General features: G+C 38.9%; 4 protein-coding genes across 41 annotated transcripts in view; 3 read left to right on the forward strand and 1 right to left on the reverse strand.

The window, feature by feature from the left end:
* rhobtb1 (Rho related BTB domain containing 1) overlaps nt 1–5,415 on the reverse strand; it is a 15,374-nt gene extending 9,959 nt beyond the window's left edge. The window contains exons 1-2 of one of the 2 annotated variants that reach the window (XM_056245913.1): nt 5,203–5,415; nt 4,864–4,967 (exon numbers count right to left, since the gene is read on the reverse strand). In XM_056245913.1, the coding sequence (XP_056101888.1) occupies nt 4,864–4,967; nt 5,203–5,382 (284 nt within the window). In that variant the 5' untranslated portion in view covers nt 5,383–5,415. Of the gene's footprint in view, nt 1–272; nt 320–4,863; nt 4,968–5,202 lie in introns of those variants that run through there. The other variant, XM_056245914.1, reaches the window with a different exon arrangement.
* A 16,524-nt stretch (nt 5,416–21,939) lies between these two features.
* On the forward strand, nt 21,940–209,799 carry ank3b (ankyrin 3b). 37 transcript variants are annotated; one of them, XM_056245887.1, is made up of 51 exons: nt 21,940–22,044; nt 129,351–129,452; nt 130,033–130,131; nt 130,560–130,658; nt 133,183–133,281; nt 136,127–136,312; nt 136,723–136,746; nt 138,598–138,696; nt 141,806–141,904; nt 142,472–142,570; nt 143,574–143,771; nt 145,234–145,332; nt 146,628–146,726; nt 147,233–147,331; nt 149,925–150,122; nt 154,251–154,349; nt 155,205–155,303; nt 163,488–163,685; nt 163,982–164,080; nt 165,757–165,855; nt 165,981–166,079; nt 166,392–166,487; nt 167,354–167,426; nt 167,529–167,588; nt 172,252–172,375; nt 176,944–177,046; nt 177,538–177,582; nt 178,036–178,142; nt 179,935–179,967; nt 181,137–181,361; nt 182,825–182,923; nt 184,743–184,897; nt 185,227–185,438; nt 186,029–186,236; nt 187,145–187,241; nt 187,374–187,602; nt 187,799–187,924; nt 189,047–189,169; nt 189,598–189,624; nt 190,197–190,278; nt 191,394–197,249; nt 199,236–199,310; nt 199,627–199,758; nt 199,971–200,114; nt 202,275–202,953; nt 203,056–203,278; nt 204,244–204,330; nt 206,007–206,090; nt 206,216–206,353; nt 207,645–207,727; nt 208,549–209,799. In XM_056245887.1, the coding sequence occupies exons 1-50, from the start codon at nt 22,006–22,008 to the stop codon at nt 207,708–207,710; spliced, it is 12,039 nt and encodes a 4,012-aa protein (XP_056101862.1). In that variant the 5' UTR covers nt 21,940–22,005; the 3' UTR covers nt 207,711–207,727; nt 208,549–209,799. The 37 variants fall into 37 exon arrangements, with proteins under 37 accessions (XP_056101862.1, XP_056101858.1, XP_056101868.1 ...); XM_056245883.1 differs by lacking the exon at nt 21,940–22,044 and adding an exon at nt 59,057–59,496; XM_056245893.1 differs by lacking the exon at nt 21,940–22,044 and adding an exon at nt 81,358–81,378.
* Nucleotides 209,800–212,570: 2,771 nt separating this feature from the next.
* ccdc6b (coiled-coil domain containing 6b) lies at nt 212,571–240,232 on the forward strand. Its single transcript, XM_056245917.1, has 9 exons — nt 212,571–212,834; nt 218,388–218,537; nt 221,677–221,805; nt 221,888–221,991; nt 222,244–222,404; nt 230,288–230,444; nt 234,630–234,730; nt 237,400–237,521; nt 239,599–240,232. Exons 1-9 carry the CDS (start codon nt 212,601–212,603, stop codon nt 239,746–239,748), a joined length of 1,308 nt encoding a protein of 435 aa, XP_056101892.1. The 5' UTR covers nt 212,571–212,600; the 3' UTR covers nt 239,749–240,232.
* A 3,637-nt stretch (nt 240,233–243,869) lies between these two features.
* slc16a9b (solute carrier family 16 member 9b) lies at nt 243,870–253,443 on the forward strand. Its single transcript, XM_056245915.1, has 6 exons — nt 243,870–244,272; nt 245,188–245,407; nt 245,932–246,075; nt 247,192–247,287; nt 250,242–251,078; nt 252,462–253,443. Exons 2-6 carry the CDS (start codon nt 245,203–245,205, stop codon nt 252,644–252,646), a joined length of 1,467 nt encoding a protein of 488 aa, XP_056101890.1. The 5' UTR covers nt 243,870–244,272; nt 245,188–245,202; the 3' UTR covers nt 252,647–253,443.
* Nucleotides 253,444–276,392: the final 22,949 nt, after the last annotated feature.

Genomic DNA, 276,392 nt, shown 5'->3' on the forward strand with positions numbered 1-276,392 from the left:
AAACAAAAGCACAAAGAGGATGACATGCAGACATTCTGGCGCACTGCTGGCATACCTTCCTGAAGCAAAATTAGTACAAAGTCTATCCTGGGGAGGGGAGCAACACCCGTCACCACACAAGTAGGTGAATAATGTACAATCACCCGTTTGCCATCGTCCACAAAGGGAATCGTGCATTTCTTGCTGACTAGGCAAGCAAAGGTCTCAGCTACCACACCACATACTTGGCAATGCAGAGAATTATGGAGATGCTAGCAGGCTTGACGACTTACAGTGTCTCTCTTATGTTTCACAGGCTTGCATAAAGATCATAGGAGCCCTACAAACAAAAAGAGGCACAGAACAATGCTACATAATAATTTGCCTTTGTAGTCAATGACAGTGCAGGGAAATCTGTCTGAAGGAGAACAACATTACTTCCACAATCTTTAATGACAACTCCAAAGATAAAGTAACCCAGAGTCTGATATCAAGCAGCTTTTAAGACGTGAGGTTGAAGATATCTGAACACTTTGATATGGCACAGCATGGTCCCAATAATTGCTAGGCTAAAGACTATCCTGCCTTCAGTAATTGTTTGCTGACATCTCGGGTCGAAATGGGGCTCTTGGCAGATCACCCTAGTGCTCTCGAGACAAGCCTGTTTTGATGTTAAGCCAAAATCAATGCACTTCTGGTAAAACATGTAGCACTTATTTGGACTTCATAATGTCTTGGAGGGCCAGCACGGATGCAGTTTGCTCTTTCAGTAACTCAACAATAACTCCCTCAACCTGAATAAATGAGAGTAAATCAGCCTATAAGCAGCGATTATCCTTATTAACCATACATCAATCCAGGGAGTAAAATCCTCAAAAATATCATTAATTAGCAATAAAACGTAAAATTGCTACATCCATGCAAAAGGGTCTTTGTCTCCTTTAGGTGAACTCATGTAGACTGATTGCGGTAAAGGTTGTATTTTTCCACTGTCAACAATGTCAGCTAATCACCCAGATTTATGACTTCTCTTTCACTGAGTTGTTTCTTCTCGTTTATCACAAAACGCACCAGTCACTCAGCAAGACATATGTAAGTATATACTGTGTGACAGTGAAAATGTTTAAGTAATTGATATGTTGCAATTGTGTTCTTCTAAGATGAGGAAGAACTTGATATTCAGGAGCATTTGTAAGGCCACTTCAAGTGGAGTTGTTGTATAATTTATATGAATATTTGACTGCAGGGTGAAAAATGTGTCTCTTTCAGTCAGATTTTGAGATTAGAACTATCCATTCTATAATAATTCTTTTTGTTTTTAACATAAAATGATAGTTCACTCATTTACTCACTCTCATATTGTTCTGAGGAACGTAAAAGAGGATATTTTGAGAAATGCATCAGTTTTTTGTTTGTTTGATTGTCTATACAATGTTTGGTTGCCAACATTATTCAAATATCTTCTTTTGTGCTCCACAGAAGAAAGAAAGCCATACAGATTTGCAATGTCATGAGGTTTAGTAAATTATGGCAGAATTTTTTAGTTGACCCATCCCTTGAAATGTTACATAACGTGAGATTTATCTTTTTTCATGAATAAATCATATCTTTTGGTCTGCGTCCATAAAATTCCAAAATGAGATGATGCAGCATTCATGTTTTTTTTCTCTCCATTATATAATATTATTGATACTGTGATATAAGCATTTATTCATGCTGCCCTCCCCTACTATTATCCTGTGCTCATAAAGCAGGACACACATTTCTCACGCTTCTATTTGGTAGTTACAGACAGGACATGGGGATTCTGAGAGGCGTAGGACTTTAGAATCTGTTTCCTAAATTATGGGGCTGCTGCTAAAGACAACAGAGTAGGGTACACCACTAACAAATTGGTGAACATCTAGAGGTCATTCTTTAAGTCAGAGCCAAGCTTTATGACTCCAGACCTCAGTGTCTTGGTGTTATTTTAGGATGCAATAAAGCAAGGAAGACTAAAAATATAATTCCAATGAACATGACTGGGAGCAAGTCAGGGAGCAAGGCATGCTCTCCAGCCACAGGTCAGGTGTGTTTGATTGAAGTAGTCTAGTGTATCTGGATTGAGATGGGTTTAGCGCTAAATCATGTCATACTCTTTCTCTTGTAGGGTAAATATACAGACAACCTTTCTTTGGATTTCTAAAGTCTCTCTTTAGACTGTCAGAGGGTTGATGAACACCATCTGTTAAACAACTCCAAAAGGACATAAGAACTGAACACTCCAGGAATATAATTTCTCTGAAACGGATTATTGGACTGCGTCTCATTCCCCTCTCTAGCTGGTTTGAATCAGTATATCATGAACATGAATTTGGGTGCTACTGCTAACAATCCATTAAGCACTGGGACACTGATGACTAAATTACATTTGACATGACAAGGTCACTCAATAAAATGTAAATGGTATTTATCAAAAACATCGCTGTATAACAAGGCATGGTATTATTTTCCAGCAATATAAAGTAAATATAGTGATCAGATGATGCCCTTTTTTAATGGTGCATTCTGGGATTTCATAGTCACCGAACTTTAGAGGAAATAACTTAGATTCCCTCACTTACAGTACTATTGAACTAGGCAGTGGATTAACACACACCCGGTAGTCTAATATTGTTAGTTAAGATGTTTCTGCCATCTCTTAATAAAAAATTAATTTCTTAAAAAAAAATCTTGCTGAATAATAAGTGAGGTTTACCATGAATATAACACCAACACTAATACCTTTCAGTAAAAACTGGCCAGATATCAGTAATATTACCTAAATGTGTTTGTTTTGTTAACAGTTAAAAAAACAAAAAAATTACCCTGAATGAAATAGCAATAATAAGAAAATGAATGATGCATGCTAAATACATCTGTGAACATAACATAATTGATGCTAATTATGTTACCACCACTATACCAAAATGAGAACATTCTATGTTTATTCAGTTCTGAAAATGGCATAAAAACAAAGCATGAGAAGCAGTGAGCATGTGACGAATGCAAAGAAACACCTCATTAAACAAGTGCTTGACACAGAATGGCCATGAGTTAACATAACAGTGCTCAGCTGTCATGTTCGGCACACATTCAGTTGCAAATAGCTCAGTGTCTGATGTCAGAGCGAATGATGAAAGCATCTGATGGCAAGATGCTTCCTGTCTTTCTGTTCAGTAAAGTGGTGGCACTTGTGAACTGAAGAAGCAATTAAAATTTTTCTCCGGTAATTTGTTGAGATATTAACTAGAGAGCACTGTGACATTTTCTCATGCATACCCTCATATTTATGTTATTTAATTTAATCTGAGTCACACTGATTGCCGTAATAAATAAATAAATAAATACAACGCACCCTAATGAAATTAATTTAATTTAACAAGGAATTATTAAAAATATAGTTCACCCAAAAATGAAACTTTTGTCATCATTCACATATTCTTTCATGTTCGTTCACACAGTATTTGACTATATTTCTTCTGAGGAACACAAAAGAAGATGTTCAGCACTATGTTCACGCTGCTCTTTTCTATACAATTAAAATGAATGGTGACCAGCAAAAAAAAAAAACACCTAAAAAAGTATCACAAAAATCCATAAAAAGTTGTGTGCTGTAAGTCTTCTGAAGTAATACAATAGCTAGGGTGTCTGAACTGAAATCTAAACTTTTATTCTCAAATCTCAAGCTCTCAAATCTAATTAGGAAATGCACATATTCAAATATTCAAAAGGGATAGTTCACCCAAAAATTTAAATTCTGTCATCAATTACTCACCCTCATGATGTTCCAAACCCGTAAGACTTTTGTTCATCTTCCGAACACAAATGAATTTTAAAACTAATCTATATCAATTGAGCAGATTAGTCAAAAAAAATTCTGAAGACACTCTATCGCTTTATATGATGAACAGATTGAATTTAGGCTTGTATTCAAATATAAACATTAATCAACTCGCACATCAGTTGTTGTAAATGGAAGCTCATGCATTCTTGCTTGACGTGCGAGAACCAATCAGGTTCATTCTCGTGTTACGCAGGAGTTTGAGCTTCCGCAAGAACCAATGAGGTTTGTTCTCATGTGTCAAGCAGGTTCGGTTGAGCTTCTATTTATGTTCACAGATCAATGTTTATATGTGATTAAAAGACTAAATTAAATCTGTTCATCATATAAAGCGATCAAGTCTCTTCAGAAAATTTGGACTAAACCGCTAAATTCATATGGATTAGTTGGACTTTTTAAAATGGTAGTTGCGTAGCTGTCAATGAAAGGACAAAAATATCTCAGATTTAATTAAAAGTATCTTAATGTTCCGAAGATGAACGAAAGTCTTACGGGTTTGGAACAACATGAGGGTGAGTAAACTATGACAGAATTTTCATTTTTGGGTGAACAATACCTATTAAATTCGGCAACCTACGTGTTCCACAGAAATATTATTAAATGTTATTTCATAAATATGATATAATAGTAAACGCTTTATAAATCCATATAACTATAGCAACAGATGACTATTATTCGTTACACAGAACTGGTAATGGCACGGGTTGATCTTTGGTTTGCCAATAAGCGGAAGGGCCGTTTCGTGCCGTTCGTTTTTTTTTTTTTTTTTCTGCTTTCAGTATCTGAAAAAACTAATAAATGTACACGGACCTACACAGACCAAGAAGCATTACCTTTGAATATACTTAAATATTTTAAAATAGAATATTTGAATGTTGATTATTCTGAGAGATTCATGGTGCATTTTGTTCATTTTAGCTTAGCTTAGCTTTAGCTTAGCTTTTCATTTTTGGGTGAACAATTCTTTTAAGCTAGCCTCACTATTACACAGGAAGTGCAAATCAAACAGAATGTATTTGTACCTCCCGTAGGCGAAGCGTCGGTCTTTGTGATGGTCTCCAAAGGTATCCCATAGCCGGAGGGACACACTTACGTCATCCACAACATCTCTGGAACGCTCTAAGACCTACAAGGAGTCATAGCGTTAATTCGGCTTTTAAAGTAGCACCCCTGCCCCGGAGCAAAGAAGACCACAGGCGTATTTGATCTTTTTCTGTAATCTGTTTCCCTTCTGCCAGCTGAAATTTAAATGAATCCTGACAGAAGCAAATCTGGGGATCATGCGCTCATTATCTCCAGCCATGGGCCTGACGTAATGCAATGATGAATGGCAAGGTAAATTTAATTGAGACAAGATTTACCTCTTGACAGACTCTGTACTGGTCGATGGCCCAGACGGTGGGTACATGGGTGGCCAGCAGCTGGTATTGGGTCAGGGTAGTGTTGCAGGCCCGGGCACAAATAAGGCGAGTCTTCCCCACGGCATTGTCTCCTACAACAACACACTTGATGGTCTCTACGTTGGGTCTTTCGTAGTCCATACTTAACTTTAGCACCCTATGACAAGAGGAATTATTGTACAACAATTCATAACGACGCACATTCATACTGGTATTTCATTTCAGAAAGCAGAAGCCGCAGAGAGCGTTGACCTTGCTGTGGGTCAATGAAACCTCAATATAATACAGGACTTCTTGTTTTCGCATTCCTAAAATAGTTGCCCTACATTATATACACTTGTTCCTGCTGAGTGGGACAAAACACAACCCATATGACTTTCTTGACAGATGCAGTGTGCATGACTGCAAATATAAAGATGATTTTAATGAATTTTTTTTTTTTTTTTTAAATGTAAAGTCGAAATATTTCCTAACAATATAAGATTGTGTTGAATGACAGCTCTGGTAATTATAGGCTGTTAACTCTTTGGCAGTTGCATCTATAATCATTAAATAATAGCATTAACAGTAAAGATAATCCATGTGGTATTATTATTATTAAATATTGAAAAAGCATACAATTATCCCATGTCTTAACTCCAAGGGGAAAAAACATATAATACAATATTAAATTACTGATGTGGCCTTTAATCACTCCAATTAGTGCTGAAATGATGCGGCATCACCTCTAATTTTCACCTTCACACCTTCAATGCATCTTCCACTGAATCCTTTGTCAAAGGTGAAGTGTAAAAAAGCATTCTCTAAAAAATCATAACTGAGACTTAATATACCTCAAAAATGTCTCAACAGTGATGTCAATCAGCATAGATCAGCTATCTGTAAACTTGTGAATTAAAAATTGGATTAAGGCATGTGTATTCATTCAGCATGATGACAAAACTTCCATGCATGCACCTCTGTGCTCTCTATAACCACAGTCTTATCCACTCATCTTTTATGGTGAAATCTCTTATACGAAGACAGAGTCGTTGGGATTTTTTTCAGGGGCTGTTGCAATTTAACTTTGAACAAATACTGAGGTAGAATCAGTTCTGAGCAAAAAAATAAATAAAAGATCCAACCCACTAAAATTGCTGTCTTAAATGTTTTATTAAAACCAAAGTGGTACTGCATTTTCCCAACCACTTACAATTACAGATGAAGAAAGCCAAGTTGAATCGAGTAGAGATGGATAGTAAGAAACAAAGTCATGATTTTTATTTAAAGCACATAAATCTGGAGTGACTATTGCATTCAAATTTGAACTTGCAGAACAGTACAAAAGCATACTAACCCTAACTGCAGAATCAAGAGATATTGCAGTGTGTATGTCATATAAATTCAAATGTAACACTTTATTTTAAGGTTACGTATTTACACTTTACTACATGTAGCCTACTTGCTAATGACAGTAAATTATGCATAATTACAAGTAACTAACCCTAAACCAAACCCTAACTCTATAGTAAGTACTCAGTAGCCTACTTATTTTAGTAAGTACAATGTAACTACATCACCTTAAAATAAAGTGTAACCGAATGTAAACATACAACATAAGCGCACACAGTGAAACGTGGAAGCATGCAGGTGCCCATATAAGGTGTTATTCATATTTCATATGACCCTGAAATTATTACCCCAAGATCACATTTTATTATTATTAATGTGAATAAAATAAGTTAATTTAGATGCTACCACACAAAGCACATTTTTTCATTTATTTATTTTTCGTTTAACCCTAGATGAAACATTTTCACTGCTGAAAATGCAAACCGTAATGTAGTATGAACTTGCATGTTGTGCATTTTTACCATAGCTGTATGGTGAATACTGACATTACTCCACGTTGTCTGTCCACAAAATGTAATTTGGGGAAATAATTCCATAACCAACAAAAATTATATTATAATCTACTTATAGCCTAGCTAGGCTATATAAAAACATTACATTGTTGTATCTATTTAAGAAGTTGATCAACTGTCCTACAAGGTGCATGATGAATTACACGAGGACACCACCCTGCAAACAAAAGCCATCACACGGTGGACACAAGCATACGTACCGTGTCTTTGTGATGTGAGTGTTTATTGTTAGTCAGAAGTCAAGAATTCTGAATACAGTGACTGCAGCTTGCTGATGTTATGAAAGAACAATCGCTCGTCGCTAGCTGGGGAAATGCTGCAAAACCATCTCCAAACTGCCACTACGTCCCCGTCTGTGCGCACAAAAAGTTAATTCCTGTATACTTGCAAGCGCATAGACTGGTAAATACGCGGGGATATTGTGTCCTTCCCGGTCGCGAGGCTCTTTGAGAGAATCATCATCTGTCGCGAGTCAGATGCGGCTTCCATTGTGACGTCAGAGAGCCGGTGCTATTAATAGCGCGCGCGTACGATTTCATTCAGGAAAACAAGACGCCTCATATGTGCTGCTGTGAGCCAAACAAGAGCATCAGCCAGCGTCTCGGAAGCTAATTTTTCACTGAAACACAAAGCAAAACGTGTTCATTTAATATAAGAATCATCTTAAAGGTGTTCAAATTGAATTGCTTATTGCTACTTAGACTTGACATATGACTGCATAAGTGCCAGTCACTGTCAAGGCTGGTAGCCATGTAAGTCTAACTCTGTATAACAAAGGCATTATGCTGTAAATCTCCACTGGATATAACATTTATTCTGAATTTATTTTACAAGCACTGTCAAGAGACACACATACACTTCTTTACACTCTGATAAGATGATAAATGACAGAGAAAGGTCTGTCATCTACATCATTTTAATCCAAATAAGTAGATTACCATGGTCGTGGAAATTCGAATACAACCTACTTAATCTGACTTCTTCACCACGGACAATTTAAACAACTTCCAGTTGTTAAAAATAATAACTAGTATCTCGAGGCAATTCCCTGAATCACAAAACAATACTTCCCTGAAGTAAGGTGACGGCGTCCCGTGAAGAAGCTACTATCACTGCCTCAATCACACTTGAGCTGTTTCTTTTGTTGTCTTTTGAGCGTATAATCTTTAGGACTTCTATACCTCAATCACACATAGATGTTCTGTTGTTGTCTTTCTCAGCTGTGCAGGATATACCTGACACGACTCCCAAGTTGCCCTTTGCAGAAATGAAGTTTTATTCACGGCCGGGAGATCACTGGCCACAACAACCAAGTGAGTCTCCTGAATAGAAAGATACATGTACATTTAAATCATACAGTTGAGTAAAAATCAATGTCACTCAAGTCTGCTTCACTGTGATTTGTTCTGGTGATTGGTTTGTAATGATCTGAGCTAATCATATGACTGTTAGTTCTACTGTGTTAAGCACTTTTTGGGTAAGTATATATGGTCTTTGACTTGAGTCTGCATGTCTCTGTACATTTAATGTTGAAAATACCTATTGCATAAAATATTTCTATCACACCATCGACTCATTTCAGTTTCATAACACCATATACCCAGTGTATGTCAAAATAGTCTGGACCTGTGAATCTAGTAAAAGAACAGACCGCCCTAATTCTAGCAATTTCCTCTGTCTTTTTACTTGCTCGGAGAAACACAACTCAAATTATGAATGAAACCAGGGCGGCGGAGCCAGACCCACATCAAGAGATACTGCAGGGCCTGTCGCATGCCTATAAGCCCAGAGGATGTTTTTGAATCATGCATGAAGTGTGTGATGTAGATTTATTTATAACTGCTTGGATCCTGATCCCTTGGTTTACTGGAGGCAGTGACTGAATGAAGGCAAAGTTGAGTGGGACACATCCTGTAAACAGGATTATTCAGCTTCAGTATCGGGATGTCTTAGGCAGCCTGCTTGTCAAGGTGATATCATATGGTGCATAACATATAAGTAAAAATTTCCAGTGTTAAAATATGTTATCCTTCAAATTAATTCAAATAATTCATGTATAAATATACCTTCTATGACCCAGTTGTCATTTTGTGCATAAATAATGAGCGTCCGTGACCACAGATTCTAAAAGTGCACAAAAAAGAAAACATTATTTCCATAACCAATGAAGCATCACAAATTGAGCACCGTGCATTTCCTCAATAATCCGCCGTCTCATTATGATTGCAAATACCAAAATTATGATAATATATTTTGTGCTTCATAGGGCAAAAAAATATTTTACATTTGGATTTGCTACGTGATAAAGCGGGGCCTTTTTCCATATCCTGATCCTGTTGTTAATCAAGAATACCAATACCTTTTAATCTACTAAAGCCATTGATGTGCAGAGACTTGGCAGGTGAGTGTGCTAATCAGCCTTTAGCCATGGCACAGTTAGATGTCTGGGTTTATAGCTTCAGGAAGAAGGATCATTTTGGAAAATAATTCCTCCATGTCTAACATATACTCGTGTTAGGTCTGAGAGGCGTTCAAAATGCCATCACTAAATGCTTCTGTTTTGCATTGTTTTCTAATGTAATGCATTGTTTTTATTATATTTATATAATAAGCAATTTGAGTGTACATTGAAATTGAACTGGAAAATGTAGGCTACATGAATATAACATGTTTTTAGTATTTGGGATGTCCAACTTTTGCTTCAATGACAGAATGGACTCCTCCACAAGTTTGTGTAAAACCATTGCACAAATGTTACAAATTGATGTATATTAGTATTCTTATTAATAATATATATTTTCTTGTAATATAGTGGTTACTGAGTTTATTTCAGTAAGTTATTGTAGTTTTTTTGGAAGAAAAAATGCAGACAAACTTTTTGGGAGACCAGTTAAAATGTGGATTTTATGCATACAATATATTTATCTTAGTTTTTTATGTATTTTTATTCATATTCTCATTTACACGCATTTATAGACATTCTCACTTTTTATATTTACTTAATTTGACATTTTATTTCATTTTACTTTATTTTTTCTGATTTTTATTTTATTTTTATTTTTTCTGATTTTTATTATATTTTATTATTTTATTTTACATATCTTAGTTTAGCTGCTGTCATACTGAATTTCCATGTTGGGAAGAAAAAAATGTCATTATCTTATATTCATATAAGTGGTTTGTAATTAATGCCCTCAGACTGCCGACGATCTCATTATTATTCATTATCTTTGGTTAAAAATGCACAGATTGCTTGCGGCTGCCCCCCTAATATCTAATGTTTCATAAATTTGAGCATTTCATCAGAACATCAAAACAGATCATAGAGGCAGATCCTGGCTGAAACTGAATTCAACCAAAGACAGAAATATCTAACAGAGACACTCTTTTATCCATACTGTCTGCAACCAGGCTCTTAACTGCAATGATCAATCTCAAACAGATGGCAAAAGCCAAGCCATGTTTGATTGTGCCCCTGCAAAATCTGTCCAGAGACATGTTACATAAGGCTGATGTGCAAGTAGCCGCATTTACAAACCTCCGATTTATCCTGTATTCACACTCCATGCAATCCCATCTGGATACTGGACGCATAATTCCTTGACCAAGGCCGTGGCCAACGGCAGCCATGTGTGTGTCCAAAGACAGGCGTTTACTGGCAGCCTCAGGTAAGACAAACACATCACAAAGTTTATTCATGAATAACATTTACCGTAATTTCATTTGTATGTGATTAAAGTTCAATTAGGGCATAATGCATCTCCACATTATGTCTAAATGTATTTATACAAGCGCATAATGAGATTTGCTTGACATTTGCAATACAAGATGTTTTGGAGATTTTAGACAATTTGCTAATTTTTTTTAGACTGATTTATCTCGTTCATGAAAATCTTGTCAAAAACTTTAGGAAATTGTGTGGATATACATGTTTCTGTTCTGTCTACTCTGTAATATTCACTGTTTTACATTTGGGACCCCTGGGGTCACACGAAGGTAGTGCAGGTCATAAATGGATTGAGATATAATAAAGATATAGTGTAGATATTTTAATATTATTATTTCATCACACACTTTATATTATAATTATTTATATAGTAAATGTACATTTAATTACACAATATAGGTAGTGTTGGGGTTTCATGCCTATATATGCACAGCCTGGTGGCCAATCTTCACTGATTTTACATTTCATCAGAGTCAAAAAGAGTGTCATGGATGAATTAACAAAGCATTAGCACAGCTGTACATAACATTTTGCAATCCACAAACTGGGTTCAAATTGTTGGTGAGCGCCTCGCTGGCTCATCTTGGACAGCAAGCCTTTGTGGTGTATTGAGAGTATCCAGAGTAATGTCAGCACACCACCACATCCAACAGGACAGAGTAACTGTCAATGCAAGAGGAAGCTGTCTGAAAGGGATGTCCAGGTAACCCGGATTGTATCCAAAAAACATAAAACCACAGCTGCCCAACTCACTGCAGAATTAAAAGAGCACCTCGACTCTCCTGTTTCCACCAAAACTGTTTGTTGGGAGCTCCACAGAGTCAATATTCATGGTTGGGCTGCTATAGCCAAACGCCAAACCTTTGGTAACTCACGCCAATGCAACTATAAACATATTGTTCTCTGATGAGTCCACCTTCACTGTCTTTCCCACATTCGTGGGAGTTACAGTGTGGAGAGGCTTAACACCCGGACCGTTGCGTGCCCAAAGTGAAGCACAGGGGTGGATCAGTGATGGTTTGGGTTGCAATATCATGGCATTCCCTTCTGTGCTTGATGGGTGAATCACTACTGAACCATTCTGGAGGAGCATGTGACCCAATGGTTCAAACATTGTACCCTGAAGGGGGTGCCGTGTATCATCACGATAATGCACCAACACACACAGCAAGACTTGTGACAGAATAGTTTGATGAACATGAAAGTGAAGTTGAACATCTCCCATGGCCTGCACAGTCACCAGATCGAAATATTTTTGAGCCACTTTGGGGTATTTTGGAGGAGCAAGTCAGAAAACGTTTACGTCCACCAGCGTCACATAGTGACCTGGCCACTGTTCTGGAAGATGAATGACTCAAAATCCATTCTGGCCACTGTGAAGGACTTGTGTTTGACATTCCCAATGAATTGATGCTGTATTGGCTGCAAAAGGAGGCCCTACACCATACTAATATAAATTATTGTGGTCTAAAACCTGCGTTTCAGGTTTATTGTCCAAGCCCTGTATGTGTGCTCAGCTCAGGGTATACACTCCTTTCATCTGAATAGTTTGAGACTGCACAACTTAAAACCATCATTAAACAAATGAACAAATGTAAATCTTTCTCTCTCTCTCTCTCTCTCTCTCTCTCTCTCTCTCTCTCTCTCTCTCTCTCTCTCTCTCTCTCTCTCTCTCTCTCTCTCTCTCTCTCTCTCTCTCTCTCTCTCTCTCTCTCTCTCTGAGGGTTACTCTCTCTCTCTCTCTCTCTCTCTCTCTCTCTCTCTCTCTCTCTCTCTCTCTCTCTCTCTCTCTCTCTCTCTCTCTCTCTCTCTCTCTCTCTCTCTCAGGGTTATAGATCAGTGGTCGTAAGGGCTTTTGAATGTTACAATAGCGGTCTCCTGGAAAAAAGGTTGGGACCCAGACAGCATCATAGTAGTCTCGCGTAGCCAGACCTTCAGACTGACGGCTGAAGGTCTGGAATTCATAGCAGCTTTCTTTGGCCAAGGCCCGCCCATAAGGCCGTTTGACCGACATGTAAAACAACCAATTACAGTTCGTTTCGTTCAGCGTCACGTTTCGGTGCGTGGAAATGCCCCCACAACAACAGACCTGCGTGCAACAAGTCAGTCAGCATAGAAAATCAAAGAAGGAGAAGAAAACTTCAAGAGTCTATGCCGTGAACCGCGCATACTTTTGAGAATTCTACGTTTAGCTGATCTTGATAAATGCTCATTGTCACTCATGTAAACACAACAGTTTTTCTTCCGCAATCACACGTCTGCGCTTTGTTTCCCGGCGGACCGAAAATAAACGCGACACTCGCGCCCCCCGGAAATCCGATAAAATTCAACCAATCAGATGACGACTTCGACATTCCTGAAGTGTTTCCAGTTAAGTGTACCATATGCATCAGACGTTTAGCCAACGTTCCGTGGGCGTGACGTCTGAGGCTGAGACTAGCATCATAGCGTCGGCTCAGATCTGGTACATATGGATTCAACGCGTAGGCCTACCGGATCTGGGTCCCAACCTTTTTTTTCCCAGGAGACCGCTATTGTAACATTCAAAACCCCTTAAGACGCTCACTAGCAGACACATTTCATTTACGCACAAGGATTACAAAATCAGATGTCAAGTTTTAAATAAATGCAACCACAGCAGAAACATTAAAATAATAACATTAACAATGACGGCCAGATTTTAAATGAGCAAGTGTGTTGGTTAGGTGACTTACAATAACGTTAGGCTATCTACTAACATGTAGGTTAGGCTACTATGTTCAAATAAAGTAGGCTATTGACAAAACGTTTTATAAATGACGAACCTCACGGTTTAGCCTTTACACCATTTTTAACAAACAGAGTATGAGTCAAAATGGTAAATGATTATAGGTAATTTATCAGCTTCATGAATAAGATGCCTTATTATCCAAACGGTTTATATTTTTTAGAAACAAAAACCATAGGCCTACCGGCTGAATGAAAATGTAAATCGACCCTCTGTTCTGACAGTAACATATAGATGGCGCTTATGGAACAGCAGAAAAAGAGCTGTTTCCCCGGTAACGGCTGTACACAAAGCAGCACTAAACTTATAAACACGGAGCAGGTAAGATGAAAAGAAAATGCCATCGACATTTTTCTCAAGGCAGTCAGTTCCCTTCATAGATACATTCATATTCATCCATACTTTAATTAATTCCCCTCAGCACTCGCATGTAAAACCTCTCACTTATTTTCGCCACGTTTTCACACAAGAAAACATAGGCATGATTTTTTTTTAATCCTGGTAACGTTAACGTAATCAAATGCGGTTTTAATGATGATAAAAAATATTAAACTGGAATACTACCTTCGTAATTGTATTGTGGTTTATCGTCAAACCGGTAACGTAGGCCTACCGCTTCCTCCCTAACGTTACTTGTAACCCTCAAACTGTTCAAGTCATGTCGGAAAGGTCGTATTTACGAGTTGAACGCAAATGAAGGCCGCCACAATGTCGTTGATACGAGTGAGAAGCTCGGGATTTTCTTTACTAGATTTTTCAACTCACTGAGTAAAGTCTGTGAAAAACATGGCGAAAATACCACAAAGGTATCAGTGATATTGTCAGGCTTCCCTTTCAAGGGAACTCAACGCTGCGTATAGCGCTGCGGGAACGCCCCTGCGTGATTGCGTCATGAAGCACTCGTGAAATCAGTCCAATGGCGTGACGAGACGTCCTAGGCGGGTGACGTCATTGACCAGGAACCTATAAAGCACCCCTGGACCGAACAAACACTAGCTTCTGTGTCTTCACAAGCGCTCTATGTGAAATCGTATCTGTCTATTTGATGTGTGTTTGTCTTTCTATATATTATGGAAAAGCAGCAATTTAAGCAGTGTGTTACTCCCTGTCCTCGTTTCATCACGGGTGGGGATACACACGAGCTTTGTGTGATGTGTTTGGGATTGGAACATGCCCAGTCAGCTCTCGAGGGAGTTGGCTGTGAGCATTGTGAGAAACTGACAATGAAAACTCTCCGGTCCCGCCGAGCACTCTTCGAGGAGGGTGCTTCGGCTCGCGTTCCCCAGGGCTCGGGTCCCGCTGCTGCTGAGGCACGGCGAAGACGCTCGTCCTGGGGTTCGCAAATGGATTTAACGGCGGGGTTAGAGACGGGTGATCCCCTATCTCTTCCCTTAACCGTTGAATCCGACGCTTCAGTTCACGAGTCAGAAGCACGCGCTGCGGTTTCTTCTGCTCGCGCTGAAGCGCAAGTGCAGCAGCACTCCAGTTCCGAGGAACTGGATGTTGTGAGCTTGGGAGATGAGGATTTTGCATCACACACAGTCACACACACACAAGAGGAGCTTTTGGAGGTTGTCACTCGTGCTGTTGCTAGATTAAATATTGACTGGCCAGCCAGTGAACAGGAGTCATGTCGATCAAAGAGTAAATTAGATGAACGATTTTTGCCATCTAGATCGCAACCTCCAAAGCGGGGCTTACCGTTCTTTCCTGATCTCCATACTGAGGTATCGAGGTCATGGATTAGACCGGCATCATTCAGAGTTTTTAACCCAGCGACATCTGAATATTCGAATATAGTAGGGTTAAAGAAACATGGTTATGCGGCGATGCCTCAGGTGGAAGAGACGCTTGCGAGCTATCTCTCCCCCGAGTCTGCATCGTCGCTGAAAGCCCCGCAGCTGCCCACTAAACCAGTAAGAACAACATCGGTTTTAGTGGGTAGGGCATATTCGGCAGCAGGTCAGGCGGCTGCCAGTTTACATACTATGGCGGTCCTACAGGCATATCAGGCTGACTTGTTAAAAGACATAGATGATGAATGTGAGGAAGTGGGGAGAGATACAATAGCGGAGGTCAGGAAGGCAGCTGATCTATCTCTTCGGGCCACCAGGGAAGCGGCAAAATCTATCGGCCGCTCTATGGCAGCTCTGGTGGCCACGGAGAGGCATCTCTGGCTAAATCTCTCTGACATTAAAGAGAGGGATAAAAGATTTTTGTTAGATGCTCCTGTCTCCTCTACTGGTCTTTTTGGCGATTCAGTAAATTCGGTCGTTGAAAGATTTCAAGAAGCGAAAAAGCAGGCAGCTGCATTTCAAAAGTTTCTTCCCCGTAAGGTCTATGTCTCTGGGGCTGCTGGGCGGGAGCAGCCCCAGCCGAGTATGTCCTCCTCTCATAGAGCCCAGCAAAAGGTGAGCGTGGCTGTCCGTGCCCCCCCACAGAGAGACTGGGGGTCGGGACAGCGCGCTCAGCCAAGGTCTTCCCGAGGTAGAGCAGATCTGAGGACTGTGATTATCTCCAGGAAGGCCTCGGCGAAGAAGTCCTGACGCCAAAGGCGCCAGGATTCTGATGGTAGCCCCCTCCGAGGGGAATCGGTGTGTCGAGGCACCCGCTTCCTCTCGGTGCCATCAGGGGGCCGTGCTGCCAACCCTGCCACCTCTGGTGTTTCAGGACGCAGCGGTCCCCAGCGAGTTCTTATCTCCATGTCCGCCCGGAAACGTAGCGGCGTGGGGAAGCTCGCACCCTCCGAGGAGAGTTCGAAGTGGGTCAGTTCGGTTGCTTCCTGCCGGTGCGCCGTCTCAGGTCACCGAGCTGGCCGCTCAAATAACACCAGAGACCAGCCTCGAGAGGCTGGTTCCCTTAGTAGAGTATCTGGCAGCGTGGAAACTTCTGCCAAATGTCTCAGATTGGGTCCTGCATACAGTAAAAAAAGGGTACAGAATTCAGTTCGGGTCATGCCCGCCCAGGTTCAACGGGGTAGTACACACGGTAGTAAACTCCGAGCAGGCTTTGGTGATGGAAGGAGAAGTACGGACACTTCTGCAAAAAGAAGCTATAGAAAGGGTTCCTCCCCACAGCAGAGAGTCAGGGTTTTACAGCCCATACTTCATAGTTCCAAAGAAGGGTGGGGGGCTGCGGCCCATCTTAGATCTGCGTCGACTAAATCGAGCAGTCAAGAAGTTAAAATTCAAAATGCTCACGTTGAAACAGATTGTGTGTCAGATCAGGTCCGAGGACTGGTGTGTCACAATAGACCTAAAAGATGCATATTTTCACATCTCCATCCTTCCGCAACACAGGAAGTTCCTCAGGTTCGCTTTCGGGGGCGAAGCGTACCAGTATCGGGTTCTTCCGTTTGGCCTAGCACTGTCACCCCGCACGTTCACAAAGTGCGTGGATGCAGCTCTGGCTCCTTTGAGACTCCAGGGCATCCGCGTGCTGAACTATATAGACGACTGGCTCATTCTGGCACAGTCAGAACATCAGGCGGTCCAGCATCGAGATGCTGTGCTAGCTCATATGAAAAAGTTGGGGTTAAGGCTAAATGTAAAGAAAAGCGTGTTAGTTCCACAACAGAACACCACTTTTCTGGGCGTAATATGGGACACAAAGACCATGAGAGCATGTTTGGCGCCCGCCAGGATAAAATCGATCCTGGAAGCCGTGCGCAGGATAAGACTAGGCCAGTCACTCACTGTAGTACAGTTTCAAAGAATTTTGGGTTTGATGGCAGCAGCGTCCAACGTGATTCCTTTTGGCCTGCTGTACATGAGACCCTTACAGTGGTGGCTCAGGACCAGGGGGTTCTCCCCGAGGGGAAATCCTTTTCGCATGATCAAGGTCACGCGGCGATGCCTACGTGCCTTAGTTATGTGGAAAGATCCTTGGTTCTTGTCCCAGGGTCCGGTGCTGGGAGCTCCCTGTCGTCGCTTAACGCTAACGACGGATGCTTCCCTCATCGGTTGGGGGGCGACCATGAGTGGTCACTCAGCTCGGGGTCTGTGGAGCGACCATCATCTTTCCTGGCACATAAACCAGTTGGAGATGATGGCCGTGTTTCTGGCACTCAGACACTTTCTCCCAGACCTCAGGGGCCACCATGTGTTGGTTCGCACGGACAACACAGCGGTGGTCTCCTACATAAATCGTCAGGGGGGTTTGCGATCTCGCCGACTTTGGAAATTGGCACATCGAGTTCTGGTTTGGGCCCAGGGGAAGTTGCTATCAGTTCGAGCACTGTATATTCCGGGTTACATGAACAAGACGGCAGACTTTCTGTCGAGGCAGGGAGTGGTGCCGGGAGAATGGAGACTCCACCCCGAGGTGGTGGAGCTCCTTTGGAGTCGATTCGGGCAAGCTCAGGTGGATCTGTTTGCGTCTCGAGAGACAACGCACTGTCCCCTATATTATTCCCTAACGCATCCAGCCCCTTTGGGGTTGGATGCCATGGTACAGACGTGGCCGAGGTTACGTCTGTATGCCTTTCCCCCCCTGGCATTACTACCAGGAGTTCTGGAGAGAGTACGCCGGGACGGGGTTCGGCTCTTATTGATAGCCCCGTCCTGGCCGGGCCGAGTGTGGCTCTCAGACATTGTGTCTCTCCTCGAAGGTCCTCCATGGGAAATTCCGGTCAGGAGGGACCTTCTCTCCCAGGCGGCAGGGTCGGTGTTACACCCGCGTCCGGAGCTATGGAAACTGTGGGCCTGGCCTCTGAGGGGGATCAGCTCATAGACTCAGGTCTTTCTACTGAGGTAGTGGAGACCATGTTACACTCTAGAGCTCCTTCCACGAGGAGGCTCTATGCCCTAAAATGGAGAGTTTTTGTTGCCTGGTGTACAGGCCAGTCTGTGAATCCAGTTGACTGCCCAGTTGGTTCAGTACTAGATTTTCTCCAAGAAAAGTTTTCTTCGGGGTTGTCTCCCTCCACCTTGAAAGTATACGTGTCAGCTATATCCGTCTATCACGTTCCTATAGAGGGTGCGTCAGTGGGAAGACACCCGTGGGTAACTCGCTTCCTCCGTGGTACTTTGAGGTTAAGGCCTGCGGCACGCTCGAGGGTGCCGACTTGGGATTTGGCCATTGTATTGGAAGGTCTAGCCCTGGCCCCCTTTGAGCCCATTGAAGAGGTTCCAGAGAAGTTTCTCACATTAAAAACTTTGTTTCTTCTTTCTATCTCTTCTCTTAAAAGAATCGGGGATTTACAAGCATTGTCAGTTGCTCCCTCGTGTCTTGAGTTTGCGCCTGGTATGGTGAAAGCGTTCCTGTTTCCGAAGGAAGGTTATGTGCCGAAGGTCCCCACTAATGTGGCGGGTCCAATAATGTTGCAGGCCTTTTCTCCGCCTCCGTTCCAAGACCAGGACCAGGAGAAATTGAACTTACTTTGCCCAGTTAGGGCTTTAGATGCATATGTCCACAGAGCTGCCCTGTGGCGCAAATCTGATCAACTGTTTGTGTGTTTTGGGTCCCCGAGTAAAGGGAAGCCTGCATCCAAGCAGACTTTGAGTAAGTGGATAGTTGAGGCTATATCACTTGCATATGAGTCGGCCGGTCATCCATCACCACTAAAGATCCGAGCCCACTCAACTAGGAGTATGGCTGCTTCTATGGCCCTATTGTCAGGGGTTTCACTTCAGGAGGTATGTGATGCGGCAGGGTGGTCCTCTCCGCACACCTTTGTCAAATTTTATAACCTGGATGTGGCTTCTACTCCGGGTTCTCGGGTGTTTCTAGTATAATGTGCACGACGATTTCACATATACAGGCACTTGAGGATTATGGCGACGTGGGTATTCAGTTCCCGCAGCGCTATACGCAGCGTTGAGTTCCCTTGAAAGGGAACGTCTCAGGTTACGTATGTAACCATGGTTCCCTGAGAGGGAACGAGACGCTGCGTCGCTTTGCCATACTCCCAGCATGCCTGTGACCAACTTGTTCGACCTATCAGAAGCTAGTGTTTGTTCGGTCCAGGGGTGCTTTATAGGTTCCTGGTCAATGACGTCACCCGCCTAGGACGTCTCGTCACGCCATTGGACTGATTTCACGAGTGCTTCATGACGCAATCACGCAGGGGCGTTCCCGCAGCGCTATACGCAGCGTCTCGTTCCCTCTCAGGGAACCATGGTTACATACGTAACCTGAGACGTTTTCTATATACAACGCAGTAAGCTAATTGCCTGCACAAAATATTAGTAGGCTATTGTAATATAACAATTTAATATGGACAATTCATCGTTGTTCTTCATTTTCTAGAACCATATAGAGTTAGAACCTTGCTGTATTTTTGTGTAGTTAATTGAGAGAAGATAAGCCTAAACTGCCGACGAAAATGAATGTCTTGAACGCAAACACGACTTCCCACTTTGTAAATACGAACTTCCCAGGAGGACTTGAACGGACCACCACGAGTGAGTTAAGCCATGCAGGGGTTTTCAATCTTATAGGTGCCATGGACCTTCTGTCATCTTGGTGCGAGGGCCGCCATATTATCAGCTACATTTTTATGAAGACTAAATTGATACTTAATTTGATACGGAAAAATCTTTCATATAAATATGCCTAAAATTGTATTTAGAAAATATTTAATTTTTTTCACTACAGATTACTGTGCTGTAGCCTACTGTAGATGTAGCCTAGCCTAGCTATTATTTATTTATTTATTTTAATAGATTTTAATCAATTTATTTAATTTAATCAATGTTTCCTTTGATTCATTTTATTTATTAAGTTTAATCTTATTTATATTTATTTAGGCCTATTTAACATTTTTTCACTGTTTTTCTTTAGCCTTTTCCACGGACCCCCTAGCACCCCCTTGTGGCCCCCTGGGGGTCCCCGGAGTCCGGACCCCAGGTTGAAAACCCCTGAGTTAGGTGACCCCTCGTAAATCTTAGTGACCCCCGGGTTTGGAAACACTAGTCTCAATAAATGATTTGAGGTATGTAATATTAATGTTTATTGTATAGCCTATTAATACATTTTTCATTATTTTTTAGTGAAAATATGATACAGTGTTGTTAAAATGTTTGAGAGTCAGGGTGATTGTTATTGCTGTGATTGGTTGGTTTACTCTGCAGACATGAAGACTGCCCCACTGTAATTCAACACCTTATAAGACTGAGCTGCCATTAATGTCTTGCATTGCTGGAACATGTTCCTGGTATTTTAAAGACAATTCGCCTAAAGAACAAACATCATTCCAATAGTGACTCAGCAGTCTCAGTATTTACTCTGCACTGACCAAACAATGTTTCCTTTTTACTTTTATTTACTGAAAGCTTAAGTTATATTACCATGTTGACAGTTGTCTTACAACACTCACTATTTAAACAGAAACTCACAATACGGATGTAACTAAAGGCAAGGCCGGGGCTAATTGTCATAGATTTTACTACACTGATTATTTCTTGTTGTGTGTTTTATTTTTATTTTTTATAGCAATTAAGCATTAATACCATTATTGTCAAAGGAAGAAAAAAAAAAAGTTTATTGCACTCTCATTTAGTAGGCTATATTTTTAGATTTCAACTTACCCCATCTGGTGACAACATGTCCCTTTATTCAGATGTTGTCACTGTATGGGGTAAGTTAAAATCATTCATGAAAAAGCAGCAAAACCAAAACATTTTAGCCTAAAGAATGTGTAATATTATATATATATAAATCGACCCAAACCTCATAAATGCATCTCTTGTGACAACAAGCCCCGGTCTCCCGGACAATGATACAGCATAGTCAATGCAATGACAAACCCTTATAGAAAGATAAAACAATGGCGCCATCTAGTGTTCTTTAAAAAACAACATTAACTCAAATCCCATCACTTCCATCGAAAAAGCTTTATTATTGCCAGTTAAAGCTTTTGCAAGTTAACTGTTGCCTTGCAAAAAAGTAATTCTACAGATTTATTTTTGAGATGATATTGGATTATTGCCCTGTCCAATGCGGCAACACAAAAGCATAAACATTATGGAAGACACATTTGGAAACATATGGCTTAGTCAATACAAAGCTGGTGTTCAATTGTAATGTTTTTATATTTTTCCCTAAAGTGTTTGTATCACTTATAGTTACATTATTTAGGCTATGCTCTTCAATATCACCCTAGCCATCAATTCAGAGCTTTGGTGCACTGTAAAGTAAAGTAAAGGAACACACTGTTTAACACACTGTCATAAATTATATTGCATATTATATTGCCATAAATGTTTCTCGAAAGCATTCGTTATATGTAACATGAAACTTTTTGAGAGTTATTGCATGCTGGCATTCATATTTTTCTGGAACAGAGCCAATGGACAGAGCAGGAAGTTGCTGCAGATTGGGGCAGATATTTCAATGTGTACAGTTTCTCAGGGATCTACTTCAACATGGCCACCGTCGGCACAGGTGAAAGCGATCCTGCACAGGTGAGAGGACATCACTTCTGACCTCTTCTCTCCACTCTCTCACTTTCTGTCACTAAAAGAGAGATTTTAATACAGATGTGAGGACTTCTGCTACTTTAGACTGCGTGACAGCTGTGAAAGTCACGCTCTAGAGTGTTATCTACAGTGTTCGTTTTTGATATTTTTGTTTGGTTAAAGTCTTTATAAATACATTTCTAAGCATGCAGTTTTGGCTGAGCTGAATAAATGTGAAGTGTATCTTTAAAAAGGTGAGCGCGTTTGTCTATTTCGCGGGAATTCTCTGACGAGCAGAGCTTCTCTTGACCGTTTCGCTTTTGAACACGTTTGATCTGAATTGATGTTTTTGTCATGCTTGCTTTATATGACAGTTACGAATGTTTTTACCACATCAACACATATTGACCAACATGTGTGTGAGCTTATAATCATATAATAATCATTATTTCTATTTTTACATTTTCTGTAGAACCGAATGCTCCTTTCATTCGAAACTCACTAACAGCGAGTCCAGTATTGGCTAAGAAGTGGTTTCCAGTTGTTTTCCTAGGTTGTTACTAAGGTGTATTAAGTGGTTGGTAGAGGGTTGCTGGGCAGTTGCTAAGGTATTCAGAGTGTTGCATTTTGGTTGCTTGCTAAGGTGTTTTACTACCTATTGCATTTTTGTCAAAAAGCCCTCAAATCTCTATTATGTTCTTATCATTAATTATAATGTTATTACTAACAATAAGGTTAACTACTACTAATAAATGAGCCAAAACTTTCACTTTCATCAATAATTTCATTAATGCATCAATTCATCTTGATTAATAAGTCATAAGCAAACTAATTATGCACATTCAAATATGAAGAGTTTCATGAAATTTCCATTTGAATATAATTATGTAATGCTTAACTATCATTAGCCTACTTATACAAATATCTGTTCATTGTATTAATGAAAGTTATTAACCCTCTGATGGTCTTCAAAAAAAAGTCACACTCGTGGTCTTCGGGGTCTATTGGACCCCAGACAACAACATTTAATTTTGTAACCGAACAATATATATTTTTTTAACAAATATAATTTTACTCTGTTTATTAATGTTTTTACTCAACATTTGTGCAGTTTTTGGAGAATTTGTGATTTTTTTAAAATTTCTATAAATAAATAAATAAATATTTAATTAAATAGGATTTTTACAAAAAAACAGCATTTTATGTTAAATAAACTTTACAAAAGACCCAGATTTCTAACTTTCATTCCTGGGGATACCATGTATAATTTTACAAGGTTTAATGTAAGATTTTTGCCAATTTTTTGGAAAATACAGGTTAAAATTTGTAATAAATCACTTTAACCACTAGATGGCTATAGAGCTCCATTATATGCTATTTGCTATTTGAATTACTGAAAGATATAGTTTCTAAAGTTGGATTCATATCTAAATATTATAAAATCACAATTATAACAAAAATAATCTAATTTTTGTCAAAATTTAGCATTTTTTGTTCTGAAAAAACACTATGCATGGTAAACCGCATGACTTCTGCAGACAGGGTTGGAGCAGGTTTGGCACTTCACTGTTGTTGTTGTTGTTGTGTGTGTGTGTGTACATTTTATTTTTATTTTTATGTGTACAGTGTCACCAATTTATTTTTGTGGTGGTTCTTCATTTTGTATGATTTTATTTGACAAATTATAAGACTTTTTATAGCCTTACAAATGTATTCCTGTGTGTGTGTGTTTGTGTGTCTGTGTGCGTGTGTGTGTGTGTGTGTGTATGTGTGTGTGCGCACATTTTCAATGCGTCTAAGTGTTACCAATTTATTTTTCTGGTGGTTCTGCATTTTAGATTATTTTATTTTACAAATGATAAGAGAACAGTTTTTATAGTCTGTATGTATTCCTGTATAAATGTATTCATCTTTATGTGTGTGATTGTGTGTGTGTGTGCGCCTGTGGTGAGCATGATAATTTTGGATTCTGGATGTTTTTTGCATTGTTGGAAGTGTGCCACTTTATTTCTGTCATTTCTGTCTATGTGTTCTACGTTGTTTCTGATTTTGATGATGTTATTTTGTCTATTTTGATTGCGGGGTCCAATAGACCCCGAAGACCACGAGTGTGACTATTTTTGTCACGCCAACATAAAAACAGATATCATTAAATTTTTTTTTTTTTTTGTAGATCTAGAAAGTGTTGAGAGCCGTAGACAGTTTCAAACCATTTGGACAAAGAGAACATTTTTTTTAATTTGAGCGAAAGTCATTTGGGGTCCAATAGACCCCGAAGACCATCAGAGGGTTAATAAAAGGTAACCAAGTGAAAAGTCTCGTAATTGGCATGAGAATAATGGACACTGCATTCAGTTATTAAAGGATTTGCTCACCAAGGCTGAATTTATTTGATTAAAAATACAATAAAAACAGTAATATTCTGAAATATTATTACAATGTGAAATAAATGTTTTCTATTTGAATACATTTTAAAATGTAATTTATTCCTGTGATGGCGAAGCTGAATTTGCAGCATCATTACTCCAGTCTTCAGTCACATGATCCTTCAGAAATCATTCTAATATGCTGATTTGCTGCTCAATAAACATTTCTTATTATGTAAATGTTAAAAACACCTGTGCTGCTTTTTTTCATGATTCTTTGAAATAGAAATCTTTTGTAACATTATACATGCTTAATGTCGCTATCAGTTTAATGCTGCCTTGTTGAATAAAAGCATTCATTTATTTAAAAATAGTTTTAATCAATAGTGTCGAGATGGGGTGAAGAAATGCATAACTGAAGCTTTTATTTGTGTTTGTTTGCTAGATCACTTAACTTGATAGTGTTTAAAGTGGATGCTTGCGCATACAACTTGTCTGATATGTGGGAAAGACATGTTCTGTAGCGGCAGTACAAAGTTAATGGTTTATTATTACAGTGTTGACAAATTATGAGGTGGAACAAGGAAATGCAGGTTATTCAGATGTCCGGAGCGGATTGGGTAGAGAAATCCTGCCCCTGAAACTAGAGAGAGGCTGAACGACATACATTTACTGTTTCCATCCCATTTATGGAGATTGTCAGTGTGTAAACTTAAACGACAGAGTGTGTCTGTTCCTCGGTCAGGAGTCTGTCTGTCATTCCTGACAAATGCCTGTTTGCCTCTATGGGGCTTCTGGGCTTTATATGATTCATTTGTGTGCATTTGCATTTGGCACTTGTCCACTTTTCGTTGCTGCCACAACAACAGTGATACATTTATTATGCTATCTGAATGCAGCACATTCAAGTTGTCTATTCTCCAGGCTTCTTCTGGAGACAAACAAATGAGCCAGTGATGCGTTGATGATGCAAACGTTACAAGTGCTGGCTCGTGACTCACTGGCGCTGTTGGTTTGTTTGACTGACTCAGCTGGCGATGATACAGAGATTGTGAATGAAACCCTCTTTTAGCGGCGACCCCGAGCGATGGGGCATAAAAGGAAAGGCCACCCCTGACCCCTACATGTCATGATCTGTCTTAGGTCCGGATGGCTTCAGCTGCCCAGCTGACCGACCTTTGCATCATGAAGTTCAGCCCAGAAAACAGCGCGCATGCAGAAGTGTTCTCTTGCGTCTTGCACTTAAAAAATGCTAGCAAGAAGAATCTATTTTCTATTCCTAACCCTACTAGCCTGTATAAAATTTTTTCATTCATGCTATTGCATGTGAATAAATATGTTAGTGTAAACTGTAGGGCTGTGTAAAATATATTTGTCATTTTTTAATATTGACGATTATAGTCTGGAAACAGCGAGACATCGTCGATATACGATAATATCGTCATATCGCCCAGCCCTAGTGCCTGGCTAAATGCGCTCTTCGTTGTGCTTCTGATGGTGTTTTTACCAGCTGAGAACTTGTGAAGGGCTTATAAAATGTGCAAAGGAGTCAAAACAGCGGCAGGAATCCCTCTGTTGCACACAATTGAGGATCTGTTTCTGATGCCTGTACCGCCACTATGAAGAAAAAAAAACAAAAAACAGGTATGCTTGAGCATTTTGTCCTTATTAGAGTCGCATCTTGTGACATCACGTTCTGTTTTCAGTTTGTGTTACATTCATATTTCAGTTGAACTGCACCAGAGTTAGTTTGAAAGTTGTTTGGTGCGCACCAGGGTTCAGATGGCAGCGTTCACACTTATTCAAATGAACCGCACTAACAGAGCAACCGCACCAGGTCGCACAAGTGTGAACACACCCTTTCCCCTGGTTCCACAGACAAGGCTTAAGCCTTTAGTCCCAGACTAAGCCCCTTTAGTCCCAGACTAAACTGCAAGTTGCAGTTGCACTGACATTTCTTAAAATATGTTTTTTTCTAAGGCACACTTATAAAAGCAACTTAAATGACCTAATTGAACTAAGACCTAATCCTGGCTTAATCTATGCCCTGTTTTTGAAGCCTTATTATACATGCAGTGTGCTAGAAGCTATATAGTTTTTTTCTTTGTTGCAAAATTAGTCTGCCAAGAGTATCAAACAAACAGGCTCTTGGCACAAGATACTGAGAGTGCATTTGAGATGGTATATTAAATCACAAAACATGGCAATGTTTTGAAAGCCATTTGTTTGACAAAAATGACTGTTTGCATGTTGTAAATGGAGACAGAATAGATGATTTTCATAGCATTGGAAAGTGAGCATCTGTGGCATGTGAGCAGCCTCAGGCTGAAACTAAATGTGCGTATGTCCACAAGTCTAAACGTACACAATTAGAAGAGTCCAGAATGCTCAGAGAATTCTTCCTGAGCATTGTTTCACAGCAGAGGTTCACCTTTGGACCCTAGTAATATATTGTGTCTGCTAACATCTTGGTAACTTGGGTCACTGTTATAGTATCCATAAAAGTTTATGGAGCCGAGTTAAGGGCTTTTTAATGCAGCCAGAAAGAACTTTAGTGGAATATACTGAAACAGACATGGACAGAAAGACAAAACTTACTTTATTTTGATGTAAATTAGGCTCATAATAGATTTTGACTTAAAGTGATGAACAGAACTTTATTAAAGAGATGTTTTTGTAAATCTTCTATTGATAACGGGAGCTGTAATTCATCAAACGATGATAAAATGAAGGAGAAGAGTGTTGCTTGCTATACAATTACTGTCAGCACAGGATGCCTTTGCTCCGTTTCCTGATTTGTTTAGTTTCTGTGGAGAATGTGGCAGATGCAGACACAACTCTCATTAATTGTCTCCTGAGTGTTTTTCATAAAATTCACTGCATTAAGGCTAAGCCAACTTTTAAATAGCATATAACTCGGTAGCCTATTTCATATGTTTAATGTAATAAAACCCATTCATTAATTTATTCAAGAATACATTAATCGGGAGATACTGTACTCTTTCAGAAGATGTGTCGTAACGCCCCCTAGCGTATAACAGTGAAAACACGAAAAGCCGTAAAAACTCGTCAGTCATCGCCTTTTCTCACAAACAACGAGATAACTCATCAATGGCGGGGAAAGAGTTAAGAGCATATGCACGGATCCAATATATTGTTACACCACATGCGTTTTCTCTCAACTATTTACGTTCCAAAACTGACTATATTTACCTGAATACTCTGCAAGACGGACATTTTGACATCATTTTGTATGTATTTGACCGTTTAAACACAACGAGGCACTTAAAGATGCTCAAACAGCAACATTAAAGAAAGTTGAAAATGTAAAAAAAGCATAATAGGTCCTCTTTAAAGGAACACTCCGACTTTTTGGGACTTTAGCCTATTCGCCTTATCCCCCAGAGTTAGATAAGTCCATACATACCTTTTTCATCTCCGTGCGTGCTATAAGTCTGTTTGACGCACCCACCGCTAGCCTAGCTTAGCACAAAGACTGGATGTAAATGGTTGCAGCTAGCATACTAATCCAAATAAGTGACAAAATAACGGAAACATTTTCCTATTTACATGTTGTGATTTGTATAGTCACAGAGTGTACAAAAAACAAAGTCACATGAGACAGACATATTTTAACCGTATAAATACTGGGAACTATATTCTCTGAAGGCGAAGCACTGCTACTTGGGCGGAGTGATAACCGCAGCACCTGAGACGAGCCGTGGTGAGGAGCAGAGAGCGCGTCTCAGGTGCTGCGGTTATCACTCCGCCCAAGTAGCAGTGCTTCGCCTTCAGAGAATATAGTTCCCAGTATTTATACGGTTAAAATATGTCTGTGTCTCATGTGACTTTGTTTTTTGTACACTCTGTGACTATACAAATCACAACATGTAAATAAGAAAATGTTTGCGTTATTTTGTCACTTATTTGGATTAGTATGCTAGCTGCAACCATTTACATCCAGTCTTTGTGCTAAGATTAAGATGTGTACACTCACATATTCAAGGTGTGCAGAAAATGTGTTTTTACTTTTTACTTGACGGTTACACCACACGAGTCATAAAGTTGAAAAATGTTCAAAAAAAAGTTGAAAAATTTCATATCAAAGTTTTTCAAAGCAACTGTAATCTTGTTGAAGCTGTACAGTTCACAGCACTGGTCACAGAGATCTTCATGTGGTATTTTCAGCAAGAGAAGTAATCACTCAGTAATTGCTTTCAGCAATTAGAAGTATTTTTGTGTTTGTTTATAAGAAGCATTATGCCGTGTACATGGAATGTTGTCCCGATGATGTGTTAGTGCAGTAACGATAAGCCACACAAGCTGCCTGCGACTCATCCTAATTTAAATATTCAGGGAAAATAACAGTTTCATGAAAGGATATGTGGATTCCAAAGTCTCTTATGAATCCGCTGCTGTATTTTCTCAGTCAGTGTGTCCTGCAGTTGGTCCAGTTTAGTGGTCCATTTAGTATGTTACAAACAAATTACCTAACAACTAAGAAACGTCCCTCGGGGGAATGTATGATATAAGGGAGTAAACTATGTCTGGAGGACCACAGTGCCGTGACACTTTTAGACTTTTGCTATGCAACCATTTGAGGGGCTAAAAAAATGTCTTTTGTGCACATCAATGAGGAAATGGACCAAGAGCAGAGGCTATAAATTTTAGAAGAGAAAGAGCCGCCATTCTGAATGATGTTTAGATCTGCACTTCTTTAGGCGCTGATGTGCCACATTCGGTTTCTTTCTGAGTTGTGGTTGTTATTTATGTGAGCGAAGAACTGTGAGTTAAGCTGTATGTCTCTTATACTGTTTCCTGTTTAGTTGTCTTTGTTTTTTTCTTCCTGCTCTCACGGTCCTGTTAGTTTCTACAGCCAGTGTGAAACAAACAGCTGTGATTGTGTATTTTGAAAATACTCAAGAAATACATGAAGATGGAAAAGGTATATCAATCATTTGGAAAATAGTCTTCACATACTGTGGCGGATGTGTTCTAGTGTTTTTGCTCCGAGTCCAGTCGGGCCACTCAAATTTCAATTCCGTTTGATGCCACAGAAATGACTCACTTCACCTTTAAGGTATGCGTCGCAAACATAATGATTAAACTTGTGAAAAATTCAGTGAGTTTGAAGTGACTTACGGAAATTTACCAGCCATAAATATTTTTCTAATTTTTTTTATTTTTAATATTGTGGGAATATGTCTGTTAAGCACAAGAAGACGCGAATCAGAGCTCATTTCAGTATTTGCATGCAGTATGAGACTCTGGCCGCGCGCTTCGGAGTTCCCACACAGTTCCCAGTCCCTGTCCCAAGTGAATATGTAAATTATCAAGGCTTAAACTTTCGTGACGATGCAGCATTGCCCCGTCAATGTCCCGAGCGTCGTTCACGTTTGTTTACATTAATGTTCTCTTAACATTTCATTATTACTCGCCAAAGCTGATTTTTACTCGCATTTGGCGCTTGGCGAGTGTTAATTTTAGGCCCTGTATGGAAGTCTCTCACACAAATAGTCTTTGTTCTTTAGTTTTGTGTTTTCTGCTCACATTTTTTTTATCCCTATGGTGCTTTAGTTGCCATGGAGAAATCAGGCTGTTGTGTTGCTTACCCTAGGGACTGTCTTCCATAGTGTGCCCCAGGCATTCAAGCAAGAGCATTTAAATGTTGTGGAGGCCTACTGATGTTTGAGCTCATAGCATCTGCAAACATAACAGATAGACTTTACTGATTATACGTGCCATTTATTGTGCAATTTGTTTTTTTACACTCATAGTGGCTAAATGTGTCAAATTTACACCATATTCTTTAGGACTGCTATTTGGTTTAATTAACCATTAATAGACTCAAGGTTATGCTAAATATAGGATAGTAAGTAGAGTATAGACATAGAGTATAGATAAAGGTTGTTGTCGGGCAGATCATTGACCATTGATCATCATAGAGTCATGTCACGTCAGGTGTAATGCACACGGTGGCTATACTGTAGTTATTTTGGAACAATTGAATTTTCACGCATTTTTTAAGCTGATGTTGTTTTCTAGGCCAGAGGCTCCTAACCTCACCTTTGTCTGCTGAACCACTGACACCTAAATTATTGACTTGAAGAACCCCCTGAGACTTTAAAGGTCCCGTTCTTCGTGTTTTTCTGAAGCTTTGATTGTGTTTACAGTGTGCAATATAACATGTGTTCAAGTTTCACGTGTAAAAAAACACTATTTTTCACACAATTTACTTATCTGTATACCGCTGTTTTCACTGTCCAAAAAACATCCCGATGACTTCCTTGTTCTATGAAGTCCCTCCTTCTGATTGTGCCAGCGGCTCCTGTGTTGTGATTCGACAGCAGCTTATCGCATGTTGTCCGGAAAGGTCACGCCTCTTACCATAAATTGGAGATGCATGCGCAGCTGAAGCATAGACAGTATAAGAAGTGGACAGAGCCATCTCTTTGGAACTCAGTTGAGACAGTTGAAGCCCATTTTTAGCGATTTTTGAGCACTTCCGTTCCTGACGCGCAGACTCAAACCGACTCAAACTAAGCTTGATGACGTGAGCAACCTGTCTGACAGAGTTTTAATCTTCTAGTAGATGTGCGTGAAAATTGCCAACGTTAATCTTGCAGAGACGGGGAACTTGAGCAAAGAGTTCTTTGGCGTGAGTGAGCAGGAGTAAGTATTCCGTTGCTTTTATGGACTCATTATCTATGGGCTTCTCCCTTGACGGGAGGTCCCCCCGATTGCCTGCGAGCTTCTCCTCCAGTCTGTACGGTAATTTCTGTACAGCGCGACAGAGAGTCGAGTGGTTATGACGCAATCGTTAGCCTATTTTTACAAAATCTGTTTCTACGGGGCCATAATGTAACATAGAAGGTAATGGAGCCCTTTATACATTGTCGTGTTTCTTTAGAAATAAATAATGGACAAATGGAGTCTTTAAACGCCTCAGATGTAAAGTTATTCGCTGTCAAAGTGACGCCAAAATGAATGGGAGTCAATGGAAATGCTAACGCAAGTGAAGTTCTGCTACAACATGGCGGCACCCGGCCGGCTTCAACTTCCGGTCGATGGATTACCCCCTTGAGCTGAAGTGCTTCTTCTCCGTGGGAGCGCAACAAGACCACGCCCCCCTTTTTTTGTGTATTCCCGTGGGCGGAGATTAGTCAAAAAACTGTTCTAGTTACGTCATTAAAAAGGAAGTAGAGGGATGTAGTCCAAACCGGCCGTTCGCTGTATGCTTTGAAAGGGGACTTCTGTTAAATAAAATATCTCGCTAGGCATTGAACTTTGAGCTTTATAATTTTACAGTAATAAAATAATAATATTGATCCAGAATGCTGCAGCCAGAGTAGTCTTCAATGACCCGAAGAGAGCACACGTCACTCCTCTCCTCACACAATTGCACTGGTTGCCAGTTGCCGCTCGCATTAAATTCAAGGCACTGACGTTTGCCTACAGAACAACCACTGGCACTGCTCCCTCTTACCTAAACTCATTACTTCAGACTTATGTGCCATCCAGAAACCTGCGCTCTGCTAGCGAATGTCGTCTTGTGGTACCATCTCAAAGAGGCACAAAATCTCTTTCTCGGACCTTTACCATGGCTGTTCCCTGTTGGTGGAATGATCTGCCTAACTCAACCAGAGCTTCTGAGTCAGTAGCCACTTTCAAGAAACTGCTGAAGACATATCTTTTTCGGCAGCACTTGATTCAGTAGAATTAACACTCTCTTCTCTTCTATTCTATAAAAAAAAAAAAAACTGCACTAAAATTAAACTGAGAGGGGTTATAGCACTTACGTTTTGTTGTCCTACTGTTAGTTTAACTGCTTCTATTGTTCTCATTTGTAAGTCGCTTTGGATAAAAGCGTCTGCTAAATGAATAAATGTAAATGTAAATGTACAGGTATTATTTATGCTCTAACAGCAACATTACACACTAACTAAAGTTTGAAAAATGGAATCGTGAAGAACGGGACCTTTAAAGTCAGTGTGAAATCAGAATATTGTCTTCATATTTGTCTTCAACCACTTCCCTTTAACCACCTGGCTCTATTCTGTCATATAGGCCCACTTTTTTTCTTAAATAGTAAATATTTATACATTTTGTATATTTATACAATATATATTATATTATTTATAATCTATCCCACAAAGATGGCAATATCCGAAAACCGAAATCCTTGTCCTTGTGGGGAAAGTTTTTTACATTTACATTTACATTTACATTTATCTGACGCTTTTATCCAAAGCGACTTACAATTGCTATATATGTCAGAGGTCGCACGCCTCTGGAGCAACTAGGGGTGAAGTGTCTTGCTCAGGGACACATTGGTGTCTCACAGTGGATTCGAACCCGGGTCTCTCACACCAAAGGCATGTGTCTAATCCACTGCGCCATCACCACCCCATGGTGGTGTCCCACATTTTTAGTCCCCATGAGGAAATATAAATCATACTATATCATGTTTATGAAAATGTGAAAATGCAGAAAGTTTTCTGTGAGGGTTGTGTTTAGGGTTAAGGTTAGGGGGATACTCAATGTCTCTCTCTCTCTCTCTCTCTCTCTCTCTCTCTCTCTCTCTCTCTCTCTCTCTCTCTCTCTCTCTCTCTCTCTCTCTCTCTCTCTCTCTCTCTCTCTCTCTGTGTGTATAATCCAATAGAAAGCTTTAATTATTAATTAAATATAAAATAAATGAAAAATAAATAATGTAAAAAATTATAATTTATGAAAATTATATATTCTTTAAATTTGCCATTTGCATTTTTGTTACACAAATCTGTTGTTGCATAATGAACATGCTGTCATTCGATATGCAGTAAACTGACGCTGTAACAAATGTCTGATAAGGTTATTATAAGTTGCATAATTTTTTTCAAACAAAAGCCTTAGGGAAATTAGAAGAATTCTTGACATTTCTTGACTTGCCATTCCCTTGTGAATTTGTACCTGTTTCTAATTTGTCTTTCAACATGCATAAAGAAAGTGCTTTCGTGACATCTGATACCTGATATAATCTCACTTTAGGATGGCTTAAACATTTGGCTAATTACCAACTGATTGCCACACATAGCAAACACACAAGTTTATTTGGGGTTATTCTCATTGATGTTTTCTATGTAACCGACATAAGTAAGAACACCTCTTATGGAATGTGTTTCTGTCATAACTCGCTCTATAGGTAATAATAATGGTTGCATCATTGCTCAAGGCAGCCACAGATTGGGACAACACACTCAAAGTGCTGTTGAAGTCTCCTGTGAGTTTCTCACACTTGTTTTGGATGAGAAACTAAGAGGAGCAAAGTATAATTGGTAGCTTTAGATAAATGGTACAAATAGTTGTGATTTTTGCAGATTATTCAATATTCACAAGATACACAGTAGGATAATACACCTACGTTTACGTAACATTGATGCTACGTAACATAGACGAGAACCGACAAAGACTAACTGAACAGAAGGAGACTAAATACAGATACTAATGAACAATGACGAGGTGAACACAGGTGACACAGATGATGAAGACGAAGAACGGGTAATTGAGGGAGTGAGTTCAGGTGTGGAGACACGAGGGATTCTGGGAAGTGTAGTGAAGACGAAGACAGGATGGTGGAGACGATGACTGTGACAGTTGGCTCATTGAGTACTGAGGTTTAGTGCTGCTACAGTAACTCCAGAACTCATTTTAAAGCGGATGTGTGTATGTGGCCTTATTGTGTCCAGGATCAACAGTTTTTCAGGTGCATGCTTCCCATTACTGTTGTGAATGGGTTTGTGTGCTGGAATCCTGTTTGTCCTGAAAGCAAACTCTTTTATCTCACCCTTTTGTTTGGTATTTATATATATATATATATATATATAAAAGGAGGGACTTGACCTGGAAGTATCACTCAACTGTGTAAGTCTTTAACACGCTCACAATCACACACACTGTTAAACGTTTCTTCGCTCCCAAGACATGCAGGGCAATACGATCAGGTATCCAAGGCTGTGATCTAATCTTCTTTGAGCTGAAGAGAGTCCCGTCACACGGCTCAGTCTTTAGCACTTATTTACACCAATAAGCGTTCCTGTCTCAGGAACAATCCGGCTGGGCCAGGAGGTCTGGGATGAGAGCAGATCTGACAGCCAGTGTGTCTGTGACATGATGGGTTCAGTTGTGCCTGGAGTCTCATAAAGAACAGGATCAGGGCTCGTGCTTGTGGAGTGGAAGACAGTTTGGCACGTCCGCATAGATCATCGTTGAAGCATGCATGTTTTCACATTCTGATTTTGGTGACTTATGTAATTCATAGGGTGAAAGCAACACACAGCAGTAGTAGCATCATCAGTATTATAAAATGTACTACTACTACTACTACTACTACTACTAATTGTTTACAATAGCAAGAATGCATTTTTTAAAGTCATTGTTATGTTAATGAAACATTCTCAGTAAGCGATTTATGAGAAACACTGTTGAAAATTTAAATCAACGCCTAAACAAACAATTTTGTGGATATTTTCTAGATGTCTGTTCTGTGTGTGTGCGATGCAATTTTTTTGTGTGTTTTTTTGTACATAGTCCTGGCTTTGTAAATAGGAGAAAAACAAAGTGGATCGGATCAATCCACCAAGCACCACAACACTCTTGTTGCCAATCAGCATATCCGTTATGATGGGGGAGAAGAGAGAGTGAGCAAGCAGGACATTTGTAGAAAGTCTAATTGGTTGCTTTGTTGCTTTGTTTCTACTGGTACATTAGGAACATTGTTTTTTTGTTTTTTGCTGTTTCGCAGAGCTGTTATTGTTATTATTGTCTGATGCGCCAGTCGTTGCATGTGTTGCATGTTATTTTGTTACTTTGGTGCAGGAGCAGTGAAGCAAAAAATTTGGGTGACAATTTCAAATATCAACAGCATTTCTCAGAAATCGCTTACTGTACCTTTAATACTAGATATATTGTTTTCTATTTAGCTATCAATGTATTGAAACAGTATTTTAACTGTTATTGTTATAATATTATAATCTATTTATGTTTGTCACCTAAATATATTATAACATGAACTGAATTGATAGTTATTCCAAAAAATGTTTTTCATTGTTTTGTGCTGAAATACCGCTATTGTGTTGCTACTATCAAATTTGCCTCACAAGGTTTGTTCTCTTTAGAAGGCCCTGTGTACCTGCCAAGAACATAGAGAGGTTATTCTGTTGATTGACATATTCATGGCAATAGAGAGCTGATGACATCGTTTTGTAATTGAATTTCCCACGTAAGTCGTGCACTGTGCAGTGCAGTTAGCCAGTACTAATAAGCCAAATGTCAGCTTTGATAAGTGCGTTATATAAATACATCAGCAACACGAGCACTTACGCAACCCCTCAGATAAACAGATCAAAAACACTTTCATTCAGTTGAGTACCGTTTGTTTTCATAAGTCTACAAATTATGCTTCTATTGTGTGGGGGTTTTGGATCTAAATGTAATATTTGCGTTATCATTCTTCCAGAAAGTCTGAATCCCTAGTGTTGACTTTGATCACTGGGAATGCTGGGAAGGGCAGGTTCATGCAGGCAGAATGAGGAGGAGTTTTACTGGCAGATGTGTGTTAATGACACAGCAGCGTCCTGCCGTCCACATCGAGCTCATTCCTGCTTTCACTGGAATTCATAACAAATATATCAAGTACAAATACAACCAGTGTGTTGATGCATTTTTACTTTTTTGATTATTAGCATGTTGGTATGTCCATGCATCAAGAAACGTCTAACGTCACACCTTATTATTACCAAATTATTTAAAAGATTTGTAAAGGTTGGATAAATAGCGTATTGTTATAGCCTAAAAACTGTGATTTCCACCAGTAAGTGAAATGCATTTTTTAAATATTTAATTATTATATTTTAACTTTTAAATTATTTAACTGATTACGTTTTTGGCCTAGATCAGATTTTAATGTTCATAATATACATTTTTTGGATACATGATGTATAATTAATATTCAGTAAAAGTTTGCATGTCATTATTTTAATTTTAGGGTAAACTAAATCGCTTTAAAGTCGCCTAATGACGGTAAATGATTATGCTTTGTTTCCGCTAGACAGTTATGTGTGACAGTCGCATGGTTAGCCTAGAAAGAAACTTGCCAAAAATGGCCAGACGCTTTGAAGTGTCGAAAAGTGTGTGCAATATAACTTTCCAATTGTCGTGTCTAATCTGCTTTCCCATAAATCTTCATGCTTCAGTGTGAGACGGCCAGGCCTCCGAGGTGTGGCCATAATAAGCAGATTAGATTTGATAGTGAAAGCCAAAGGCATGAAGCGTCTGTGGTTGATGTGACCTCAGAGGACAGAGGTGCGTCATGGAGTTGAGCCTACATGTACAGTCATATGAGTTCATGGCTAGAAGGCACATTACTAACCAGACACTCCTCCAGTGAGGTCAGGTGATTGTTTGCTTTGCTTTTAATAATCTGTTTGATCCTTCTCCAAATTAAAAAAGCCCTGTGGAGTATGTGTGGCCTTACTATATCTCAGACAGGATTACTGTATCGTGTGTGTGAGAGTGTGGTTCTGTTAAACTCTACGTTATGTAATCCATGTCCTTGTGGGGAAATTTTTTTTTGATCCCTGTGAGGTAAATGGCTTATAAATCATACTAAGTGATGTTTTCTGTGATGATATGTTTGGGGGTAGGATTATGGTTAGGGAATATTAAATATAGTTTTTACAGTATAGAAATTATTATGTCTATGGAAAATCCCCATAAAACATAAAAACCCAATGTGTGTGTTTTTTATGGATAACAGATGCCCCCACCCTTCATAGGCAGTGTACACAGTGACATCACTCACCACAGTGACATCATCAACAACATCTTTATGTTTAATTACTTGCTGTCACCGCTGATGTCAGAGCTTACTGTACATCATGAGGTCACATGTTAAGTAATGCCTGAACCGAGGACCTCAGTATCACAACATCATTGTTGAAACTCAAACATGGTGTCACATTTCTTCTTTCAGAATAGTCTATTGTACTGTGAAAGAGTGCTGGTCGACAATAAAGCCATTATTTTCTTCCACAATTATTTACACTACCGGTCAAAAGCTGTCCAATGCTGTATTCATTTGATCAAAGATACCGTAAAAACGTTTTTATTGTGAAATATTATTACAGTTTAAAACACCAGTTTTCTATTTTAATATATTTTAAAATAAAATGTATTCCTGTGATGATGAAACTGAATTTTCAGCTTCATTACTCCAGTCTTCAGAGTCACATGGTCCTCCAGAAATCATTCTAATGATGATTTGCTGCTCAAGAAACATTTATAATTAATGTTGAAAACAGTTTTTGCTGCTTAGTATTTTTGTGGGGAGAAAATCATATGATGGCTGTTGTTCTGCTTTACAGCTCAACGTAGAATTTTTTTTTTTTTTTTTTTTTGCAGATGATTGGAAGTCCAGCTTTACAGTTAAATAAGCATGACCTGTTTATTTACTCTTAGCGTGACTAGCACAATTTACAATACTGTTTTTGTCTGATTTTTTTCCTGATTTGAAATGTGTTGAATGTAAAACATATCACTGGCAAACTGTTTTCAATCTTCCCCCATTTTAAGTTGTTAGCAGCTGCGCTTGCATGACTTGAAAAGGGACTTTGTCCGAACAACACAAGCATGAGAACTCAATCTTCACTTCTTTCAACGCACAACAACAAGAATCAATGCAATGCAAGATATTCATCAGACATTTCTCTACAGATGCACACACACACACACACACACACACACACACACACACACACACACACACACACACACACACACACACACACACACACAGAAATGTATCTACTGTGACTGACAGCAAAATCAACAACAAAGGTGAAAATGAAATGCTTGGAAAACCAGAACTAGCAAAATTATAGTCACCATGAAATCAAAATGGGCAATTCTTTTTTATGGAATATTGCAGTATTTATTTTAAATCCATGCATTCTTGTAATCTTTAACCAAAAAAACTTCCCCTCCCTCTTGCAGCGACATCTCTTCTGTTCTCTGATGACAATCTGTCGCTCACATCATATCGACCAATAGCAAACCACAACCATCCAACCAATTCCAAATTGACTAAATCAAGTCCCACCCTACATTTTTTCTTGTACGAGAAGCCGTTTCACTCTGATATGTCACAATACGGAAGAAAAGACTATAACAACCTCTGCTTTATGGTGACTTTATATTTAATGTCAACAATGGCAAAAAAAATAAATATAAAAAATATAATATATTCAAGTTATTATTCAAACTAACTTATTTAATATCAAAAGTGCAATATTTCTTTATGCAGATTTTATTAAACCACAGTATCTTTCACGGTACTGTAATGTATAAATTTGACTAGTCATGGGATATAAGCCTAAAAATAGTGCAGTGCTGTCAAATTGATGAATGCATGTAAATGGGGTAATGTGAAGATGGGTAATTTGTATGACTTATGATTCTCCTCAGCGCCAGCCAGTGGAATCAAATTCTCCCCCCATTTAGTCTGATATGATTATATATGATGCGTCATGTCATTTTCTGATATCCTGCTTAGATTTGAGCAGCTTCAGATACATTCTGCAGTCCAGTTGTTGTTTAATGTTGTATAATTTCTTGCTTAATACAAATGCCAGGTATTAATAATACAACAGAAGTCATTTTTGAAGCATGTGAACTGACGCTCCTGCCAAAATCCCTGTGGCTGTTTAACACACTGTTGATTCTTTTTGTATTACACACCTTGCTTGCACAAACACTATGGCTCTGTTTCAAACCCTAACTGTCAGCAAGGCAGCTAACCTTCTAGGTAGGGTTATATTACAAACATTTCACAATTCTCCATATCAGTTTCTACCGCTGCGTAAACAAATGTTATTGTTCCTTTAATTAAAAAGTTAAATATTGATATGATTAGGAAAAACTAAGTGGGATGTAGACTTCAAGTATTTCTCAATTAAGTATGAAACAATATATAAATTAATAAATATAAAAATAAATAAATTGGAATGTACCCAACTTAAAAAAAGTGTTCTAAAACGTCTTGCTAACATTCTCGTTAAGTAAGAAAAATATTATTTCTGAATGTTCTTTGAACGTTTATCTTGGTTATACAAACAGTAAGGAAACATTCCATTTGATAATTTTGCAAACATTATGCCAACGTTACTTTTGAATGTTCTCAAAACATTCATTCTTAACATTTAATAAAATGTTAGCCGAACATCCAAAAGTAAAACGTTTCAGAAAAAAAAAAACATGAACAATGTATAACTAATGTTAATACATTGTAATAACAATGAACAATGTATAAATAATGTTTTAACAACATTATTAAAGACCAGATAACTTTGAACTAATGTTCTGTTAACATTACTGGAATAATGCTTTGTTCATAATTTTGAGAGAACCTTGCCAGAACATTAGCCAAAGTTCTGAGAATGTTCCCTGTTAGCTGGGTAGTCTTCACATATTTGTTAATTGACTAATGCCATTTCATTTGCTTTGTCTGACATTTTGGACTAACTTTTTCACTTCATTTTTTTCAATGCATTGCAGAACTTTGGACAAAAGAAGGTACCTTAGGCTACATAATCTATCTTTTGAAAAATCCTTTGAAACTATGACACCTTTAAATACTGTCTAGGTCAGCAACTTACTAGTTTTCATAACAGATTTGTAGAAAAATATACCGAGGCAAATGTCAAAGATTTACTATTAGTGAGACAGTTTGGTCAGTTTCATTTTAATTTAGTCTGTCAATATGGTCAATTCTCAGTTTGAATCAACTTGTCTTCCAACCTGCAAGTCTTGGCTAGTTTTAATGCGTGCCCATGCCACTTTTATTCAGTTATTTCATTTTACTTTCATATTTGTATTGTTCTGGAATGTGACGAAACTTTCAATACACACAATAACATAATCCACTAATGCTGCCACCTGTGGACTAAACTGCATACTACAGGTAATATTTCTACCTACAGTATGTTTACACTAATGATTGCTGTTAAGCCTAAGCTCAGATATTTGTAGTGAGAAGGTGTGGAGTGTGTAATTAAACAGATCAAAGATTTCTGATAGCTGTGATAGAAAAAGCCCCTGTGTTCCCAGAGGACTGTGGGAGATAGTGAACTGCCAAAGACAGATAGTGGAAACATGTTTAGTCATGCAGATGAACTTGTATTTTTGCTTATCAGTAGCTTTTCTATCAAAGTATAAGGGCATGTTGTCATGCAATTACTCTGCCAAAACAAATTACGCAATTAACGGCTTTGCTTGTCACTTGATGAATCCATCCAAGACTTGTTGCCTATTGCTATGTTTTTTGATCTCAGCTAAAATAATCTACTACCCAAAACCCTGACGTTCACCTCTGGATAATGCAGCATTTTTTCCAGTTTGTGGCTGCTGTGTGACATTCCACATAGAAATATGTGGAATTTGTTTGACATGTGAGCAGTTTCCCAGTGCACCTCTTGTCTTAGAGACGCTTATGCCGAGTTTACACTGAACGATTTTAGGCCTGATTTTCAAATGCCTGAAATCATAGGCAAATCTGTGCTTTGAGTGAATGACAAAGTGTGAATTATTAAAGAAACGATCTGAGAGAATCGCCAATGCTCATGAGATTATTTGGCATGCTGACAAGCCAGTAGTTGTCGCCGATTCTTTCTTTTGTAAAGTCATGCAGTGTGAAACCTGTCGCCGATCCATCGTGCAGTGTGAACACAGAAGCAACTGAATGTTACCCCAGATAGTCGTGGAGTGTGAAAGAACAGTGACCCGACTACTTTGAAAATCGTGCAGTGTGAACTCGGCATTAGATGCTGGGTAAACCGTTGAGCTCACAGCCTGCTCATGATGTTGCTCTAGTTCAAGGTTTTCCAACATGATAAGAGGTGTGTGCTCAACAATCAACACCGATCACTCGGTCCACAAACTGGAGGAGAGTGTACTTAGGAAAGACAAATCACACATGAAATCCCTTTTAAATCTTAATTTATGCATGATTTTTCGAGGTGTTTCTCCTCTAGAGTTTCAACAGAGATCTCAACAATGTCTCAAACGCTTTGATTTACCAATTTTTGAGTTCTCAGTATGAACTCAAACATTTCTCATCAAGTTCTTCAAAGACCTACTCCACATCCATGTTAAAGTCGTCACGAAATAAAAATTCACGCTATTTACTTTGTTAGCGCACATTAGTCTTGTGGTGAACAATTAATCAGTGTAAGTTAATGCACAGAAAAACATTCGTTTGTCGTGGCAATTTTAATCAAAATCGGAACATTTGCTTCCACTCTGGAATGGCGTTCCTACTCTGATGTCGTCAGTTTGACGACTTGCGTTGAATACCTTTAACCACTCCCCTCCACCCATCAGTCTGCTATGAACGAGGGATGGAGAGGAGGTACCCTCCCTCTTAAGTAAAACCCACCCTCTTTTCAATATTCCGTTTCACTTTGAAATACGTCACAACACTGAAGTAAAGTCGGTTGCAACTTTCAGTTCACTGGGACCTTAAAGCTCTTAATCATTCTTTTTGGCTTAAAGTCGTCATGAAATCAAAATTGACCCTATTTACTTTGTTAGCGCATATTACAAGTCTTGTGGTGAACAATTAATCCGTGCAAGTTATTAGTACACAGAAAAAAATTGTTTCTCGTGGTAATCTTTAATCAAAATCTGAAAAGTTACTTCCGGTCTGGAATGGCGTTCCTACTCTGATGAAGTCAGTTTGATGACTTGGGTTGAAAACGCTTAGGCCGTGTGTTCACCAAAGCGTTTTTTCACGCGCCTGGCGTATGTTTTTAATTGTTTTCAATGGGAGCGCCGCGTTTTTTAAACGCCATGAGCGTAACGAGGCGCTGAGCAGTTTTTTCACGCTGAAGCGCCCGGCGTTTTTTACTGGTCGCTTAGAGTTGAAAAATGTTCAACTTTGGGTAAAATGCAGCGCTCATCACTGTCACTTTTTACCCAGCCGTCCAATCACAGTGGAGGAGGGGCGGGGCTAATACCACACTGACCAACTTTCACAACATTCTTTCTGTACAACGACATCAACCAGCAGAGCAAACCCGAACAAAATGGATGGAAAATAATTTTTTATTATTATCTGCGAAATTATCTGCGAAATCAGTTACAAGTAAACTGTGCTGCGAATATTCTGTATCATAGCAACGAAACGTCTCAACGGAAAAAACGCTGCGCTGCCAAAACGCTCTCAAGCACCCACAGCAAAACGCTTTGGTGGACACACGGCCTTAACCACTCCCCTCCAACCATCAGTCTGCTATGAGCGAGGGATGGAGAGGAGGTGCGCTAAAGTAAAGCCCTGGCCTCTATTCAATATTCGTTTCACTTAGAAAATACGTCACAACACTGGAGAAAAGTCGTTTGCAACTTCCGGTTCACAGGGACTTTAAATTAAAATTGTAGATTGAAAAATGTAAATATATATATAAGCAATATCACACGAGTAGCCGTGCGATATGGCTCTATATGGCCGTAGGCACGAATAAAAAGACACGTTTGTGTGTGGAGCAAGTGGTGTTTTTTTGTTGTCTCACTAATTGTACCATTGGGTTCTGCAGTCCTATTGGTTTTGCATTTGACCATTGTTATAGGAGAAGCACACAGCAGGACCGCGCCTCAAAACTTCTGACATTGGCAGAATTTTGTCGGAGGTAAAATTTGTTGGCAATGGTCATTAATCGGCTGTTGACAAACATGTCAAACTAGCGATTTTGGCCTAGGATCAGAGGAATCTTTTAGGAGGATTCTCAAAATTTGTCTCAGACGGCCAAATCGTGGGCAAAATCGTATAGTGTGAACCCGGCTTAAATCACATCAGTGTGTAGTTTATGATTAAAATATGATTAAAATGGAAATGTGTTTTAATCTGAGTGGTCCGATCTGATTATTATTACCAAACCAATTGTATCATTCTGTGTAATGACTGAAACGTCATACACAAAGTGCAGTGAGAGGCATTGTGGTGTTGTGGAAATTGTAATAGTCATTGATCCCTAACAGATATCATAAGAGAGAGAACCTATTCAATGTGTAAAATATAGATGATTCAAAGAATGTCACATGTGTGTCTCTCACTTGTAGTGAGACAAGATTCTGTTTATGTACCTGGGGAAGCAGAAGGGGGAGACACTCCAGGGAGCAGACGAACAGGGACCTCTGACCTAGATGTCGGAAGGCCATTTGGTGCAGGGGAGCTTAGTCTATGGAAAACTACTGGGAGGAAGGCTCTGGGGGAAAGAAGGCCTTGAAACTTAGATAAAAGCTGGTTCAGTCTGTCTGGGGGTGTGTCACTCTTCTGCACAGGGTAACAACTGTGTATTAGACTGCTCCTATTCTTGCAAGAATAAATACTTCTATTTTATATAATTTGACTCTGAGTGTCTCTTACGCAGTGATGTATGTTTGAGATGAGTTTTTGCCACAACAGTTTTGGTGTCAGAAGTGGGATTCCTTGGACGTGCCTCCTGGACCTGAGATCGGACGGTGTTTGGCCACCTGGACTAAGTAAGTTCCAGCTCTACCTCGTAAACTTGAGAGAGAGGGGCCGACCGATATCAGGGCCGGGAGAATCGACCACTGGAATCTAAAGAACCCGCAGGTGGCAACAGAAGCATCTCTGGTAAAAGACAGTTCAATTTATTTTCTTTTGGGTAAGTTAATTAAATTCAGTTTAATTGGGGAAAGAGTGAAATTGAACCATATTGGCTGAGGGCTGTTTCTGTGGTACGTAATCTGAGATTAATTGAGATCTATATATAGATCAAGAGGTTTCAAACAGATACGAGAGAAAATATCTGAGATTAATTGAGGTCTGTGACAGAACAAGAAATTTCAAGCAGATAAATAATCTGGGATTAAGTGAGAACTGTAACAGACCAAGAGATTTCAAACAGATAGGTAACCTGAAAATCAGTTGTTCCACCACGGAGCAAATTGTTTTTAGGTGCTGAGGCTAATTAGGGGGAACCAGAAAAGATTTTTTGGTAAACCATAATTAGGAGGGCACTAATAGTGCAACCCGACCGATTTGGGTTAAAAGAAAAATCGGGTCTGGGAGGGACGCCTTTCAGACCAAGAGAACGCGCGTTGAAGAGAAATCCACAGAGAACAGAAAACAGCCAGTATGGGGATGTCTCAAAAGCAAGCTTGCGAAATTTGATACACCGGTTTTCTGTAGAACTAGGAAAGTATGGGGGAAAATGTATGTTTTAGATATTGAAAAAACTGAGAAAATACCATGATTTCCCCAGGGAGGGAACACTGAGCACAAATAGACTAAGAGTGTGCGAGAATCAGTGGAACAGGGCAGCGGGACAAAAGGTTGTTGTGGCTGCGTTCAACATGTGTGTAAAAATGTGAACAGATAATGGATGCATGACATGGGATGTCTATAGAACTTAAATTTATATGACAAGGATTGAAGTAGCAAGAAGCAATAAGCCTGTCTGTGTGAAATAGAGGGAACTGAACTGTAAGTGAGACTTGGTGGAAGAGGGAAGTGAAAAAAAAACAAAAGGTTGAGACACGTGTGTGTGGGGATTGTAAGCAAACAATCATGTACTGGTTAGATAATGAAGGAACTGGCATGTTTGAGAAAAGAAAGGAGAGGATAATGAAGGAACTGGCATGTAGGGAAAAGAAAGGAGGAAATATAGTAGAGAACTATATGTGATGAAAATAGACATGGTCTGATAGAATTTATGGAAGTTTAAATGATATGAAAAGTTTTAGAATAAAATAAGGCATTGTATGATTGACAGGGATTAACATGATATGAAGAATGTTTTAAGCAGAATGGGGAACAATTCTAGATTTTGATAAAATAATGATGATATATCTGCTTTATTTTATTAATGTTAAGAAAATAAGGGTATTGAAGCAAGTAGCTATAATGGTTGTCTGTGTAATTTACGGACTGAGTAATATAATCTGTTTTGGAGAAACAGTAGAGATAAGACTGAGACAATAATGTGATGGAAGAAAAAAAGGCTTCAAACCAGTTGTAATGAAAATAATGATGTACAAATTGTTACACTTTATGAAGAGTAACTGAACAGTCCGGGAAAATAAATAAATAGATAAATAAATAGAGAGACAGAAGAGAGCAAATGCTGTAAACAGCTCTGCTCTGAAGATCTCACTTTGAAGAGATTTGCAGATGATGTTTTGTAAAAGATAAGCTGGGATAACAGCAACAGTACTTGTAATTAGTGTTGTTGATGATAATACCAAATTACTAAGGTAAAGACAGAAAACAAATTCGAATATTTTGAGCATTTTCTGTGCTGCTCATGAAATTATGTTCTGCCAATAATAATGATAAAGAGTATGATTTGGCTATTGTGATTTGAATCCGCCATTGGTGGATGGTCAAAGGAATACAGAGAACTGCTTATCAGTGGGTCTGTTTACATTCCTGAATGGGACACACTGCTTCAAGAGTGTGCAGTTAGTTGAAGCCCTTTGGAAGCTCACAGTGATCAAACTGCAAGGTGTCTGATGCTGTAGTTGAGGCTGACACACGAACCAACCAGATGACAGAGATTGTCTTGACTGTGGTCAACAGGACCATTTAACACGTGACACATTTCTGATAATAGTGTGGGTTTGAAAATAGATCAGTGTTTAAATGACGACAGTGACAATTTTTGGTCTGAGAAATAAGAGATAAAAAACAAGGTCAAAAGATTGATCTTAAAGTGAATCCTTTTGAAGAAAAGATCTATAATAGTAATTTTTATAAGTGAATTGAATACAGGGTGATGCAAAATGAATGACTGCAACAAATGTGAGTTGCAAAATATGTAAAGGTAATATAGAGAGACAGATCTCAAAGATGATTTATAATAACTGCAAAAGAGGCAGTAGCCTTGTAAAAGTTAGTTAGTGAATCCTGATTGGAGACTGATAAACTCCTAGAAGAGAAAACTTTGAGGTCAGATATTAAGTTATGGTAATTGAGAACTTGACAACTAAAATTGAGATTGAGAAATGTGAAACGTTATTGAGAACTAGAATAATTACCATTATGTAAGAACAAATAAGCAGAAGCAGTGTTATAGGATTAAGAGTTGCTAAATGTAAAATGTGTTGAAAGGCATTTGATTAAACAAAAAAGGCCTGCTAGTGTTGACCATGAAAAGAACAGAGCTGATGTTTTGCTTTCAAAAGATAAGTTTGTTATTGGCTGTAAGGAAACAGTTTGCTTATCTGAATCTGATGTGTGCTGTGCCTGAAACTGCCAGTGCAACAGACTCAATCTGAGTGGAAATTTGTAATGCCTAAATTTCCTGATGTGTGGGCAAAAGACAAATATAAAGAAAAGTTTATTTGAAACCGTATGTAATTTCTGGCAAAGATGCCTTAAGCTGGGATAGAGTTAAAAGATGATAGATAAATGTTTGATGTTAGAAGTATATGAGAGAGCAGTGTACCATCCAATAGAGTCTCAGAGTCTCTCTCATTCAATGAGTCAGCTAAAAGCTGGTATCTGTGATAATAAGTAAAGCACAGTGTGTCAGTTGAAGAATCATAGACACAGAGATGGTAAAAGAAACCATTTAGAGAGCAATTTGTTTCAAAAGTAAAACTGAATGACTTTAAAGAAGTATTTAAAATAATAATACAGATAGAGATGACATTTTGATTAGGTTTTTTTAAGGACCAGTAACTTCTTTGTCTCATTTAGTCTCCACCATTCAGGACCGATGGCTCCGGCTACAGATGAAGTACACTGAATGTACGGTTGTGATCTAAATTCACTGAGTATAAATCTAAGCAGCTAGGTTTCTGCTTTTAAGATGCTTAATGGATTTAAGTGATTAAATACTGTTGTTATTAATCTGTCTCCCTGTGTGAACACTATTAGGCAATCGGAATGGCTCTGGTGACTCTTTAACGTGCCTTTCCTAAGCTCTAGAAAACAGCTGAGTTCTGTTGAAGCAAACAGCCTGTGATGGGAAAGAGCGGTCACCAGTGTGTACAGTGGCTACTCAATGACGGGTTTGATCTTCCTGGCCAGGGGACAGCCTAACGCAGGGGGTCACGAACATTGGGCACCTCCGGGATGGAGGTGTTATATGTGAGAAAGGTATGAGAGTTGAGCGCTGATTACTGGAGGCCACCGGGGTCAGCAGAGCATTGAGAGGTGAGATGCGCTGTGACGAGTCACGACGGTCTGACCCAGAAAATGTGAGTTCCTCTATTTACCACTCGCCAGAAGAAACCGCATTCATTGTATGGCTTGTTTTTTTTATTGTGACAAGCGTCTGCAAATATGCCAGGGGAAAACACCCTGATGGAGATTATAGATAAAGGGCGAACAGGAGTGGGCTTTCAAGAGCCAGCTGAGGCCATGAAGTGATTCCCACTAGTTGTTGTGGAGACAGTAATAAAAAATTTTTTATGTACTGGTTGCCTTATGGGCAAGGAAAATCATAGTTGATTTTGAACTAATATGTTATAACATAGTTTTAACTCTTGAAGGTCGTTAGACATGGTGGTGACTAAAGATGAAGACAGCTTTTGTAGATTTGAGAAAAGTCTGGATAACAAAGGTGAATGGTCAAAGGTTATTGTAATGAATACAAATTTTGTCTAAGTTACAGCCTTAGGAGGCTGGGGGGGGGAAATATTATTTGTTTATAGTGAGAGAGACTGCCTGAGTTGGAGGAAGGGATGGTAACTGTGTCTGTCTTTCTGTTATCGGCCTGCTAGAGCAAGCTGAAGCAAAATAATGATAATGAAACAAAACAACCCAGCTGACTTGTCTAAAAATCAAATGAATAATGAACAGATGTAAAATTAGGTAGAAGCTACAGGAAAAATGAAAAGGTTAAAATCTTATTTAAAATTTAAACCTTTAAGCAATAATATAAAGAAAAGTGAACATTGAGAATGAGCAGTTAACATATGTGTGTCTAGTATGAGTGTGTGTGGTGACAGCACTTTATGTCTTGTATGTATTAGTTTGGGGCACTAATATTCCACCTGAATGGTGTGAATATTGTGTCATTAACCTCTGGAATGAGTTTATCATTACAGATGGGTTAAGGCAAATGACAACGTTAAAGAAGCTGATAATTCTGATGAAAAGACAATACAGAACATGGGACAAGCTTTAAGTTGATTGGCCATCAAGCTCTGTCTGGTAGTAATAATTTTGTCATACATAATGTAGATTTGAAGATCAGTTTAAGTAAATTGGAATTGTGTAGTTGTAGATCACCATCTGGCATGGGCTGAGATAAATGAAAATGTTGTAGATTTGAGGGAAACAACAAAGTGACATATTGGCTAAGTCAACATGAAATTATCAAGAGAGCCTCTCATATTTATGATTATTGTGAACAAAGGGGGAGAAATGATTGACTGACATTGACCAAGTCTGTACAGCACGACTTGACCTGATAGGGAAAATTGATGACTTTGGAAATGTTTGTAGATGACTGACTTGAGAGACCAAACAACAGGCCTGAAAAGCAAGATTCGGTGTGAGACTGAGGGCCGTTGCCTTTCAAATACTTCGATAAGAAGATGAGATTGTGGCTTTAAGTGAAGAATGTAATATTTTTGTAATATTTTTGTTTCAGAGGCAGAGAAAGATGTCTGGAGGGAATTTGTCTGAAGGAATGTTTGGATTAGTGTTGATGGCAAACTTTATCAAAAACACTATGTTAAATGTTATGTTAAATTGATGCTCGAGTTGTGTCGTGCATCAAAAGGGGGATGGTATAACAATTGCCAAATATGGTTTATTAAGGGGTTCACATTTGCTGAATAAATGTTGGGAGAACACTAGGGGTATTTGGATAAAAGCCCTGAAAGAAGCCATTTTTCTGCCTAACAAAATTGATGTCTGTGAGTGTGCTGCACACACCAATAACAAAGATTGTTTCAACAGGAAACGCCAGGGCATCGAAGGACACGGGAGAACAGTAGACAAAAGAAACTACGTACTTTACTATCTGACAATAACCTCGAAATTTGTTTCTCTTTACAGAGAGCATGCAGGATTGGGAGACAGGATGAATTTATGGATTATGGATGAATTTGGCTAACTGTCCTGGCCTGGGTTATTATTGTGGAAGAAAGGTGCTACACCTGCGCAGCGCATAACTTAAAATTTTCCTTTTACAGAATGTCAGGATGGATTGCATCAAGCTGAACTGATTCTGTTTCCAAATGTATGAATATTGACTTGTTAACGTAAGCAAAGTGGATATGTGTTTTCAGGGGAAAAGTACTCCGAGTGCTATTAAGTGAGCAAGAAATTATCCGGAGATAATGTTTCAGGTTGTTGATTCCACAGGTCACACCAAAGGGGACGAGCGGCTAGACAAGCGGTCACTAACAAAATACTTAAGGTCTCCATTCACAGGTGACAGTTCACTCCAGTGGGGGTGCGGTCGTGATATAAGGGAAAACCTTATAAGGATCAGAAAATGGTTGGAGAGTGTGACACCTGGGTCCAAGCCTCTCACCTTAGACAACACCAACAGGCCACAACCATCCCATAGTCCATGGGGCGAACGAGATGATCAACACGCCTGGAGGAGGATGTGAACCAACTAATGGTTTAAGAATGTGGTTTTGTGATTATTTTGAGGATTTGATTTGATTAAATCAAAATAGGGCTTAGTATTGATATACAGTAGATCAAAAGATTTGATTGGTTACTTATTCATTAGGAAATATTTAAGGAAAATGTTTTTGGGAAGAGAAGATCTATTAATTAATGTAAATGGTAGGGATAATTGTTGAAGCTTATTAAGTAGAACCACAGCATGTTTGAATTAAAAGTTAAAGGTAAAAGAACACAGAACGTCCGTGGGGCGAACGAGATGATCAACACAACTGATGGTTTAAGTTTAACAGAAGAATCTGTTTTTGTGATGATTTTGTTTGATTGAATCAAACTAGGTATTGATTTGATTGTAAATGTAGAAAATATATTGATTGTGTCCGTAATGGAAATATTAGAGTTAATATTGAACAACTGCATTGGTTAGAAGAATGGATAAAATTATAAGACTTCTCTGGTTAGATTTTGTTAAATATGGCATTAAATAGAGCTTACTAAATTGAATTAGAAGTGAACAAAATATGGTTAGGAAAACCGAGGTGAAATATGGAGATGGGCGTAGATTAATGGAAAAGGCTTAATGATAGGGTTTAGGATTGTTATTCTAATAATTTTGTTATTCATGGGTGAATATGATTACAGTGACAGGTGAAACATGCTGTCTGTTCAATTGGTGAAAATGACAGTCTATCCCAAGGATGAACAAAATTATGTGACGATACAGTTAGTGGGAGCTACAGTGAGATATGTGTTAAATGTATGTTCTGTTTGTTTTTCTTCTATTTGTTTATTTTCTGAGAAAGATTAAGGGCAAAAGATTTAAAGAAGGTTACAAGCAGCGGTCATCCGTGTTACGAGATGGCGTACAAAGATAGGGTTTGAAACTGAGTGATTTTTTATTATACTTTTATCTGTTTGTTTCCTTACTATGTTATAACTACCTTTTTCCTTACTGGCGTGACTGAGGGTCTGTTTACAGGAGCGCAGGAACAGAGATTTCTCGTTCAGCCCGGCGTCGTGAAAATATTTACTTGCTAGCTAAAATATTACGGGGCTTTCCCCCACAAAAACAGCCTTATGCTTCTTCATTCTAAACTTTTCTTCACAGGTTCAAGGAGAGTGATCATTTATGCAAAAATCAGAGATGAAGAGTATAAGTGTGATGATATGACTTAAAATTTGTCTTATTGTTTATTGTTATGATTATGGGTAATCAGAATGATAAAAAGCGGGAATTTGTTGTGGAAATTGTAATAGTCATTGATCCCTAACAGATATCATAAGAGAGAGAACCTATTCAATGTGTAAAATATAGATGATTCAAAGAATGTCACATGTGTGTCTCTCACTTGTAGTGAGACAAGATTCTGTTTATGTACCTGGGGAAGCAGAAGGGGGAGACACTCCAGGGAGCAGACGAACAGGGACCTCTGACCTAGATGTCGGAAGGCCATTTGGTGCAGGGGAGCTTAGTCTATGGAAAACTACTGGGAGGAAGGCTCTGGGGGAAAGAAGGCCTTGAAACTTAGATAAAAGCTGGTTCAGTCTGTCTGGGGGTGTGTCACTCTTCTGCACAGGGTAACAACTGTGTATTAGACTGCTCCTATTCTTGCAAGAATAAATACTTCTATTTTATATAATTTGACTCTGAGTGTCTCTTACGCAGTGATGTATGTTTGAGATGAGTTTTTGCCACAACAGTGGTTATGTTATACCACGAGCCTTATGAGTTCATCTCAGTCACCGCTCTCTTCTCTCTCCACACTACTTTAATATTTCTCTTGGCATCATGTTGACTTGTTACTGTGATAACAGATGTAAATATACATTGCCAGCGATTGACTACACTGTCTGAAGAAATAAATCAGATTTCATTGCTTTGAATTATAGTAAAGTGACAGTACTAAAGACTTTGAATTAAGTTTGAACAAAGCCTTAATACTGTCCTATCAATTGTTTTTGTGCAATTGATTTGCCTCCGCTCGCCTGATAACTAACATTACAGTATTGATGTGTTTACTTTAGCTTTTGTAAGCTCTTGCTTTTGTAAGACTGTTCACCGCCCCTTAGGAAAATTATTCATGATTTTGTGATTGATTACTGTTTCTGTTACTATAGTTCTTCTGACAAATATGATTCAATGGTGGATAACATCGTATATATAAGAAAAAAAAAAGAAAAAAACATACCACCCTGAAACGTCCTGTGAAATCCGTGCTTGCAAAGTCCGTGCTTGAAATCCGCTCTGCATGATCGTTAGCATTGTCAGGGTCTGAATCGGGCTCGAAATGGTTTGAAATTGACGACATTGTTAAAATTGACATCTGAGGAGAGCTCGCGGTTATGAAGGGGCGCCACATTTCGCGAACTCACGCTAAGCGATGCCAACTGGGCCAGCTAACCAATCACAGCACATTTTATATTTCGGAACAATATCAATTGTTTTTGTGCTCAAGTGTTTTGCTGTGTTTGTTTGCACGGTCAGTCAAGTACTTTCACACTGTACGCAGAAAAATTGTAATAACTTGAAAAATCAGTTGGACAAATCTTTTTGCAAAAGAGCTGCTTCATTAATTTTTTCGAGAGCTGCTTTCAACGATTTGCTAGTTTTAATAAACTGTGTCACTGATCTGGCAGGTTATTTCACAAGAGGATTGCATCAGGACAAAAAAAATGCTGTTCACTTGAAAGCAGTTTCATATTATTTCAGTGCAACTAGGTTCAAAGAGATGTGAAATATAAACACAATTATACTACAACAAATTAAGTCCAAAACAGGTGAATTGACACTTCTTTGCTGGGAGATATATGCTATAATTTAAGTATATAAGCAGCCAGAATGAAAAGCTGATTCTTGTAGTTCGATTTACTTACTTGCAATACCTCTGAACACTTCGAGGTTCCCTGCATTTAGTTGGATGCATTCTGTTGTGCTCTGTCTAGCTTGAATGCAAGAACACGTCATGTGTGAGTGACTTGGAATGTTCTGGATTCAAGCTCTGTGCACATCTTTGACATTCTGTTGATTACCACAGAAAATAATTTTCATTTGTTTGTTTGTTTACACTAATGCACAGAATTTTCTACAATGCTGCTATTAACAGTTTGTACAAAATTAGCTATTTGACCTCTAAAGTATAAATACAACTTTTATCTATGGGCATTCAGATTAATTTAAATTAAAAATTACATGTTTGAATAACCTTATCTAGTCAAATTATATATTTTTAATTGAATGAAAGCAGTTTTAAGATTTGACCAGTTGAAACACTTTTTTTCGGTGACATAACAAAACATTTATACCATGTAGTCTCACTTATGGATATTGGGATGCACTGATATTACAATTCTTGCTGGTACCGACACTAATTCTGTTATAGCCGATAACCGATAATGGCCCATATTAAAATTCTATGGATTTTTTGCCTAAATAAACTAAAATTAGCCTTTTTATGTGCAATTGAATTTAGGGATCACAGCATTGCAATGTACAGTACAGTGTGAAAAATGTATATTAATTTTGAGAATTTCTGTTACATTTAACAGTGTATTAAATTACTATTATTTTTTCAAAATTAAGTGAGTGTTAGATGATTCCAAAGGTGATCTAAATGTAAAAATAAAAACGACTATGCACAATTAAATATCCAAAATACGGATCGATTAAAACATCTCTAATATTAATAATTGTGCCATGCTCTGTCCCAACAAATTGAAATTATTGTTTGTGGTAATTGTTAGCATGTAACATACTGTCAATAGTGTGTAACCTATATTAAACCTTGAACATTCCTTTTAGCATATAGCTTATCTCTAATTACTGTTTATTATGCTTGCAGCAATCATTTTATCATATGCACATAATGGAAACTCGTGTCTTGTAGGAACAGTGAAAGAAGAGGTTGGGTTCAGTAAGTCTCAGTTTTGTCACCTTTTGTTAGGTGTGAAGCTGTGCTTCTGTTGCCAGATTGAATTAAGGGTGAGAAACTGCACTAGTGGAGTCGTTTCGTTTGTTACTGAGACTTCTTAGGTTTGGTGAATGATTATTTGCCTTCTTTTCTGGTGTATAATTAATCGTTTAGGAAGTCATTTAAAGTCACAATGAAATCAAAATTGACAGTTATTCTTTATGGAATTTTGTAGTATTTATTTTAAATGATTTACCCATGCACACAATTTTTTTAAATTTACATGCCCTCGTAATCTTTAATCAGAATAACCACTCTTGCAGCGACATCTCTTCTCTGATGACGTGTTTACTGGCTCGAGGGCGGGACAACCTGTCACTCACATGAGATCCACCAATAGCAAACCACAACCATCCAATCTATTCCCCATGAACAAAATAAAGTCCTGCCCAACTTTTGTTCTTGTTCAAGAAGCCGTTTCACTCGGATATACAATAGGGAAGAAAAGACAACCGCAATTTCCGTTTCATGACAACTTTAAAGGGGTCCTTAATTATGATTTCACAAAGTTCAATGCAAAGGGAGATATTTCATTTTACAGAAATCACTTTTTAAGGACTACAACAAACGGCTGGTAGGGACTACAACAAGATTCTTCCCAAGTTTGTGACATCACAAACCCTAAAATTTACATAAACCCTGCCCCTGGGAACATGCAACAAATGGGTGAGGCCATTTTGGGCTGCTTTAGAGAAGAGGAAGAGTTGTTGTCGCTGTTTTTTACAACCCAGAAGAAGTTTGTCTTAAGAATGCCGAACTTAGAGAGGTAAAAATTTATTTTTAACACTGTTCCTGAACATTATAACCACAACGTTTGTCTGTGCGCTGCACATTTTACGGAGAACAGCTTCCAGAAGAGAGTACAATGCAGGCTATACTCACAAAAGCTTCTCCTGTAAAACGTAGCCATTCCCATTTTGTCTGGACAATCTGTTGTTTATGGAACACAACTTGTAAGTATGTCTTATTATTTGTAGTTGTGTTTTCTATTAACAGTTCCAATTATAAGCTTTATGTAGGCTAGTTGCTATAGCTAGATGTAAACGAAGGGCCGAGCTTTGCCTCCGCTCGCCTGATAACTAACATTACAGTATTGATGTGTTTACTTTAGCTTTTGTAAGCTCTTGCTATTGTAAGACTGTTCACCGCCCCTTAGGAAAATTATTCATGATTTTGTGATTGATTACTGTTTCTGTTACTATAGTTCTTCTGACAAATATGATTCAATGGTGGATAACATCGTATATATAAGAAAAAAAAAAGAAAAAAACATACCACCCTGAAACGTCCTGTGAAATCCGTGCTTGCAAAGTCCGTGCTTGAAATCCGCTCTGCATGATCGTTAGCATTGTCAGGGTCTGAATCGGGCTCGAAATGGTTTGAAATTGACGACATTGTTAAAATTGACATCTGAGGAGAGCTCGCGGTTATATAGGGGCGCCACATTTCGCGAACTCACGCTAAGCGATGCCAACTGGGCCAGCTAACCAATCACAGCACATTTTATATTTCGGAAGGAGGGGCTTCATCGAAAACGACTCTGTCAACCAGACTGGGGAGAGAGGAGCTGTAATAATGTAAAATATGTGAAAAATAATGAATTTTTTTAACAATCAAGCATGAAAACATATTCTAGTACACCCCAAAAACAAAACCAAGACTTCGTAAAGGGCATAATAGGACCCCTTTAAGGCCTGAAGTGTACAGCTTTCCTTTTCTTTATATGATGGAATATTGTACATACATATCAAGCAATAAATGACAGAAATAGGTTTTTTAATTCAATATATATTAAAAAATATCATAGTGCCAAATATAATGAAGACACATACATTTTGATTTTAACAGAAGGATCACTACATATCTGTGATCTCTATATAAAGGGCAGGATGATATTGTTTATGTCATAACATTCAATTTCCAGCAGAGGACAGACTAGAGAGGCTTTTCTTATATGTGTTTTCATTTTAAATCATAATGGACATAGAGCTACATAAACACTCAGCACTCTGAAATGGTTAATATTCATGGAGATGGGGACCACAAACCAGAAAGAGAAGACAGTTGCTGTAGCCATTACAAACTCACTCATAGAGAATGAATCTATTGTTATAGGTTCAGATCACATTTGTGGTGTTCTTGAATAGTAAATGGTGCTGCACTCAGAGGAGAGACAGCGATGAGTAGGTAATTGTTCAGCATTATTCAAATGGTGACTGTTTTTGTAATCGCACCAGCATTTTGACAGCCTAAGTGATGTCTAAGCAAAATGTTGTACTATTTAAACAACCCACAGTACTTTCTCTACATCTCCATCCTTTTAACTTCTTATCACATGCTGTGCAACTGGAAAATTGGATCACATGATGCTTAGCAGCTTCCATGCTGGTTCCTCTCTAGAGGTTGAGTAAGCTTTGCAGTTTATTGTTCTCTGGCCAGAGGCGTTGCACAGAGACTCTAAGCGTTCCCTTCCTTCATTCACTGCTGGTGTAATAGAGCACAACAGTATGGAGTCTGAATAAGTAAAAATCACAGTTTCTTTTTTACCTTGAGCTCAGAGGTTGTTAACCAATAATAGATGCTTCTAGAAGCCACAAGTCAATGTGATTTTCAACATCTTTTTAAATATTATCTATAATTACCAAATTTCCTTTGATGAACTACACTACCCATTGTCCTGGAGAGAGAATCAGAGAATTTGCTGGTAATTGTGGGAAAAACTTTGTGTGTGTGTGTAATATACTTTATTCTCTTAATTGATCATGATGACTCAATCAGTAATCAGTGGCTGTCAGTCAATATCAGTTATCAATAGTTTTACATTAGAGATGCACAATATATCGGTTATCGGCAGGGTTATTATTAACTAAAGCTAAAACAATAAAAACAACTTTTGTTACTCCAAATAAAATAAACTTAAAATAACATAAAATATTAAAAAAACTTCAGCTAGCAACATTTCTAGGTAAAACTGAAAGTAATAAAAACTATATAGTAGATAAAAAAGAAGACAAAAACACAACAAAATTATACCTTAACTTCTAAATCTAAAAATAAAACTAATTGAAAATATTAATAAAAACTCTAATAGTATCTCAATTATGCTACTGATAACACAAACACTGCTTATCGGCCAATATTAGTTGTTTAATTTGTTGTAATTGGCCGAATTCTTTACTATTTTTACATCTGGTTAGTCTTTAATTATACTGATCATTTATTAACACTGCATCTGTAGAATATAATTTATATCTCATGTTCAATATTTATTTTTCACATTTCAAATTAATGTGTTTTAAAGCATAGAATTGAAATCTGAGGATTTAATTTTATTACTTTTATTAATATTTTTTTATCAATATTTGATTGATAATATTTATTATTGTCACACTCTCACACCACATGGACTCTTGTTTTCAATCAGTACGTTCTTCCTTAGTTAGTTTGTTGTCATGGACACTCATAAGTTTCAGCTGTGCACCTATCAATTATCTCGTTATCCTCTCTCTATTTAAGCTCAGTTCTGTTTGTGTGTCTTTGTCTTGTCTCGTCTTTTCGTAGTTGTGTTTGGACGTACCTTGTTGGCTTTACCTGTTGGAATTAAAGCCTGTTACCTTCTATCATCTTCGTGCTGTGCGTGTTTGGTCTTTCCCACACAACCCGTGACAATTATTAAATTTTTTACACTAAAGGTGTAAATTATTTTTTTTATTTTTCTCAAAATATTTATTTTTCTTAATGTACATTATATACAGAAGCGTATTGCATTCACTTGAAGAAATAAATCTACTCTGTTTTTCTGAATTAATTATCTCAGAATTACGAGATAATTTTTCATGGAAAAAAGTTTTTCCTCTGTTTTTCTGAATTAACGAGTTAATTATCTCAGAATTACAAGATAATTTTTCATGGAAATTTTTTTGCTCTGTTTTTCTGAATTAATGACTTGATTATCTCAAAAACTCAGAAATTCAGAAAAACAGAGCAAAAACTTTTTTCCATGAAAAATTATCTCGTAATTCTGAGGTAATTAACTCGTTAATTCAGAAAAACAGAGCAAAAAAAAATTTCCATGAAAAATTATCTTGTAATTCTGAGATAATTAACTCGTTAATTCGGAAAAACAGAGCAAAAAAAATTTCCATGAAAAATGATCTTGTAATTCTGAGATAATTAACTCGTTAATTCAGAAAAACAGAGCAAAAACTTTTTTCCAATGAAAAATGATCTCGTAACTCTGAGATAATTAACTCGTTAATTCAGAAAAACAGAGCAAAAACTTTTTTTCCATGAAAAATTATCTCGTAATTCTGAGATAATTAACGAATTAATTCAGAAAAAGAGTAGATTTTTTTCTTCAAGTGAATGCAATACGCTTCCGTATATAATGTTGTGATGCCTAAATTTACTTGTAGCATACTGTACAATTAAAGATTAAAAATTTTAGATTTTCATTTTTTATTTATTTTATGTTGGTTTATCAACCAAAACGTCAAAATAATTATTGAAATTGAAATATTATTGCATACCTATCTTTTATAGTACTGTGATTTGGATTAAATCATGGCATACAACTCTTTATTGAGGATTTGTTTGAAATACTTACGGTATATCGGCAAAATGAAAGAGACTTGCGTTACCAAGGCCGGTGAACAGGTGTATGGTCATTGGTCACTGCTGCACTCTTTTGTTACTTCTTTGCCACATATAAAGGAGATCATCTACTACTGACCAGTAACCTGATCCCCTAGGTTTTGGCTGTCAACTCTTCTTATACTGGCATTTCACTAATGGCCAAACTCAGAGACAGCGGGTGTGCAATTTCTATCAGCAGGCGTTAATCAACCATTAATTAACCATTTCTTCCAGTCTGTGTGCAGTTCACCCCTCTTATTTGTACAGGGGGTTTCTCCATGGCAATTGCTTCATCTTTGCGCTCCTTCTCCACCGCCCTCTTTCTCCACTCCCCTCTCTCTCTCTCTCACTCTCTCTCTCTCCCTCCCTCTCGATGTTTGGCTGCTAGGGAAGAGCGAGAGTCTCCATCAGCACCATTCACTCTGTGAGAGGAGCACCAGTGAATCAGTATACCCAACTGTGTTGGTCAGGGAGAAGTGGGCAGCTGGGTCAGAAGAACCAGCCCACGGATCTCTCTACCCACTTCAATAAAAGCTCCAGTGGTTTCTCCTCCCCCGTCTCCCTCACAGTGACCTGTGGCGCGTGTAGGAACTGGCACCAACCAAAACACCCAAGCCGCTCAAGTGCTGTTTTGGACTGAGTTGTTTGAGTGCGTGTTGACTATCAAGAACAAGAGGGCACCAGGTATTAGAGCGGCTTGCTTCTCATGGACTCTTCTGTAGTTCTCTCAGTGCTCTCTCAATGTTGGATTAAATGAAAGGATCTTTTGTACAAGATGAGCGAAGACGCCAAGGAAAAAGGGACCGGCAAGCAAGCGCTACGCAAGAAGAAGAGCAAAAAGGTAACAAGAAAACTGCTTTAACAGCTAGTTCTTTTTTCAGGAAAATGCTCAAGGCTTGTTTAAATCCTCCTGTGTTAATGGTGGTTGTTGGCGTTTGAAAGCATTATGCTGAGGTCTGGAGGAAGCTTCTCTTTTGTTCTAGAGCGACTGAAGGGGTGTGTTCAGTGTGGCATGGTTTTGTTTTGAAGGTGTTTGACAGTGCACTTTTAGGGGGAAACCAACCTAGACGCTGACTCTGAAACAGGTTCTTCTCTTTGTTTGAAGTTTTCCACAGGTGTTAGTTTTGATTATTGGAAAAATATGAATAAAATGTCTTGCATATTTCAGATCAGATTATCTATATGTGACACTTAATATTTTTTTTACACTGTAAAAAAGTGAAACCTTTGTAATCGTTGATCGGCCATTTTTTTTTGTCATTATGTTGATTTTGTCATATTTTTGGTTTTATTATTTTAGATAAAACATTTTACAAAACAGTGTACATATTTAAAATCTATTTGCATTTGTACATTTTTCAATGGCTTTACTTTTATAACGACTAAGATATGAAGACTGTATATTTGATGCACGTTTCAATTCAATCCTGTTTCTTTGTATACATACTCTGGACAGATGTTTTCTATGTCTGTCTCGCTCTCTCTTGTTCTCTTTCTTTCCCTCCACCCACTCCGTCTATTCTGTGCACGAGCAGTATAATCTACTTAATTGCAGCCATTCAGATGCATTGGCAGAAGCTGTATATCTGAGTCAGCGCTGGGTGGTACTAGCTACGGGTCAGCTCTTTTGGCTTTACTAATGTTTGCTTCAAATGATTCTGAGAATTTGAGGAATTCCCTCTCATTCTGTGTAACAGGTGCAATTGTTTTATGTTGTGAAAGGCAGCGTTTAATAAATTCAAAGATAGTCACCGTTCTAATCAGAAATGAAATATGTGCGCGTGCGTTTGCCAAACGCTCAGACGGCTCCGTCTCTCTCTGTCCCAACCTGTTGCTATGCACACTGGGAATGTGTAGCAGCAACAAGGGAAAATGAGAGAAATTATGAAACCTATTGTGTATTTATTTTTTTATCTGAACATGTTTATTAGAGTTTTATACCATAATGCTTGTTGGTAGTGGGCAATATGAGTAAAAACGTTTAGAAATTTTGGTAACGCTATTCTAACATGTGTCGTTATATAGTAATAACAGTAAATCATGCATAAGTAGCAACTAAACCAAACCCTAACCCTATAGTAAGTACACTGTTAATTAATATTACAAAATAATTATTAGTGTAATTACACTGTAACAATACTACACTACAAATCAACTAATCTCCCTTTTACAATGAGTTCTTTCTCAGTTTGACTTATTTGGGACCCTTCCTGCTGTGTATTTCCATATTACTCCACGTTTTCTTAAACCTTATATGTAAGTTAACTTCTATAATGCAACCAAACCTGGCCATTGAAAGCTGCATATGTATATACAGTATATACACTATAAACTACATTAAAAACAATATAGCAAAAGTCTTCATTTTCTCGCCCTCATGTCATTTCAATTTTTTTGTGTATACAAAATAAAAGTCAACAGGGTCCATTTTTTTTTTAAAACTCCTTTGACTTTCATTGTATGAGAGTGGCATTAAATATTCCATTTTAATGTTCCCTGAAACTTGGGACTTCACCAAAATTATAACATAATATTTTTAATCAGCCTAGTCGATGTGGTTACCTAGAACCCTCAGCAAGAGCATATGGGGGTTGAATGGGCCCTTTAAAGGATTAATTGGTGTTCATGGCGACACAGAGGACATGAACCTTTGCAGGGGTTTGTCTTTGTGCGCTGGTTTGTATTGTTAGAGCTCAATAGAGCAGGAAATCAGACTGCGTGCAGGTTTGCCATAGCTCATTTTCTGGTTAGACCCGTCCCTGTCAATGACTATTATTCTTTACCACTGATTTGGAGAAACAAAAGATGGAAAAACAGTTAGAGACATTTTGTCATGACAAATACCTAGATAGAAAACAAATAAAGCAGCGTTGAATGGATATTTTTCTGGGTAATGAGTTGAACCTAATCAGGAGAAAATAAAAACATCTGATATTGTTGGCAACTTTAATTCATCGATGGCTGTTTGACAATGTAAATGTATTGGATATAGACTGATCAAAGCATGGTTGTGTGGACAAACTGTCCTAAAGATCAAATTTAATGTGCAATGTGAACAAAGCCTCTTTCACTATCTTTCTCTGGCTATCAGTAACTGTAATTCAAATGTAGCAATATAATTTTAATTTCAGACAGTCAACATGGCTGGCTGGTCGCCCCTCCCCTCATGTTAGTGGAGAGAAAATGGCCGTGCGGTACTGATCCAGATCATAATCAGAGGAACAGAGAAAGCCGGAGACAGGCTAAAAGAGTACTAGATGAGTTGCTAGCGCAGGCTTATCCACAAGAGATGCTTTCTTTGGTGGCTGTCGGATTGAGACTTTCAACACAAAGCTATTAACACATGTCATTTCCCTTTCACTGCTCCCAAGTCAAGGAGACCCCGACAGTAAACCATGGGGGGAGTTTTTGGGTCAGTGCCTGTGAATAAGCATGCGTCTTAGAGAGAGAGAGAGAGAGAGAGAGAGAGAGAGCTGTCTGGGCACTAGGGAACCTGAAACATTGTCAGGTGTGTGTAATGGGTGTCGCCATGGCAACCGAAGGCCTACTGAGGAACGGAGGAAGCTGCCGTTTAGATGACTGAGCCGGGAATTCCTGCTGATAGCACAAGGAACGTCTGTTTTTTAGGCTATATTTAGCATTTCCAAGGCAAATGTTTGTAGCAGCATCACTGCTGTTGCTTTGTTGTATTTATTGTCTAAACCACCCCTTTCAATCCAATCAAAATTTATTTCGGAATGAGCTCAATTGGCACAGTGGCTCAGTGGGTAGCACTGTTGCTTCACAGCAAGAAGGTCCCTGGTTCGAGTCCTGGCTGGAGTCCTTTCTGGGTGCTCCGGTTCCCCCACAATAAAAAAAAACACATGCAGTATAGGTAAATTGGAAAACGCTAAATTGTCCGTAGATGTGAATGCCTGTGTGTGTGTGAGTCAACAGCCATATAATGGGGAGTGTTGGGCAAAGACCTGGCAACCTAGCCCGAAAAAATCATTGCCAAGAAAATTCATGGTCAGTTTCTCGCTTATAGCAAGAGACGGTTATAGAATTACCAAGAGCCGGATATGACTGAAATGGTTAAGAGAGAGAGAGAGACAAAAATAGCTAGTGTTTCATACAAACAGTGTCTCAAACTAAGTTTACAAGAGACTCGACTCACAATTGATTTCAGAGATTAGCATTAGCATGTTGCAATACTCACAATACTCTAATAAGCATAAAAATACAAATCAGATAAATGTTTTAAAAAAGTACATTTTGAATTATATTTTGAAATATTTTGCTATTAAAATAATGAATATAATATATTTGAATATTATATTAATAGTTTATTTTCAATCCACTTTTTTTTTTTTTGCTTCATTCATCATCTTGGATTTGTTTTATTGAGTTCATTGCAATGTATTAGGGGATTGCCTTCTCTGCGAAGGATATGCTATACTACCTTAGAATTAGGCCAACAGAAGGAGTCATAGATGGTAGCATATTAGCCTCTGCATTAGAAGTGTGCTATTGATGCGTTAATATCCCACCCTCTTAGGGAGCTCTCTAGGTCTTGGAACAGAGCCAATATGTCTTTTTTTGGTGCCTGCATTTTTTGTTGACTATAGCCCTCTGTGGTGGAACATGCTTCCACTTCGCATAATTTGCTGAGATCATCACAACTTTCAAAATATGGCTGAAGGCACTTCTTCCTCAAGCACTTAACCAATGCATAACCATGAATCTAGTTTTCTTTCTTTCCTCTTCTATTCTGCAGTTTGATTTCTGCTCTGGCTGTGTAGTATTCGTATCGATTGTTCTGTCTGTCCATAAGGCATATCAACTTTTTCAAAACTTTTAAAAACAGCTTTTTCAAGCCAAGATTCAAATACATTTGTTTCTTGAAAGAACATTCCTTTTAATTATGTTTTCTTCAAATTACAATTCTGCATCCTGTTTGCAACTCAATTCAAATTCAGAAATTGTAAAGGCATTCTCCAATTCAATTCTGAATGAGGCACAACCCTTCAATGGTGCATGCAACATTCTGTGAAATGCCACTGGAATATGATAAGTCCTTGACCTCAACTCATGTTACGCGTTCACAGTTATGGCAGCAAAGTGCAAATCAACACTCTCCTCCAGAACAGCAGAACAAGCTGACAGAGGGGCTCATTCAGGATTTGAACCCAGGACCTCTCACACTCAGTCAACCAGAATCATACCTTTACCTAGACCAATGAGCCAACAGTACCTTATTTGATCAAAAATACAGTAAAACAGCTAAATTGTTCCTGTGATGGCAAATCAGATTTTTTTGCAGCTATTACGCCAGTCTTCAGTAGCCATGTTTCCATCCACTTGTCAATCGAATTATCTTAAGTTCGGTAAAAAAAACCCTCATGCGAATAAAGCTGCAAAGTGTGTTTCCATCAAACAGCTTTAAAGCGGATAAAAACCTGTGCGTAATGACGTCACATGCTGTTTTGCGATCAAATTGGTATATCGAATTGATTTGAGAGATGTTAAGGTGTTTCCATTCATTTTCTCACCGAATTGCACAACATTCAAGCTATTCAATATTCAATATTTTCAAGTTTTACTAGGCAAAATGGATCGCACCATAATAACGTTTCCATCCGCGTTTATCGCATAAGCCGTATATCGATCAAGATAAAATCCGATGAGACCGATCGTATTTCATTTGAGTCGATATTCATGAAATTCAATCGAATTTTACTGTTTCCATAAGGCATTTTTCATTCGATATCACTTAATGCGGATAAAAACGTGTGGATGGAAACATAGCTTGTGTCACATGACCCTTCAGAAATCATTCTAATATGCTGATTTGATTCCATAGAGGAATCAAACAGAAGAGGTTCTTCAATGTCAGTGTCACATTGATTTGATACACTGTTTTCAACATGCTGTTTCTAACTAAAGCCTGGGTCACTGTTTTGAAATAAGATTGTCATTGCTGTGAAATGATCTTTATGCCAAGAATGTGCTATAAGGCTACTGTAAACAAGACTGAGAAGAAACCCTTGCTGATAGAAGCTGGGGTTAAATGACTCATACTTCCTGTGAACCTCAGCATGACCCCATGCAAGGTTGACATTTACAGTGTAGTTGAAAGCTAATCTGGATATGCCACTCTAATTGGAGAACCATTCAGGAAGTGAGCCTTGGCAAGTCCCAGCCGACGATGTGGAAAGTACAGGAAGTGCTGGGCTTCCATAGATGCCATGCCACACATACTGTACAGTCAAAGAGTCTCACAACCCAAATTTGGTTGGAACAACAGGATTAATCAATAGTAACATATCGTAACCTATTTTCTTATTGAGCAATCTTAAGTGCATACTTAATAAAATTCAAGCTTGAGACATGATGGCAAATGCAGCTTTATCCCAGCAGTCTAAGGAAAATTAGACTCTATCTTTATGTTGTCGAATTGTACTCTGGAGCATCTCTTGCTTTTTACAGAGGATGAATCATATTTCAACACCTTGGAAATTGGTTTCTATTCTGTAATGCCAGATTCTCTGTAGCTACTGTTTTCTTATATCACCATTGACTGTGGAGCTTCACTTTTGAACACATTTAATGCTTTTCGTCCTATGTCAAGCTTGGCTAGTTAATATTAACATAGAATAAGCTGAAAAAGGGTACCAATTAGAATAAAAAATCAAAAGATATTTGCTTTGAAAATACGGTTGACTTTGCAACAGGACGCAATTCCTGTTAAACTATTGATGAAGCTTCTCTCATGTCTGACTTTGAGACTCAAAACAAGCAGAATGTAGTGGAAATAAATATGTATTCAATCATCATTGCAACCTTGGAGAGTTATTGCTTGAGAATTTATTAGTAATTATGTAATTGCAGGCACTAGTCAGCTCAGCAATTGTATCGGTTTTCAAATAAAAATGTCAGTGAGTTTACAAGAATGATCTGACCTAAAAATGACTGTATAAGGCTAAAACAAGAAAATAAAAACATTTAAATCCTAAATTCACAGCGTCCAGTTGGGTAAAACCCACCATTATAATGTCAATGACAGCTACGCTTCATAACTTCATACATTTTGGGGTTTTGTCATGTCCCCCACTACTAGCAATTATGTTGCATACCCTTACGAAAAAGAAGTTTATTCAAGTGTGGTATTAGTAAACTTCTAAACTAAAAATAAGCATATTTTCAGTCTACTGTTTATGTACTTGTCAGAAATATATTTTATGTATTTATCAGAAATATACCTAAAATTCAGATTTTTTTGTGCAGTCCTTTGGTAGTGTAGGCTACATAGGAATTTAATTCAAATCTACTTTACTCTTTCGCCGCCAATGACTGAATTTCCATTTTTTCACTGTTATATGGGAGGTGGAGCTATTACGCACCTTCTGAAATAGTACAGAATCTTCAGATCAAAACACAGGTGAAGAAGAAGCAGAATCAAGTGATAGAAGTTTGTAAAATGCAAATGTAAAATAACGAGATCATCAAACATTAAACAGCATATAAGTTCAAAACTGCCTAACGTTTCTGAATGAAATGTCGACCCAGGAAGGGTTAAAGACTGGGAAGCTTTGGGGTTTTGATGGACTCGATCTACTCCATATACGTTTGATCATTGTTCTAAATCTCATCCGGATGTAGTCTTTGACAAAAATGTGTTTTTCTCAGCTTTTTGTTTAAAATGTTGCTTTTTTAATAAAATGTACCGACATTCAAGTGTTGATAAAAAAAAGGATGCATGAAGCTGGAATAAAATGTTTTTAAAATGGAAAGAGTTAAAATACAATTAAAGGTATATTTCAAGTGTAAAAAAATCAATACCTAAATAGGAACACAGTATTATACTTAAAGTGCAAAAATAATATATAAATTGTAAACTATAAGTAAGATGTTATGTTCACCTAAAGAAAACGTACAAGTATATGTGCAGTATATTCAATTCACATAAAACAATCTTTGCATTTCTTGTAAATGAAACTTCTTAGATGACTTAAGAAACATGAGGATTGATTTTGGAGTTGAGACCTTTTTCATGCAAAGCCTGCGCTAAGGTCTTTAGACAGGATATTGCACTGGAAATTGAACAAACAGTCATTTCTATGTCATTCCACCTGATATAGACAAAATAATTCTTGATATTAATCAAAGGCATATGACATTAATACGATGCAGAAGTGAATCATCTAATGCATTCTCAGACATCACTCCAGAGCTGATCAATACCTGTCATTCAGGGCGTTCTTGTGACAATGGAGGGTTCAGCTACAAAGCATAATATAGGCAACAGTGTGCCTTGCTGGGCGAAGTACGACCAGCCTCTCACTGTGGAGTAGATCATTGGCGTCTCTGTCTAGAGTCATGGCTTTCTTAGGAATTATGTTACAAGCAGAATGGCGGAAAAAGACAATGGGAAAAATAATGTTGTCCCTTGAAAACCTGGTGGTTGTTGGCCCTCGTTTCCAGCATTTCTCACTCTTTTGTTGGGGTAACTATAAAACAACCCCAGTAAACTGTGGCTTTCCAGATTTTGATCCTGTAATCCTAGTTGGAATGTCCAGCGGAAGGCACGACAGAACTTGGCCTCAAGCGTTCTGTTTCCCAGGCTCTCTGATATCTGTGGAACCTGATACTTTCATCACAGTTGAGAGACCAGCGAGAGTCTGGAGGAATACTCGATAGTTTTAATGCTCTCTGGGTTTCCCAGGCTTCAGGAAATGCTGTTTTAATAGCAAAGGTAACAGAAGACCTGTGGAAAACCACTCTGAGACCTTAAATAGTGGTAATCCAGCGAACCCAAACCATGTGCCTGTTTTATCATCTTGCAGTACAGCAAATTGTTTTATTATGCTCTCCTTCATTTTTTTTTCTTTATTTCTTTATATTCCAAATAATGCTTTGACCTAAATGGGAACTGATTACTTGAAATATTTTGAACATATTATTACATATTTTTTCTAATTGAGGGAATTAGTAAACCTAAAGTGATAATATAATCTCTTTAAGCCATAACTTGAAGTTGGAGAGTAGCAACATCTTTAAATACCTGGTGCAATTAAGTTATTGCATGAGTTATAGTCAGGGATTGCTCATTTTGTCAAACCATATTGAGTTCTGCTGAGGCCAACAGTGTTCCTAATGCTGAATTTGGCTAAGAATCACGAGAACAGAATGAAGCTGCAGTGCTTCTCTGGCCTGATCACTGAGTTAAATCAGCAGGTCCAAATTTCATAACAAATTTCTGCTTTAACAGCAGACTTCACTGCCAAAAGACGTTGTTCCACGGATGTTACTCGACTATTTAGAAAGTGCAGGACTTTCTAGAGTAGCACCTTTTTAGACAATTTTTACAGTATTAACACTTTTTTAACCAACAAGATTGAAAATAAATAGAAAGCTTTTAATAGTGCTTCAATGTTCTGGGACCTGCTGCATCTTTGGTTGGTTGATAGGTGGTTGATAGGGTGTTCTGGGTGGTTGTCAGACCTTTAGATGATTGCTCACTGTACCTGAAACATTTTTCGGTAATTTAGGGATGTTTACCTCAATAACTGTAAAGAAACTAAGTCATTTGTAGAAGTGTTATTGACATTATGCTAGAGCTGCCTTGGTCACTGTCTGCCATTGTCTGTGATGCTTGAATATTAATAAAAACAACCATTTTAGTAATAAAAAACATTTCTATGAATTTTCTACTAATCAAATGAAGACATAAAACATTAATTTCATTGATCTTTTATATGAAATTAAACTTTTTTTTGTCAAACGACATGCGGCACAACTGAGCTTTATACTGTTAAAATTACAACATAGAAAAAAAAGTGTGATTATTCCTCAGCAAATAATTTTTTGATAATAATTTATTATAATTAGTGTTAATATTATTATTAAATGAAGATATCTAAATGGAACACGTCTAAGTATTTGCTACTGTGTTCTGAATTGATAGGTTTGTAGGATGTTCTGGGTGGTTGCTATGCAGTTGCTAAATTTTCCTGAGTGGTTAAGGCATTACTAAGTAGTTACTGGCCCAAGTCAGTTCACACCCAACTCAATCACATTCTGCTCTATTTATGACTTGGGTCCCTCTTTCAATGGAAGTATGTGAGAGGCCAGAATTTTGTTTTTATCTGATCTCTGAAAGGTTGGCCCACACTAAAAGATTTTTTAAAAATCTCAGACCATAAACATGACGATATAAAAATCATAGATTTAACAGTTTTGTTCCTATAGTTTGTGGAGTGCCGTGATGTGACTGCAAGACAACACCTAACAGATTCCATTCACAAACAACCAGATTCTCGGCTGGGAACACAGGAAATCTTGCAAAATCTCTTACGGTCAAATCAAATGTAACTCTAGAATAAACAAAGATGGCAGACGACAGGCAAGAAGAAATGGCGAAAATAGTGTTTGAACTGCTTCCATCTTCCCTCAGCTCACTTTCTGATTTGGTATAGTTTTGTTCCACGTGAAAATCTCTGCGTGTGCGTTTGTCCTCGGGGTATCCCCCACACATCAGGATTCTGATAATATTAAATATTTACCATTTGAGATCGGTGCGGCCCCTACATTCTTCAGAGCAGATTCATACACTCTTAACAAATTTCACACCACAGGAAAATCTGATAAGAGAATCAGTAGAACCATCAAGATAATCGGGACTTTACCTAGGATTGTCGGAAGGGGAGAATTGGGCCCAAAATCTGCCCGATTATCTTCTAGTGTATCGGGTCCCTTTAGTCTTAACATGTCTCAACATGAGGTATCGTTCATGTCTGTAGCACAAACAAGACAAGTGTCAGAGGTTAAAGGTTCTCTAAGCGATGTCGGGTGACGTCACTTCTTGTTGACGTTTAAAGTATTGTCAAACAAAACGGAGGCTAGCTAGACCCTCCCTCCTCCTCATCCGCGCACTAACCCCCCAAACCCCGCCCCCAAGTCCTTCTTGTCGGTGATTGGCTGGAACTATTTGTCATGTTTCGTGGAGCGGGTTAGCCCAGTTTGTTTTTGTTGCTGTTTGTGGAGCCTGGGCTGTCTACAGAGATCGCGTTTCTTTACAGTGTGTTCAGGGGACAGGTAGCCAGCGGTTAGTGAGGAGATGTTTGCTGTATGTGACAAAAAATGTTTTGGCCTAAAAAACGCATGACATCGCTTAGAGCACCTTTAATACTTAGCATTAGGGGTTTGTTGGAATGGCTAACCCTAAATATGAACAATAATGATGATAGCGCAGCTTGCCTTAACAAACACCACTAACTATGGAGGACAGCCTGATTTTTACCCTGCTTGTTCCTGCTTGGTCTAGCATTTGGGTTTGTGCCGCTGTAAATGTCAGGGGCTGGATGGCTGGCCTTCTCTTCTCCTCTCTTCTGGAAAGATAAGAACATACAACCAAGTGCCATTTTGTAGAAACTCTCTTGAGAACGCTAACAGAGACTGGCACGGCTCTCTTTATCTGCGCATATGTGTGAGTGTGTGTCTGAATGTGAGGACCAGACATGTCTGTCAGACTGCACTGCTTTCACCACAGGTCTCACTGAGATGCTGCTATGTCTGCTCTCTCTGGCAGAAAATGAGGGGTTTTATTTAGCACAAAAATAAAGGCAGTAACTGTTTACTGTATATAGCAGTTAATGCCAATAGACCATTTTTTGCAAGTAGGCTCAAGAGCATTGTTAGGGTGCTGACTAGCAGAACATTATTGCAACTGTAAATCTGATTGTCGGCACTTCCTTCTGCCTTGATGTTTTACAATGTGTTTAATTGGAAATCGTACTCTACTGGTCTACCAAACTATTGGTATCACCAACATGTAACCTCAATTCACTGTCAGTGTGTGAAGCATGTTTATTTATCTTAGCATTAGCGTAGCTTGAAGTAGCCTATCTATTATAGAAAGAAGCACACACACATACTACACACACAATACTTACTCCCTCATATTACTTTCAGTCTTAATACACAACATCCTTCAAGACACTGAAGCTCCAGTGCACCTAACAAAATTAGAAGCCTCTCCATGCTAGTTAAGTGCTGTGTCTGTATCTGTGTGTAGCCTTTTAAATCAAGGTAATGCTAACTGACTAAGCATTAGTTCAGTGTGCTTGATGTGCAGAATGAGCCCTACACTGTGTCCACACTGAATTCTTCCAATATGGTTGACACAATACAAGTATTTAAATGCCAGTGAAATTTCTCAATACCACAGCAGTAACTATAAGTACAAATTTAGAAATTAAAAAACAAAACCAATTGGAATGTCATGTAAAATAAAAACTATTTGAATTGCTATTAAATATTATATAAAACTATTCTTATTGAAATTTTAATTATTGGCCTCGTCTTCAATTCATGAAATAATACAATAAAACTGATTCAGTATTGTCTGAGTTTGACTGAGAATCCTGTAATTAAAACGGATCTCGCTTTTGTTACTTTGTCAAAATTTCTGTGCAGGTTTGATAGTCAAGGACTAGCCACTAAACTGTGCGTTTTTACGTGAAAAAATGATTTGCGTTTCAAAGCTTGATTAATTTACCACACAAAAATACCGCACAATGTTCCATAGTGTTTACACAATCGATTGACAACGACGTAAAAAGTATTAAATTAACAATGGTGCGAACTTGTAAATTCCCAGGCTGTGACCACAAGGATGTGCCGGGATCAAAGTACAGATTCCATTGTTTTACTGTTTCGAATATAACTATGAGACAGCTTTGGCTGGTTGCCATCGGCTACTCTGTGGGAGCTAAAATATCCAGAATAAAGGATTTTCGTGTGTGTAGTGCTCACTTCAGCGAAGACGATTACATCCCCAACCAAGGAGGAAAAGGAAAATTAAAGAGTTTTGCTGTACCAGTACCACGGGTAAGCTCTATTTACTAACTTTATGATCCCATGTCTAAAACTGTAAACAAGCTGATGTTTAGACTCCATTATAAAACACGTGAAAAGATGTCTAATATAAAAACAGTATATTGGGATATTGGTACAATTTGCTGAGAAAACTATTTGATTGAACACACACACAATTGAGGTTTTGTGTTGCAATCAATAACATTGTCGTTGTGCTAAAATTGGTTTCATCATCTGATCCGTCTGACATTGTGCTAAAATTGGTTTCATCATCAGAAGTTTCGCAGTCAGACATGTTGTCAGCGAGTCGCGCTGTGCTGATCGGAACGTGCGCACTATTGACGTTGACAGCAGCGCGGATTGATAGAAATGGATAGAAAATAGTGCCGATTAAAACTGAGGTATGAATTTTGACCGGCGTTTTTTTTGTGTGGTAAATTAATCAAGCTTTGAAACGCAAATCATTTTTTCACGTAAAAACGCACAGTTTTGTGGCCCCGGAAAATAACCGGGAGTACTTTATTGAAAAACTTCCAGCGGCCAGAACTCTGACCAGGGAGGTGACAACAGAGTGGGTCAGTGTGTATGCACTATAGTACTGGTAAGGATTGCATACAACTTCATCTCTTAAATGGGCGAACTAACCCTTTAATATTAATGACATAGACAACAACAGGTCTGCTGAGCTGCATTTACACTAAAGGGCCGAATGCATGCATTTGACCCACTTGTTCACTTAAGACAACCCCACTGTGGTTACATTAATATCTCATTTTCACCAAGAAGTGCATCAGTAGCTATGTTTGCTGAGACACCTTTTGTATCAATCAGAATAAATTCATTCTGATTGATGAATCTGAACGTAGTTTACATGAATGCTAATTAAAGTGATCGGGTTGATGTTCGCGTTTAATAGTTCACAAGCTACCCACACCTCGATTTTTACCCCTTGAAACGCGGGGAACCCCCTCGGAACACGATTGGCCTAGTTTTGGCCGTGATTGGGCGGGTTTTTTATAGCAATTGGGCTGGAATTGTTACACAAACCTGCCAACTCTGAAGTGCATTAACACAAGGATGTGCACAGATACGCATGAGAGTGCTTGAAAGTAGCTGTCTACTACTGATACTATAGGAAACTGGTATCATTACTTTTTTAAATTGTGGTATCGACTTGTTAACAAACTATCCTAGTACAATCAATGAAGTTGTCATGCTCTGGCAGTGTTAACAGACTCATTGATTGTACAGAATTAATTTTAGTTTGCTGTGTGGCACATCTTTGCTCTCAGTCAAGCAAGGTGTCAGGCCATCAATTGTGTTCACTGATCTAACAACATTCTGTTTAGTCAATCCCTCAGTTGTTTGTTTTGTTTAAATGTAGGAACACTAGGGCTCAGGGCTATGTAGATATGGACAGAAAGAGATGTAGATATGGACAGAGCCAAAATGAAGGTGATGTAATAGTGAAGAGGAATGCTAGTGAGTCAGAATATGGAAAGTGATCTGAATTTTGTTGAGATTATTGTCACAGTAGAAATAGTATGGTTTTATTGCATTTATCTAGTCAAAAAAGAACAGTTCACCCAAAAATGACTGTTCTGTCATAAATAACTCACCTTCATGTTCCAAACCTGTATAAAAACCTATTACTTTCCTTACTATATGTAAAACTCAAAAGTAGATATTTAGAAATTTTAAATTGAAAAGATTCAGAACATTTTAGTAAATTTATATATATATATATATATTTTGTTCACAGCATTAAGATACAATCTTTAAGAGACAATTTTATGCACTATCACACTAAAACTTGAACAGCCATATAGAAAACTTAAAGCACATGTATCTATAAAAAGTTTTTGTTTGGTGCATTTATGTTTTGTGCCAGCTGAGACCGGTATCTCCCGTGGTGAGCGGGCCGAACCATCATGTCTCTGAGACTTGTTTGGTAAAATAGCCCTTCTGCCTGCTGGAGGTGCCCCGTCTGTCCCGGGCCCTGCACTCCTCCTGAGCGTCTCCGTCACACACCTGCAGGGGCTCACATTCCACGCCAAGCACACAGATCTGGTACTTAGTGGAGCAACTTTTTGGATGTTTCTGAAGGGTTGTGTTGAAATGAGTTTAATATTTAGAGGTTTGTTCAAAGCTGCAAGTGTAGTGTATCTGAAGTGGCGTTTGGGTATATTTACACAGACTGTTTGATGCAGCACAGAGGTGGCATGAATATGAATGAAAAATGAGATGATACTCTAAATATGAAACTATAACCAACCACCAGAGGTTGGCGGCAAGTCTATGTTGTAATGAGCGAGTCATTCAGCCATTCATTCAACCGATTCATTCATTTGGGCTGATTCATTCCGGAACAAAGAAAGTGACCGTCTTTATGAATGGTTCACTGAATCATTGGCTCACTCATTCAGTAATGAAACGCCACTGTGTGTTGCCTGGAGACAATGTTTGGAACCATTTTCATTGGCGAAATTGAGCAAAAACAGACAATATTGAGAATATTGTGTCTAAAATGTAACACAATATTACATTTATATATGACATAGTTAAGCAACATCAGAAGGAGCTGTTTTTCTCAAATATCTGCAAATGTGATATTGATTTTATACAGCAGTTCAATAAGCAAGAAATTAATATTGTGAATTACATTTTATATATATATTGTCAGTATTGTCTGTTTTTGTTATATTTTGCAAACGAAAATAGTTGCAAATAAAGCCGGTTTATTGTTAGTTCATGTTCAGGTCCATTAAATAATATTAACCACTACAACTTTTAATTTAAATAATGTATTAGTACATTTTGAAATTAGGATGAACTAAGGTTAATAAATGCTTTAGAAGTATTTTGTTAAATTTTTTTGTTACTTTGTTAAATAATGCTGTTAACTATGTTAACAAATGGAACCTCATAGTAAAGTGGTACTAAAAAAGGAAATGATGTGAACGTTCTGTTATACATTTCTGTTTGTGTTCTATAGAAGATGGAAAATATTATGGATTTGGATCACCCAATAAGTCACTGTAACTTTTTGTTTTTATTTTGATTATGTAAATTACTCAAAGGTTGGTTTGGACGCTGTAGCAGGGCCTCACGCTAGTAAATTCATCTAATAATCCACAGTTAACTTCCTCCAGGCTTTATAAGTCACAGTTACAGTTATATGTGGGTGTGAGCAGCTCCTTATCTGAGAGCAGTATTAATGTGGGCGATTACATGCAATGTCTAACAAATCCGTATCGTTGTCACTACAGCAATGTATGGACATGCACTTAAACTTCATTATGCTTTATTTAGGAAATTTGATCATCAGTTATAAGGATTCGTCTTGGGATTAGTCCCAGTGTCTGGAGAGCATGCTGAGAAGAGTCTGGAAGATGAGGCGTTAATGCTGTTTTTTCAACATCCCATTTCCCTGATCTAAGATAATGAAAGAGTCTGGATGGGGCCTATAAATTTTGGCTGCTAGAGCATCTCTGACTCGACAGCTATTTCCTCCACTGGCAGTGGTGCTCCCTGTCTGCCCATTCGCCCCCCACACACATACACACACACACACACACACACATCCGAGTGTTTTACAGTGAGGGGAGGGTGTGTGAGAGTAGAGACCCAGACATTAGCCCATTTCACACTGTAAATCCCAGTAAAATACCGTAAAATTACCAGAATGACTTTACCGGCAAATGCAAAAATATGCCGTTCAAACAAGCAATGTGAGACCATTCACACATCAGCAGCAAAATACCGGTAAATTCTGTTATGTCAGTCATCGGGAAATGTTCTTCCAATGCTGCAGCGTCTTCATTCGCCAGTGTGAGGAGAAACTCTTTCTGTCGTTTTCTATCTGTTCAATTTGACAAAAAAAAATTGACTTCTAAGGGACAGGTGTAAGGATATTACTTTTTCAAGTCAGATTTACTGGTATTTTAAAAAAAAGTCCTGTTCACACCAGTGGCGTATGCAGAAATTGTATTTTGGGCGGGCCAGTGAAAATGTGAGTGGGCCTATAGTTTTTCCTAGAAAAAAAACTGACTTAAATAATAATTAAACCTTAGAGAGTAGAAAAATTAATTGACAAACTGCAAAAACAGTTACACCTTTATTTCGCAATATTCGGCAAATCATCATGTTCAACCAACAGAGCTCAATAAAGGCTGGACAAACCAGTATAGACAATAACCTGTCTATTTTATTCAGGCTAGTCAGCAGTGCAAAGACAGTTCACCCGAAAATAAAGTAAGCTAAAATAATAATATCGCAGTTAGATCGGCGGGTAAACCCGCGTCAGGCTGACCGGGAGAGAGGGAGCAAGAAGCGGCCGCCACCAGCACCTGACTAGCCTTCTTGTGGGTTAATGAGTCTGAAGAACTGGGCTGGGTGGACTCGGTAGAGGAAGGCAGTAGCGTGTCTTCTTCCTCAACTCTTGCTTTTTTCAAATAGCACATTAAAGAAAGTTGTTTAGCCATTATTGTGGCGCCAGCGCCGCTGAATTTTCCTGTCGGAACCCCTAGCAACCATAGCAACCAATAACGTTCCGGAGGGAGGCTTTCTACAACTTGCTTCAACAGTTCCATTTTATTCGGAAAACAAATTAAACACACACACCAGTCAACAATAAATCAGGTATATATTAATATATTTTCTTAAATACACTTGAATAATAAAAATAAACTAAAAATGTATTTTTATCAAACTTGCCCGGGCGGGCCAGTGAGTAATGTGGGCAGGCCAGTGCCGCCCTGGCCCATTACTGGCTACGCCCCTGGTTCACACATGATCTCTTAACAGTAATTTACCAGTAATTTATCAGTAAAGACTGTATGTGTGAAAGGGGCTATTAATTATGTTTTTTTTAAGTAGACCCAGACATTGATTACGTATTTTAATGTATTAAAATTAGTGTTCACCACTAAGGCCAATTGTATGAATTGTAACATGTATAAAATAATGACAATCTAAATAAAGAATAAAATAAATAAAAAACATATAAATAGAAAATATAATTTAAAAAAATATATTTATTATGTGAAAATTATGTAATTTGTATTTCCGAAAATATTATCAAATTATACCACTGTGGCGTCCTTTCCACTTTGACCAACAATTTTGTCCATAATAAAGATGAACAAAAATAAATGTACTTAACCAAGTACGTGTGATGTGTGGAAGAAATGGAGAAACCAGAGTAAATATCACTTGTGCACAGATTATTTTTATTGATCACCAACCAAGCTGCAATTTTCTCAAATCATACATAAAATATTACATAATTGTGTCCACAGGACCAAAAACAGCTAGCCTATAGGTATAGAAACATCCAAACTTTCCTAACAAGCAAGCAAACAAAAGCTATTATTTAATTATTATTACATTTGTCTACAATGGGTCTCTGAGGGTTAACTAAAGAAGCATCAAAAACGCGATCTGTGTTTGTGTTGATGGGCATACCTAGAATAATTAGAGTGTGAGATTATGGTGTGAGAAATGGGTCAAATCCATGTTCACCTCCACTCCATACCCTCTCATCATCATCATTTCTCGCTCTCTCTCTCCTGGCTCTATAACTCAGTTATGAACATCTGCCTCTCTCCTCCCTGAAGCTGCCACATGTCGTGTTACCATGACAGCAGAGGTGTCATTGGCGTAATTTGTAGCAGTCTTGAGGCTGGATCCACAGGCTGTGATGTTCGTGTGAACATGTGCCGTGTTGTTTTGTAGAGGCTTTAGTACAGCCCAATGGAAGTTAGGCATCTGTACAAGAAACAATAAGCCACGTGATTTTACCAAGATTAAGGGTTGTTGATTAGACACAAAGCAACAACAGCAATATGGCAGTGTTTTATAATTCGTAAAATCACATTACACAACAGTTATTCCATCTGTATCACTCTGCTTGTTTAGTTACCCTTTCTGCAAGTTGCATCATTACACCAGTAGGTGGTGACAAATGACTCTTTATGAGTGAGTCATTGAATCATTAATCAGAGGCTGAATTCAAAATAGCATACTAGTTTTACCATTTATTTCATATATATAATTTTTTTAATGCTTTTCCAAATTCAGCACAAATTTAAGCAGAAACAAATCTTTATGAGTGAGGCACTGAATGATTCATTCATCTGATTTGTTCATAAACACGAAGTAATTTAGGAACAAAGCAAATTACTGCCGTGTCCGAAATCGCATACTATCTGAATAAGTAGGCCTACTTCTTTTGAATAAGTAATAACTTTGTGACCATTAAAAAAATATTTTCTATGAATGCGTGTAGTTTCAATGTAATCAGGACTCTGTCACTGTCATGTGACCTACAAGCTTCAGTTGCATCACTTCACTGCCATTCATAAATCCTCTCCTGTGGCCTCATGGGATGGAAAAGTGTTCATTGGATGTGCACTTCAGAATCTCACTGAAAGTAGTAGGCTATCTGGCCACTTTTTTACGTGCTGTTTTTCGCACATAGTAGGGAAGTAGGCATGTTCAGATGTAGCCACTGATTTGAGTGAGTCACTAAATCATTCACTCGACTGATTTGTTCAAACCCATTCAATCTGGAATGCCATTACTGTGTTGCTCAGAGACACCGCAGTTTAGACTCTGCCTTTGGCTTTGTTTGGGACTGCATTCCTTGGTGGAGCAAAATAGGCGAAATATTTTGTCTAAAATGTAAGTTACTCAATATTAACGTCTTGTTTATGGAACTGTTGTATTTGATGCCAATCCTAAATGTTTATGTTTTTGCCATCCAAAAAGTAATGGCACACCTCAAGCTTTACGATTCGACAAACACAAACATTGTGGGATGAGTTATGTCATAGTTTACTTAGGGTTACGAAAACGATATTACGCTAATATACACTAGGGGTGGTTAATCTGTCTGATTTCCCGATTCGATTCGATTACGATTATTGAAGTCCCGATTCGATTATAGTCGATTTTCGATTATTAACGATTCTCGATTAGCGATTATTGATTTTCCATTTCACAACAGTAAACGAAAAAACACTACAAAGTGATTGCAGTATTAAAAAAAAGTCAGCTGCTGAATTACTTAACTCTTTTATTGAGTAACAACAACTCAAAGCACTTTCTGTGTCGTGTAGTTATAACTTCAGAATTATTTGTATGTGGCTTATGAACACAGAAATGAAATGAACTTATTATGAACACTAGAAGACAGAAATGAATACATCACATTGTGTTGTGACTCATCAAGTTGAACGAAACAATAACAAATAAATGAAAGGCTTATTTCCTTTAGGAAGTAGATCAGAACCAACATACTGTAGAAATTGGACAATTTTATTCTAGAAAGACAAGGTGTTGTTCAGGTGGAGGAAGACTGCAGGTTGCAGTCGAAACATGTCAAGGTAAATAAAAAGTTTATAATGCAAAAAATTTTTTGCATTATATGCGGTTAGAACAGCTGTCAGCAGCGCGTCCTCATCCATATCAAGCGCCTCGTCCCCTGAGAGGCGGCGGCAGCGCGGGCGGGAGCCGGCGGCTGCGAGTCCGGGAGAGGGGGCGGAGAAAGAGAGATAGACGCTCGAGGGAGTCATTCCGGCGAGCATTTGCATCAGAAAACGACGGCAGTGCAGCCCGCAGGGTCAACATCGGAAGTGCGTCGCTGAGCTCACAAACCCCTGAGGGCAAGAGCTGCGTGTTCCTGGCCCAGTCAGAGAGCGCAGATCACATGGCGGTCTCCGTCGCTGTGCGGGGCTCTGCATGCGCCGCAGGAAGTGCAAGGCATCTTGAAAAAGACGCTCGCTGCTCTTTTAGGCCTCGTTTACACTGTCAGTGAAATGTGACCCAATTCCGATTTTTTACTCGTATGCGACACAGATCGGATGTGTTCTATGACAGTGTAAACAGGAAAAAAACGCATGCATTCGGATATTTCGAGATCGGTTTCAGGCCTCGTTCATATGTGGAAATAAATCAGATGTAAATCGGATATGTGCCAATGCGACTGTCATGTAAACAGGCAGATCGGATTTTCCGAGGCATTAGGCTGCGTCTCCGCGGTTTAATGACGAGAGAAACCCAGACGCGCATCTGCGGATGGACGGATGGCCCGATGAAACATTGTGTCGTCGTAGGAGAGGAATGTGGACACACGTTGACACAACATATCAAACGTTGGCTTGCTCATCCTAAAATTTCGGACCCACTGCTCCTCGTTAAAGCCCGCCACGATTTTTTCACGTGGCATTTACGCCAAAAATATAGCTTTATGGCGTTTAATACGCACGTTTACAGTGCGTATCATATGCAAGCAAAAACTATTTTTGGCGTAGGCTATAAATGGCATGAGAAATAAAATTTGTGCTATAGATAGGCTACTCACTTTTATGAGATCATGTTGTATGTTCCCACCTGTCCTGAGATCTCGCTGCGCTTCGTCCATCTGAGCAAGACGACCCCTTTAAACATGCGCGATGTTTCAGTTAAGTGTAAACACATGACTCGGATATGGGTCACAATTTAAAGAACGTGTAAACGGACGGTAAAAAAAATCGGATATAGGCAACAAATCAGAATTGGGCATCAAGACCTGCAGTGTAAACGAGGCCTTAGACAGTACGTTTTGCAAGAAAGGATCCGTCGCCGGATAGCGTAGCTCGCACGGATGGCTGAAGGTGGCGAAGACGGCCGGCTTCTTCAGGCGCTGTCTTGTCGCTTCCTCGACGGCGGCGGCGGCTTCTCTCTAGATCCAGCGATGCGGCAATAATAATAACGCAAACTTTTTTTTTTTAATAATAAAAAATCGATTTTTGAAAATTTAATAATCGATTCATAATCGTCCATAACATACTCGCGATTAATCAATAATCGATTTTTTTAACCACCCCTAATATACACAGAACAATAACGTTGTTAACAATAACGCGCACTGCAGTTGTGGTGTAAACTTCTCTATTCTCATTTAATTAGAATGATTATTAAAGCTTTATGGTTAGTTTGGTACTAAGAACGATAACAACAATGCTAACTATATTAGCATCCATACCAACAATATAAGTTATTCCAACAATATTCCAACAGTTTCTCTGTGTCATTCTTGTTATATCTGTGGTGAAAATTCCTAATTTCACTGGGAATGATTATAAAACCTTTATAGATTTAGTTCTCACTATAGTCCTTTGTATGAACAGCCCTTTAGGGGTTTGTATCCTTAATTATGAGTCGTAGTGATGCTACCCTCACCTAGCGAATAACGCCAATTACCGACAGCAGCATTACGTTATAAAACAATCTTGGATTTTTAGCCATAGATTTTGCATGGATGGCAGTGATTATAAAAGGTGCTATGCTTTTGTGTGTATGCAACGTTGCCTGTGGAGAGGTTCACGGTTTGAGTCTGTGTGTGTGTGTGTGTGTGTGTGCTGTTCTATTTGTAGCTGCTGTGTGCTCATGTCAGTTGCCTAGGAGATCCTTGGCGGAGTCCCAGCAGGGTAGTGGATCTGACCTCGCCCATGGAGCAGAGATACTGAGAGAGCCGGGCATATCCGTCTAGTGTACGTGTTCTTCCGCAACATCCGTCCCCCTCCTGGGAGTTCCTGTTCTGTGACACACACCCAGACACCTGCTCTCCTTGGAGACATGAGAGTGCAGCGCCCCCTGAGCTTGCGTTCACAGGCTAATGCCTACTTAGCTCCATGTTAAGTTGTTTATCTTCTTACAGTGTGTCCTGGTATGATAACTCCTCTATGTTTGTAAGTGAGCGGTGTCCTGACTATATATACACCCCTGTGTACTATACACCACCTACACACCTCGCTCACCCCAGATGTGTTACAATGCTTCATAGCAAACTCAGTCATGTAAGGGCTTGTGATGAGAGATGGTAAGTCATTTCAAATGGGCTAAATATTAGTAGAGATGTTTGCTGGCTGCGTTCGTGGTTGAGATGTAGGCTAGTTTATTTATGTTTCAGTGAGAAAACTTTTAGGCTAATATATGGGATATAGAGCGATTGTTAACTAATAGATGCTTGTAGTAGAGACTTGCTTGAATAAAATGGTCAGCTGATTTGGGATTTGAATGATTGTTGCCGATTTATGGCAAAATGCAAATATTTATAATGCATTTAATGAGATGCAAATAAGATGTGCATTAATTTGATGAATGAACACTACTTTCGCAGTATGTTTATGCAAAATTTAGTACAAAAAAGTAGTTGACAAGAGTCATCAGTAGATTTTAGAAAGGACATACTGTTAATCAATAATCGACTGATGCTGATCATCAGTTAAATATCACCATATGTTTTAGCCTGAGTGATATATCAGCCTATTATTACTTATATGCTAAGGATTGTGTATGTACAAGGTTGCAACAGTTGGCTTATCCACATTGACTTTCTGGAAAACTCAAAACTCACCTTTGAAGTACCATTCAGGTCCATTGCGAATACGCTGTAGGTAGGTTTGGCTCTGTGGCTCCGCCTTCTTTGACTTGGTCATCCGCATGCAAAACATGAACACATGCTTTATACACTGCTTTACAGTTGAAAATAAAGTGGTTATTCTAATTAAAAGAGACACTGACACTGTTTTGTCATGTTTAATACTGTAAAGCTGCTTAATTTTAAGCAATCTATTGTATACTATAAAGTGCTATATAAATAAAAGTGACGTGACTTGACTGGAGATCCAAATCGCAGAGCTTGTGCAAACATATCCACATCGCTGTGATCATATGCTTTCCTAACTGCTGTTTTCTCACTGCTGTCATATTTGCTGTGTTTATTTTGCTATTGAGAGGAAATCATACAGCACATATTTACATATTCACTAAACGCAGCTGTCAGCAGCGTCGGGATGTTTGCGAACAATATATGGTAAATGGTAAATGGTAAATGGACTGCATTTATATAGCGCTTTCACAGACCCAATGGCCACCAAAGCGCTTTACAATTTGCCTCACATTCACCCATTCACTCACTCATTCATACACCGACGGGCGACGGCAGCCATGCAAGGCGCCATCCAGCTCGTCGGCCTACCTCTGGTCACATATAACTTCTTTTTTACCCCTAAGCAAAGAACGAAAAAGAACTTCGCCATGAGTATATCAGGCTTTTTAAGGGTGGGCCACCCAGAACACACTAGAAACCGCTTAGCAATGCTCTAGCGACAACCCACTACATTCTGGCATCGAGGAAGTGAGTTTTGCACCGGCAAGCACCATTCATGTTTTCTTCAGAACATGTACAAATTTAATTATGTTTGCAATTATGTTTGGTGCAGCTATAGCGTGTGGAAATTGCTTACAGCAGCTCTAATGTATTCTTCTTAACTGCAGATACAGATCATCCAGTATAGTAGTTGAAAATGTTATGAATAAGCGAAAGAAGAATATTTTGCTGGATTTCCAAGAGAACGTTTCAGAAAGCTCTCAGACTGACCCAGCACATGCTTTATTACTTCAGTGCACATTATGCTCTCAAACTGTAAAGAACAGAACACAGTTATGACTCTCTTTCTTTTGCTGTAGATTAGTTATGGATCATAGATCTGTTAACCATTCACTGTAATGTTATGTTGAGAGTTTTCGGTCTTTAAGTCCCAGAGACTTAGCAAAATAGCCCCTTTTTCACTTTGAAATTCTTTTAAAACACGTTTGACAGTATTATGAAGCTTGTATCACAAAGACATTCACTTTTCAGTGATCCACCATAGTAACGTTGGGAATGAGGGAGCGAGTGAGGTAGTAAGCACTTATTTCTGTTATAGCTGCACAAAGGCCTTTCGACTGAAAGCAGAAATCATAAGAGCAGCTTTTGATATTGCTGTTGGGTTCGGTGAGGTGTGACAGGAGGGCATGTTGCTGGAGTCTCCAGAGTGGACATGAACACACAAGCACTTCTGCACTGCTGTTTCACTGACTATCACATATCTGACTGAGTGTGAGTTTTAGAGTTTCATTTTTAATATCGCATTCATTTCTCATTTTTGACTCCAATTTTTTTCTTAATTTTATTGAATTTCTTTCAGTTGTCTATTTTTATTTCTCAAAAGGAATTTAGGAGAAACATCTGAGAGAAAGTTGATCAATAAAATGAAATAAAGCTCATAATTGCTTCTGAGCTATGAAAGAGCCACTTTCAACATAAGTTACCTAAATCGCCTTAATTATAAATTATTCCTAAAGTTACTCCTTTATTATAATTGAATATATATATATATATATACAATTTTAATACAATAATATATATATAAATAATTTTCATTTTAAGGAATAATTTTAGGGATTTTAGAGAAACATCAAAGGTGATCAAAAAATGAATTAAAACTCATTAAGGTCCTGAGCTATGAAAGCATAGCAATTTCTCTATGAAAAAGAAATTATAATTTAATAAAGTGTTCCAAGACATTATATTATAATGGCATTTTAAAATGTGAAAAGACAAGAAGATTAGAGAACATCAGATTAAAATTAAAATTTTTACTTTATAATTTTCTTTTGCCTTTGATACGGTTTTAATCATTTAAGTTGCACTTTTGGAAATACTTGATGCAACACAATTACATTGTAAAATATGATCCTGGCAGATGATATTTTGGCACTATAGGACTTTGGCTTGTCTGTAATGGATGCATGGGAAAAGGCTGGAGAGAAAGAAGGGGTCACGTGTGAGTTAAAGGCTACCTGGGTGTTGACATGAACAGAGATGCGAGGCTATGATGGGGTGTTTGATACGTTATGTGAACGGACATGACAGCAGAGAGTGAGGGTGATGGCTAACTGCTAACACACACACACACACACACACACACACACACACACACACACACACACACACACACACACACACACACACACACACATGCTCCTCTGTCCATGTGACAGTCATGCTCCCTCAACAGTGTGGCTAAAGAGACTCAAGTGACACCAGTTATTCAGTAGCCTACCTTAGTACCATGGTACTACCATCTGATACCATCATTACACATATCCCTCAGGCTTCAGGAAGCTTATTCCCAACACAACACAGTCCTGAGGTCCAGTGCGCCGACATCAGCGGATTAGCTGAGTGTTTCATTCATTTGGCTTTTTAGCTAACCCCGCTGTATTGGGTGTTACTCAGCACCAATGTTGGATCACATTCCCTTTTAGCCAGCAATATAAATCTTAGCTTGATAGATATACTTTGTTACACTGCCTTTGTTAGTGATGGGACACATTTCAACTAGTGTTTTGGAAAGCTGCCACACTAGAACCTGACAGCAAAGCAGCTTTATGTGCTGCAGTTTAATGTCTATATATATACATACATAAAGTGCTGTGCTGATGTATGGAGGACCGTGATTATGTTATGTTTTATGGGTATCTTAACTTGTATTCTTGAGTTCCTGGGCAACCAACATAGCAACAGACTAAAAGCTACTCAGAAGCAAGCATTTACTGAACATGCCATTTACTGAAGAAGCTGTGTATAAATAGCTTTTCTTATTTTATGCAAAAACCTAATTTTGTTTGATTTAAAATTTAAATCCAATACATATTCTCTGAACTTTGAATATTTTTTATGTGAAAACAAGAAATACTGATTAAGAAGTGCATTTGCAGTAACCACAGAGCAACACCTAATACAGCAAATACACAACAAATATTATGATGTTGGTTTATGCATAAACCTCATTTTGCTTACTTTGTTTAAAACTAAAAAAAACTAGTCTAAATTATCTAGATATTCTCTGAATTTATTTCAGTTAATTTTGTTTTTAGTTATTTTTGTTAAATCAAGTTTGAGACATGTTGCCTTGTAGGGGTGTGACGATACCCTCATGTCACGATTCGATACATATCACGATACTGAACTCACGATACGATATTATTGAGATACTCCAAGACATATGGTAAAAGATTAACAAAAAATTGACTGTTGATTAAAATGTTACATTTGATATTACATTGGGTGCGGAAATGAATAGACTTGGAATTGGTGCTGGTAACCCAATGCACAGGACAATAGTGACACCAGAATAAAAATATTCATAATTCCGAAGCTGAAAATACAGAATTATTTTAGACGAATACGCTTGCACTCTTTCACTGACTAGAAATATTTAAAATAATGTAGGCCACTTTTAATTGGCATTATCAGGACCCACAAATATTCTCCCATTGCATTATTATACATTATATTCAACATTATATATAGCAGTGTAATGTAGCACTGACACTGAAACTCTGAAAACTTTAATTTTTTCTCACACAGAAATTTTATACACAATACATATTGTCACTATCCACGATACACATTGATGCATTTTTTCATCGATATATTGTGACACGATATATTAATACACCCCTATTGCCATGGCCTTATACAGTAGCTGAAATACAATCTCAGTGATAATGAATATGTCAAATAATATGTCATTTGCTCAGCTGCCAGTATTGATAACTGTTTAGTACCCTTCCGGCATAATTCAGTACTGACTCTCTTTCTTCTTGACAGTCAGGTCTGTCTGTGCGTGACTGATAGCGGTTTGGATCTTGTTTTACACGAAACAGGGTCACTGATGGAGACACATTGCCGCATTACAATACCTCGAAGGTCCAGTCGTGTTCCCTCAGCCTTTGTTTGTTTGTCATCGGCACCTCTGTTTGTGCTGATAAAGGAATATCGGAGATGACAAGCCCCGTCTGAAAAATGAAACATTTACAAACTTTGCAGACATGTGAAATGACAGGGCTTTTCTCCTTGAACACAGCTGAAGGAGACTGGAGTGGCCGGCAGTCAAATATCTGCCCAACAGAGTGCTATATGGGTTCCAGAAGTAAAAATACATTTGCTGCGTCCCAATTTGCCTACTTATACTATGCTCTAAAAGTGTACTGTATTTGTGAAGAAAAAGTACATACTTTTGAGTGTGTAGCAGAATAGTGGGACTACTACTACTTAGTCATACTTGCATCTTTAATGGACCGCTCGATCGGTCGCTGAGGTACATGCATTCTGTCACTTTTTAAACTGCCCGGACATTCAGCTCGTCACAATTAAAATCCTCCAATTCAATTCTGCTGTTCCAGTGCTTTCGGTAATGATCAGATCCACTAAAGATCGGGGAAACTTGGCCGATGGTCAAATTTCCTCTTACTCTTAAGTGGAATCTTAAGCTAACGCATGCAACCCAAAGGCTCTTTAATTTCATGCTACAAGACAGTTCAACTAAGCTTCCGTTTAAACAAAGGTCACCGGTTGTGAGAAAAGACATAGTTTAGACAGCTACTGTAGCTTAAGACGGTCACCGTCAGCTTTTGTTTGATTTCTTTTGATATCTTCTGGCAAAGTCAACATGAAATGAAAACCGACCCTACTGAGAATACTTAAAGAGGCCATTTTTTATGCCTTTTTACAAAGTCTTGATTTTGTTTTGGGGTCTACTAGAATAGGTTTTCATGCTTGAATGTTCAAAAAACACATTGTTTTCATATATTTTACATTGTACCTCTCTTCCCAGTCTGCCAGTAACTCTGTTTAGTTCCGGTCTCTATGAAGACCTTCCTTCTGAAAAGCGCAGTGTGCTCTGATTGGTCGGCTGGACCAGTGTGTTGTCATTGGTCTACACAGCTTTGGGAAACGCAAGCATACTATTAACGCAACGAATTATTTAAATGAGGAATATTGTGACGTTATGTGTAGGTTTCCGCAAGAAAACTCAAGACTACAATGGAGGCGTTTCACGGAGTTCAGAAACAGTGCGCATTGATATAGAGAATAAAGGCCCGTTTACACCAAGAGATAACAGTAAAGATATAGTTCTAAAAATCGTTCTCAATATTAAAGAAGCATAGTCCACACCACAGCCATAACAATAACGGCACAGAGAAATGATATATTTGGAATCACTTTCAGAACTATTTTATCCAGCTGATAAATTATAAAAATCAACATCATAGCCAATCAGAATCCATTCTGCTCTAATGAGCTCAAGGATTTAAAGTGACAGACAAGCACGCGCTTAGAATAAACAGAACTATATTGTCCGCTGGTTAGGATGCTAATATAGTTTCATTTATTAGTTATCTTCATAGTTATCATTCTGGGTGTGAACTTTGTGCTTTGCCACTTTGCAGACCTTTTTCATATTTAAACAGCAACATAGCACACTAGAAAATAAAAAAAGCATAGTCCTCTTTAATACACACTCTCCTTGGTCCTATGGTGCACATTTAATCATAAAAAAGTGTTTCTTCATCATGAAGAAATATAGGCTTCATAGGCTTCATCATGATGAAGCCTATAAAATGGCTTTTTCATGAGACATCACCAAGGCTTTCAACGAGCGTGTTTCAGGAGGCGAGTAGTCTTTTGCAATCACATTTATGTCTGCCTCTATTCCGCAAGAGAAGCCAACTTTTTACAAACCACTCCATTTTTGATGGATCCGTCCTACTTTTTGATATTTTCGTAAATGCGCCACATTATGAAAGTAAAATGGGTTGCAAATGCCTTTTCCTGTTGACTCTAAACTCGACAGGACTTCAAAGACTAACACATATCTAGAGCTTACATAGCGTTCATACACACATACACTCTCAAACCAATTGGGTTAATGGGCCGGAAGGTCTGTGCAGACTCTCTGCATGCTGCCATTGAGGTTTTTTTTTCTTTGCTGGCCATATCCTGGAGCTTTGCTTCCTATGCTTTTGTCCCAGATTGAAAACGAATGGATAACTCTATTATGGCAGTTAATTTTTCCTCATTACTCATAGTAACAGCTTTTGTAAGCTTAATGATTTTTTGTAATTCACGAAGTTTGGAGATTGCTCCTTTTTTTTCTCACACATTGCTGTGGGATGCACCATACTAAGCCTTCTAACAGACGTAAAGTCTATCGTCCTTTGTTTTGCATATTACACACATATAGATATAACCTCATGTAGATACTGTAAGTCTCTCTCTGGAGCTGCAGTAGTATTTAAAGGTCCCGTTCTTCATGTTTTTTTGAAGCTTTGATTGTGTTTACAGTGTGCAATATAACATGTGTTCATGTTTCACGTGTAAAAAAACACAGTATTTTTTCACACAATTTACTTATCTGTATACCGCTGTTTTCACTGTCCAAAAAAACGGCCCGATGACTTCCTTGTTCTAGTCCCTCCTTCAGAAATACGTAGCGAGTTCTGATTGTGCCAGCGGTTCCTGTGTTGTGATTCGACAGCAGCTTATCGCACGTTGCCCGGAAAGGCCAGCGCAACAAGACCACGCCCCCTTTTTTGTGTATTCCTGTGGGCGGAGATTAGTAAAAAAAACTGTTCTAGTTACATCATTAAAAAAGGAAGTAGAGGGATGTAGTCCAAACCGGCTGTTCGCTGTATGCTTTGAAAGGGGACTTCTGTTAAATAAAATATCTCGCTAGGCATTGAACTTTGAGCTTTATAATTTTACAGGTAGTATTTATGCTCTAACAGTAACATTACACACTAACTAAAGTTTGAAAAATGGAATCGCGAAGAACGGGACCTTTAAATGAGAAAACAACTTCCATTTCATGCTGACTTTAAATCTCTGAAACATGTCCTTTACCTTGGTTTGGTTAAAGGTTGCAAGTTCAAACCTTTCAACAGGTCATTAAGTACTGTACTGTACTGTACTGTAAAGGTCGATTGTCCCTGTATGTGGATGGGAATTGTAAAGATTGATTTAAATTCCAAATCGATATTTTGGTCCTTTTGAAGTAATCATTCCTAACTTAATACTAAAGAAAAAAATACTGTTTTTGGTAACATTAAAAGCCAGTATTTGGTGCAGGAGGGTATTTTAGTACAGTGTTCTTTCCACAACAACACAGGAATACACATGGTCAGCAACTGTTAACGTCATGAAAAATGATTAAGTGTCCTTTTTTATAATATAGGCGAATGTGTAAGAACTGGTTCTCGATTCCAAATCCTGTAAACTGCTTTCATTAAAGAGCCTGCTTACGCATTTTTTTTTTATTTTAGATATGGGATCTGCAGAATTTAATGCATTAGCCTGACTGTAGGATGTATGGGTGTAGTGAAACCTGGTGAACGTGCAATTTAACGTACAGTATGCTTTTTGCTGATGAAGTATGGCAGTGTAAAAGTGCTTAGCCTACTCGTTTGGAAAGCGGGCCTTGTGCTGATTGATGCTCCTCGTCCTCACTGAGGTGTCTGACTGTCGTCAAAGCAGCTCATTTGACTTATGTTGACTTAATCTGTTTAGATTTGAAACACCAGACATCTAATGGCTGTCAGAATCCTCCACAGGATCATTAATCAAGCCCTGATTTCTATTGTTCAATTGCTGTCTGTAAGAAAACAGACATTGATCCCGTCACTTGATACTGCTGGACTGGACAATGTATGTGTCTCCTTTTATCGATTTTTGTTTGTATCTATCTATTTTTCAGTTATTTTTTCAATGTATTATCAAGCACTTGCTTTTTGTATGAAAAGAAAATCGCTCCTATTGGCTTTCCCCCGGTCATTGCTTCCCCCTAGTGGTTAGACCGTGGTGGTGCAATGAGTAGAACGTGTCATAATTGTTATAACATAATTTAAAACAAATGTCTCTAGTTGAAATTCACAAATTCTAAACACTGCTGGAGGTGGATGACATTAATTTGCCAATTAAGTTGAAAAAATAAAATAAAAATAAAGATGACAAATGAAGAAGTCATCCTCATGTTGTTCCAACGCTGTTTTTGTGTCACAAAACTCCTTTAATGAGTCAATTTATTATTTTATATTTTATTAATAACTTCCCTTAAAGAATTATCAATCAATTAAACATGATGAAGCAGAGATGTTTCATGTGTATTGCTTATAGTATGCATTTAGTGAAAAACAAATAAAATGTAATAGATGCAGACATTTTTTGTAAAGAGAAAACAACATATGCACATATTCAATGGAATATACCGGTACATACAATATGTTGTACAGTACATTATTGTACAACATAATATCAACTGAAACATGTTCAATTGAGGGCAACATTTATTGCTGAATTTATTGCTAAATGCATCAACGCTGTTTTGTGTTATAATTGTTACATAAGCAGTTTCAGTTACATGTTTGGCACATTTGCTACCAAAACACCCTTTCTAAATGAAATGATGTGTGCACTTCTTTTGTTTTTATTATTCGTCATGTACTTCTCTTGTCGTCCAGTAGAGGGAGCCCGAGACACAGATGAGTTATTGCACGTATTTGTCTCTGCTCTGGATCGCTCTCACTTTTAAACACGGAAGATTATGGAATATATAGTGCGTAGTGCTAATACTGCTTTATGGGTTATTTTAGTAACAGCAGTGAGAATGGTCAGAAAAATACAGTATGATCAAACCACTTGATTACATCACTCACAGATGGGCGGAGTTAATCATGTTATGATGATGTCATTGCATTCATAGGGACCTGGCTTTAGTAACCGCAGCATGCATTGTCATACTATTAAAATAGATTTTTAGTAGGAATATTTGAAGATCTTGTTTGGTCCTGGGACGGGTTGATTTATTTCCAAAGAAGCTTTAATAGCAGCAGGCCACTATCTGATTTAATCAAAGATATCATACAAATATCATTGTCTGAGGGTTTTATAAAGATGATGTACTGAGGAGCGACACTGAATGCTGGTCTTGTCTTTCTGCAGACCTGCGCGGTGTTGTGCAGAAATACCCTGGACATTTCCTATTCAGAGTCTTGCTCAGTCTGACCTACTTTTAATGCAGCTTCAGTAGAATTTGCAGAGATATCAGCTGGCTGGATTGATGCTTCTGCAGTCTTTAGGTGTTCATCTGTAAATGTCTTACCGTAGCAATATTTACTTCAGATTGCTATGTGTATAATTTTTGTGTTTCTGGAGTGAATATGTAATTCACTTTTTTTAGTTGTTGTTTAAAATTTAAAGAAGGCATATCACGGTCCACTGGATCGTTCCAGATTTTTGTTCAGATGATGTCGGATGCACTGTAAATGCTAGTTGTCTTCACAAACGCAACACAGCTACAGTGTGTAGACTGTTTGTGTCATTGTATGAGTTGTGTGAGTGTTGACATCCGGATGATCAGTGTTCTTTCACAGTAGCAGGTGTTGGGTGGTAACTCGTGAACTGTGTAGTCATACAGTACATGTTCCAGCACTCTGGTCTTCTGGAGCTAATGGTCAATATTTCATCATGAATTATTGAATCTCTTCAGGTAGACTCTAAAAGACTTTCTACTGTATATCTAATAATTCAGCCGAGGCTTATTGGAAAAACGTGCCTCTAGCTACAGTTCTGCAAAACTCCAAGAACGTACCTATTTATACAATTCACTGTAGTTTCCACTAGTGGCAACACCAACAACTTTTATTCCTTTTCACACAAATTAGGATTACGGGGAAGATATTAACTCTTTCCCCGCCAGCGTTTCGCAAAAAAAGAAAAGAAAAGTTGCCAGCTGTTTTTAATAATTTTCACAAAAGTTTCATGGCCCCCAGAATATTTTGTTGTATCTGAATATGCAATATATCGAAAGAATGAACTGCATTTAAACAAACAAACAAAAACGTTTTATTCAAGCTTCATGCATTCCTTTTTTATCAACACTTGCAAATGGGTAAGTTTAATAAAAAAGCAACATTTTGAGCAAAAAGCTGAGAAAATCCTGTTTTTGTCAAAGACTATGCAGATCAGATTCAGAATGATGATCAAAACATAGATGGAGTAGATCGAGTCCATCAACATCCCCAAAGCTTCACAGTCCTTTAACTCATCTTGCGTTGACATTTCATTCAGTAACATTGGACAGTTTTGATTTATTATTTGCTGTTTAATGTTGACGATCACATTATATTTTACATATGCATCTGCTTTACATGATATCACTTGTTTCTGCCTCTTTTTCACCTGTGTTTTGAACAGGAGATTCTGTACTCTTTCAGAAGATGTGTCATAGCGCCCCCTATCGTATGAAAGTGAAAACACGGAAAGACAGAAATGTTCATTTATGATGGAAACGTTTTTTTTTTTTTTTTCACAGTTCTTTGCAAATGACCTCAGAACGTTTACTCTAGTGCTTGATTTGTAAGGTAATATGGATGGCTTTTTTAACATTAGTTAAAATTAAAATTAAATTTGCATTGTGGAGCGCTAAAAACACGAGTGGCGATAAAAGAGCTTAAAAGCATGTAGAAGCAAGCTAAAATGGCATGATTGCTTCAGCAAATGCGTTTTTATCTCGTATTGCGGTATCAGTATCGGTTAGAATTAGGTATGGTTTAGTGTAGGGGGTATGCTATTTTTTAAGCCTTTTAGCGCTAGACATTTCCGAACTGCCTACACACTACAACCAAATAAAATGTTGCCAGATTCATATTCATCTGTTTTGGATAAAACTTGGAGAAATCTTGCCCTGCACTACTCTCAAACCTCATTTGCATTTCCACAAATTTATTTTTTAATTAGACTTAAAGAGCTCCTGCGAGGGCAAGACTTTCATTTAATTGTGAAAATGGCATTGTATGTGAAAAAATCTAGAAAAGTTGACTTTTTGGGCTAAAATAAGCCAAGTGGACCAGACGTTAATAAAGACATAATAATAAAGACAGAATTAAGCAGTGAAATCTTTCCCTCACAGATATTCTTCTCTCTTATATATCATATTAAAAGGCTAACAAGGAGTCTTTCTGTTGAAACTTGTTAATGTGCTGAATATGTAATCAGGGATTGAATTATTTAAAACACATTTACATGCAAGCTACATTTAATCTCTCTAGTTTATCTGTTCACATACGACCTGCTCTAAATCCCTCTTTTTAAGAAACAGTTGGAGGAAATTGCGACGGAGATGACATTTGCCCAGCAACACATTGGAATTATGCTCTTAAATGCTCGTCTGGCTGAGATACACAGTTAATGTGCTTTCGCTTGGCGTTGGCTGCTATGTTTCCGCTCGCTTCCGCTGTTCTCCTCAGCCAGTGGCTGCACAGCTCTCTCTCATTCATCCAATCAGAAGAATGTCTCCCACCCCTTGACACTTCATTAATATTCAGTGACTGCAGTCCCCATCACGGGCTCAGGTGGTGCACAGAACAGAGCGGGAACATGTGAACAGTGTGAATACATAACACATGCTGCTCGCATTTATAAAATAGCACTATCAACAGCCGTAAGGCTTCAATCTCGATTCAGATTGTTTTCTTTGCCTTAAAATGAGGTGGAAAGCAACACTGAGTCTCGTTGTAGAATGTGTTTCCGTTTCATCTCTGTTGTGAGGGTAAATCTGTTCTCTGAGCTTTCAGGGTTGTATTTTGCTTTGAGTTTTGTCTTTTACCCAGTGAAAATATCTAAACATACATAAAACAAGATAGCCTAGATTTTCCTGAGAAGCAAATTAAGTCTTCTTTACAGACTATATATTATGAGTTTATTTTTCTTACCCAGTTGGCTTTTCTTCTTGTTTTAAGCATACATTTTAAAAGATGTATTGATGTTTTACACGCTGGTTGTGATGCAATAAATCGACAACTGCTAAAAATGTCGGCCACTGAAAAAAATAGGTTTGTAATGAGACTTTTTTGAGTAGTTTAAGCAAAATATTTGGTGTGTGTATGATAAATTAGCATTCAATGTATCAATATCAGCTAATTTTGCTGTATTATTGCAGTATTTAATTGTTATCTACCAGTGTAGTTAGACAAAATATGCTATAAAACTTTCATTCAGTTATAACGTGCAGTGTTGCTTAAGTTAGCCACGCCCACCATGAAATGTCATTGGTTCAAAATCCAGCTCCATAGCTGTATATTAAATATCAAATATGTTCTGACTGGTTGTGGCTATGTGACTATGTTTCATATAATTTCCACGTTCATTGTGGGACTGGAAACGTATCATATTGATTCAGATTAGTGCATTCAACTTAAAGGGAATGTTCACCAAAAAATGAAAATTCATTCATTTACTCCCCCTCATGTCCTTCCAAACCTGTGTGTTTCTTTTCGTCTTAAGACACAGAATTTAAGTCATTATTGAAAAGTTCATCATAAAAAAACTTGTAATATAGCAAACTAGTTATATGGACCACTTTAATGGTGTTTTGGCGTCCATTTTGCTGCTTGAATGCTTCACATGCATTGTAATTGTATGGAAAAGAGCAGCATGAACATTCTCCAAAACATCTCATTTTGTGTTCTAATGAAAATTTGGTGAAAAATTATCAAAAATGCTGGCGATGGCTGGCAAAAAAAACAAAAACCTAATTCAAGATATATTTGTGAAAAAAAAAGCCTTAATCGTACACAGTTTGCATCTCAAGTAAACTGATCTTGTTGTCAGGATATTTTTACTGGGGAATTATAATTTCAGACACAATCTCAAACTATTTTACAATTTAGCGAATTGTTGGCTAATTCACATGAACTCGTACGATCTCATCCTTACATTTTCGTACAATGTGCTCACGCTCCAGTTAGGGTTAGGGGAGGATGTTCATGCTTACTTTTTCTAAAAATCGTACATTTTCCTACATTTCACATCATACAAATTCATACTAAATCGCCACCTTGTAAAAAAAGTTACATTTTCCCATTAGACAAGGTTGTCTTTTCTGAATAAAGCAATTTGTTATGCTCTACAGGAAAGCTCAAGATGGCAATGACGGTTCAATACAGACGTCCCCCTATTTGCGTGTGTGTGTGTGTTTGTGTGTGTACGTATGCATGTGAGGGCGTGTTAATCCGCACACAGAAACCATCAGCATCAACCCCCCCATCCCTCCCCTCACTTAGACACTTCCAGCTGGTGGCGAAGGATACGCGCGCGTAAGATTCTCCATCCCAGCTGCCCTCCACCCATTCTCTTTCTCTCATCCCTCTCTCCGCTGCGCTCCGTCCCGGCTGACTGCACGGTGGGGATGGGTTCAGGTAGGGCCAGAAGGACCCAGGGAAAAAAGCGCCAAGAGGAAAGCACCGTCTCCTAGAAATGCTCATCTCCTCTCACACAAATGCAATTTCCCATCCTCAGCTCTTCGGTGGCTGCTCACAGGAACACATAGAGAGTGTCTGAGAGATCTTTTTTTTATTGTCTTTGTGCTTTGGAAGGATACCGTCCAGTCTTTATTGACTGGGAGACACTTCACTTAATCAAAGGATATCTTACTTGAGCTTTGCATCATGGCACACGCAGCATCCCAGCTGAAGAAAAAAGCAGATTTGGATCTTACAGCCCTAGAGGAAGAAAAAGAGAAGAAGAAAAAGAGCCGAAAAAGGATCCGGGAACCAAAGAAAAAGGTACCAATAGGTCAAGGCTCTGAGGGTTGTGCCTTTTTGGGCTTTTTGATTGAGGTTTTGATGCTGGCATGCAGGTTGGGCGGGCTGTCTGGAAGCATCTTAAAGGTCTGGGATCTCACTTTCAGTTTTTTTTTTTTTTTTTGTGGTCTCACAGTTCAAGAATTGGAAATGAAAACAAGAAATTAAGAAGGCTCATTGGTTTTTAAAGTGGATGCCTGTTAGACTGCAGGGATGCTGCTATGTCCTGTGTGGATAGGAAATGCTTATTTATAGGGCGAACATGTGCCTCACAAAGAAGGTGCACACCAAGAATGCAGAATACACACTTGGACATGCGCACAGCAGTTTTTGAGGGCTGATTTTTACCTTTTTTGACTCTATATTATTAACATTTCTCTTCCTCGGTTAGATGTATGTAATAAAGTATAGCCATAAAATTCACATAGTTGTTTATTTAACTTTAACAGGTTTGAAACGCCACCTCTCTGGCGTTCTAATCCATGTTTTTTTGTAATGCCACAAGATAAGAGGTTTTCGTAGAATAAAGTGGCGGTTGTCTTTTTTTTTTTTTTTTTAGACGCGTGTGGGTGAGTGTGTTTTTGTCTTTGATCCATGGTGGGATTTGTTCTCCACGCTGATGCGTGACTGGTGTCATTTTTATCGCAGGCTATGCATCCAGACCCCCGGGGGCTCACGAACCCTCTCCCACGGGCTTTATGAAAGATTACCCCCCCACACCCACCCACCCCCGTCCCAGCCAGCTTCAATCCCATTACAAACCTACATCAACCCATCCCATTAGTCACAGTTCAGCGTTCGGCATCTCTGCTATCTATCAGCATATGCATCTGCTTCTGTTTGGGCTGCTGTTTCCTTAGAACGAACCAAAGAATGAATCATGAAAACCAAAGAATGATCAGAAACGCCTGGATATCCTTTTTTGTTTATGAATTATGGAGACATTTCTGTTACATTCTTGCTTGATTTGAGAGTTTGAAAGCGTGCGACTGCAATTGAATTCATGCATTTACACGCGTGTCTTGGTCTCATAACAGACTATGTACATTGATATCATACAATCCCCCTTAAAGTGGCTCAAATAGCAGCAATATCATAACAAAGATGATTTATGGTTTTAATATCGAAAGATTATCAGCACTATAATACATGTATAGGTCAATTTGAGCTAAATCTGTATGAAACCTGCCAGACTAGAGCAAACGCATATAGTGTGTTAACAAGCCCCTCATGGGACGTCATGTCGTGATTGAAATCCTCCTTTCACCCTTTTCAAGGACTGAGAGCTTAACTCTCAATGACCTCTGTTATTGATGTGTGCGTGTGGCTGAAAATCTACATGCTAGAACTTTACGCAAGCCATTGACTTAGAAGAGCCGATTCAGTGTCATTCCAAACTGTTGCAGATGTTGGTAACCTGAATAACAATTATAGAAAAACATTCTCAGTATGTACCTGAAGATTTGTTCTAGTAGACTAGATGTGGTTTTCAAAGATGACAGAAGGGTTTAAAAGCCTGAGATTACAAATAATCTGTTTGTTTTTTTCCTTTAAGATTTAGGAAAACAAAGAAATATTTCATTTAATTTAATTGCTAAAAAGCCCAAATGCTTCACTAGCCCGACATGGAATCTGTCCTTGCAGAACATTTAAATAATTCAATTTAATTTAATCCGTTTCATTTAATTTTCTCAATTTTCGGGGAGGCTAGCAATAGCGAGCTAGCTTTGAAAACATAAGGTGCTCAGTGACTGACATCTGTCTAACTCTGCATGGCATGAATCGCTCTGATGACGTGTGATGTCTGCGTGTCAGGATGTGCTGAGGTATGAAAATACATACGTTGACAGTCAGGTTGGACATTGTATCGGACTGAATTCAATGATTGGACGAACAATTTATGTTCCTACGCCTTGCACAAACGATATATATCTAGACCACTTAACTTGACACAACACATCCCGTTGACCAGAAAAAAAGTACAGTCTAATAGGACAATCGTACTTGTAGAATGTAGAACATCTCAGCACTTTTACTGTATGTGCTATTGTACTCAGCTTTCATCACAGGTTTGTATAAGGCTGTTTTTCCGACTCCAATTTGGGATGAACCCTTTTGTGCTCGTATAATGGGAGCTGACGGTAAACGTTCGCTCAGGGTATCGATACCTGAGAATCTGAGAGAGGGCTCCCAGTATAGCTGTGGTCAAGGAGAGATTCTGCTGGGTTATTGATTGTGTTAAGATGTGTGAGGCTCGTAGAGGAGAACTGAGAGCCAAAGCATTAGTTCTGGCCTTGTTTATTAGCCTAGTGGGCGTTTATGGATCTGCATCTAGAGCTCACACATTGATCAGTGTAGCCGAAGTCTTGATTTCACTAAAGTCTAGATCAGTGGTTCTCAAACCAGTCCTGGGGACCCCTCACCACTGCACATTTTGCATGTTTCCCCGCCTTACCTAACACACCTGATTCAACGTATCAGCTCATTAGTACAGACTGCGAGACTTGGGTGTGTCTGATGAGGGAGACATACAAAAAGTGAAACGGAGGTGGGTCCCCAGGATGTGTTTGAGAACCACTGGTCTAGATCTTTACATTCTCTGAAGAAAATGTGATTGTTAAAAAAAAATACACTGCCATGATTTGAGTGGTTACCAGGGAGTTGTTCTGCATGCTATCAAGTCTATGATATTTTGGTCTATATACAGTGCCGTAATTTTTCAGGTTTTTGGAAGAAGCCGCTTATGCTCAACAAGGCTGCATTTGTTTGATTAAAAATACAGTAAAAACAGTAATATTGTGAAATATTATTTATTACAATTGAAAAACTGGCATTTTTTGCCTTTGTTATGACTGGACAGCTAGTTGGCAGGAAGCAATGTTGGAGAGAGAGGAGGGGGGATGGGATCAGGAAAGGTCCACGAGCCGGGATTCGAAGTCGGGATGCCCGAAGCGCAACTCTGCTATATGTCTGAGCGCTGCCCACGAGGCTATTGGCGCCAACAATAATGATTGTTTTCAATTCAAGTATATTTTAAAATGTTATTTATACCTGTGATGGTAAACCTGCATTTTCAGTATTTAGTGTCACATGATCCTTTTGTGGATTTTCTGCTCAAGAAACATTTCTTATTATTATCAACAGTTTTTGCTGCTTAGCTTAATAATTTTGTGGACCCCCATGAACTTCAGGTTTGTACCTGTCCTGGGATGCTGACATCACTGGAGATGGAGTGGAGTTTTTGTGCGTACGCTTTTGGCGGTGTATCAGGTGTCAAGCTCAATGCACAGTCGAGGCACGCAGGCGAACCAAAAAGGCAAAAAAATCCATACTCCAGTCTGCTGGCTCCTGGCTGTTGGCAGCGCTTTGCTTTCGTCCCCGGCCTGAGCAAATGAAAACAAACACTTAGGCATTTGGATGACTGCCCACTTGAGTGATGGTCATGTTTGATTTGATTCTTTTCTTTATTGTGCATTTGAAACCCACCTTAAAGAAACAACTTGTTTTCAGACACTTCTCCCTTCAGGCAAGTAGACAGATTGTATTGTATGTGAACAACATGAGTTTAGCTCATTATGTCCTGTGCGCTGGTTGGCAGGTGCAGAGTAAATTATGTAAATGTAATAATAATTCATACATATATTTTACAAACGCTGTCTTAGCCTTTCATTGAGCCGAACAGTGATTTATCATGTTCCGGGTTCAATACAAGTTGTGATATACTGTTGATTGCCATAGAAAATAATTTGAACTCCTCTCAGTTTATAAAAAATATTGAATGTTGTGTATGGGTGTTTTTTAAAATTTATTATTTCCTAGTGATTGAACAAATTTCATCCTTTTATTATATGGACAATTGCAAATATGATCTTCAGTATTAAAAATGCATTATATTTTTTTTATTATTGACAACGACAAAAATAATAATAATCAAAACAAGAGTAAAACATTTCCATCATAATAATCAATAATTTCAGTGATTTTGAAAAATATGTGTACTTGTTTTGTACCGTGCTCGCGGTGAAATGTGATATGTGACGTTTGAAGAGAACTAGGAAAAAGCTAAATATCACAAAATAGAATATTTTATTTTAGAATATTTTAATTTTCCAAAAATTTCCAACCAAGCTGTAATTTTGTACAATTATGTAAAAACAATTCAATATTATTTAATTAAATGTTAGCAATATATACAGTATGTATATATATACATATATATATATATATATTTAATGTCATTTCCACACTGAATGCTCAGTGTGCTCACAATTCACAATAGGAAATCTTCATTACTTTCAGAAAAAACAATATCTTGCCCTATAAACGTCCACTGCAGGTTCTTTACTGTAAACACAATTATTTTTTTTATTTTTTAACCTGAGGAGCAAATCAAAATTGTACTAATGTAACATGTAGGCCTACTTTGTTAAGCCTTATAATGGATTGCTTCAATTTACAGATTGAGTGAGGGCTCATTTGAATCAGTAAATTGTGCCACCAGCACAGAAACATTAACCCCTAGCTGTTAATTAATTTTAGTTGGAGTGTTTCACCCCACAGCCTCTCGTTCTCTTCCACCCCCCTGTCTTTACCTCTTTATCTTTTTAATGTGGGTGCTTTGAGTGCAATATCGCTTCCTGCCATGCATTACTAAATGCACATGTTTTAAAGGGGGATGGGGTTCAGACCCCAGATATACACACATGAACACATGCTGCCACCAGCAGCATCATCACCCCCACCTTTTTAGAGCACACAAGCCAAGCTGCTTCATTAATCCCCCGTCACTTATTAAGAACCAACCTCATTTTTCACAGTCTCCGCCCACTTTTTCTTGCATTGTTTGAGGAAAGAGCATCGGGCTCCCTCGGGGCCTCCGTCCCCCTCTCCTCTTTCCCCCTGGAGCTGATGGGATACAGTGTCACGGGATACTGATTATTTTTAATTTTTTCTCTTTCATCCCTTAATTCAATCTGTAATTGGTGTTGAAAAGGTCATTGAATAGTTTACTCTAAATTTTAAAGGAGATACTTTGAAGAGTGTTCAAGCTGCTCTTTTCCATACAAAAAAATGGTGTTTTTGTCCTCATATGCATGCTATAGAATGACAGTTAGATATTATGCCATCTAACACTCCCTGGTTCACTTGAGATCAGACTATTCTAGTCATAACCTGACAGAATAGTCCTTTTGTCATAATGTGCATCCTGATATTGTTTTATGTGCTTTGAACGTTAGTCCGTATGCAGAAAGACACATTCATCTTTTAGTCAGCCTTTTAAAACATTTTGACGGTTACATTAGATTGCAGCAGATTCAAGAAAACATGTTGTAATAAATCATTTAGCATATTCACAATGAAGAAGGTCCCAAGCCCTTTATAGTGACAAATTACAATCCTGACCTGTAACATGAAATGTGTTTTTACAAGCCAAACAAAAAACAGTTATAGTGAAACATCTACCATAATATAATTAATTCCAATTTATAAATTGCTTGCAAAGAAAGAGCTAAATAAATATATTGCTTTTTTTTTTACTTCAGCAATGTTGTAGTTACAGTATCCACCAGCAGGGGAGTATGCTAACCAGCCAAACCTTGACCCCTTGATTTAAACGAGAGAAATAGAGAAGGGCAAGGGGAGAGAGAAACTGTGTTTCAACGAGACAGAGAGCTGAAGGAAGTACTGTTAAGCCTGAAATGGAATTGGAGAGAGAGAGAGAGAGAGAGAGAGAGAGAGAGAGAGAGAGAGAGAGAGAGAGAGAGAGAGAGAGAGAGAGAGAGAGAGAGAGAGAGAGAGAGAGAGAGAGAGAGAGAGAGAGAGAGAGAGAGAGAGAGAGAGAGAAGGCTCTCCCAGGTTCACATTTAAATCACAGAGGACAGAAAGCTGATACAGCGTAAAATAGAACACAGGAAAATCAAAGAATCACAATTCATTTCCCAGTGCTGACACACACACACACACACACACACACACACACACACACACACACACACACACACACACACACACACACACACACACACACACGGACACGGACAACAGTGTTTAATGAGTCCTTGTCTAGGAAATGAAAGCAAAAATGCACATTTACTGGTTGATTTGAGATGTTGATCAGGTATTACTGAGATCAGAAAGCCATTAGACACATTGCCTTTATCCATTAGTGCAGATCAGTCTGCTTTTACTGAGAGAATGAAGGCATGTTTCTCCAGAGCTCCGGAGAGCCGCCCACTTTCTGCTGAGCTCTGCAAACATCAGGGAGAGAGATTGGCCTTATTTTCTCTTCTGTTCTGCTTGCTGTTCATCAGCTGACAGAGTGAGTTGGGAAACACTTTCTCCTGACTGTGGACTGCATGACCTCCTGAGCAAAGACTTCATCACTTCCCTGTGTCATACTATACACATCATTGACTGTTATGAGCAATATCTGTATCCTCACATTTATGCTTGACACATACTAATATTGTGAACGCGCTCCATACTACTGCATATTCAATATATTCTTAAAGCTTTATGTATGCCCAGACTGAAATGTAAGTCGTTACTCACTGAATAAATCTCATAAAAAATTAAATATGGACATTAATGACATCAAACATAATTCGGTTTTTTGTCTCATGATCAAATGTAACACTTTCAGATCTAACACTTTTTTTTCATATTCCAAAGCAGAATGTCTATTTTTTTCTGTTGTTGTGGTTCTTTGGAATGTATTTCTGGACGTTCACTGCATATGTTATGATTTGGATGCTGATCTCCAGCATAGGATGTTCTTGTCTCCACCAAGCTTCTTACTAGCTTAACCAGCAAGACTTCTGGCTAAGACTATACTGATCCACCAGTTACACCAGTATCAGACCAGTAGCTACAAAGCACTAATTGGTTTCCCATCTAACAGGTTCTCTTAAATTTATGATGAAACATTTTACTTTAACATTAATAGCATGTTTGTTCAAAGTCATCTGGTCTTTAGTCATCTGGTCTTTAAAAATGTTCTCAAAATATTAGCACAAAAACATCACTTATAAATTGTAAACGGGACATTTTTCCTGAAATGTTTTAGTTGGACGTTCATCTAACATTTTTAAAATGTTGCTTGTTTCAGAATGTTCAGAGAACATTCAAAAGTAATGATCCCATAATGTTTGCAAAATGATAAAAGGGAAGGTTCCCTTAAAGCTGCTGTAGGTAACTTTTGAAAAAATGTATTTGCTAAAACTGTCATTATGCCCTGACAGTAGAATATGAGACAGATAATCTGTGTAAAAATCAAGCTCCTCTGGCTCCTCCCAGTGGTCCTATTGCCATTTGCAAGAAATACACGCTCCCGGTCAGAAACAACCAATCAGAGCCAGGAGGAATGTCTTAGCAGTGTCAATCAGTGTCGAGCCGTCGTTCAAACTCAAGATTGCCGGCGTGCTGCAGCTGTGCTTATGACGGAGAAACAACCTAAACTGCCAATTCTCGAGTGACACCTGCTCATAAAACAAAGAGGTAAAAGGAAAAAGACTGATGACGATAAACAAGAGAAAAAGAAAGAATTACACAGAGCCCATTGACTCGGTGTCAAAACTCTAGCCGCATAACATGTAGATAAAATGTCACGCTCTCTGCTAAGCAACAATTGAAACCTGCTAATTCACTGGCTTGTCATGTTGCTGAAATAATGTACTAGCACACCTTATCTAGCATTATATATCGCTAGAATAATTACTTACATACTGTAACGTTAGTTACCGTTATATTAACGTTATCTTACTAGCTATTTATAACTTATAGAAAGAGTGCAACGTTATAAAGTTACATGTAGGCTATTGCAAAATACATAATGATTTGAGGACCAAGTTTGTAGTCAAAGTATGGGCAGGCCATAGTCAATGTAAAGAATATTATTGACGTTTAGTCGCTATTAGTGAATGTGCCATATAACTTTTTATCCGCCGTTATCGGTGGCCCTGTTTACTAGCCTGCGCGTTCACGACAGGCTCCGCTGTGGAGGACGAGCTGTGGAGGGAGGGCTGTAGCGCAGCAGAGAGCAAGGGGGTGGGACCTGTAAGTTGTGCTTGTTCAAATTTTCAGGCTAAGTCAACGTTTTCTCAAAACTCCTACTGCAGCTTTAATAATTTTTTCTTTTTTTAAACATCGGACGTTATCACAGTTGAAAATTAAAAGAGCACCTCTTCATCTTAAAATGTTTGTGTAATTGTTCTTCTCCGTGTGAGAATGCTGTCACGATAAAGCCTCAATTCCTGCTCTAGTATTATAACATTCGTATAGTGTTTGCCTGTGCCTTGACACTGTTAACAGAGAGTGCATTTGAATTTGCTGCAGTATAATACGAATGTAGTATATAATTTAACAGCTGGGAACGACAGCTACATTCGTATAGTGTTTGCGTTGTCTCGACAGTTACAAATAAAGCCACAATAAGCTCATGGAGCGAACCTGTCCAATCATCTGACGGATGACGCAGAGGAAACTCTGACCAATAAGGACAGTTGGAGTGGCACGTGACTTGCATACACACATTTTGGTACGCTTTGAAAGGTTGCCTTGTGAAAGCGAACCGAACCAAGAAGAAAATGCAACAATTGTAAAAAAAAAAAAAAAAAAAAAAAAAACTATATATATATATATATATATATATATATGAAAACGCCCTTACTTTTGAGGGACTAACCTTGTAAAATAAACATTTTTAAAATAATAATACTAAATCTTGGATCAGCATCCTTTCCTACTGTTTGAATCTACTCATTTCAGCAGGGGTTTCCTCCTCATGCTAAGACAGTGATGTCATCACTCCTGGTGTGGGGGAGCTCAGATTGACATAAGACCAAGAGCTGTTGGTCTAATTAATATCCGGTGCCAGTCAGTGTGTGTGTGTGTGTGTGTGTGTGTGTAACGGGTGAAAGTTCCACTCTCACTGAACAGAGAGTGCAGAAATATCTCTACCTGACTCTGGATGGCCTGAGAAGTGTCCAGATTCTCCTGTTAAAGCACTGCTTTGGGCATCACCGTGTTCTGATTAAAAGAAAGCCCTGTATTTTTCATACTGTTACTGTGCATCTGCTGTTTTTGTCCTTAACTACAAATCAATGCAAGATGGGCCTTTCTGCAGTGATTTTTAAATCTTTTATCTGCACTGAACATTCGTTTTTCTCTTTCATTGGAACAGAAATGTTGAAATGGATATAGCCTGATGAATTGCAGGCCGGACACGAGTGTGTGTGTGTGTGTGTGTGTGTGTGTGTGTGTGTGTGTGTGTGTGTGTGTGTGTGTGTGTGTGTGTGTGTGTGTGTGTGTGTGTGTGTGTGTGTGTGTGTGTGTGTCTGACCGGTGGCGTGTGAAAAATAGAGGTTGTGATTGGGTGCTGAAGGGGCAGCTGAACCGTGAGACGTCCATCTGTGAGAACACAGGCGATTTCTTCACCACACACACACAGCTTGGATTTTGACGCACAATTTATTACACTTTTCACTCAGATGTCCTGAGGGGTTATCAGACACAAGCTCTGTTACAGTATCTGAAATTTCAACATTTCAGTTGAATATTGGGCTTGGTTGTCTTTGTTTTATTCTATAGAATGTAGAAAATAAATCTAATAAGTTCAGAGCTTGGTTTTGGATCAATGAGACAAAAACTGTTGAATTGGTGAGTCTGCAGTTGTTAATTATATGCACTATTGAACCACAACAGTTTGAATATTTAGCATGAGTGCATTATATATTATGATTATATTAATGAAAATTGGAAGCTTCTGAAGCTTCATCATGGGTTCCCAAGAGAGTTTGGATTGGTTTCAGCAACATCATGCGTCTATCTATTGTTGAGGGGGGTGTCATTGGCAGTCCTGGCTCAGATAGAGCCCATGGTGAGATTAGGAAATTGTTTAATTTATCTATATATTGTTACTGAAAGTCTCTTATGCTCTAATAATCAGAACCAAGTCTGCTTATTTCTGAGGATCATGTGACACTGGAGACTGGAGTAATGATGCTGAAATTTCAGCTTTACTATCAAAGGAATACTTTATTTTAAATAACTTGGCATTTTAAAATATATTCAAATAGAAAACCGATATTGAAAACCGAGAAAAAGTATCACGGTTTCCACAAAAAATATATGATTTGAGCAACTAATCAGCATATTAGAATGATTTCTGAAGACTGGAGTAATGGCTGCTGAAAATTCAGCTTTGCCATCACAGAAATAAATTACAGTTTAAATTTGTGTTCAAATATAAAACTATTACATTTTAATAATTAAATTACATTTCACAATATTGCTGTTTTTACTGCATTTTCGATCAAATACCATTTAAATGCATAATTGGTGAGCATAATAGTCAGCTTTTATATATAAGAATCTGTATATTTATATATCTTATATATATGGTCGTGGTCTAATGGTTGGAGAGTTAGACTTATTCTGCCTTCATGTGCTATCAGAAAATGTCCTACTTCTCCCCTCTGAAGTTGTGATTATGAGCTCATCGCATTTAAATTTGGACTTGGCTCATGTCCAAATTTTTTAGCTAGGAAACCACAAACCAGTATTTGCGATAATTCTGATAGCACTTGAAGGCAGCATTATTGTCAATATCGGCAGAAAAATATAGGTGGGGGAGTGAATGAACCACCATCAATACCCACGACTAAGGTGCCCTTGAGCAAGGCACCTAACCCCCAATCGCTCCCCGGGAACCCCAGCGAATGGCTGCCCACTGCTCCGGGTGTGTGTGTCCACGGTATGTCTTCACTTCTCACTGCTCCTAATGTGTATGCACTAACTTGGATGGGTTAAATGCAGAGGACAAATGCTACCGTTGGAAATAATTATTGGCTTGCTTGTAGATAAGCTTAAACATTTACTAAGATCCTAGCACAGTAATGCAGGAAATCAGTTGCTCATATTTTAGCGTCAACCACAATTATGCCACAGTTGACCAATCAGAATCAAGCAATTGTATTGTTTGCATTTTTAAGCATTACCTTGCATAGACAACTGAAGACTGGCTAACATTGATAAAGTTGACCTAAGGTGTGTGAAAGGAGGCATCATGAATGTTCAGAGCCATATGCAGTTCATGCACTCATTGTGAATAATGTAATACTTCTATATTGTGCCAGGCGCTGATGGACAGAGTGTTCAGACCGCTGGCTAATGTGAGCTGACTGTTGTTCTTAGTCCGGGCCGGATCTGTTGGGACGCCTGCCGTCTCTTGAGCTGGAGTTAATGAGCTTTTGTGCCTCAAACGGCGTTGTTCGCTTATACTGTGCTGAAAGCAGTCAGGACAGGGATGTTTTAGTAAGGATAATCAGTCCTAATGGGCTTTAAATGAGCTAAGAGTGGCACTGTTCAACAGTAAGGTGACGATGATCTTGTGATCTGCTCATGGATCATGACACGCGTCACAGAGTCTCTGATGTCATGCCTACAGTTTGTTCTACGAGGTCTGATATTGCAGGACTGGGACGCAACTCTGAGTGCAAAGCTTTTTATCATTTCGCTGAAACACAAAATAGTGTTTTTAAGGGACTTTGGTTGAGGACATGAACACTTCTGAGTCTGAGGATGAATGGCTTTGCTGATAATTATCAGGTTTGTGACATCACATCTTTTGAAAACAGTGAAAGTGAGTGTTTTGTTTGAAGCATTTAGTAGCAAGTAAAATACTGTAGATTCAAAAGTTTGGGTTTTTTTATAAGAAAGCTGCTTTTATTTGATGAAAAATACAGTTAACAAATAATATTGTGGATTATTTACAAGTTGTCTAATTTAACATATTTCAAAATGTAATTTGAAGCATGGATTTTCTGAATTTTCAGCAGCCGTTATAGTCATTCTAATATTCTAAAATGCTGATGTGCTCAAGAAACATTATTATTATCAATGTTGAAAACAGTTGTGCTGCTAAAATTTTATAATATATATATTTTTTTTAATATGTTTTGACTTTGAATACAGGAGCAGATATCCTCCTCTCTCTCTCTCTCTCTCTCTCTCTCTCTCTCTCTCTCTCTCTCTCTCTCTCTCTCTCTCTCTCTCTCTCTCTCTCTCTTCTCTCTCTCTCTCTCTCTCTCTCTCTCTCTCTCTCTCTCTCTCTCTCTCTCTCTCTCTCTCCTCTCTCTCTCTCTCTCTCTCTCTCTCTTCTCTCTACAAAAAGTTGGTTTAACAACAAATATGTATACTGTTGTGAAGGGATAGGAAATTATTTGTAAGATGATTTCCAGGCCTTCAAAATTGATGGAAATGAATACAATCTTAAAAAGTCATGATGATACAAATTTACAGTTAGTATTGTATTGGCTAGTTATGCTCTTTGTGTAATAAGCGGGAGCAGAATCTAAGTGCAGGGTTTTTAATAAATTAACAAACAAAAACTGACAAAGCAAAAAGAGACACAACAAGATACACAAGGGGTAGCAAGCTTAACAAGGTAACAAGACACACCTGGGGAAGACAATCAAGGGGGAAAACTACAAACTGACTACAAAAAGGCACATGGGACGGAAAACAGGATGAATGACCAAAGTTAAGGAAGACAATATAGGAAGACAACAATATTACTTTTTGAATATTTAATACAATATTTTCTAATAATAAAACACAAACACAAACTAATTTCTAGAACTATTTTCTGTAGATATTTATATAGAATTTCCTGTATAGTTATGAACAGTTTTCTGTAGATAGTGAATCAAAAATTCTCTTCATCATTGTATTTAGTTGAGTAATGTTCAGACTCATTCTCGGACTCTTGGCAGTGTGGTAAACAGTGGTCTTCTGGGTGTGTGTGTGTGTTTGTACGGTTGTGCGGTTCTCTGGAGATCTGTCAGAGCTTTAGTCCAGATGTACACTGTGTGTGAGACCACATCAGAATCATGTGTTGGACAGATCTACAAGTTCACACAGGAGCACAGAGCAACAGACGCAGCTGGACTGCCCCACAGATGCTGTGTGTGTGTGTGTGTGTGTGTGTGTGTGTGTTTGTGTGTGTGTGTGTGTGTGTGTGTGTGTGTGTGTGTGTGTGTGTGTGTGTGTGTGTGTGTGTGTGTGTGTGTGTGTGTGTGTGTGTGTGTGTGTGTGTGTGTGTGTGTGTGTGTGTGTGTGTGTGTGTCTGTGTGTGTGTGTGTGTTCGTGTTTGTGTGTGTGTGTTCGTGTGTGTGTGTGTGTGTGTGTGTGTCTGTGTGTGAAAAAACATAAAATATACCAGTGTTATTTTGAATAAAAGTGAACTTGGTTCTGAGAAAAGATTCATTTGTTTGCAGATGGCAATTATTTTGAAAAAAGATGTATAAGACGTGATTAATATGTAATTTTCAGCAAACTCAAGGCACCTTTTTGGTAGTTTGGTGGGTGGACGCAAAGGGACTGTGATACATACGATGTCCCTTAAAGTCACCATGAAATTAAAATCGACTATTCTTATTTGCATTCCGCATTGCAGTATTTATTATAAATGATTTATCTGTGCACATCGTTATTTTTTCAATTCATATTCTCTCGTTATCTTGAAACAAAATAACTTCCCCTCCCTCTTGCAGCGACATCTCTTCTCTGATGACTTGTTTACTGGCGTGAGGGCGGGACAACCTGTCACTCACATGAGATCCACCAATAGCAAACCACAACCATCTAATCCATTCCCAATGGACAAAAACAAGTCCCACCCTACATTTTTTTATCTTCAAGAGGCCGTTTAAATTGAATATGTCACAATAGAGAAGAAAAGACTATCTCAACTTCTAATTCATGCCGACTTTAACAGCAACACAAGAGATATGTCAGTATTGATTGATTTGACCTGGAGAGGTCAACACCTTGCTGTCATCCTATCTAACATAGTCCTACACAGAAAATCTCTTGAGCCTGTAACACAGGAAGACAACATAAGGGGTGAATTCACTATATGGCACCATTGTTGTCCGCTCTATTTCAGCACAAAACTAGCCTAACTCAAAAACCAAATGCATAACATAAGCAGTGTTATTGTTCTGCATCATTTTCCAATGATCACCATGGCAGTTACTGATGAGATAATTTTACCACTTGGTGTCTTTCAGACATTGTCTCAGTGTATTTCTGTGAACCAGGTGTTGTATGCAAAACTGCAATCAGCACAGATTTTGTGGCCATGTTGTGTTTCAACTTTTAAGGCACTTTTAAGTCCTATAAGTCCTATTCGCATGGATAACAATTGGCTGTTTATTAGTATACTTATAAAGCACTTATTAATGCCTTATTCTGCATGACCATATTCTACATCTGTTAATCCTACCCAACCCAATACCTGAACTAAACAATGACCTTACTAATTATTAATAAGCAGTAATTAGGAGTTTATTGAGGCAAAAGTAGTAGTAAAGAGTTAGCTAGTGAGAATTGAACCCTAATCCAAATTGTGACCAAACTTTTTATTTTGCCCTAATTCGCCTTTGGCTAAGCCACACCCTAGAATGTAGATTGACCAATCACAGCGCAGCCAAGAATGAGCTCCCACAGAGGTCCGACACTTTTTCACAGCGCTCCATTGACTTTAACACAGGCGTCTCATTATTTTTGGTCTCGGCAGGCTATTACCGTCTTAGTTTTATCAAAAAATGGTTAAACCATACCTGTCAAGTATCCCGTTTTGGCCGGGAAAGTCCCGTATTTAACCCTTCTTTCCCGCCGTCCTCCCGTATTAGGATTTTCCCGTAAATCTCCCGTATTTTAACCTGCGTTATTGAAAAATAATAATACCCCGGGTGGAGTAAAAAAAACAAAAAACATTCCCAATCTGAGCTCTGTCACTAGCCTCGCGATAACTAACGTTACAGGTACTGTAGGTGGTAGTTGTCGCGATGTTAGTGTGTGAGGTCAGATGATGAGTGACAACGCGGGGGAAACCGGTGGGGAAACAAAAAACAAACAAAAACAGAGACGGATGATGGACGCTATGACAGAGCAAGGTAACGTTACTCCTGCCAAAAAACCAAAACCCTCATGTACTAAATACCGCGATCATTGGGATAGCGAATTTACTTTTCTGAAGAGGAGCAGGGTGGGGGACAGTCACGCGTTTTGTAAGTTTTGTAACTGCGACTTTAGCATCTCACACGGGGAAGGAATGATGTATGTCAGCACGAGAAAGGGTGTTTTAGCATGGTACGAAAGATTGTTACAGAGAATAGGATGACGTTGGACAACACAGAACTGTTTGCTCTACTCTCATGTAAAATTAACCACTCTGGCCCAGCCCACAAATACACTCCTTCCAAAACAGTTAAAGTCTGCAACAAATTTGTTTAATAACTCACTAAAAGAGTAAAGAAAAGTTATGTGAAATGAAAAGAAAAACTGCAAATGAAAAGAAAAACTGTAAAAGAAAAGCAATATGAAATGAAAATAATGTGTGGAATGAAAATAAAATGTAAATGTAAAGACAAGCAATGTTAAATGAACAGAAAATATGCAAATAAGCCTTTAAATAAATGCTCTTAATACCCTATAACGTTACCATACATAGGCCTATTAAGACAGGTGTTATAGACTAAATGAAAAACACACACACACACACACACACACACACATATATATGGGTGGGTGGGTGCGCGTTTTTTTCCCTTCCCCAAAACCGAAGTCAAATCCTGACAAGTGTCGTCTAGCACACGCTAATAAATACAACGTTATAACGTTACTCGCGTAGTCCGTTTGCTTTGTAATAACGATTATAGAAGTAAATAGAGACCTACCCAGCTTTGCATGAACAGTGTTGCTCCTTGATATTGTTAGTCCCAGCCTCCGACTCGATTAGTAGGATATGCGGTGGTTCATTTTTTGACTGTGACCGGTATGCTTTTGGCCTCTATTTGGATGCCTTGTTGTTCCTTGCGTTTCACATGTAGGCTATGTCGTGATAGCCTTCGAACGTATATTGCAGCCCCTTTTGCCTACTTCTATCAAGCACTTTATTTGCTGTTTTATAAAAGTTTGATAAAATTTCAGCAGGAAGAGCTGTCACAGCATAAGCCATGTTGATACCAGAGCCCAGATGAAGTTTGTTTGTCGGACGTAGCAACAGTAACTAAGAGGGGCGGGGCTTAGCCAAAGGCGAATTTACTTTCAGCACTCTTTAAAATATGTTTTTTTTTGTTTTTGTAATTATTTTATTGTTTCAACCTTATTCCAGGCTTATAAGAAAATAAAGAAGGAAATTCCCACCCACTCCCATAACAATTCATAACTATTTTACGCTTTAGCAAATTGGTTGCTAATTTGTATGAATTTGAACGATCTCATTTATAAGTCCTTACAGTCTGGACCTTCTTGCTTACTTTTTGACTACTCGTAAAATAGTTAAGTTTTCTCATGAGATCGGCTTGGAAAATTCATAATTTTTTTAAAAACATTCCAAATTCGTAAAAAAGTGGGAATTCATACAATCATGAACGATTGTAATAATTATTGTGTAAAAATGATCAATGATTTTGACCATTTTCATCACGCTGAACACATTTTCCCTTAAAGGACGCAGTTCTCCTGGCAAGTGTGTTTGTAGATTTATTGTCTATTGTAGACAGACAATAAATAACGTAGTAAAAGATTAGTAAAAAGAAATTAGTAAAATGCAGACTGTGCAAATGAATTTAGCTATCAGCGGGCAATTCGTTCTTCATTAATTCCCTCCAAGATCGATTTTGAGTTCCTGCTCACTTTCATTTGTGTCTCAAGGGTCGCTGTGAACAAGTTACTTGAGTGTTGGTGTTCGTAGTGGTGGATTCGAAGGGGACAGAGTGTACTCACTGACGGGGACTACTGATTGTCCAGAAGGATAAAGCCCTGTTTCTAAACATTGTCCACTGATTGTCTAAATGGAAGAAGTGTAAATGAAGAGGTCTTGGCAGGAAGTGCTTCTTTAAAGGGGCAGAGAGTAAGAAATGAATAGCAGATTAATGTTATGTTGATGCACACGTTCACCGCTCATGCATTTCCAGAGTTAAACAATGAATGTTAAAATATATAGATAAGTTAGCTGGTGTGTCAGATCACGTCTTCTTGTATTGTGTGTTTGTGTGAAGGTAAACTCTATTTCAGGGCTCGTGTCCCCTCTGCAGTGAGGTTGGGTTGCTATGGCAACACTGCATTACTGAGACGTATAGATCCTCAACTTGTGTCCCACTATAATCACATGTTTTTGAGGTCTGAGTTCAGTAAACAAACATGAGCATCTGTCTATGACATTTAGTGGATTATAATCAATTTGATGATTTGATACTGGTCTCTGGTTTGTGGGCTATTGACCAATAATAGCAAATCTCTCTTTATCACAAATGCCTTTTCGGATTATTTAAAGGGTTAGTTCACCCACAAATGAAAATTATGCCATTAATGACTCACCCTCATGTCGTCCCAAGCCCGTAAGACCTCCGTTCATCTTCGGAACACAGTTTAAGATATTTTAGATTTAGTCCGAGAGATTTCGGTCCCTCCTTTGGAAATGTATACATGGTATACTGTCCTTGTCCAGAAAGGAAATAAAGACATCATCAAAGTAGTCCATGTGATATCAGTGGGTTAGTTAGAATGTTTTGAAGCATCGAAAATACATTTTGGTCCAAAAATAACAAAAACTACGACTTTATTCAGCATTGGATTGTGTTCTGGTTCTGTTGTGGATCCGCGTTCAGTGACGCTGACGTAAGACGCTGCTGACGTGTATCTGGTGCGTCCGTGTATTCGGGTTCAAATAAATATGGCTGGGCAAAAAAATGCAAATCTTCCTCTGTGTCAACAGAACCGGAAGACAATACAATGCTGAATAAAGTCGTATTTTTTGTTATTTTTGGACCAAAATGTATTTTCGATGCTTCAACATATCTTGGTTGTCAAACTTGTGGAACATGTTCTTTGTTAATATTTGTTTAATGTGCTCGTTCTGCTGGGACACCTGTGTGAACTTGAGGGGAACAAACTAAATACATTCATAATATATGACCTTAAGACCACTTGGTTAAGAATGATTGAAAAATGTCTCAGAAAATTGAAGCTAGTTGTAAAAAAGCTATAGCATCATTTGTTTGCAGATGTAACTTTGTTTGATATCTAATGCATTGAAATTCACACATTTTGGGCCCTATTTTAACGATCTAAAACACAAGTGTCAAGCGCAAAGCGCAAGTAACTTTGTGGGCGGGTCTTGGGCGCTGTTGCTATTTTCCCGGCGGGATAAATGCCTCTTGCGCCAGGCGCAAATCTAAAAGGGGTTGGTCTGAAGTAGCTTCATTATTCATAGGTGTGGTTTGGGCGTAACGTGAAATAAACCAATCAGAGCATCATCTCACATTCCCTTTTATGGTGTGTTCACACCGAACGCGAATTTAATTATTTGCGCGAGTAGATTACATACAAAGTCAATGCAAAGACGCGAATAGACGCATCATTCGCGCCAGGCGTTGCGAATGACGCGAATTGGGCGACGCGTTTGCCGCGAATGTCTTCCGCGCAAGTTGAAAAATTTGAACTCGAGCGAATGTTCAAGCGTCTAACTAAACGCGATAGACGCGTATTTGACGCTCTATTCGCGTTCGGTGTGAACACACCATAAGAGCAGGCGCGCTTGTTCTAAAGCGGATTCCTATTATAACGGCGGTTCACAGCCGAGGAGAGCAACGTTCTCGTCAGGGCCGTAAAACACAGAGAAGTGACATTGGGGATGGAGAAACCCACCCAAATTAACTTCTGTTAAACAGGCGTATGATAATTTGGGTAAATGTGTAAGCTACATGTATGCTTTTATAATAAATTGTCTATCTATCTATCTATCTATCTATCTATCTATCTATCTATCTATCTATCTATCTATCTATCTATCTATCTATCTATCTATCTATCTATCGTAATAATGTATGATTTGCAAAAATGAAAACTGCTGCTTAGATGAGAGAATTAAAGTGTATGCGCGTTGTGCACACGCTACATTGATTATAGCCAAGCATGCGCCCTTAAAATAGCATAATGAACAACGCGCAACGCGCCACTGACTTTAGACTAGTTTTTTTCTGGTCAGTGGCGCAATTGTTTTATGGAACAGCAAAATAGCAAAAGGGATTGTTTGCGCCGAACCGCCCAGGGAGCGCAAGTTCATTTCCTAGTTTAGCGACGTGCTTCTGTGGAGGGAAAATCGCGCTTTGCGCGGGAGCAAAATAGGAATGATACATGCATCGGTGTACAAAGTCAATTGTGCTGGGTGCAAGATAGGGCCCTTTAAGCGTCCAAAAGGATGTCCACTGTATATCCTCTCTGTCACTAAAGTTGCATTTTCTAAACATACAGGTGCATTACTAGTGCAACCATTTAAGTTACATTGTCTTCAAATTTATGTATCTATACTGTATAATGTAATATCTTGTTCCTTCAGCTTTGATCATTTTCAATTTGAAATGGGAATAAATTAGGCTATTTCACAATCCACTGTGATATACTGTCAGTGGCATTGATTTAATTAATGAGATGGGCAACTGGAAGGGCACTGTTGTAGGAATGTGTGTGTGTGTGTGTGTGTGTGTGTGTGTGTGGCGACGGGGTCTGGGGTTGGCTGGTGCTGGTGGTGTAATGTTGCTGATGCGGGCAGAGACTGCTGCAACCTCCCAGAGAAACACGAGCAAGAGAGAGAGAGATAAAAGACAGGGGGCAAACTAGTCCAGTCTAGTCCAGAGACACCGAGGTGCTGATTGGCAGAGTCCCGGATCAGGGCAACACCGCAACCGCTCATAATACCTGGGGAAATGCCCCCAAATCCCCCTTAAGCTGGGCTGCTGTACTCCAGCATGGCTGACTGGCTCCTAACAGTAGCGGCGGGTTGAGTTGTGCTGAATCTGGCTGCCTGTGCCGGGGTATTTGTGCAGCGGAGGGGACGGGAGGGGGTGCGTAAAAAGAGCTGATAAGCAGGATGACAATAAGACTCGAGCAGGACAGATTCCAGTCGGGGAGGCCTGCCGCACGGAGGGGCCCGCTGCTATTTCGGTCCACCAGATCATGATTACACTCAGCCAGGAGAGAGACCACTAGTGCCTACAAATATGGTAAGTGCCGTCCCATCCGAGCAAGTATGTGAAGCTGGTTGGAGCAGAGGGTGACAGCTGGGAATGGGAGTAGGCTAACGGTGCTAATGTCCCGCATCCGTATTGATGATAAAGTGGATTTGTGTGGTGTGTGGGGTAGAGTAATGCTGCTGGATTGCGACCGGGACGTTCCGAATAGCTTTTCACATAGTACCGTAGTATCTCAAAGTTGACAAGGACATGTGTTTTCAGCTTTAATGCACCTCCGGAGTGACCGATTCCAAACTCTAGGTCATTAATTACCAGGATCGTTCAAGACTGCAAGGTGAAAATGACAATGGAGGACAAAAAAGATGTAGAAACAGTAAGTTCCACTTTGAAACAACATAAAAAGGTGAAAGCTGTTAGGTTTGACCTTGTTTGGGGTTAGTGAATAAGATGGTCAAAGGGGGGTTTAGCTGATCACTGATGGTGTGGTGTTATCGGAGCAAGGTTGGAGCGTAGTGGTGCATTGCTTGAAAGGGCTCCGGTTTCATCAGACAGTGTAACAGGAAGGCAGTGGGATCCAATTAGATATGCAAGCTTGTAATTTAGATTGATATAAATCTGAACTCTACTGTCGAGTTCACTCAGTGCAGGGGCTGATTTTGTGAATTGGATTGTGCATCAGGTTCTGGGAATTAAAGTGGCGTGGCATGTTGTGGACTGACTTTTGACACCTGCCATTGGCCGGTGACTTAAGAATATTTACCAGCCATCATTTTTTTTTTACCGGCCATGAAACTGTTTTTGCAAAAACACGTAGTTATGACACCAACATTTTTGATACCAGTGAAAATTCACAATTCTCTATTCCAGTTTCGATACCACAGCTAAAACGAATAGCCTAACTAATATCAATTTAAAACATTATTAAAGACTAGTAACAGTAGTTTTCAGGTAGAGACATTGAATAAACTAATCAAATGTAAAATACAGATAGTCTTCACTGTATAAATGAAACATAAATTAATCCTTTTTAAAGTTACAAAAGTTATTCAGTCAAGAGCAATGAATCATTTTTTTCTTCATCCTTTGATGTTTGATTAAAATTAATGACAGACAGCAGTAGAAATATTAGGTTGCTGTCACACCGAATGCAGGGATCCAATACACTGATACTGGTACACATCTTTCTCTACTGTTTACATTCACTTAAGCCATAACCGACTATGTTTACTTGTTTACCCGCCGAGACAGACATTTTTGACATTTTTTTTGTGAATTTGTCTGTTCAAGTGCAAGAAGATGTGAAAGAGAGCGCAATTAATTCAGTATTCGCACAACAAATTGTGTTCCCTTTTGCGTTTTGCACTTGAATATTTAAATTGCCATGGCTTAAACTCTTGTGAGGATGCAGCGCTGGTGAACTGTCCTAAAGCATCGTTCACGTTTGTTTATATTCATGTTCTCACGACAGTGCATTCTTAGAATTCATAAAAATGTTACTGGCGATTGACACTGTTTCAAATATTCGCCAATGCTGTTTTTTCCTCACATTTGTTGCTTGGCGAGTGTTCATTTTTGTTAGATACAATAGTTTAAATTAAAATATAATATTTATACAGAACTGCTTTACTACTTAATTATTAATATTTGAAAAACTTTTTTTCTGCTACATCAGTCATGTGGTGCAACCAACATGCAGAAAAAATTAGGAATTATATCATAAACCCCTTCATAACCTCATGACTGTGTGTCAAGGTCATTATGCCTCTTAAAATATAATTTGACCTTTTTATGACAAAGCAGGCCTAGTTCAGGTTGTAAAACGTCATGTGGTGCAACTCCCAAAAGATGCAATTATTTATCAAGGAATTATTCATGAAATTAATTAAAAAAAAATATTTGAAAACTTTTTGAAAGATGTGTACACTCAACATGTACTCAAGGTGTAAGGTCATTACATATAAACTGTTCTTAACCATATGAAATCAACATAAATACAAAAAGTACATTTCTAAACACTTGTAATATGTGTTTTAAAAAAGATTTTTCTTTATCATGGCAATATGTCATTGACCCTCCCTAAGTCAAATAATCTCAAAATTGGCAAATATCGTCAGATCTTTGTACTGTTCTGGCCAATACATCGATCTGTCACTATTCTGTGGCATAGTGCTTTTACAGTTGTCAGTTGTTTATTTGATTTGTTGTTCTGCAGTTGTCAGCGTGAACTAACTTTGTGGGCTGCTCTCCCACGGTTTGGCCTACAAGAGGAGTTCCTCAAAGCCTTTACAACATCTTATTGCAATGCATCTCGACAGCTGCATGAAGTGACCCACACACCTCACAAATTGCTCATACTAGTTGCCTACCAAGTCACTGGTTAAGCCGGCAAAATTGTTGTGTCTTCTCTAAACATTGTTCCTTATTGTGCCAGATTTAGAAGTGCACTTAATATTTATTTTTTTCCTCCAAATAATGTTATATTTGATGGAAATATAACCACTGGGATACATCAGGTATTCCTGAGGGAAAATTTGTCCTTTAACCTCCAAAAAGTGGGCTCAAAAATGGTTGCAGGCGTTTTTTCATGATCCGATCAATTCCCATTAGGAAAAGCATTCCTGCCCTACATTTTATCCTCTTATTGAATAAACTGTTTCACTCTGAATTTGATGTTTTTTAAGTCAACATTTTAAATATACTATAAGCCACAAAAATGGAAATGAGTTGTTTAAAAAGAAAAAAGAATGCTCATCAAGGCTGCATTTATTTGATGAAAAATAGTAAAAAATAAATATATATATATATATATATATATACTGTATATATATATACAGTATCTCACGAAAGTGAGTACACCCCTCACATTTCAGCAAACAGTTTAGTATTATCTTCTCAAGGGACAATACTATGGAATTTAAATATATTTTAGAGTAGTCAATGCGCTGCTTGTATAGCAGTATATATTTACTGTCCTCTGAAAATAACTCAACATACAGCCATTATTGTCAAAATAGCTGGCAACAAAAGTGAGTACACCCAAAGTAATAACAGCAGTACGTCATTTAACAAGGCAAAGCCACATGTCCTATTCATCATTCTCATGTTTTTGTCTGCTTGACAGGACCATACAAATTTGTGTATCTTGTATTAGAGCAGTTAAAATTTGTGCTTTGAGTTCAATTCTCTCATACTGACCACCAGTCGAGTCCTCGTGGTGTGCGTCAGGTGCAGAAGCTGGCTTCAAAAAACAGACGCATGAGTCCTGCCAGCATTGCTTTAGAGGTTGCAGAAGCAGAAGGTCCGCTTGTCAGTGCTCAGACCATACGCCACACACTGCAACAAGTCGGTTTGCATGGCCGTCGTCCCAGAAGGAAGCCTCTTCTGAAGCTGGCTCACAAGAAAGCCTGCAAGCAGTTTGCTGAAGACAACCTGTCCAAGAGCATGAATTACTGGAACCATGTCCTGTGGCCCGATGAGACTAAGATAAACTTGTTTGGCTCAGATAGTGTCCAGCATGTGTGGCGACTCCCTGGTGAGGAGTACCAAGAAAACTGTGTCTTGCCTACAGTCAAGCTTGGTGGTGGTAGCATCATGGTCTGGGGCTGCATGAGTGCTGCTGGTACTGGGGAGCTGCGCTTCATTGAGGGAAACATGGATTCCAACATGTACTGTGACATTCTGAAGCAGAACATGATGCCCTCCCTTCAGAAACTGGGCCGAACGGCATGATAACGACCCCAAACACACCGCCAAGATGACAACTGCCTTGCTGAGGAAGCTGAAGGTGAAGGCGATGGAGTGGCCAAGTATGTATCCAGACCTGAACCCTATTGAGCACCTGTGGGGCGTCCTCAAGCGGAAGAAGAAGAAGCACCATGTGTCTAACATCCAGCATCTCCGTGATGTCATTATGGAGGAGTGGAAGAGGGTCCCAGCAACACCCTGTGCAGCTCTGGTGAACTCCATGCCCAGGAGGATTAAGGCAGTGCTAGATGACAATGGTGCTCACACAAAATATTAAAACTTTGGGCACAGTTTTGACATGTTCACTAGGGTGTACTCACTTTTGTTGCCAGCTTTTTTGACAATAATGGCCGTATGTTGAGTTGTTTACAGAGGACAGTTAATATATACTGATATACAAGCAGCACACTGACTACTCTAAAATATATCCAAGTTTCATTTCTATAGTATTGTCGCTTGAGAAGATATACTAAAATGTTTGCTGATATGTGAGGGGTGTACTCACTTTTGTGAGATACTGTGTGTATATATATATATATATATATTTAAAATAGTAATAAATACAGTTAAAGAAGATGGTCTGATTATGTTTGCATCGAGGGATGTGAACACCTACACCTTTATTTTCATGCTCCATGCTTGATGAGTTTTGCAGGTGCTAACGCTTTATCATCATGAAGCGTGACACAGGACGCCGTTTCATTCTGCAGTCCTGCTCTATCTGCACTCTACACTGAAGTGCGTCAGAAATGAGGACAGATACATCACACACTCAGCTCTCTTCATGCATGTGCTGTTATCTGAGCATGCTGCGATTGTGTGTGCGTGTGTGCAGTGTCAATTGACAGCCTTTCTCTATGGCTTAAAACACTGCACTCACTCGCCTCCCTGCAGGCAAGTCGCATTATAAAGACAAACAACAGCGTGCGTGTGTGTAAAACAATCATTGTGCTCATCCGACTCTGTTGGCTGCAAATGGAACATTCCTGACTGGATAACTGCATAATCTCCAATAATTTTGCCACATGTTTGGCTTGTCATGGATAATGTAGGAGCTAGATACAGATCATGGCTTGTACTTGTCCTATATCCTGATATACATGAATCCAAGGACATCTAAACATGTTTCAAATAATATCATTTGACTCTTTGCATGTTCTCAAAGATCATCATCAGCATTTGCTACTTTTATATAATCTTCTCAATACATTTTGCATGAAGTTATTGCTTAACATGTGTGGACTCTCATTAATAATGAAAGACTTTTACATTTTCTTGAAGACAATGTGAGTTCTTGCTAGTTTATGATGCAGGGGATTCTGGGCAGTTGCATACTGGCCCAAATCAAAGAGCATTGAAATTTGTGGCCCTGAATCAATGACGTGACACTCTTTTTTTTTGTTTTTTTGTCTGTCTATAAATGTATTATGATGAATATGTTTTACATATTTGAATTAAACTTAATATTGATATTTTTTGTGTATAAAATAAAAATGTCATGGTGGTGACCCTGATATCATAATAAAATATTGTTTTATATTATTGATAATTATAATATTATTAGTAGTTATTATATAATAGATAATTTGTTATATTATTAACACTTATATTATTCATAATTCATTAAGGATCAGTATCGCACAGTCTATCATCTCAACATATACTTTTATTACAGATTTATTAAAACACACAGTTTTAAATTACACAGATTTTAAAAGTCGGTATGAAATGGAAATTCATCTATTTAGTGCCAATGAGGACCCTCTTGGAATGGTTACATTTATTTCTGAATGCATTTTTTTTTTTACCATTTCTTAATCAAAATGTCATTACTCAATCTTCCGGTGAAACGACAGACACTCAAAATAAATAGTGCTGCTTGACTTAGCAAACCTTACTAGTTAAAATACATGCACAGTAAATTGCATTCATAACTATGGCAAATTAGCATTAGAGATTCGATATCGGCCCTTCTTACTGACTGTGACTGGCTTCATTGTGTGTGTTAGCCTGTGTGTTTCTGTAAGGCTTGTGCTGGGCTTCTGCTAATGCTGGCTGATGATCAGCCCTTGTAAAACCCATTTCAATTTGGCGCTGGGCTGCGGGACGGGACATTTCCTCAATCTGATGATCTGAGCTGTCTGTCAACCACAGAGTCAGTGTAATGGAGGCAAGCTAATAAGAGCTGTGCGTGTAAACCTCACTCCCCTGGCGTCAAGAGGCGCACTAGCAACTGACGGTAGAGACTTCTTGTTATTGCGCCCGCCTCCCATGCCGCAGACGCCGACATCTCGCTCGTGTGGGTCGAGTAGGACTGGATGAAGTCTGAACACTTGCTTACAAGGTGCTCTTATGGTGCACAAGGAGGCATTATCAAACTAATGTAATGATACACTTTTAATTGCCAAATAAAAAAATATAGCTGCAAGCAGCAATTAATGAGGCCAAGCTCAAAAAAGGCATGATAAGTTGTGCAAGCATTATGGGAGCATTACAACAACTGCAAGTAAGTAATTAAAGACATTTTTAGATTAGGCAAAACGTGAGAAAATCATAAAGGAGAATTGAATTGCTTATGACTTTAGCAGTGTGAGGGGAAAAGGACACATACAAAGTTTGGTATCAATATGCCAAAGCTTTGAGGAGTTACAGCCTCAGAATCAGCTTGGCATCATGGCATGAATTTCGTTGATGTGTTGTTCGAAAACTGGTCTTTTTGGCCAAAAATGGTTTAATAACATAGTCTGAATATGATCTGAGAAAATTTGGTGAAAATGGTACCAATGGTCTAGAAGGAGATTAGAAGGGCAGTCATTTCAACCAAATATGGCATATTTGGTATGATTGTTCTCGGTATAACTCAAGGAATGTTTCAAGACCAGTTTCATTAAAATAAGCAAAATGATTTAACAGCTAATTTAGCATTTATTTATTTTTAAATAAGGTGGCTTTTGAAAAATTTTTCAAGTATCTTCAGGGCATGGTGCCGATTACACTACCAATATTTGTAACGATACGCTAATGCAATCATAAAATACAGCATTTTACGACAAAATTGAAAATGGCTGACACCCAAAATGGACGATTTGGGAAAATCAATTCGTTCAAAACAAAAAGAGCAATTTTTTCACATCTCCTGACCAGTAGGTGGCACTGTGCCAAAATGTTGCAAATAGCCTCAGGTCTTGCTTGTGATAACGTTCCAAGACCATGGCGGGCGGCAGTGGCTCAGTGGTTCATGTAGGTTGTCTGCGAACCGAAAGGTTGGTGATTCAATCCCCGGTTCCACCTGACCAAGTGTCGAGGTGTCCATGAGCAAGACACCTAACCCCGGCTGCTCCCGACGAGCTGGATGGCGCCTTGTATGGCTGACACCGCCGTCGGTGTGTGAATGGGTGAATGTAAAGCGCTTTGGTGGCCATTGGGTCTGTGAAAGCGCTATATAAATGCAGTCCATGGCTGAATCTGAAATCGCCTCCAAACCCTCAATCACTATTCCCTATGTTAGTCCACTAATACAGTTCACTTGAAGGAGTGAATGAAAACGAGTGATAGTGCACTCGATTATGTCCACTGTGGTTGCTGTCCTTATTTGAGGGTATAGGGGGTGATTTCGGATTCAACTCTCGTCTCAATACACCAAATCGTTGAGATATACATTTATGCGCGTTATTCGAAGACAGTTGGGTCTATCTGAAAGCTTTTAAAAACTGCCAGCAATCTGAAGATTTTGGTGAAAAAATGGACAAACCATCTAGGATGAGTTCGAATTATTATTATTTTTTTATATAAAGTTCAAAATGGTAGGAAAATTTTCATGACGGAAATTATGACCCTTACGGTTCAAAGGTTATTATTATACATGTAGGTGCCCACTTGAAGACCCTAGAGATGTCCCCTACTCGGCTCAATCCAGACGGTTGTTGTGCTGGTCCACTAGGGAGACCACGCTGTAGTTGCAGCCGTCGTGTGTGCTGACGCGCCAAGTACACTGCAGTCGTTAACGCCGGACAGAAGGGGAGTCACACCACCATATGGAAAGAAGCGCAAATGGGTGAAGCATTGTTTACTGTAAAGCTACGTCTTAGTGTTGCTTATCTTGGCGAAAGCCGAGTACAAATCAACATGAAGTTTTAACATCTACTCTCGTGTCATGGAAATCTTGCAACGTTATAAACAATAAAACAGGTGAGATTTTCTAGCATCAAGTTTTAACATCTACTCTCGTGTAATGGAAATCATAAGTGCAAATTCGGACAATTGGTGGAGCTAGAGAGAATGAGTTAAAGACACCAGATTTGCTGTGGTAAATGTCCAGACTATCCTGTATCTGTGTGACAAATTTCATAATTTTCCTGCAAGCGGTTCTATGGGCTGCCATAGGTTAAAGAGCAGAAGAAGCACAATAAAAAGGAGGAGGAATAATAAAAAGATGACACCTTCTGTGTTTGGCCCCTAATTATTGCAGTGTTCATGGTTTCATTTAATTTAGTCTTGCCAGCAAAATGATCTAAAATATATAATTATTCAATTTATCTTGTACAGTCCTACTTTCTAATGAAGAAAAATACTTCATGCAGGTTTTGTTGAGGCCTTTCCAGAACATGCTGTGTGGTTCCTAGTGATACAGAGAGAGAGAGAGAGAGAGAGAGAGAGAGAAGCAGACAGACAGAGAGAGATGTTCAAAGGAAACTCCCACACACTGCAGAGGTTGAGCCCACAATAGAGAGAGGATGACATTTCTACATGCTACAGTAGCTAGACAGAAGCCAGGGACTGATATTGCTAGAAAAAGTGAGAGACCTAAAGAAGTATGAAATTATTAATAATTAACCCAAATTAAATACTTACACCCTCATCTGTACTTTGTTTGGATGCATTTCATTAAATTCCTCCAAAAATTTACAGTCATTTATTTAAAGGTGAAGTGTGTAATTTCCAACCTGATCTCACGGGAAAAATGGAACTATGTTACAAGGTGGCAATTTCTCATGAATTCGCACGATGTAAATCAAACAAAAACGTACGATTATTAGAAAAAAAGGCCACCTCTAACCCCACCCCTAATCATACCCGTCACTAGGGATGTAACGATATTGACGATATCGCGCTATCGCGGTGGTAAACGTGTCTCGATATCGTCGTGGTTGGGTTACAATATTAAAAGGACAGGTGTCCGTCACAAAGCAAGAGGAATAAACACAGTCCCGCGGATCACAAACTTCCAAGATGCCGTCTGCAAGTGTGTTTATTGTCTGCAACAAATCGCAGAAATCAAGGGAGAAGAGAAATGTAGATGAACTGCTGCGCTTGTGACAGGGCGCATGTTTACCTGAACGAGCAGAGAGAGAGCGAGAGAGCGAGCCCCGGTCGCGCGCGCGCACTCTCTCTCTCTCTCTCTCTTCGGAGCCAAGCAAGCGAAAGGCTCAAAAGGTCTCAAAACTAAGCGCTGTATTGCTCTCTCTCCCTCGCAGGCTCGCACATATTAATCAAAATAAATCGACAAGATGTTTATTTTTTTCCTGACGTACATGAACGCTAAACAAGTGATATGTTGATGTGCATTTTAGCATTGCTAATATTCCTGTGTTTTCGTCTCGTTCGGGATCCGTTTGAAGCTGAATGCATCACCTGAAAAGCTGGCACGTAACGTTACGTGTCAGTGTCAAATAATGTACACATAATGAATGGCGACTGTAGAAAGTAAAAGCTGAATCCCGGACATTTTGGGTGATCTCGAAATGTGGGACTGATTGTGCAAATCAGCAATGTAACGTTAGGATAGCCTAGCGTAGCAAACTAGCGATTTTTAAAAACGTTAAAAACATTTCAATAAACAACATAGTTGCAAATATATATGTACATAACTGTGTAGAGCACAAAACAAGACTGTCATAATTTTTTAATCAATCATTTAAGCCAAAAATACTTACATTTATGGGACTCTCTGGATGATATGCCTGCCATTGTTGCCGGTTGCGCAGTGCATTCTGGGTACCCCTTGGTTTCAAGTAAGCTCGCGAAAATTCTTGGTTTTAAGGGGTGTCTTCCCCTTCCCCTTATATTATTTAGATTATCATCACAAACACTATCGTGAGCTATTTAACAATACCGTGAGCTTTTCCACAATATCGCAATAAATATCGTACCGTGAGGTCAATATCGAAATTGTATCGTACCGTGAGATTTTGATATCGTTACATCCCTACCCGTCACTGGGGAGTAAGCAGATTGTACAAAAACATACAAATAAGATTGTATGAATTAGCCACATTTGCCAAAACATAAAATAGTTACGAATTGCTTTGAGGTTGTGTTGGTAATTTCTGCACCAATAGCATCACCAAACGAAATTGTAAAAATCAAGATCGTTTTTCTTAAACAACTCCCCTTACCTGCTGCCATTGGTCAAACTAGCAGACAGTCCCGCCCCATCTCATGCCATTGGTTGAGCCAGTGCTGCTGTTGCTATGATGTTCAAACAAACAGCAACAGATTTGATAGAGCAACAGAGACACAAAATGCATCCCAAATCACATACTGCCTGAGTAGGTACTACATTTAATGAAGAACATACTTTGTGACCATTACAAAAGGATGAATGTGTAGTAGGAATGACTTCTAGGCAAATACTAAATCCCCCATGTTGTGACTGTTATGTGATATAGTCGGTCATCTGGGTACTTTTCACCTACTCATATGAACATGAAGGTTTTGAAAATTGATCCCCAGTTTTAGTTATGTAGATCCTAGACTAATGTTGTGGTATGTATCTGGTTGTGTGTGAAAGGATTCAGATGCAGATAGTGTGTTTTCATGTGTGTGTCGGGGTGTGTCAGGACTACAGCACTGCAGCAACGGCAAACACACCCTCTCTCTCTCTCTCTACCCCCCCCCCCCCCCCCCCCCTCTCTCTCTTTCTCTATGTGTGTGAATATCTGGACACTGAACTGTTAGCACAGACCACACCTTTTCCCTAGATCTACATTTATTACATGCTCATTCACATGAACTAGCGTTTTTATGACACCTGATCTTTTTATTTTACCTCATTCATCATATTCATAATAAAAATGTTTTAGTGTTTCATGCACTGAGACCTGTTAATATAGAAATGCACAGACAGATCAAACACACTAAAGTATGTAAAGCATGTATGAGGAGTATGTCTGGTATTGCACTAGGATAGACTAGGGTGTTGTGGTTAAATGCTATTTTCATTTGAGCTAACACATGTTGGAATCAGCATGTGGTTGAATGGTCACATGGATTGTTTTGTTGATTGTTTTTTTATGATATAGGCTACCATGCACATTAAACATATGAATTATGTTTTACTAGAATCTCACAAAAACTGTCAAGAAACCTCCAGGTCAAATATCACCCCAAAATCAAAGAAATAGATAAGAAACTGTATTTTCATACAGTCAAACAATCTATTTATTTATTTCCATTCATTGTTTTTTAAATTTTTAAAGAAAAATTTCCCCTAAAATTCTCATTATTGCACTGCAAAAAATATTACATATTATTTTTTTACTTTAAAAAAAAAAATATATATATATATATATATAGTGCAGTTGTTTAAGAACATATGACATATTTAGGTAATTTAGTATTTTGCTATACTGAATTTTAGCTCAATTGCCATGAAAATAATATCACAATGGTTCTAAAAACGCTCAAATAAATAAGCATATATATATATATATATATGTTATATGTATATGCTATATATACACTCACCTAAAGGATGAGTGCCTGTTCAATTTATCATTAATGCAATTATCTAATCAACCAATCACATGGCAGTTGCTTCAATGCATTTAGGGGTGTGGTCCTGGTCAAGACAATCTCCTGAACTCCAAACTGAATGTCAGAATGGGAAAGAAAGGTGATTTAAGCAATTTTGAGCGTGGCATGGTTGTTGGTGCCAGACGGGCTGGTCTGAGTATTTCACAATCTGCTCAGTTACTGGGATTTTCACGCACAACCATTTCTAGGGTTTACAAAGAATGGTGTGAAAAGGGAAAAACATCCAGTATGCGGCAGTCCTGTGGGCGAAAATGCCTTGTTGATGCTAGAGGTCAGAGGAGAATGGGCCGACTGATTCAAGCTGATAGAAGAGCAACTTTGACTGAAATAATCGTTACAACCGAGGTATGCAGCAAAGCATTTGTGAAGCCACAACACGCACAACCTTGAGGCGGATGGGCTACAACAGCAGAAGACCCCACCGGGTACCACTCATCTCCACTACAAATAGGAAAAAGAGGCTACAATTTGCAAGAGCTCACCAAAATTGGACAGTTGAAGACTGGAAAAATGTTGCCTGGTCTGATGAGTCTCGATTTCTGTTAAGACAGATGGTAGAGTCAGAATTTGGCGTAAACAGAATGAGAACATGGATCCATCATGCCTTGTTACCACTGTACAGGCTGGTGGTGGTGGTGTAATGGTGTGGGGGATGTTTTCTTGGCACACTTTAGGCCCCTTAGTGCCAATTGGGCATCGTTTAAATGCCACGGCCTACCTGAGCATTGTTCTGACCATGTCCATCCCTTTATGGCCACCATGTACCCATACTCTGATGGCTACTTCCAGCAGGATAATGCACCATGTCACAAAGCTCGAATCATTTCAAATTGGTTTCTTGAACATGACAATGAGTTCACTGTACTAAAATGGCCCCCACAGTCACCAGATCTCAACCCAATAGAGCATCTTTGGGATGTGGTGGAACGGGAGCTTCGTGCCCTGGATGTGCATCCCACAAATCTCCATCAACTGCAAGATGCTATCCTATCAATATGGGCCAACATTTCTAAAGAATGCTTTCAGCACCTTGTTGAATCAATGCCACGTAGAATTAAGGCAGTTCTGAAGGCGAAAGGGGGTCAAACACAGTGTTAGTATGGTGTTCCTAATAATCCTTTAGGTGAGTGTATATATATTCCTGAAATTAAGTCACATCGCATTGTTGAGTAAAACTAAAGCATTTCGTAACATTTTACTGGTTCACCAAATGCACCTGCAAAACCACATTTCCAAAATTAACAAAAATGTGTTGATGGGGATGGAAAAGACCAGCACACTCTTGTAATTCCAGTTTGCATATTCAGGTTTATGATGTCTCTTCCAGGATGAATACATCCATTACTTCTCCTCATGCTATATTCACTTCCTGTATGAATGCCTCTGGAATCCCGCTCTCAGGGCAACACTGCTTCAAGCTCTGTGACATTTCCTTTCTTTTCTTTCTCAGACCCTCTTTTACATAACTACAGCCAGTTTATCCACAGTTTATTTGTGTTTCTGTTATTACAAATGTCATATAGCTCATAATCAGACTCAGGAGAGACAGCGGGAATCTTGGCAATGACCTCCTGCACGATCAGCCATTTGTTTAGAGATCTGAGCTGCACTTCATTTCTGTTTCACAAAGCACTTGATATATGGGCAGAACAACAGTTAATTCTTTAGAGTTGGATTTACTGAAGAAGATATGAATGGAAATCTGGTTGCTAGGGCACTGCCATGTCCATCAATATCCACATCTCTTTCTTTTGCCTTTTTGGGTTTTGCTTCAAAGCAGTAAAGATGCTATAGATTGGATTTTGTTATCTGTTCTTTTTCGAGGACCTATTTCTCCCTCTTGAAATTTGGAAGTGTCAGCATATGGTGTTATTGGTTCCTCTTGATCAGTGAGGATTTGTGAAGAAGACGATCTGATTATTATTTCTCTCTCTTACAGACTGACAGTAATGCCAGTTACCTCAGAGCGGCCCGGGCTGGAAACATCGAGAAAGCCCTCGAATACATAAAGTCAGGCGTGGACATCAACATCTGCAACCAGGTCATACGTCTTCCTTTTTTGTAAAATTAACATTTGAATTTGATATTTGACATCATAAATATGATTGTAGGCACTGTACACTACAATTCAAAAGTTTGGGGTCAATAAGACATTTGTTTTAAAATAAATTAATACTTTTTTTCGGCAAGGATGCTTTAAATTGATCAAAATTGACAGTAAAGACATTTATAATGTTACAGAACAAATTATATCTCAAATAAATGGTTCTTCTTTGAACTTCTAGTCATCAAAGAAAAAAATGTATATGAAGGTTTCCACAAAAAAATATTAAGCATTACAACTATTAATAATAAGAAATGGTTCAAAACCCCACATATCATATTAATATGATTTCTGAAGGATCATGTGACACTGAAGACTGGGCTTTTCTTAATACAATTTTATTTTATTTTTAATGATCAAAACTAGGAGTGGAGCCCTCAAGACTTTCCAAAGTTGTGTTGCCCTTATTTAATGTCATAAACCTTTAAATGACATATTCTGTCTCTGATATACCTCATATTGATCCTAAATCCTGTACATAAACAGCATACAAATATATATGTTTCTCTGGATGCAGAATGGGTTGAACGCTCTTCATCTAGCATCTAAAGAAGGCCATGTGGAGGTTGTGGCTGAGCTTCTTAAACTTGGTGCCACTGTGGATGCATCAACAAAGGTAACACCCACATCACCAGATCGGATACTATGACACACAACTAAAAATGTCAGCACTAGTGTAGAAGGCTGTGCATATAAATTAAAGATGACAAGTGTGTTACTCAGCTGACTTCATGACTTCATAGACATTACTTTGCTGCATCAGCAAGTCTTCAAAGTCACTGTTTCCTGATGTTCATGTTGACTTTGAGCCTCTACCAAGGGCTGGATCTGCTCATTCATTATAGGATCTTCAAGAGGAATATTTCTGTAGAGGTTTTTTGAAACTCTCCCATCTTAAAAGTGTATTCTTCAAAGTGTTATTATGTACTGTAACAGGGACAGAAGTAGCGAAGAAGCATTCCAAAAGACAGCTGGTCTATGAAAAAACATTGGGTCACTGTTAACACTGAGTCAACCTACTCTGTTGTGTTCTTCTGATTCTAGAAAGGAAACACAGCTCTGCACATAGCATCACTCGCTGGACAGTTGGATGTTGTTAAGGAACTCGTGACTAATGGAGCAAATATCAACTCCCAGTCTCAGGTACAGTCAGCACTTTACATGTGATGAGTGGCCTATAAGTTTCAAACACTTGGCCAATCCATTGTAAGCTTGTGATTGTGTCACTATGCTGTAGTCTTGTGTAGCCAGACCTTCAGACTGACGGCAGAAGGTCTGGAGCTTTTATTGGCCAAGGGGTCTTCTGACTAACATTGAAAGCAACTAATCACAGTTTGTTTTGTTCAGCGGAATGTTTAGGGGTGTAAATGTAAATGTAGGTGTCTCTACAATAACAGACCAGTGTGAAGCCAATAAATTAATCATTCAGCAGCAGAAAATTTTACAGCAGCAATGTCACATGAGTCTCCAAAAATTTGGATTTCTTTCATGGGGGGTTTAAGACTATGCTGGTAACAAAATGTAGCACTAGTCACCTTCAAAAATTGGTGCTATTGAACCTAGTGTTTGCGAAGCTAGTTTGAAACAGTACAGTAGCTTGTCAAGTTAAAAGCTACTTGTAATTTACTGTAGCTACCGTAAAAAAAAAGTTAGCTACAAACTGTTAAATAGCTAATTTTCCAACAAAATCATTACAGAATATCTGAAAAATGTTAGCAGATTCTATCTGGGCCTGCTAATAACTATGCTACCATAACTTATGGTTATCTACATAATTAGCATCACCAAAAAATGAAACCTTTGAAAAGAAAACAAAAAGTAGCTAACTACATTGAAGCTAAAGGAGGGATATCTTTTAATTTGATAGCTTTTTCAGATTATATAATTTATAAGAAAAACAATGAGGAGTTTTGAATGATTGCACCAGTATAAGGGTGACAGCATTAAACCTGCAATAATAAAAAAAAAAGCTAGCTACACACAACTACACCATGCACACAACTGACTTTGACTAACTTCTTAAGCAAGATTGTCTACAAACTGTTGTTAAGCAATCCCAGTGCTTGATCTGAAGGAGAGAACCAATCATACAAGTCAATTATGCTAATAATGCAACATGCACTAGCAATGCGTTGTGTTATGAATTTTAAGTGAAGTTCAGATACTCAAGTTCCCAGTTTGTGCTCAAATAGCTGAAATAGAATTTAGAAGTGCTGCATTAAATATAACCTACTTATGTCTCCATTTTGAGGAGAAGCTGTTGGGATTTGAGAGCTGGTATGGGCGATAGTTTTATGCGCATTTTTGCCTTGTCACTGAAACTACCCTCAGGGAGTCCAAAATTAAACACATGCACACGTGTGCGAGAGAGAGTAGAGACAGACTTTGTTTTATCTCAAGAACTTATCACAAGTGCAGCCTGGTTCTGCTTTCTCACACTGCAGTGCTTAAAATAGGGACACTTTATGAATGAGGAGGCTGATTGTGAATTGCTAAAGGTTTACAAGAAGTTTTCTACAGGGGGTTGCTAGAACAGTATATTTTTGCAAGGGTATTCTTTATGCTGAAGGGTATTCTTTTTTTTCAGGTATGTTTATATGTGCACCCCACATTTATAAGAATTCATCTTCTTCTTGTTTTATGGCTGATCGAAGATTACATAGTACATTGCCGCCACCTATCACCCAAATGGACAATTGACACTCTACCTATAATCCCTCTTAATTCGTATACCCACCTAGAGGCTGAAGCTTCATCCGGTGACGTAGTTGTTAGCTTCTCCGTTTCCACACTCAGCCCCCATGAAGGAGATAAACACATTTATAAGCATTAGCAAGCTAGTTACCTTTTTTATTTGACTATGTTATGTTAATAGTGCTAATACCCAGGGCTACACTAAATACACGATTTTTAGAAGATTAAAAAAAAAACCCAGAAGATTCTGTCTGGGCCTGCTAATAAAAATGTTAGCTAATCTTAGCTAATTTATGGTTAGCTAGATGACCAACATTTGCCAAAAACCAAACGTTTGAAAATGTACATATTATTTATCTAGTATCATACATTGATTTAACATAGTATGTATAATAGTATTGTCTACTACTGAAGTTATTAAGCTAAGCTAAATATGCTAACATGTTTAACATAACTCTCATTTTATGGACCTTCATTACCTAGAATGCCTCAAATTTTGAGTTCAGTATTTATTTTTAGTTAAAAGTTAAAACCAAAGTGACTGACATTTTGTTGTGTTCATTGTTTTGACAATATTGAACTTATAATAAGTTAACAATTTAACAATTTGTCAAAGTGAATGGTAAAACCTTTGTGTTTGAATTTATTTATGGTGTGACTGCATTTCCTCTTCCTTTAATTCCAATTCAACTGCCTGCGGGTATGGCCAATTCAATTCACATTCCCACTCATGAATTGAAAAGAAGGCAGTTGTTAAAAGTTCACACAACACTGGTATCAAAATAATGACCAGACATATTGCATATTTGAGGTTTAATTTTATTTCAAATAAGATTCTAAACTTGTTAAAAAGATCATCATCAGTGCAGTACAATCCTGCAGATGAGGCGACTGTATGTGCTGTGGTCTTATCTTGGATTTGAATCATGGATAAGCGTAGACATTTCTAAGTATGCTCTTGTTCCTGCTACAGAATGGCTTCACACCACTTTACATGGCTGCCCAGGAGAACCACCTGGACGTCGTCAAATTCCTCCTGGATAACGGATCCAGTCAGAGTATTGCCACAGAGGTAAGAAAAACCTTCTGTTCCTATCGATTCATCACTTACCTCACTGCAATTCCCAGCACTGTATATGAAGCATCATACTTATAGGTCCATCTAGTGATGATGCATATAAAACCCGACTCAGAATACCCAGTGACCTTGCTGTCCTTTCCAAGGCAGCAGGCAGACACTAGTTGCGCAGTGAGGGTATTGAATGCCCGGCTTGAAGTGTGTGTGTGTGCGCCTGCATGACAGACCAGGGTGCCAGACGTCACTGTCCTTGAGAATGTACCAGGCCCTTGTGTCTCTCAGACAGTGATTATGCTTCAAAGAACACTTTCATGTTTGAAGAGCTGTTTGCATGTTAATGGTCCATGTTGGTGAGAATGAAGGTCTGTCTGAAATTCAGACTTGAACCACAAAAAGATGCATTACAGCATTTTGATGTCAAGCTGCTCTTTTAGAATTATTAACTATTTTTATGTTTCCTTTTACTAAGCATTTTGTCATTTTCTAAAAGTGTGCTTATACAATCATATATTCATATACTGTGTAATTTTTTCTCGCTATATGATTGATATTTTATATTCTTGTATGAATAATTTCTTTTTATTTAGGTGTTTGTTGATATAATTTACTACAGTTTAATTAATTTAGAAACAGCTCATCTAAAACCATAAACTCTGAAAATGCAATTTTTTAGTAAGGGTTTCCACACAAGAGAGATTCTGTCTGATCCCACCGATTCTGATAATGTGATACAACACAATGTATTGAATCATGTATGACGATGTGTATTGTATTGTGAGGTTTTTGTCAATACTCAGCCCTATTATTCACCAAGTCAGGAATAATTGATGAAGAACACACACAAGGAGTCTCGAGTCAGTCATTGCTCTTATACTGTACCATGACTACCGTGTAGAACAAAATTCTATTTTGTTTTATAGAATGCATTTCTATAAATTTTCAGTTTCAGTTGCAACATTTTTCAAGAATGGTTATACATGCGTTTGTTAATGGATCTAAAGACATGCTCAAGATTTTTATACTTAAAACACTCTTTTATGTGGAATTACTTCTTTACACCACCAAGTTTTAAAAATCTGCTGTTACTACTGTAGTTAAGAACATGATATGGAACAGTGATGCTGTTAACTAAGTCAAACTACCTCAGCTGTGCTGGTATAGTAAATAATCAACATCTATGTACTTCTGTCCAAGGGGTAGCAAACCCTTCTCCTGGAGTTTACCATCTTGCTGAGTTTAGCTCCAACCCTAATCAAGCACACATAATCAAGGTGTTCAGGATTAGTTAAAAATAAAAGGTAAGTGTGTTTGAGCAGGGTTGGAGCTGAAGTCTACAGGATGGTAGCCCTCCACGAGCTGAGTTATTGGCTACCCCTGCTGTATCCAGTTAGAACAGGGCTGGGCATTTCTGGACCTCAAGATCCACTTTACTGCAGAGTTTGATTCTAGTTAGTTTGATTCTAACTCAGGGATGGGCAACTCTGGCCCTCTAGAGCCCTATTCGGACTGGATTAGTTTTACAAGGGTTGATGGAGTAATGTAATTTTACCACAGGACGTTTGTAATATTAATGGGCAATTCGCACGGGAAAAGAAATAGTGGGAGGGGTAACTTGATTTACGTACCGCCGTCACCTCCCCCTTTGTCATGCGCGTATTACGTTGCGTCCTGATATAACTTGCGCAAACACATACTATATATATATATATACTGTATATATATAAACTTTATATAACAGTTAGGTCCAATCGAACGATTTCTTAATTAATTGAATTATGTTGGTAATAGGCACTTACCTAAAGCTAAAAGAAGTTTCGTGCTTTCGATCTTCTTTTTGATCTGAATGGTTTGTGGAAAACATGAGTTTCGCCACAGACTTGTTTCACCGTCTAGAACGCAACTGAATGCTTTTCAAGTGCCTCCATACTTGAAAAAATGCAGAACACTACTTTTAAACAGGAAATGATAGAACATTTACGTACATATTTACAGGGGGTCTGGGTCTATTCGCACGGGATTAGTATTACCCGAGGCAATTTTTCCAGACCTTTTTACAGAAGGTAAAAGTCGGCGTAATCTTATCTGACATTGTCCATAATGATTACTGAAATGGCACATTCGGACGGGACTAAAATCTCTGGGAAGTAATAATTAATTTACCCCATCTCTCCATGTTAAACTAATCCAGTCCGAATAGGGCTTAGGTTCCACTTTCTTGCAGAGCTTAGCTCCAACCCTAATCAAACATACCTGAACAAGCTAATCAAGGTCTACGGTCTTCATGATTACTAGAAAGCTACAGGTTGATGAGTTTGGGATCTGGGTTGGAGATAAGCTCTGAAGGAAAGTGGATCTAGAGGACAAGAGTTGCCCATCCCTTAGTTAGAATCAAGAAATCTCAAGCTTCTGTCATTTATCCTTGAGTACTTATAACATGTCCGTGAACAAATTAATGAAAGTGCATCTACTGTGGCTGCAGATATGCTATTTTTTGCTCAGACCACATATTTTATGGGATATTCATCTTGTAGAACAGGGGTGTCCAACCCTGCTCCTGGTGGACCACCTTCCAGCAGAGTTTAGCTGAAGTCTGCAGGAAAGTGACTTTCCAAGAGCAGGATTTGACACCCCTATTTTAGGACTTTTTTCTTGCCATCAGTGATATTGATGTTGCTACCCCTGTAAAAGAGCATGCTGAATCATTTCCGATGTTAAAACTTCCTCTGCAAGACAATTGATATTATGTTGTAAAGTTGTTGATAAAGAGAGTTGTACCTAGTGTACCTTTAAGATTTATATCTCTTTGGGCTACTCAAGTATTCTTGTTGTGTGTTTGTAGGATGGTTTTACTCCACTGGCCGTAGCTCTTCAGCAAGGTCATGATCAGGTGGTATCTCTGCTCCTGGAGAACGACACCAAGGGGAAGGTGCGACTACCCGCCCTGCACATCGCCGCCCGTAAAGACGACACCAAAGCAGCAGCGTTGCTTCTGCAGAATGACCACAATGCAGATGTTGAATCCAAGGTACCTCCATCAATATACAACCAAGTCTTTCCGTCAGTTTACATTTAGAACTTGGTGGTGCTTTCCATTCAAACACATAGGATGATTGTCATATTTTGGAATTAACGCAATGTAAAAAAATACACGTCTAAGCAGACTTTGTGGTGGCTAACGTAATCCAATGGTGCATGATGGGAGATGCTCATTGTAAATGAATTTACAATCGTCTTCAATTTAAAGAAAATCCCAAACAGTTAAACCGTAGACTTCTAGAGGATGCACCATCCAGTTAAGCCCTCGTGGTGTTGTGTGATGTGTGGTTTGTTGCTCTCCCTCACCATGTAGCCACCGTACAGCTTGGTGCTCCCATTGTGACTTTGTGAACACTAATCAGACCATTCTCTCTCCTCCCGCTCTGGTGGTCTCTCTAGATGATGGTGAATAGAACGACAGAGGTATACACTCACAAACGCTACACACCTCACAAAGCGCCCACATCACGCTGCTGCTGTTGCTGCCGCCCCATCCCCTCCTGCCCCTGCTCATTGCTTTTTTGTCTCAGTAAAATGGCACTTCTATTACTAACGGGCAACAGAAAACTAGCATGGAGAGGAAACGTTCTGGTTAACCGGTCGAGGTCTGCAGCTGAGAGAACTACTTGTATCATAAAAAAACGTCTCGGTTACGGATGTAACCCTCATTCCCTGAGTAGGGAACGGAGACGTTCCGTCGGATGACGACGAATGGGGGTTTCGCTTAGAAAGCCAATCGAAACCCCCATTCGTCGTCATCCGACGGAACTCGGAGTGACAACGAAAGGGAACTCATTTTCAATAAAAGGAGGGTTGTGTTTTTTGACAAACGGAATAGCTCTTTTAGAACACTCTTGACATTTGATATTTGTTGCACAGATAGTCCTGCCCAAGAAGTCAACCTTTCATTGGCCTGCTTGTTTCTGTATGTTAAATTAGGATAGTTTGCCCCAGCAACAACGAAAAATCAGCTACCTGCTTAAAAGACAAGCTTAGACCAGTATGAATGTCTATACTGGTCCAGCTGGTTTATGCCAGTTTAGTTCTGGTCTTACTGATAAACTAGAAAAGTCAAGTGGTTACTTATCTAGTAAAGCTGTTGGATCAAGGTAGCTTTGGTGGTTGATGTAGTGAAGAAACCTGCACAACAGTATCCAAAACACAACGTTTTCTGGTGACCAGCTCGGTCTGCAGTACCTTTTTATACTAGTGTTAAAACCAGTTTGCATTGGAATATGTCTGAATATGCGTTATGCTTCAATTTCTTTAAGTTATAAATCTAAGTGCCCTTTTAGATCAAAACCTAGATATCTAGTACTGTCCCACAGATGAAGGTAGGGTGAAGTCAGACTCCTCAGCTGCAGAGCACTCGTCCCGTCTCATGCATGACATTCCCCTCCTAACAGGTGCCAGCAGAAAGAGCTTCTCTTCTCTTCTCTTCTCTTCTCTTCTCTTCTCTTCTCTTCTCTTCTCTTCTCTTCTCTTCTCTTCTCTTCTCTTCACAGTCAGCATGGCTTCCAGATATGTTCCAGCTGTCCTTCAACTTAACAGCTTTGGATTGCACTGCATGACATGTAACTTATATACTGTATTAACCACTGACAAGACTGGGAATAATAGTCTGATGTTCATCTACAGCTCAAATGCACTGTCAAATGTACAGTGGCATACTGACTATTTTAAAAGATGTGTGCTATATACACTATAACTCAATAGAATGTACAGCAAATTCTTTAAACTTTAAACTTCAAAATAATTTAAACTGTATTCATGAGAATAGTTAGACAAGGAAGCACATTGTTTAATGCAGTGCACTGTATGCATGTTTGCACACTTGACGTCATGGGTCCACCTTCACAAAAGCTTTGTGTGTGTAAATGTAACTGTTGGCTGAAGGTTGCTGTCATAGAGGTATCATGCATCTGAGGAAAGCACATCCTTTAAAATGGAAAAAAACCCTTCCATCTATTGCAACTACAGCATAGTTTATAAACAGGGAGATTAAAGTAAACTTAATGTTCATCCCAAAGCAAAAGAATTGATCACCTGGATTGAGTTGGTGTGAGGGAACAAGTGAAGGATGTGTCTTCCCTCAGTGTTGTGCTAAGGTCATCTGTGTAGATCTGTCAGAGATTTACTGCACCACACCTGTCCTGGTGTCGTCTTTTCATATAGAGGATGAGGTCAGGTCAGGTAACGTGAGGTCAAGGCCTTTAGAATTCTGTATGTGACATTTTTGACCCCTGTACTTTATTCGTCTCTGTCCCTCTCCAGAGTGGCTTCACCCCTCTCCACATAGCAGCTCACTACGGTAACATCAATGTGGCGACCCTGCTCCTGAACCGCGGAGCTGCCGTAGACTTCAAGGCGAGGGTAAGGACACAAACTCCAGCTGTAGTTTTCTGTAAGAGTGGAGGGGATGGATATGAATGGTTCATGAACTGCACTAGGGTCAGAACAGGGTCATTCTCTCTTTTTTGTCCTTGACGAACATCATTTTATGTCATATTTAAAGCATGGACTGAAATTGCTCCCAAAAGGTATTTTGTTATATATTTACATGATACTTAATAAAAGTTTTGAAGTATGTGCAAAATCAGATTTCTGTTTAAATAAATCCTCTTTTTCTTGAATGGTTCATTTTCCTAAACATTAATAGTGTCAATGATGATCTATTGATAAAAAATATACATTTAAAATGCAGTTTAGACAAACAATGACTTGAATACATATCTTCTATGATTTTCATTACAAATACATTTTCCTTTGCCAAAATGTCAGGGTAATACGAAAAGAAAAACCTTAAGTAGTTTGGAATCTTTTATATTTATTTCTTAGAAAAAATAAAGGGTCATGTGACACAGAAGATTGGAGTAATGGCTGCTGAAAATTCAGCTTTGCCATCACAGGAATAACTTACATGTTAAAAAATATTTGTAATGAGTGGCTGCTGTAATGAGTGCAACAAAATAGACTTTTAATGGTAAATCCAAACAAGGAAACATGCTGGAGATTACTTAGCTACAACAAATAGCCCAACTACTTCATAAACGATACAGGACAAAGAACTAAGGAGCACTCAGAGCTTATATACAAACCCTGATCAATGTAGAAACAGAACAGGTGTGGGGAACTAATTAGCAACCATAGAAACAAACCATTGAGAAAATGAGAACAAAGGAAACTAGAATAGAGGGAGGGAGGAGCAATAGTGGAGATTTCCTCGACGATGTCATGGGTACGACGGGTCGAGATGGATCCTGTGAAGAGAGAGCCCAGAATGCAGATGTAGAGCAGGTGGACTAGCACAGCACCGCAGGCTTTGGAGGCCGTGACGGAGCTGTAGCGACGACCCCCCGAGGTGGAACCAGTGTGCCGGCTGGCCAACTAGGAACCGGAGGGAGGGTAGAGCCAGATGGAGCCGTAGGGGTGGAGAGACGAAGCGCAGTGGACGGCTTCCAAGTCCGTGGTGCAGGCGAGGCGACGTCTGACCTAGGTGGAGCCGGAGGGACGATGGTCCCTGGTGGAGCTGAGGGAGGGAGGAGCCAAGGCGGTAGAGTCAGGGCGACGGGTCAAAGTGGAGTAATGGGAACAGTGGCTTGAGGAAGAGCTGGGGAATCCCCCTGGCAGGGCAAAGCTGGAGACTGGAGGACCTGAGGCAGATCCACACACAGAGAAGTCGATTGGTTGAAGGTAACCAGCGGAGGCAAGGCTGAGGAACTGGCTGGTTTTGGATGAGGAGGCGGGAGAGGGAGTTTGGAAGGGAATTCTGGGAACAGAGGAGACTCTGACCTGGGCGAGACCAGCAGGGGCACATACAATTTATAGACTTTTGAATAGGCTTTTTTGTTTCTTTATATTGGACACTTTTAAGTGAGTAGAAGCTTTCTATAATTACTCGACTCCCACTCTACTTCCAGGTTTTCTATTTTCCACTCCCTGCTTGCTCTACACTCTCTGGTGAAACCCCATTCTGATTGATCATAGAGTGAGAGAAAATGCTAATTGTTTAAAAAAAAACACACACACACACATACTCTGACCTGCAATGCCGTGAACACTGACAAGTGCGATACAAACAGTGAGGCGTCCCTGTGCTGTTGGTTCATATTACAGCACTCACAGAAAACCTTTCAGCTAAACAAATTAGAGGACTGAAAATAACTGTTGTATGATCAGCTGCTTAAACTCAACCAATGTTGCTTTCAGAACAATAAACATATTGCAAAAAAATTCCTTATGCACAACACTAGATCCAAACAACCTTCTTGACACTGCATATAATACACAGATTGACCCTGAACTGGTTTAGACCATGTAAACCAGTGTCTCTCTGCTGCTCTTTGACCCTGACATGAAGAAAAATTTGATCCCACAGATCTGACATCCATATCTCCATCTCCGAATATACTACATCCATCAGTGTCAAAGCATTTGCTGTTGTGTACTCAACAATTCAATCCCACACAGTTTTAACTTAAATTACACATTGTATGCTCCCAAGATGCAAGTCAATGGTATACGCAGACAAGCTTTATTGGGGTCCTTTATGCTTTATAAAAAGCAGTGCATCATGGTAAGTTAGGGATTTTGTGAACCATCACTAGAGGGTGGTGTAGCCCAATACTTCCGTCTGCAGCGTGATGCTGTGCACTACATCTGCGCAATAATTGCAGGCTACAGCTACAGATAGAATCTCTCATATGTGCAATATTATTAAAAAACTTATTCCACCGACAACATACTGTATTGTCACGGATGCAGACAAATTAAGACACAACAAAAACCATCCTGTATGCAAAGGAAAACATCGTAGTTAAAAGTTAGTTAATAGTGAGAATTGGACCCTAATCTAAAGTGTGACCAAATAAATAAATATTCATAAGAACAATAAATTAATCTTTGTTGAAAGCATCAATTGCATGCTGTTGGTTGATAAAGATTTCCACAGGCTTGCACATCAGTTTGTAAAATATATATATATATATATATATATATATATATATATATATATATATATATATATATATATATATATATATTTATATATACCATTAATGCTCATGATACAACATTTTAAATATAGGCCAGGTAATCCACTCTTGATATATTCTCATTATGGATACATATACACTCTTTATGGATACTGTTATCAGAAACAGAAGGGTTTCCTCCCCCTTGAGTGATTTCTAAAATCTATTGACTTTTCAATGAATGATAAAATATTTCTGTGTAATTTAAGTGTTCATTTCAGCAATTTTGGGCTCTTAGTTCCTGTCGTTAAATTGCATTATTAAGCCAATATGCTTTTAGCATTAGCCATATAACCATGATAATGAAAAGGTGGTAAACCAGAAAGTTATTTTCCATTCACACAAAACCAATGAAGTATGTATTTACATTGAATGTTCTGAATCTTGTTCTTTAGAACTTGATTGTGCGTCTCCGTCTGACACTTAGTTGTGTTATTGTATTGCGACAGAATGACATCACACCTCTCCATGTGGCATCGAAAAGAGGAAATGCCAACATGGTCAGGCTTCTGCTGGAGAGAGGGGCCCGAATCGACGCCAGAACCAAGGTCAGTGCCGCAAGCAGTTGAACCAAACAGACTGTCTTTCTTTTCCAGCTCTATATTTAACTCTTCAGAGGAAGTGGTTTTCCCTATTGCCTTTATTGCACAACAGCATGTGTACATTGTATGGTTAAGAAAGACTTAATAAAAGCAGTAATTTATAAACTAATTGCATATCGTGTTTCAGAGGAAACTAATTCAATTGCTGTTAATTTGTGGCCAGTTTCAGCTGCTTTCTTAGAAGCAGAAGGTACTTTTCAAGATGAATGGAGAATTTATTGGCAGGAATAATTTAGGGATGCATGCCGTTTGATTCTTATAAATGATAACAACTGCTGCCCTCGGGTTGTATGTGTTTGGCACCACCGTCGAAGAAAAATTGCATGCAGATGTTGCGCTCATCTCCGTCTCCAGTAGTGGAACGTTGTCTCTCATTGTGTTTTTGAAATATTGGCACATGTCTTTAGTATTGGGAGGGGATGTAATATTAATGATGGCTGACGTTTGTAGATTCTGGCACCTGCCAGTGAAGCAGTGTGTGTAATATATGTGTGTTTGTTTTAATATCTTCAGGACGGCCTGACACCTTTACACTGTGGAGCGAGGAGCGGTCATGAGCAAGTAGTTGAGATGTTACTAGATCGCGGAGCACCAATCCTCTCGAAGACAAAGGTTAGATATGCTGTTCTGCCTTTAAAAGGATAGTTCCCTCTAAAATGCATAATCATTTACTCACCCCATGTCGTACCAAAAATGCATGACTTTCTTTCTTCTGTAGAACACAAAAGAAGATATTTTCAAGAATGTTCATGCTGCTCTTTTCCATATATGGAAAGTGACATCCTGGACATTCTGCTTAACATCTCCTTGTGTTGCAGTTCAGTGTTGCAGAGTTCATCAGTTATGAAACAAACTCAATTCAACTATAAAGCATCTCTACAGAAGACAATAGTGTCATTATTCAGCTCAAGTCAGTTCAGTGTTGATTCAGTTGATTCAATAATAGTGCCAAGTTCAATTTAGTTATAAGCAGCTCTACAGAAGACTATTGTGTCATTATCCAGCTCAATTCAAGCTTTGTTCTCATCCGATGCGGAGTGTTAGTGCAGTCAAATCTGTAATATCACTGAATATTAATTGCCTTTTGAACCCCAATTTTTTTTTTAACCAATTTCTCTTTGTTACAGAAAAGGTTAAATGGGTTTGGAATGATGTGACAGCAAGTAAATGACATCATTTTTGAGTGAACTATTACTTTAAGCATATGCAGATGTGACATTATCATTTTTTTCTTTTTTCCATTGCATCACTGAACACTTTCCTGGAATCTGAAAGCAAAGCAAAACATGGTCACAGACTCCTCGCCAAATTAGATAATATCCCAGCCGATTCATGTCTCAATGGAGCAATTGTTTTAGTACAAATAGTGACGTATAAATAGCCTCTCGCTGTTCTTTTACCCCAGATGTCCTTTTTGAGGAGGGGATTATGGCTTTATTAGATTTTAAAAGTTTACTTTTTCTTCTCTGAATTCTTAGAAAGATAAAACTGCTTTTAGATTTGAGCCATCTGTGATTCCTGCAAGATGACGAGTAAAAAATAAAGAATAGAGAAGTGAAAGTTCTTCAGTTTAGTTTAATTTCTTCATAACCTAAATTGGTGTGTGTTTCAACAGAATGGCCTGTCACCGCTGCACATGGCCACACAAGGAGATCATCTGAACTGTGTTCAGCTCTTACTTCATCATGACGTGCCCGTGGACGATGTCACCAACGATTACCTGACAGCCCTGCATGTCGCTGCACACTGCGGACACTACAAAGTTGCCAAGGTCCTTGTGGACAAGAGGGCCAATCCTAATGCCAAAGCGCTGGTGAGTCTTGGGTTAACGAGTAGGACGTTGCTGAATCTAGAAGGTCTGCTCGGGATCGATTTTTCAGCCCCGCTTCTGCAAGATTCTATTCTGTTACCACCCACTTCTGCTAAAAATAAGTTATTTCTTCCTTATTTCTTCCTGCTCCTACCCTCAACTCTTAAGTTCTATCCCACTCCTGACTTCAAAATCTAGCAAATAGAGATTTATGAGTTTTTTTTTTTTGTCCAATTCCAGTGTTATATGCTATTTTTCCAATTCCCACACTCAATGCTTCTATCCTCACCTTGTTGTATTTGCTGCAACTGGCAAAAGGAAGGTCGCATACAACCGAATAACTTTGAGAATATCCAATGCTTTGAGAATATCCAACCCTGCCCCTGTAAAACTTCTCATTTTTTTGCGATAGATGAATAACCTTCTGTACCTTAACTTTTATTTTATTTTTAGTTTATATATTGCCCACAATTATCTACCCACTCAGCAATTCAAAATGTGTCCCACGCTTCACTCAGTTGAGTCGGGTCCCGCAGACTTCTATCTGGTTCAGCATCTTTTTAATCCTGTCAAATAAACCATAGTCTCCCATTACCAGACCTTTGGCTATCAGCATAAGGTGTGGTCTGCATTGCTGCTTATTCTGGCCAAGAACCCTTCAGTTAAACAGGAAGAGACCATCTGAATGACATGTAAAGCTGACTTTTAATTATTTCCATCAAGAGGTGCATTCGTTTTGGTTGAAGTTCTTGTATTGACAATGCTCTGTAAAGTCTCCTCCAGCACATCCCAAAGTCTTTCAATGAATTTAAGGTTTGCCAGTTCATGTGTGAAACTGATTCTTCATGATTCTTCACTTTTTTGGGCCGGTTAATGTATTTTATTCCACAATAATAGACTGGTGTGGGGGAAAAAAACAGTACACCAATCAGATTAGAGAATGCTTTTCAATTTTTATGCAATAGGCATCAGATGTTGTTGTAGCCCAAACATGTTCTACTTAAATATGGTCAATGATGTAAAAAAAAAAAAAAGAAGGAAAAAAGAGCTTACTGTGAAATCCCAGAATTCTATTTTTCTCCCCCTTTGGCTCTCACCTTAGATGGTTTCCTCCAAATTTTATACGTGAGCATGACATTTAACAAGTTTTGTTTCTGAACAGCACCATGGCAATCTGTAAAAAGCCTCTCTTGGCAAAAAGTGCAGTGCATACTGTCATGCTCTGAAGTAATGGTTACAGAACGGGCGTGTCGCTGCAGTTTATGAGGAAAAAAGGGAAGAAAGAAAGAAAACTGTAGAAAGACAAGCCTGCCAAGCATTGAGCAGCGGGAGCCACGTGTTTTCGTTCGTCTGGAAACAAAGCTTTGTTATCTCTTCAGTCATCTGGTTATGGGCAAAAAGCAACCAGATTTTCATTAATAAGCTAGAGTAAAATCCATCAGAATCTCTTTTTTTTTCTCTGTAGAATGGTTTTACACCACTTCACATTGCTTGTAAGAAGAACAGGATTAAAGTGATGGAGCTGCTGCTGAAACACGGAGCGTCCATTCAGGCTGTGACTGAGGTGAGAGAGAAAGACACTGTTTTTTTTTCTTAATATCTACATTTGCAGAGCTTGCTTTATGCAGTTTGGTCTCTTTTGATCAACAGTTCAACAATCAGCAATCATCTCTGAATGTAAGAAATATTGCACATGTCTTTGTAAGAATTGTTGGTTTTCTGTGGAAACCAGGGTCGTAGCAACCATTGGAGGGACTTTTGTCTCGCCCACTTTTCAGGACATAATTATTTATTTTAAAGGTTTTATTTTAAGACCAGTTGGTTGAATTTTCTGGCAAGCAATTTGTTAGTGGTAATCCCACCATGGCCACTGCCCATTTTACTAAATGAGCAATATGTGAACATTGTGTCATCTAATTAATATTCATGACCCAATATAAAGTGTCTCTGCTAATTATTTATTGTTCCTACACCTCTAATGAAAATCTAACATTTATATCCAACCGTGCAATTTCACTTTCTATATTTTGCAATGTGACTTTATATATCAAAATGCGACTTAGTTTCTTATAATTGCAACTTTAAAAATCCCACAGTGTAATTTAAAATATCATGTTGTTACTTTATTTCTTGCGGTGGCTTTAAATCTTGCAGTTTTAACTTTGTTTCTAATTATTGTGATTATTTTGCTTTATAACTCATATGAAGTCACTATTAGAAGAAATGTTTGTTTTTTTGCCTCAAAAGAGGCTTTTGCAACTTTGCGCATCATAATTGTTACTGCCAGTTGTGGCATTATATCTCGCAACATTACTTTATATTATTCAATTGCAAATGTATTTTTCATAACTGCAAATTTATATCCGACAGTGAAACTTTAAAAAAAAAAAAATCATAATGTAACTTTATATTTACAGCGTGACTTTATATATCAAATTTACATCTTAGTTTCTTATAAATGCAACTTTAAAACTCACAATGTCACTAAATCTTGCAGTGTAATTTAAAATCTCACATTGTGATCTGGCAATGTGGCTTTGCATGCAGTTGTAGTAATTGTGACGCTTTCTTGTACAATAATTATGACTTTACAGTACGTATATCTCACAATTGCAACTTTACCTTTCTGCGTTTGCAACTTTATTTCTTACAGCGTGACTTTATTTTTTGTTTTAAACTCTCTTTAATCTGAGGTCGAAACAAGCTTCCATACATAGCAGTCTAGCATTTGATGGTAGAGCGAGAATTAAATATTCTCTTGTTTTGAAAAACAACATGTGCGTTTTGAAGTGAGGTAATATTTGCTTTAGCATGCAGTTCCCGACACCTCAAAGCTGCATATTTCTGTGTCTCTGGCAGTCTGGACTCACACCGATTCATGTGGCCGCTTTTATGGGCCATGAAAATATTGTGACTCAGCTGACAAATCACGGAGCGTCAGCTAACTCAATGAATGTGGTGAGTACAGCCGTCCCCAACCCCACCAGCACCAAACAAATAGTTTTACAAGTTTCCTTTTGATAGTGAACAAAAAAAAAAAAGAGTAAAACAAAACATTTTAGCAAAGAGGCCAGCCGTGTTCCTCTCTGGAACGTGTCATTGCTTGCCACATTGGTTTGGTCTCCCGTTTCATAAAGCCATTTAGGGTAATAACAGCCTCTGTCCATGTGCTTAAACATACGTCTGACCACAGGTTGGAGCTCCTCTACTGTAATTAGAGTACAGTCAGACTGTAATCATGCTCGACTGTTCCCCATCAGACAGACGGTGGGCCCACAGCAAGCCACTGTTACCGTAGAAACATGCTTTAGGCTTTGTTGGGGTGCAGCTCATTGAGACAGTCAAAACACAGAGAGCAAGACAGGGGCCTGGTCTGATGAAAGGGCTGTGTACACACACACAAAGGCTTACTGTCCAGACACAGTAGTACCTTTTTCCTGAAGCTTCCTCTGTGTGTGTTTTAGAGGGGAGAGACGGCGCTCCATATGGCTGCCAGGGCAGGACAGGCAAACGTGGTCAAATTCCTGGTGGCGAATGGAGCAGATGTGGATGCTAAAGCCAAGGTGAGTGAGAGATACGAGTCTGGGTATGTGCTGCTTTATTAGTGGTGTTTGCAAAGACAAGTGCTGCTACTGTTACTTAAATTTGGCCGTGTGTCCACCAAAAACGCCTTGCAGCGGGCGCTTGAAAGCGTATTGGCGGCGCAGCGTTTTTTTTCAGTTGACATGCTGCTATATGTGGTGATACGGAATATCTCCGGAACTGTTACTAGTGTCTTACTACACAAGTAATATATTTCTGAATATAAAAATGCTCTGGCACTAGTTATGAAAGAAGAGATGTTATCGTTTGTTATTGTTGTACAAGCAGAATGTGACGGTTGGTTGTGTGGTATTTGTCCCCCCCCACCTTCACTGTGATTGGACAATTGGGTATTGAGCGCTCGGCATGACAAGTTGCCGGCATGATTTCATGCTGAGCGCTCTGCGTTTTTTTACCGCCATTTTAAAAATGCGCCGCTCACATTAAAAACAATTTGAAAAATATGGTGGACAGCTTCTTTAGAGTTTGTGATTAGGACATAGTCCTAACCCATAGCTGTTGAGCATATAGTTTGCACCACAATGCTTGTGCTGCGGACATGGCTAAAACCTCAAATCATGCAACTTGTTGAAGAGTTATTCTGTTATATTTCATTCTGAGTGATTCGAATTTTTGTCTGGCGCATAAAACAAGTGAAACAAATCCCAAAGACTTACAGTAAATGAGGGAGCTTGGAGAGACTTGAAAGGGGTTTTTTTTGACTTGAGTCAGAAAACAACCACTCTGAACACCCTAACGTCCACATAGCAACATGCTTAAACCACTCAGAACTCTTTAGCAACCAAGCAACACTCTAGAAACCACTGTCCTAGATCACAGTGTAAATCAACATTCTAAAAATCACTAACCCCTTTTGCAATGGCATACCAATGGCATTTTGCAATGTGAAACTCCATTAATTTTCTCCATAGGGAAGTTGATTTTGAACGATAACTTTTAAACCTTTAAAGACAACGTGAGATACGAGATTGTTAATCCATGGTATTTGCTTCTGCTGACGCGTTATTTCAGCAATAAAAAAAAAATCGTATTTAACAGCAGAATTCCTTGTGAAAATCTACATTACCCTAGCCTGGTTAAAACCAGACCATTCTCAGTTGTAACTGAGTTATGGTCTGGCAAAGCATCATAGACAAATCATTTTCAGAGGGGCGTCACCACCGGACGTCGCGGATAGACTTAAAACCAATCAGAGCGATGAAGGAGATGACGAATGCAGAGCAGCGTGTGTTGTTCTTTGCTCGATTTTTAACAAAAAGGAAACGTTTAAAATCGCTTAAAACAGACGCGATAGCTGATTCGAACGAGTGATGTTCGACGGCGGCATCCATCTTTGTAATGTAAGCTACAAAATCTGCTTCAAAATCCCAGCGCTGTCGTCATCGTGTAAAGCCCGCCCCAACGTTTCTGATTGGTGCCTCGATTGCGACGGATTGGAAATGGGCTTGAATGAGCTCTTTGCCAGACTTTCAAAGCAAATCTAAATTTGCCGGAAGTTGTCTGGGTTTTCCCAGGCTAACATTACCCATGATGCTGTACAGAAAATGACACCAATCAGTCGAAAAAACAACACTTGCCAAAATAGCTCTTTAGCTCCGCCCACTCCCATGAAGCACTGCGAATGTAATCCAGTCGATCTCTCTAAGCTCTCAAAATACTTAAATATTTGTATATATATATATATGCGTATTTTGCAATAGTTTTATATTTCTCCATTGTTTTTAATTTGATTATTCTGTTTTCAGTGCTTCATGGGATTGTAGTTCTTTCCCTTACTAAAGGCGTAGTTATGTTCACAGTGTTGTACCTTTGTCATTTTGTCCGATTTTCGAAAACCTTTTTGCTTTAAATCAAAGTTTGTAGTGTTGTGATTCACCTCACAGCTAATTGGATTGGTTCATGGCTTATAACACTTTAACGACGACTTTAAAAACAATTTACTGGAAACGGGAATGGAAAAAATACTTCCGGAACCAGCGCTTCCTGGAACTGTTGAACTCTATACCCTGGCAACTACTCACAACCCCTAGCAAGTGCATAACAACATGTTACATCCACTCAGAACACTTTATCAACCACATACCAACATCCTGTCAACCATCCAGAACACATTAGCAACTGAATAGCGTTAGTTTTCTATTTCTTTTCACTTCATTTTTAAAAATTCTAGTCTATAATATTATTATTTAAATATCAACCACATCATATGGAGTACAATAGTTCCATCTGTGTTCCATCTGTCATATAAGTATGTAAATAAAACGTACTTGTAAAATGATGCTAGACTTTAGAAGCGCAGACAATGTAATGAAAGTGTGGTGAAACTACTGTGCTGTGGAATGCAATGCAGTCGATCTATACTAATAAGAAACAGTTGCTTGTTTGTTTGTGGTTACATGAAAGACTGCCAAAAGGCCCAAAACCTTTTTAAGTGTTGCCCCGCTTAATTTAGTTCTGCAGTCCTGCAAGGAAATATTGAAATACTGGTCTAGCATCTTACAACCTCTAAAAAGGAAAAAAAAAAAGTGTAACTTATCTTAAATGTGTGTGTAGGACGATCAGACACCGCTGCATATATCCAGTCGTCTGGGAAAACCCGACATAATCCAGCAACTGCTGCAACACGGGGCTTCACCCGATGCCACCACCACGTCTGGATACACACCCCTCCACCTGGCCGCACGTGAAGGCCACAAAGACGTGGCATCCATCCTGCTGGACAACGGAGCATCTCTCGGCATCACTACGAAGGTCAGTCAAACACACAAAGCTGGACGATCCATAATGCTCCATTATATTTGTATAATCATAGATACCCTGGCTGGGATACACTGACTGGGAGTCCATTGGGGTTTTTTTTACAAGGAAAAGCCTTTTAATGTCCCGTTTTAACTTCCTGTTTCAATAGGAAATACGTACAACACAGGAAAGAATGGCATTTGTCAATTTTAAGGACCTCCTTGGTGGTAGCATTACAGTGCATCATTTTTGATGTGGTATATCTTGTTTATGAAATGTATTTTTATTTTAAATAGGAAAAATGTAATCTGGCAAATTAAAATAGACTGTACTTTAATCACACTATTAAGTAGAGGTGCATCGCAATTCTCTCTTCAACGATTCTGAATCTATTCTAAAAAATGAGCTTATTTTTCCCCCTCATATATGCAATGACACCTGTGTGCACTAGAGACAGCCATATCGATAGCCAGACTATATTTAGCTATATTAATTCTTAACATACTGTTGTTTTGATTTGTTATTAATTTATTATTTAAAAAAGTGGTTATAATTATATACTGTATGTAATTTAATAAAATTGCACAAATAAACATTGGTGTAAACATTAATTAATAAGGGGAAAAAAATCTTGATCAAGAATTGGTTTCTGTTTCTCAGAATCCCAGAGGTGTCTAAAGATTGCCACTTTGTGCTGTTTAGTGGGTCCTGCCTGCTGTTTTCTATGGTCCTGTTACACTCATCAGTTTTTAAACAAGATTGTTTGATCTCCTCCATTTTGCTTTCCTTGTGCTGATTTCTTTCTATTTGGTTTAATGGAGTAAACAGCCCTCTTCCTCATCAAGCATGCAGTTGTGTTTATGAATCAGTAGATTCATTCAATTATGAATAAATGGAGCATGTGAGCTACATTCTGCTGGCAAAGTGTTATGTTATATCACTCAGACAGGAGACTGTTTCAAACTATTTATTTAATTGATTATTCAGTAAAACTAATCACTATGCAGATGTGTGTCTTGCCTTTTACTTGACAATCAACAAGCCCAACCCAAAGAACTAGAGAAATGATATTTGAAGTTGTAATTGAAAACTGAATGTGGCCTGTAGAAGAGTTAGGGCCTGTGATTTCTGGGATGCGGAAAATGTGGACAGAATCACAGAATCCAGTCATAAAAATGTAATTTACTGTATAATTATTTACCGTATTGTATATATGAGGACATGAAGAGCTGCTCTGAGTCATTTCATTTTAGAAAATTATCCACTCAAAGGTCTTCATAATCACTACAAACTGCCAAATTAAAAGTTCGGTTTAAAAATATATTACTATAGAGTAGACCTTATTCACAGCAGCTTAATCTTTGATTTTTTTAACGGGAATGAAAGCAAGGCTGTGAGGGATAGACACACATCTCTTCAGTGGGATTTTCATTTCAGGTGTTTTTTATGGATTATTCTGCTGCCCAAACACTGCAAAAATATTTCAAAAAAGAAATTTAAAAAAAAAAAAAAAAAAAACTCCAGACAAGATGAGCTGTGGAAAATTATAAGTGATCTAGGAGCTTTATACAGCTTTTTACAGCGGATGCCATTGAAAACACAGGTATGAAAGCGAGGTTGTGAGGGATAGACTTACTGTCACGGCGCTGCTCTGAATAAGGTCTATTGTACAGTAGAATGTACTTCTCAAAGTAATAATAATAACAATAATACAGTTTATAAAAAAAATGATTTTTAGAGGAATATCATAATTTTTTTTATTAATGCTTTAATTTACACATTAAACCTCTGTTGTTTGATAAAGTGAAAGGAATTGTGAAAATGTCATTTGAATACATACAGTGCATCTGGAAAGTATTCACATTTTGTTATGTTACAGTTACAGCCTTATTCTAAAATGGATTAAATTCATTATTTTCCTCAAAATTCTACAACCAATACCCCATAATGACAACGTGAAAGAAGTTTGTTTGAAATCTTTGCAAATTTATTACAAATAAAAAACGAATCTCAAAAAAATGTAATGCAAATCTCACAGCAGTGTTAAATTGTGGCTTGAGCGTAAATCAGCGTTTTCTGTTTACTAAACGTTTTTTTTATATAAAATGCTTTACATCTCCTTCCTGAGTGTTTTAGCTGACCATGTAAAAGCCAGTGATGGGTTTGCAACTCTTGCACATCAAAGAAAGGAAATTTCATCTATCATGATAGCTCACCAACCTGCCATATGGAGGATTTTGCTAGCAGTATTATTTCCTTGTTATATTTCATTACATGGAATACATTACAACATGATATTTGACATCATATCCATTATGTGAAACATCTGATGATGTTTAGGATCATTTCGGAATTGCTGCATGTGGGATGAATTAGTGTTTCGGTGTTTGTTCTGATTATTATTGAGCACAGGGCTTTCCTTTACACATTTCTCAGGGATGTGTGTAAAGGTCTGTAGATTGGTACTCGATCACCTACTCATACTGAAACATATTTGGAAACATCTGTTAATTACATGGATAACAAGCCATCTCTTCTCTCTAGTTAAGACACAGCGCTCATGATACAGAAATGTTCCTGCAGGAAATATTAGATACAGGTTTTACCTATATAGTCGCAATGAAATGGAATTTGCGATAGTCTTTTCTTCCCTATTGTGACATATTGGAGTGAAATAGCTTCTTGAACCAGAAACGATTTAGGACTTGATTTTGTCCATCTGGAATTGATTGGATAGTTGTTTGCTTTTGCTGTCTTCTCATGTGACGTGTTTACTGGCGCGAGGGCGGCTATTATAGAAGAGATGTTGCTGCTAGATGAAGGGGAAGTTATTTTGATTTAAGATTATGAGGGCACAAGACAAAAACAATTATGTGCACGGATAAATCATTTATAATAAATGCTGCGATATAACATAAAAATTTTGATTTCATGGTTTCAAAGACCACATGAAATGGCTTGGCGAGTGCCTGTTATTGTGTTATTAGTTTTTGTCATTGGACAAAACAACGGATGCAAAATGAGGCAATCATTTTTCGTCTGTTTTCCAGAAGAGAAAGTTAAAAGGTAGTTCTGAGTTTTTTTCCACCCAATAAAACTCAACCTGTATCTTTGACCACAACGACTATCAGCAGCTTTGTTTTAGCTGTAGAAATGAAAGATTCCCCCAGTGTGCCGCTGTGTGATTGTGATAGACATAAAATACCAGACAAACATCACTGAGCAGCTGCCAAGTGTTACAGTGTGAGAATGTGCTGAGGTAGGAGAATGAATTCATGGTGTTTTCCACGACTCCATTCACAGCAGAGCAGTTTCCCTCCGATAACACAGCTGTCAGTGGATATGTTTGTTCTGTGTCTCTAATTATTGTTCATGATTGATTTAGTAAGGCATATGGAATGCTGGCCTTCAATGAGTCAAGGGAAAATGTCAATCTCCAGTTCAACTAAACTTACACATTTCCCAGTTTTATGATTGCTTTGAGGCTGAGGTTATAAAATAAAATAAACATTATGACACTAAATTTAGATAATTGATTATAAAGGAGAAAAAGGGTTACAAAACAATCAGTTTAGTTCAATCTTTTTAAAACTGGTCACATTTCATTTATAAATAAAAAATTAAGAAAGTACCAGTAAGTAAGAATTGACTATACAAATATATAAATATATATATACACATACATATATATATGGTGAGTGTGTATGTATGCATATATATATCTATATATGAAAATAATTTTTTTTATATATATATATTTATTAAAAAATGGTTGATTTTCATTCATTTATTACAGTATTTTTCCCGCATTACAGTTTGATGTTGGCATAAACATGCTTAAATCTCCAAAAATACTTTTTTTCACCTGAAAGGTCAGCTTCTACTGTATACTGTACATACTTCATCTCTAGCTGGACGGAAGGGCTAGTATATACTTTAGTATTACTTAACAAAAGGAAACTTGTGCAACACAGATCAGTTTATTTCCCAATGCCAGTTGCAGTTCATAAACCCCACCCCAAAACTGACCAGTTTTATAAAAGTTGCAACAATTTTGCATGCCACACTAAATGACTTGTCTCTGAATCCTAGTTGATACATTTTTCTTTATTTCTATGTATGAACTATTTTTCTTTGCAGAAGGGATTCACTCCCCTGCATGTTGCAGCCAAATACGGGAAGATTGAAGTTGCTAACTTACTGCTACAGAAGCGAGCGCCGCCTGACGCCGCTGGAAAGGTAAAAGTGTCTATTTGCACTTATGGTAATAGGTTGTCGATTACTACCTTTAATGTACTGCAGGGATGGGCAAATTCGCTCCTGGACGGTCACTGTCCTGCAGAGTTTAGCTCCAACCCTAATGACTGAACAGTGTCTTCAGAATTACTAGAAAGCTACAGGCATGTGAGTTCTTATTAGGGTTGGAGCTAAACTCTGCAGGACAGTGGCCCTCCAGGACCAAAGATGCCCATCTTTGGTCCAGCATTCATGTTAGGAGTTTATGTCATCACGGCCATCCTTCGGTTTCTGGTGTGGTAACATGACCATGGTAAGAAATTAAGCAATGATTTTCCTTTCTAAGCATCTGTTGAAAGGAGGGATTTGGGGTGAGAGACATGAATATGGGACACATTTTAATTCTTTCTCTGTGTAATGTCTAAAAATTATTACATCTGTTTTCCAACTCGGCAAACAAACAATAATATATAATTCAAAGAAGTAACAGCATGTTTAAAAACAGTATCATTAAAAACAAAGTCACTGTAATGTAAAATGTTCTACAGTTCTATTACCCAGTAAGCATGCATGCTTTGTAGAGATCATCTGGAAGTGCCATATTCACTTTTATTCTGTATCATAAATCTGCTTCTGACAGCTTGTGAATGCTTTAAAACGACATCTTCCAGATGAAAACACACATTGGATGGGGCGTTTGTAAGCTATCAGGATACATACTATCATTTTCCAGACATGTCAGAGATTTCATTCGCTAATGTGCACTGGCTAAATTTACTCTCTAAAGCTAAAAGCTGATTGATTTATAACGGCAGCTGTTTCACACACCTGTCTATCTATGTGTGTGTGTGTTTTTAGAGTGGACTAACACCACTGCATGTTGCTGCACACTACGATAACCAGAAAGTGGCCCTCCTCCTGTTGGACCAAGGAGCGTCCCCACACGCAGCAGCAAAGGTATCAGGAAACCCTTACCGCATCTGTGTACTGATCACAAGATCTCAACTAGCAGACGCAAATCTCATCCAAACGCAACCACATCCGCACATACAAACACACACACAAGTGATGAAGAAATATGGCCGCAGACCAAACGGCTGCACACATGCTCACACAAAACAACCTCTACATTCTTGATCAATTTTTGCCATTTCACTTTTTGTCCACCCACTGTAACCTCAGAGGATGGTAAGCTTTTTATTGCTTTGCTTTGAAAATAAGTGGTTCTTGAAAACTGTGTACTTCTGTGGCTGATGTTGTTTTGATAGATTGCTCAGGAATAGTTCACCTAAAAATGAAAGTTCTGTCATAATTTATTCATCCTCAAATCAGGATCAAAAAACCAGTATGACTTTATTTCTTAAAAAAAAAGAAAAAGTAATTGGTCGCCAAATGTTTTCATTCTATGGAAAAGAGCAGCGTGACCATTCTTCAAAACATCTTGTTTTGTGTTCCACAGAATAAAGTCATGCAGGTTTTGAATGACATGAAGACGGATGAATGATGATGACAGAACTTATTTCGAATTATTCCTTTATTAGATTTATTTCTTTAATGCATGTGTATTATGCCTTTAATAATTAGCAGTTCTGTTTCTGCTCACCCCCTGAAAAAAAGTGCTTCTAGGGTTTGTCATATGATTTCTCTATGGTCTTCTGGTCCCTTCTGTGAACTGTGCAGTAAATTACTGCAAACTCAAAGAATCATGTATACATCAAGTTCCAGCTGGTTGCGTCGAAAATACCATTGATGGCAAAACGAGGCCTGGATTCATCTATGAAAATGTTGGCTCTGTTCTAAACTGCCTATATATGCTGTCTACTGCCTATATAGGCAACTAGGCGAGGTTGAAACCTCGCAAGTGACTGATTTGGACTATCAACAAGTCCTTGTCACTCAATTTCCTTGTTAATAAAAACTCCTTTAAAGACAGCTCTAATGTGAGGTTTTTGGATGGTATGGATGGTGCCTGTTGAAGCCATCAGCCCACATTCTTTCAACTTATTTTTTAAATAATTGTTTTTAACAGCCGTGGTGAAAAACGTCTCAGGTTACGACTGTAACCGTAGTTCCCTGAGAAAGGGAACGAGACGATGCGTCACTTGACGCTTTGGGAACACCCCCAGCGTGCATGCGTCTGAGCATCAATGTCAACTAGTCCAATGGAAAGAATGAGCGTCACGGGCGGGTGACGTCATGACCAGGAAGGGATAAAGGCTCACCCGGTGAAACGCGGCATTAGCTTCAAAAAGTCGAAGCAAGCCGATCACAGGGAAGCAGGAAGTATGGCAGGGTGACGCATCGTCTCGTTCCCTTTCTCAGGGAACTACGGTTACAGTCGTAACCTGAGACGTTCCCTTTCGAGGGAACTCTCGATGCGTCACTTGACGCTTTGGGAACGAGAATACCCAAAACGCCAGAATTCCAAGTACCTGAGTGTCAGTCTGTTGAAACTAAGCACTAAGCACCTGAGAATCTGGGGCAGCATCCAGGTCTAAGCTGTAAAACCTAACGAATGTGAGCGGTGAGGACCAGCCTGCCGCAACACAAACGTCTTGAAGAGAAACTCCAAATAGTAAGGCTTTAGAGGCCGCCATACCCCTCGTAGAATGAGCTCTGACCGCCAAAGGACACGGCAGGTCAGAGTACTCGTATGCAAGTGAAATAGCCTCAACTATCCACTCACTAACCGTCTGTTTAGAAGCAGGAAGACCCTTCTTAGGTGATCCAAAGCAAATAAATAACTGGTCGGACTTCCTCATTGACGATGTCCGATGAACATAAGTATCCAGTGCTCGCACTGGACACAAGAGGTTCAGCCTTTCCTGGTCCGCAGATGTAAAAGGAGGAGGACAGAAAGCCTGCAGCACAATAGGCCTCGGAGTCAAGGTCGGCACCTTAGGGACGTATCCCTGTTTTGGATATAAGAATGCCTTGACCATCCCCGGTGCAAACTCAAGGCAAGTGGGGGAAACCGAAAGGGCCTGAAGGTCTCCAACTCTCTTAAGGGACGAAATAGCTAGCAGAAAGATAGTCTTAAAGGTAAGAAACTTCTCTGAAACCGAATCTAAGGGCTCGAATGGAGCCCTAGACAGGCCTTCTAGTACTAAAGCAAGATCCCAAGCTGGCACCCTAGTGCGAGTTGCAGGCCTTAGCCTCAAAGTGCCACGAAGGAAACGTGTAATCAGGGGGTCTCGACCCAACGATGTACCCCCCACCAGGGCGTGGTAAGCCGCAATGGCCGCCACGTAGACCTTGAGCGTGGAAGGACATAGACCTGACGTAAAGCGCTCCTGCAGGAACTCGAGTACTGTGTTCACAGAACAGTTAACTGGATCCCACTGATGTCGGTGACACCATACAGAAAAAACTCTCCATTTAAGCGCATATAGTTTCCTAGTAGCTGGAGCTCTGGAGCTTAGAATGGTCTCAGCAGCCTCAGCTGAGAGACCACTCTCTATGAGTTGGGCCCCCTCAGAGGCCAAACCCACAGGTTCCAAATTTCTGGTCGAGGGTGAAATATTGTGCCCCCGGCCTGAGACAGAAGGTCTCTCCTGATCGGGATCTCCAAGGGAGGACCGTCTAAGAGATGGATCAGGTCCGCAAACCAGATCCGACTCGGCCAGCGTGGTGCTACTAGCAGTAGGCTTATTCCGTACTGGCGGACTCGTTCCAGAACTCCTGGGAGCAGAGCAACAGGGGGAAATGCGTACAGACGTAGCCTCGGCCACGTCTGCACCATAGCATCCAGCCCCAGGGGGGCTGGGTGAGTAAGGGAGAACCAAAGTGGACAGTGCGTCGTATGCTGAGACGCAAACAGATCCACCTCTGCTTGGCCGTAAAACTCCCAAATTTTCTCCACCGCCTCGGGGTGGAGTCTCCAGTCCCCTGGCCTCAGCTCCTGCCTCGACAGGATTTCTGCCCCAATATTCTGGTCCCCAGGAATATACACTGCCCTCAGGGAGAGTACCTTCCCCAGAGACCACAGGAGGATCTGGTGCGCCAGCTTGCAAAGCGGACGCGACCGCAGACCCCCCTGACGGTTCAGATAAGAGACCACCGATGTGTTGTCTGTACGGACGAGCACATGATGGCCCCTCAGGTCTGGGAGGAATTGCTTCAACGCATTGAAGACGGCCATCATCTCCAGGCAATTTATGTGCCAAGAAAGATGATGACTCCTCCACCGATCCTGAACCGAGCGGCCTTCCATTACCGCTCCCCAGCCGGTGAGGGAAGCATCTGTCGAGATCGTAACTCGATGGCAGAGAGCTCCCAACACCGGACCCTGGGTTAAGAACCAGTGTTTTCTCCATATAACCAAGGCACGAAGGCATCGCCGCGTGATCTTGATCATACGAAGTGGGTTTCCCCTCGGGGAGAACCCTCTGGTCCTGAGCCACCACTGCAAAGGTCTCATGTACAGCAGGCCAAAAGGAATCACGTTGGACGCTGCCGCCAAAAGACCCAACAGTCTCTCGAACTGTTTTACAGTGCGTGACTGGCCTAGCTTTAGCTCTTTGGTGGCTGTCAGGATAGCAGCTACACGAACGGGCGATAGAGTGGCCCGCATCGTCACTGAATCCCATACCACACCAAGGAAAGTGGTTCTCTGTACTGGAGAAAGCACACTTTTCTTGGCATTGAGCCTCAACCCCAACATCTGCATATGAGCGAGAACGACACCTCGGTGCCGAACCGCCAACTGCTCTGATTCCGCTAGAATCAGCCAGTCGTCGATGTAGTTCAGAATACGTATGCCCTGAAGCCTGAGAGGGGCTAGAGCTGCATCCACGCATTTCGTGAACGTGCGGGGTGATAAAGCTAGACCGAAAGGAAGAACCCGATATTGGTATTCTTTGCCCCCGAAAGAAAACCTTAGGAACTTCCTGTGCTGAGGGAGGATGGAGACATGGAAGTAAGCGTCCTTCAGATCTATCGTGACAAACCAGTCCTCGGATCTGATTTGAGTCACGATCTGCTTGAGTGTCAGCATCTTGAACTTGAGTTTCTGTACTGAACGATTTAACAGACGAAGATCTAAAATGGGACGCAACCCTCCATCCTTTTTTGGAACAATGAAATAACGGCTGTAAAAACCCGACTCTCTGTCGGGTGAGTACACCTGTTCTATAGCTTCCTTTGCTAACAGGGCCTTTACCTCTTGCTCCATTACCAGAGCCTGCTCGGGATGCACCACTGTGGGCAGCACCCCGTTGTAACGAGGAGGACGAGAACCAAACTGGATTCTGTATCCTTTCTCTACAATCTGCAGGACCCAACGAGAAATATTCGGCAGAAGCTTCCACGCTGCCAGAAAATTTACTAAGGGAACCAGCCTCTCGAGGCTGGTCTCTGGTGTTATCGAGACGGCTAATTCCGGAGCCTGAAACATAATGGCAGGAACTACCTGAACTGGACGCTCTAAAGCCCCCCTCAGAGGGCGCGAAACCGATGCTGTGCCGCAGCATAGCATCAGCGACTCGCTGGAGACCGCTGCGCCCTGAAGCACCGAGGGTGGCAGGGTTGGCAGAACGGTCTCGTGAGGACCCCGAAATGGAACGGGCACCGTATAATGAGGTGTACACCGCTCCACTTCGGTCGGGGCTGTCCTCACAGGCCTGATGCATGAACATCAGGACCTTTTTTTTTTTTTTTTTACCGAAGTCTTCTTCGCCTGAAGAACGGTCCTCAGATCCGGCTTCGACTTAGAAGACTTCGGTTGAGAGGGTTGCGTCCGTCTCCAGTCTCTACGTGGAGGTGCACGAGACGCAACACTCTCTTTCTGATGCACACGATATGATGAGCCGAACGGCTGGGGCTGCTCACGCCCAGCAGCCCCAGGGGGCTGGACCCGGCGAGGGATAAACTTTTTAAAAACGTCAGCTTGTTTCTTTGACTCCTGAAATCTCTCGACGACCGCGTGGACTGCGTCGCCGAAGAGACCAGAAGGTTCAAGCGGAGCATCTAATAAAAAAGCTCGATCTTTTTCTTTAATTTCAGACAGATTTAACCATAAATGTCTCTCAGTAGCTACCAAGGCTGCCATAGACCGCCCAATTGCTCTGGCGGTCTCCTTAGTAGCCCTGAGAGAAAGATCGGTAGCCCGACGAAGTTCACGAATATCGTCATGACTGACTCCCTCACTACTATCCAGATCCCCCAGCAGGTCAGCTTGATAAGCCTGGAGCACTGCCATAGTATGCAGACATGCTCCAGCTTGACCTGCTGCCGTATAAGCTTTGCCCACTAACACCGAAGTGGCTTTGAGCGGTCTAGTGGGCAAAGCCGAGGCTTTCAGAGACGATGCGGGACCAGGGGAAAGATAACTGGCTAAATTCTCTTCCGCCTGGGGCATCGCCTCATAACCATACTCTTTCAGCCCTCTTATTCTCGAATAAGTGTTAACTTGAGGGCTGAAAAGACGTGATGAGTAAGGTTTATTCCACGATTTAGATATTTCATTGTGCAAATCGGGAAAAAATGGAAGCCCTCGTGGTGGAGATAATGTGGTGGAAGATAAAAAGCGCTCATCTAATTTGCTTTTAGGACGAGCGCCCTTCTTCTCAGATGGCCATTCAATATTTAATTTCTCTACAGCCCGCGACATAACATCCACCAGCTCATCATATGCTTTCACTCTCCAAACTCATCGCATCAACCTCCTCGGAGGAAGAGCAATAAAGTAATGGAGGGCTCTCTCCCCGGGCGGAAGAAACCGCAGAGCGTGCTTCCGACACCGGGGGGAGAGCGTTGGATCTCTCGGGTAAGGAAGGAGAAAGAGCCCTCGGACCCGTCTCCAACCCCTCCGAAAGTTCCCAGCGCGGGTCCTGATCCCTGCGGATCGCGAGCCTGCCCACTCTCTTTATCAAAGAGTGACAGGCGAGAGCGGAGCATGCGAAGCGGTAACATCTCACAATGCTGGCACTCAGCCCCCTCGAAGGCTGAGACCGCATGCTCCACTCCCAAACAAACGACACAAAGCTCGTGTGTGTCCCCACCCGTTAAATAACGCGGGCAGGGAGAAGCACACTGTTTGTACACTTGTTTAGTTTCCATCCTTTTCCGCAACAGACAACAGTAAATAGACAGAGACAAAATGACACAGATCGCTTGCTGAGACACAGAAGCTAATGCCGCGTTTCACCGGGTGAGCCTTTATCCCTTCCTGGTCATGACGTCACCCGCCCGTGACGCTCATTCTTTCCATTGGACTAGTTGACATTGATGCTCAGACGCATGCACGCTGGGGGCGTTCCCAAAGCGTCAAGTGACGCATCGAGAGTTCCCTCGAAAGGGAACTACATTACCTATAATGTGATGCACATAAAATTCCACCAATCAGAGGCAAGTAAAATGTGCCAAAAGAGCTCTTTAGGGCTGCTTACTCCCATGACGCAATATAGTTTTCCTACGCTTTTAAAATAATCTAGCTTCGTTCATGGCTTATAATACTTTAATGAAGACTTTAAAAAAAATCCATATGGGAGAAATGAATGGAAAAAATACTTCCAGAACAAACGCCCATGAAAAAGTGGGTGAGCACTCTATAGGGACTGATGTTAGCATCTTGCTAAGCTAATGACGTGACACTCGTAAGAGTATAAAAATAGCACAAGTATTGAGTAAATTGTCATATTGATACATGTCAATATTGAGTGAATTATATGACTTGGATTTATATATGTGATTCAGCTTCATCAGAATTTTCTTTAGAAGCAGCATAATGATTTTTTTTAACGGCAATCATGTCGGAAATGAGCCTATGATGTCATACAATATTGTCTACATATGCCGCTTTTGGAACGGAGCTAAGAGATCTGAAAGTTTAATGAACCAGTTCTCTCATAGTCTTTATTCACAAACCCATCTTTAATTGTAACAGTCATTTTTTTCCACAGTTTTTTGTTTGAGCTTGAATAGGGAGTCCATGTTTTCATGCTTTTAAACTGTTTGTGTTGTTTTGTCCTCTCTGAAACGGTTCAGCGTAAACCCCTAAACAAATACAGTGACCCAGATACTGCCTTTGTTCCTTCACAACGAACAGCAGCCAGACCTGGCATGTGGAGAACACTAACTGACTCACAGTTTTGGATAGGACCGCTCTCCGTTGACCTCACTGGCTCACACCTCAGTATTCGCTAGCTGTTGAGAAACAAGATCTTTTTTTCTTATGCTCAGTTCGACTAGCTTCAGACTGCTTTTCTCCACCTTTCAGCCATCGTTCCACTCCTAATCTGTGAGGTTAGAAGCAAAGCGCTGCTGTCAACATGTTCCTGTTTTGGAAATGTTATAAATCTAAGGTTTTAGTGTGGTTATAGTGGTTTGGCAGCATGTGGCTTTGTGCTGTAGGGCTGGACGAGCAAACAATACAGTAAAATCGAGTTAAAAATGTTTTCCTCAGTACTTTTATACTTAGTTTGACGTTATACTTTACTTATGAGGACCCTTTTGGAATTGCTCTGTTTATATATTTTTATTTTCATTTTGTAATATAGAAAAATGCCTCGCAGGGATTTCCATTAACATTAAGCGATGATGCAAATGAATATTTGAATCAGAGTTGTGAATAGATGTTACTTAATTTAATATTGCATATTTTTTGTGAATAGTGATTTATCGAAATATCGGCCAGTTCTAGTGCTGTGCCTCAAGGCAACATGAGAAATGTATACAGTAGGTCCAGCACATTGTTGTTGTACAATTAAAGGGTTTACCTTTCAAGTCAAGTTAAGTCAAATTTAATTGTATAGCACATTTCAGAGTAGACAATTCTCAGAAAGCATTGATGAAGATACGATTTTGTTTTCTGTGGAAAAATACCCACTTGTCAAAGAGCCTGATGTGAGTGAGTTTAACATTTTCCAAATTTTGAGAAATATAGAGTATGGCTTTAATTGCAGTTAGTATAGTCTCTGTTTTTAGACAGAGTTACTATAACATGATATCATTATTTCTGTACTTTCAGTGCCTAATACCAATCCTCCTTACTGTTTACACTGTTGAAAAGTTCAAGGGGTATTGAGATTAAATGGTGATCTAGGACAAGCTCCCGCTTGTTATCATTTTTATTTAGATTTTGGTCTGGATACTCATAGACATCCTTTTATTATGATCTCCTTCACTTGCTTTCCCTCCCAGAACGGCTATACTCCTCTGCACATAGCTGCCAAGAAGAACCAGATGGAGATAGCGACCACGCTGCTTGAGTACGGAGCTGATACCAATGCTGCGACCCGCCAGGGCATCAGTCCTCTCCACCTGGCAGCCCAGGAGGGCAACGTTGACATGGTCACACTCCTGCTCGCCCGTGAAGCCGCCGTCAATCTGGGAAACAAGGTGAAAAATCAGCTCAGTTACTTTATGACACTACTCCACAAAGAGCATATTCAACAGTATTAGCATTTTTTTTATTTATCTTCCAATTTGGTTTTGGGTGAGTGAAGTTTGTAACAGGAAAAGATCCATATGACCTCATTATACTTATAAAGTCAACATCAAATCCATATTGACCTTATTTACTTTTATTATCAGCTCCGTTAGAATGACCTACACTGATGGATGATTAATTTCTGCATGATGTGTCATATCTGTGCAGTTATGTCACTAAATTGGTTGATGAATATTTATGTCAGAGTGGACTGACCCCTCTTCACCTGGCGGCTCAAGAGGACAAGGTCAATGTTTCAGAAGTGCTGGTTAATCATGGTGCCACAGTGGACCCAGAGACTAAGGTATTGGACACACACCCAAACACACATGTTGGGTTTCCATGTTTCATGGGGACTTTCCATCGAGACAGTAATATTTATACTGCACAAAAACTGTATATTCTATGCCCTAACCCTAATCCTAACCCTACCCCTAAACACAACCCCCATAGAAAACATTCTGCATTTTTACATTTTCAAAAAACACCATTTAGTGTGATTCATAAGCTGTTTTTCTCAAGGGGACCAAAAATGTCCCCACAAGATCAAACATTTCTGGTATATTTTGTCCCCACAATGTAGGGAATACTTGAACCACACACACGTTAGGTTTCGCTATCTTTGTGGGAACTCTCAATATACGTACATAATGATTTTTATACTGTACAAACTGTATTTTCTATCCCCTAAACCTACCACTCACAGAAACCTTTTAGCATTTTTACATTTTGCAGTGAGCATAATTTACTATGTTTATTAATACATTTACCTCGTTCTGTCCTTGTGGGGACAGACAGATAGGTAGATATGCGACACATACATCCACACACTATGTCTGGCCAGTTCCCTCATTGGTCACTCGTGTATAAACATCGAACTGCCCCGGCTCAAGGTCGTTCAGTGCGGCTCTCAGATGTTGAGAGAGTGTGAGACACAGCAGCACACAGATCAATACTCAACAGCACAATGACCCACAGAAAACACACTCTCAGCACAGGGAATGATGCAGAGCAATGATAAAGAACAAGAGCTTATTGTTACTATTATTACTCTGCCCTAGTTATTGTTGCTGATTCAGACAAGCTTTATAGAACATCCAATTGGATTGAACTGGATACTACTGTGTACCTTTATGTGTTCAATATTGTAAAACCTATCCAAGATTAATAACTAAATCTCTATGGGCCCTACTATACACCAGGCGCAATGCGACGCAAGTGCTTTTTGCTAGTTTCAGCCTGACGCAGTTATCATTTTTTCATGTCCTGCGCCACGTTGTTTAAATAGCAAATGCATTTGTGCTCCCATCTGTGCTCCCATGGGCTGCTGGTCTGAAAACGAGGTGTGTTTGGGCGCATTGTTGGCGCGATGCTATTTTGAGGCAACTAAAATTTTGATTTTAAAAACAGTATATATATTTTTTACTGTTTTTACTGGGTTTTTTTTTACTGCGCAGCAGCACACAAACATGCCAAATATTAAAAATAAAAGGATTACACTGTAAAAGATTATTATTGTGTACATAAAGAAATGGTGGAATCCAGTTTGTCCCGTAGGTGGTCTGCTTGCGCGAATTCCACCATGTAAATAGCCAATCCACCATGGCACCAGCGCAACTGGCTTTTAAAGGGAATGGGAGATGAGACTCTGATTGTTTTATTGCACGTTACGTCCAAAACATCAATTACCCATTAAGAGAATAGGGACAACCCTTTTGGACCATGCGCCGGGCGCACCGACCATTTTTCCCATCCGCAAAAAGGGATTCACGCCCTAAGTGCACTTGCGCCATGCGCTTTAGACCATGCGCTTAGATCGTTAAAATAGGGCCTTATACCTCTAAAAAATTAGGTTAAGTGTGACTGAAGAGCTGGAAGAGCATTCTTTGAATACAGCATGGCCCTTTTTATGTGTGAAAGATTAATGTGCTTGACTGGAACAGAAGTCTGAGTAATGTGTGTCTCTGTGTTCTGGTTCAGATGGCATACACACCCCTGCACGTCGCCTGTCACTATGGCAATGTGAAGATGGTCCACTTCCTCCTGAAGAACCAGGCTAAAGTCAACGCCAAAACTAAGGTTATTGAAATAATGTTCAGAGAAAGCAGTGTGTGAGGCTGAGTAACTGCATTTCTTTATCTTTTTAATTACTGGTGGAAAAGTTTGAATCTCTCAGTTTTTCTCTCAAATCCTCTCATGTTCAGAATGGATACACACCTCTTCATCAGGCTGCTCAGCAGGGTCACACACACATCATTAACCTTCTGCTGCAGCACGGAGCCTCTCCTAATGAGCTGACAGTGGTGAGTGTCACAAAAGTCTGAATTCATGCACCTCTACAAAACAAGATGCCTAAAAAATATATATATATATACGGAGAAGTTTGCTGTTATTTTTCTAGGAAATCAGACTGATTTTTGCACTGTGAAATAAGAGGGAAAAATCCCATAGACTTACATTTAAGGGGCTGCAGGAGTCACGAAAATCCTGGAATTTTCAGGGAATATTTAAATGAGGTTTTCAGACTTTTTTACTTAAGAAAATGCAATGTTCTAGTTTTATTTTTTTACATTGATGATCTCTGCATTGATTTTGCCTTTTTCTTGAACCTACAGAATGGAAACACGGCCTTAGCTATTGCCAGGCGCCTGGGTTACATCTCTGTGGTCGACACGCTCAAAGTCGTGACAGAGGAGACGCACACTACTGTGGTGAGGGATTTTGTGTCATAACATATTTTAAATATATAAATACAGCTATTCTGCAGGATAAGGTACACTGGGTGTAACAGTGCTTTAGTGCAGAGGTTTTCAATTGGTGGATCTCAGCATAAAAGTGGATTGCAGGTCTGTTGAGATAGTGTCACAGAAAAAAAAAGAATGCTACATATATAAAAATAATAAACGGAGTGTCAATTTATACTAAGAGCTAATAGCCCGCCCGGTTGGCAGAGGCTATTTACACTAACTCCGCCCACTGACGTCTGGTTGGCCCAGAAAAAATTACGGAAAACGTTGGATTGTCAACAGTAGCGATAGTGTAGTGGTAAGGCGTGTGGCAGAAAGTTTTGTCCCGAGTTCTAATCCGCCTTTTGTCGAACTCGCTCTACTCCCTTTTCTCATCACATATTAGATCGGAAAGGTATTTATTTTCAATAAAAATGAAGAAAATATTCGAAAAGTGGAAATATAGTGTCTAACGTATGTTTACTAATAAAGTGTTTATCGGTCAGTGTTAGGGGTTGGTGTAGGGAGGGCTTTATTGTCCCAATAAGGCAGCATCTATTTAATAATTTTAATAAAAATAATCATTTACAATTTGTTATTATTGCATACCGTTTAATGTACAACAAGACTGAGGTGCAAATAGTATCTGCCACTATTTAAAAGTATAAATAGCATCTAATCACTTTTTACACTTATTGCAAAGACTTATTTTCACTTAGAGTAAATAGCATCTATTGCTAAGAAAATATGCTATTTTCGCCGATAATAAAATACATGCTTTAAGTATATTCGACACAGAGCAAAATTAAGCCACTTCCACAATTGCATCTTTTTATCTTTTTTGTTTGCAGACAGTGACGGAGAAACATAAAATGAATGTTCCAGAAACAATGAATGAGGTTTTGGACATGTCAGATGATGAAGGTAAAATGAAAAGTTTTCATGTGATAGTGGTCTGTTTTCATGTAAAGTTTATTTTTGGCCATTTACATATTATTTCTAACATTTTTTATTTAAATTACACAGTCCGTAGAGCCAATGTGCCTGAAATGCTCAATGAGGACTATATTTCAGATGTTGAAGAAGGTATCTCTTATTTTGTGTGGTTTGTTCTTGTAGCACCTGCCTTTTTCTTTTTTTCACATTTTCCAACTAACCAGATCTTCTTAAGTCTTTTTTGTGTTATAGACTCTTTTCACTCCATGGCTGTTGAATATGGCTTTGTACTAGTTGCTAGGCTACTCTTTATGAATATGAAATTCCTCAATATGCAAATCTCCATTGGCTTGCATATATTAAGTCTTGGTTTTGCTATTCTCTACATATAATTACAATTTCACACATACTCTCTTAGTAATTACAGCCTCTATGGACAGAATTGTTTTCTTCAAAAGTCTTGGCTGTTAGATAATTGGACAGAAGTTTGTTTGGCTCAGTCCAATTCTGTTTTGCAGTCAAAACCCATAGAGCTTCAGTGTAAGCTAAAAGAGGATTGAATAGAAGTTTGCCAGTCAGTGCTATGAATGACAATTTTGTGTATCCATTTATTTGATACTGTAACGTGATGGTTATGAATGCATTTTTATCCTTGCTTATATATATATATATATATATATATATATATAGGGCTGGTAAACCCTACATTATGGGGACAAAATGTCCCTACTAAGATGGCAATATCCGAAATCCTTGTCCTTGTGGGGACACTTTTTGGTCACACTAAGTGATGTTTTTTTAAAATGCAAAAATGCAGAAAGGTTTCTCTGATTGGTAGGTTTAGGGATAGGATTAGTGTAAGGGGATAGAATATGCAGTTTGTACAGTATAAAAATCATTATGTCTATGGAAAGTCCCCATAAAGCATAAAACGTACGTGTGTGTGTGTGTGTGTGTGTGCACTGCAGAGACTGAAGCATGGTGTTTAGTTTCTGTAAACTTATATTCCTGCATACTCCCGGGACATAACTCGCATGACTTCTTATTTACATATTACACCTCTGTACCCTAAATAAACCCTTCATATGAATATACTCTCAATATTCTGACATTCAGTTCCTGTATGAAAATGTCTCTTTTACAATATCTTGGACTGACAAAAATGAATGAATCAATTCTGCTCACATCACCAATTGGCAACTGAATGCAAACGTCTGGTCGGCATAACACCTTTTGACAATGCTGACGCTGCTCGCTTTTTCCATCTGATTCTCTCTCTCGCTCTCTTTGGCAGAGTGGAAGAGCTCAGCTCTGTTTATCCGATCGTGATGTGCAGTGCTAATAACTCAGATCCCAGGCAAACATCACCGGTAACTTGCATTTAAAGCCAAGGTTTACATTTACATTTATTAATTTAGCACATGCTTTCATCTGTCAAAATTGACCCAATTATTTTATTGGTTGCAATGTTCTAACAAACTTTAAGTTTGACTACATTCTGGTATAGAATGGCCACTTCCCATGATCTAATCAGTTCTCAATGGATCAACTGCAGATAGTAATGAGAATAGTTGACCCTAAATCCTCAACAATTTCGGTTCCGGCCAGAACTCTGTAAAGTAACCATCAAAATGGACGGTTTGTGTTTTTCAGTGTTAATTAAATAAAAGATTACACATCATTTTTTTTTATTATTATTGATTTGTCCTCGTAGTCTTTAATCAAAATAACATCCTCTCCCCTTCACAATGACATCTCTTCTCTTCTCTTGTGACTTTTTTACTGGTTCGAGGGCGGAAAAATAACCTCTCCCCTCCAGAAAACTGTTCTTCACAGCAATTAGCAAATGACAATTGCTGCAAACAATTCCAGATGGACAAAATCAAGTCCTGCCCTACATTTTTTCTCGTTCGAGAAGCCGTTTGCAACTTCCCTTTCATGCCAACTTTAACGGATCAATTGCAGATTTATTTTTTATTCTTTTTGACTGATTCATTAAAAGAATCATTTGTTTGTGAATCAGACTACCCTGGTTATGCTGGTTGGTTTTTGCTTGCAATCTGTATAAAATTATCAAATAAAAATAAAAGTATAAAATTACACTATGACATAAGAGTACAAACTTGATCAAACTAGTTGTAAAATACCATTCAATGCTGATCTGCATCTGAAATCTCTAAATTGTATTCTGAAATAACATGTTTACACGGTTGGGATTATAAACAGGTGTCGCGATGTGTTCCGTGATTCCCATATGGAACAGGATTTTGAGTTCCTGGAGTTTGAACTCTGGCAGCTCAAGAACGCTGTTCCCAGGGGGCCGTGGTCAGGTGGCGGGCGGGTTTTTGTGTGTTGGTCTCCCTCCTTTTTTACTATTTGTTCTGCTGCCTGTAGAAGGGCTCTTTTGTGATCCTTCAGTTGTACATTGTCTGATTACAGAGAGCACCTCAGCACCAGCACAAATTACCATAGAAATACGCCCCCTTCCACATCTATTGTGTCCCACCCCAGTTGGGGGCTCCTGAGGCATGAGGAATGCCGAGATCCCATTGCCACACTCGCTCTGAAACTGCCTCGAGTGTTACCTCGCTCCCGTGATGACCTCACACGGATCAGGCTCACGCCAGCCCCTCACCGTTTGAACGTCCTGTCAGGCTACGGCAGAGGGGTGTGTGTATGTGTGTGTGTGTGAACACGCGCTCAGAAAGAAGCAACTGGATCGCTTCAGACACTGTGGACAGGGCCACAGTGAACATGTGGAAATAATCGTGCTGTGTGGAGTTTACTGGATTGAGGAAGTGGCTTCTGGTAGTGAAAAAGGACAAAGAGGATCTGTAAATATTTTTTAAAGCTGGTGTGAAGATGAAGGATGGATTTGGCTATTAAGCGTAAGAGACCTTGTTTTTCACGAACTGCTATTTCTGATTTGATCACGCTGTCCAAAGCCACACAACATGATAGTTTTAAAGCTGAAGTGTGAGAAATGATATGTTTGTGTGTATGAGTTTACTTACAAAACTGTCACCAGAAGTTTGCTATAAACTGATTTTTAATGGTTAGTTTGAGTTTGTAATATTTATTATTAAAGGGTGTGTTATTTTCAGTCACAACTTTTTTACTGACCTGTTAACTTGTAGTGTTCAGGCTGCTAGTGAACCGTTTTATTGTGCAAGAGGCTGCACAGACATGGGTTCTTTCTAGGACATTTCACAATTAAATTGTGTAAATATCAGTGTGTGTGTGTGTGTGTATGAAAGAGAGTGAAAGTTGCAGTTCCATGGGGCTGATTTTGGGGGGAGGTGGTTGCCAGGGTGATTAGCAGAAGGGGGGGGGGGATCCATGTTGGAATGTTCTGTTGCCACAATCTCTCTCATAACCTGCATTCACAACGTAGTGTATGTGTCCCAATTAAGATTTTTGACGTAAACAAATTACATGACAGAAAGAGAATTATGTTTATTCTGGGCCACTTGCAAAAGTGGAAATAGATCCGATTAAAATCTGATCATACATTCTGGTTAGGGTTCGTTCTAAATCTGTAACTTTGCGTTTAACTTTAAGCATTTAATTTAGCCCAAACAAACAGACATTCAATTTTTTGTTTGTTTTGTGAATCATTTTGGCTATTGAGTACACTGAAAAAAAGGAACCTAAAAATGATCAAATCTAAATTAAGTGGGGTTTTTTTATCACTGAACCAACCTATCTATATACATTCATTTATGCCAACAAAACAATTTTTATGGGTGAAATAAGGTAGAAATAGCTTGGTAACAGTTTACCACTTTTTTAAGTGTATACTGTTTTTTGATCTTTCTTTTTTAAACGGTATATATTTTATTTTTAAAAGAAATTTAGATTTAAACATTTTGCCAGTTTTGCTATGTTCAGTATACAAAATGGATGAACTATAGTCATGATCTGTTTGTATACTGAATTATGATGGCTCATCTTTCATACATTTATTTGCATATTGTATTGGAATTGTCTTGTTAGAAATAATGTATTAGTTATTACATTATACGTGTACAGAAACGTAAAAATATGATTTGTTTAATGTTAAATTATTATAAATGCTGAATATATGACCATAGTTCAATATATTAAACTATGATATATATATAGTATTACTAGTAGTAGTAGTAAAAGTATTGTAATACTATATACATTAGTGTCACATTTGAGGCACATGTAGATCATGTGAACATCGTTCCCAAAAATCAGGAAATCTTAATTGGGTTCTTGATCTTGCAGTGTGACTGTAGTCTTCCTCTCTCTTCTATGCTTTAGCTGTAGCTTTTTGTGTGACTCACTTCACTGCTGCTCTGCTGTAGTGTCCATTAACTGCATCTCCTGAGGATGTATGGCCTGTTTGAATCTATCTTGTAATAGATGCATATTAAAACCCGATTTATGGTAACCATGAGCTAGTTGGAACATATGGTATTGATGTTCTCTAAGTGCCTTGCTTACATTTCTGTTCTTATAATAATGAAATCTAAACAAAGATTGCATGAATCTTCAGCCATGAAAGAGTTTGGGAAGTGTGCCAGTGATTGTTGTGGGATTGAGGGGGGCGTTTTGATTTGATCCAGCCATTCATTCCTAACGCCAACATGAAATCAAAACTTTCCCTATTCACTTTGATCCTGCTCTTATTGCCTATGAATCATCAGTTCACATTATTTCCAAAGAAAAATTGGAAAATGCCTTTTGAATGAATGCCATTCATGTTGACTATAAAGGGTGAGTGTTGCTGTAAAGGGTCTTTTTTTCCTCTGAAGGGTGTAGTAATTCTTACTTTTGCTGATAGGTGAGGATGCGATGACAGGAGAAACGGACAAGTACCTGGGACCGCAAGACCTGCGCGAGCTCGGAGACGACTCTCTCCCTCAGGAGGGATACGTGGGATTCAGTGTTGGAGCCCGCACAGCCAGGTAACGAGTTACTTGTCATCTAAACAGCTTTTTACATTATTATGAAAATTACACTTCATCTGTTAGTGTTTTCAGCAAAACATACACCATGGAAAGTTGCAGGTCTTACTGCACTCCAAAAATATTTAGACTTAAATTTAAGATTTATGCGTTTAAATTGCAAATTTCCATCTACTTGGATTACGCAGTTTTAATATAAGCAAACTAATAAACTTAATGTAATGCATATTTGTCAGACATGCATAAGTGAAACGGGTACGAATATTTATTAATTTATTTATTGGAGTGTGAAATGTTGCAGGTTCAAATCCCACAAGTTTAGGTCATACTGTTTTATTGGAATCAGTACTATTTTCTATTAATATAGTTTAGAATTAGTAAACATAACAGGTTCACAACATGTAGACTGTTGGACCTCATAAGATAAGAGAAAACATTAGGCCATTTAAAGAGACACCCAAATTCTCATGTTTTTCCAAACCCTTTTGACACAAAATGAGGTGTTTTGAAGAGCATTCACCTTATCTCAGCATAACTATAATCGAAATGAGCTGGAATCCATGAATTCTGAATGGAGAGCATTCATGGCTGCAGTACCCAGCTGTTATTTCCTGATTCCTGTCTTATCTGAAGGCTGTAGACTCTTTATTTGCATTTTGTGTTGGCCGCCTGCTGTCATCTTTTGATTCAGTAGCATGTGCTGTTGAGTGAGAAGGCCATAGCTAATGTTTAACCTACATGTAACTCGCTTCAGGGGATTTTCCCTCCAACAAACACAAGTTTGACAGCGTTCAATAATCGAAAGGGTTGAGTGAGATTTCAAACTACACGCAAGCTTCATAACAGGAAATTACCATCATGTTCAATAACAGCCCTAAGCATTTGTCACAGAGAGGACACCTTTCATCTAATGACTTAACGTTATGATATATAAAGCGTATTTTATCCTTTGAAAGCCAATGATGTCTGAAAACAAGAGTCATGTGCTAGAAATGCGGGGATTGGATGTCATATGCTTAATGCCATGTGACTCCTTTTAAGGGATCGTACCACACATTTATGCACCATATTGATTTTCGACTAAATAATCTGTGATTATTTTGAATGTATCAGTGTTGTCCAGTATAGGATATTTATTGCCAAATATTTCATATTTGATTATTTTCACCCATTTTACAGAAGTGTAAAGAGCACCTGAAAACCATACTTGAGTAAAAGTACAGATACCTTACAACGAAAATGACTCCATTACAAGTTACAAGTCACCTATTCCAATACGACTTGTGTAAAATTCTTAGATTTTAACAGTACTCAAGTATTTTACTCATACTGAATATATAGTCTCAAAGATGCAGTAGTCCTCAACACATAAGAGACATGCCAGTGAAAAACAAGACAGTTGATTTGTGTGGAGAGCAATCACATGTATATCTAAAATCAGAATGAAACTGAACACCTCAATATTGCAATAATCAAGGCCAACACAACAGCCTCTTAACGTCTACAAACCCTAAATCTTAGTTAAGCTCAAGTGCTCAACAAGGGCATAAGTAAAGCAATATCCTTTAAAACGGTCTCTTCAATATGACGGATAAACAAAATAATGTAAAATGAAATGCTGGTTTCAGGCCTCATCTCATATGTGAAACAACTGAGATTCACAACTACCTGCTAATACACTGACATTCACATAAAATAGCCTTGTTGACAACAAGTTTAGGTGAGTAAGGGCAAAACGAACAAGATATAGTACCTTCGATGCCCTGTAGGTGCCGATATCCCTTCTTTTGTAGCAGAAATAAACTGCTGCAGAAAAAGTTAGGTGACATGCAAACTGTAATTGCCCCTTACCCATCACAAATGTATTTGAGTAAAGAGTACATAATACTTATTTAAAAACATATTTAAGTACAGAGTAAAAGTTGCTAATATTTTAATACTCAGTAAACCTACAAAGTAGTTAAGTACATTAACTAATTACATTTACTCTAATACTTTATAGCACTGCCATTTTAATTTTTAACATTTTGAAGTACTTATCTTTCTATTTTACTTTTCTATTTTTAATGTATTTGAGTCAATATTTTCACTTGTAGCATACAAACTACTTATTGTAGATTTGAGTGTTTTTTAGTCGTTTTCTTTTTTTAAAATAAAGTAGGCCTAGTATTCATTTTGCCATCTATTGATTTAATTGCTATTTTTTTTTGGTTTTCGGCCATAACAAGAAATGAATTATCATCTTATCACTATAGCATCACCATAAACATTATGATCATAACGATCAGGCACAAGAAAGTGCTTCTCTAAAACTGAGGGTCTCTATCCTTGAGCATGTCGTCTCTCCAGTCGCCATACAGAGAATTGCTTGAGATATTGGCATATCTCATAATAACTTCTGTAGTGTTTATTTGTTCTTTTCTTCATATATGCCTAAAATCACATCCTAATGGATTAAAAAGAGGAGTAAAATCCTCAGTTAATTCGTGTGTGTGAGAGTACAGCACAATGCAGCACCAGACAGAGCCTGTCTCATTCAACCACTGCATTTCTGATTTGTTGCCTTCAATTTCCTCTGTTCTTCCTCTTCCATTCTAAACTCTCACCATAGTCCTAAAGTCAGGTAAGAGGGCATGATGCTTCCGACCCTTTCCACCCCTTATCCCGAGTCATTCTGAAACCATTGTTGTGTAATGTGCTTTGTACATTGTTTTTCATTTGATGAAGAATACACATTCTTGTTGTCCGTGGACTATGGTTTCAATTGGTTTTCATGGTTTTCAATTTTAGGTTTATGTTGACAGTTTGGTGTGTGAACCTCAATTTTTTTTTTTTTTTTTTTTTTTTCTCTCAGGTTTGACTGTCGTAAACATTTCAGTTTTTGTCCCTTTGAGTCCAGTTACTGTACCGAATAGTTTCTCGATGTAGCTTCCAGGGATACATGAAGAGCCTCATCAGTTGAATCAAATTTCATCCATTTAAATCAGCAAACTCACAGACCGCAGTACATGTTCACAGGACAGAAGCCGTACAGTGCCAGTTTTTGCTGCGAACTGAGAACCGCCACGTCATATTTATTTCTGATTGGGCACAGCCTTAGGAAAGAGCATGTGTGTGTTAGCTCAGTTTACATTAATGCACCTGGCCTTACTGTAAATAGAAATGAAGCCTAAAGTCACACAAAAAAAAAAAATCAGTAAAGTTTTATATAATTGTAATTTTGCAAGCTCTACCCCTTGATTACTGTTACTCTTAAACTATTTGAATTGTAGGTTTTCATGAACAGAGTGATTTTCAGTAAAATGTGCCCAAATAGCAGTGAAAATGTATCAGATATTAGTATATATGCTGAAATGCATTGCAACATTGCAAAGCATCTTAATCTGGCATATTTTGAAGAAATTGAACATCTTGCAGTATTTTTTTTCCAATAAATATTTATTTATGACTATCAGTCAAGTTTGGATACATTTTGGTGGTATTGCGTATTTAAATATTTCCCTGTATTTTTACATTTAGATAACTGTTGCCATCATCTAATGCTTAAAGTCAAAGATGATCTTTAAAAAAAACTAATAATTTCATCATTTTATGTTAAATTGAATTAATTAATAACACTTTTAAATTTCATTTTTAGCTAATCTCAAAAAGAATATCCATTTATATTTACATTATAATGTCGATGCCTAAATTCACTTGAAATATTTAAAAAGAAATATTTTTAAAGTGTTATTTTTTCTACATAAAATAGAAAAGAATTTTAATACCGGCCATTTCGATTATCAGCCATAACATTTTCGACTTATTATTAAAATTATGAATTTATTTTATGGAATTTTACACATCAGTGTATCGACACCACAGTGACATGAATAAATGCATAAATTAAAATATGTTAAGTTAGAAATATTTTATTTACTTTGAAGCAAATTTAGGTGTTCTTACTGATGTTCTGCATGTTCTACATTCACGGCATCAACTTTTCAAGATGTATTTAAATATTTGTAAAGGAAAAAAGTACCATGTTTAATCTTTCCCAACTATTATAAGTTCTTTGACAATAACATATCCAATAACGTGTTTTGGGTTAATTTCTGTAAAATTCCATTTTAAACTATCCAAACACGCAGATCCTCCTCAGATTTACATTAGAAAAGAGCAAACGTTTGTCTGATAATGTGTAACCACAGTATGTGGCAACAGCTGTGGAAGGATTGGTCAGTAACATTTTAAATTGGGGTTTAGTGAAGGATCAAATTGCTTAACGTTTAAAAGCTGTCTTGCACAGAGTTTTTGTCTCAGTCGTTCAAATCAAGTCATAACAAATATTCACCAGCGTATCATTTAAGATGCTGCACATCTATGAATTCATCTCTAGACAACTTTTCTCCTGTTTTCTCTCAATGTCTAAACCATCATTGTTTTGGCTATTGTGCATCAGTTTCCCTGGAAGTTGCATGCAATAATGAATGTTTTTGTTTTGTGTTTGTGTGTGTGTGTGTGTGTGTTTTGTGTGTATTTCACTGTCACTCCCCCGCACTGTATGGTATTAATGTAAATGCCAACAGCCTGCGCTCCTTCAGTTCGGATAGGTCCAACACACTCAACCGGAGCTCCTTCGCCCGTGACAGCATGATGATCGAAGAGATCCTGGCGCCAAACAAGGACACGGTACGCCCTCTTTCTCCTTGAGTTCTCAGATTCTGTGTTGCCCTTTTGCTGTCAGTTGAGTTGTTTTTGAGTCTTTATATAATGTTGAAGTTCATAATTTGCAAATTTAAACATTTAAAAGCATCCAGACCGTAACGTTCTCTCCTCCAAAGCTCAGCAAACTCTAAACTAGATACTCATTTTCTTAAGGAAATAACATTTTTGCACTAAGAAGATTGGAAGTTTCATGGTATTTTCGAAGTAGGCCTACCATGTTAAGGCCATGAAATGTAAATAAGCTTAATTGCTCAGTTCCATTGTATATAGCAAAACACCATGATATTACTTTCTATTACAACCGTTGTACTGCCACAGTATTCTGTTTAACAATACTGTTAACGCCATATAAAGTTTATAGTCAGAGAAAGGATCTTCAAGTCATTTTGTCTGTCACTGTTGATCAGTGCATTTGGAGTGATTCGGAATCTGTCTCTTCTCTTCAAATGCTTCAGGGGGTCTGTAGAGACATACCCAACCTTGTTGACTTTCATTATAAGGTATAAAATGCATTGAGGAATTGCAACAATTGCATTGTTTCTTATTCCACAAACCAATGCAAACATGAGCTTTGCTCCGCAAGATGCATTTGTTGTTGTTCTTTTATGTTCTGCTCCTCAGGCCAGATTCTTGCTGGTTTCCCTTCCATTTCTGTCTCGTTTTTTTTATTATAGCTTAGCTTTTTTACATTGTTTTGGCTGTTTTGGTCTTGCATCAGGGATTTTCTTCCATTATCTTATAAATAATCCTCCCGCATGTTGTTTTGTTGATTGTCACTGTCATTATAAACCACAAGATGAAGTGATAATTGTGCTGTTGAGTTGTTAATTACAGAGAGCCGAGCCTCAGTCTCATATGAGAGTATTGTGAAAGCCGTGGTTCACCACAGAACCACAGTGAATGGAAATATGAGTAGTTTGTTCAGTTCTGAACAAGCTTGTTTTGTGTTTCAGCACCTGGCTTTAGCAAAAGATTACAACACAGAATCAATGAGACGTTATAGCTGGACTCCGGACACTATGGACAATGTGAACATGGTCTCCAGCCCTGTCCATTCAGGGTAAGGCCAGCATCACCATGACTATTCTTACACTTTGGATAATGGTTTGTTTAAATCACTAAGCCGAAGTATTAAACTTAAGTGGGAATGAAACCTCATTTATGAGAATAAAGAAGTAGTATGCTGTTACTTTCATTTTTGGTGGATGAGAAACTGAAACAATACATATACATATATTCTAAGAAGAATAAGTACCTTATTTACGCCTGTAGCCCAAAGTATACTTCGGCTGTCCGCGTTCCGCCAAGGTCGTTTTCATCACCAGAAAGCTTCCACGTGCAGCCCTGGCCACTTCTCCATTTTTTTATGCCCTTCCCTCGCTAACTTCCCTCCATCTCGTTCACTCGGACGTACGTCATTGCTTACATTGGACACGTGTCCACTACTGGTGGAACCTTTGCAGTGGGTTTAAATGGAACACCCTAATGCTGTGTTCCAGACTGCTCAGAATTTGGATTTTTCCCATCTCGTTCTTAGAAATAACGTCTGGAACGCCACTCAAAGTTGGACATTCGACCTGTGAACTCGGGTTACATCGATCAACCCCAACCTTAGTGAGACGTGTCATTTCACGTCACTTCCAAGATATCGGCAAGCCCTGCTTCCAATGAGCGTAAAAACAAACGTTAACATCAAGTCTATGTAATAATACCTTCGTTTTAAAAAAAAGTTTTGGTAACACTTTACTTGAAGGGGTGTGCATAAGACTAACATGACACCTTCATAATCATGACATGACACATGTTATGAAAATGAAGGAAGTTGTATGCATGTTTATGACAACTGTCATTAAGTGTCATTCGCTCAGTTATGACATTTTTAATGCAAATATGACATTGTTTGAAATGTCTTTGTTATGACACCTTGACATAAACAAATACATCATAACCTGTCAGTGTCTTTGTCATGACAACTTGACATTACTAAGACAACACAACCTGTCATAAACATGACCAAGCAGATTAATTATCAAACTTAAGAAACCACTTAGCTTTATTGGTTAACATTACATTAAACTGTCAGGTGGTTGGTTTTGACATTGGCTGTCATGAAGCCATTATAACTTTTTAATGACAAATTCAATTTGTACCACTGTAGTTGAGGTCACGAAAAATATTCATTACACAGTTATAATGGCCTGATGACAGCCAATGTCAAAACCAACCACATGACAGTTTAATTTAATTTAATGTCAAGTTGTCATGACAAAGACACTGACAGGTTATGATGTTATGGTTTATGTCCAGATGTCATAACAAAGACATCTTAAACAATGTCATATTTGCATTCAAAATGTCATTATTGAGCGAAAGACACTTAATGACAGTTGTCATAAACATGCATAAACCCTACTTCATATTCATGACATATGTCATGTCATGTCATGGTTATGAAGCTGTCATGTCAGTCTTATGCACACCCCTTCAAGTAAAGTGTTACCCAAGTTTTTTAGTTTAATATTTAATTTATACAAAAACGTAACATTTTTAAACGATGTTTACACGCCCCTAAACCTACCCATCACTGGGCTTTTAAACAGATTGTACGAATTAGTCACCAATTCAGCTAAACGTAAAATAGTTCGAATCACAGTGAGATTGCGTTAAATTATCTCATTATTGTTTATTCTTTAATGACCTTAATATTCCCATATTACCTTCCTGATCTTCCATGTATTTTATATTAATAGAGACCTCAATAAAGGAATGTTTTTGTGTTTGTGCTAATATTGAACTATTATGATTTTTTTTTTTTTTTGCCCTGTTCCATATTTCCACTTGTTTCTTTGCAGCGTTTCTCCCTCACTCTTTCAGTACGACAACAGGTGACAGTTGATCATGTGATCACAGTTTTTCCTCCCTGTGTTTGTCATTGCTGTTCTCAACTCAACTACTTGGTTATAAAAATAGGTTTCAATTGCTTTCGGAAAAATATAATTTCTTACAATTTCTTTGAGATTTGGATGAACAATGACCAGGACTTGTTTTTGACAGGTTTTGTAGTATACATCCAGCCTACAAGCTAATGTAGATTGTTTAACTATTGGCGCCAATGGTCTCTATGATCTACTATCTGTAACACAGCCCAGTCTGATATCAGTATTTCACTATTTGATAACATCTTCATAAGCCAAATGGTCCTTAAGACTTTAGACGTAAGAATTTTTCTTGTAATCTATACTATGACGTTACATTTTTTCATTCAGTGTTATTTTTTGTGACTTCAGTATAGCAATAATGAATGTTAAAGTCCCCCTGTAGTCAATCATTTTATCCCTTAAAACTGACCAAAATGACATATCTAAACGTTGTTTTCCTCATGCCTTAAAATCGCTTGAATGTAGCTCTACACCCTTGCCTAATTTATTATACGCGGTTCTATGAATATGCAAATTAGCCCCGCCTCCACTCACCCACACCAGCTCAGAGATCCACTCGTTGATGATCACACGTTGACATGATTGGTTACAAGGTAGTTTGTGATGTCAGAAACACCAGCGATTATAAACTGCGTTTTTGAGACTGTCTTTGGTTCACTGCAGTTTTAAAGAGAAACTACTCAGCGATGGTGTTGACTTATGAATTTACACATGGTTTGTCTTAAAGCATATTAAAAACACCACATAGACATATAAACAACATTAAAAGCTTGATTTTCACCACAGGGGGACTTTAATACAACACAACTGGCTGAAGAAAGATCTTAATAATATATGGTTTAGACTGTGGCACCTTAACAGTTTGGTTGAATTCTGATCTTTTACAGTAAACTAATTGTAACTGTGTTTGTTAGTACAATGTCTAAATATCCTACCAACAATTCTCTACCTCACTAACTTCTCACCAGGTGCATGGAATGAGCCCAGATCACATCCTCGCCTCTAATTTTTTCTCTGAAATTTGTTTGCGAGTGTGTTTTTACCACAGCATTGGACAACTCAACTCTGCTGAGCCTCACTTTATCTTTTCTTATCGGGTCGTTTTCCTCCTGCAGGTTTTTGGTGAGCTTCATGGTGGACGCGCGCGGAGGTTCCATGCGAGGAAGTCGCCACAATGGCATGCGCATCATCATCCCGCCCCGCAAGTGCACGGCACCAACACGGATCACGTGCCGCCTGGTCAAAAGACACAAGCTGGCGTGCCTGCCACCCATGGTGGAGGGAGAAGGGCTGGCGAGCAGGCTGGTGGAGGTGGGCCCAGCGGGGGCTCATTTTCTGGGGTAGGTTTCACCTTCCTGCTCATTTTACACCGGCTTTTCCTTGTCATCTCCATGGAAACCATCTTCTGTGTTTGGTAGTGTGTGTCGGTGAAGTGTTTCAGCAGTGACACAGAGTGACGTCGCCCACCATTCTTGTCATGCCAAAGCCCTGGTACTTGACACTGACTCAGGGATGTACCTTGACTTTACCCTTTCCTTTTCTCTATTGCCTACAATGACATCCTGCAGGTCGTCAAATTTCCCTAGTAAATATCTTGAGGACTGCTGAAAGAGCTCCACCATTTTAGTAATAAGTGTTTTAAAATGACACATATTGGCTCTGTTCCATAACCTGGTGAGCTGCCTACATTGACAGCATTTTAGAGCAAGACACCACAGGTTAATGAAGTAAAATTTGTAAATAATAGATATCATACTTCCCACTGTTGATTTATCACAGTACATTAAAACAACTGTTTTATATTACAAGTTTTCTGAAATGTAATTGCAAATTAATATCTAATTAAATATGCACCAATTTGCATACATTTTCAGAACAGAAATGTGAACATTGGATAAAGGAACATTCAAAATTTCATTTTGTTGACATATTAGAGTTAACTGTTTTTAATATCCCTTTTTATCACTCCATAAATCAGAAAATACTTTCTGTCAGGAAAATAAATCATCAAATACACCAGAAATGTTTTTTTTTTCTAAGGCAAGTTTATAAAAGCTACTTAAATGTCTTAATTTAACTAATGGCTAATCCTGGCTTAATCTAAGCCCTGTCTGTGAAACCAGGCTCATATGTTTAGGAATAAAATGTTAGATACTGTAAATCAGGTGAATGATATGAACAAAGACAGAGTAAAAAACCTTCAGAATAGGAAAACAACTGTATGTAAGTGCTACTTCAGTGAAGATTTCTATGGAAGCTTGTTTCCGCTACAGAATAAAAAATAAAAAAGGTAATTGCGACTTTTTATCTCACAATTCTGGCTTTTTTCTCTCGCAATTGCAAGTTTATATCTTGCAATTCTGCACTGTGAGATGGCCGACAAAGCTAGAGAAAATTCAATCAGTTTTGAAAGAATCAATAAAAACAGTCTAATCTAATTCAAATGTACTATTTTACCCAATATCTGTGTGTTTATGTATTTTTTGGTTATTGGAGTACCACGCTGTTAGCTTTGTAGCAGGCTAACGGCAAACTCTGCTGAAATCAATTATTAGTCAGGTCTCCTGTGTGCTATTTGAATGAGTTGTTGCCTATGAGTGTTCCAAATAACTCATTTATTTCATTTTGGACGCATATTAGATGTAGAAAGCTCACTAGGTTTTGGAACAAGCTGCTGTACTTGGAACAGAGTGAGTAATAGCTCACTAAGACATTACTACACTAGGGCTAGCATCCCATCCTGCAGGAATGACAAGTTGTTCCTCCTTTTTGTTCCTCTAAATGCTACATGGATATAATTCAGTAAACTCCATCTTCCTCGAAACCTCCCCCCTCTTAGTGAGGGTGAGAGCCACATTAGCCGAATCCTGCAGCTCGGGCCACGAGGAACAAAATTTTCTGGGTAGGACTTTGTGCTTAGTGAAGTCACAGCACTTCATGTTGATTTCAACTACTACTTTTATTATCCTCCTTTACGTTCATCTACACCCTTTCCTTTTAGCTTTCAGTGAATGTACACATCGCTGAAAGTGACTCATACTGGCTGTTTGGGCTGGTTATGCAATGCTTGGTGAGCATGAGTGTCTGCAGTCATGGCTGCTGCCTTAGCCCTGTGTTTTTACACTAAGAGAGAGTTTCATTTGACCTTTTAGTTTTTAGAGAAGGTATCAGTGTTTTTTAAGGGTAAGGTCATTTGGATTACACCTTTTTATTGTCTATTTCGCCCAGTTTAACTCACGGTTCTAATGGGTCTGGGGCCTTCAGGCATGCAATTTCCCATGGTACCTTCTCTGTCTACACATTAAATGTTTTCTTCCATGTTTGTCTGATGTTACTGTTTTCATTCACTGTGTAACATTAGCTATTTCATTTCCCATATACTGGCCAGAACAGGTTGCTTTTAATTAGTAATAAGCAAGTTTCATTGACATATTCTTTATTAATAAGTGCCCCAAGTTGCAAGAAATGCCCATCTTGAAACAAGCAAAACTCACACTTAAATTGGAAATATAGAAAGAGCTGATATATGCAATGGGATATGCAAAAATAACTAGCATAAATAGATATTAGCCACATAATACTAATTAATATTAAACCTAAACGGAAATGTTTAAAAAGTAACTGAATATTAAACAATTACAGTGAAAACTGCTACTAAAATAAATCAGCTTGTTTTGATCATTTGCATCTTGAAAACGTAGAACAACATACAGACTAGCCTTAAAATTAAAAGTGAAAAGATTCTCTTAAATGAAGAAATTAACAGCATTTAAACTTTTGCACCTTGATGGTTTTTTGTACTTATAATCTAGGACCAGTTAACTTAAATTTGACCTGAGTGCATTCAGGCCAGGGTATACATTATGTCAGTATATGCGTTTCCTGGGAATTTTAACCCTTGACCTCAGCATTATTAGCACAATGTTCTAACATTTGAGCTACAGCATTCATTGCAATGGCTCTGGGAAATAAGAACATAAAACTAGATATAATGTTTGAAATAAGACCACAGAAGTTATTGGTTTCAGAATTTCTAAAGCTGCACTAAGATTGCTTTAATATTTGATCATTTGTATTTCTGAGCTCTGATTTCTTACCAATTTACCCCACTGACAATTTGCTTTTTTTCTCTCTCTCTCTTTCTCTCTTTGTTTAGGTGTTTTGCTTGTTTCAAAAGGGCAAATATTTTGCATTGTAATAAAATTTAACCCATTTCTACAAATTTCCTTTATCAAGCCAAGAACATCTATTTTGATGTTACCTCACCATAATAATCACAGCATATTCAGGTTGAAGATTTCTAAAAATATTTTACAATAAACTGTCTGAAAGTGAATTGAAAATCAAAACAAAGAACCCGATTAAGAATAGGATTTTAGTGCAGTGCATCATTACTTTGCATCTTACTTGGTGTTTGGAAGATTTAATTTCAAAGCATGAAGCAGTGACGCTTGGTAAAAAACAACAACTAAAAAACCATTGTGCTAAACCATTAAAATCATCCCTGCATCTGTCCTCTTGGGGTCATAATGGAAACCAGTGGCCTTTACCTGTATTAATATCAGATGCATTTGCCAAGTGCCCCTCTTTTGCACTAATGTTCCATGAATGTACATCATTGCCATTTACTAAAGTCATCATCAGCATTTGTGTCTCACGCGCTCTTGCTTTTTTTAGTCTGTGAAGTTCCACTGATAAAGGCCTGCGATGTGTTTTCACAGCCCTGTGATTGTGGAGATCCCTCATTTTGGGTCATTGAGAGGGAAAGAGCGAGAGCTCATTATGCTCAGAAGCGAAAACGGTGAGAGCTGGAAGGAGCATCATTATGACTGCAAAACTGAAGACCTCAATGAGCTCCTCAATGGCATGGATGAAGGTAAAATGATGATGATTAAAAACCGCACTGTTATTGACCTTGCCAGTCCACATGATGAGATTCAGAAAAGCCTTTAGTGAGCGTTTCAGAGGACATGGTCAATGGCTGATATAATACTACAATTTAGTGATGGCATATAATGTACACATATAAGGTGAAATGAAATGACCATTTATGTTACACAATAATCACAACCACATAGCAACACATTTAACACCACTACGACAAAGGCAAATACCACTCACAATCTGTTTGCTCCTGTAAAATACTTGTGTGTAATGCATACGCTTCCTGAAATTAAACTCACATAATACTGGTGTACTCCTTAGAGCTGGACAGCTCAGCTGATCTGGAGAAGAAGCGCATCTGCCGGATCATCACAAAGGACTTCCCACAATACTTTGCGGTGGTATCACGGATCAAACAGGAGAGTAATCAGATGGGTCCCGAGGGAGGCGTCCTGTCCAGCATGACAGTACCTCTGGTCCAGGCCTCCTTTCCTGAGGGTGCGCTTACCAAGAAGATTAGAGTTGGACTGCAGGTAGATCACGGTCCAAATGAGTCCATATTTCCATTAATACTTTCTCCTATCTCAGCTTATATTTAGAGACTAAACAATTATCTTTAAAATAAAGGTTCTTTACTGGCATCTTTTGCACCAGAGGAACCTTTTCATAGTTCCTAGAACTAATGGCGGAAGAACCCGCTTATTGGCATGTTCACACCGCAGGAACTGGGAACGAATTAAGTTCTACGAATGCCTTTTGAGGGAACTAAATTAGCTCCTACTTCAGAGTAGGGTCTAACCCAGGACAATAAGAACAACCAGTGACATAAGTGCATGTTGATTGGCCGAAAGAATGCCAATCAAGGAAAAACGTGCCTATAACTACCCGTTAAGCCTCTTATGGTTCAATTAAGAACTTTTAACATCCATTGGACCTTTTCATTCCACAAAAGGTTCCATTCTACAAAATAGTTGAAAAAGATTCCTAAGATTTTTTTAAATGTTCTTCACACTAAAAAAATGGTTCTGTTTACTGAAACTGTTGACTGAAAAGTTATTTGCTGAACCAAAAATGGCTCTTCTATCACCTGTTTCACCTAAATGTTATTGCTTTCTCTTAACAGGCCCAACCTGTTCCAGATGAAGCTGTGAAGAAGTTCATAGGTAATCGTGCCACCTTCAGCCCGATAGTGACAGTGGAGCCTCGCAGGAGGAAGTTCCATAAGCCCATTACCATGATCATACCGGTGCCTCCAGTCTCTGGAGAGGGTGTGCTGAATGGCTACAAAGGAGACACCACACCAAGCCTGCGCCTGCTCTGCAGTATAACTGGTAGGATTGATTTATAGCCATCAATAACAATGTCTAATGAAATATCGAATCGTTTTAAATATTTGTAAGCTCCCATTTCACTTTTAATTAGTTGTGTTTGCAATTTTCATAAATAGGCTCCATTGCTCTTGTTTTCATTTGTCATGCGTCGTCTCTTAGCAATGAGACGTGTTTCTGCGTGTGTTTGTTGTGTTTGGAGCAACTTGAATGTCTGGTAGTGTGCGATCCTCAGTCGTTTAGTCAAGTGGATGATGCCTAGGGCCAGATTTACTAACAGCTTGCGTCAGCGCAAACCCTCTTTTAGGATTAAAAACTAATGTCAGGATTTACCAAAGATACGCAGTGAAAAATGAGCGCTGAAAAGGCGTGGTTATTTTTGCGGCTGACATTATTGCATATGCATTTAAGGTAGTTTCCCTTTCAGACTTTCGGACAGGAGAGTATTTAAATGAATCATGCAAGGTGATTTACTAAGGTTTGCGCTAGTCAATTTACTGGCATTTGTGCCATTATTTACGCCCAAAAAAGCATGTCTTAAACCAGACATTAATTAGCGCTGCTCTTGGTAGATTGCGTTGTTCATTATGGAAATGATCCGGCTGCGTGTGTTCTTTAATTTGCGCGTCGTCAGTAGATCACATTTGCAGAACTTTCCACTCCCAATGGTGCTTTTGTGGAATTGCGCTCTCACGCTAATTTGCCCTGTTTAGTAAATCTGGGCCCTAATCTGTTTTAATCTGTAACCATTTACAAAGTCAGCAAATGTGTTATGTGTTCAGATTTTAAAAGTCATGTAGTGTATTCCAGCCTTAACTCATAACTCCTCTATTATAGTATTCGTCTAGGTTTAGACTGGGAAGAAAACGTTTAATCCTTCAGAATCCATTTAATAAAGCATCTTGTGACAGGTGGCACATCGCCGGCTCAGTGGGAGGACATCACTGGCACTACACCTCTCACCTTTATGAATGACTGTGTGTCCTTCACCACAAATGTGTCTGCCAGGTACAAGAACATTATGAGCTTCTTTCTCATTAAATCCTCTTTGCCTTTTTGATCTATTTTCAATAACTCTGATCTAATTCAAAAGAATATGAAGGTGCATTTCAGCGTTGTGACTGTTAAATGTGTGTCCAGGTTTTGGCTTGCAGACTGCCATCAGATCCCAGAGACTGTAGGTTTGGCCACCCAGCTCTACAGGGAGCTCATCTGTGTGCCCTACATGGCCAAGTTTGTAGTGTTTGCTAAAATGAATGACCCTGTGGAGTCCAACCTGCGGTGCTTCTGTATGACGGACGATAAAGTGGACAAAACTCTGGAACAACAGGAGAACTTTGAGGAGGTGGCCAGAAGCAAAGACATTGAGGTAAATTATCTGTTTTGTTTTTCTTTTGTGTTGCTATTATGACAATATTTTGATGTACTGTATAAACCTTCCATGCTAATCATTGATATTTATGTTATCTAATTATCATTATGATTTTTGCAGGGTTTAGTCTTTTTAGACTCTAACAGTTTAATAAAAGGTTGTGGTTGCACTGACATGGCTGTCTATTTTAAAGGTACTTGAAGGGAAACCCATCTACGTGGACTGCTACGGCAATTTGGCCCCTCTGACCAAAGCTGGACAGCAGCTGGTTTTTAACTTCTTTGCTTTCAAAGAAAATAGACTCCCGTTCTGTGTAAAGGTAATTCACATTTTCTCTTTTACATTTTGACATTATTTTCATGACAGTTAAGCACATTAGTAATGCATCCTGTCTGTCTATTTTTATTATATATTTGAAGAGTTTGGTTCCAAAACGTGATAAACGCCATTTGAAAAAAAAATTAGTTACTGCAAAAATCAGTATTGTATCTGGTTGGTATTGAAAAGTCAATGTTTAATTTTAAGTAAAAATGCGATATCCGCCGTGTTATTCTGTCATGTTTTCTCCCTTTCTTTCCAAACCGCGACAAACGCCAGTCTCCCTTCTCTGCAGAATGCGATATATCCGCTCTCAACCAATCACAACGCACCATTCCACGCAATGTAAACAGTAACGGCAGCGCCTTAAATACACCCGGCTTCCTAGCCCGGCATTGATGAACCTGTGGTTGTTTCTGCGGTGGGTAAGAAACGTAAGGCATCGAAATCGAATCATTTACGTGAGGAGATTAAGAAGATGAGGCACTCGGGAGGAGGAAAAATGTTTTCAATCTTCTTTACAGTTCTTAATAAAAATATTATACTAATAAACTTACGTTGTTGTGTATTTTCAACAGTTTCAATATGAAAAAAAAATTCAATGGATTAATTGCTTTTTGAATTTTTTTTTTTTAAATGGATTTATTGCATTTTGGGGGAAAAAATAATCCGTTTTTATAATAAATCTTTGAAAATCAAAATCTGGATTTAATTTTTTTTTGTTATTATGACCTACAAATGCTATGTGAAAGTTTGAAACAGAAAATAGTGGTTTTCATCTTTCCACTTTCTTGGTAAAGAAAACACATTTTTACTCAAATTAATCTAAATGGATTTATTGCGTTTTGGAACCAAACTCTTCATTTATTATTTAGTTTTTTGGGTTAAAAATGTAATTTTCTGTTAGACCCTGAGATATCATAAGGTAATGGGAAACTGTAGCATGTAGCTGTTTGTGACTTTTAACTTTAGCGTGTTTTGTATTTTCCAGCTGAAACTTTCTACTATTTTTTAATCAGATAGGCTACTCTATCATTCTCTACATGCTATAATCCAGTCAATTCTGGGCAAGTCAGACCTAAAGACTAATTTGTTAGCAGTAACATTTGTTTGTCCTCTGCAGGTCAGAGACAGCAGCCAAGAGCCATGCGGCCGCTTGTCCTTCCTCAGAGAGACCAAAACTTCCAAGGGTCTCACTCAGGCAGCTATCTGTAATTTAAACATCACACTTCCTGGACTCAAGAAGGTAAGGCTGAACTATAATCATCTGCGTCATATCATGCCATCTTCATACTCAGGAAAGATAGAGCAGTGCTCCTAGTTATTGAGGGTTAAACTTGGCTCAAACTGCCTGAGTGTGTCTTTTATCTGTTTCAAGCTTCTTTCAAGTTGTTGTTGTTGTTGTGACTGACCCAAATCACACTTTTGATTTGGATCTTGCTTTGGCTGAAGGTGCACAGGCTTGTGCTTATTTCAACAGCTTCTGTGGTTGTGGCTCTGTGCTTTTTTTTTTTTTTTTTATTTCTACCCCTTTATGTTTCTTCACTGTGGCTTTGCGGTAACTTTTACTTGGTGTGCTCTCAATCGCCTTTTTTCACATCCTGATGTTTCTTTCCCCCTGCTCTTCATTACGTTATACCCTCTATTTCTGCAATGCATCTTGGGAACCAAAAGGATGTGGATTCAGATCCTGAGGAAGAGGTAATAGTGCTGTCCCCTCATTTCCATGTGGTCTGCTAGTTGCTTTAGCTCTGGGTTATTTGCTTGTTCTAGACAGCTTTAACATGGTTACACATACAGTCCACGTACTGCATGCTGCTGCAACTTTCTGCAAGCTGATTTTTACCCATCCATGCACCAAGTATAGTATTGTTGCATAGACTGTCAAGGCTTAATTGGATCACATATCAAATTTGATTTAAGGAGAAAAAGTATTTTTATATTGTGCAACAAAGTGCTGGTTATCGTCGCCCATAATCTCATTGACCTAGTCAGTCATAGTTATTCCTTTTGTTTCATGGCCTTAAGAATTAATCAAAGGAAATCAATGTAGCTTTGATTTCCTTTGAAGCTAATAGAAACAATTTAGGCCAACTCAATTTAAATATAAATATAAAGAAATATAGAGTACACGTATAAAAACGGAACAAATCAGTGCATAGTCCTTCATTATAGTCATAAGGGTTTTCTTTTCCTGAAGGAGAGAGTTAGCTGAACTTTAAACAGGGTTGAAAATGGGAGAACTGATAGGATTCTTGTTGTTGTTGTTACAGACTGAAAAGCCAGAACGACGTCATACCTTTGCATCTATAGCCTTACGTAAGCGCTACAGCTATCTGACCGAGCCTGGAACGAGTGAGTGTGATGTTTTCACTAATATATGAACTTACTTTGAGAACCAAATTCTTGGGAGTGATTAAAGCTAACATGTGACTTACTGTGACCATCTATGATATATTAACTGGCAAAAGCATAAATGTTTTATCTGCACATTCTTACCATACATGAACAGTCCACATGCTTGTTTCTTGTTTGTTTTTGTTTTTTTTTAGTTTAGTTTGCATGTAAAATTTGGTATTTCAGTTGGTGTGCCGTGCTTGCCCTGTGCTTGTGAGATATTGTTTACTGTATTTGTTCATTTTTACCCCCACTAGCAAGAATTATATTTTGAAACATTCATAACATTTTACTTTGAGTGTCTTAATAATGCAGACTGTATGCAGTTTGGCATCAAAGTAAAAATCATTTCCTTTTTTTAAAATTCCTGTTTACAACCAGTCTTGCTCCTTTTGGCTTTGTGATTGTGCAGAATAATTTAATGCATTTTTGAGGGAAATGCATGAAGACTCACAGATAGATTCTCTCGGGTGCTTTCACACTTTGCACTGAATTGCCTGTCACTAAGGTTACTCAGATCTGCATGATGTGCGTGATATTATGAACTGTAGTCATTGTTAGCCTGCATTTGCCATAATATGTTTTTTAGCTATAGCATAGGAACAAGGATGCTCTTTGTTTTGGAGCCTTCTGTTTTTGTCAAAATATACAAATTGGGGAAACATCTTTTTTTTTATAAAGCAAACAGATAAAAGGCACTGCAGCAAATGAGGGTAGTCAGTCACAGGAGAATTTAGCACATCAAAAGTCAAAAGTGAAATTGTTTTACTCTGGTCGTGTGCATTTGTCTTGCCATTTTACGTTTTGTAGTTCATCATTTGTGTCATCCTTCTGTGTGTGCGCGCTTTGTTGGCTTTCAGTTTTGTTTTGTAAACCCTTTTTGGGCCATGAATCTCTGTGGATCGTCTTTATTTTGGCTACATCCTCACCTTCAGTTCCATTTCACGTCATAAAACTGCTGTTCTACCTCCTTATAAGACGAACGCCACTGACCAATTTTTTCCTTCTGGTCTCTCTGTTTTCCCACCATTTTTTTGTTGATTTATGTTGGATTTTCATTTATCTGTTTAAAGAAACAGTTGAACGAAGTACAACAAGAACACTGCCTGCTGGTTACGCTCACAAACCTGTCTTTTCAACAAGATCTTACCAGGCATGGTCGACTGCTCCTATTACCGTCCCTGGGCAAACAAAATGTGGACTGGGTTCCCTCTCCAGTTCACCTTCCAACACGCCATCTGCTTCGCCACTAAAGTCCGCATGGTCTATTTCCTCCGCTTCTCCAATCAAGTCCACCCTAGGAATGTCAAACGCTTCTCCTGCTAAATCAGTTAACGATGTAGCATCACCCATTAGAACATACAGATCTATGTCATCTCCAATAAAGACTGTGGTTCAACACCCCCAAAATCAAGTTCCAATTTCCTCCAGTCTCCTGTCTTCACCGGGTAAAACTGGCACAGATCCTGTGTCCATTAAGGGGCTTGCTGCTTCATTGTCCTCAAGAGCTAACTTGATTTCTTCACCTGGATCTATGCTAGACAGAACTTATACCACAGTGACCCATTCTGATTCTATAAAGTCGACCCCAAATACATACACATCTTTGGCCTTTAAATCTTCCCTAGCCCCCACAAGTATAGCAGTGTCCTCTCCTAATCGAAACATAGCAAGCTTGTCCTCAATTAAAACCACCACAGATGCAACTAGGGGGACACTAATGTCATCGATTTCTTCATCAACGAAGTCTACAATAGCCAGTACTGAAACAATTCTGTCAAACGGATCCATTTCACCGATAAAGTACCCCTCATCATCCTCTGCATCTTCCCGTCGGTTTTCAGGAGGGGCTTACAGCTTACAAGAAAGGATACAAGCCACAACACAAGCAGCCACGGCCAGTGTTGGCGCAGCCTTCAACGAGGCTGAGAAAGCATTTTACGCTGGCTCTATGTCAAACTATAGTGCGCTAAAATCTGTATCTTCACCTTTAAGATCAAACTTATCAAGTTCTGTTTATGATTCCCTTAGATCTCCAGCCACCACCTCGTCAATTTCATCCATTTCCATGTCTGTTCCAGTATTCTCCGTGGTCAATGTGCTCCCTGAACCCCAGGGGAAGAAAGTCCCAGACAAAATAACAATCACACCTCAGACACACACTCAAGCACAGCCCTCTACATCGCGAAAGAAGCCCTCACTTTTCATTTCCCCAACAGTCCTCAAAGCAGCTGCCGCACCTACATTGGCATCCAGCCAAGAGATTCTTAAAGATGTGGCAGATATGAAGGATGATCTGATAAGAATGACTGCAATCTTACAAACAGACTCCTCAGCTGCAGCCAAGAGCTTCCACTCGCATGTTTCGAAAGAGTCCAAGATGGAGGATGAAGAGCCTTTCAGTTTGGTTGAGAAAGTTAAAGAGGACCTTGTCAAAGTTAGTGAAATTCTCACAAAAGATGTCCTGAGTGAGGCTAAAAACTCAAGTAAAGAGAGGGCCTCAGAGGATGAATGGGAAGAGTTCTCCAAAGATGAAATTGAGGAGGCACGACAGAGTGCCCTGCGATCCCTGCCAACATTTGAACCAACCCTTACTGTTGGGCCGCAGACAGTGTCAGACAAAGATCTCAATTTAGCTAAAGTGGTTGATTACTTAATTAATGATCTTGGTGCTAGTTCCCTCTCAAAAATAGCTGATGTAAAGAGCAGATATGATGAAATAAGGAAGGAAGGGGAGGACAAACAGAAGCGCACCATGAAACCGGAGCACAAGCTCAAAATGCCACCCACAGGTATGCGGACCTCTCCCTCAGAGAAAGACTTGAGTAAATTAGCCGATTCCTATAGTGGCACAGATGCTATCCTGGAATCTCCAGATGACTTTTCCCATGAACAAGATAAGAGTCCCCTTTCAGATAGTGGTTTTGAAACCAGAAGTGAAAAGACCCCATCTGCTCCTCAAAGTGCAGAGAGCACAGGGCCCAAACCCCCCTTCACAGATGTGCCTATTCCCCCTGTAATAACAGAAACCAGAACTGAGGTTGTTCACGTTATCAGGAGCTATGAACATCCGGAGGAGGTCTGTGAGCCACTAATGGATGAGGCAGCAGCTTTGAAGAATTCAGTTGAGCCTGAGCCAACAGTTAGCACAATCAAAGATAAGGTAAAGGCCTTGCAGATGAAAGTCAACTCTGAGGAGCTGGCATGCGTCAAAGAAGAAACTCATATTACCACTACAACTCGAATGGTCTACCACAAACCTCAACTGAAAGATGCTGGCTCTGACAGGATTGAAGAAACAATGTCAGTCCGAGACATAATGAAAGCTTTTCAGTCTGGAAGAGATCCTTCCAAAGAATTAGCAGGTTTATTTGAGCACAAAGCTGGCCAAGACACCATTAAAGGAGATGAATTGTCCCCAAGGTTCCTTGAAAAAGACAAAAAGCCCAAAGTTGAGAGAATTATTGAGGTGCACATAGAAAAGGGCAACACAACTGACCCAACTGAAGTTATAATCAGAGAGACTAAAAAGCATCCAGAGTTTATATGCAAGGGTGGCCGAGGTCTCAAGGAGCTTGTTGAAAGGATTGATGGTGATTATGAGGTTCTTCAAGATGAGGAGGAACTTGCTGCTGAGGAATCACTGCCATTCTTCTTAGACACATCCAGAGTCAATACACCTGTCTCTCAAGAGGAAGAGAGTCGTCCCAGTTCAGCTCAGCTCATTGCAGACGAGTCATATAAAGCTTTAAAGCTTCTAAGCCAGCATTCTATTGAGTATCATGATGACGAGTTGTCCGATTTGAGAGGGGAGTCATACAGGTTTGCGGAGAAAATGTTGCTCTCAGAAAAATTAGACATATCACATTATGATACTGAGGACTCAGTGGCAGACCAGTCACATAGCATAGCCACTGAGGTACAAGGGGCAGAAGGCATATATGGAGAAAAGGTAGCTGGCCCCAGGAAGGAGTCCAAATTAAAGTCAGCAAGGGATTCATCAGACAAATCAGGTAAATATCCCCCTCAAGATGAGCAATATGACAAAGTTACAGTATTACATTACACCACAGAACCTGGTAGCCCTAAACATGCAGTTTGGATGCGATTCACCCAAGACAAGCAGGACAGGAATAGAGAGAAACTAATTTATGAAGATAGAGTAGATCGGACCATTAAAGAAGCAGAGGAGAAACTGAGTGAGGTCTCTCAGTTTTTTAGAGATAAAACTGAAAAGTTAAACGATGAGCTCCAGTCCCCTGAGAAAAAGAAACCAACAAGACTTTCACAGGAGACACGTTCGGGGTCAAGCTCAATGTGCAGCAGCCCTGAGAAAAAACAAAAGAGTGCAGCTGAGGAATGGGACAAAGGCAGGCAGAAGATGTTTGGCAGTACAAACGAAAGAAAAAGTGCAAGTCTGCCAAACAGTCCTGAGAGACATGTGCTGTCACAGTTCAGTGAGGACAAGCCAAAACAGCAGAAAGACCCTCAGCAGGCAAAGGCAGGTGATGCAGGCCCCCCAATCCCAGTTAAGACTTCTAAAGTAAGTTCTGTTCTACAAAAGTTTGAAACAGAAGCACAGAAACAGGATAAGAATGTGCCTGTGACACAATCAAAACAACCAGTTAAAAAACTGCCAGAAAGTAAATTACCAGTATATCAGTTTTTCACTGGTTCAAAACCTTCAAAGGGTGATTCCACAGATGAAGGACAACCACCTTCTAGAAAACTAACGGAAACTGATAAAAGTAAAGTTGCCCCTCAGAGTAGTAAAGCTCAAGGTCCTCCCAGTAGCAGTAGTACTGCTGTCTCAAAGCAATCAGGTGAAAAATCTTTACTTGAAAAATGTACCACATCAGATACTATTGTAAAAAGAGCCTCACTTTTTGAGAAGAATAAGGATCAAGAAATCAATAAAACTCAAGAGAGCTCTACTAAAGTGAAATCTCATGACTTGAAAGATGAATACATTGCAGATAAGGATAGTGCAATTAATTATCTCAAAGAGCAGCAGTATTTAAAAAGTGACATTAAAAATGAGACTGTTAAAACAGCTTCCTTGTCTAAGGATGATATCAATAGGAATGACTTCCAGGTAAAGACCCTTAAGAAAAAGACAGAATCTCATATTCCTGTGAGAACATCATCAGCTTCCGCAGACAATAATCAGTCAAAGAAGGTGAATCAAGACACATTTAGTAAATTAACTGAAAAGGGCCCATCACATATACCTACCTTGACCAAACCAAGGGTTCTGGGCCGTTCAGAGATGCAGAGAGAAGAATCTGCAACAAAGAAGTCTGAAGAAGTCTCTGTTGAAGGTAGAACAACAAGTGGTCTAAGTGACACTAGTTCGGTGGAAAAAATATCCACAGTTACAACAAGAGAAAGTTTCAAAGGGCTTAAAACTTTACCAGTCTATGTAAGTGTCCAAGTGGGGAAACAGGCTGACAAAGATATGGGAGGAGGAACAAATGGAACATTCAAAAAGATAGCTAGCTCAGAAAGTCGTACAATTTTTGCAGTTAAACAGAAACAGCCCACATCTCCTCAAGGCAGTCCAGATGATGACACCTTAGAACAGTTCTCTTTTATTGATAGCTCTGGCAAAAGTCCAATGACTCCAGAAACACCAAGCTCAGAAGAGGTCAGCTATGATCTTACCTCAAGAACCCCTGATCCATTTATTGCATTTATGCCAGGTATTGCAAGCCCAATAGCTGAGGTTTCAGAGGAGTCAGAAGATAGTGATCAAGGCAAAGCTATTTCTTTGAAAGAATCTGAACCAGAAAAAGAAGCCAATGGTAAACATGAAACTAGTCATGAGACAAAAGACAAAAGAGTTGCATATATAGAATTTCCTCCTCCACCACCCTTGGATTCTGATTCGTCACAGCCTGAGAAAAAATGGTCGACTCCTTCCTCAGAGGCTGAGACTGAAATGATGGAAGTAAATCTCCAAGAGGAGCATGATAAGCATCTTCTTGCTGAACCCATAATAAGAGTCCAGCCTCCATCTCCTGTACCCCCAGGAGCGAATGAAAGTGATTCAAGTGAGGAGGAATCAGTCTTTAAACCCATTCCAATAAAGAAATATACCTTTAAGATTGATGAGGACACAGATTTGAAGAAAAGCCAATCAAAAAACCATGACACGAATGGGAATGATAAAGAACCAGGGGAAAATGGTAATGGAAAAGAAGAAGATTATGATTATGAACAAAATGGCAATGATCAGTCCATCACAGATTGCTCAATAGCAACAACTGCAGAGTTCTCTCATGACACTGACGCCACTGAGATTGACTCTCTGGATGGATATGAACTTCAGGATGAGGATGACGGCTTATGTGATTCTATTGCCAAACCATTTGGATTTCCCAATGAGAACAGAAAAGATATTTGGGCATCAGATAATATGTCTAGACCAAGTGATCGTTGCCAAAGTAAACTTGAAGTAATTCAAGAAGAATCACCAGCTGAGGACTGCAATAAGACCAAAGCTAAGTCTGATCCCTCAAACAAAAAGAATGGAAAGGACAGTGAAAATGATGGAAAACAATCTGATCAAGGATTGTCAGACACTTACTTTAGTTACAAGCTTGATGAGGAGTTTAATACTCCTTTTAAAACTGTTGCAACAAAAGGCTTTGATCCTTGGTCAAGCAAGGGAGGAGAAGATGAAGTAGTGGACGCTAGAATTAAAGATGATGAGCCCAAGCCGTTTGGGCTAGCAGTAGATGACAAGTCTACAGCAACGACCCCTGACACAACTCCTGCAAGAACCCCAACTGATGAAAGCACACCAACTAGCGAACCTAACCCTTTCCCCTTCCACGAAGGGAAGATGTTTGAGATGACCCGCAGTGGTGCGATTGACATGAGCAAGCGGGATTTTGTTGAAGAGAGGCTGCAATTTTTTCAGATTGGTGAGCATACATTTGGAGGGAGGATAGGGGATGGGGTGAGAAAACCAAATGTAGTCACCTCAAATCCACAAATAGTTGAGAGAGCACAAATTAAGACGGAGGACAACACTGTTATATCATACAATATCATTCAGATATGCACTGACCACTCTGACACATCTCATGACATGGAGCCCCCCCCCTATTCAGAAGTCAGTTCTTTATGTTCTTCTTTTAAGATAAGACTTAAAACTTCCAATGTTGAGAGGAGAGATTTTGTTTGTGTAGACGGGGATAGTTCTCAAGGTCAAACACCAGAGACTGCACATCAAATAGGACCAGAAACCTGTAGAACAAGCAAGTACAATCAAAGGACAGACTCATCGAGGGCAGAGCCGCAAGCACACCTCCAAACAACGTGCAATAATTCCAGAAATTGCAGTAATAATGCTAATCTTGAGGCCTTAAATGCTAGAACACATCGCTCACTGCAAAGCAGTGTACAACCCGAACAGCTGTCAATGTCTGAGCCTTGTTCAGTTAAAGTAATAAACGAATATGAGGATTCAGTCAGAAAGAACACTGGTACTTTCAGAGATGGTAGTATAGAGAATAATGATGTTATCTCCCAGCGCAAAGACATTAAAAGAAAGCCACCAAAGTCTAGGTTGCCAGTAAGAATACCTCATCCACCACTGGCTTGTAAAAACGATCGAACATCTTCGAGACCAATTCAGAAGATTAGACAGGTAGCCAGGAGTCGATTAGATCCATTCCCAGATGTGAAGCCTAAATCTAGCATCCCAATGATGAAAGTCAAAAATGTTAGTTCCTCACCAGTGGGGAAATGTAGGACTACAACAATGGCCAAACAAAAAGTTAAAGCACAGCCAACTGAAGCGATAACCACCAACAAAAGATCAAAAACCGGTCCAGTCAGTAGATCAGGCAGTAAATGTGGTCAAAAGACTTCACGTGAGGTTGGAAAAAGTTCTAGTAGTAATTTAATACCTAGTAGCACAGTGAAGTTGGTGGACTGCCTTTCCAGTAAAGAGAAAGAGATGCAGGTATATGATAAGGATGGAGAAAGCAGCACATCAAGGAACACATCTTTGTCAGAAGCATCGCAACCCTCCAGTACATCCAGGTCTGCTAGTAGAGACGTGAGATTACAGGTTGAGCAGTCCGGCAGAGACAGGAGGAGGAGGAGTAGGAGGAGGACTGATGGAGGTGAAGGCAGTCAGGGTGCTGGGCCTCAAGTGGCCCCCTGCGTGGAGATCGAGCCTAGTTTGTAAAACTTTCCACTTGTATGATCTTAGTTGCATGAGCCGTTGTGACTGTCTGTGGTGTGACCTGACTGTAGATGTCATCTTTGTCATTTGTCATTTTCTCTCTCTTTGTGTACTTGTGTACTGGTCTCTAAACCTGTCTTCAGATCTCTTTCTATGGATTAGTCAGTTTTACTGTAGCATGCCAGTGTTAGTGGGTTGCTGGCCATTTTAATTGGTTTCTAGTTCTTGTAAAGTGCTAAGGAAGCCTGTCAATCTCGTGAGCCCACGCAGACACACAGTCCTAGCACAGCAATGAAGATGCCGCATGTTCAGTTTCATACGATACTGTGAATTCACGTTTGAACCTCTGCTGTAGCTGTAGAGACATTTAAATTGACCTCTTTATTTGGGATTCATTTGTTTCTGGTAAGATTATACTGTCAGAAGGTTTTAATGAAACATTTCTTGTTAGATTGATAGGATGCATTCTTCACAAATCTAACATCTTAAAACCACTGACATATTAATTGACTATATCAAAATATTTTATAACTCTTTTCTGAACAATGTCCCCCAACCTATAATTTGGATATGGCCAAAGTATGCCAGAATCTCCCTAAGACTTTTAATTCTCTTTGCTTGATCATAATAGGGTTGTCTGCTTTATTACTTTTCTAACTTCTCTGAATAACATACGTTTAAAAGATTTTCATGACTTTCCATTTTCTGCTCTCAGGCCCTCAGAGCCCCTGTGAAAGAACAGATTTGCGTATGGCTATTGTGGCGGATCATCTTGGTCTAAGTTGGACTGGTAAGAAATGACACCACCTAGAGGACAAAGTGTTACATAATCACCTCAGCACAAATATACTGTACTTGTTTTTATATCTGTAATGTATGTAAAGTAATTTATTAAAGTAATTTATATAACATTTTTAGGACTAAATGCAATTTTTTTTTCTCATTGTGTGCACATATGGCTTTGTCTTTTGTTGTTGGTTCTCAAAGCATCGGTGCTGCTGTGATCAGTAGGGTGTGCCGTCTGCAGTCACTGCAGTACTGCGCACATGTGTACGGGGGAGTGGTAAAGACAGAGGAGTTGTTAATCTATTTTTAATGTGTTGCAGAACTGGCCAGGGAAATGGAATTTTCGGTTGATGAGATAAATCACATCCGTGTGGAAAACCCCAACTCATTGACAGCTCAGAGTTTCATGCTATTAAAGAAATGGGTTAGCCGAGATGGTAAAAACGCTACAAGTAAGTATGCCTATGGACTACATATTTTCTGAATGAGGGTTAATCATATGGAAGGGAGAAGGGTTGGTAAAGTGTGGACAGGGACAGAGACTTCTGCATCCAAATAATTTTCTCAGCCATTATACAAGAAATAACTTTGTTTATAATTTCAAGGCATCATTTATTTTAGCTGATATGTGCAACCATGAAAATATTTTCTTTTCTCCTTTTAGCGGATGCCTTAACTGCAATCCTGACTAAGATCAATCGGTTGGATATTGTGACATTGCTGGAAGGGCCGATATTTGACTATGGTAACATTTCAGGCACAAGGTGTTTTGCAGATGATAGCGCAGTTTCCCAGGAGCAGGCTGATGGTAAAGTTTAGCCCCATCTACCTGAACTCTACTTCTCTATGTCTCTCACAAATCTGTAGATTCATAGAACCATCATGGCAAAACACTTATTGCTCTAAATTTAAGCCCAGTATAAACTTAAACTCAAGTTTAAGTTTAAATCTCAATCTTCCTTTCTAATCAGTTAGATTCACCAATTATCAACACTGTTATTTCCCAGCCTGGTATTGGACCAGTCAGGGATCAGTGTGAACATATATATATATTGAGTTATTATGATTGTATGTTTGTATGAAAGCATTAATGCATGCAGCTATGGGTGACACATGACATGACAAGATAATGCTGAATCAAAACTTAATCCCATCTCAATAATAGTTTAAATTACACAAGTTAAAAAATAAAAAATAAAATCACCATAGAGAAACAATTATGTGTAAACTGCAATATGAGTGATAATGATTCAGTCTCTTAGCCCTCTCACTCTAATTAAATACTTGTATATATCTGAATATTATGCAATAAGTTTAAATATTGTTTTTATACTTATAATCAGTGTCTATTCGTCAACAGCTTTGATAATGTATTCCGATTTTTACATTCTTTTTTTGTTTGTAATGTTCAGATTTTTTAAAGCTAGTTGGTTTGGTTCATGGTTTGAAACTCTTTAAGTGTGGGACCCCCGGATTTGCCTGGGAAAAATCCTGTCAGATCCAAGGCCACTAAAAAATGTGGGACATTTATTATTGTGCTCTATTGGAATATCTGCTAAGGCCTTATAATCTATTTGTGTGATGTATCTGATGGGTTTAAGATTTGGTTCATACAGGATTAAGATAAAGATTATGTTTATGTGTATACAAAGTATACTCCACAATACAATAGCAACTAGCTATTAGCAATAGTGCTCTAATTTTCTCTACTCTGTTTTCTCACTATACTTTCTGAGATATTAAACATACATGAAAACATAATAATATCCAACCTGCTTTTACAGCATGATTGCCTTAATGTTTCTCTCTGTGTGGTGCTAATGAATAATGATCATACAGTAGTTTGGAAGCTTTATCGATAGCATGGCTCTGGCTACTATGGAATGTCTGCTTGCTGTCAAGCTGCCTGATCCTTCAGTATCCCCGAACCTCTGAACCTTCCTGATAGAGTGTTTTTGCTTCAAATACAGACCAGCTGCTTCTCCACTGCCTACCAACTCTTTCATAGCAACAATTTTGCCTCATTTCAAAGCGTAGCTCTGTAGCATAGTTTCTCTTTCTGTGCTGGTGTAAATCAGTGCTAGCTCTTGCTACAGCTCTTCACTCATGCTATGGTAACTCACTCTGTTATTAACATTGCATTCTTATCTTCATACAGCAAAATCATCCTCATAAGTCTTATGTTTCTAACACTGTTCAACATCTTATCTTGTCTTGCTCCATTTTTCTGCAACCTGGTGTCCATGATAGTTTCTACTGCCCCTACTTCATCCATATCCTTTGTATCTCCTGTCCCTAAAGAGTTGACCAAACAATCTCAGTCTGTTTCCTCTTCCTCATCATCATCACCCATCTTTCTCCATTTACGTCAGGACCCCACTGTTCCAGAACTTTATATTTAGTGTTGTAATTATCTGCCTTTGAAAATTACATGGTGAACTATAAGATATCAATAACTATACTAATTATACTATATGTTGCTTACCTTTATGGTATACTTGTAATGGAATATTCTGGGTTCACTTATTTTCTATCGGCCATCTTGGGTACCCTTTCGACTACCACAGAAAATAACTTTTCCTTCAGTTTGTTTGTGAAAACAAACTTACAATAATCCATATACAATAGGAGTCTGTGGGGCAAGTGTACCACAAGGTTTAACAGGTGAAATATGAAGCTTGTATTTTTGCTAAATCACTTAAATGTATTGTTAAGTAAAAATGTTTGTTATTTGAGTTGTAAAGTTATCTAAATTTTACGGTGGGACTACTCTAGTTGGAGGAACTTCTGCAAATAACCCAGAATATTCCTTAAAATCCATACAGTTAGGGCATATTAAATTCAGAAGACCACCCTAACACGACATGCTCCTCCATGACATTTTCAAAGGCCTCTGTCATAACATCTGTTGCTGTGGCCTTGTGCACTAGTGCTGTTCGTCTCCATCTCACTGTGTTGTATCACTCAGGTTACCACAACATTGAGCTGGAGCTCAAGAGTCCCTCAGAGCTGACCTATGAGCCCCCTACCCCTCTTCGCCAGGATGATTTCTTTAGTGAGGACAGTAGGCTAAACTTCCCCTTTAGTGCCCCTGTTAGACCCAGTGAACTGTCCTTGCCAACCACTAGTGGCTCAGTGTCTACAGATGCCAAGCCGCCTACTGTCATGGCAGAGGACACCTCTATTGGAGGTCGAGAGTCTGTTAGCCAAGAGGATGGGTCAGCTGAAGATGACCTTGGTGTCAGCCATGAATCTGTTGCCCCCTCAAAACAACGTGACAGTGAGGGAACCTCCAAAGAATCAGATGTCTTCCCAAACTGGTCAGTAAAAGAGCAGCAGGAACCTAAGATGCCTGTTTGTGCCTCAGCCAGTGAAGCTCCTGGAGAGAGTGGAAAGTCTGGGTTTGATGAAGAGATGACCCAAGAGAAGATAAAGTCTCTCTTGGAGAACATTAAGTTTGAGGAAGGCTCAGAGGATGAGGAGATGACTGATGAGAGGCTGCAAGCAATCCTCTCCCAAGTGCAGCAAGCAGAAAAAGACATGTCTTCAATTTCAGGTCTGCAGAGTGAGATATCCGGTGCAAACTTGAAGACGGCAACTTCTGGCCAAGGACTGGGGGCTGATAAACAAGGGCAAAGAGAGTTCAGGTACCGTGACCTCTATTAACAAACTGTAGTCATCTTATTCCACAAGCTCAGCAGGTTAGGTATCAATCAAGTAATGTATTTTAAACTTCAATGCATCCACAGCCAAGAGCCAATGTCCTCAACACCTGGAGTGCAAGCTGAGAAGCAAAATGGAGAACATCTAGTACTCCAAGCCCAAGCTGTCTTATCACCAGACGCCAGTGAGTCTTTCAGCAAACCAAAGGGCAAAGCAAGGAAAGACTCTGGACGAGAGGAAGTGAGCAGTGAGGCTCTGGAGGACAGAGGACCAAACCACAGGGAGGAGGTTTCCGAGCCTAAAGTCCAGGTACAGTGTTCTTTAAGAGACCTTGAAAAAATGACACCAATGCCCTGTAGATAGTCTAAGATAGATAAACCAAGTTTGTAACCAAGCATGCACTCACATGGCTCAGGGTGTCTCGATCTGCCCGTTTGTCCAGAACTAAGTACACTGCCCAGGGATTCAGCTATTTCTTTTGGCCTCTTCTTTTGTGAAAGTTCCAATCCACTGTAAACATTTTCACTTTATTATTTTACTACAAATATCACTAGGCCTTCTCTGGTCTCTGAAGTCTCAAGGTGCAACGAAGATGCACACTAAACAACGTAAATATTACCAAAAAGATGTTGGTTGCAGCAATACCAGCTAAGGCAGAATGTGCAACCTTGTAATCGTGTCACGGGTAATTAAGTATTCAATGTCCTAGTATTTAGTAGATCAAGACTTTTGCAAGTACCTGAATCACACCATAGGGAATTAGGAAGTGGATTGAGACACACCCTCAATACTCATAGTAATTCAGGGAACTTCTAACGATATTTCTTTTAAAAAGTACATTTTTATGTACTTTTTTAAAAGTTCTGACTGAAATCATACCAGATGGGCTAACAGACCTAGATAATGGTAGCTTGGCTTATTCCAGCATGTATACCCATTTAATTAGACTACGATTGCCCTTGGTATTTTACGCTTGATGTATGATGTGCATTGTATTTAATACTTGAATTACTTGAATTACTTGATTACGCATCAAAGCTATCCTGTATACGTGGACAGACTGTTGCTCGACTATGCAAAAAAAACGAAACACTTTAGATTGATTATAACTGCACATGTAAACGCAAATATGTTCTCCATTGAAAGAAATGATACCATTATCAAGGCTGGGTCACCATCAATTCTTGAGATTTGTAACTTGAAGAACATGTCTGAAGCATTTCATATGAGCTTGATTGCTCATTCACTGCTGTAATGTGCTGACCTGACTCTAGCAGGAAGCACGTAGAGATAATGAATACAGCTCTGATGAAGAAGAGACTGTCACCACCAGAGTGTATCGGCGGAGAGTGATTCTGAAGGTACTATGAGTGGAACTCACTCTTGTAGTTTTGGGCCGGGTTGTGTGCTACAAAATTTGCGTGGGCTTAAGTCTGTGTGCTAAGAAGGATTGAAGTGATTAGCACACTGCCACTTTTCATGAAGAAGTTGCTGTGATTTCTGAAGTGTTTATGCCTCTCTTGTCATCTGTTTTTCTTTCTTTCGTCTTTTAATTTTCTTCTTTATTTTTATTAAAGATAGGGTAGGCTATTTTGGAGCGGCTAGCTATATCAAGCCTTGAAAGCATTAGATCCCACCCTCCCTTCAGAGTGCTCTTCAAAGCCACGCCTCCTTCAAAACATATGAATGCGCTCAGCTGAGTCTGCAAAACGTCACAACAGACAGTGTTAAATTACCTTGTAGCAAGGTTTGTTAATCAGGGAAGAAGGAGGCAGGAACCAGCGAACGTTAAAACACTTTAATCATAAACAAACACAAAATGAAAGTAAAGCGGCAGCCCCTCACGGACGACTGCTGCATTCAAATATAATAAAACAACGTAAAATAGTCCATGCCTGGTCCTCTCTCTTTCACTGTCATTGCTCCTCCTTTCATGCTCCCAAAGCTCCTCTGTGAGAAACTCAAGTGCGGCACGCAGGTTACACTCATTAACACTCAGGCCACCGGCCTCGCACTGTTCCCACGGCTCTTGGCTTCGTCCTGCTTGCCACAGACCTCATGTCTCAAAGGACATTACATTACAATAATAATGGACGTAAACAACTGAACGAACTCTGACTTGTACCACCTGACTGTTACTGATTCATTTTTATAGTGTTGCCTTAGAAATGCATAAATCCGAGTCTGAAGACGTGAACCGCTCAGAGTAGAACATCATGGGTGATCACTCCATCTATTAATTACTGTAATTCTGGCGTGAACACAGCATAAGCTTGTTGTTTTGGTTCTGTAAAAGGTGGCTACTGTTTGTTTGCGGCACTCTGGTAGGACATCCTATCATTGCATTTGGACCGAATGAAATAAAAGGACGGACATTTTTGGGTACTGAGACTTCCACAGAAGATATATGTTAAAAGATATATATATATTTGACCACTTCTATTATTGATTGCTATCAGGAGTTTCAACCAGTATAACAAAAAGCTTTTATGTAAAACATTGCCTACCCTACCTTTAATTTAATGTGCTTGCTAAAGCATCACTACTAATACTTCATATTGATATTAAGCTTCGCTACATATTGATACCTCATTTTGTGCATCTTGATTTTACAGATTTGGTTTTAACCAAACCAAATTTTAAAAACATTGATTATATATATATATATATATATATATATATATATATATATATATAAAAACTTGGCTGGATTTACAGGATTAATTTAAAGAGTGGTGTTTTTGGCATGTCATTTGAAAGATAAGCCAGCATAAGACAATTAGCTCATGCTGTTTCCTTTTTGTGTTTTTTGCCTGCTTTTTGCCTGTAGTGATGACGTTGTCATCAGCATGTTTGGTTTGAATCTTTATATTTTCTTACACCAAAATACATCTCTCTCTTTTTTTTAGCCAAATGAAATTGAAATTACATCGCTTTCTAAATGTCCTCACAGACCCTGTGTGTGTGCGTGTCTGAGTCAAAGATCAAAACAAAGTAAAGAATCTGAAATGTCTCATCATGCATCCCACCTCTGTAGGGTGATCAGGCCAAAAACATCCCTGGTGAGACAGTGACAGAGGAGCAGTACACGGACGAAGATGGAAACATAGTCACCAGAAAAGTAATGTCCATGCCCACCCCTAGCAGTGTCCCCATCTCCTCACTTTACCACATCTGTTCTCTTCCCACTGTCCCCGTGTCGGTATAAACCAGTACCATGAGTCGTGACTTTACCCCCTTCTCTAGGTCACCCGTAAGGTGGTTCATCGCACAGCTGCTTTTGAGGAGAAAGGCAGGAGAAAGCGTGGGAAGCGTTCCCGGCAGGCCAGTAGGGCCGAGCAGGAGGAGGAGGGGGGCCCCGGGCCCCACAGAGTGCACACTGAGGTTGGATTCGTGTGCAGTGCTGATGCTAATGCTAGTGCAGGCCTACATTGTGCAAAACATGTGTTGTATGAGGAATCTAACCCAAGATTTTGGTTTGACGTGGCTTCATTAATGGGAAAACTGATCTGTGTTGATTGATATGCTGTGTTCTCTTGCTGTGAGCGTGCAGCCACGCAGTTTTAATGTTGTTCCCACACAGAACAAAAAACATTCAGAAGAGAAAGCAGACTCAAAAAAGAATCAGCGAAACAGTTTCAGCTGGAGTCCATCCGCATGTCCATTGATTTTCAGCTGAAGCTGAAACTATGCTGATTAAATTAGGCTGCATTCTAAAACAAATGAAAGTGAAAAATAAATGCCTTTCCAGACATAAAGAAGGCCATAGAGGCCATGCATTAACATGTTTTAGGATTTTTTCTCATGAGCATGACTTACTTTTCATAATAAAAGCTACAGGTATCTTGACAAAGCTAGTTTATCTTGAGTTATCTCACAAAAACAAATTAACCAAAAATATAACAGTATTGCATGGCACATCTATAGTTCAGTCATGAAACTGAACTAGGCTGATTGGCCTCTTGTGTCCTGCAGCCAATGAGATTGCTTGCTCAACAAGCAATCTCTGTCTCCTGTCCACCAGTAAGCTGGTGTGTGGTGGGCGTTCTAGAGCAATATGGCTGCCGTCGTATCATCCAGGTGGATGCTGCACATTGGTGGTGGTTAAGGAGATTCCCCCTTCTATGTAAAGCGCTTTGAGTGCCGAGAAAAGCGCTATATAAATGTAATGAATTAATTAACATTTAAATTGTTTTAAATTATTTTCTGTAGTCTAGTCCTCAGAGTTCCTCCGAAACCCTCTACCTCCCCCAGCTCCACCTGCCTACATCTGCTGCGGGATATATATTAATTATACAATATATATTAAATATTTATTATAAATATACAGTCTTTTTTATTATAATTTAAAAATAATGAAATTAGTTTTTTTTTATACAAAATATAGACATGTATTTGTATAAAAATTTCTTTGTAAAGAATGACACTGACTAAACCTAAGACTGACTGCACAGGTGGTGTTTCTGCTCATGTGGCTGTTAGTTCTATAAAACAAAAAAATTTGAGGGCACATTGTTGATGTGTCCTGTGGCTGCGATTTAATTGATTTCTTTTATAGAGTTTGCTTGTGGTACCATGGATGGGCATTGGAAACAGTAACCCTGCAGACACTGTGTTGTATGACAACTCTTTTAGAGTCATCTCTAACATGCTTTATCTATCTCTGTCATTTCAGACTGGAGGAGGAGTGAAGGGCAAAAAGAAGGAAGGAAGACAAAGGGAGGAAAAGGGTCAATCGTAACAGTTGTGCTCTTTTTGGTAAGCCCATAGGCATACAACTAGAAAGGTCAGTGGAAGTCAATGAGTAGAAAGCAGAGCAGTGTAGAATCCTGCCCGATCAGGCGGTAGATTTGTGTGTAGTCATCAACACAATAGTCACCAGAGAAATGTGCTTTGTTACAGCGATTTTTCCAGCAGACCGCAGCCCACTGATGACACGCAGACACAGCAAATTAGTCCATGCAGTTGTTCTCTTACTGATAGCACTGTGTCTAGAGCTCTAGACCAAGACAAAGTGTTTTGAAGGGTCATTTGGGTCTTGCGTTGTGAATTCGCACATTGACTTGACATCTAATGTCAACATGAAATTTAATTAATGAAACTTTTTTTTTTTTGTTAACTATAAGGTTTGCTTCAATTTAATTACTGGCCAAGAAACAGTGCAGGATCATAAATATTTTGTTGTGGATTTTACTTCATAATATTTATTTGTTCTACTCTTTCCAAATCCTAAAGCTTTTTTTTTTCCAAGATTAAATTCGATTTTGAATCTACTGTATTCTCAGATGTTTGGAAATTTCCGCTTCCCGCATATTTTCATTTTCTTTGTGAAAAATATATATATTTTTATTTTTTATCTTTAGATTTTGAGGTGAAATTCAGAATTTTGAATGCGCCTTTGCAATGTATATCAAAAGGCATTTCTTAAAGGGATAGTTTGCCTAAAATTGAAAATGATGCTTGCTTGAGCACCCAGCATATGGGGAAGTGTGATCAAAATGTTCTTGGTTATCGTATTATGTCACTTCTACAAAAAATATAATTTCTTTCTTTTTGTCCTGTATGTCACTGTGTTTCAGATTTGAAAGTGTTTCGAAACCATTTTCCTGGGAGAAAGGTCACTGGAAACGCGTACACAAGGTCAGGGGATGAGGAACGTGTGTCTGCAGCTTTCATAAAAACAAATGGTTTTCAGCCAGACGACTTTTGATTTCGCATGAGCATGAAAAAAAAAAACGTGTTTCTGTCAATAATGGCTAATGGTCGAGAAGACATTGTTGGTGCGACGTTTCAATCGACTGGGGTGGGGCGTCCGATGCGAGACGCTCCATGGCAGCGCTCAAGCACTTCCGTGACCAAAGAGGCCACGAAACATATTGCTGGTTGACAGAAATGGAGAGACTTGTTTGAATCACCTTCAACACTCGCCTTACATTTTTTTCCTCTCGGACCCATAATGTCGGGGTGTATAATGCTGTTGGATCTTAGGATGTATATAAATGACACTGTATAAATTCGAAAGTGGGTCACAATATTGTTAATGCACTGGCAAGTGTGTAGGAATGAACTACCAATTCTGATTCCAATTTTAAGGGAACGCTTCACATGCACTTGTATAATTATTAGCAGAAAATGTTTGTAAATGAAAAAAGCCAGCTTGATTTTAACAACTGATATTTCTTTTAAACCTACTGCGGCTCTCAGTGGTACGGACATTGGAGCAGCTGTAGTTTTGTTCAAAGATTTCTTCAGAGTACTAATATTTTCATGCATGTGAATCACTTTATTTTGATTTTTTTAAACGGCATAACACACAAGAGAAGGGGGAATGATGTTCTGTACGTGTACACTCACAGCCTTGCTAATGCTTACCTTTTTTTGTTGTTTTTTTAACAAAGATGACAGTATCACACCACCACTGACTCATTGTTCAGCTTCACTAAAATACACTGTGTCCCGTCACATCACAGCGCCGGTTTCCCTATGCAGTTACAGATAGTGACAGTTACTGAAATCCGAATGCTCACCGGAATGCGTCATGTGGACTGCCGTGATGCACTTTTAACTGTTCTCGTGTGTGTTGGCTCGAAGATGTAGAAGTCTTTCTGTCAGCCTGTCATTTGTAATCATTCTAGCAGTGTTTTACTACTTTTCAAGGCTGCTGTGGTTTTGGGGGAAATTTTACTCTGGTTTCGGTGCATTATTGAGAAATCACCCAAGCATTAATGGATGATAAATCTGGTAACAAACATATGTATGAAAAAAAAAGCATACACTGGATGATCAAATTAATTATTTAAGCTTATAATAAATTGTGTTCAAACCCTCAATGTGTTTTCTTTCTTTTCCAACATTAACATTTACATGGGGGAATCTCATAATGAAAGTCATGTCTAGGGCATATTCATCCCTAAAACAAAAGAAACATAAGATATTGACATAAAATATTATTCTCATTATAATTAAGCACATTTCCCCCACACATTCCTCATTAGTGTAAAGCAGTAAAAACAATCATCCTGTCCAGTGTTTTATTATTGTACAAATGTAGCCCTATATCATAATGATTACATAGAATTATACTGTACAAATACTGTATACTTTACAATTTGTTTGATCTTTTTTCTTTACAGTAGGCACTCAACATTTGATGAAGTGTGGACAAAATGGTCTTGGTTGACATAATGTCTTAAAACATAAATGTTCTTAAAAGTAGACGACTTGGATTAAACTGCTTGATTTGGATTACTTTTAAAATCTCTTTAAAGCTTGAATATTTTGGTTCTGTGACTTTCAAAGGATGGACAAAAATGACAGAATATAAAAAGTGTGTGTGTGTGTGTGTCCCGAAGATAAACGGAAGGAATAAAATGAGGGTAAGTTATTGATGACAGAATGTTCGGGTGAAGTAACCCTTAAATTACATATTACCAAAGAAATAATATTTCAGCAGTGTTCAGCTTCCTTTGGCAGTCTCAACTAGTGAAATTTGGATTCAACAGTCAGAAATTGCATTGGCTTGCAGTTCATACTATTTAGAATGCAAGATTTGTTTGGAATGTTGGTTACATGGAATACTCAGCTAAACATTTGACAGACTATTTAAAGGTGAACTAAGTAACTTTTTTACCTTAACCGAACAGCTTTGGAGTCATTGTTATGTTTATATTACTGATTTCGTGTTGAATGGTGGTCGTCTCGCACCCCCCTGGTGCCTGTGAGCCGCAAAACCACCCTTGCAACTTTGGGCCGGCGGCCGCCGGCCTCAGTGTTAGGAAGTATCGTGTGATATCAGGTCTCGCGAGGTAACGAATTGCTTTACGGCAAAAAAAAACATAAAACAGATCTGATAAAATGAGCATCAAACAGAAATAACCCGGCGCTGTATACATGTGGTGTTCGAGACGCACATACAATACAGACTGCCGACAGTTAAACAGGGCGCGCGCAGCTCTTAAAGGGGCCATACCTTATTTCAACTCGTTACAGCGTCCATCCTACTGAACAGGTACCGGTGTACAGGGGGAGGGGATCCGGCCGTGAGTGCGAGCCATCTCTGCGTGAGTGCTATTCACGACAGTACAAGTACTCCACAGCGACTCTAGGGGTCGCTGTTTGACAAAAACGGAATTCCTACTTAGTGCTGCTTTAATTAAAAATAATAATACTTGGCAGGCCAACAATGGGCTATATGCACGCATAACTTCCGCGTTTGATGCAAGGATGCTCTTGCGTTTCCGGTTGGGAAGATTTAAAGCGGAGGAAAACCGAGGAAAACGGGATTATGGCAGAGTCTTCAAAATTTACTGTCCTCTCGTCTTTGAAACGAAACTTTAATACGTTTAGATGTAATTTTATATATAGTTGTGTTTATTTAATATAATAAACAAAGAAGGATAAACAAAACGAGGGGTGTCTGTTTTGTCTGTTTTTGTGACTAACGTTTCTTTAGTATAGCAATAGAGTATAAAAACCAATATAAATTCTCGGTATAGCATTGGACTCTACGATCGGCGGAAGTAATCGAGCATCCTTAGACCTTCACCGGAAATACCGCCGTGCATAGAGCCCATTGTCTTCCTGCAGGTGGAGCTTTTTATATTATAAAAATATATTTTTTGAATGTAATATTTTAGTAATTGATTAAACTGATACTAAACATACAAATAGACATGTGTGCCACAATAATCTTTAGAAATATATATATTTTTAAATCTGGCTAAATCTGATCAGCTGAGAAAATGAGCAGCTTGCACATGATTACACTGTCTGTGCTGCTTCAGCAAACGTCTAAGAAACAATTTACGCCTGTTTAGGGATATTATGAGCCTTTGAACAAAAAAAGTTAAAAGAGCAGAATTATTGTTGAGCCCAATCGTGCCTGAATTCAAGCCCCACACATTTCCAGAACTAACCGTTTGAACGAACCGATTCTATGGGGTTAGAATTGTTGCATTATTCCAAATAAATAGATTGAGATTCACAAATAAATGCAAAAAAATATATTCACAAAAATTAATACAATTCACAAATAAATTAAATGAGATTTGCAAATAAAAAAAATATTTACAAATGTGTTTTGTCACAAACCTTGTCACAAACCAAAAAATGTTTCAAAAATCCACAAATGTGTGCAGGGGATCTACAAATGCACAGGAAGCGATTCACAAATGCATAGAAAGTGATTCACAAATGCACGGAAGCGATCCACAAATTAATGCCATGCAGGCAGAGTTGTGTTTGTGACATAATTATTTATGACAACAATTTGTGACATAAAACACAATTATTTGCAAATCTCATTTTATTTATTTGTGAATTTTATGAATTTTTGTGAAACTTTTAACATTTATTTGTGGATTTTAATCTATTTATTTGTGAATTTGAATATTTTTTGTGAACGTGAACGTGCAAAACTAAGGGGAAGGGGTAAGACAGAGAATTGGGATTCAGCCTTATTTGGCAATCTCAATCTATTTATTTGGAATAATGCAACAATTCTAACCCCATGCGACTGGCTGTAATGAATCGCACCAGTAGGGGTCGCTGTAGCGAGTGGCGACTCGCGTTCAACAGCAGTATTTCATTCCTCATCCTCTCACTGACTGACTCACACACGCGCTGATGCTCAATGATGGCGGATAGTGCGAGTGAGAGCGACACGGACGGGGCCACCCCTCATTGCTCCTCATCCTCGTCCTCCTCCATTCTCATCTCTTCCTTCCGTCTAGAGGAGTTGTCGAACCGCCTGGCATCTTTACAGCAAGAGAATAAAGTGTTGAAGATCGAGCTCGAGACATTTAAACTGAAGTGTAAAGCTCTGCAGGAGGAGAATAGAGACTTGCGCAAAGCCAGTGTCACCATAGTGAGTCATTCACAGCTGTCTTTCTTTACTATTAATACTTATTTACCTGAATGAATATGGAAGCAAACACTAACCATAACTAGTTCAAACATTTAGTGTATTATTGAACTCATTTACAGTTGCTGTTACGCTACATTTACGCCTCACTAAAGCTAATGTGCTAATGATTAGCTTTTATTGTCCCCTGTTTTCCGTTATGCCTTGTTCATTTAAAAAAATAATTTACTAAACAAACACCCTTTAGTCCCCTTTTATTGACTCCGCTGAAGTTGTGGTTAGAGTATACGAAACTGACAGTTAACGCTAAACGTCAATCTTGGTTAAGCTAAGCAGTAGAATTTTAAGTTATTTCGGGACAGTAACGTTAATTAACGTTACTCAGGGAATGTCAGCCTAATTTTGATAGCTCAATTGGTTTAATCGAATGTCTAGTAACAGTTAATAGTTTACAGAAGTAGTATAAAATATACGGTTCATTGAAACTTGGTCTTATTTTTAAGTGACACTACAATAAAGTGCAGTAGAATGATCCAATAGTAGCACGATCGTTAAAACTCCCATAATAAATTAAAATAACACACGATATTGTTAAATAAATGTGGTTAGTGATGATGCTGTGAGCAGGTAATGCGTCATCTGCCCTCTTAGCAGCTTGTTGATAATTTGACCATCAATATATAACGTTAATTTAAACCTGTAAAGCATGACTAAAGCTTTTTTTTTAATGGAACAATTTATTGAAACTTTAGACAAATTATTAAACGATCTTAAAGGTCTTCATATGTGTTTTACGTTTGATATTGGTTGTAGTAGTACTCCTGAAAAAGGAAAGTAATAATGAAAGAAGAGAAGAACCAGATGCGGGCTTCTTCATCAGAACTTCACCAATGAATGAAGCGCATCTCGAACGTTCTCTCTTTAAGTGTGCGCGCCGACGCGAGCACGTAAATACGTAGGCGTGACTAATCACACACGCAATTATTATTACTTAAACAACTGAAAACTCAACTCACATACAAAACTCACATTTCTCAGTATATCATCACAGTATTATATTTGATACATCAGGCTTTGTGGCTCTCTAGTATGATAATGTGGAACTCGTACTCGAAGAGGAAAAAACACCTCCATTTTATTCAAAGGCCCAAACTGAGCAAAAATATGCAATTTGTTGTGTGCAGATGTTATTTATATGGTCCAAAATATGAAATTCTGATAGCTTGCACTGTAAATCAATGAGATCTTTATAATAGTTTAGCAGACTGATATCAGTTGTCAATTCTCTCTCTATATCTCTCCTAATAAAATGTCGTAATAAGATTAGGTTATGCTTTAATTTTATGATCATAGCTCTGTAGTTTTATTTCTGTGGGGCAAAACATATAATACAATGCAATATGATGATGATTGAGACATGTACAAAAAACATTCCTCAAAAGCCAGATTCACATTTTAACATAATGTTTCTATAAAAAGAATGGATGAAAGGATGGATGGGAGTTTTGTAGTGGATGGAGTTGCTTCAGTAAATGTTCATCTTCAAATTTAACCAACAACAATATTAAAGTTATTCTTGCGTTTGAATTTAAAAATTTGACTGCAAAAACCCCCACAAATTTTAGAATTATCCTTAAAGGCTTTTTAAGTATAAACTATCAATCAGACGACAGAGGGCATGTAGTAGATTGTGTGCAGGAGGTTTATTATCAGTGAAGTTTTCATCATGTTAATAGTTTAGAGGCCTTAGAAATGTGCGTATCAAATATGATACTGTAGGCATAGGGTTAAACAAATCTAGCATGTAGTACACTGAGTACGTAATGTAAATCATCACATATTAATGATGGATTGATTAACCTGTGAGGATGAAATATTAATGATAGTACAGTACAATCTGTCATCAGTTTGTTTTGGTTGCTTGTTAATATTTGATAATCATCTGACAGTTGTTCTTGTGTGTTGTGAGAATATGTTTATGTGTACACTTAAAACTGAGAAAGCGGTTGGTCTCAGATTGGGCGGGTTTCTCAGGTTTATTTCATCCTTATTTTTATCTACGTAGACTCCTTCATCATTCACTTCCCATTCTCTCAGGATTACGGTCTGCAGATGTCTACATAGTTACACCTATATGTAGAAATAAATATCTTTTCTGTTAGAGTTAGACTTTCAGTTCCTTATATGTAACTCACATGGGTTTTGGGGCACATTGCGAAGATGAACTTGACTTGTCTCTATAAATTATAACCAAACCATGTCCTGAAATGCCTTTGATTTATCTTCATTCATGATGTTATCTGCTGTCCAAAGCCCACCTTTTACTGCCTCCTTTCTCTAAATCCTTGCAGCCACATTTAGAAACAAACTTGCTTTTAGGTCTTTCGTGCTGCATTCATTAGTGAGAGAAGGCCACTTTCTTAAATTCCTTGTAAAAAATGATTCAATGGTTGTGATCTACCTAAAAAAAAGTGTTGCCTTGTGATTTTCTGACTCTCATCTCAAGTGTCACACATTTAAGCATTTTTCTTCATAACATACAAAGAAATGATATGACTCCTAACAGCTTGCGCCAGCACAAACCCTCTTTTGGCATAAAAAAAAATGACTGTTGCACAAAATTAGTTATGAAAAGCCATGAATACAATTTTTTTTACATATGCATTTGTAGGTGTTTCCCTTTCAGATGCAAAAATTATTGGAGGAGAGTATACTATAGGTTTAGGGTTAGTCGCATGCAAGTATGCATACTTATAGCTAGTACTACAGTAACTACATGTAACGTGTAACAAGGACACTAAAAAAATGTTTGCCATGAGAACGTTATAGAATGTTGTAAATATTTTTACTAGTCATATTTTGAAAGACATATTTTCATGTAATTTTTATTTGTCAACATTCTTAAAACATGATTTGAGATTTGCGGTAGTTAATTTACTGGTATTTACTAGGGATGCACCAATATGAACATTTTGGCCGATACCGATAATTCTTTACATTTGAAAGCCGATAACCGATATATTGGCCGATAAATCTAAATTAAAATTTTTTATATACTTTGATAGCCTGTATAACAAAAGGCTCACCATTAAAAGCCTTGTCTCAAACACTTTTAACATAAATCAAACCTATACAATACAGTATAGCCTAGTTTGAACCAGTGTAAGATTCCTTAACTTTTCAAATTAATTTTACACATTAGTCAATGCACTGTGAACTAACATGAACGCACATATTTTATTAACTAACAATAACAAAAGCTATTGCTCTCTGTTAGTTAATGCATTAACAAATGAGACCTTATTGTAAAGTGTTATCAAAAAATCTATTGCCTAACAAAAAATAAAATACATAAATAATGCAAACAAGTCATTGGATAACATTGGGCTGCATATAAAGAAACAAAATGGATGTCCCATGGATCAATAAAATGGAATCGCCTCCGCACGGACAATAAGAAAAAAAATATTTTAAATTAAACCATATTGTTGATGAAAATAATATGAGAACAAAATAATGTTAGTTATTAATTATAACGCAATGTTTAAAAAAAAAAAAAAAAAAAATTTTTTTTAATATTACATTGATAGTAAACATCTTTAATAGCTTAGTTACTGTTTCAAATGACATTGCTGTGTGAGCTGCGCGCGCTGAAGCTGAAGAGAAGGTTGATTGCTAGAAGGTTAATCAACTCAACGGTTGCTGAAGAATGCAAACCCAAAGAATTTACAAATGTATTACAATAGTGAATACAATTATAATTGTATGACAGTCCCAATCATAGCTTTTAATGTTTTGCATTGTTGTTTAATCTGCGCGCGCTGAAGCTGAAGAGAACGAGCACCGGGAAACTGAAGAACATTTCTAGCAGGTTGTTTAAATCTACGAAATGCATCATATGTGAGATTAATCAGATATTTATATTACATCAACTTTATATTACAACTTATCTGCGCAAAATGACGTGAATGCACAATCGAACTTGTGCTGGTCATAATGTGTGGCTAATCCCTGTTCTGGACGCGCTATTCTCACAACAACGCGCTGAAACGGCAACTAAACAGAGAATTCACAACGTTTTATTACAATAGTGTTCTCATTATAATGGCATGTATATGACAGTCCCAATTATAGTTATAAATGTGCATTGCTGTCTGAGCTGCGCAACGCTAAAATGATCAAAGATGATCACAGCAAAGATGATCACCGGTACAATAAAGCGCTACTGCATCGTTCATTAACTCAACCAAACACATCCTATATTAGATTAATCACATATATATACACAAAATAAACATATTACAACTTACAATGGCGCAGAATGCTCAAGAGAACTTGACTGTGCTTGTCATGAAGGCTAAACTCCATAGACGCGCTCTTTCCGCCACAACGCGCTCGTCGCGCTGAAACACTGGCAAACAACAATTCACAACATTCTTTTGCGTGTTTTTATTATAATGTTATGAAGCCAATGTGACAGATTTGTGCTGCACATGTTGCACTGAACTGTATCTTCCTTTTCGAAGCGAATCCAATCATTCAGAGCCATCATGGCGAACAGCGGCATCTCTCAACTGAAGTAAATAATCTATCTATCGGCCCAATTTTCTTATCGGACCGATAACGATAACATCAAAAAAGATCATTTATCAGCCGAAATCGATATGTGGTCGATAAATCGTGCATCCCTAGTATTTACCCTATTATTTAACGCCCAAAACAGCATATCTTAACCCTTTTGGCACTTAACATGCTGTGATAGAAGAGAGAGTGTTAGAAGAGAGAATGTTCTCCACTCCTGTTCATTTATTTGGAATACCAGAGGAAGAGGTTTTCTGAACATAGCCACGTTATTTTTAATTTGGCGCGTCTGTGTTGTTCATAGATTACCCGCACCTGATTATCATCGGCTCTGCTTGTTTGCGACCCTATGCTAATTTGTGCTGCTCTTGGTAGATTGTCGTTGTGGAAATGGACTGCTGCATCTGTGTTCTTTAATTTGTGCATTCAGTAGATCAGCCGCAGAACTTTACACTCCCATTTGCACTTTTATGGGATTGCGCCCAGATCCAATATACTGTTACAGAATGTGTTTTCTTTTTAATCTATTTACGTTCCAAAACTGACTGTTTACCTGAATACTCTCCAGGACTGACATTTTGACATAGGCCTAATTGTGTGTGTATTTGACCGTTAAAGTGCTATACGAAAAAGAACTCAATTGAGTACTCTCGAGCTGTTTGAGAGGTGGCTTTATGTGCACACAACTTATAGATCAGTCGATTTCAGTATCGATATGTATCGAAATGTCAAAAAGTTTGATGAAAACAACTATTATGAGTTACTGTTACTATGCAACATTTTCTGATTTTATTGTTTTATTCTGTTATGGTATGATATGTTGTTTTATTTTTAATCTTGATGTGAAGCACTTTGGATACCTGAGGGTTGTTGTAAAGCGCTATACAAATAAATGTTGATTGATTGATTGACTGGTGTATTTTCAGTTGCTGTAGACTAACATTCTTGCGCTTCCTAAACCATCTTTTTTTTTAGCAAGCGAGAGCAGAACAAGAAGAAGAGTTCATCAGTAACACCCTGTTCAAGAAGATTCAGGCCCTGCAGAAAGAGAAAGAAACACTAGCAGTCAACTATGAGAAGGAAGAGGAGTTCCTCACCAATGAGCTTTCTCGAAAACTCATGCAAGTAAGTGTTCGGCTGTCGTTCGATATGAGTCTGGGATTTGCTTGCTGTGGTCAGCACTGAAGAAATGGCTGCTAACATAGATTAGATTTGATGCATTTACCAGAGCATTGAATGTTTCTCAAGAGCACATATTGCATCGCAAATTTAGTGCACATAATAAGTCGAATAAGATGGTTTCCACCATCGTGTGCAGATCTCGATGGTAAGTCTTCTTCAGTGTTGTTCGAAAACTGCTTTATCAGCAGCACCCTTGACCAAGCCTTCTGGGATCATTTAAACCAGGGGGGGGGGGGACCTTTTTCCTATCAAGGGCCATTTACAATTTTTTAACATTCTTTAAGGGCCATTGTAATGAGGTTCAGTGTTTGGAAGGAAGAAGAGAGGGTCGGCATGACTGGGACTCGTACGTTTTTTTCAGAGGTGTAGTGGTAAAAAAAGAGGTGGGTAAACTATAAATTCTGGTGGACCACGACGTGGTCACCCGGTAAGGTGGGCCACTGCCTACCGGTGTATGTGTATCCTGATGACATTGCTATAGGCAGGGCTCGACATTAAGCCTTTCATACGCTTGTCCTTCGGACAAGTAATCTGTCATTCACTTGTCCGAGTAAAAAAGTTTCTCGTCCGGATTTTTTTTTTTTTTTTTTTGTTAATTTATTCTGAAACAATATTCTCATCAGTGTTCAATTAGCTTTGATTTAAATCGGCATATTGTAATATTTGCACATTTAAAGGGCATCCCCTCCCCCAATATTATTAAATGTATGCTTCATCTTTCATTTTAAATTCCTAAATTTGATCAATAAATTAAATTATTTCGAATAATAAGACACTATAGGGCTGATCAAATTAAATCATTTACACTGAAAAATTACAATTGCATAAAATAATGTTATGAAATTGATTTAAATTTACAAATAAGAAACGTTGGAAAGAATGATCTACTTTTAAACATAACACAAACCGCCAGTAGGTGGCGGCAGGCGACCGTCTTAATGAGTGATTCATTGATTCATTCAAACGATTTGTTCAAACGGCTGATTCATTCAAGATTGAGACAGATGTTTATGAATGGGTCGTTGAATCTTTGACTCAATCATTCGTTCAAAATGCTGAATCATTCAGTAATGGAAACAGGTTGAGTGTTCCTGTGAGATGCGCGGTGGTTCTGCTGTGATTTTTGTTTGGAACTATTTTCGCTGCTGAAACAGAACAAAAACAGCCAATATTGCATCTAAAATGTAAGTGACTTAATTTTAACTGTTTATTGAACTGTTGTAGGAAATCAATGTCACATTTTCAATCGTGATGGTGTTCAGGAAAAATAATTGAGGTTGCTTAACATATGTTAAAAATATAAAAACTCCACATTTAGATATTTTATAGGCAGTATGTTGCCTGAGTGTGTGTGTGCGCTCATTTGCGTAGATTTCTCCTCGAGAGGCTGCGCGAGCGTTAACAGTGCAACCACCGTCAGTAATAGTCAACAACACTGACAGTAATGCAGCGCAATATGAAGAGTTCGTCTTAGGTTTAACAACCTATGAAACTAATAATTAACAATATGAAACTAAAACGACATAAGCTTAATTTATAGCTATTTAGAGGTGGATAAAAGCACAAAAACAGTCACATAATATAATACTCTTTCCACAGCTTGGGCTCAACTCTTTCAGCACAGACTCATTCCTCTTTTAGTCGGCCACTCATTCCACTTGCTGTCGGCGAATCTACCTTTCTTTTTTTTTGACAGTCGCCATGATGCATATCAGCGATGACCACCGCTAACGTTACATGTCTGTTGCGTTCATTCTGACTGTGACCCGGACACAGTCGGAAGCGAAGCGACCACCCGGAAACGTCGACTCTCTTATGTTATTTTATAATATATTATGTTATTTTATAATATTGTATATTATCTATTATATTAAATGTAACGTGGTTGGTTTGTTCAGGGAAGAAGGAGGCGGGAACCGGCAAACGTTTAAACCACTTTAATACATTAATACGCAAATGACAAAACGAAAGTAAAAGCAGTAGCTCCTCGTGGACGACGACCACACACACATAAAGTAAAGTCCATGCCTGGTCCTCCGCTGTCTTCGTTCCGATCCTTTTACGCGCCCCGAAGCTGATCAGTGAGAAACTTGAAACCGGTGCGGCGCGCGCGCCCCTGAAGCTCATCCGTGAGAAACTTGAAACCGGTGCGCAGGTGACTCATTAACACTCGCGCTACTGGCCTCGCCCTGCTTGCCACTTTGCCTATTTTGTGTTTTCTGTCACAGGAAAAGTAATTGCTGAGATTTTAGGTTCTGAAGTAATTTTTTTTTTTTTTTTTGGGAGGATTTGACTCGCGGGCCGCATCAAACTGTTTTGCGGGCCGGTTACGGCCCGGGGGCCGGACGTTCCCCACCCCTGATTTAAACCGTGAGGATAGATTGCTGTTTCCGAGCTCACCTAACTAGTAAACAACTTCCTCAAAAGGCCCTTTCCAGTTCCACCACACTCTTGAGTTTCATCTGCATTAGAGGTAGTGATTCATGCCCTCTTGGGGAACCGTTTCAGCAGTGCTGTTTTTTAAGGAACTTCTTATGGCTTAAAGAGTCACAGGAATTCTGTTTGTCCTCAATTTCCTGTGGAACATGTGAGAAAGAGGCAGAAATAGAGTTGGGAAGAGAGAGCTGCAGAGAAGCATATTGTCACCTGTGACTCTGCATATTTTCTCATTTTATCAATGTTGAAAACAGTTGTGCTGCTTCATATTATTTTGAGGAAACTGACACAATTTTTAAAGATTGATGAATTGAGAGCAGCATTTATGTGAAATAGAAATCTTTTGTAATGTTATGTCTTTACTGTCACTTTTGATCAATTTAATGCATCCTTTCTGAACAAAATAATTTCCTTAAAATACCCAAATGATACAATGACTATTTGCATTTAAAAAACATAAATGAGTTACCAAAATATAATTAAAACCCGGAAGTAGAAAGAAAATAAGAACCATTAAAGTCCCTTTTATTCCCGTCCCTTTCAATAATAATACAGAGAAATATGAGGCTTGAGCAGCTTTTGTCTGTCACACACTATTTTCATAGTTTTATCAGTTTAAAGTCTATTTTCTCCATGTCTTGCTCAGTTACAACATGAGAAAGCTGAACTGGAGCAGCACTTGGAACAGGAACAAGAGTTTCAAGTGAACAAACTGATGAAGAAGATCAAGAAGCTGGAGAACGACACAATCTCCAAACAGCTCACCTTAGAACAGGTAATCACTGAATTTTGCTTAGTGGTCCCAAAATAGTCTTTTCCAATTTTTGCATGTATTTGGAACTTCTGTGTTCTTTTAGCTCAGACGTGAGAAGATCGACTTGGAAAACACTTTAGAGCAAGAACAAGAAGCTCTTGTGAATCGGCTATGGAAACGCATGGACAAACTGGAAGCAGAAAAAAGGTCAGTGCTATTCTGTTGCCAGTAACACTGCCACGGCTCACCTCAGAAATATAAACACTACCTTGTAACTGAGAACATGGTGAAGCCACTTTGAATATTTAAAGTGCCCTACATGTATTTGCTGAACACCTGCTTTTGTGTTAAATATGTTTATTGTCTATTTACAGTTGTATCTGTACATTTTCTGTCCTGAATTTTAGTGGTTAGATTAAATGAAAGAGAATGAAAGGTCTGTTTGTTCCACCCCTGCAGGATTCTTCAGGAGAAGCTTGACCAGCCTGTTTCTGCTCCTCCATCCCCGAGAGACATCTCTATGGAGATCGACTCACCTGAGAATATGATGCAACACATCACATTGCTCAAGAGTGAGGTGGAGCGTCTGAAGAAGAACCTCCGCACTTCAGAACTACAGCGTAAGTTCCAGCACTGCATTAGATCTACCGACAACATGAAATAAAAATGTAGCCTTTTTTAGGGCTGTAGTCAACCAAAGAAATCCTTAGTCGACCAAAGTCTTGTCATGCGCAACGATTAGTCGACAAAAAAAAAAAAAAAAAGACGCGATGTTTTGATTGAACATTTTTTAACAATTGTCATAGAGCATTTATAAAACAACAACGAAAAAACATCAAAAATACATAAAACTCTAATAATAATAATACAATTCTTTAAAAATTAAGTGATTTTTTTAACTGCAAAAAGTGAGGAGCACTGTCCTAGGTCTATAGTGACAGTCACAATCGCGCACCTGACCACACCACACGCTACAAAAAAATATAACTGCTATCTGCCACATAATGAAACATCCTAACAAAAGCTCTCGTTTATACAGGCTGTATATTTTTCTTTACTTTCAAAGCTATGGGTTAACTTTTGTCCAGCCGATCTAGGCGTTTTAAAACAAACACACAAAAAAACCAGAGAGCCTAAAAAACAATCCTAATAATAATAGGCTGTATTGTAGGCCCGCATATAGGTTTATTTTTGTTTTGTTACATTATTTAGGCTATTTTCAAATACTTCAAGTGTACAAATAAAAACAAAAACATATCAAGAAAACACAATCTATTGAGTCAGCATGATAAAGCCGTTAAAGGGACTGCTCACGTCTTTTGCGCGCTCAAGTTCGATTTCAAATGTAGGCGCGCGGTGTGCGCGCTCATAATGGAAGCAACGCGGTCGTGCTGCGACACGCTCTTTTTTCCGAGTGCGTCCACGCCGCATCGAGATAAAACATATAGTGTATAAAAACCGAAACAAGTAGCGTTCTAACTGAATGAATACAGCTAAACTACCTATATCCCTTAGTGAGCACGAAGCAGCAGCGCAGCCAGCCACCGAGTGTTCTATGTGTGTGTGCTAAACTGTGGCGCTGTTACAAAATAGCCTAAATTAAAGCATTTAAAGTTGGGGATAAACCATAGGCTAATTATATTTAGAATACAGTAATATATAACTGCTTATAAAGGAATACAAATCAAGGAGTAAATCATTGAAAATTTCTTTCTATTGGTAAAAAAAAAAAAAAAAAATCATAACCGGTCGACCAATTAGAATGTCAGTCGACCAAGACGGCATCGACCGATTAGTCGACTAAACGACTAAAGTTGACAGCCCTAGCCTTTTTACTAAAAAAACGTGATTCATTCTCTAATGAATATTCTAAAGAAAATGTTTGTCTTTGTAATCTTTCAGCAAAATTTTAAGGGACACTATGTAACCTTTGTCCTTTAGCGGTTAAAAAAACCCCTGCATTTTACAGAAGAACATTGTTTTGGTTGTGCTTCGGCTCTGCATGACTGTATGGATGAAATTGGTTCTTTGTCATAACTAAAAAAATGAGATCGTACTGCTCATGAAACATTCACTACTAGGCTTAAGAGATATAACCAGTTTAGATGGAAAGGATCTAAAGCTGACTAGATGATGATTTTACTGTAGCTACACCCATTAATAGACACCGTACATCTTTATTCTCGTTTTATCACGAGCTGTGTCACGTTCACTTTTTGTCAGCACTCTCCTCTGTTCTCTGTTTTTGTTCAAACGGGTGATTCCCCGGAGGTTGGAGATTTAGCTGCTCCATGTCAACCTTTCTCGCTCGTTGTGACGACTAACCTTTGTCACTCCCACACCATACACACGTCAAAGTAGCCGGAACAATGTTTCTCTATTTACGGATATGACGAGACACGGGCACGGGCGAGTGACACATGAACTCAATTTTCCACTAAAACCTTCCCACTTGGTCTAAATATATATATATATATGAGGAGCTCTTTTCCAAAACGCGATAAACGCCATTTAAAAAAAAAATTAGTTTGTCATGTCATTTTGCTGTGTTCTGAACCTATTCACTGCTCCATCAATGTTTCATGCCAAATCGCTATATTTCCTTGTTTAAAATGTACTGCAAGATGCAGTTCTTTTCCAAACCGCGATAAGCGCCAAACCTATTTTTAGCCTAAACGCGATAAATCCTCTCTCGACAAATCAGAATTCAGTGAGCGTTCTACGCAATCCAACATCGGCGCGCTGAACAGAGGTTTGTTTATGTTCATTCATTCCTCAAAATGAGTGCTTTAAACGGTGATAACATGTTTGATGGCCTTGATGAGCCAGTGAGACCTACACCTGGGGTAGATGCTGCTGCCAAAGGTTTCCGTTTATAATTTCTGCCAAAAATGGCATTCGACAATCAAGGAGCAAAAGTCGAATATCGTTCGAAAATCGAAATTTTTATTTTATTTTTATTAATCAACTGTTTTCTGTGTGTCAGTGTCTGCAAAGATGAAATTGACGATCATCATCTCTGTAGTGAACGCGCCTAGAGAGAAATGCATGTAATGGATTACATAATCAGAGAGTATGCTATTTATTTTCGTTTTTAATTGTTTCGTTTAAAGACATTTCGAGCTTTCTATATAGATATATTTCTCATACGCTGAATTTCGGTTAATTTATGATGAGATGCGCACCAGTTCACGTGCAATGCAAGTGACCACGCGGGCGCCTCGATGTCATGATTATTTCTATAGTCTATTTCCTTCTTTTTTAATAAATCCTGGCAATTGGTTGATGAAAAAATTATTAAAATGAAGATACAATTTATACAAAACGAAATTCACTTTAAAGAAAGGCTTTCTACAAAACCAAACTTAATTAAGTGGCCAAAATCATCCATTTTTGGATTTTTCTTTTGTGGATTTATAGCGTTTTGAAAAAAAAAAAATTACTTTGAATTTATCATCAACAATATTGTTGTTTGATTTAATAATCATTGTTCAACATGTTCAGACTGAGGGGAAAAAACATTTTAACAGGCTAAATTGAATATTCACAAAATGTGTGGATCTAGGTAAAAAAAATCATTTTCCTGAAAACTATTGAAATGGATTTATCGCGTTTTGGAAAAGAGCTCCTCATATATATATATATATATATATATATATATATATATATATATATATATATATATATATATATATATATATATATATATATAAACACACACGCATATATATATATATATATATATATATATATATATATATATATATACACTCACCGGCCACTTTATTAGGTACACCTGTCCAACTGCTCGTTAACACTTAATTTCTAAGCAGCCAATCACATGGCGGCAACTCAGTGCATTTAGGCATGTAGACATGGTCAAGACAATCTCCTGCAGTTCAAACCGAGCATCAGTATGGGGAAGAAAGTTGATTTGAGTGACTTTGAACGTGGCATGATTGTTGGTGCCAGAAGGGCTGGTCTGAGTATTTCAGAAACTGCTAATCTACTGGGATTTTCACGCACAACCATCTCTAGGGTTTACAGAGAATGGTCCGAAAAAGAAAAAACATCCAGTGAGCGGCAGTTCTGTGGGCGGAAATGCCTTGTTGATGCCAGAGGTCAGAGGAGAATGGCCAGACTGGTTCGAGCTGATAGAAGGGCAACAGTGACTGAAATAACCACTCGTTACAACCGAGGTATGCAGCAAAGCATTTGTGAAGCCACAACACGCACAACCTTGAGGCGGATGGGCTACAACAGCAGAAGACTCCACCGGGTACCACTCATCTCCACTACAAATAGGAAAAAGAGGCTACAATTTGCAAGAGCTCACCAAAATTGAACAGTTGAAGACTGGAAAAATGTTGCCTGGTCTGATGAGTCTCGATTTCTGTTGAGACATTCAGATGTTAGAGTCAGAATTTGGCGTAAACAGAATGAGAACATGGAACCATCATGCCTTGTTACCACTGTGCAGGCTGGTGGTGGTGGTGTAATGGTGTGGGGGATGTTTTCCTGGCACACTTTAGGCCCCTTAGTGCCAATTGGGCATCGTTTAAATGCCACGGCCTACCTGAGCATTGTTTCTGACCATGTCCATCCCTTTATGGCCACCATGTACCCATCCTCTGATGGCTACTTCCACCATGTCACAAAGCTCTAATCATTTCAAATTGGTTTCTTAAACATGACAATGAGTTCACTGTACTAAAATGGCCTCCACAGTCACCAGATCTCAACCCAATAGAGCATCTTTGGGATGTGGTGGAACGGGAGATTCGCATCATGGATGTGCAGCCGACAAATTTGCGGCAACTGTGTGATGCCATCATGTCAATATGGACCAAACTCCCTGAGGAACGCTTCCAGCACCTTGTTGAATCTATGCCACGAAGAATTGAGGCAGTTCTGAAGGCAAAAGGGGGTCCAACCCGTTACTAGCATGGGGTACCTAATAAAGTGGCCGGTGAGTGTATATATATTAGGGGTGTAATGGTTCACAAAATTCACGGTTCGATACGATACACTTGTGTCACGGTTCGGTTCGGTACGATTCGGTACGTTTCCGATACAGCAAAAAGAAAGAAATGCCAGAGAAATTTCCTTGATTTAATTTTTTTAATTATATTTTTATTAAAACTAACATCATAAAGTATGATATTTTTTAACTTTGAGCAATGATGGAGCTATACTTGACTTTTCTTAGGAGCTTATAAAACAAAACAGCTCCTTGGACAAAATGAAATGTAATATTGTAGTAGTTATAAACAAAGGTTTATTTTTGTTCAGATTAACATTTGAGGGCAGCAATTGTATTCATAATGTCAAAATAAAACCGACGTGATGTTACTTGAAAGCATTATAGCCTACTATTCCTGCCAAACTTCCATGGTTACAGTTAGTAGTGTTACTACAGTAAATCCATGGTGAATGTTGCTGATCTGTGGACACTGGATAGTTCATTCATGGCACAATGTTTCTTCCTGGTTTCCACGTCAGCGCTGTTTGATCCGTTAATAACGGAGAAATGCGAATGTTTCTCACTAGATCTCGCAGCGATGTTATTATTTCAGTGGCGAATTCAAATGCTTTCTTTACTGGATTTCGCTGTGTAGTAACAGTGCTGATGATTAAGATCGGCTCGCGCTGCATTGGTCCAAACTGATAAACGGTCCGTCAACCACACAATAATGAGTGGTTTCGTTCTGCTTACATTGCAATTGCCATTTGATGTTGGGCAATGTTGTGGTCACGCCAGCGTCTCTACATTATGAGCACGCTTGCCACGCGTGACGCGCCTACATTTGAAATAACGAAATTTTGGTCGGCAGGAAAAATGGTCCAATGAACCGTTCGGTTCAAAAATGCGTACCGAAAACCAAACCGAAAGTCGATACAAATACGTGTATCGTTACACCCCTAATAAATATATATATATATATATATATAATTATATATAACATTTAAGCTTAAGCTGGCTTGCCATAGTGAATCAGGCTAAGGGTGTATTCACACCTGCCTTGTTTGGTTCGATTGAATCGAACTCTAGTTCGTTTCCCCCCTTGGTGCGGACCTTTTGGGCAGGTGTGAATACAGCAATCGAACTCGGGTGCGGACCAAACAACCGAACCGAGACCCAGCTGAAGAGGTGGTCTCGGTACGGTTCCAAACGAACTCTGGTACGGTTCGTTTACGGTGTGAACATGAACCGACCCAACTGCAAGAAAGCACTGCGCCTTTGAGTTAAAAGGCTTCCGTAGTCGGAGTTGCGTTATGGAAAAGTGATCTGTTGTAGCCTACTACATTACATCTGTTGCGCGTCGTGTGTGCATTAGGGGTGGAACGGTACATGTATTCGTATTGAACCGAAACGTACGGGCGTCACTGTTCGGTGCACGAATTTACACGGAGAATACACGGTATAAAAATAAATAAAACTCGCGTGCAAATTAATTAATGTAATGCCGAACTACTGTTAGATATGCGGGTTCTTTAGGGACACATAATCTGTACCATCGGCTTAGCTCTGAACGCGCGTTCACTTCAAACGTTTGCTTTATGCGCGTCCTATTCGCTTTGGACTAGCGTCGAACTAGACGCGAATTTGACGCTCTATTCGCGTTTGGTGTGACCGCATAATGAACAGGCTGCAATGTCAAGATTGCAATGCTGGAGTGTGTGTGTGTGTGTGTGTGTGTGCGCAGAGGCGCGGCCGTGATCGAACTGTGTGTGTGTGTGTGTGAAAGAGAGAGAGGCGCGGGCGCGATCGCGATCGAACAGTGGAAACATAAAAAAACATACTCCGTCATTTTGTTCATACAGATCATTAAACCTGCAAAGTGTTTACTTATATTTGTGTACACTCGCAATAAAACACAACATTGTGCTTTTGTCACACTGTAAACTCTTGTCAAACTGTAACCCACAACTGTCATCATTGGAATGGAATGAATGGATGAGTGTGTGCATCAGGACATTCACATACAGAGCGTTCTCTTTAGTCTAATCGCGCATAGATGCAAAAAAAAGCATTTGCAGTTCATATAATGTAACGATAGTTACAATACAAGGATGATGCTGCGTTAATTTACGTTAAGCCTTTTTTGCACTTCCTGATTTCCCTACTTGAGAATCCTTGTCCAATGAATGGACGACCTTAGCACACGTGTGGTTTTGTTTACAAATTTTGGTTCACTTGCAAAAAGAGCAGTGTGAAAGCGAACCGTAAAAAAAAAAAAAAAAGGTATTTGGTCCGGACCAAAGCAAGTGAACTATCGGACTTTCCTGGTGTGAATACACCCTAAGACAAAACACATCTTGGAAGAAAGATTCATTATGTATTGACTATTGAACTTTTTTTTACTTTAAACTTTGAAAAAAAAAAGTTTCATTGTGTACCTTTTATATCTTGTGCTGTCTCAGAAACATTGTTTATTTTTCACCTTTTCATTAAAAGTCAGGTTTTTATTTTTTATTAAGAGATTAATACTTTTATTCAGCAAGGAGGCATTAAATTGATCAAAAGTAACGTTAAGACATTTATAATGTTACAAAAGATTTTAGGTCAAATAAATGCTGTTCATTCTATTCATCAAAGAATCCTGAAAATATTTTTGTGTAAACCATGATACTTTTCTTAGCAGCACAACTGATGATGATAAATGTTTCTTGAGCACCAAATCGGCATATTAGATTGGTTTATGTGATACTGACAACTACTGGAGTAATGGCTGCTGAAAATGGCTTTGGTGAGCATAAGACTTCTTTCAACAAGCAATTAAAAATCTAATCAACCGCAAACTTTTAAACGGGGGTGAGTATGTAATAAAGTACTTAAAAAAGCAAAGAATGTGTCCATTGGGATATGGTGAACTTGACCTACACATCCCAATTAAAAAGCCTCCTCAAATCCTGTTTTCACCATTGTAACCACGTGATTTTGTTTTTTTCATGCCATTACTTTTCATGACAACTAGATGGCAGTATGTGCATTCACAACAAGGACACATTACTCTGCTGAAATACTCTATCACCCTGTCCTCAAGGGCACGCTTGATGAGGACTTGTGGTCTCATGGCTCTTGTGCATGTTTGTGAAGTCTGAGAGCAAAGGCCCCCCCTTTTTATTTTTATGGTTCATAAAATCCTAGTCTTTAACCTAGCAGTCCATCACCTGTAGTCCTGTAAGGGTGTCACAAGTTATGTTGATACGTTATCACAAAACATTTTCGTACTTTCAGAAAAATTAGATAACGCTACCTTCATCTGTGTATAAGATTAATAAATGTCAGACTGTTGTAAAGTAAGAACGAATGCTCTGGCCTGATACAGTCAGCAAGTAACAGTTCCATCAACTGGTCTAAAACTCTCACATGGTCACATGCTTTTTGTCATGTTGACCTCATTTGATTTTCTCATGGTTGTTTATGTGAACCAATGCACTGTTACTGTATGACTTTTCCATAAAGATAAGCTCAGCTCATTGCTGTGTGTGTTTACAGATACAGAGAAAAGGGCTCAGTACATAGAAGAAGAGCGCCACATGCGGGAGGAGAACGTCCGCCTGCAGAGGAAGCTCCAGAGGGAGGTGGAACGCAGGGAGGCGCTGTGCCGGCAGCTCTCTGAGAGTGAGTCCAGCCTGGAGATGGACGATGAGAGGTACAAGCAGCCCAAAGTATCACAAGTAACACTAGGGGTGTGTGATTTTTAATGATGTGGAAGCTGACATTATTAATTTGGAAGTATGGCTGTGACGGTGTTAGTTTTTTTTTTTTTTTTACCACTGCAGTGGTAACGGATATATATTTACAGTATCTCACAAAAGTGAGTACACCCCTCACATTTCGGCAACCATTTTAGTATATCTTCTCAGAGGACATAACTATAGAAATGAAACTTGGATATATTTTAGAGTAGTCAATGTGCTGCTTGTATAGCAGTATATATTTACTGTCCTCTTTAAATAACTCAACATACGGCCATTATTGTCAAAATAGCTGGCAACAAAAGTACACCCTAAGTGAACATGTCAAAACTGTGCCCAAAGTGTCTATTTTGTGTGAGCACCATTGTCATCTAGCACTGCCTTAATCCTCCTGGGCATGGAGTTCACCAGAGCTGCACAGGTTGTTGCTGGGACCCTCTTCCACTCCTCCATAATGACATCACGGAGCTGCTGGATGTTAGACACATGGCGCTTCTCCACCTTCTGCTTGAGGACGCCCGACAGGTGCTCAACACGGTTCAGGTCTGGAGAAATACTTGGCCACTCCATCACCTTCACCTTCAGCTTCCTCAGCAAGGCAGTTGTCATCTTGGCAGTGTGTTTGGGGTCGTTATCATGCCGTTCGGCCCAGTTTCTGAAGGGAGGGCATCATGTTCTGCTTCAATATGTCACAGTACATGTTGGAATCCATGTTTCCCTCAATGAAGCGCAGCTCCCCAGTACCAGCAGCACTCATGCAGCCCCAGACCATGATGCTACCACCACCATGCTTGACTGTAGGCAAGACACAGTTTTCTTGGTACTCCTCACCAGGGAGTCGCCACACATGCTGGACACTATCTGAGCCAAACAAGTTTATCTTAGTCTCATCAGACCACAGGACATGGTTTCAGTAATTCATGCTCTTGGACAGGTTGTCTTCAGCAAACTGTTTGCAGGCTTTCTTGTGGTGCCATGTTGAACATCCAGTGGTCAGTATGAGAGAATTGTACTCAACACCAAATTTTAACTGCTCTAATACAAGATGCACAAATTTGTATGGTCCTGTCAAGCAGACAGAAACATGAACATGATGAATGGGACATGTGGCTTTGCATTGTTAAACGACTTACTGCTGTTATTACTTAGGGTGTACCCACATATGTTGCCAGCTATTCTGACAATAATGGCTGTAAGTTGAGTTATTTTCAGAGGACAGATATATAAATATATACTGCTATACAAGCAGCACACTGACTACTCTAAAATATATCCAAGTTTCATTTCTATAGTTTTGTCCCTTGAGAAGATATACTAAAATAGTTGCTGAAAAGTGAGGGGTGTACTCACTTTTGTGAGATACTGTATGTATGTATGTATATATTTATTCACTGAAAACATGCATAAATCCCGGGACACACCAAGCCGACGATCGGCCATCGGGCCGTTTTTGAGCGTTGGCCGACGTAGTTTTTCCGGTGTGTTCCGCACCGTTGGCTCTTGTTGGATGCCGTCGGTTTTTTTGGGGGGTTGAATTGGCGTTGGGCCGCACTCGCGCTGTATAATGCCAGCAGTCTCTTCTCAGCGCTCTCGTACTGTGCAATGACAGCACACTCTTCTCAGCCGCTCCAGCAATGGACGGAACCCAGAAAAATTACGGGGTGGATTTTTGCTGATAACGATAGTTCCACCAATCAATTATCGGCACGATATATCGGCAAAACTGATGAATCGGTCGACCTCTAGATTGCAATCAAGGGAACAGGAGTTGTACAGTAAGCACGTTTGAGTCCGTTATGTTGATGCGCAAACGTGGTCCTGTTCAGTATTGCTACTTGACTTGTCTAAAAGCTCTTTGCTGTTGCACTGTGCACTGTACACATACTATACACTGAATTCTAAAAAGTTTTTTTCTGTAATGTGTTTTTTTTTTTTTTATTGGTGCTTTGGTGTGCATAAATGTATGAATTATATTGACTCCTTATATCATTTGGTGTCCTTTTGGAATCTCCATGTGTCCTTTTCTGGAAAGGTCCTTTTCTATATTTACCTTGACAAAAGTTTGCAGAAAATAGTTTTGTGAGAATCACGAATTTCTTGATTTCAAAGTTATACATGAATTTTCAACAATACCCGTTCTTGTCTTAGTTCAACTTTGAACTTTTGACCCACTTCAAATGTCGATTACTGTATATATATATATATATATATATATATTAGACCTAAAATAAATGCATTTAGAAACGTGTTTATTTTAGCACTAAACAACACACTACTGCCTGTAAAATATTAAAATGAATATCATTAAACGGGGCCTAAAACTAACTTTTTACCACACCTGCCGATGGCCCGGCAATACATATTTTTTACTGGCCATTTTTTACATTTTGCAAAAACAGGCAGTAATGACATCTCGATTTTGGATACCAGTTGAAATTTACAATTCTCTATTCCAACTTCGATACGACAGCCTTTACTACTAATTACTAGCCTTACTATTTTAAATTCAAAACATCATTAAAGAAAAGTAAACAGTCAGTAATAAAATAAGAACAAATAATCGTTAGTAAAAGGGCAATTAAATACAATACAACAAAGGTGAAATAAACAATGCTTTTCAGGTAGGTCTGACAGTCTATTTCAGGGACAGAAATTTAATAAAGCAAATGTAATATAACACTGCATAGTCTTCACTGTATAAATTAAACATCCTTATTGATTAATCCTTTATAAAGTTACGAAAGTTATTCAGTCAAGAGCAGTGAATGATTTTTTTTTTGTCCTGTGTTGTTGCTGATTAACATTAAATACAGACAGCAGCAGGAATATTAGGCTGCGGTCACTTTAAGACCGAATGCACGGATCTAATATACCGGTACTGAAAATGTACACAGTTCACTAGTTTACTTTCTCAACTGTTAACATTCACTTAAGACATAACCGATGAGGTACTCGCTATTTTTTTTATAATTTTGTGTAAATTTGTCCATTACATTGCAAGAAGACATGAAAGAGAGCTCAGTTTAGTTTTTTGTTTTTTCGCAAGATGTGTGCGGCCGTACACACAACTTTCCGCAGTGCGCGAGTAACATAATGAGCTCCCTTTCGATTCTTCTTGTCAAAGCTTAAACTTCCATTATCATGAACCGCTGGCACATTATCTGTCCCCAGTGTTGTTCACGCTCATGCATTGTTAGAATTCATAAAAATGTTACAACTGGCGAGTGACACCGTTTCATATACCCGCCAATGCTGATTTTTAGTCCCTGTTAGTAAATAATGGTAATATAAGAAAGTTAAATATTAAGTAAAATAAACAACAATGTAAAACTTGCTTGAAGAGCAAATTTGATCTTCCACTGGTGCAAGATATTTAGGCTATATTTGAATTAAAAGGGTATTTTTTTAATATAGGTATTTTGTTCTTTATAGAATGTTTGTATAGGGCAGAGTGTTGTATGTGGAATGGTTGTTAATGTTTGTATGATGTATGTTTTTGTGGGTTGACATTGCAGCCGTTCTCTCATCCAAGACAAATTTCTCCTATGGGAGACAATAAACAGTACCGTGACCTTGATTTGATGTTGCACTGCCAGAGACATGAGTGAAGATTTGGGAATAGAAACAAGAGATTCCATGTCCTGTGGATATTATTGTTCAATTCGTGGAAGATCAGGAGATCAGATCTCAAAACAGAATACAAAGCCGACAAATGGCTTAAATTTATGGACACCTCTCTCATTTGGCACGAATCCAAATGTTTCCATGGTTGCGATGTAACATTTGATTGCTACCCTATTATTTGTTTTGTAAACAAAGCTTTGTGCTTCACTCATGTCATAATATTTACGCAAAACAGCATTCACATACAATGTGTTTTGTCGTACCACCACTGCGGTGCGGCGCTGTCAAGATGAGTTAGCCCTAGTTGGGAGTCAGCTGTCAACGACAGGCCTAAATCAACCAAGGTACTTGCACAAAAACTCACGTAATCAACAAAATCCAAGAAAATATTGAGATATACTTTTTTTTGCCAATATCGCACACCCTTATGTAACACCTACTGCTTCACTTAGATGCTCTATTTTACCAGTTAATTTCACTGATGAATATTTTAACCACCACCTATTGTTCTGCAGGTACTTCAATGAGATGTCCGCTCAAGGCCTACGTCCCCGTACCGTATCCAGCCCCATTCCCTACAGCCCGTCCCCGTCTTCCAGCAGACCCATTTCACCAGGTACAGCATATTTACTTGAAATAGTACTACATACAGCTTTCCTGACTCACCTGATCATTGGAATCTAATATAGAAAAAAATAAATATATATATATAGTAGTCAGTGTCTTCAGGAGCAGGTCTGTTCAACATTCCTTGGCAGAACAGAATGTTCAGATTAATGCATATATTCGCAAGCAAATAGATCTGAAAGATTGCTCTTTTACCACAAAGTGAACTGCCAATTATGGGTGTTTCCATCACAAAGACTGTTCTAAACAATAGGCAGCTAAAATAATATGCCATATTTTGACTGAAATCAAAGCATGTAACCTTTGCATTGCATTGAGTTTAATGAAAATGTTCACAAAGATTGAAAGGCAAATTAATCTCAATATATTTTATTAAAGTCCCTGTAAAGTCAAAATTAAGTATGTGTTCTGAGTTTGTCACACCACAGAAAAATGTGTTATTAGCCACCCAGCCAAATTTGAACGATAAAAAAAGCCGGCAAGTACATCAAATAAGCTATCAAAATCTTGAAATAGTGAGCAGTATTCTCTGCTCTCAAACGCTGGGGGCGTGTCCGCTGGCTGCGCTGAAACCACGCCCACTCGCGGGAAAGCTGCCGACGCTGATATTAGGTGATACTGCTTTCGGGACGGGGAGATGAAGGCCGAGGCGGGAGATAGTCGGTTCGGCCCCATTCACCAGTAACAGCGGATTATCAGTGAATCCCAGTTGTCTCAGACGACAGTTTATAAAACTATCCCGTGTAAAATTATCACTACAGAGGCGGGTGTTGGCGGTAATCCTCAGCTCTCCATCAAGGTTGGCTCTTCACAAAATTAATCCACCTCTTCTTGATGTGATCGTTTTTCGGGAAAATGAAATAAGGACACCGATCTGTTTTGTACATGATCGCATCCAGGTAGTAGCCTACGCATTTCCGTGTCGAAGGCATAGCTAGCTAGAAAGCTGTAGGCTGTAGTAACTAATAGTACTGACAGTAACTCGCGATTGAGCGCCAAACTGATGTGAATGTGCTCTATTGTTAGGGGAGTGGCCAGCCTCAGGGGCTCCAGTGCGTCATCAAGTAGGGGCGTGTCCATGAGCTCAGGGGCTCCAGTGCGTCATCAAGTAGGGGCGTGTCCATGAGCTCAGGGGCTCTAGTGCGTCATCAAGTAGGGGCGTGTCCATGAGCTCAGGGGCTCCAGTGCGTCATCAAGTAGGGGCGTGTCCATGAGCTCAGGGGCTCCAGTGCGTCATCAAGTAGGGGCGTGTCCAGAAGCTCAGGGGCTCTAGTGCGTCATCAAGTAGGGGCGTGTCCATGAGCTCAGGGGCTCCAGTGCGTCATCAAGTAGGGGCGTGTCCATGAGCTCAGGGGCTCCAGTGCGTCATCAAGTAGGGGCGTGTCCAGAAGCTCAGGGGCTCCAGTGCGTCATCAAGTAGGGGCGTGTCCATGAGCTCAGGGGCTCCAGTGCGTCATCAAGTAGGGGCGTGTCCATGAGCTCAGGGGCTCCAGTGCGTCATCAAGTAGGGGCGTGTCCAGAAGCTCAGGGGCTCCAGTGCGTCATCAAGTAGGGGCGTGTCCATGAGCTCAGGGGCTCCAGTGCGTCATCAAGTAGGGGCGTGTCCATGAGCTCAGGGGCTCCAGTGCGTCATCAAGTAGGGGCGTGTCCATGAGCTCAGGGGCTCCAGTGCGTCATCAAGTAGGGGCGTGTCCATGAGCTCAGGGGCTCCAGTGCGTCATCAAGTAGGGGCGTGTCCATGAGCTCAGGGGCTCCAGTGCGTCATCAAGTAGGGGCGTGTCCAGAAGCTCAGGGGCTCCAGTGCGTCATCAAGTAGGGGCGTGTCCATGAGCTCAGGGGCTCCAGTGCGTCATCAAGTAGGGGCGTGTCCATGAGCTCAGGGGCTCTAGTGCGTCATCAAGTAGGGGCGTGTCCATGAGCTCAGGGGCTCCAGTGCGTCATCAAGTAGGGGCGTGTCCATGAGCTCAGGGGCTCCAGTGCGTCATCAAGTAGGGGCGTGTCCATGAGCTCAGGGGCTCCAGTGCGTCATCAAGTAGGGGCGTGTCCATGAGCTCAGGGGCTCCAGTGCGTCATCGAGCCCCGTTTTAGCCCCGCCCAAAAAGCCCGCAAAATAGCAATGGTGAAAAACTGTTTAACGGTCTAACTCAACAATTCAGTACTTCACAGTTCACAGTCTTTGTAATATGTTTTAGCAATACATTTCTAACATTTATAATGGGTTTAGATTTTTTTTTTTTTGAATTGCCTTTACAGGGACTTTAAAGGTTTAGCTACCTGGCTGCACTTTTCAACATAATACAAGTAAATGTGAATTGGGTCTGTAAAGCTCCAAAAAAAAAGTATGATAAAAGTGCTTTGTATACCTGTGATACATTTTTGGTCTGTTCCTTACTATGTTGGTGTTCATTTGCCTATTTGAGAATTAATGTTTTTTTATTGTTGTTTTTTATAGATCAAATCCTTTCAGTGAATTGGTTCATTAAAATTGCATTTATGTTGCTTTTGTGTTCTTTTTTTAATCCTGAACCCTTCAATCTCTATTCATTGTTATTGTGTGGAAAAGAGTGACCAGTTCATTAACTCCGTATAATAACACACTTCAGTGAATTTGCTAAAGCTTCACTGACTTTGTGTACCTCATTATGTTTGGTTTTGCAGGGTTGTCTTATGCGAGTCACACAGTGGGCTTCACCCCGCCAACTACTCTGACCAGAGCAGGCATGTCCTACTACAACACACCCGGCCTGCATGTCCACGTAGGAGCCTCGCACGGCATAGCAGTGAGTTCCTTCTGGCCTGCACCATCATGACTGTCTGAGTTTTTTCCCTTCCTAATAAGCCCAAAGTATACTTTGGTTTTTATGTATCCATACACGGTCAATTTCGGCATCAGCTAGAAATCCATCCTAAAATCTTAGACTTTTATTCCGTTTCCAAATGATTCGTTTAAGTGGTGTACACTAGATGTTGTTTGGGACATTTCATCCCCCCTTTCTGTTAAACATACCTTGTTAGACTGCTCTGTTTTTAATGCAATTGGGTAAAAATTTTACTTAGAAAGCTCTCTTAAGTACTTGTTTAAAGGGGTCATATGATGCTTTTTAATGTTTTCCTTTAGTGTGTAATGTATCTGTTTGTGCATGTATAAGATCTGCAGAGTTATAAAGCTCATGGTCTACTGCAAAGTTATAAAGCTCATGGTCTACTGCAAAGTTATGAAGCTCATGGTCTACTGCAAAGTTATAAAGCTCATAGTCTACTGCAAAGTTATAAAGCTCATGGTCTACTGCAAAGGGATTTATTCTATCTAACAGAGAACTCTGATCCAGACCTGCCTCGATCGAAGTCCAGATATTACTTCTGCAAAAATAACATTACAATCAACTTTTAACAACGCAGCTATTGCTGCTGACAGTGACATGGCCCTTAACCTACCTTTATAGTATATGCGTACTATCGTGCAGCCTGACTTATCCACATGTGTACCTTATCTTTCACTAAGGAAAGAACATTATTTAACACATTTGGCAGAATAATAAAAAAAAAACATTATTATGGGTAACCTTTAATTCTTATGTATTGGTACATATATAAGTACATGTACCAATTTCAATACGTATGTACTAGAGCTGCGCGATTAATCGTTAAAAGATTGTAATCTTGATTCAAATACCCACGCAATTGTATTCCTAAATGACAACGATATAGCTATTTCTATTAAACTTTTGACAAGTACGATCACAGCGGTACATTTAAATCTGCATTAGCTTCAAATAAAGATTGAATCAATTACATTGTTACACCAGTAGGGTGGCGACAAGTGCAAAGCAGTCATTTTATTGATTTATTCATGAGATTCGTTCAAACAGTCAAACAAGTGAAGTCTTTATGAGTGAGTCATTGAATCATTCATTCAATTTAAAATCTTTTTTTTTTTTTTTTAAATAGACTGCAGCAATTAACATTTTGTCAGAACCTCTAAAAAATTACATTATTTTATTTAGTTGTCTATTCAGAATTGTGGGACAATCGTGACAAAAAAAATTGTGATTCTCAGTTAAGAGCCGTGCAACTCTAGTTGAGAGTATTTTAAATTAGCAGTTTCCCTGTTTTACTAATATTCCTTGTTGAATGTGTTCCCCAGCCTGTATACATTTTTATTTTATTTTAAAAACTGCAGATACCCTGTAATGCACAATCACAGAAGAGTTTATTCAGTACAGTTTTCTGCAGACGGCTCCAAGCATTTAGCACAGTTTCAATATGGGCCTATAGTCTTTACTTTATCTTGTTGTAATGTGTTTATTATGTGCTAAAGGTCATTTGGATTACATTTCAAACATTGAACAAACATTCAGAAATGTTGGTAGCTCATCACAGCCAACTGTTAAAGGGATCATGACGGGTTTTTTTTGTTTTGTTTTTTTATGGTTTGGATGCTACCTTAGACCTTGCTCTACCCGCCCATATGGTATTAATGTTAATTGTGCAGGTCTTAAAAAGCCTTAAACCTTTGACTCAGCACTCCATTCACGTTTATTTATATACCACTTTATAAAAAAAGATTGCTTTAAAGCAAGCAGCTTTACAGTGTTAAACATGACAAACCGGTACAGTAGTCCAAAGGAGTTTACCAGCCTGAACATACCGTTTTGAACTCCAGAAACAAACTCTGAACAAAATCAGGACAAAATTAAGTTTGTTTGGTGACGTCACGCCAGTTCGTTCTATTTTGCTTGAAGAGGGTCTTAATGGTTCTAGATGGTGCTGGTGTGAATCTTCAGCTGTTCTAAACATCAGTTGTATCACATCCCATGGAAAGTTCTAGATTATTTACTGTCCTTTCTGCCCTCACAGAGACCCTCCCCAAGAAGAAGCAACAGTCCTGATAAATTCAAGCGGCCCACGCCTCCACCTTCCCCCAACACGCATGCTGGTGTGCAACCACCACCTCCCCCGCCACCCACCGGACACCCAACATCATCCCAGCAGTCCATGCAGCCATAGGTCAATGCGCCATCGGAGAGGACTCCAAACAGAGCTGCTTCACTGTAACATCCTTTATGCCAAAGGATTAAAAATCCTTATCTTCGTCTCGCACTGAAACCATTCATTTGTCTTGTGTTCATAGTTTTCTGTTTGGAAGAATGTGTCCACTTGAGACACGGGGTAAAGGCATTTCCAGCTCAGAGGGAATGAACACGTCTTTGGTGTATAGCACAGTTTTAGCAAGTACTTAGTGCTTTGACATCGGTGTGTGTCAAGCGATCTACGCCCATAGCAATCTCTTAGAAATTGCTTGTTCGTAGATGGTTTCATATATTTTTTTCATGTTTAGACACTTTAAAAGTGTCAGCCAGAGTAGACCATTAGGACGTTCCAGAAAGCCAAGGGTAGGTTCGGTACTTCAGATGGAATCATGGACAAAGCATCTAATGGCCTTTTATTGATAATACTCTGGCCCAAATATTACTCTTAAATTATCAGTTAAATAAATTTATACTGCAATATGCATTTGATAGTTGCCTCATAAACATTTTCGGAAAGCAAGACCGCAAAATATGTTAATCGTGCTGAAAATGCTTAGCATTAGTGATGAAGAAAGCTCACAAAGAAATGTCCAGGTCATATATCATCTCAAGATCAGAAAAAAAAAAGAAAGAAAAAAATGCATAAAGAAAATGAAACCTGAGGACCAAATTTCCATTATTTATATATGTAAGTTTGAATAAATACATATATATATATATATATATATATATATATATATTCATTCAAACTTATAAATATATTTAAATTCTCTCAATATTTTCATAAATATAATTGTGACATTGTATAAAACATTGTGGCATTATTTTAATGACAAGCACATTTTCCTGACAAATTCTCATGTGAAAAACAAAAATCTAATTCAGCATATGGCTTCATTTTCTTTATGCAAAGTGTTTAGTTTCATTGTTTTCTGACCTGGACTGTAAGTGACTGAGCTGTTTGAATGAGAAGATTCTGCAGTAGATGACTAGTGTTTTGGAGCCGCTGCAGATGTAATGCGTTGTTGGCATCTGCTTTTATCCTCCTGGTAGGATCTAAAAGCTTTTTTAAATTTCAGCAAGACACTTGATTCATCAAATGCTGTAGATTAGAAAAGACTAGTGTGTTTTTGTGTGGTGATCGTCTCGTTTCTCTTTACAAACACACCTGCAGCTGTTTTCTGCTTAACGGTGTCTGGTACCACTGTGATATTTGTTTTCTTACTTATAAATATACTGAGTATAAAGTAATGGGAAGTGAATTAAAGCATGTGTAAATAGTTTTTTTTTTTTGTATGCTTTGCAAATTTGCCCAATACCCAAAATTCTTATGGGGGTCCCTTTTTGAAAAGTGTTTAAAAATGTTTCATGCTGATTTACGGAAGCCAAACCAATCATTAATTTCCCAAAGCCAACTATGGTCGCAAGTTCTGTCGTTTCCATCGGAGTTCAAGAAAACTTGCGACCATGGTTGGCTAATAATGCTTTTGGACAAACACACTCCTGGGCTGTTGTGGTTAAGTTGGTTGGTTACTGTTGCTAAGTGAATGCTGAAAGTGTGTACAACCTCTTACAAAAACACAACTGTGTTTGCTGAAGCATGACATCAGCGCTTTTCATCCTCAAAACAGGGTGTGTCTATACATTTTTTTTTCTTTTTTTTTCTCCATGTATTCTTTTAGAGCACAATTCATTAGATTTTGTAGAGCCAGGAATATATTTAATTTAATGTTACACTTTTGTTTACCTTCATATTTTTTTTTTTACTGTTGTCTCTGTAAATATCTTTGTATAGAAAAATAATACTTTGTTAATTTGACTTCAGTTTTTGTAATTTCCAGCCTCACCCACCTTTTATTTTAAGACTGTTGACGACTGAATGTAACGTTTGCTCATTTTACTGCTATCATTAACAGGACACCTTTGAGCCTTAACTCGCTGTGGTATTGCTCTAGCTTATCCCCACATCAGACTATTAATGCCTTAATATGTGGTTCAGTGGTTTTTTTTTTTTTTGTCACAACAGATACTAATTCTGGTTTGCATTGCATCATTTGTAAAGTAAAAACTAGCTACATTATGTAATGGTTATTTTGGTTATTAAAACGATGATGATTATAACTGAAAGTCTCGAATTGGTATAAAAACTCTAATGACCCTGCACTGTCTTTTTAACTATTATTTGCAGAATAATTTCTTTGAAGATAAATCACCTTTTCATGTCAGTTTGGATAAAAGCATCTGCTAAATGCCTTAAATATGAATGCTTTGTCATTGTTCTGCTGGTTGAATTGCATTGTGACATTACCACCTCTTCACTGTGTTGGTTGTAAACATGTGATATTGTTACACATCATCTTCAATCTCACTATTTTTCTTAGTAAATGTTTCAGCCTAAACTGCAGGTCTCATAACATATTCAAGTAGTGTTTTCTTAAAGGTGTTTGAGGGAGTGCTGTGAGGAAACTTTGCTGGCAGCTTTTGGTCTTGTGGTTTTCTTTTTGTTCCCACGGATTGTTGCACTGGGCTTTATCTTTGCAGTGCATTCCCTCTGTACTAAAGACCTCGCTCTGATACTGTGAGAAATTTAGCATGAGTGTCTGTCCCACTGGCAGAATCTCAAGGGCCTGATTTGATAAAGATGTGTGATTTAAAATATGCATTTTGAAGTTTATATTTATGTACAGTATGTGATGTCGAAATGGATAGTAAAGAGCTGGAAACTGCATGAGAATAGCTTGAACTCTGCAACAATACCGCCCACACTCACACTGCAGTAATTTTTCCATTAAGGCATTGTATTGCTTTAAATGCATTTTTCCTAACCATATGGAAAATGTACTTGTCATTCTTTTGTCACTTATTCTATTACCTATAAATGTAAATCACCATCAACTTTCTCTCTCTTTATGCATATATATATTGATATACAGTACCAGTCAAAAGTTTGAAAACTTGACTGTTTTCGAAAGAAATCTCTTTATGTTTATTAAGCCTGCATTTATTTGATCAAAAATACAGAAAAAACAGTAATATTGTGAAATATTACAATTTAAAATTTGAATATATTTTAAAATATGATTTATTTCTGTGATGCAAAGCTGAATTTTCAGCATCATTACTCCAGTCTTCAGTGTCACATGATCCTTCAGGAATCATTCTAATATGCAGATTTATAAATGTTGGAAACAGTTGTGCTGCTTAATATTTTTTAATATCCTGTGGTACTTTTTTTCAGGATTCTTTGATGAATAAAAAGTTAGAAAAAAACAGCATTTATTTCAAATAGAAATATTTTGTAACGATATACATTACCGTTAAAAAAAATTGGTTCAGTCATTTTTTTCTTTCTTTTATTCAGCAAGGATGTGTTAAAAAAATCCATACATTTTGAAATGCTATTAAAATAAATGTTATCATAAAGTGATAAATGCTTGTCTTTTAAACTTTTTATTTATCAATGAAAGTATCAAAGCGGCTTAGAATGATTTCTGAAGGTCATGTGACAATGAAGACTGGAGTTATGAAACTTCACCTTTGCATCACAAATAAATTATATTTTAAAGAATATTAAAATAGAAAACCATTATTTTCAATTGTAATAATATTTCACAATATTGCTGTTGTTTTTCTGTATTTTTAATCAAATAAATGCAGGCGTAATGAGCATAGAGCATAGTTATCTTGTTGGTTTAGGGTGAATACATTTTGTTTCATAATTTTTGGGTGAACTTTAGTTTTAAAGGTCAGTTTTGGGTGCAATGCTTTTTTTTAAATGACACATTAAGTGGAGTTATAAAATACGCTTCTGAAGTGTAGACTATGGTCCCTTTAAGATGTGAAAGGAGGCAGATGATCCCGGTAACACGTGTCACGGCTGTATTGTCATCATCAACCGGTTCGGACTGGAACCGCATCGCACATACATAAAGATGCACGTGGCATGTGTTTACAATTTAATCTACAGTAAGAATTCAAATTAAATTTGTCAAATTGAGCAAATTCCATGAACGCAGTCTATATACATTGTCGATGTCACAGGAAAACTAACGTTACCCATTCTACCTTCGGTGTCACACAGCGGATGCTTCCTGTAAATATATAATGGCATTTATCATTTCAACAGTGGCGAAAAGTAATCGTTTAAGTGTTACCGGGAATTGGTCAATGTTGGGTTGACTGCAGCCATGCTGTGTTTATTGTCACAGAATAAGAAAGGAAGTTAGAGCATCGAAATGTGAAGCTGGGCCAGCGAGAACAGCTTCAAACCGGTTTAAACGTCTGGCAACAAAAGCTGGAGCTCATGAAGAACACTCCGCACAATGATGAAGACAGGGATGTTGCAGACCAACACATCCACTACCATTCATATCGATCACAGCGGTCATCTCACATTATGACACAATGATATGACTTTTAAAATCATAACACCGGATTGTCCAAAGAGCCAGTTCAACATCCTGAACTGAATTTACATCATCATCATTTCCCGGTTGGGGAGGTAATGCATTACTTTCATTATCTTAGTGAGACGTTATTATGTTTTTAATAGTACTATTCTTTAATATATTGGATATTCACGTCACAAAAAGCAAACAGGTTTTCAGCTTTAAATTAAACAACCTATATGTTTTTCATCGTTTTTCCCCCGTTTTTTTTTTTACGTTGATAATATTCACATCAGTTTGAATTGTATTTGTTTGAAACTAATAAACAAAAACATAGGCTTATGTTGAAAATGAAGCAGTAAGAAGTATTTGAGTAGACCTAATATTCAACAATATTACTGTACTGTTCTATGAGAACTGAACTGAGTTGGACGATGACATCATTTTTTGCAGAATTGCATTAGATTAAATGAACTCATTTCATTACTGATGATCTTTACAACGGAACTGAATCGACACTAAACTGACAACAGCTGAACAACAGCCGAAATGCATCATTTTCCTGCTATTGCTGTAAAGCTGTTTTGAAACTATCTGTGTATTGTATAAAGCGCTATATAAATAAAGGTGACTTGACTTGACAAGAGTTCAGGACAGGAGAACGGATGAGTGCAGTGCACAGCTGCAACCGTGCGCGCTCCTGAACTCTTGCGTCCGTGCGCTGCTTTTACGCGCATTCCGCACAGCTTGCCGTAGGTGTTGTTCTATTGTGGAAGGTTCATAAATCATACTAAATTGTGTTTTTGGAAAGTGTAAAAAGGCAGAAAGTTTTCTATGATGGGAAGGTTTAGGGGTAGGGTTAGTGTAAGGGGACAGAATGTACAGAATGAAAATCATGTCTATGGAATTAAGTCCCCATAAAACATGATACCGTGTGTGTGTGTGTGTGTGTGTGTCTGTGTGTGTGTAAGAAAATAAAATGTCATTTTTTGGCTGAACGATTTCTTTAAATGTGTTTTTCACCACAGGAACCCAGTGTAAACATGAGCGCAGGAAACACAAAGCAAGCCCCGGATGGTGGATGGGGTTGGGCCATTGTGGTTGCCTCTTTCATGGGTCAGCTCCTGGCCTACGGCTCGCCTCAGTCCGTGGGGGTGCTTTACCCGGAATGGCTGAACACCTTCCAGGATGGCAAAGGCACTACAGCGTGGGTCGGCTCTCTCGTGTCTGGGGTCGGACTCATTGCTAGTAAGTTTTCAACATTGATATGAGATACTTAATGCTTAATAAATCTACCCTGCATAAAGATATGCATTGCATTTTTCCCCTTTGTTCCAGGTAAATATACCATGGTAAACATAAACATAACTAACCACAATGAGTGTAATGACTATGCTTTCCTACTCCATATGATCATAATTCAACTTCAAACTATAAATACAGAGCAATTATTAAATTAAAAGTTTCTCATTCTTTTATTATAAGGCTTGACCTTGTTTTTCATTATAAAACTTGTTTACCAATATAAAATAAAGAGTAGCGTGTCAAATCAATAGGGCTACAACTGTGACTAATGATTTTCGGTTTGTGTCAGTGGGACATTTGATGTCATGTCCTGTGCTTTCATAAATCAATCAAAACCTGCACTCCAAATCTGCCTAGTTAAATGCCTCGGCTTACATCAGATTTTTGTAAGCAGTTATGGATTGTTTTTTTATTTATTTTGAGTTTCCCATTCTCTAATAAGGTGATGCTTTTGTCCTTTTGCACAGGTCCCATCTGCAGTGCCTGTGTTGTGAACTTCGGGGCCAGACCCGTAACCATCTTCAGCGGGGTCATGGTCTCCGGAGGGCTTATGCTTAGCGCTTTTGCACCCAATGTTCAGTTTCTCATATTTTCCTATGGGATAGTTGTTGGTAAGTATCTCACATTTCAAAGTCTGAATGTGGGCTGATGGAGGATATAATGCTGAAAAATTTGCTAAAAATTAAATGCACTTATTTTCACAATATTTGCTCAAAATGTATTAAAACATTAAAAAGTCGCCATATTTATTGGCATATTAAATCCTATTTTAAATATCTATTATATCTATAAATGTATTACTAACTTAAAGGGATAGCCTAGTTCACCCAAAAATGAAAATTCTGTCATTAATTACTCACCTTCATGTCGTTTCAAACCCGTATGACTTTCGTTCATCTTCTGAACACAAATGAAGATCTTTTTGATCTTTCTGTCCTTTCTTTGACAGTCCACACAACTACCACTTTGACGCTTCAAAAAGTTCATAAGATTGAATTTAGGCTTTTATTCACATATCATTAATTCACACATCAGTTGTGGAAAACGGAAACTCAAATGTTCCCTTGATGTGCGAGAACCAATTTCAAAACCAAGCTCTCAGATTTCATAAAAAATATCTTCATTTGTGTACCGAAGATGAACAAAAGTCTTAAAGGGATACTCCACCCAAAAATGAAAATTCTGTCATCATTCACTCACCCTCAAGTTGTTTGAGTATGAGTTTACTCACCTGTATGAGTTTCTTTCTTCTGCTGAACAAAAAGGAAGATATTTTGAAGAACGATTGGAACCAAACAGTTGTTTGGCACCATTGACTGTCATAGTAGAAAAAAAAAATGGCAATGGTGCCAAAGTTCCAATCGTTCTTCAAAATATCTTCCTTTGTGTTCAGCAGAAGAAAGAAACTCATACAGGTTTGCAACAACTTGAGGGTGAGTAAATAATGACAGAATTTTCATTTTTGGGTGGAGTATTCTTTTAAGGGTTTGGAACGACATGAAGGTGAGTAATTAATGACAGAGTTTTAATTTTTGGGTGAACTATCCCTTCAATTATTCTGTAGTTTAGGGGGATATTTAGAGTTTGAGTATGGTCTTGTGCTCAAGCCCCCTTTTCTTGGACAGCAACACAAATCTGTTTACCTTTATTATAGTTGATTATAAGATTATAATGAAGATTAAATGAGCAGGTGAACTTTTCTTTAACCTCACACTTTTATTATACAGGACTAGGCTGTGGACTTGTTTACGCTGCTACTGTAACCATCACTTGCCAATATTTTGACAAGAGACGCGGTCTTGCTCTCGGCATTGTTACAACAGGTAGGCTAAATATATGATCAGTTGAAAATAATACACTACTAGTCCAATGTTTAGAGACACGACTTGACAAAATGTATGTTTCTCATCATTTTAAAAACATTTTTATCTCAAAGCATGAATATAACTGTATTCAAAGCTATACAAAGCTGACATTTTATTAATTTAATTATTTATTTATTTCAAATGGATGAGTTGGATCGGATGGGGAGATATGTAGCACATGCGAACTCCTTCAATGCTGTTTAAAAAAAAGGAAAAGTTTTCATGACTACTATTTTTCTAAAATGTGTAAAAATAGTACTTATTGACTTTATTTCTAATAAAAATCGCAATTATGATATAAAATGTGGAAAATATTCCAGGTTTGCTGTGCTTGTTTTTAGGGCTGCACAATTTGGCCATATATTCTCTATTGTTGATAAGCACTTATCATTACAATGTTGTGTTCCCAAATGCAAAGAGCAGCAGTTTCTGTGAATAATAATGAGCTGCTCACATGTAAGAACACAGTTCCCAGCTTTCTAAGATCAAAGTGAACGATAAATGGAGTTACTGTCTCCCAAAAGAAAGAACCTATTCTGAACTGCCTGAAACGAGTCATCTGTAATATCAGTCTTGCTTCCTGCACGAACCTACAGAGGTTTGTAACAAATCAGCATAATGCCAGCCTAGCTTCATTGGCTGCTCATAAAAAACATCTACTTTGACCCTCCCTCAAACACTGTAGGCCTGGAAGAGATGATTGTTCATGTTGTCTATAATTCGAGAAGACGCTATTTTTTCAGATGCTGCGAAAGGAAAACCACTTTGCATGCAGTTCCAAAGATGAGAACTCGGGCTCGTAAAACCATTGTTACTATTTGTATCACTGTGTACCAAGTGCTGAGGAAGCCTCTTGTAACGGAGTGGTTTCTAGTTTTAATTGTTCAAGTTGGGCGCCAGACAGTTTAGTAACTGACAAACATTTTTATATTTTTCTGTTAACCAACCGTTATGAAAAAAGAAAAGATATCGAAATGTCCATTCACATCTTGTAGCAATAAACTTTATAGTCTCTTAGTGTCCAGAAACACACCTTCAAGAACGAGCAAAACGAAACAATTATTGACAAATGAAATAGCCTAATGGCGCGTCTGCGCACCGGCCGTCTGGGTTCAGCAATAGGCTTTTGCTTACAACAAAAAAAAATAACAATAAAAGAAATCAAAAACATTCCAAAACATGGTAAATATTTAGTGGAAACGAAATTTGTTCAAACACTGTTAATGGGAGTCAGTAAGGAGTGATAGTAATTGTTCTTCCGATGATGTGGGGTGGGGTCGTTCGCTATTGTTCAAAGTTTTATTGAGACTAGTAGCCTAATCGCGAAGGCACGGGAAGGCAAATGTTTTCTTTACCTCTTGGATAGGTGATCTCAGGTCGTCGAAGTGAAAGAACCAACACTCACAGGTTTTCAACTTCACTGTCAAAATCCTCTTTGGCTTTGGTTTCTTACGGGCGACGTTCAGGTTTCAGCTCGCTCAGTTAACCCCGTCTATTCCGTACATGCGCGTCCCTTCCCATCTTTGCAATGCAGAAATTCGGATCATCCACATAAACAATAATCCAACAGGGAATCTTCACGACACGCTGAAACAACGTCCTCGATTTCACTTCAACTTCCTCAGACTGGAATCCCAACTTCCCGACTGGACCCTCTCTTCCGCTTCTCTACTTCCTCTTTTCTTTTCCTCTCAATCTCACAAACCCCACCTCTTTTCGTTATTATTTTTAAGAATTCGTTTGTACGAATTCTAATAAATATTATGAAGTTGTATAGATTTATTTTTTGTGTCATTTAATGTGATTATTAATTAAATATTATTTGACACTGTAGCATCGCTACACTCTGGAGCTGAAATTCAGATATGGTAATGGCCGTTTGGTGTCCGACACACGCTGTAAACTGTAGACCAATCATAACAGACTGGGCCATCTGACCAATCAGAGCAGCGTAGGCTCTCGAAAAAGCAGGGTTTTTGAGGGGGTTTTCTCCTGTGTGAAAAGAGGTGATGATGCCATGTTTATTATGAGAAACTATTTTTTTGACCTAGTTTGCATGTAAACCCATTTTAGGAGACGTTCAAAACAAAATTAGGAAACTTTAACCCTCTGGTGCTCTTCGCGCGTCGGTCAAAAATGACCGATTTTTTTTATTTTTTTGGGTCAATGAAATGAATACTAAATTTTAGTTTGATAATGTTTTGTATTTTTGGGGGATTTTTTCATACTAAATTATATTTACGCTGTATTTATAAACCATTTATTAACTTTTTGAGCATAGACCTGAAAGTAAAATTTCCAACTTAAACTGTTGTAAATGTTGAATGCTTTAAAGCACAGAAGAGTACGATCTCTTTTCAAAGACGACACTTGGCAGATTATTGCTGAAGTGAAAAAAGTTTAAAAAAGTGAATTTTAAAAAAGTAACAGAATTTTACGTGTATTGTTATGAAAAATGCACAAAGATACTATTTTAATTTTTTTATATGAAATATATTTTCAAAATCACGTTTTACTCAAAAACTGCAAGAAAATCAAAGCCATAAATCTAAACAAGTTGTGTTTGAAATTTGAGCTTGATATCTCAGAAAATTAGCTTTCAGTAAGATTTTGTTTGGCTGCAGTACCAAAAGTTTTCATTTCCGCGAGGAGCACAAGTGTGACTATTTGTTACAGGACCATTTAACCTTTTCAAATCATGTCCATGATTTTTTGTGTGTGTGTGTTCACATAGCAAGTGCCAAAACCTTTACCAAGTTAAGAACATAAGATTGTTCATTCAAAAATGACTGAAGATTTTTTATTTAAATCGCAGCCCTTGCAATTTGATAATAGTCAAATAGTCAGCCATAGTACTAATAACATTCATATCCAATTAAAGTAAGTCAATTCAACCCTTCTCATGTTTCCAGGTACAAGTATTGGAGGTTTTCTCTACGCTACGGCGCAGAATGAGTTCATTGCACTCTTTGGACTCGACGGCTGCCTTTTGCTAATTGGCTGTTTTGCACTAAACATCATCGCCTGTGCTGGACTCATGAGACCACTGCACCTGCCGGCCTACTACCTGAAACAGAGAGCAGCGCTGGTCGAGAAGGCAGAGGAGAAGGTTCTGGAAAAGAGCCCTGTCGTGGAGGACCCCATCAAGAAAAAACAGTCCGTCAACGTTCTCATCACCGAAGAGACGAAAGAGCCTCCACCGTACGAGAAGAGCCTCCTGAGTTATGTGGCGTTGGTGCGGCTTATGAAGAAGAAACAGAAGGAGTACTTAGAATACTTGAAGTCGACAGGGGAACTGCTTCAGAACAGGGTCTTCTCGGCCATGTGCGTGTCTTTGTTTGCGTATTGCCTGGGTGCGTACACTCCTCTTCTCTTCCTGGAGGATTTGGCCCAGAACGAGGGTCTGGTCGATGGCATTAGCACCATCCCGCTGGTCTCCATCATGGCAATTGCTGCTGGAGTGGGGAAGCTGCTGCTGGGCATCACGATGGACATCCGCTGGATGAACAGCATCTTTCTGTACACCTTCACCCTGCTGGGCTCAGGGGTGGCTCTTCTCATTATCCCCGTCACCAAGAACTACACTGGGCTGCAGGTCATCTCAGCGGTGCTGGGCTTCTTTTCTGGAAACTGGTCCGTCATACCCTACATGACCACTAAGGTTGTGGGAATGGATCGTCTGACTGAAGCATATGGGATCTTGATGTTCTTTGGTGGATTTAGTATAATGCTTGGACCACCTGTCGCAGGTATTTTTTTTTTTTTACTTGTTGCCATGATTTTAGTTCAGACGCTATGCAAAGCCTTTAAAATGAACTTAATTCACAAATTAATAAGTACGGACCAGAGATTGGCCAAAATCTGAATTTTTCTTTTCAGTTCATCAGTGGGATTTTGATTTGGAAGTTCACTTCAGTTATTAGCAAATTAACTAGTACAGACCAGAAGTTGGGAAAAATAGAATTTAAGAAGCAGCTTCTTTTCAATTCATCAGTGGGAATTGGTCACATACATAAACCACAGGATGCTGAACTGGAATGACTTGGGGATGAAGATTTATTTTGACGACTTTGGCATAAATTAGACCATTTTGGGACATGATGTGTTTTTCCACTATACTACGTCAAATTAAAGTCAATTCATTAAATATATATATGAATAAATTTATATAGATGGGTCAATGACATTCCTTTTTTGCCAGGTTCTATTTGTTTATCCAAAAATACATGGAAATTGTAATTCAAATATCCAATACAACTCTTCTATAATGAAGATGTCTTTAATTTCTGAATTAAAGGATAGGTTCTCTGATTTTCAACCAGTCAGTAGTATATGTAAATGAACAACTTCTCTGTTACCTATTACACAAAGATATGTCTGTTTATTTGTCCGCAAAACATGCATAATTTAATAACTTGTTTTAAAAGAATGATTAAGATGTGTGCAATCACATCTTACAGCTTATTTACATCACAACATCACACAACGTATTTAAGTTGTAAGGAAAATATGTAATTGCTTTTACCTTGATGGTTACACCACATGACATTTTAGAGTGCATTATTGTGTGTCTTCAGGCGGAGTTTTGAAGACTCTGTTAAAACTTAAGATCAAACTTCCGCATTTTTGTGTCCCTGCCGACGGACAGCCAGTCAGATCGACACCAAAATCAAAGTGCATTATGAATGTTGACGTTCTTGGCAAAAAGGAACGCCACAGCGCTTTTAATTTGTTTTGTTTTCTCTAGTCATGTAGCATATATGTATATATATATAACCTTTTAAAAATGAAACACTTGAACACATGAAACCAACATAAATACAAGTACATTTCCAAAATGTGTTTTTAAACTAGATTTTTAAAAGATTATTTTCCTTTATTTCGGACACTTTTTTTTCACTGATCCAGGTGACATTCAAACACTTTTATGATTAGCTGTATGAATTTGATTCCATATAATTATACTTCCATAAATTAAAATTATAATGCTACATTCTGTTTTCTATATCAATTCAAAGTCAGGAATTGAATTCTTGATTAAGTAAATGTGCCAAGAGTAAAGAGTCAGCAGGTTTACCTGTGGAGGGAGATACAGTATGTAACTCTGCCACTTGTTTGGTTTCTCACTCCAGGCTGGATTCACGACTGGATGCACTCCTATGACCTGGCGTTCTACTTCAGCGGGAGCTTCGTGCTGCTGGGAGGAGCTGGCCTTTTTTTCTCGGCTTTGTCCTGTTGGAACAAGAACCCGGATGAAACCAACACGCCAGACACAGAATACACCAATGACTATGACAAAGTGGCAACAGTGGCCTGAAGCACGAACACAAGATTAACTGCTGTACAGAAGATGAATTCTCACACTTTGTAATAACAAACAAGCTGAAGCCTCTGAACATGTCAGCTGGATGTTTTTACTCGGCATGTTACACTGACTGAAGAATTCTAGCAAATGAAGAAAGGACTGTGCTTAAGCTTGTGGCCTTGTTTTAGGAGGCTCTGGTCCTGCATTCAGAACACTCTTCTAGATTTGTTTTGTTTACTGTACGGATCGGAGTAAATGGAGATGGGAGTCTTCAGAACCACATGTCACCGATCTTAGAGAAACAATGTTTTCAAACATCTCAAGTTTCATGAGATGACTGTTTTTTTCTTCTTCTTTCTTTCTATAGACGTACAAGACTTCACTACACTAAACAGCAAATTAATGTCATTTTTGTATTTGATTAATATTTCACAATTTGAAAAACATTCTTCAGTATTTGGATGGGTGATAATCAATATCTTGTGCTGTACCAAAGTTATGATTGTTGTTGAGTTATTTATTGTGTTTGATTTGTGTGTCTGTAAATGGTGTCTCCCCTGTTCATAGGGGTCAGACATGCAACACTAGACTAATTGTGCTTTTATGTTTATGCCTTGTTTTTTTATAATAAAAAAAAAAAGTTGGATTTCTTAGTGACAGACTATTGTCTGTAGTTGATTTAAAACCACATGCTATTAAGGAATATGTATCTGTGAAAATGCTGTCAGGTTGTTTTATAGCAGTTTAGCCATCTTTTAATTTCTTTATTTGTGTACTTTTTTTAAATACCAGCTCCTATTGACTGTTTTGCAATAGGCTGTGTATGTTTGTATTTGTACTGCTTTTTTTTCTCTTTTCTTTTTTAAGACATTGTTACTTGAAATATGTTTTTAATATTCAAGGAACAGTGAAAAGTGGAATAGGACACATGGGTATATATTTGCTCCACCACGGTTTTTATTGTAAAAAACTATTACAGGAATCTTTCTGGTTATGGCACCTTTAGATGTAGTGCCATTGTTATTTATGTTTCTTTTATTGTTTTATTTGCATTTGTATGTTTTTTATTATTAAAGTATTGATGATATAATTGTTGCTTGCTTTATAGTTTATATACAGTTTTCTTTTTTAACAGCCTATTTTTTCAACACTAGTCATGGCCTGTTCGCACAAAATGCAAACAATGCCAAACGTATCCTACTGTAAAGATTTGCACTGGGTTTCATTAGACTGCCATGACATGAGGTGGCCTTGTCGTCTCCATGGATACAGTAACCATAGTGAATGCAATCAGAGGTCCATTTATGCAGTCACCAGTGTTTGTATGCCTGCAGGTTTTGATAAAGGTTGTAAAATGATGATACAAATAGTTTTTGATGCGTATATATGTAATTAAATCGAAGCTGTGATAGATATTACTCTACATAACCTAGAATAGAATACTGTTCAACACAAATTGAAACCAAACACTAGACTGATTCCCAAATGTATCTATATTTACACAACATTTCCAAGTTTCACAAAAGTAAATGGGGAGATTTTTCAAATAAAAAAATTCTACTCAGCCACAGTGTAGAACATATTGACAAAAACATTTAAACAGTCATAACTGCGACACTTCTACAGCTTATTGCTTCAATGCTTCTATTATTGATTATACTGTATTTACTTGTTAATTCTGGTTCAATATTTCTATGTGCATTTTATTGTGGACAGATAACCTGCTTACACCCAAAAATAAAAACGATGTCATTAATTACTTACCCTCATGTAATTCCAAACCCGTAAGTCATTTGTTCATCTTCGGTAGACAAAATATATTTGTGATGAAATCAATAGGTTACTGTCGTAACCCCGGTTCTCTGAAACATCGAGTGGAGAGATCCACCTATGGGAAGGGCATCCGTACCTGACCTCTACAGAAGCATCCAATTGCACCAAGTCTGGCTAACAGACAGAAGCGCGCAGCCAATGCCAGGTGAGGCCACACCCCCTTACCTACGGGCACATAACAGCTGGGCGTGCTGCTATTCCTCAGTAAGTATATTTGCTTCTTGTGCGGCAAGCGGGGCAAAGCTGGTGGATCTCTCCACTCGATGTTTCAGAGAACCGGGGTTACGACAGTAACCTATTGTTCTCTTTCATCATCTCGTTTCGAGATCCACCTATGGGAGAGACATGGACAGCTCCCCGATTGCCCAATACACTCACAGTGAGGTTCTGAAGGCCAGAGAAGGACGGTCACCTCAGAGAGGCGGTGCCTGACACGTCCCACAAACATGACCCTGCAAGTTTTCCGCCACGCTAACTGCTGTGGACAAGCAGGGCATGAAACATGCATGAGACACATACATGATAATGGCCCCCGCACCACCAATGCACATAGCTAAACCCAAGAAGGAATGCGAATGCTTGGTGACAGGAATGAACATGGCCAGCCGCCCCATTCACTCCTCGTTGGTTAACCAAACGGGGCTGTGGGAAAGGGCTAAGAGGACCCTACCCCTAGGACCGTGTGTGCCACCGAAGTTCTGGTGACATCCAACAGGTAGTAACGCTCAAAGGTATGAGGAGAGGCCCAGCTGGCCGCGGAGCAGATGTCCTGCAGTGGCACTCCCCTGAACAAAGCCCAAGAGGCGGCTAAGCCCCTTGTGGAATGAGCTCTGATGCCCCTTGGGGCTGCACTCCCTTTGCTTCATAAGCCATAGTATAGCGTCCACAAGCCAGTGTGAGAGGCATTGCTTTGAAATGGGACTCCCCTTGTGCAGGGGAGCCCTTGAAACAAAGAGCTGGTCGCTCTTGCGGAAAGCACTGGTCCTGGTCATTTATGCTTGCAGAGCACGGACGGGACACAGAGCATTCAGCCCCTGATCCTCCGGGGAGGCAAAGGGTGGAGGGTGAAAAGCGGATAGCTCCAAAACCTCCGAAGTGAACGCAGGGAAGCATTTCGGCATGAAGGCCGGGTTAGGCTTAAGGAAAACCTTATCTCCACTTAGGGAGAATTTGGCGCACGAGGGGTGAACCGAGAGTGTATGTAGCTCACTGACCCGTTTAGCAGATGCCAAGGCCGAGAGCAAAGGTGTCTTGAGGGACAGCAGCTTAAGGGAAATACTCCCCAGAGGCTCAAAAGGATACAGAGACCGCGCTTCCAGCACCATGGAGAGGTCCCACTCTGGAACAGATCTCCTGATGACCGGCAAAGAGCGGCGTGCACCCTCCATAAATCTGCGGGTTAGAGGGTGCTGCCTGACAGTGGAGCCCTCAAAACCCACATGACAGGCTGAAATCGCAGCCAGGTAGACCTTAATAGTGGAAAAGGACCTGCCTCTTTCCATGAGGTCTTGCAGGAAACACAAAATATCAGGCACCGAGCACTGATAAGATGTGAAACCACGCCCATCATACCACCCTTCGAACACTTGCCACTTACAGCCATATAGGGATCGCGTGGAAACGGCCCTGGCATTCTGAGTAGTGGCGATTACACGCGGCGGGAGCCCCAGTGCATTTTGGTTCGTCCTCTCACGGGCCAGGCCCAGAGAGCCACCCTGTCCGGGAGGGGGTGGTAATCTCCCCGTTGGCTTGGGACAGTATGTCCGTGCGAGGGGGGAGGCGCCATGGCTCGGCGTTTCTAACAGAGGGATTATCTCTGCCAGCCACGGGGCTTTGGGCCACCTGGGTGCTATCAGAATGAGAGACAGGCCGTGCTCTCTCACCCTGGTCAATGTGAAAATTATCAGGCACAGGGGAGGAAAAGCATACAAACGCACTTTGGGCCATGGGTGGGCCAGTGCGTCTGCCCCGAGGGGCGCGTCTACGTCCTTTAGCGAGAAGAACATAGGACAATGGTGATTTTCGCGCGAGGCGAAAAGATCTACGGCTGCCTGTCCAATCTCATCCATAACCTCTCCACTATCTGCGGGTGAAGACGCCAATCCCCGTAGATTGGGTTTCCCCTCGATAGCAGATCCGCGCCTCTGTTCCGAATGCCCGGGACATGAGTCACGCGTAATGACAGAAAAACCTGTCTGCTCCACACCAAAAGCCTGTAAGCTAGAGCGTGGAGTTTCGACGAGCGCATGCCACCCTGACGGTTGATATAAGCCACTGCCGTGGTATTATCGCACCGTACTAGAACGGGATGTCCCTGCAGGCAAGGCAGAAAATGATTCAGAGCTTTCCAAATAGTAAAAGCTCTAAATAGTTAATGTGCGCTGAACGTAGTCTGCTCAGCCACAGACCGTTCACCGTTCTGCCTTCCTGGGTGGTTCCCCAACCTGTTAAGGACGCATCTGTCGTCAAAACTTTTCGCATCGTACCGTCCCGAGGGGGGTTCCCCATGCGTAAAAGTTCTCGCTCTCCCAATGGCGCAGGGCCGCCGAGCAGGCGCTCATCATCGTTACCGAGCGGCAGAGATCGCAAATCGGGCTGAAATGTAGTGTACAAAACCCATTTCGTGAACGTTCTCATTCTCAGGAGACCAAAGGCACAACTTGGATAGATGAAGCCATGAGATCCTGCAGCCTGAGGCATGTGCGATATTGTACTCTCGCCCCTTCTCTGAACTGAGACAGACAGTCCATCAGCGAGCGAACGCGCTCTTGAGAGAGACGCGCTCGCATGGAGACTGAGTTCAATTCCAAGCCCAGGAAAATGACATTTTGACTGGGAGTCAGATTGTTTTTGCTCGCATTCACCTTGAACCCGAGGGATGTGATGTGCGCGAGCACCCGGCCGGAGTCCAGCGACACCTTCTCCTTTGATTTGGCTATGATGAGCCAGTAAGTCAGAATTCTCAGCCCTGATAGTCTCAGGGGCGCCACGCCCACCTCCGCACACAGACAGAAAGTTCGGGGACTCAAATTGCGCCCGAACAGATGAACTGTGAATTCGTAACAAATGCCTTGGTAGGCGAAACGAAGATATTTCCTGTGTGGAGGGTAGATGCTTATGTGAAAGAAAGCATCTTTCAGATCGACTGATGTGAACCAGTCGTTCTGCTTTATGGCACAGGCGAGAGAGCCTTGTGGCACATTCTGAAATTGTATTTCCTCAAATGTTTGTTCAACTCTCGAAGGTCCAATATAGGGCAGGGGGCGCCACGCCTTTTGGAACATGAAAATACCAGGAATAAAAACCATGGTTTATCAGATTGGGTGGCACCATCTGAATCGCTCCCTTGTTAGGAGGGAGGAAATTTCCTCTTTCAGAATGTGTGAGGCGTTTTCTTCTGTGTGAGAAGAGAGAACGCCGTTGAAATGCGGAGGTTTTATTGCAAACTGCAGCTTGTAACCCTGGGTTACGGTACGCAAAAACCCACTCGGGCGCTGAAACGGCTTGCCAAGCCGCTTTGTGACTCGCGAGCGCCCCCGCTCGGGCCGGAGCGGAGCTGTATGGGCCCAGCTGGTTCATTTGTGATGCAAAGGCGCCATCTGGTGGGCACAGTAGAGGCGACATGCAGGGGTTCGGAGGGATTTCCTCTCTCTGCAGTGAGAAGTTTTCTTTGCGGAGAGAGGTCTTCTCTCCAAAACGAATTCATTTGATTCGTAGCTTTGTGTGTTTTGTGTTGGGCAAACACTGGGGCCGAAGCCTTTATTGACAGAGTGAGGGAAACATAGTGTGGTGTCCACTGTGCTGAACTTTCCCTCACAAGGTGCCCCCAAAAGTGGGGAAAAACACATATCTCCTAAACACATGAACTGGGCAGTTTCAAGTGCAGGCAGAAAAATAATATCCGCGGAGAGAGATACTCTCTCTGTAACGGATTTATTTAAAAAAAAATGTTTTTATTTTTTTTATTAAAAGTGTTGTTTAGTTTTGTGTGTGTTTTGTGTTGGGGAACACAGGGGCCTTCCACACACAACGTCCACTAAAAACACATGGGCTGGGCAGCTGCAACTGAGCTGTGTGAGCCCAGCTGGTTGATTTGTGAGGCAATGGCGCCCTCTTGTGGACGGACTCAGGACGACATGCATGGGATCAGAGAGATTTGCTCTCTATGTTGGCAGATATATAAATCTGCACTAATTCATTTGATTCGTTTATTGAATGTGTTGTTTAGTAATGTGTGTGTTTTGTGTTGGGAAACACTGGGGCCGAAGCCTTTAATAACTAGGTGAGGGGAACCAAGTGCGTGCGGTGTGGTAACACTGCTATGTACTTTTCCTCACGACAGCCCCCCTGTAACTTGTTATGGGGGTACACACACACACTAGGGCTGTTGGAACGAATTCCGAAATTCGAATATAATTCGAATATTAAAAAAATCAATACTATTCGAATGCTGAAGTTACTATTCGAATATTGTTTTTTTATGTATATTTTAATTTTTTTATATATATAATCAGGAAAGAGGTCGCACTATGCATAAATTGTTTTATTTGCACAAACCCGTTTCAAGAAAGCACGCGCCGAAACGCGTTTGTGCAAATAAAACAATTTATGCATAGTGCGGCCTCTTTCCTGTTTAACGTTATATATTCTAATCATCAGGCCAGCATTCTTAAAGTTTAAGTTTAATCATTGAGTGAAGCCTGCTCCTATTCCCATTCATTAATTTATTTTATATGGAATCTTGCCTTTCTCGCCACCTTGACTTACACACATGTGAAAATGAAATGCTTTTGTTTCGTCTGATGAACAATAACGTTTTTGAATCGTAACACAATTGTGCACGTTATCCACGCTGTATCATCATAACAATACTGTCAAAAATGGTAAATGTTTAACAACGTAAAAAAGCGCCCGTGAAGCGCAAATATCTTGGTGAAAACTCAACGGATTCGGCGAGCACCAAACTCGTTGGAACCGTCTAGTCGAACTGAAAAGAACGATATAAGTTTCAGAATTTTTGGTGGTGTTTTAGCGGAGATATTAGCCGAAAACCATCGGTAGCGCTTCAACCATATTCAGCACGAATAAAATGTTTATTGTAATGTTAGATATCCCTCTAGTGGACAGAACGTGTAACAACAACCACATGCTATAGTGGCATTGGCGATCCATAAGCCTGAGTAATGTCGTAAATATTAATAATAGGATGAATTTGAGCATTTAATATTCAAATATTATTCGAATATTAAATAAAATAAGGAATGGAATTCGAATAGTATTATAGAGGAAGATTGACAGCCCTAACACACACACAACGTCCACTAAACACACGGGCTGGGCAGCCACGAGACGGGATTAACCGACCGTAGGTGGGAGACCCTGAGTAACGTTACTCCCAATGGTCGAACAACAGGCAGGCTGCTTGCGTTGGGGGCCGCCTTCCTAGGAAGGCATAAATTGAAAACTTCAACACGTAATCGTAAGACATCAAGGCCCGTGAGACCGTGTTAACAGTCTAGCGGGACGCTCCAGCCGTGCTTATGAGCTTCGCGAAAGCTGAAAAAAACGTTTTTAAGAGTTGTTTCCTCAGACTGGGCGGTGGTCCCAGCGTTTACCCGTCGTAAATATTCCTATCCTGGTCGGTGGCGCTCTGTGGAGCTGGCCACACAATGTTGAGACGAACGGCCGCTCGCTCACAAACTTCCAGGAGGATGGACTGAGGCAAAGCCGTGTGAGCGCTAGCCTAGGGAACGCTAAAAGGACCGCGTCATCCCCCCCCCCGAAGATGTCCTCTTCAGGGAATGCGGATTGGGCTGATGTCAGCTCAAATATTTTAGAGAGGTGGTGGAGTCCCCCGGTAGTGCGTCATCATCACCGTGTCTCCCCTCCGAGTCAGAAAGGCCGAGCACGGCGCGCTGGGTCGTGCAACTAAAACCCGGCTTAGTAAAAGCTACATGGGCAGCAATTACAATGACCGCGTGTTCTTGAGCGTGTTAAGCCCAAGCAGACCGCGCAGAACGAGAGGGTCCTTAGCGGCGATGAGAGCACCACACGCGGCCGGGCAGGCTCGTCGTGATAGGCTGTTCCCCGGGGGAAGCGGCTGTTTAGACGGTCACATAGCCATGGGTGGGCCAGCGGTGAAGAACTCGGAAAAATCCGTGGCGGGCAGCCATGTAAGGAGGATCAGGTGAAGGACAGCGAGAGCTCGCGCGGCTCCGGATGCACAGCGGATAGGCTGAAGAAACGACTGTCACTCACATCTGGCGGAGGCTGATCTGGCGATATGTCCTCCTGAAGACTCGAAAGTGAGCAGCGTAACAATCCAACCGAACTGTGTCAATGCAGAGATCGCGAGAAGCGAATGTCAACTGAGGAATAGCAGCGCGCCCAGCTGTTGTATGCCCGTAGGTAAGGGGGTGTGGCCTCACCTGGCATTGGCTGCGCGCTTCTGTCTGTTAGCCAGACTTGGTGCAATTGGATGCTTCTGCAGAGGTCAGGTACGGATGCCCTTCCCATAGGTGGATCTCGAAACGAGATGATGAAAGAGAACTGAGAGCTTTCTTTCCCTCCAGTGACAGCTATGCAAATACCATTTTGATGCTTTAAAAAATTCATAAAGAGACCAAAAAACTAATCCATATGGTTCAAGCGGTTTAGTCAAAAATTTCTGTAGAGTCACGATCACTTTATATGATGAACAGATTGAATTTAGGCTTTTATTCATATATAAACATTCATCAACTCACACATCACTTGTGGTAAAAGGAAGCTCAAGCATGTTCGCTTGACGTGCAAGAAGTTCTCGAGAACCAATGAGGTTCATTCTCGTATTAAGCAGCATGTTTGAGCTTCCGCAAGAACCAATGAGGTTTGTTCTCATGCATTAAGCAGGTTCGCCAACAGCAATCTGCTCTTGTGTCAACATCGTGAATCTCTCGTAAACGTGCGTTGGAGATTAATACTTTGTAAAAAAATATATTTATTTTTTTCACAAACAAACTAATCGCGTCCCTTCATTAAGTTGAGGTTAAACCACTGGGTAAGTGGTTCCGCAGGTCCTCATAGATTACTTTAATGATGTCTTTAACACCTTTCTGGGGCTTGAAAGTGGTATTTGTGTTGCTGACTATGGAGGGATAGAAAGCTCTCAGATTTCCTTAAAACGATCTTTGTTTGGGTTTGGAACGTCAAGAGGGTGAGTAATTGATGACAGAAATTTCATTTTTGGGTAAATTAACCCTTTATAATTAGTGCTTGTAATATAGTGAATTTTACAGATTATACAGAGAATGCAAGACTATTTCTCTATTGAATAGTGGTGTAAAAGTAAAAAAGAAATTTAAAAAAGGCAGTGTACCAGTATTTTTATACACAAGGGTAAGATATTGAAACTGCGTAATCATGGCAAAATAATCATGGCAAACTATTATTTTATAATAAAATATTATTTATTTTAGTTAAGCATTCAATTTTATAACTACATTTTGTAAGATTTATGCTTTTGGACTTGAGCAGCTTCTAGGTTTTTCTGCCTGTTGGAAATAATATAACAGCTGACTAAGAGGAAAGAGTGTAATCCATCTGCAGTCTGTTTTTGGCAAAACGTCGAGAGAGGAAGAGGAGGGAGACTAAGAAGGGCAGCCACTCATTTCCTCTGTAAATGATGAAAGGTCTCCTGCATTCCGAGTTAAAATAAGTGATTCTTAACCCAAGTAATTATAATTTCTTAATAAAATGTAGTGCATCTGCTTATACTGTATCTGGAATAAAGTTATATTTTATACAAAAACAAAACACGCATAACCTGCAGCCACCAGAGGGCATCACTAAACAAGGCAGGCAGTCCTGCTATAAGCAACTTCATATTAATTAATATTAATATGACATTATTTTTGTGACATGCATAAAAAATGGCATAGGGTAGAGTTGATTTGAGAATTGCAAGCTATTCTAATAGTCAGAAACACTGAAACATACTTGTCTTATGAAGATGTGGCTGCAAACGCAAACTGTATCACAATAAGTGGCCAATTGGTGACCGTGGTAACGGCTGAAACGGATGCTGTTGTCATCCGCTGTTCAGATTGAACTTGTCTGATGAACTTATAAATAGCCCCCGTAGCCCAGTGTTTTTGCATTAGTCTTAAATTTAGTCTTCAAAAGATCAGATTCAAGTCAGATTCAAGATCAGATTCTTAGTCTTCAAAAGATCAAGAGCTGGGTTTATTTTGATCCAAAGGACTCTGACTAACACATCTCAGTACAAGAAATCAATCATCTCTACAGTAAATGAACATAAGAACTCTATTTCTGGCTTTTGGCCATTGACAAAATATCCATTAGCTGAGTCACTCTCTAATTACATATATTGCACAGTGTAACCAGATTCACATCATGTAATAATATTAAAGTGAAACAGCTTCTGTTTAACAGCAGACTTGTGTATCCTCCTGACTGTCTTTTAATTTTGTGAAAGCCCATGGGAGGCTCTCCAGTAACGGACATTTCATTTTCCATGGGAGCATTATATGCCACTGGACATTAGCATATTGTTTTTGCTTGTGCAATATCTTTAGGCAGCATCAAAGACAGTAGCATCGATCAATGTCAAGTGCAATAATTCAGCACTAGATCAATCAATCCCAAAGGAGGCACTGAAGGAACAACTAAATATAAAACTGCTCTCTATATTTTCCCAGAGCTCAAATATGTGCTATCATATTATTTTCAATATTTAAAAAATAAATAAAAATAAAATAAAACAACACAGAAAAGGGGCGACACTCAGAGTGAGGGCTGAGAAGATTTTTTTTTTTTTAACAATGTCATGTACAAACAACATGGCAACAATATAATTACATTATGACAGTAGGATCAGGTGCAAAAGTGCATTACAGAAAGAAAGAAAAAAAAAGAAAAAAAAATTAAAATTAAAAGAAGGGGGGGGGGGGGGGGGGTTACAACTAGGGTTTACTTTTCAAGTCATATTCTACTGTTGTAAAGTTGGTTTGCATTTTTACTTTTTGTCATTTTAAGGCATTTGTATAGGAAAGAAACTCATTGTGAAATACACAGAACTTAGGTTTCACTTTCAGATATTTAGATTTGTGTATATAAAATTTATATAAAAGTACTACTGTAGTTTCAAATCCAAATCTTCATTGTACAAATTCACTGGATGGATATACACCATTTATAATTTTGAAATGGATTTGCTTAGCTTTGGGAGTGTTCGTAACCTGTGATTTTTTTTAAAAACTTTTTTTTAGAAGAACTGTGAAATCAAGTTTCTATAAGATGCTATCGGGAATGAGATGTTATCAAACATATATAATAATTTTGTTTGGAAGTTTAGTTTCTTTAAAATTGCAACCTTCAACTAAAAGTAATGGGAGACACGGAGTTGAAAGATATCCTTGGATTAAACATTTGAAAGAATTGGGGATAACTTTAATCATAGAATTGAATGTGTTCTGACTATAGGAAGTTATATCATACTTGAGACAGAAACTCTCCTGTGATATAAAACATCCTCTGGTATTGACTTAATGAAGCAGACCAGATACCTTTCTCCATCCAGTCCTTTCGGGCTGGGAAGATGAGGCTTCCTGTCTGGAGCGGGCAGGGAAAAGGCTGCGAGTCATGGGATGGTATGTGAGAGTCGGTGTTGATGCCGTCTTCCTCAACGACTCCCGCTATGAAGGAGGATCCACACACACCCACAGGGCGTAACTAATGAACTCAATGAATGGAAGGTGGTCCTCTAACAATGTATGTCCATTCTGCTCCGAAAGATGTACTTGAGAGTCTCATCATCTCAGTGCACCTGGGATGAAAGAAAAAAATAATAACATGAAGGAGAGAATGGTTGCTTGCTGAAGTTGATATTTTGTTGCTGGTCTATGACTCCTCCCCCTGAACTTTCACCTGCCCTGCCCTACTGGCATAACCAACGTAACCTGCAGAGAGGCTCCTTAACAAATCCCCAATACACAGAAAGAGACAAACTGAAAAGTCCAATTTAATGACTGGAACTTAGTGAGCATTGTATAATTATACAGTGTTATACACTATAGTACACCATAGTATTATGAAAAAAAAGGTGATTTATGTGATTTTTGTTAGAATATATCATTTTTAAAAGCTGTAAAATGCTATTCATTTTTTATTAATTTTTTGCCAGGTTGTGTAGTTACTGTATCCACCAGCAGGGGCTAAGTGGACTGTGTTAACCAGCCATTTCTTGACCTCTTCTGGATGAACTTCCAACCTAAATTTATAGCATCTAAAAAGTCATCTTTGTATTTTTACCTGAGGCACTTTTCCCCAGTTATTTGGCTTTGGTCGGGCAGCTGTTTTCCATGACCTTATTCTTTTGTCCTGACCAGACTCTCTCTTCACCATAAGCAGGGTAATCTCTCTTGTTTTGTCTCTCTGTCCCTGCCTTCAGCTATACATTATTCATCCGTTGTGTCCACTCGGCAGAACTAATATGGCCTGCTGGTGATGACTGCACATTAAAATGCACCTAAATGAGCATGTTTCTTGTGTTCGGCCATAAAAGACCCTAAAAGGATGGGAAAGATCTATGGAGCGCACCATAAGTGCGTTCCCAAAATAGAAGGTATAAAGTTCACTTAGACCTAAAATGTTGACATGAAAAGTTTGGACATGCATGAATGAATTGTTGTTTCTCATGAACCTTTTGATCTAGGGTTATGCTTGGAATTCTTGAAATGAGTTTCAAATAGTCAAATATAAATTGTGTCTATGGATTCATTTTTTTACCAAACAAATTTTTACAGATGAGTTGGACTGGATAGTGAAGCAAAAGCAACAAACCATTGTTCAACAAATTCCTGCCAAACAGTTTTTTGTACCTTAGAAAACAATTATCGTTTTAGACTGTAATAATTTTTAAACATTTTAAACCGTTTCAATTTGTGTTTCATGTGTTCCAGACAGACTGTCAGTGACTCTTTCTTCAAGTCCTACAATGTCACACATAGTTACATCAGCATGTGGCGACGAAATGACTGTCTTTATGAGAGTGTCATTGAATAATTCATTCAAAACACTGATTCAATCAGGATGAACAACACACAACTGCTTTGTGGAAATGGTTCTGCTGTGGCGTCGTTGGAGGTATTTTTACTGGTGGAGCAAAAAAGACAAACAACTTTAACTGCCAATAGAGTCTAGAAAGTAAGTTACTCAATAACTCATTGTTTGTTAAACTGCTGTATAAACGCAATATAGTTGCAAATGAATTGTGCTGTTTTGAATAGCTAACTGTTGCATATGTATCTACACATTTGTTGCTTGTTTTCAGTACTACTGTACTCGACACCACGACGGTGAATATAAATTACTGGTTTATTGTGCACGATTCATCATTATTCAATATTCATACAAAATGTTGTATTTGTAATCATCTGTCAAAATTTCAAGTGGTCCTAACTTCCTTTGCCTATAAAATGTATTTTTTTTCCCCGACTGAACCCTCAACCCACCATGCAAGCCCTATATTTTAGGGATCGACCGATATGGATTTTTTAGTGCCGATACCGATACCGATTTTTTTCCCATCAGCCTTAGCCGATGACCGATACGGGCTGCCGATTTTCTTGAGCCGATATTTGGAGCCGATACATTTTGCTCCCTCAATTTACATCATGTCATTGTCAAAAATGACATGATGTTAACAAATGTTACAGGTCTCAATTTAATAAAAGTAACATTTATTTAACGTAAAAAAACAATATTTAACAAATAGTAAAAACATGTGAGGTAGAACAAGAACAAGTAGATAAACTATATTTAACACATATTAAAAACATGAGGTAGAACAAAAAAAAAAGTTCACTGCTGAAAATAAATATTTAAGCATAAATAAAATAATTACATTATTGCACACAGTAGCAACCAGCATAATAAAGTGCACAGTGCACACTGTACTTCATTTTAAAAGTAACAAACTATTTACTGCCATGGTTTAAATTTTTCTACATAAAATAAAATGAGCATGTCTAGTCTCTAATATCACTGCGATGGCGAGGGAGACACACACCACACGCGTCCAAACCTCAGCCAGGTGGTCGCTGAATAAATCTCCCACAAAAAGCACAGAAGAACGTTGGTATTACTTAATCCTATGACCAGTGTTCGTAACAGCTACCGTACGCATACTAGGGCTGTCAAAATTGCTCAAATGGCGTTTGTATATTCCCTTCAAAAAAACATATTTGAACATATCGTCGTGCATTTGGTCAATGACGCGCATTACGTCAATAACAGGACAAATTAATACAAAGAGACATAACTACTAGTATTAAGTAGCTTATTTGAGTTGAAACATATTTGACAACGTATTACTACAAAAAAAAAACGAGTAAATCAAATGGCCAAGACCGCAGAGCTCACTCTGGCTCGCCCGGACTCGCAGGCGCACTCTCTCTCTCTCTCTCTCTCTCGCACTCACCCTCACGCTCTCCGCGCATACCGGTTTAAATGAAGAACAACAAACAAATGTTGAGTGCTGATCAAGAGTTTTGTGCAAGCAATTTAAGGTATATAGCAGGCTTCATTCAGTGATTGAAACAAATACATTAATTGAAGTTTCACAGTACATAGAACCGACACTGAGCGCTCCGAGCGAGCTGTGCTGTGGTAACGTTAGTCTGCTACCGCGGGCGTGTTTTTCCACATTCGAATATTAATTTTCACCTTCAAAATTCAGTTTTTTTTAAACTAGTCAAATATATATTCGTATTTAGAATATTCATTGACAGCCCTAATGCATACTGAACGGATAGCCTACAGCTATTTGCAGCTCCCTAAATACAATGGCAAGCAAGCAGTTTTATAGACGAGTCATTCGCGTTTTCCATTTGGACCCACAAACTTGCTTAGCTACATAGTTGCAACCACATAACAGTTATAGAGCAACGTGTTTCCATTTTCAAAGTGTTTGACAATATTTCAGCAGTCAAACAGTTAAAAGATGCTTTGAAAGTTTAAAAGTTACCGTTATCTTGAAGCGCAGGTTGCACTCTGCTAGTGGGGGAGGCACAGTGCAGGGTCTGCACGTGAACTGCAGCGTCTCCAGCAGCACAGAGCTGCCTGTGGACGCCTGTCTATAAATAATGCCGGGAAAAAAATATCGGCGAACGCAGCAGCCGCGCATCGGCCGATTCCGATACACGTAAAAAACGCAAATATCGGCCCGATATATCGGCCGGCCGATATATCGGTCGATCACTACTATATTTGTCAACCTTCCCTATAACTGGCTGTCAAGTATGAAGTGTATTAAATCTTTGCTGTTTTTGCAACTCGAGTGCTGAACAACAGCAAAAATCCCATGCATTGGGACAATAGGCCTAGAATCTAATATAAAGACACTTTTCACAATCTAATCAATTCCTGATAAAACTCATATTATAATATATTATTTCTCACTCAGAATATCACTTTACACATTTTTTTTGCTGCAAACAGTTTAATGTGGATAAAAAAATCCTTCCAGTCTCTCACTGAAACTTGTGTTTTGGCTCTGCTATTCTGTAAGTTTAATGTCAAGTATATGGATTTGAAATTAAGTAACAGATGGATATTTTTACGTCACATGATCAGGGTTTGATTATGTTCAGCATAACACCATGTTGTTTCACTGTTTTTTTTTAATCCAGTTTTAGTATCTTCTTTACACCACCCACCCTTCCTTATGCACATATGTTCAATAATTCAACCCATGATTCCTCTGAATAACCAAGTTACTGAGTCAGTAAATCCTATTCCTGAAATTAGAATTGGGATGTTTTAGAAAATTAAAATGTTTTTTTTTTAAATAATTAATTCAAATTAATTATATATTTTAAAAAGGACTGCAGCAGGTAACATTTTGCCAGAACCTCTTGTAAATTACATGTTTTTTTTTAATTGTCTATTCGTATTCAGAATCTCATGGGAGAATTGGGAACTCTGATTCTCAATAGAATTGTGCAGCTCTACCCTAAAGACAATATTACTACCCCTTTAAGTTATTCAGATGCTGATTTTGACTGTTTCAGTGATCAGTGCAGGTATGACGTAAGTTTGTAAGCCAAAATGCAAATTAGCATTTTAGCAATTCTGGTTGCATCATCCCGAAGGCAATGGATTTTTGGTTAAATGGCTGAAATAAGGTCTTTTTAACACAAGCTCAAGATACAATCACGTTTTATTCAACAACATAAAAACATCACCCCACTCGTGATTTAAAAAAAAAAGTTTTTAAGTTACGTGTCTTGAAAAAGGTGGTTGATAAAAAAAAGTGGCTAAATGGGCCTACAAGAGGCTGTCGGACATTAACGTCTTCACACTGAACCAGACTGTAAACTGAACAGGTAAACTCAATCCGCTTATAGCCTCGTTATGCTTATATAATTACTATTATAATAACTATTCTACCTCAAACTTTCTGGAAAAATGTTATTTAGATGATAACTGAAAGAGTTTTCGGAAGGTTAGTGGTGACGTTGAAGTCGTGGGACCGTGCTGTAGTTTGTTTGGCCTAACTTACCTTTAGCTTTTTAACGTACTTCTGGCGACTGCATTTAGGCGTCAAAATTTATAACATTTGTGTTAATCTGTGAAAATGATCTTGATGGACAAAATATATAAGCATCATAAACATTTGTTGATCACAATGTTTTTTGCGATAATCCAAATGCCTATGGAAAAATCCTATTGGGTTTTTGTCGAGGGAACCTGGGCTGCGTTCAGCGCCGACAAAACGTTGCAGAACGTTTTTTAAACAGAAACGGTGATGCGTTGAACGCACTGTTGTGATGACGCAAGAGTTGCAACTACGGCAACTGAGAAGGCTTTTTGTGTTCTTTGTGAAGAATTTTCGGAGCCTGATGAAGTCGGTATAAATATGTTTAATACTACAAAATATGCTCGATGTTACAGTTACTGCACTTGCCGCCCAGAACACAAGAGAACATCCCAATCGAGTGAAGGGATTTGTGGAAACTGAAATGGAAGCACATCTGACCTAATAAAGACTAAAACACATCTATTTAGCCTCACATTCTTGTTGTTCATAATGTTTTATTAATACCCTGTATTTTCTTTCTCATTTTTAGGACTTTACATGCATTGTTTATTTCTATACCAAATGTTACACACTTGCAATAAAGCTAAAAATATAAACAACTACATCATTATGTTGATATCCTATATTTTTACAATAATACTTACGACAAACATGTATTCTGATATCCTTAGTTGTTGCGTATCGAACACATTTGTAAATTACTTCCATTGTGCGAGTTCTCTTTAATACCGTGTGCTTTATATACATGTTGCTGCTGATTGGACTGTAGTTGTGACAACGCCCACCAAACAAGAGAAAACACATCTCAAACCCCGTTGCACGCCGTTTCCAGGAAACATGACGTTCAACCCGGAAACCGTAGCAAAACGTTGCGCACGTTGTGATCTTGAACATGCCCCAGATCTCAACTTGTCGCGTCGCCAGACACGCCCCATCCCGGTCGCCAACGGTCGCTGTCGCGCGTGACGCCGGAAATCGCCAGCTCCCCATTGAAATGAATGTATCGCGTCGCTTGGTCGCGTGTAGTGTGAACGGGGCTTAATACTGACACTCCCCCAACTGGTAAAGATCGGGGCTTAAGAAAATCCTGAGCGTTTCCCCACTCATATTTACGACTTCGTGGTGGCGTTCAATTGTAAATACGATCTATACGAGATGACTTGAACACCAAAATTACATTCACCACGTTGTCTTGATCACGTGACCTATCAGCATCAGTTGTGTCGCTTCACTGCATTCACAAATCCTCTCATGTGGCCTCATGGGACGGTAAAGTGTCCATCGTATGTACAATTCATAATCTTGCCAGAAGTTGTAGGGTCATCCGGGTACTTTTTGCCTACTTTCTTGTGAGTACTGTGAAAGTGTGAATTCAGACATACTTTTTTTGTCACATACTGTTTTTTGCCTACTATCTAGTAGGGACGTATGCGATTTTGGATGCATCCAGGGTCCCACAGATACCCTGATTCTGCCAGGAGGCGTGGGTCCACCATTCTACATGTGAGCCCCAGTGCACCAGATCTGTCAAAACACATCACACCATATTGAAAGCTCTCTCTCTCTCTCTCTCTCTCTCTCTCTCCTCTCTTCTCCTCTCTCTCTCTCTCTCTCACTCTCTCTCTCTCTCTCTCTCTCTCTCTCTCTCTCTCTCTCTCTCTCTCTCTCTCTCTCTCTCTCTCTCTCTCTCTCTCTCTCTCTCTCTCTCTCTCTCTCTCTCTCTCTCTCTCTCTCTCTCACACACATTGGATATGTGGGACTGATCAAGACCAGTTTTTGTAGATGTTTTCAGTTCCTCCTGCCAAGTCAAGCCTGGGACATCCGCACCATGCAAATGAAAGCGCTTTAAGGGCAATCTGTGGGGATTTCACAAACAACAACACCAACTGAACAATCCAATGATGCTGAAATCTTTCATCTTTTACTGAGGTAAGACCTTTCCCAAAATGATTGCTTAGAGGTTGCCCCTTTCTTATAGCTTAGGAGTCTTAACTTTATCATTCCTACATTTCTACGGTCTCTAAATTATCAACATGATCAAAACTTTTGCTGAAAAACCTGTTGTACACAATCTACTATGCCTTGCCTTCTGTAGTATTATTAATAGTTTATACTGTTTTTTTAGCAAGTAAAAGGCCTTTTAGTATAATTCTAAAACTGCCAGACATCAGGTCATATTTGCTGTAAAATCTTTAATGATTTTTAAGAGTAAGCATGAGAATAACTTTTATATTTTTGTAATATTTCAAGATGATTTATGATTACACTTACTCTTACTCAGAGTTACCACGACAGTCAAGCAATCATATATTTGATGCTTGAAAAAGTTCATAAGAGATCGTAAAACTAATCCATATGAATGAATTTAGCGGTTTAGTCCAATTTTTCTGAAGAGACGCGATCACTTTAAATGATGAGCAGATTGAATTTAGGCTTTTATTCACATATAAACATTGATCAGTGAACATAAACAGAAGCTCAACCGTACTTGCCTGATTCATAAGAATGAACCTCAATGGTTCTTGCAAATCAGGCAAGCATGCTTGAGCCTCCGTTACCATATCTGATGTGTGTTGATGAATGTTAATTAAATTTGTTCATCATAAAAAGGTTGTCTCTTAAGAAATTTGGACTAAACCATTCAATTCATATGGATTAGTTTTATGATCTCTTTATGAACTTTTTGAAGCATCAAAGTGGTAGTTGCTTAGTCTGTCTATGGAGGGACAGAAATCTCTAATATATCTAATAAAATCTCAATATGAAGCGGCTCTGTGCAGACCGATCGGTGTATGACATCAACACGAGAGATGACAAAATGTTTATTTTTGGGTGAACTAACTACATGACTAAATACATTGAGTTGCTGCCATGTGATTGGCTGGTTAGATATTTACGTTAACAAACAGTTGAAGAGGTGTACCAAATAAAGTGAGCCATTATACGTGACAGGATTGTGTACTGTGTGGGTATATACTGTGATTCCTATCTGGTTCTTATGGAGAGTCCTGAGATGAGATGTGAGGAGCATTCCAAGGAGGAAATCTGCGGGATTTTCCCACATCGGCATGCTGATCATGATTCTCACTTTCACACACACAAAAGCTTTTCCTACGGGATCGTAAAAGCGATCTTTTAAAAAAAAAAAAGGGGTTGTGGTTCTTGGAATGTATGAGATTATGAAAGTATGTCTTTTGACAATTAAATAGAATAACATTCATGCATTTTAATATGAAACCTGCAAATAAATATTGTGTGTAGCTGCTGATCTGATTGTAACTCTGTCTAGTTGTTGTGTTGCTTTTTGGAGATGGAGATTGTGTGTGAAGAGAGAGATTCAGGTTTGCACGGGTTTGTGGGAGCTGTGTGTGCTGATTGGAGGAACCGGTTCTGCTCACCCCACCAAATACAAGGTAAGAAGCAATGCCAATGCTGAAACAAAGATGAATCCATTATCTACTGATCAAGCCAACAGGTTTTTTTTACAGCCAAACACAGTAACAGTATAATTAAAATGTTAGTGAATAGATGAAGATGCAATAAAAAGGTTATATACAATTTCTCAGACCTGCTTGTATCCATTTACCAGGTCTCCTTTCTTCTCTCATCCTGTAGCTTGAACATCTTACTGACAGAGGAAGACAAACCTCAAACGCCTGAGGTAAAACACTCTGTGAGTTACTTCTAAAACAGCACATCATCTGCTCATATCTTAATTTTAAATGTCATAAAACTATTATTTTAATTGGGCTTCAAATGTAATCTTCATCTATTAAAGCAAAAGCTGCTAAAAATTAAAATTCTTTCCTCCCCCTCATGTTGGTCCAAACCTGTATCACAAAAAATATTAGAAGAATATTGTGGTAATTCTTTTTTAAGGTCTGTGTTAAACATTACTTGACGATACTTGGACATTTTGTTCTACAATGTAAACTGCACACACAGCCCAAACGTCTTATAATATACTTATTAGAAACATATGTTAAAAATTCACGTTTTCAATATGGGTTGTGTTTAATTTACTTTTCAAAACGTTCAAGAAAACATTAAAGTTTGTCGATTGTGCCACAATCGTAAGAAGAGGTCCAAAGATGTATTTATATAAAGTTTGTGAGCATCTGTCAGTACAAAAACATTTAGTCCTGTGAATGGTCCATGAGTGTTCCTGTAGCCCTCACAGAAAAAACAGCTAGACCACCCACTTTCCAGTGATGTCATTCTGAGTTTGCCTGATAAATGGCAAGGAACACCAGGTCACCACTGACGCCACAGAAAAAAAATCAAACCCAGAAATATAACCTGCCCCATGGGAAAAGATGCTTCAAAGATATCAACTAAATGCCAAGACGCTTTTTAGATTATGATTATTGGACACTAGGACACTTAAATACTTATTAATCATCTTAATATGTACATTTCATAATTACTTTGAAAAATGACACTGTCGAATGTATTTTAATGTGATTTGTATTGATGTAAATATTGAATAACAAACTAGTTTAAATGATAATCAAGTTCTTTACACGTGCTTTAGTTTGTTAGTCAACAACGATATGCATTTCGTTAAGCACGACAACATACAGTTGTTATCAAAATGATTCAACCCCCATTGCAAATCAGGTTTAAAGGCAAAATGTACAGACTTTCAGCTGTTTGCAATTAACAAATCAAAACAAAAGTAATTGAAATAGCTCAACACAACAAATGTTTCAAGTGGTTTCCCCAAATAAATGCAACTTTTGATTACTTCTGCAGTCTCAAAATTATTCAACCCCCTCACAACAGCAAAAATCTGCAAAACAGGTGTCTCAGGCACACCTGATGCAACTAATCAAGGGCTTCATTAGTTGAACCAGGTGGGCTTGAGCTAGAACACATGAAATATCAGAACTGGCTAGGGTTGTTGAGTGTCACATTTGACTGCATGTTAGAAATATGGCTAAGTCAAAAGAATGGTCCAAAAAGAGTCACCCTTCACAAACAAGGAACAGGAAACAAAAAATATATGTTCCTAGAGACACCGTTGAAAGCATAGTTCGCAAGGTTCAAAGTTCAAAGTTAAATGAACAGTGGTTACACTACCTGGATGGGGCAGAAAAAGGAAGCTAACAACGCTGCAACCAGATATCCGAGAAGGCAGGTCCAGAAAAACCCTTGAGTGACTGCAAAAGACCTGCAACAAGACTTGGTGGCAGGCACTGAGGTTTCAGCTTGCACAGTAAAGCACGCATGCCAGAACTCCAAGACGTACACCACTACTGACCCAAAAGCACAAAAAAAAAAATGGCTCCAATTTTTTCGGCCCTATGGATCATCTGTATTTCTGGAGGAAGAAGAATGAAAAGAACACTGCAGAAGGGCTCTGTGATGCTCAGGGCCTGCTTTGCATCCTCTGGCACTGGAAACCGGCACTTAAGGCTAAATGGATTCATTGAAGTATCAGGAAATCTTAGGAGAAAGTGCCATACAGTCAATGAGAAAGCTGAAGCTTGGGCGTCATTAGACCTTCCAACAGGACAATGATCCCAAGCATACTCAAATTCCACCAGGCTTGGTTGCACAGTCACACTTGAACCCCAATCTCTGATGGGATTTGAAGAAGGCGGTTGCAGCATGCAAACCCAAGAAAAGTCGGCTCCATTTTTTTTTCTCCAATTATTGAACTGGACGCCATTGCTGATGATGAATAAGCTAAGATTCCTCAAGAAATGCTGCCAGAAGCTGGTGTCTGTTTATACGTTTTGTTTGCAGCAGGTCATAACAGCAAAAGGGTGTTCTACTAAGTCCTAACGATGCTTGCCATGAAGGGGTTGAATAGTTTTGACACTGCATAAGTGTCATAATTAAAAGTTGCATTTTCAGTTGAATTTGCAGAAACCACCTGAAACATTTGTTGTGTTGAGTTATTTCAATTACTTTTGTTTGATTTGTTCACTGCAAACAGCTGAAAGTATACATTTTGCCAATAAACCTGATTTGCAATGGGGGTTGAATAATTTTGATTACAACTGTATATTAAAACAATGATTTAAAATGTACTTGAAAGTAACTTTTAATTTGACATTATTACAAAGTGCACTTGTGTACTTAAGTGGGTTAAGAAACTAAGTAGACTACTTTTAAGTGCAAGAAAATGTTGATAATAACAATTAATTGTGATGAATTTGATACATTTTTTTCAATCAAATTTTATAATGATTTCTTCCTGTTTGGTTTGATTAAAAGCTTTATTTTATTTAAAGGGGTCATATAATGGTACATGCACTTTTACAAGTTGATTGTACTGAAATGTGTGTTGGCAGTGCCTGTACACAACCATCATATAATGATAAAAATCCATCCAGTGTTTTTGTTTTAATCTCCTTATATGTTTTCCCCTGCCTCAAATTGAGCCGTTCGTTTTTGTGACGTCAATAAAACGGACGCCCCTCCCGCGATTGTTGATTGACAGCAGTGATTCAACACAGACCCGCCCTCGCTCGTCCTGTCAATCATAGTCCGCGCGGATCGGCGCGGTCATTGTTGATATGCTGGAGCACTGTCTATGAGCAGAATGGCGTCTAAGCGATTGTGGTGTTCTGTTCTTGGGTGTAATAACGAACACAGCAGTCATTTTAATGTTCCTAAATCCGAACCGCTAAAGACGCAGTGGCTGAGTTTGTTTTCGAAGGGAATATTCCCCACGAGCAACGTCAATGCTCTCATGTTTGCCGAATCATTTCTCACCAGACTGCTTTATAAACGAGGATCAGTGTAAAGCTGGTTTTGCTGAGAAGCTGCACCTGAATAAAGGATCGGAACCTATTCGTGTTCCTGCTGAACCTTCAGAAGAACTAAAGTGAGTGTAACGTTTTATTAATCTTTATATTAATATTTATATTAATCTTTGCAAATCGCCAGCTGCACGCTTCACGATGAATGCGTCGGTTTACACTCAGGGTACATTACAGCATGTTTTCTATGTACAACGTTCTCAACATAATTCATAATCCCACGTTTATAATGAACAACGCGTTATGGTTATTGTGTTATTGTGTTACAAACGGTGTATGCGCAGAACAGAGAGGCGGGGTGAGCAAAGCTCATTATCATTTAAAGTCATATGCACTGAAACGGCGTGCTTAAAACAGAGCTGTTTTTGACCAGGTAAAATAAGTGTTTTCTTACAATACTAATGAGAATTTTTAATTAAAGTATAATACAAACTTTTAATTTAGACCCTAAAGAATCATATTAGCTTGTACAAAAATGGCATTATATGACCCCTTTAAATCTTTATTGAAGTATTTATATGAAAAAAAGAATAATAGAAAAATACTAAGG

This window comes from Rhinichthys klamathensis, unplaced genomic scaffold (genome assembly GCF_029890125.1).
Source record: "Rhinichthys klamathensis goyatoka isolate OS25496 unplaced genomic scaffold, OSU_Roscu_1.1 h1tg000035l_1, whole genome shotgun sequence".
Classification (NCBI taxonomy): domain Eukaryota; kingdom Metazoa; phylum Chordata; class Actinopteri; order Cypriniformes; family Leuciscidae; genus Rhinichthys; species Rhinichthys klamathensis.

What these genes read in the sequence shown, in the direction of transcription:
- slc16a9b (XM_056245915.1), top strand. Translation starts at nt 245,203, where the DNA reads ATGAGCGCAGGAAACACAAAGCAAGCCCCGGATGGTGGATGGGGTTGG. An exon ending in TGGGGTCGGACTCATTGCTA is followed by an intron (nt 245,408 to 245,931) that starts GTAAGTTTTCAA and finishes CCTTTTGCACAG; the next exon opens with GTCCCATCTGCAGTGCCTGT. An exon ending in GCTTGGACCACCTGTCGCAG is followed by an intron (nt 251,079 to 252,461) that starts GTATTTTTTTTT and finishes TTCTCACTCCAG; the next exon opens with GCTGGATTCACGACTGGATG.
- ank3b (XM_056245876.1), top strand. Translation starts at nt 95,676, where the DNA reads ATGGCACACGCAGCATCCCAGCTGAAGAAAAAAGCAGATTTGGATCTT. An exon ending in TTCCCAGGAGCAGGCTGATG is followed by an intron (nt 200,115 to 202,274) that starts GTAAAGTTTAGC and finishes TGTATCACTCAG; the next exon opens with GTTACCACAACATTGAGCTG. An exon ending in CCCACAGAGTGCACACTGAG is followed by an intron (nt 206,354 to 207,644) that starts GTTGGATTCGTG and finishes CTGTCATTTCAG; the next exon opens with ACTGGAGGAGGAGTGAAGGG.
- ccdc6b (XM_056245917.1), top strand. Translation starts at nt 212,601, where the DNA reads ATGATGGCGGATAGTGCGAGTGAGAGCGACACGGACGGGGCCACCCCT. An exon ending in AACAGCTCACCTTAGAACAG is followed by an intron (nt 221,806 to 221,887) that starts GTAATCACTGAA and finishes GTGTTCTTTTAG; the next exon opens with CTCAGACGTGAGAAGATCGA. An exon ending in GAGCCTCGCACGGCATAGCA is followed by an intron (nt 237,522 to 239,598) that starts GTGAGTTCCTTC and finishes CTGCCCTCACAG; the next exon opens with AGACCCTCCCCAAGAAGAAG.